At 43.4% G+C, this 288358-nt stretch overlaps 2 protein-coding genes across 14 annotated transcripts; one reads left to right on the top strand and one right to left on the bottom strand.

The window, feature by feature from the left end:
* The first annotated feature begins 128806 nt into the window (after positions 1-128806).
* On the top strand, positions 128807-267143 carry TCF7 (transcription factor 7). 11 transcript variants are annotated; one of them, XM_075900378.2, is made up of 13 exons: positions 128807-129339; positions 129479-129545; positions 130237-130343; positions 225687-225819; positions 229139-229229; positions 234168-234254; positions 236971-237081; positions 237482-237644; positions 239834-239941; positions 247564-247653; positions 251080-251128; positions 253296-253368; positions 256821-263301. In XM_075900378.2, the coding sequence occupies exons 1-13, from the start codon at positions 129142-129144 to the stop codon at positions 256984-256986; spliced, it is 1443 nt and encodes a 480-aa protein (XP_075756493.1). In that variant the 5' UTR covers positions 128807-129141; the 3' UTR covers positions 256987-263301. The 11 variants fall into 11 exon arrangements, with proteins under 11 accessions (XP_075756493.1, XP_075756490.1, XP_075756495.1 ...); XM_075900374.2 differs by lacking the exon at positions 256821-263301 and adding an exon at positions 263331-267143 and having other exon boundaries at positions 128809-129339; XM_075900383.2 differs by lacking the exon at positions 256821-263301 and adding an exon at positions 263308-263445 and having other exon boundaries at positions 128809-129339.
* A 5606-nt stretch (positions 267144-272749) lies between these two features.
* Positions 272750-287676, bottom strand: SKP1 (S-phase kinase associated protein 1). Of its 3 annotated transcripts, none has more exons than XM_075900391.2 (6): positions 287518-287676; positions 282337-282433; positions 278023-278096; positions 276879-277022; positions 276005-276145; positions 272750-273029 (listed from the first exon to the last, which is right to left on the bottom strand). In XM_075900391.2, exons 2-6 carry the CDS (start codon positions 282431-282433, stop codon positions 272994-272996), a joined length of 492 nt encoding a protein of 163 aa, XP_075756506.1. In that variant the 5' UTR covers positions 287518-287676; the 3' UTR covers positions 272750-272993. The 3 variants fall into 3 exon arrangements, with proteins under 3 accessions (XP_075756506.1, XP_075756507.1, XP_006116123.1); XM_075900392.2 differs by lacking the exon at positions 287518-287676 and adding an exon at positions 287086-287294; XM_006116061.5 differs by lacking the exon at positions 287518-287676 and adding an exon at positions 284408-284431.
* Positions 287677-288358: the final 682 nt, after the last annotated feature.

Below are 288358 nucleotides of genomic sequence, written 5' to 3'. Positions count from 1 at the left end.
CATGACCCTAACTTTGTAATTCAGCCCTCTCTTGGCAGCTTCCGGTCTACAAATTCAGAATCTTTGTACGGTTCCCCACAGAACTATCTCCATGTTAAGATACACTGTACTTAGCCATTTTCACTCTTCTGCTCTCCCTGTTTTCTGCTCAAGGTTGGAAGTAAGTGAGGGAGACTCACCCAACAGAGAACAGGTCGATCCTGGGTCTCTCTAGTCACCAGATGAAATGTGAAACAATCTAGAGAAGTTTGGTCTGCAGTAGAGGACATCCATCAACTGAGGAAGATTGTGTCATGGTAGACTCATTTGGGGATCTGTGTGCTGTGTCAATGGCAAGTCCTGTTCTTACACCACAGGATCCTGTTGGAATAGGTCCGGGAGAGCAGATTCAAAAATCACTTGCAGAGGAGACGATTTGGGAGTGGGTGCCACTGTTCTGATGAATGATCTCACTCTGGAGCAGGATGGCAAGGACTGTGGAGCATACCAAGGATTCCAAGGAGGCTACTGGGCAAATAGATAAGGCACTGGTGACCAGTAAGCACCAGGCTAAGAGCTCCTGTTCTGACCGTGGGACAGGTGCCAATTTTGGCACCAGTGGTGACCTGAGGGGAATCTCTGGTGCCTATCTGACGATGCAGGAGAGGATGACTCTAACCTAGATCTTGTAGAGTCCCAGAGGTTCTTTGGTGACATTGGGGAAGCCAGTCCCATAGGGGCAAACAAACTTGCTCATCTAAAGTCCCACACAGGGGTAGCATCATGGCGAAAGAGGAATGGAAATCGGCACTGGTGTTACTAAATGAGACACTGCCCCACTTGTTTCTGGGAGAGGCACCAGTACTGGGGCTAAAGCCAGTGCCTACCTTGATGAAGGGGTCTGCCACAAAGACCATGACAGAAGTGCCAACGGAATCACCACCATCGAGAAGGCCTTAAGTATTGGGCTCAATATCAGCTTCAGCTCCACAGATTGAGAGCTGGACCGTGCAAGCTGTGGTACTGACAAGCCCAGTAGCTCTGTAGCATGACCAGAAGGCATTAGAAGCCATGACACCAGTGGAGAGTCTGGGGCTGAAAGGCAAAGCTGGGCTAATGCCACCTGGGTAAGCTGCAGATAGGGCCGTCCTTAGGCATACACAGCACATGCAACTGCATAGGGCACCACTACATTTGGGTCACTAGTGGTGCTCTAAATTTAGTAGTGCCCTGTACCGTGTATGCCTAGGGCCATCACCAGCTGCAGGCAGCACCAGCTCCAGCAGCCCCAATGCCCCAGTCTCACACCACCCCCCCCGCTTCCCCTCCCAGCCCCATCAGTCCCAATCCTCTAACCCCCTGCTGCACCTTCAAACTCCGTTGGACCCAATTCCCCGCTCCCAGACTCCCCACTTCAATCCCCACCCCCTCTCTGCCTGCCGACCCGCAGCTCCAACCAACTGTATCACTCCCCCTTCCATCTGCTCTGTCTTCTGGCCTGCAGCTCCAGCCAGCTGTGCCACTCAGTCTGCCTGCTGCCCTACCAGCCTTCCTACCCTCCTTATGCTCCGCTCCGAGCTCCTGTGCCCACAGCCCTGAGCACAGCCCCACTCCATGGAGTGGCTGCCCCCGGCAGGGGATGGAGGGTGTAGGTTCTCAGGTTTTGTAGGGCACCAAAAATCTTAAGGATGGTCCTAGCTGCAAATGCACAGACTCTGTAATGAATGGGAAAGTATCTGTTATTAGCTAAAATCTAGCACCTCTGCAATTTTTCCTGTTGAGACTCAGGCCTGGGGAGTTGAGGTTCGTACCTTATTGTACATCAGAATCATCACTCTGCTAACCCCCAAATTTGGCATTTATTACTTTTCATTAGTTTGGTAAATCAAGTTAGCACTTCAGTGACAGGTCAAATGTGGAGCGTCCCATTTTCTGTCTGTTTCCTGGTAGGGTTGCCAGGTGTCCAGTTTTGAACCAGACAGTCCAGTATTTGAGCTTTCTGTTTGGGAAACAAATTGAGAAAATATAAATGTCCAGTATTTTCTAGATAAGATGTAATGGAGATTGTGATGTAATGTCAAGTGTGCCCAATATTTTTGTTGAAACCATCTGGCAACCCTATTTCCTGGTCTGGAAGATACTGCCTCAGTGCCACACATATGCTAGGAGGCATCAGACAGTAGAGGACCAGCCAGCAGAAGGCCTGCCAAGACCCTGCCTGTAGAAACAAGCCAGGTACTGGCTGTGTGGGATGGTGTGGTAAGGGACAAGCCCCATTGCTACTTGGTGGAGTGGGAAGCATTGAGAACTTAGCAGGTGCTGTAAGGCAGGGCACTGCAAGCAGATGTTTACAATGTGTGTAGGGGTAAGGGTGACTAAAATAACTTGATGCTCTACTTCCATAACATGCATCCACCAAAAGGTGGCAGCAAATCTCTCGCTATGTTAACTGGATATTTGCCTCACTCTTAATAAACACAGTGAACTGCAGCTTATCCCGATAAGTGCTGGCTAAACTGAAGGATTTGTGCTGTCTACTGTCACAGGACAAAAATCTATGCTTGCAGCTTTGGTTGAAAATGGAAGAGGGTCATAAAAATAAACAGCGAGTGGTAAATGGCAGGTTCTTCATTTATGTAAACTGTCTATTGTTTGGATAATGTCGCGTCTCATTTTATTTTCTCATGGACACAAGTGAGGCTGGAGTGTCAGGGACTCCCTGGTTGTCACAAATAATGCAGGTGCAAAGTCCAGCTGCCTCATCCTTGCTGTTAGATACTGCAGATCTTCACCTTTGGCAAGACTGTTTAATATTACAGTTGTTTACTCTGTGTTTGCCTTTGTGGTGAATCTGGAACTCATTTCCCATTTGTTATATACGTTAGTATGGCAGCTTAGGCAAGAAGCACCTTTTCAATTATGAGCCTGATTATGGACCTATTTACACCAGAACAAATCAGAAATGACTTAACTGAAGTCAATGGCACTACATCAGTGGCATAAGTCAAATCAGATTCAGGCCCTATGGGTCTGATTCTCCTCTGTGTTATATTTTGAATTCTCCTGTAGCTTTGGCAGCATTTTACACCTATTTTGCATAGGAGTTAATAATGGCAAAAGAGGCAAGACAGAAAGGAATCAGGCCCTAGCTAAATTCTGCTTCTCATTCAAGGCCCTTTATAAAACAGGATTGATGGGAACTACTTTTGCTTGTCAGTGTAAACCAGCTCTCTCCAGTAGTATATAAGTGGTCTATGCAAAAAAATGCACCCATCCTCATCCTTCCTGTAGGCTTGTTCTCTCACTAGCCATATCTAGTTTTAAACAGATTGTAAGTTCTTTGGGGCAGGGACTGACTCTCACTATGTTTGTACAACAAGTAGCACATGGAACTACTGATCTGTTTGGGCCCTCTGGATGCTGCTGTAATAGAAATAAGAAGACCAGCATGTCCTTCAGGCCTTAAACTGGGATCTGTTTTTTCATTCTGTAATACTAACAGGAGTTACGTGGATGCAGCAGGAGAAGAAGGCATTCTTGAGCAGGGCGGGATCACATCATGGGTACTCACAGATCAGGCCCCGAGCATTCAAATGCATTCCTGCCATTTTAATTCTGTTGCAAACATTTCCCTTCTGGTGACTGACATGAGGTTCACTACAGATTGTGATGATGTTACTGGGATCAAGAAGCATGTAAGTGTGGCTGATATCTGGGCTTTTCTCCCAGTTAATCAGAGAGGTAATCGTGTCTGGCATGGGCTTCCTATGAATTGTGTGGTGATAGCTAGGGGGCCTGACAGACTTGTGGGCAAGGTGGGAGGGAGTCCAGCTCTGTGGTCCTGGAAGCGGCTGGACCTCAGGCAGAAGAGGTGGGGCTGGGGGCAGACAGCCCTTAGAGTCGTCCAGAGCATTCCATACAGTGCTGTGCCCCCTGGTACACACTATGCTGCGCCGCCCCCCCCCCCCCACACACCTCCTGCCAACCCTCAGAACTGCCCAGAGTGCGCCATGCCCTTGCCCCCTTCACCTCTTCCTCCCCCCCCCACCTCCAGCCATCCCTCGGACCCACCTGGAATGCGCCACACCTCCCCTCCCCCCACCAACCCTCAGAGCTGTTCATAGCACGGGGTTCTGGCTGTAATTTAACAAGGCCGGGGCTGAGACCTGCCACTCCTGTGGTAGCAGCTGGGAGTCCCGGGACCTTTTGAATCACCATGTCCCAGGACAACTGCCCTCTTTGCCTCTCCCTGTCCCCATAGCGGGCCTGGTGATAGCATTTCCAGCATAAGGCAATAGTTCACCCTGCAGGTTCCTCCCAGTAAAATGTGACCGTTTTCTGTTGCACACAAGGCAGCGTAGATAAGATCAATGGGCTTGCAGCAGAAACAGGTGTTATAACTGTGAGTTCTCTATCATGTATGCATTTTTATAGCATATATATGACAATCCTAAGACTAACTCCTGAAAAGTACAGGGGATCTCCTACAAGCACCTGCCAAGAGCCCCTCAGCCACTGACACAATCAAATCTCTTATCCCCAAGGGGAAATAAGTACTGTAGTAGTATTACTAGTATGATCCAGTGAGTTGCATTATAGGAGGTCAGTAAACTCTGTATCTCTAAAGGTTTGGACCCAGTTCTTTAGGTAGTGGCCAGTCTTATAGCGTCATAGGTGACAAAAAGGGTCACATTTTGGGTGTGTCTAGACTACAGGGTTTTGTCGACAAAAATCCACTTTTGTCGACAAAACTAAACCTGCGTCTACACTACCGCTGAGTTCTGTTGACATAACGTCGACAGAACTCAGCAGTTTTGTCGACGCTGGTAAACCTCATTTTACGACCTTCCCCACTTTTGCACGTGCAGCTGATCATGCCCACGGAGCTGGCTGCACACGCAATACATATATGTGCACAGGCAGTGACCTAATCCCTTCACATGTCTGAGCATACAAAATGGCTGTGTACCTATCCTAGCAGGTACAAGCAGTTTTGTCCTTTATGCTGCTTCATGGAAACCAGAAGAAACCTGTTTACATCGGTTTCAGTAGAGGTGTGATCTATTATGCCCTTGCAGATGCCAATGAAAGGTATTTGTGCTGTTTGTCCCTACAGCATTTATATATCTCTTGGGGTATGTCTACACTACGAGATAAGGTCGAATTAAGATACACAATTTCAGCTACATTAATTGTATAGCTGAAGTTGAAGTACCTGAACTTGAATTTTGGTGCTGTCCATACTGCAGGAAGTCAAAGGGAGCACCCTCTCCCTTTGGCTTCCTATACTCTTCACTAGACTCCCTAATTCAAACCCTGGAAGATCGACAGCGGAATCTTTGATCTTCTCTGTAGTGTAGATGTACCCTTGCAGTGCAGAGTTCTTGTACATACCTTGCACTATGGTACGTCATCAGCAGGCATTTAGGATCTTAATTTGTTATGTGAAAAAAATATTATTTTATGTCTCTAAATACAAGACCCATAGTCATTACCCCTCTGCAAGGCATCTGAAGCAGGAACTATCAATTAAAGCAAACAAATACAGATCAACAGAATATAACTAAATTCCCTGGGTGTTAACAAAGACAAAAATTCCCTGTGATTAAAAAGATCAGTTCAAAACCTGGCAAACAAATAAGACTTAGAGCTGTAGACAATGAATTTTCAGTGATAGCCAGTCATTTAAAATTAAATTAACAAATTAGGATCTTCTCCAGCCAATACTTAAGAACCTGAGTAAACTTGTAGAAGCTGGGGTGGAGGGGATTACTTATATCTGGAAAGTTACTCAGGTGCTTCTGTTGTTTGTAAGATTATGTCCCTACACACCAACTGGGAAACATGTGGAGATATAGTTAGGCCAGTCAGCCTTCGGTGACACATGTACATCTCCAAGCTGGCAATGCAAAGGCTCAGAATTACAGCTAGCAAAACAACATACCCAATTCCAAAAGAAATTAAGAAAAAAAAGTGTTACAGCATCGCCTACCCTATTTTATTGATTTTGACAGGGAGGGGGGAGATAGGAGGACAGAAAGCTAAAAACAGAAATAAAAGGAAAATGTAATAAAAGCAAAACTACCAACGCTCTTTTGATCTAGGAAAATAACAAAGAAATTGACCTGGCAATATTTTATCTCTCTTACCCCCGCCTCTGCACCCCACCACCTTAGGTTATATTTTGATTTCCTGTAACTGGCAACGATCAAAGTCAAGTTTCTTTCTGCCTTTATATATTTTTCTCTTCACTCTAGAAAAGCTGTAAAGGCCGCAGCATAATCTTTCTTGTCTGTCCTGGACCAGTAGTCTACTTCAAACAGAGCTGTTTAGAAGAGAGCAAATTCATGTAGTTTTGGTAACCTCATCTTCACATTGCACAGGCAAAGGCATGCTACTTTAGAGAAGTGGGAGAAGAATGGGGTAGGTATCCTGCAGCCTTGTAGATAGTAGAGATGCAAAATCCTGTTTAATTGGCTAACCAGTTAAACATACGGTTTAACCAGTTAACCAATTAAAGGAGGAAGGGGGGGCCATTCCAGCCTGGCTGAAGCAGCCCCCTCAGCAGCTGCTGAGCTGGAGTGCGCCCCCCCTCACTCCCACCACATGCATGTGCAGCAGGGTCCATGGTGGGATCCCTGTAGGGCTGGAGCAGCCCCTTGCCTGCAGCAGTTGGTGAGCTGCTCCAGCCCCTTCCAGTTAACCTTAACCAGTAATCATCATCAGACACAAGGCTTATTGGTTAACCATTAAAGTGTCACATCCCTAGGAGATAGAATGTTGAAATGCATATAATGGCTTCTGGGACTTAATTATTTTTGCAAGGGTCTGTCTTTTAATATACTAGGCAAAATGATGGCTGCTTAGAGTTATTGTCCATTTGATGATGGACCTTGGACAATATTAGGCTGCGTCTACACTGGCATGATTTTACGCAAATACTTTTAATTGAAAAGTTTTTCCGTTAAGAGTAATTTGCGCAAGAGAGCGTCTATACTAGCATGTGCCTTTGAGCAAAAGATTTGCTTTTGCGCAAAAGCATCCATGCCAGTGTAGACGCTCTCTTGCGCAAGAAAGCTCTGATGGCCATTTTAGCCATCGGGCTTTCTTGCGCAAGAAATTGATGTTACCTGTCTATACTGGCCTCTTGCGCAAGAACACTTGCGCAAGAGGACTTATCCCTGAGCGGGAGCGTCAGAATATTTGTGCAAGAAGCACTGATTTCATACAGTAGAACATCAGTGTTCTTGTGCAAATACTCACGGCCAGTGTAGACAGGCGGAAAGATTTTGTGCAAAAGCAGTTGCTTTTGCGCAAAATCTTGCCAATGTAGACACAGCCTTAGAGTCCATGGGGAACACAATGAGGGAGTGACATGGGAAGGAATTTGGGGTAGTATCATTGCAATGTGGTGTGACTGCAGCTACGAAAGAAACCTTCAAAGAATAACCCAAGAGGAAGAGGTGAATATATGTCAGGTGGGTTGCTGACTGCCAGGTTTGATTTCCCAATGGCTATCTTTTGTTTCTTCAAATGAAAAAAACCTGCAGGGGAGGGATGAGGTTAGAATGAAAAATCAACATCTGGTTGACTCGCAAGTGCATGTCATAGACCCTTTATCCTATCCAGAGGATCACCCCTGGTGGATTAGTAGCGTTGCCTTGTTAGAGAACCCTTCACACAGTATGCCCAACACTGACCCACAGTCCCCAAGATATTGACCTCACATGATTCTTTAGACATGATCACACTTGTGAGTAAGAAAAGAATATGTCCTGAGTGAGTAGAAAACAATGCACAAGTCCAGTTGTTTCAGGACAAATCACAGATGTTATTGCCATTGACACTGAAGAAACTCAATAAGCCCAATGGGAATATGGAACAAGATGAGCCACACAATGGTGCAGAATTAAGAGAAGATACTATTTCACTTCCAGCAGATAATATAGACAATAGTTTGTATTTCTGTAACACTTTCATCAGAGGAACTCAAAACACTTTACAAAACTGAGATGTGAAGTAGATGAGTCATAGACATATTCTTACAGAGAGGTAATCTGAGGCACAAAAATTAATAGTGTGATTTCCAAAGTAGTGAACTACTGCAGCTCCCAGCAATTTCAGGGGACAGCATTTTTGGAAGTCAAGTCATATGTGACATATGCAGCAAAGCTAATATCAGTGCTGGGAGCAGAACCCCAGAGTTCTCTCAGCCTGTCTTTTACACTTTCTCTTACACAATGCAGTGAGAGCCTGTTAGAAGATAGTTGTTGCTGGTGTAGTTGCCATAAGCTAATCAAGAATAGTGGCCCACCAATTTACAGGACTCCTCTTTCTCTAGAATTCATTCTGTACCAAACACTTTCTTTAGATGAAAGTAAAGCTTGAAGCACTTCTAACACATTCCACTTCTGAAGGACGTTCAGCTGTTAATCTCCCTGAAAATGCAGAACCAAAGACAAAAGTTTTCCCAACCATGAATGTTTTAAGTGTACCTGATTATCCTATCTTACAAAAGGGATTATAGAAACAGAAAAAATGTGGTGTGCACGTCAAATAGACAATACGTGTATATCAAGCAGAAGATCATTTGTAGGCTATTAAATACAGAGAGCTATTTTTCTAAAGGCAGCAGGAGTATTAATTTGGCAAATAGAACCACCATGCTGTGGTTAGGCTTGCAACACAATATGGCTAACAACATTGCAATAGAATGTTCTGTTTACTGCTGCTACTTGTTTACGACTAGATTCTGTTATATATTCCCACAGAATAGACCTTTCATTGAAACGAAGAAGGCAATTCATGAAGCAAAGACAGACTCAGCATGAGTAAATGTGGCAGACGCTAGCCCTTGGGCAGCAGAGTTTTCTACAGTCACTGGCTAGTGAAGATGTATAGATTATGCCCCTGAGAACTAGGCTCCAGGTGACCTCTCATATCTCTCAGGCTACATCTAGACTGCAATCTTTTTTGCAGAAAAGGAAATGCAAATGAAGCACTCATTAGCAATTTCTCGTGCTTCATTTGCATATCCTCTTCCAATCCTTTTTGCGGAAGAGGTTTTTGCGCAAAAACCCCTATGCCTCAAAAAATGAGGTTTACAGGTTCTTGCATGAAAGGGTTTTTTTTTGCAAAAACCTCTTCCGCAAAAATGATCGGAAGTTGATATGCAAATGAAGGGCGAGAAGTTGCTAATGAATGCTTCATTTGCATTTCTGCATTTTCTGCATTTTCTGCAAAAAGATTGCATTCTAGATGCAGCCTCAGTGAAATACGTTTGCAACCAGGGGCAGTGAGATATATGTTTTCCAATGTACATTACTTTACATTGAAATCAACATTGAATTTCATATTGATCACTGAATTTCAATTGATCACGGTCTTTTTTCTAGCAGCCCTTAACATACTAGAAGACTTATCAGATCCCCCTCCAGTCTTCTTTTCTCATGACTAAAACTATCCAGTTTTTGTCAATCTTTCCTCCTAAGTCAGGATTTCTAAACCTTTTATCTTTTCTTCTCTCCCCAATTTGGAAACATCTTTCTTAATGTATGGTATCCAAAGCTGGTCCCAGTGCTCTACCTGAGGCCTCAACAGTACGGAGTGAAGTGGGACAATTATCACCTGAGTATTATGTATTCCGCCTGAGGCCCTGCCCTTTCCCGGAGCATGGTGCCGGGTCCCCACTCCCACCTTGCCCATGAACCTGGCGAGGTTGTCAGTACCCCTGGCCTAGAAAACATGAGCTATGAGGGAAGACTGAAAGAATTGGGCTTGACTAGTTTAGAAAAGAGAACACTGAGGAGGGGACATGATAGCAGTTTTCAAGTATCTAGAAGGGTGTTATGAAGAAAAGAGAGAAAAATTGTTCTCTTTGGCCTCCGAGGATAGAACAAGAAGCAATGGGCTTAAATTGCAGCAAGGGAGGTTTAGGTTGGACATTAGGAAAAACTTCCTACGTGACAGGGTGGTTAAACACGGGAATAAATTGCCTAGGGAGGTTGTAGAATCTCCATCTCTGGAGATATTTAAGAGCAGGTTAGATAGACATCTATCAGGGATGACCTAGATGGTGCTTGGTCCTGCCATGGAGCAGGGGACTGGACTTGATGATCTCTCGAAGACCCTCCCAGTTCTACTATTCTGTGATTCTATAAGAAGCATGCAGATATGTTAGGAGCTAAGGGTACGTCTACATTGTGGGGGGTTTCTGGGATACCAGAGGTATCCCGGAAAAACTCCGCTGCATCCAAGGAACGCGTTTGCTCGTCCACTTTTTTTTGCGGAAGAGCAAACGCGCTCTTTCAGGGAGCCCTGTATACCTTGTTCTATAAGGGAGAAGGGCTTTTCTGCCATTTGGCCCCATCTAGACATGGCCAAATGGTGGGAAAACCTCTTCCGGAAAAGCAATCGGAAAAAGCTACACAAATTGTGGTGTGCAATTTGTGTAGCTTTTTCCGAAAAAAAACCCTATCGTGTAGACCTAGCGTAAGGGTTAAGGATTTATAGAGTCAGCAGATTGGAAGGAGAAAATATATTTTCATAGCTCTTAGGACAACTCTTTGACATCAATTAAAGTACGGTACCAAGTGTGTACATACCGTGAATTAATGGGAAGGCTGCATTATCAACAGACAAACCGTGGTTTCCTCATTAAACTGATTTATTTGTTTTCCGAGAACATGAAAGAATATGGCTAAACTGTGACAAAAATAGTGGTCTGAAATGCACATATGGCTCCATTCAAGAAAGCATGCTCATGCCATGCTGCAGTGAAGGTCTGTTCCCACTTCCACTGTAGGCCCTTAGAAGACAGGAGTTTTACAACACAGCTCTCAAAATGCACTGTACTTGGCCGAGAGTCACATACAGAGCATCACTTAGGGGGGTCTTTCTCTAGTGAGCCATTCTTAATGTACAGGCTGAACCTCTTAATTCTCTGGTTCAACACTGGTCAGGTCCAGAGGGTGCCAGACTAGAGAAGTTCAACCTGTATAGGAGTACAATTGAGAAATGTTACTTTGAGTTAGCGATGGGGATTGCTAGGACCTATAGTTTATGTTGGGAATTAAACCCTTTTGATATTGTATACAGCTTGAACCTCTCTAGTCCGGCACTCTCTGGTCTTTAGCAAAAAGGCTTCTTCCTCGTAGAATGAGGTTTACCAATACTGGAAAAACCCCTCTGTTCTTTTGATTTTCTTGCAGAAGAATGCAATTGCAGTGTGGACGTTCCTCAAGTTTTGTCGGAAAAATGCCACTGCTTGTGCATGCCATCTGGTAGCTCATGGTAGATTTCACTGTATGTCTCAAAAAAAATTTGTACTTTCCTCTGAAACTAATTGTTCTGTTTTCTTTGCTATTTCAAAAGCTCTCTTGTAACTGAGTTGCTTAAGAGAAAGCAATGCACATTATTTTTAGTGACAGTTGACATTAAATGTAGCATATTAAAAAAGTTGTCTAAAAGAACATATTGGATGATCATAAATCCTTTCCTCTGCCTTTTGAAACTCCTGCCTATGGAGAAAGAGCTGTGTTGTAAAGTTGTAAAGCAAATACATAGCAAGTGCATTGTTACCCACAGCTAATTTTGATCACCAGCATCTTATAAAAGCTGTAATTCTGCAGAAAACAGAAGTCACTCAATAGACTAAAAGCAATATTTTCAAAAATCCTATCGTCATTGTAACGTTGGTTTCATATTTGGAGGAATTGTCCATTTCTTGTGAAACATGCCAGATTAATAGTCTTGAAGTGATATCCATGTTTTCTTTGCAATAGATACTGCATCAGCAGGGCCAACTTTTCCATGCTGTTCTAAAAGAGCTTAGAAAGTTAGTTTCTGTTAGAACTCAACCTTGAAGAAATGTCTCGGAGGGGTAGCCGTGCTAGTCTATAACTTTAAAAACAACCCGTTGTCCTGTGGCACCTTAGACCTGGTTTACACTTGGGAGTTATTTTGAAATATCCCCTCCCCCAATTAATTCAAAATAATAAGCAGAGCATCCACACTACCAACCCCATTATTTTGAAACAAAAGGCTGGTTATTTCAAAATCTGAACTCCTGCTTTCCTCGGGGAATAAGCTTATTTCAAAATAGTTATTTTGGGGAGTTATTTCAAATTTAGTTATTTTGAAATAATTTCCTAGTGTAGACATGTTCTTAGAGACTAACAAAAATATATATGGTATCATTAGTTTTCGTGGGTAAAATCCACTTCTTCTGAGGAAATATGATGTCAAACAAGAGGCTGTTGGAATGCAGGCAGAGACAAACTGTATTTAACATGGCAGATTATGGTGTGATTAAATGTATACTTCTATGCAATAGAAATGCACCATGTTACTGACACAGTCAGAAGCAGCTGTGTGACTGCTACAAAGTGTGTGATGGGAAGAAATTAATGTCTAACCCCTGTGCTAATATTCAGGTAATAGCCCCCATCTGCCATCTAGCGGCAGTAATATTTAATGCCTTTTGTATCTTTGTACAGTGGGGCCAGAAATGGCCAGAGCTGTTGGTGATAGAAAAAAAATAGATGCTATTGGCTTGGTGCGGTGCTGAAGAGCTATGAGAGAAAGCTCTTTCAGTCAATCTCCCTTCTTTCTGCATTGTTCTTCCAAATTCACTCCAGTCTGTCTGCAAGTGACCCTGTCCACCAATGCTGCAAACCTATGGGATTTACTGGGCTGGAGAGTGTTCCCTTCATAACTTTCAGGAGAGAAAGAGGGGCTATGCCTAGACTACGGAGTTTTCCCGGGATACCAGGGAATGCTGTGGCCATCTAGCTGGGGTGAGGTCATACAGAGTGACTGCTCTGGGTTACCCTTCACAACTGACAGTCACACACAGAAGCTATGTAATACTATTTGACACTAGTTCTACATTAAAGTGAATCAGAACCTAATAGGGACAGAGTACCATCTGCTTCAAGGAAGGAATGGCATCAGGACGCCTGGGCTCTCTCTGACTCTGTCACTTGTTCCTTGGGTGAAACAAAAGACAGAACTATGTAGCACTTCAAAGACTCACAAGATGGTTTAAAGTGCTACATAGCTCTGTCTTTTGTTTCAGCTAGACCAGACTAACACGGCTGCAACTCTATCATTGTTCCTTGGGGTTGGACAGTGAGAGATACTGACCATTTGCAAGTCCTGTTCAAGTCAACCAGATGATAGTAATCCATAGCTCCTAGATGGCCCTTTTCTGCTAAGCATTGTGCAAACATAAGAGACAGAAACAAGGAGTCAAGTAGCATCTTAAAGACTAAATTTTATTATGACAAGCTTTTGTGAGTTGTAACTCATTTCATCAGGTGCACGAAAGGAAAGAAGCTATTCCAAAGAGGTTACAATCCAAGTAAGCAGTTGGAAGTGCTTAGCAGTAATCAGTCTATAACACCAGCAGGGCTTTGGGAAGTCAATGCACCTATGTGTAAAGCACTTACAATAACTCACTTACATGAGTGTTGTGAATTTAGACTTTTTCCTCTAGCTCCCATCAGTTTAGTATCTGGATACTTGGCAAACATTAACTAATTTATGCACACATCACAACCTCCTTTGATACAGCAAGATATTGTTGTGCCCTTCTACAGGCGGAGAAACAAAGCACAAAAATGTTAGGTGACTTTTATAGAGTCACACAGGAATCTGAGCTCTCCAGCGCGCCACATCAGAGCCTCACACACAAACCCCTGCTGCCTGTGTCATCTGTAGAGCTCTTTGAAACCCTAGTAAGCACAAAGCATTATTACTATGGTTTCCTCAATAGTTCCTTTGCCTTAGCCACGTTTACACTGCAACACTATTCCGAAATAACTTAGTCTGTGTCTACACAGCAGGCAGTTATTTTGAAACAGTTCAGAATAACTTATTCTTCATACAATAAGGGTTACAGGAGTCTTGAGTTATTTTAGTTACAATAAGGGTTACAGGAGTCTTGAGTAAGGGAAGTTGGAGGAAGAGTGCTCTATTTCGAAATACGTGCTGTGTAGACTCTCCCTATTTCGAAATAAGATACACAATTGACGTGGTTCAATTTGCGTAGCTTATTTCAAGTTAAGCCCTGCCGTGTAGACACACCCTCAGGTTATGTCTAAACTGCTTTCTTCTGTGGAAAGAAGATTTGCAAATTCGGAGCTAATTTGCATATCTTCTTCCAATCACGTTATCGGAAGAGGTTTTGTCAAAAAGGAAAGCAGTTTAGACATGGTTCTTTTGAAAAAGAAACCCTTTTTCAAATGAACACTACACATCTCATTTTTTTAGGAAGAAGGGTTCTTTTGAAAAAGGGGTTTTTCCCCCGAAAGAACAGTATCTAAACTGCTTTCTTTTTTGACAAAACCTCTGCCAAAACACGATCGGAAAAAGATATGCAAATTCGCTCTGAATTTGCATATCTTCTTTCTGCAGAAGAAAGCAGTCTAGACGTAGCCTCAGTGTATCTTCTTAGAAGATTGTATTTTCCCTTTTTCTCCTAGATCTTCTTCCTGTTATCCTGTCTGTTCAAAGAACCATTGTTTCACAACTAGGTAACTTAGGTGCTTGCTTAAGAGAATCTAGCTAATCCATTTCCTCTCACCCCAATATTCATTTTGGCAGCTCCCTTTCCTCTTTCCCACCTCTCATCTCATTTTTTACCACCTTAAGTATTGCTATTGTTCAAAAAGGAAATTTAAAATTCCTCAAATTGTAGTGGAAAAGATTCTCCTGGGACAGTTATTCCTGTCTGTAAATGAATGAACTGCAATTGTTTTCAAAAAAAGATTTTGAAATGTTGTAGAACAGAGAAGCCAGTTACTCTTCCTGCACTCTGAATCCTACATACTTAATCAGTCTCTGCAATCATGTTAAAAGGAATTCATTTTCACCCAAGTTAAACTTGGCATGAAAACTTTTACTGTGGACGCCTCAGGGACATTGGATGACTGGGAATTGCATGCAGTGGCCTGTGCTATTGCAAATGAGAATGCAGATGATTTTCAGTTTGTGAAACAGGTTGTCTTTTAGAAGTGGATGAAAGGTTAGGAGTTCCATAATATTTACATTTTTTAGAGAATTATCTTCCACCTCCTGGGTTACTAACAAAAATGTTCACATAACAAGAAGTTTCAAAGTGGACATCACTATTCACTCCAGAATGAAAGTGCTTGCAAGCTCATCTAATTAGAGTACTGTAATGGGGTCAGTTTACCACTCCCAATCACAGCCACACCTTGGCTATCCTCTTCTGGGCCTCGGTTTACCTCCTGAAGACTGTCTCCCCTTAGCAGACAGGCAGTGTCATTCCCCACTTTTCCAGCAGAGCTCCTTAATTTAGAGTCCGACTCTTCCCCACTCCCAGGCAAACATAAGAGCCTGTCCCTTCCAAATGAATAGAGTCCAAAAAAATCTTAACAAAAATAAACATTATTTTGATAAATTCAAGAATGTGTCTTAAAGGAATAAGAAGATATTCAGTAAAGATAAGCGCAAAGTACTGTACTTCATAAGCAAATAACTGGCTAGGCAAAAGGATTAGGGGATTACGGTGGATTACAAATTAATATGAATCAACATTGTGATGCTGTTGGGAAAAAGATGCACACTGACATCCTGGAGACATATTAACATAGCATATGTAAGACACAGAAGGTAATTGTTTCACTCCACTCAGCATAGGCAATACATGGGAGTAAGAGGGGGCATGTGCATCCCCAAAACACTGTGGAGAGGGAAGAGACAAGGCAGGGACAGAGCAAGGGCAAGGAAAAGTTAAAATAATTGGTCAGGTGTAGGCTGGAGACGACAAGGCTGAGGGGGAATATGGTAAGTCTTCAAAAATGTGAAAGGTCGTTACGACGAGGTTAGTGAATAGCTTTTCTCCATGTCCACCAAGAGTAGGACAAGAAGCAATCGGCTTAGTTTGCAGCAAGGAAGAAATAGGCTAGAAACTTTCCAACTGTATGGACACTGAAACACCAAAACAGATTTCCTCGGAAGATTGTGAAATCCTTGTCAGAGACGATTTGTAAGAACAGGTTAGGTAGACAAACACCTGTGTGGCAGAGCTGGATTGATGTATTCCCACCTCCACACAGGGGAGTGGATGACTTTTTGAGGTCTCTTCCAGCCCTGCATTTCTATATTGCTCTAAAGAAATACTCTGAGAGATGCTCCATTCTCCCTTCCACTACAGAATATTAAGACCTAGCAGTGCCTCGAATTTCTGGGTGCCCTACGCAACTGTGTATTCAGTGTATGGGTAAAGATGGCCTTGCTCTGAGGTGACAGAATAGGTCAGTTTCCATATTGACCCTTCCAGGTCATGACTGAGATTGTACTGCCAGTTCCCACACTGTATCTAGTTTGTGTCTGAAGAGAGGTCTTCAGGCTCCAAGAGTATCAAGGCAACAATTCTCTAAGCCTCTAAAACTCACCTACACCATTTTAAAAACTCAAGCGGCTCCTGAGTATGATATTTCCAAGTTAGGTATAGGCTCCTGATGGCTTCAGTCTGCAGCATCTGCATAGGAATGGCAGAGAAGGGAGTAGCTAACTCAGCATAGAACTAAATCTCTCCTCTCTTTTTCTAATGTTACTGAAAGCACAAAAAAGCACCTCGTTCTCCTTCTCAGTTACATTTTGGTGGACACCAACCTCACATGTCCAACCCCTATCCTGTGATACTCTTCCAGGAAGGCATCCTGGTACTGGCTGCAGGAGCCAGCACAGAGCCTTCCGGAAGGGTGGAGATGGCAGCATCTGGGGGATGCTCAGAATCTCCAGAATCCTCTTCAGTATCTCTAACTTCCTCCTCATCCACCTCTAAACCTGCCTTTCCAGCATTCCAGGTTAAATAAAATGCTATTTCTACTATTTGTCATTGCAGATATACAGAATTTCAGTTACCTTACGGGTTAAATAGGTGTTTGTGGACTAGCCTGGGAACCTAACTACCATTTATAGTATTGTTTTTCTGGGGAAATGCATTCTGAGTTCCAAAAAACCGACTTACAATCAAACTTTTGGAACACAATCCATGCCTCTCACACTCAGACCTTACAGACATATTGGGCTGATAGCCCTGCTTGCAGCCCCAGAAATGCCCCCGACGCTTTACAGATCACACTGCTTCAGTAACTTCTGAGGAAATATGCAGAACATTGCTGGTAAATGAAGCTTTTAAAGTTTAAGTAGGTCACACAAAAGAGAACACCTTGTTTTCTTCCATTAGGGAAAAAAAAAGACTTTTTATGTGGGGAAGGAACACACAATTAATTAGCACTTATAGGAGTCATGTGAAAAGTGTGCTACTTTGGAACTTCCATGTCAAACAACATGGATGATTTACTGCCATGTTAGGGGACATCATGGTCATTAGATAAAGAGGGTGCCTGCTCCTAGGTTTGCAGCAAGGAGTTGAAAAAATGGAAACAAAATAAGAAGTAGTGCGCTTTACAAGCCGGTTGTTCAACAAAGCTTGTCATTCAGAAAATGTTAAATAACAAAATTATGGAAATGTCCAATTATAGTTTCATTGTAACTCTCAGGTAATTCCAGCAATGACATAAAAGAATTGAGTAGAAAGCCAACATTATTTCAGCTTACAGCTGTTGCATTATTTATGATTTTCAGCTGCGTTGAGTTTCTGGGGTTTTCAACTGACTATGAACCCAAAACAGAATTCAGGTCCAGGTTGGCAGTCCTTTGTGACCTACTCTGATGTTGGTGTAACGCCTCCATGTAAATCTGATTGCAGGAGCATGGGTCATGTATGATTAAATTGGATCCAATTTTACATTCCTGGATAAAAAATATGCTTTTTTTAAGTTAATATTTGTGCTTGGACCTTCCCTCAAGGTTGATGTGAGTTCTTTTTTGGATCTTCTCCAAAATGTAAAGGAGTTGGGTCCAAGGATTTTGTTCAGCCTACCTAAGAGAGGAATGGATCGACTGCACATTTTAACTAATTCTCAGGCTAATGGTCTAACTCACGATAGTGGATGGCTTGCACATTATCAACCAACCAAACCAACCAAACAATGAAGGTACCAATGGTTCCTGATGTCTGTGCAGAATCTGGTGTTAGTACTCTTCCTTTTCTAATGCATTCTAATGGTTCTTATCAGCCTCTTTTAACTATTTACTCTTTTTTTAATGTTACTGCAAAGGGACTGGCTCAGCTATCCCTTTGAAACTTATCTACTACTGTCTTGCCTCCCCTCCCCCCCTTCCCTTATTTATTCTTGGTCTGGACATCCAACACTCTGGTCATTTGAAGAAGTGGGCTGTGCCCGCAAAATCTCATGATACCATCTACATGTTTTGTTAGTCTTTAAAGTGCTACTAAACTATTTGTTGTTTTTAAAGTTTTTCCATGTTGAAAAAACAGTGAAGTGGGGAAGGTGGGAAGCAGGGGAAAAAACCAGGCAACAGAATCATCTTTACAGCACTGGGAAGTCTTATCATTGACCAGTACACCGTGAAAGTGATGATAAAGAAGTCCTGGAATAAAAGAGAAAAAATTGCAACAAATACTGAGTCTAACACCACAGTTAATTCAATGGATCACATTGGTTTTTCACAAACAAATCCTGTCTTCAATATTTTCCCATTGTATTGAGCTCAGTGGTGGCTGGCATAAGGTGCTACACATATTGGTGGAAATTTCTCTATAGTTCATAGGCGGAATGACCCATCATATGCAAACTATTCCTTCCTTTGGTGCAATTACACTACAACATGCCTTAGCAACATTGTATTCCAAATGTTCAGACTTTGTGAGGCAAATTAAAGGCACTTCCTGTGGCACACACATGTAGCACAGGAGAAAAGTTTATTTTAAGAATTCCTCTGATGGGTGTAAAATAAATTCCATGACAATTGTTACAACGCAGGAAGTTATTTCACGCATTAACAGAAACACATTTTGTGGTTGTTTAAACAGTCTGCCTGGCATCTTCCTGAAGCACTTGACCTATATCATCCTCCCACTCTTGCTTCAGCTTCTGTAGATTCAAACTAACTTTTTAAGGAAGCAATCCGTTTTAACATGTTCAGCTTGCTGTGAGGCTCTAATGAAGTGGTGGGAGGAAATCTCCCTGGCGGGGCCCATTTTCAATTAGCAAAATCTACTATAGACCTTATTTATGCAGCAAATGTAATTACAGAAGTCCCCAACTTATGAACAGGTTGTGTTCCAAAAGTTCATTTGTTCATCAGTTGTTTGGAACTTGGACCACATTTCCCCATAGAAACAATGTTTTAAATGGTGTTAGGGTCCCAGACTAGTCCACATACGCCTATTTGACCCATAAGGTAGCTGAAATACTGTATATTTGCAATGCAAAATAGTCGCAATCGTTTTTCATTTAACCTTGAGTGCTGGTGCTTGAGGAACGGCAGATTTAATTAGAGGAGGATGAGGAACTATGTAGAGACTCTGAAGGGGAATTCTGGGCATCCCTTGGTCACAATTGCTTCCACCTTCACTGTGGGCTCTGCACTGGCTCCTGCAGCCAGTGCCATACCCCTGTGCCCCCAGGAGGTGGAGGGGAGGGGCAGAGGACTCTGGAAGAGCAGGGGGTGGCCACAGGGCTGGTGGCTAGAAAGAAGCAGCCATTTCCCCTTCAAAACACTGCTTCTCTCCAATTGGCTGCACAACTGACCCCTGTTCCTCTGGAGTCCTCTGGCCAGCACCACCTGTGCCGCTTGCCTGCTCCCCTGAGGCTGCCAGTGAGGTTTGTTTGTATGTCCAGATGTTCACACATCAGATGTTTGTGACTCAGGGAGGTCCTGTACATCCTCAGTTGGTGTAAATCAGTCATTGAAGTCAATGAGTTACCCCAATTTGCATCAGCAGAGGATCTAGCCCTTTCATTTTCTTGTCTGTTTTTTCTCCCCATCCTTTTTGTGTAAATCTCTGACTGCTTTGTCCTCACCATGACTCTTGGAAAAGGAGCAAATTCTACCTGAATTCCAGGCTGGGGAATAGCCTAGCCATTTATAGGCCTCTTTCCACATATAAAATAGTGATAAGGAGCCCAACTCTGTGGTACTTCTGTAGCCAAAGCTCCTTGTGATTCAGAGGCTGCTCATTTATATTGTGGATATGAGAACACTAGCTAGTCTATGGGCTGACCCTGAATTGCTTGCACCCTCACTCCCATACTCCTTTCCCAGTCTGTCCAGTGCCCTAAGCAATATATAGTGTAAGCAGGGGCTGAACTACGGCTTATAATCAGCCAGCTAAAAGGAGAGAGCTGCCCTGGGCGTAGGTATGCTCACTCCAAGGCTATGTCTACACTGGCGGGTTGTTGTGCCAGAAGTATGCAAATGAGGCTAAGCATGGAATATCACAAGCCTCATTTGCATACCTAATGAGCCGCCATTTTTGCGGAAGAGGCTCTTGCACTAGAAGGAGCTGTCTACACTGCCCCTTCTAGCGCAAAAAAACCCCTCTTGCGCATTGCCATTATTCCTGAAAATAATCAGTGTAGTGGCATTGCGCACGAGGGTTTTTATTGCGCAAGAAGGGGCAGTGTAGACAGCTCCTTCTGGCGCAAGAGCCTCTTCTGCAAAAATGGAGGCTTGTTAGATATGCAAATGAGGGTATTCCACACTTAGCCTCATTTGCATATCTCTGGCGCAAGATCATGCCAGTGTAGACATAGCCCAATTGTTTAGCTCTGCAAGATAATTAACTGTTAACTGTTGATATGTAAATACAACTCATGCCAGGAGGGAGAAGGAATCCAAGGTGTGGCTATGTAAATCCAATACAGCCAGGGCTGATGGAAGATCAATGTTGGAATGGAATGTGGTGTACTGTAAATAATTTGGGGCTGTTGTGGGGGGGTCACAAATCATGCTACCCCTAAATGTGGGAACTGTAAAACATGACACCAGTGCTTGCAGGAGAGACACGATCATTGTAAGAGGTCTCCAAGGAACAAGCTTCCCCCCTTCCAGAGTTGAGTGGACTGAGCTGGGGGGAAATGCTAAAGGGCTTGAGTCAGCCTGCTTCACACCTGCCAGGTATGAGCTGTAAGACTGGCCCAACCTGCCCCTTTCCCCCTTTGTTTTAAGGACAGACCTAAAGCAGATTCCATGGCTGTGTCTAGACTGGCTAGTTTTTCAGGAAAATCAGCCGCTTTTCTGGAAAAACTTGCCAGCTGTCTACACTGGCTGCTTGAATTTCCGCAAAAGCACTGACTTACTACTGTAAGAAATCAGTGCTTCTTGCGGAAATACTATTCTGCTCCCGTTCAGGCAAAAGTCCCTTTTGCACAAAAGGGCCAGAGTAGACAGCTCAGATTTGTTTTCCACAAAAAAGCCTTGATCGTGAAAATGGCAATCGGGGCTTTTTTTTTGCAGAAAAGCATGTCTAGATTGGCATGGACGCTTTTCCGCAAAAAGTGCTTTTGCGGAAAAGCGTCCATGCCAGTCTAGACGCTCTGTTCCAAAAATGCTTTTAATGGAAAATTTTTCCGTTAAAAGCATTTTTGGAAAATCATGCCAATCTAGATGCAGCCCTCGAGAAGTCTTTTTGCTAGTCCAGTGGAAGCTGGAATATTTTGCCAGTCTAGGCGGTGAAATCACTAAGAGCTGAAATCACTGGTTTGGCTGGGAGCCAGACCCATTGCAGCCAGCAAAGCAGCTGGCAGGAATGCCCAGCAGGCGGCCAGTAGGAGCGGTGGCAGGCGACCAGTAGCACAGCACAGTTGGTAGGAGTGGCGGCAGGCAACCAGCAAAGCGGTGGCAGGTGACCAGCGGAGCGTCCGGTGGAGTGGAACGAGACAGCTGGTGGAGCGTGGCAGAGTGGTTCACGTTAAAGACAGCAGCAGAACCCTACGGAGAGGTGGGGCCGTTGGCCTCAGACCATGTAAGGTGCCCCTATCAATCCCCCTGCCCCCTTTCTGCCCAGGTTGGGAGGTAAAACCTGGCAGGTGAACTTTTGGACTCTGACCAGGGACAGAGACTTTTGGGGTGTTGGACTTTGGGACTTTGGGTGATTCTTGCCGGGGGGGGGGGGGGGGGGGGAGAAGGGCCTCAGCTCGTGGTTTGGGCTATGAACTCTGTTTATGGTATTTTCCCAAGTTAATGCCATATGACTTCTCTCTCTCTTTCATTAAATGTTTCTTTCCGACACTCAGACTCTGCTTGCGAGCAGGGAAGCATTGCCTCTCAGAGGCACCCAGGGGTATGTGAATTTCCCAGGTTACTGGGTGGGGACTCGAGTCGGTTCTGTGTGAGATGGACCCCTAGATATTGAACCCAGCCCTGGTTGCTGCCGGGCCTACCCGGCAGAAGGGTTACAATAGTATCTAGACCCTTTTATGAAGAACTTTGAGAAGATTCACTAGAAACACCTGAAAACAGCTTTTATTGAAGAACTAGAAGATTTATCTGACATTGCTCAAATAAGTTTTGTTTTTCTTCATTTAAATCATTGCTCTGGAGTGGGGCCGGGGATGTGGGGTTCAGTATGCAGGCTGCCCCCCAGGAGAGAGGACTGCCTCAGTCCTCTCTCACCACAGGAGCTTGGGGCCAGATAAGCAGCACCTGTCCATGGTTGCTGCAGCAGGCACAGCCTGGGGAGGGATATATGTCCCCCAGGTGGTGGACAAACAGATAGACAGACACAAACAAACAATCTGATATATATAGAAAATAGCTGTCCCTTTTCCCACTCCTGCCCCTGGTGGTTTAATGAGGTTATAGCTGTCTTAGTTCTCATCTCTGGCTCTTTGCTGCCCCTCTGTGGTCATTCTGCAGTATAACTCCCTCCTATCAGACCCCTCCCTTTCCATTTTATTTGATGATCCTACTTCTTACCATTTAAGAAGAGTTCTTGAAGTAATGGATGGACAAACAGACAGACAGACAGATCCACATTTCTAAAATATATAGTAAGATTTCACTAAAGAGAAACCCCTTGGGGTGGGGAAACATAAGTGTTTTGAATATTTAAGATTCCTTCAGAAGGTTGTAAAAATGATACACAACCCCAGACTTTCTTCCCTCCCACACCCAGCTTGTACCCAACTGACAAACTCTGTATCACACTTCTGGAAACAGGGAATGACGTGACATTCACTCTTGTGCCGAGGCTTATGTGGCACTCAAATCCTATTGTGAGAGTTTAAGTGGGCTTTTCATGATGTGGGCTCTCTCCAGAGAGATGAGTTTCCCTCCTTATGTCCAGAAAACAAAAAACAGGGTGGATTTTCCCTAAAGTATATTACAAGAATGAGTGAACTGAACTATCTGCACTAACTTCAACAGAGCTATGGTGATTTACACCAACTGAGGAACTGACTAGCATGTCCTGAAATTCGCTAATTCCTTTTGTACCTGAACCAAATGCCTTCTCTCTTTCCCCATGCCAGCAGACCTGTGTAATAAGGAAGTACTTCATGGATGAAGAGTGATATGCATTTGGGTCCAGAAGTCAGGAAAACTGGGTGGTATTTCTATACCTGTTTCTGATTTGCTGCATGAATTCTGGTAAGTCACTCAGCCTCTCTGTGCTTCCAATACCCTATTTATAAAAATGCACATAATTATTGGCTGGGCCTCCCAAGAGTGCTTTGAGGCTTAATGGATTAATGTGAAATGTTTTTAAAATTCCTCAGACGGAGGGGTTATACAAGTACAGAGACTCTCTACTCTGATAAACACACATACTGTGATTTAATCTTTGTAGTGTTCATCTGACCAGGGTAAAAGCTATATTTGATTAGATATTTTCTCCCCTGCACAACAACCAAAATTCCACCACTGACCTCCAAATGGACCACAGCAATGCCTCTTCCATATCCTGATCCTACCATTTCTGCTTGCTTGTCCCTTGATGCCACAAGTTCAGAATCGGATACTCAGAAAAGACATGAGAGTGTTTCACAAATGAGCGATAGATGTGGATATCCGATCCCCAACTGAGGATGCAAGACTTTTTCTATCTGATCATTTTTGTCAACAATTGGTCCTCAGCAAAATATCTGATTTCACCACTCCCAGATCTGATTTTCATGTATATCAGACATGCTGACTGGGCTTTTAAAGCCTCTGAAAGCAACAGCCTCATGCTGTTAATACTGCAACCCATCCAGTAGTTTTTTCTCCAATACAAGTAGGCGTTTCACTGAGGCTAGTAATAGATGAGCCCTTAAATAGCTATTTACATGATCAAAGTGTCATTTTAATTAAGAAATTAAACCCTCCAGCGTAAGGAATCATCAAACCCCTATTTTACATATAAGGACAAGCATATAGTCAGAGAGATTAAGTGACTTGTATAAGGCCAGATGGTGTATCAGTGGCAAAGTCAGACTTAGCTCCTGTATGAGCTGGCCAGAGAAAGTGTGTGGCTAGGGCACCCGACAGATGCACTGACTTAACATTGACCCTAGATCGCTTCCAGCAGCAGGGCCCAAATGGAGATACCGCTACAATTTAAAGCTGCCCTTGAATGGGAAAACTCTCAGGGAGGGTTTTGGTGCCAACTTTGTCGGCCTTTCCTGCCACATACCACTTCCTCGCTGCTACAGGGCAGAAAACTATGCTCCCTTACATCAGCAGGCAGCAAATCAAGCTTGTTCTGTCAAAAAAAAACCTGTTCTGATTCTAGCCAATTTGCTAAACGCCACGTGAAAATTTTGTTTTCAACCAAAGAATTCCATTCTCACAGTTTAGCTGCTTCCTGATGAGTGTGTTTGTAGCACTGGAGATTGGATCATTTCCTAATTTTCCCTCCAGCTGCCTCCACAATCTGTCACTGAGCAACCCAAACAAAAGTATCATGGAAAAAACCAGAACATGTTGTTATTAAATAATGAAAGGACTATTTTCATGGGGACTTAGTATGAACCATAGTTTTCTTTAGTTCCTGCCATGTCTTCCAAGTCAATCCTTGGGTGCCATTTCCTGTTCATTACTGGTACCCTGCATTTATATCAGACTTTGACCATATATGTTACAGTTCTGACTGTCCCCGCATCTGATGTTACCTGTGAAGAAAAGGTAAAGCTTTAGTGGCACAAACTGTAAAAAGCAGAGCAGTAGCCAGATAAACAGTACAGGGTGAAAATATTGGGTTCTTCCTTCTTTGGTAATGTGTATCTTTGTGTGACAGGAAAAATGGGTGATAAGGGAAACACATAAACACACTTTATTACCAACCTAAATGGCAGTCATCATGTTCCAGTCCTGATGTGCATGCTGAGCTAGTGGAAAAGAAACTGAGCAATATAGCATGTGAACATGTAAAAACAGGATTCCAGATCTGGCCTTGCAGCGTACATGCCGGGCTCAGTGAAAGATGAGTCAGCATTTCTATTCCAAATCGGCCATTTTAATTTAGCTCAAAATAGAGGTGAAGTCGTGCCTGGAGCGAGCACACGTATTGTTGCTATGGTGTCCTCAGAGAGGTTGTATCATTCCCCTCGTATCACTTTCAGTTTTCAGAGTATGTTTTAAAACATGTTGTTCTTCATTAAATTCTGTGTGATCCTCCAGACATGCAAACAGAAAGAATGAGGCCTTCTGATATGATCACCAATTTCAAACCATTACTGTACATGAAATGCCTTCATTTAGCCATATTTTACCAATAACTTCAATGGGGGCAAGAACTTGCCTGTAATGCTAACATCCTCAGGGCAATAGGATGTTAGCAGGGGGCAGGGACCATCTTTTTTGTTCCCCGTACAGCACCTACCATACTGGAGTCCTGGTACATGATTAGGATGCCTAGGCACCATGATCATACAAATAATAACTAACCGTTAGCCCTATTTTATAACCTGGAGAAACAAAGGCATGCAGGATAGAAATTTCAAAAGCACGTAAGTCATGCAGAAGCTTAAGGCCTTGTCTCCACTTACTGTGGGATCAATGGTGTGGAGATCGATCTCTCCAGGCTAAATCGACCACTGATCACTTTCTCATCAACTCTGGTACTCCACTGGGTTGCAAGGAGAAAGGGAAGTCAACGGGAAAGTTTCTGCCGTCGACCCCCCGCAGTGGGGATGCTACAGAAATTCAAACTAAGGTAGACTTCAGCTACACTACTCACATATCTGAAGTTTCATACCTTCATTCGACTTTGCCCCTAGTGTAGATTTGGCCTAAGTCAGTGACTGTAGGGACTTTTAAACCCAGTGAGACTTAGGCACTTTAGGAAATTTTACTCAGAATGAATAAGGGTATGTCTACACTACCCCGCTAGTTCGAACTAGCGGGGTAATGTATGCATACCGAACGTGCAAATGAAGCCCGGGATTTGAATTTCCCGGGCTTTATTTGCATAAGCCGGCCGGCGCCATTTTTAAATGCCGGCTTGTTCGAACCCCGTGCCGCGCGGCTACACGCGGCATGGGCTAGATAGTTCGAACTAGCTAGCCATTCCGAACTATCTGTACACCTCGTTCCACATGTAGCCACGCGGCACGGGGTTCGAACAAGCCGGCATTTAAAAATGGCGCCGGCCGGCTTATGCAAATAAAGCCCGGGAAATTCAAATCCCAGGCTTCATTTGCACGTTCGGTATGCATATATTACCCCGCTAGTTCGAACTAGCGGGGTAGTGTAGACATACCCTTAGTGAATTAGCTACGATCCTACAGAAGATCTATGCTAGAACTGGGATTCGACTTCAGGCTTTCCTAGTTCCCCATCTCATTTTCTTTCCACTAATGTACAGTATCTATAGTCTAAATTCCACAGACTCTATGTAAACTACACATACACTCATACTTTCGTCTTCTGCTGCCTGACTGAAAAAGACACAATGAAAACACTCTAAAAGGAAAGATTTTATTAGTTAAGATATTAGTTGGGCATATTACTGAAATATAGATTCAATCAACTTTTTTTAAAAACAACTGATCAATGCTCCACATTTGTCAAGGATTCCAGAAAGTGATATTCAACAAATCACAGAGCAGCTTGTTTCTGTTTTAACAAGGAGGAGTCCTATGGCACCTTAAAGACTAACGCATTTGTTTGGGCATTAGCTTTTGTGGGCAGGAGCCCACTTCATCGGATTTTTTTTTGTTTTGTTTTTCTTATTAGTTTGATGGAAACTGAAAATTTCTGCTAAAACAGACACTGAAACTAGTACCTACTGGCAGGTGCATAGTGGCCATGCAGCTAGTCTGATTCTTACTTATATATTAATTAAAGTATGTAATGACAGCTGAGTCATAGATAAAACATGAGTGAGTTTTCCTTGTATCTATAAACCACTTAAACAAATGAGCACTTTTCACAGGCTTCCTTAAAATAATGACACTTAGATAGTGGCATGTCAGGACTGTATGTAAAGAAACACATTGCATGCCCCAGGACTACTGTAGCTGTACCCACAGGGAAATTCAGTCTGGTTCCCAAACGTGCAAAGTGGTGCCCCCTGCTGTAGCTCAGTGGGCCAACTTACCTTTCTTATAGTCACTGCTTTGCAATATATTTTGCTTTATTATATTGAGCAGTAATGCAAGCAACCTACATGTCTGAATCCTGTAAGATATCGGCTTTGGCAGCTGGCATGAGGCTTAAGACCTGTGAACTTTGGCATAGATTAATTTAAGTAATTCATAAATTATAAGGAATTTAAAGTAGAATGTCAGGAGGAGTCTTGGGCATATGACATCAACTGACCACAGAACAGAAGCTTCTGGAAGGTTCTAGATGAAACATCCGACCACAAATGTGCCATGGCAATGAACTGATGTGGGTTGAAATCATAGATATACTAATCTATAGGAAAAGGAAGGGACACCTTTGCATTGGTAAGGGGAGGAAATACAGATAAGGAATAAGGGTGACCCCTATTAAAGATGCATTAAATATAGTAATGTAAATAAAAGTAGCATCCCAGAGCAGCAAAGGGAGAGATGTAGATCTTGAGAGGAGCCAGATTGATGGCCACTGGTGAAGATGAGGAAGGTGACGGTATTGAGGAAGATAAAGGATAACATGCAGGTTATTCTTCATGGCATGGTGAGAGTGTGGATGTTCCGATGTACTTCTCTATTATCTTTGTATTATTTCTCTATCTCTTGCTGAGTTGGTGTGTATATCTGTAAATAAATTATCTATTTGTAAATATAAAAGAGTTCCAATAGTGTGAGTATTGTGCCTGTGCACATCAGGGTTCCCAGCTATAAAATAATTTAAATAATTTTACTGAGCCTGATCTTGGGACAAAGATCTGTCAACCCTCAGAGTAATGTATGGGAGTCTGTGGATCAGGCTACACTGCATAAGTATGGCCTCACATACACTGTATATACAAAGTCACTCTGCATGCAAAGCACCATTTTGCATGCAATTGTACATACCTGACTAAAAATATCATGGTGTGCCAATGCACTGAGGCAGATTTTTGTTTTCTTTTTAACTAAAAACATTAAACTCCTTTGAGATCCCTTTTTTGAGTGCTTCCATTTTGTACATATCTATGCATTCCATTGTGATTATCACATAAACGCTTTTATTCCACAATACCTGGTATATATTTCTAGCTATCGCACAGACTGGGCCAAACTCATACCTGAAGTAAGTCCTCTAATGCCCAGGGATGAGAAAAAAAATTACAAGTGTTATATGTAAAAAGGTTTATCAGTTCATCTCATCCAGTGGTGGGCAACCTGTAACCTGCAGGCTGCATGCATCCCACAGGGATTCCATCTGCAACCCGCGGATCCCCAGGCCCTGGGCTCTGGCCCCCCAGAATGGGTGGGGCCTTGAATGGGGGGGGGGTGGAGCTAAGGCTAGCTTCCTTCAGCTAGGTCTTCAGTGATCCCCAGCCTGAGGCTATAGCAGGGGTGGACAAAAGCCACTAAATGAGCCAGATCCAGCCCACCTATGGTTTTTATCTGGCCCACGCAGCTGTTCTAGACCCCATCCCCTAGCACGTTGGCCTGGGAGCCGGAGTCGTCTGAGACTTTTCAACTGCTTCAATTTAAAGGGCTCGCGCCTTGCCCATGCCTGTCAGGCAACACATTGCCTGGCAATCACGGGGAAAGCATGATCCCTTTAAATAGAAGCAGATGAAAGGGCTTGCAAGTCTCTGGCAATGTGCTAGCGGTGCTGGAGATGCGAACCCTTTTAACTGTTTCTGTCTAAAGGGATCGTGCCTCCCGGGTGGTTGTGTTGCCTGACAGCCACCCGGCAGGCACAAGCCCTTTAAATAGAAGCAATTGAAAGGGCTTGCAGTTCCTGTCTCTGGCTAATGTGATGCCTGGGAGCTAGTAGGGAGGTGTGAGCCCTTTCAACTCCTGCTATTTAAAGGTTCTGCCCCTTCTGTCCGAGGCCCTGCCCCTGCTGGGGCAACCCTCAGCCGCTTCAAAAATTTTTGGCCCCTGCTCAAAAATTATTGCCCTCCCCTGGGTTACAGTGACGATTTAAAGGGTGGTGGCAGTCAGAAGACCTAAGCCCTTTTAAATTGCTGGATCCTGGGGCAGTTGCCCCTTTTGCCCCTCCCCCCATCAGCAGCCTTGCCTCTAAATAATACGTTCCTCTGTGGTTAGTGAGCTTTGGATACAGGGTTTTGTCAGGCATGTTAAAAGATTTTATATTTTATATTCTCCATTATCCATATGAATGCCTTTTTGAAAATGAAATAATACACCCCACCCTGCAGAATGTGAACCATTTCAATTTTTTTTCAGTGGTGTCTATTTCCCTGTGTTTCTGAAGAAGTTTAAGACAATATAGCTTTTTTGAGTGACTCCCACTTGTGATGATAGGAAAGCTGACTGATGAAAAACCCATAATGGGAGCACAAGACAATATAAAATCACATTGGCTATCAATGGGGGCTAGCTGACTTGCTCCTCTGAAATCCCTTACCCAGTTGAAGGGCTCTGCATAAGGAGTAGCTTATTTCAATTAATTTCATGACAATGTGGTTGATTTAAACAAAAACTCCTTATTTGTTATTGTCCATTGCTGATCTAATCCGTCTCTCTCTGCCAATGCAGAATTGCTCCATCATGCATTTTCCTTGTTCTTTGTCCAGTCTAGTTTTAAAATGTTCCAAGTGATGCTCCAAAGTTCATTCTTCTCAGGGCATGATTCTGTAGTCTAATATATCTCATTATCAAGATTTCCTGATATTCAGCCAAAGTTTTCCATTTCTTAATTTCATCCCACTATTCATAATTATATCCTATTAAATTGCTCCTCACTATATCCCATTAAATGTCTACATTCCTGCTGCTAAACCTTTTCAATTATTTGTACATTATGTCCCAGCTTAGCTGTTACTTAGCTAAACTAGCCATATTTATCTGTTTTGAATTTTCCTCTTCAGTTATAGAACGTCTGAATATTTTAGTTCATCTCTGGATCCCACTAATTAGTCAATATTTTTCTGATAACTGAACACAGTCATACCTAGTATCCTGCGGATAAATCTGCTACTTTATGTAATGATGTGCCATGCCATTAAACATTACTTCCACTTGTTCAGGTAACTCGCAAAGCCTTCTAGTGACTCTACCACTCATGGGCAGTGTGATGGTTCCAAAATCATGGATATAATAATGGTCACGCACACATCAATGTAAATGATAAATGAGAAGACACTGGAGATCCTGATTACTATTTTACAGCAAACCTTGAATATATATTTCTTGTTTCAGGTTCACCTGGAAAGTTCCGGGTCTATCATTTACTCTGCTGGTTCTTATAGTTCTTATCATCCATCTTTGGAGATATTTAAGAGCAGGTTAGACAGACATCTATCAGGGATAGTCTAGATGGTATTGGGTCCTGCCATGAAGGCAGGGGACTGGACTCGATGACCTCTCAAGGGCCCTTCTAGTTCTAGTGTTCTATGATTCTGTGTCTCATGAAAGTGGCATCAGTTATCTTCATTTATGCTACTTTGAAACTGGATGTCATTGCTGCCTACTTTGTAAGTACAGTGATGTTCTGGTGGTGCCATACGTTAGCTAACAATCAAGTCAATCTATGTTTAACCCCCATACTGTCTGGCTGTAGAATACTGTCCCAGCTAGTGGCATTAAGATAATTTACAGAGAGAATGAGTTTGCATCACAGGCTTAGCTAAGAGCCAGCTGGCTTTTAGCTGATGTGGTAGAGACTCAGGCACTAAGCTCTAAAGGTCCTAGGTTTGATTCTGTCACAGACAACAAGTATCTGTTGGTATTACATACATGTACTAATTACCGTTGTTACTAATCAAAGGATGAAAAGAAATTATTAAGAATGAATTAATAGAAAATTCCATTCAATATAGAGTATGTCTTGCTGCAGTTACAGTGAATTCCCACATGAATATTACAATAAAATGTAAAAGAGCTGACATTTACAGTAAAATATTTCCAATCATAAAGACTAGTTTTAATAGCTTATTCATCAGTTATGGATATTTTCAAGCTCTTTTGTAATTCAATTCCTTCTTCATCAGGTATTTTACTTCTCAATGGGGTAATGTTTCAGTGGATCATATTCCACTAGTTTGTTTCAAGGAGTAACGTGTCGCAAAGTGTGGGTGTTACATAAGTTGACACACTGATTAAACATCAGCTAATATCTCTGGAACCTAATCCAGAACCTACTGAAGTCAAAGGGAATCTTCCCATTGACTTCAGTAGGCTTTGGATCTGGCCCCTAATGAGCAATATGCTATTTCATTTCAGGAACTAATAAGTATTTTTTCTCTTTAGGCTATGTCTACACTGCAGAGTTTTTTTCCGGAAAAATGGCCGTTTTTAAAAAAAAAACCTTCATTTATGTCCACACTGCAATCGCGTTCTTTTTTAAAAAAATGGAAAGAACTGAGGGGGTTTTCCAACACTGGTAAACCTCTTTCTATGTGGAAGAAGCCTTTTTCCGAAAGAGCTCTTTCAAAAAAAGGCGTGTGTGGACAGGGAAGAGGGAGTTCTTTCGAAAGAAGAGGAAAGAGGAAAACACACAGGTGCCCAGGTGGCCACTCCATCCATAGTAATCACAGCTTAAATGCGAGATAGTGTCCATTCAGTGTGGAAAAAGCTATCTTTCGAAAAAGCAGATTGCTTTTTCGATGCACTTTTGCTGTGTGGACGCTCTCTTTTGGAAGAGCTTCTTCTGAAAGAAGCCTGCAGTCTAGACATAGCCTTAGGGTACGTCTAGACTACATGCCTCTGTCGCCGCTTCATTTAAATTTACATGGCTGCCGCGCTGAGCCGACAAACAGCTGATCAGCTGTTTGTCGGCTCAGTGCGATAGTCTGGATGCGCGGGTGGCGACATCAAAGGTATTTGTCGACCACCCAGGTAAACCTCATCCCAGGAGGCATACCTGGGTAGTCGACAAATACCTTTGATGTCGACACCTGCGTGTCCAGACTGATCAGCTGTTTGTCGGCTCAGCGCAGCAGCCATGTAAATTTAAACGAAGCGGCAATTATTTAAATCGCCGCTTCATTTTCCTATGTCTGGTAGCCTAATCTACATGCCTCTGGTGACAGAGGCATGTAGTCTAGACGTACCCTTAGGCTACGTCTACACTGGCCCCTTTTCCGGAAGGGGCATGTAAATTTCATGAGTCGTAGTAGGGAAATGCGCGGGGGATTTAAATATCCCCCGCGGCATTTAAATAAAAATGTCCGCCGCTTTTTTCCGGCTTTTAAAAAAGCCGGAAAAGAGCGTCTACACTGGCCCTGATCCTCCGGAAAAAGCGCCCTTTTCCGGAGGCTCTTATTCCTACTTTAAAGGGCGCTTTTTCTGGAGGATCGGGGCCAGTGTAGACGCTCTTTTCCGGCTTTTTTAAAAGCCGGAAAAAAGCGGCGGACATTTTTATTTAAATGCCGCGGGGGATATTTAAATCCCCCGTGCATTTCCCTACTACGACTCATGAAATTTACATGCCCCTTCCGGAAAAGGGGCCAGTGTAGACGAGCCCTCTGTGTCTGAAGATTCCATCTCCTCACAACTGCCTTTCCATGGTCTGGTGATTCAGCATTTTGTATTCTGTGAGGAAAATGTCATGGATACCATCCCCCTGTCCTACTCATGGCCAGTTTCCTGCTTAATATGTCAAGATTGAAGACAGCAGTAAAAAGACCAACTAGACTTTATAGAGTCTTATACCACAACTGATTTTGTAAAAACATAAAGAATGGAAATAGCAGCGTTAAAAGGGTAGGTTTCCATATTGCCTATTCTTTTTTAATTGCAGAAAACAAACTCTCCACTTGCTTGAACAATTTTCAGTGTGATTTCCATGATTTCTGGCTGGAGTCCTTTACATAGAGGATACAGTTCTTCTTTCAGGAGTTTACTTCATGATTCTCCTTGTGTGTCATGTTCCGTCCATCACAGCATTTGTTTCCTCACAGCAAATGGAGGTATCTGCTTAGGAACAACATCAAGACTCTGCTGAAGTCATATTCAAAGCAACTCTTCCTACAAATTTTCAACATGCGGCGAGATTCAGACATGATGTAATTATTTCATGCAACTGTATTCAATTCTGCCAGGTCTAAACTTGTTGCTCAGTGTCAAAGCAGCTACTTCAACAACCACAGCTACTAAGAGGGAGCAATAGCTCAGATCAGCACTGCAGACTCACAGAAGGAAGAGAATACAAATAGTGTAGTGACTGTGTAGGCAAATGCAGCAGCCATGCCCATGGCAGGTCACACAAGTTTACTAGTCTGTATCTGTAAAAACAATGAAGAGTTCTGTGGCACCTTAAAGACAGGTAGATTTATTTGGTCATAAGCTTTTGAGGGTAAAAAACACTTTGTCAGATGCAACGGAGGGCTATAGAAGTATAATCAGTTCTTATAGAAATTATTCTAAAATCCTAAAGGATTTACTGCTATCCTGTTTTATCATACAGAAATCCTGTATCAAGGAAATAATTCTCTATTCAGTTTTGTGTGATAGTTCAAAACCTTATGGATGTTATAGCATTTAACAGAACATTATAATTCATCCCATCCTTGGATCTTAGACACACAATCTGGACCTTTGAATTGTGTATTTTTTTCTTCATTGGACATACATCTTTAACCATAAAGTTTCAGTAATAATTCTCTCTGCTCACGTTAAGTTATTGTCACCATCGTGGACAGAGTCAGTGCAAGGACTGGGCTTCACTTAAGCCCACAAAATAAGGGGTGTGCACTAGGCTTCTGCACAGGAAAGAATTTTACTCCGACAACAACTCAAATTGCTAACATGAAACATTCAAATGATCGCTTATATCAGTAGCAGAGCTGGGTGACTACTGCAAAAAAATCTAGACTATTCATTTGCACATTTAAACACATTTGCTTTGTATGGGAATCACTGTCTTTTGTACTTGCTTTCCACAAATATTCTGGGCTGGAGTTTTCAAAGAAATTAAAGAGTGTGGGTTAAGCACCCAAAGACCATTAAACGCGACATAGGAACTAATTGTATTAGGCCCTTTAGAAATTCCCTGTCTTCATGAACAAATTGCTAGCAGGAAATGAGACACCAAATATTTAAGAATATTAGTAACAAACAAATTCTGTGCTCATCATCCTGAATAATAACATTGGAAGCCTGGGTCATCCAATCAGAAAAAAGAGAGATACCATGTGACCTACGTATTCAATGGAAATGTTCAATCTCAGATATTTGCAATGAACTGCTCACAGATGAGCTAACTACTAGGAATTAGCCACAGAAATGAGTTACTGAATAATTAACACATTAAAAAAAGCACTAGTGGCCACACTGAGGCCCTAGCTACACACCAGCACTAGTCATAGGGCCATGCTAGATTTCCATTATGCACTTACAACAGCTACTCACATCATGGGTGAGAAGGGGGACAGGCTCTGAAGCTTGAGGGCTTCCCCACACACATACATAAAAATTGCTCCCCTATCATGTTGCTTCCATCACGAGCATACACGGTACCAGGTATAGACCCTGCACATCATGCAACCTCTCCGCAACAGCAGGGCCAACAGGAAGCCTGAGTCCCCAAGTCCAGATCTTCCTCTTGGTCTGCTTCTATGGCAACCCTGCAATGGCTCCCAGCAGAGCTATGACGGATTCTTGTGAGTGGAAAAACTGGAAACAGCAAAAAGGGTGAAAATTCACTCCGAAAAGTATTCATTGCAAACTAGTCTAATCAAAGCCTTGACCAACACTGACTCAATAACAATCGCCTTTAATCTGACAGGAAAATATAAGGGGAGGGAGAATAATCATTCTGTGAAATGCTGTGGGAAATGGGCTACCACAGAGATATAAGACAGAAATTCTCACCATTTTGTATCTCAGCAGACAAACATTGGTTGATGAGATATTTCAGAGGAAGGAAACAACAATTAAAAATAACCAGCCAACACTTTTGAATGCCAAGCAGCCTATTTCTATAATTTTGGAGCAGCTCTCCCAAAACAGGTTTAAGGAGGAACTTAACTGATTTTTTTTATAAGGACCTTCAAAAAGCACTCCATTGAAGTTCCAGTTTGTTGTTTTTTGTGTTTTTATCCTCCATCCTAATTAGTTCTAAAACAAACAGGTGAGCCAACAGCCTGCGTGGGACCCTGGGCAACGGGCAAGCTGGCTCTGCATTCCTGGAAGGGGTGGGGCCCTGGGTAGAAGGGGAGGGGCCGGAAAGCCAGCCTTCTTTGCCACCCAACAAGATCCCTTTGAATTGCCAGGCCAATGAGCAACTGTCTCCTTTGCTCCCTGCTGCAGCAGGACTGATAGCAAATCGTTAGATATAACATTTTTATATTGCACAGGTAATGGGCTAAATTCTGCTATCTTTGCTCATGTGAGTAGTACCTTAACGCCATACATTATCCTGTGGCAATCAAGGTAGAAGTATCCCTTAATGTGAATGAGGGATAGAGAAACCTGGCCTTATGTTAGAAATCATTGTAAAGTTATAAAAGTCTCTGGCAAAAGCAATCTATTGCTGATTTCTAGCCTCTCTCTAAATTGTTGCCTATTAGAGATTATGTATACACCATGCTTCATATGCTTCTGAAAGTAAAGTCATACTAGATGCCTTCACTTCCCAGGTGACTAAAGGTTCTTGGCTTTCAATTTCACCACCCACTCATCTGCATGTTTGTTGCTTGTTCATAATACACCTCTTACCATAGAATCAGGGTAGCAGGAGCATCAAGTTAGCATGAAACTGAGTCTTCTCAGTACAGCATACCACTTTGGATACAAAGGTTTTAATTTTAAACAAAAACAAACAGTGACATATGTAAAATATTTTATCCTTATGCATCTCAGCTGTCAAATCTATTCTTTCAGTAACATCTGATTTCTTCTAGCTTGCACACTGTACAATTCTTCCCATAATCTCATTTTTACACAAGGATGATGAACAAAATTAGTGGAATTAAAAAAAAGCTACCAAAAGTCCAATGCATATGAATCTATTAATTTGTATGTGTGTACATCTAAGTTCTCATTGTGCAGTTTGTGTATTTCTATCTTTCGGAGAAGCGTGCCATGATTCTGTGGTAATAATATGTCAACTGAAACCAAGCCAAACCCCCTGAACTTCCTTTCATAAATGATATAAAAACAGATTCTAGAGAACACCTGTGTAAAATATTATACTTCTTTGGAACATTTTCATGCATTTTATTTTCATTTCGGGGAAGGGGGACATTAAAATAATTTAAATTCCATAGATGGATACAGAACACTGGTTCTCAGTTCATCCAGAAGGATCAGCAACTTGGTGACAAATGCTACAGTAGATCTCCGATCAATCTTTTGGACATGTCAACAAGCTAGGTAAGTGATACATAATGCTTGTTATGCTATGCTTAAAAGACTGTCCGTGGCAAAAGCCTAGTCAAAGCTGGGACATATTGTTAGAGGACATCAAGCTTTTGATTGTGGAACAGTTGCAAGAGGAACAGTGGAGGAGAGGTAAAACCAAGAACCTGGTGGTTAGTAACGTCCTCCAGACCCTTCTCAGGACAGTTAACAGTAGTATCCTGGCCAATGGGATAATCGCATTCTGGATTTAAATTTCCCGTGCAGTCTTAACAAAATCTTCGCTTCCGGTTCTAAAATGCCACATACCAAAGCTTTGTGCTGTAAACCAGTTGCCCTGCTTCATCGGTGATTGAAGTAGCTTGTATATATAATTTGCATTTCAGCTGGATATATTTGTAAGCATTTTGGGCTTCTTGGTGGTGAAAAGTGTTATATACAAGTAATGGCAACAGCAATTAATGAGGAGCTGCTTCATATATTTCAAGTTATTCAATATAAACACCATGCTCCAAACTCAGCCCTGTCTTTCACCCAGGCAACCTCTGATTAGAATTTGGCCTCAAAGAACAAAGCTCTGAGTGCAGCTTAATACTTTTCTAGTGCTTTGTGTATATGGGCTTTTTCCTTCAACCCTTTTAGCATTAAGAGCCCTCAGAAAGTGGTTATGGTTCCATTTTATAATCAGAACAAAATACGTTATATATTGTAATCCCCAATACACAAAATGTAGGTCTGTTAAATACAGTCACTTTCTAAAAAAAAAAAAAAGCACATCAATAAAAGGGAAATGAAAGGTAAATTCTACCTTTGAAGCGGAGATTTCTGTGCCATCAATGTTGTTAAGAAACACATTCCTCTCAAACACCATGGCAACATAGTGAAAAGGCCTCCTTCTTTCACAAGGACTATGTGCTTGTTTTCGTTCTGTCTCCGGGTCATTGACAACACGATACATATTTTCCCAGCATTTTATGGACTATTCTGTCCTTCCTCTGCTTTAAGATAGCTAGACATATAGGATGAAATCCTGACCCTGTTAAAGTTAATGGAAGTTTTGCCATTGACTTCAATGGGCCAAGATTTCAACCATATGCTTTAACTTTCCATCATTCTGGAACATCATCAGTATTAATTAGAGTCAAAATGTTCACTTAGATGATTATATGCAAACTTGCAATTGAAGCTAATGGGAACCCCATGCATGTATCTGAGGAAAGATTTTGGCATTAAATGTTTCAAAAAGTTCTTAGGACCAGCTTATATTTACTCAGCCAGATCCTGGTCCCATGGAAATCAATTACAGAACTCTCATGTCATGTGTTGTTGTTTTTGGTGCGGGGGGGGGGGGGGTTGGGGGGGAAAGGGGGAGTTGCAGAATCATAGAATTCTTTATTTTTATCCAATGGAATCTTATAAAGTCTTTCAGAATGTTCATATCACAAAATGCTAGGGTCTCTGCCATATACACATAAAGTTTTGAGACTTACTTGTACAGCTTGAACCTCTCTAGCCTGGCACTCTCGGGATCTCACTGGTGCCAATCCTGAGAATTTGCCCAACCACAATATTGCCTAGCAGCATTACCAACACTTCCACTGCTTACTGGGCTCTTAGAAGATATTAAGAAGATAAATTAGAGCTAAGTAACAGCACAGAATGCTGAGAGCCAGGACTGGTGGCTGTAAACAAACTTTATGAGACCATGGGAAACTTTGCCACACCCATGATAAGTGGACATCCAGTAACTAAAATCATGCCGGATCATGGAGGTTGCCAGACCAAAGTGTGCTGGAATAGAGAGGTTCAACCTCTACATTTAAGTGAACGTTACTACCAGTTAATTATGTAGGTTCATGCATTTATTAGTATTTATTTATTCAAAATTATAAAAATATAGCAATAGGTGTTCTTCCTTTGCCATATGGGCATCTGTCCCATGAATATGACTTTTCACACAGGCACCAAAATCACGGGTCTCAATACAGGGTGGACCCTGAACCCTTTTGGAAATCTAGCTCTAAATAACTACCCAATACCCTCTGCCTTGACCTTCATTTTACCTTAATCTCAATAGCTCAGTAAATGGACTTTTCACTGCACCCTGAAGATTAATTAATCAGGGCTCCTGGGGGCCAAATTGGACAGAGTACAAGTTCCAAGCAGTAGGGAAATATAGGAGCTTCCCTGTTTAAAAATAAAAATAAAATAATAAATAAAAAAGTGAGGAATAAAAGCAAATAAAGAAAATAACCTCCCCCGCCACTGCTGCAAAAAAGTACTGGAATGTTAAAATTTTTGGATGAGTAAGTCTTGAGGATATGCTAGAGTATTTGCATATGTGTGTGCTTAGAGAAAACAATACATTTGGTGGGTGAACAGGAAGGACGTATATGAACACCTAGGATAATTACTTTTCTATAATAAGTTTCAAACAGAATTAAGTCAGCCACAGCACTAATTAGTCAGTGTCAGCAAAGTGCTCTGGAGGAAACATAGGAAATGCATTGTGACTGATTTCTCATTCGGTAAACCGCCCAGCTTGTCCACTGAAAATCAAAACAGTCAGTGCCCTGTTTGTTCCAGTCCTATTTCTCCAGTTGTCTTTCACACATTGCCATACAGAAAAACTGTTTCAAAGAGGCCGTTTGTTTTCCATTTCACTGTGCTTCGTTACTTTTCAGCTCCAACCAGGTTAGCTAAAAAAAACCCATCAGTTAGCTTAATTGGTCCGAAAGCAGTTTTCTTTTCCCCTTCTTAGTGAGAATTGCACTTTAGTTTTTCAGATGTGGTTACCTTTACTTTTCTGGGAATAGACCCTTGTTTACTTTCTCCTGTTTGCAGAACATTAGGTTTCTAGGGAGGTAAATTAATATAGTACAGTATATTTGTGTTAAAAATAGACACCTACAAAATGAGAGAATGGGGTCATTGCTGCAAATTGGATGGGTGCATTATTACCACAGCTCTCAACACATGGCTTAGGCAGGATTTAAGTGGCATTTAGGCCTCAAGCTGACCGTTGGGGGGGAGGTAATTTTCACTCTGGGTGAGATAGTAGAAGCCCCAATCCTGCAAATGATTACAGCACAAGGAGTCTTGCACCCTGAATGTATCTTCTCAATGGATTCGGCATGGCGAAGTGAAAATCTGCTTTTTCCTGCAAGGCGATGAGCCCCTCCTTGGCAGACATTGTATGAGAGCCATACAAGTATCTGAACAGAGCAAAGCCAAGAAGCCAGAAACTGCACCATATTTTCTTAGGGCTGCCAGATGGTTTCAACAACACCCGACACACTTGACATTACATCACAATCTACAGTACATCTTATTTCGAAAATACCGGACATTTCTATATTCTCCTTTATATTTTCTCAATTTGTTTCCCAAACAGAAAGCTCAAATATTGGACTGTCTGGTTCAAAACCAGATAACTGGCAACCCTATATTTTCTCGAGAGCCCCGTCTGCGTTGGGAGCTTACAGGCACACAAGCAAGTGCACCCGTAAACACACGCATGGCAGTTCTAACAATCAGAGGAGGAACTGGGAGTAGGGATGTAAAATCCCATTTAATTAATTAACTGGTTAAACTTTATGTTTAACCATTTAACCAATTAAATGGAGGCAGGTGGGAATGCGCATCTCCTCCCCCACTGCAGACAAGGACTGCTCCAGCTTGGCTACAGTGCCCCCTGCCTGCAGTAGGCCGCACAGGACTGGGGCAGCCCCCTGCCCGCACCAGGCAGGGGACTGCTTCAGCCCTCTCCTGTTAACTGTAATCAGTAAGCCTCTCCCGTTAAAGATGAAGCTTACAGGTTAACCATTCACATCCCTAACAGAGAATGAAAACAGTATACATGGAGCAGAACGCCATTGCAGAAGATTCTCTTCAGGGTTTCTACTAGCTGAGGGCTTCATGTGTCAGCAAAATGCACGTGAGGGCAGAAGGCTGTAGAGCCATCCGCTGCGCCATGATCCACTGGAGACTACAGCGAGCTTCTCAGGAACTGGTGCTGTCTCAAGCACAATTAGCCATTCCTCACAGACTCCAGCATTACCTCTCAGTCTTGAATCCCCATTACTGTAGTACCCGGGCACCTTGAAAATACCTTCTTTGCTGGTTTGTGCGTGTCTGAGGGAGAGCTCAGTCAGAGAGAGGAAGGTTTGCATTTGCAACAAAACTGATAATCATCCTCATTCTGGGGGTGCTCAGGTTATGGGCCACCAAAAGAAAACAAACCAGAGCTAAGTGGGTGGGATCTGTTTGGCTGAAAATCATTTCTGGGAAGTTCAAGATAACTGAATACATTGTCACTAACCCTAGGCTGCTCATTAGCCCTTTACAGCCTTGGAGTGAGAAAATTATTGCTTTGAATATAGGATCAATTAGTCATTTTCCTGTCTGGGAAACAAACCCTTCAAGAGGTTAGATATCTCCACACATTGCCTCCATTTCTTGCATGGGGAGTGCGTGAGAACCGATCAACCGCCCTAGTGGGAAATCACCTTACAAACTGCTAAAGGATGTTGAGGGCCTGAGAGAGGCACAGGGCTTGGAGCAGTTTGGACCTAGTATGAGCATAGCTTGTCTGGATGAAACATAGCTTGTCTGGCTTGAAAGATGAAATGTTCCCAGCCAGAGGGAATGACTTAGTAATCTAACCAAGCTTGGGATAACCTCGATACCTGGGTATCAGAAGTAGTCATGTCATGAGTTACAACTCACTTTATCAGATGCATGAAACAAAAGAAAAAGACACAGATGGTAGGGACACAGATATGGGAGTGTTACATCAGACCTAATCGAATCAGGGTGGATGTGGATAAGAAGGGGAGAATTCCCAAAGTGGAAAATTATTGTCATGAGAGAATGACACACTTTCATCTTTCCAAAAAATATAATTTAGGGCTGGTGTCTTTTTACTCAGGTCAGTCTAGGCCGCCTTTGGCATTGCTGCTGCCTAACTGCAGCAAAGAAAAATCATATTGGGTAGAGCTCCAGGTGCAACCAAATTTTCAGCACTGGCAACAAGTAAAAGTCAGTAACTGCCCAGCTCAAATAGCTAAAGAAACAATAGGAAGATAATATAGCAATTGTCCCTGAAGAGCCATAGTGAAATGCCACTAGGTGGTGACAGCACCCATAGATATACATCTGCCCACCACTCCCTGTAGGCCCAAAAGAGAGATAGACTTAGAATAGATGGACCAGCAGAAAGCTAAAATGTTGTTCACAAAATGTTTTGCCATTCTTGTTTGTTATATAAGGGAGGAGGTTTCAATTAACAGATTTTAAGGCTACAACAAACTCTTGCGTTCATCTAGTCTGACCTATTGTGGGACACAGACCATAGAATTTCATGCAGTAATTCCTGCCTCAAAACCCTAATTTCAGATTAAACTACAACTGTTTCCTTGTGCCAGGACAGTAGATTTTATAAACCAGAGTACCTTATGTAACAGGTAATTATTTCAACAGCACGCCGGAGGTACCTGCATAACTTTCATTACTGTGGAGCTGTTTCAATATAAATACTTCCCCTGAACTTTTTTCACGTTTTACAGCCCTTTAGAGCTCAGGCATCTTGCAATATTTGTGTTTCAAGCTTCACTCTTCACGTGAAAGTTCTGACATGACTTTAACTAATTAATGAATGCTGAATTACAGTGTAATTCTCTTGGGAAAAGATACTTTAAAAAAATCAATAGATTTTATTAGCATTTATGCTAGTAATTCGGAGATTGGGCACACAAATGGTTACCTTGGTTTATTTGCCACACAAAGGTTTCTAATATATGGTTTCGCCTAATTATTTTATTAGGGCTGTCTGAGAAACATGTCAGTCTACCTGTCTACTTTCCTGAACTCAAAGAGTTGAGCAAGAGTTGAATTCTAATGCTATCTTTCCCTGCTGGAAATGTGACTCGGAAGACTACAGATCTTATTATAGAACAAAAGACAAATCTAAGTGCTGCACTACAAAAATTTCAGTTTTTCAACAAATTGGCGGCAGAGGTGGGATTTTCCGTTGGCATCTAATAGTGTTTGTCATGACAGATCAAATAAGGATGGATAAAAATAAAAGCTGATTTACATTTGGCTGGCTGTCTTGTTTCCCTAGTTCTCTTATCTAAGCACCAGCTAAACATGAGAAAGGGCTTAGTTTGAAAGAAAACTACAATACCTAGATTCCTAAATAATCCATATGCATGATGTGACCTGCTGTTTATATCCTTTTGAAGCTGCAGATTACAATTGTGCTAACTCTTAGCTTGTCATGGTGAAACACTGAGCAATACTGAAGTGATGAATCATAATAACTATACAGTAGGCTACAAATTCACATTTCTGGTGATTTCTGTTCTTCTGCACAACACTATAACATTGACGGAAGGAAGGAGGCTATCAAAAGCAAGAACACTTACAATATCAGTTAGAATATGGAGAAAAATGAGGTTAAGATGCACCTTTTCCAAGAGAATAAAATGAAAATGTTACAGCAATACAGGTAAACAAGACTAAGAATTAATGTGGAATAAATAACAGCAATTAGGTCTTAGTTCAGCTTCTACTTCAGGCAATTAAAAGACTGCTCCTAACTACACTGTACTAGGATTCCTCTTTCTGCAACATTCCACATCACGGCAAAATGAAGCAGATCTTCTGATGATCTGAGGCAAGTTAGGGCCTGATTCTACTTCCACTGAAGTCACTGGCAAAACTCTCATTAAACTCCAATAGAGCAGCAAGAGAGGGCCATTAATACAATTGCCAAAAAAAATCACACCAGTTTAGCATCACCATAATTATAGCAAATATTTATATAGAGTAGAAAAACTGTGCATGCCAGTAAAATGATTAGAGTGTGAAAGAAATGGCAAATTATGCCAATATATATCACATGCTCCAAGACCTTCAGAAGTAAAAACTGATCTCACTATGCCTGTGTGAAACCGGGGGAAGGGGAAAAGGGAGACAAATCTGCCAAACAGTCATTATTTGAAATGTCAGATGATTTAGCAACCACAGAATTATATTTTAGAGCTGTTGGGGTTTTTTTTGTTTTGTTTTGTTTCGCCTGTTTGCTAACTTTCCCTAAATAGAGTTTTTATATCAAGCCAAATAAAAATCTGAAAATTTGGATAGTTTCATTGCAAATATCTTTTGCTTGAAAATGTCCACATTTCACTCAATTTCAGGCTAAACATCAGGTTTCATTTGAAAATACTCTGGGTTGGAATGGAAAAATCAGTGAATTTAGCAGAAGAAAGGACAATTTTTAGTTTCACAATCAAATGTAAAATTTTGCTAGTTTTGAGGGGTTTCAATTTCATTTTATATTTTATTTATTTGCACACATCTGATTTTATCCAAACCAATCAAATCTCTAACACATAATTAGAAGCTTCCTCGCTCCTGCCATCATAGTTCCCAAGGAAAATATGAAAAGCTGTTAAAAATTTAGGCAAGAAACGAAAGTGCCAACATTCCTGTCAAATTGTTTTTAGCGTGAATATTTTGAGTGTGGTAAAAACTAGGAGATGCTTGAAAACTTGAGACACAACTGTTTTCAGACCAAACACATCCAAGCTTTTGAAAGCATGTCTGCTTTTAGCTAGAGGACAAATTATTTTGAAATTATTGTATCCATAAATGGGTACATAGAAGCTTCCCCTAGAGGGGAAAGACAGAAATAAAAATAATAATGTATAGACATGAAACCATGCTAGTGACAAAGGGTATGTCTACACTTGCCCCCTACTTCGAAGTAGGGAGGCAAATGAAGCATACCAAAGTTGCAAATCAAGCCCGGGATTTAAATATCCGCGCTTGATTTGCACATTCCCAGCCGTTCGCCATTTTAGAAATTCACTAGCCCGGAGTAACTGCCCGCATCTACACGCGGCAGTGAAACGGGAGTCCGATTTAAAGCCCCTGATTCAAATTAGCTGGTAAACCTCATTGCAGGAGGAATACCAGCTAATTCGAGTTAGGGCTTTAAATCGGACTCCCATTTCACTGCCGCGTGTAGATGCGGGCAGTTACTCCGGGCTAGTGAATTTCTAAAATGGCGACCAGCCGGGAACATGCAAATCAAGTGTGGGATATTTAAATCCCGGGCTTGATTTGCAACTTCGGTATGCTTCATTTGCCTCCCTACTTCAAAGAAGGGGGCAAGTGTAGACATACCCAAAGGGAGTCCACATCAGGAACATCCAATCTTAACTGATTTTGGGGCCCTGTCTTATCTGCACTCGCATTTTCCCCCCACGCCATTAACTAGAACAGGCCAAAGATGTCAGTCATCGTCATATGCAGCCACCCACACACCGTCTTAACAAAAATGAAGACAGCAAGGAAATTCTACTGAAAATCAGCCTACATTGCTTTGGATTGTAAAGCTGGCTTTTTTGCTGGGAGTGTTTCTGTTGTGTTCTCCATTTAAAAAAAAACCCAAAGCTACACCTCACAGTTGATAAAGCTTGAGAATTAAGAAACAAGGGAAGACATGGATTCAAAGAAGTGGGTTTCTTCACAACATAAGACTTCTCAGAATTCCTTTCCCTGCTCACACAGCAAATTTTCAGCAATTCAGAGGCATCAAAGAGTTGAAGTGATTGCTAAGAGAAATACCTGACTAGGGGCTACTTTGCATTTCTGTGTCATCTTTTATCTGAGGATCTCAAAGCAGATTTTTAAAATTAGTTAATTCATTCTCCTAACATCCTTGAGAAAAATATTATACCCACTTACAGATGGGTAAACTTGGGCACAGAGGGCCAAATTCTGTGTTCTCATTCTGCTATAAATCCAGAGAAAACACACTGAAGTAAATGAAGTAGCTGACTTTACAGCAGTGTAACTACAAGTACCATCAGATATACAGCACTCAAGTGACTTACCTACGGTCACATCAAGCATCAGTGTCAGGTCAAGAAGCCCTGCCTCCTTACTTTAGTGAGGAGATAACACTAACTATTGTTTCTCTGGGCACTAGTTCATTAGCTGAAATAAAATCCTTTAAAACTATTATAATGACAAAAATATGATTATAAACTCTTGCTACCTTGTACTTTGCTAATATCTATCTATGTAATCTCTATATTAGAGATATGTGTCTGTCTGTGAGTCCATCCATCTGTCTGTCTGCAAGTCTGTTTGTTCAAGAACTCCTCCTCCACAGTCAGAGCTAGGTCCACCAAATTTGGTATGCAGCTTCCTTGTATCCTAACTTAAAGCAAGGTCAGGGGGGTTTGGTTGTGCCAGGAAAATGGGATGTGTGTAGAATATGATTATTTTCCATAATATGGAACGTGGCTAAGCGGAGAGACACTTTACTCACAGTCACCACTGTGGGCAGCAAGTGCAGGGGAGAACTATACCGCAGAGTGACCATCTGGGGATGGGACTCACCATCTTGCTTGTCACTGTCCCAGGTAAATGTCCTTGCTGCCCCAAACCACTACCTCCCCCCCAGCCCTCAGTCACAGACCTGGCCCCCACTGCAGATGCCAGAGCCCACCCCACCACCACCACTCCCAGGCCATTCTCTCTGGTCCTGGGCCAGGAGCCCCCTCTGGTCCCAGCCCAGTCCTAGGGAGTGCCAGTGGGAGGCCTGTGCGGCCCCACCCCACCACAGGGCCAGACCCAGGCAATGCCGGAAGGGAATGTCTCTGTTTTCCTCTGGTTCACAAAAGAGGGTAAGAGTCTATTTCTGCCAGCAGCTAAAAGAGTTCCATTAGCTCAAGCATTAAAGTTCAGCTGTTCCATGCTGCGCTCTTTGTTTCAATCCAGTTGATAACTAGACCTATGCAAATCCACAAATCTCCACAGGTATCCTCATCTGTGGATGGCTCTCTGTGGCTCATTTTTAAAAATATGGATGTAAATATGGATATAAATTTTGTATCCATGCAGGGCTCTACTGACAACTCATGGTGGAGAGCACTTACACGCGTACACCCCATGCTTCACAAACAAAACCAGTTTCTGCCAGGTTCTTGGCAAAAATGCAACAACGAATGTCTCCTATTACCTAATGGGCCAAATTCATTCCTAGTTTAGTTCAGCATTCTTCATCAGCAACAAGAAACTGTTCACTTGCAGTGAAAACGACCTGTTTTAACATTAAAACCACAGCATCAGAGAAAGAATAAAACGGCTGTTCCCCAGGAGAGCCCATACACCGTGTAAGTATTTTTTTGTCAAAGTTTGCACCAAACAAAACAAAAAATGGCTGCCAATCTTCCGTAAACCACACAGCCCTTTAGCGTAATTAAGGTGCAGTACATGAAACACCATTGTAACCAGTGTAGAGATGCATGCAGCACTCCACAACAGTATTCCCAGTCAGCTGAGCTAGTTGGGCATCCACCCTGGAGAAATTCAAATGCAGAGCGCCCACAGCCACCAGCATGTGTTTCTATTGCTGGTGCACATCCACACATGCCTCAGTGCACATAGAAAAATTTATTCTTCACATGGATGGAAAAATTAGAGGGAACTTTTCTCCACACTACAAAATATTATCAGAAATAATTAAAACTAAATTCTAATGGGCAAGCAAATAAACTAAGTACAATTTGGGGAGACTTACTCTTAACTCACATAGAACCTGCCCATGTGAAGCAAGTTACCAAGGCCCAAGTCCACAAAAATATGTAGACACTTAAATCCCATTGATTTCAATGGACCATGAAAGCACTAAGCACCTTGCAAGATCAAGGCCTCTTTGCAATTCACAAACATTCAGTCATTCACAATAGGTTTCCCAGCCATTAGTGTGAATTAACAGTGTGTGATTTTTATTTATTATTGGCATTGCAGGAGCCCCAAAGATTCCTATCAGAATTAGGCCTCAAGTATGCCAGATGCTGAACCAACGTTTAGAAAGATGTAGTCTCTACCCAAAGAGCTCACATTGAATGGTGTCTTTGTGATCTCAACGTGTTACTCTCCGTAATGACCCATGCTGGTTTGGAATCACTTGAGCACTTTATTATTGTGATCTGCTCTACATAGACGATAATTCTTTTTCCAGGCATGTAGCTTTCATTTATGGAAACCTAAAATCATTTACATATTGCCTCATGGAAACAGCTTGGTTCTCAACCATGACTGCATTTATTCCACTCCAAAGCAGATGTGCAACGTGAGATGACAGAGCAGAGACAAGGGACCACCCAACAGATGTTTCTACAAGCCCAGCATTTATCTTGGATTCATTAAAATAATCCGCTGAATCCCAGCAGTGACTGCTACAAACTGTCACTGATTTCCATGTTTTGCCAGCTTTCTGGCACGGAACATGTTATTGTACAACATATGGAGAAATTAAAAGGATTTTATCTGGTTGAAATAATATTTGAAAAGGGCATTTCCTTGCCTGTGTGTTCTAAATAATAACTTTGGATGTTAAAACTAACAGAACATTTTAAAATCCAATTTCACTGTTTATGCTTTTTGTGTATTTTTGGATTTCTCACAGAATAGTCAGTTTCATATTTGTATACAGTCCGTTACTAGTCAAGTTCACTTTCGGGTTCTCTAGCATCTCTGCATGAAGCAGGATTGTCTAGTAGTTCGGGCACTAGCCAAGGATTTGAGATTGCATCTACACAGACTAAAAGCCTCACAGCCCGGCTGCTGGCCTTGTTTAGTTGACTCATGCTCACCAATTTCTGTGTAAATCAGAGGTTTTCAAACTGTGGGTGCTTCCCCGGGGGAATGAGGAACGTTCTGGGGCAGGGAGGGAAACAGCAATACCAAGTGGCTTGTGCCATCCTTTCACAGCAGGGCTCAGGCTAGATCCCACAGCCAGCAGGGAGGGAGCCCCAACTCCACTCCTGACCCACCTCAGGAGGGACAATCTCAACATGAGCCATTGCTGTGCCAATTTCTGTTCCCAGCAGCCTCTATGCCCAGCACTGACTCTACCCTGAGGGACTGGTCGCATGTACCCATTCATGGGCAGCAGGTGAAGCTTCTCCTGGGGGGAGCTAGCTTCCCGTCCCATCTCTTCTGCCCACAGGCCTGCCCATACCAATAGCTGCTCCACCCCCTTCTCCCTATCAGCCCCCTCCCCACCACATACTGAAGTAGGGCCTGATTATTTAAACCTAGACTAACCCAGGTAAAACCAGGAACCAAGAGCTTTTGGAATCAGCTTTTAAAAATTGTGAGGTTTTAAGGCAGGGGTGGGGAGATTAAGGGCCTAGGGATGGATGCAGCCCCCGGCTTACCTGGATCCAGCCCCTGAGGTTTGGGGCTCCCCCAACACTGGGGAGCCTGCGGTGATGCCCCCTTCCACGGGGCTTAAGCACACAAAATCTACTAGCCTGCCTACCCCCACCCTCCCAGACTCTGGTGTGCGAGGGCAATGTCTTTCTCCTTCTCACTTGGGGACCACATCAAACAGGGTTTGTTTTTTTAACTTCTCACTTGTGTGTGGCCCTCGACTGATTTTTCTATGGATCAGCTGCCCCTGACCAAAAAAGGTCTCCCACCCCTGTTTTAAGGCTTTGTTCACAGGGCAGGGAACACATTTTGTTATATGCTTAGGCTATGTCTAGACTGGCATGATTTTCCACAAATGTTTTTAACGGAAAAGTTTTCTGTTAAAAGCATTTGCGGAAAAGAGTGTCTAGATTGGCACGGATGCTCTTCCGCAAAAGCACTTTTTGCGGAAAAGCGTCTGTGCCAATCTAGATGTGCTTTTGCGCAAAAAAGCCCCAATCGCCATTTTCGCGATCGGGCAAAAGTCCCTTTATGCAAAAGCTTTTGCGCAAAAGGGCCAGTGTAGACAGCTCTGATTTGTTTTGCGCAAAAAAGCCCCGAACGGGAGCAGCATAGCATTTCCGCAAGAAGCACTGATTTCAGACAGTAGGAAGTCAGTGTTCTTGCAGAAATTCAAGCGGCCAGTGTAGACAGCTGGCAAGTTTTTCCGCAAAAGCAAATGCTTTTGCAGAAAAACTTGCCAGTCTAGACGCAGCCTTAGAGAGAAAAATAATTCTCTCTGTTGTGGCTTCCTGAAGGCTGGCAAACTGCTCCACTCTCTGAGTGGGATTTTACATTTGCCATGGCACTGTGCAAGGAATAAAAAGCCCTTCAGAAATCTACATGTGCATGCTCATCAGAAATGGTATAGAACATCTGGCTACTAGATCTGCACAGCCCTCACTGCAGGTCACTTCGATATTAACCCATTTACCTCAGGAGATTAATTTTCCCACCAATATAGAGGAATCAAAATAGCTATTTACAGCATGAATAAGCCATGAATGAACAAACATAGTTTATCTGTTCCACTGCTGAATTAAGGAACAAGCACAATAATCTATCAGGGATCTGGTGAGGTATATGAAACTATAGAAACACATGATACAACTGGAAACAACTACTATTAAGGTTCCTAAAGCCACAAACCTACTTTTATAGGTTGAATCCCTCTAGTCTGACGCTCTCGGGACCTAACCAGTGCCGAACCAGAACATTTGCCAAATCAAGGGAGGTCAATATTGTAGCGAGTGAGGTGAATAAATGGAACAGCACTTGAAATGCTGCTTAATAAAGTATAACTGTTCTGACACACTGGCTGTGTCTACATTGGCACCCCTTTCCGGAAAAGGGATGCTAATGTAGACTTCGGAATTGCAAATTCCGCGGGGGATTTAAATATCCCCCGCGGCATTTGCATTTACATGGCTGCCACTTTTTTCCAGCTTGGGGATAAGCCGGAGAAAAGCACCAGTCTAGACGTGATTCTCCGGAAAATAAGCCCTTTTCCAGAGGATCTCTTATTCCTACTTTTCCGGAAAGTGGTGCCAATGTAGACACAGCCACACTATTTAAGCCTATGCCTAGCCAAGGCTTATCAGCTCTCTTCATAACAAAGTGCTAATGTTGTTACGCCATTTTACTGAATTGGCAAAAGGAAATAAGTAGGAAAGGCATAAAACCCATGCTTACACTTAGCAGCATTACCAGCACTTCCATTACTCATGGGACTTTTAGAAGACATTTAGGGGTAAATTAGAGCTAAATAACAGCACAGAACACTGAGAGCCAGGACTGATGGCTGTAAGCAAACTTTATGAGACTACGGGAAACTTGGCCACACTCACGATAAGCAGACAACCAACTAACTAAAATCATGCCGGAGTAGAGATTTTATTACACCAGAGAGGTTCAACCTGTACTATGAGAAGACAGTTTATTAACCATATACCTTGAAGTAGTAATTTAATATAGCTATATATAATTAAATAAATGCTCCAAATGAGCATTATGTAATGACAGTGAGGCTGTAGCACTTACACAAAGATCTCTCTCAAAACAGGTGTATCCATCAATCTGCTGGATGCCTCTGAGTAGAAGCGTATATATACACATGATCACACTACAACACATCACTTACTTCCCATTGCACAAAGGTTAATGCTGTCTGGAGTCAATGCTATGTCTCTGACCACACACTGTAATGTCACTCCATAGCGAAGGAAATCCAGGCAGACAGATTTTCAGGACGTGTATCAGAGTACCAAAAATTGATATTGGCTAACTCCAGAATTTTTCCTGCATGCACTCTGCAGACTGAGCTTCCAATGATAAAGTGCATTTCAAGTCAGTGAATGCATATCGATATTTAAGGCATGGTACAGATAGCAAACTCTGACAAATAGGCAGATGCAGCTTCCAGTACTTTAATATTCATTGTTAATCTAAGGGAATGTCTTTACTACCCGCCGGATTGATGGCCAACGGGCGTTGATTTATCATGTCTAGAATAGATGTGATAAATCGACCGCTGAGTGTTCTCCCATCGACTCTAGTACTCCACCAGAACGAGAAGTGTAGGTGGAGTAGACGGGAGAGCATCAGCTCTCAACTTATCACGTCATTTTCAATGCAATAAGTAGATATAAGTACATCAACTTCAGCTGCATTATTCACATAGCTGAGGTCATATAATTTAGATAGATGGCCGTGATAATATAGTCTAGGCCTGAGTTGCTATGAAACAGAACTTAAAAGTGGTCCACCCTGTAGGGGTGGGCAATGAGCAGCCCTTGGGCCAGAAGCAGTTCACCAGGATTAGCCCTTGGCAGGCTAACAGATGCTTTATTGACCTATGCCTCCACAGGTACAGTCCCTCCAGCCCCTGTTGGGCATGGTTTACCATTCCTGGCTAATGGGAGCTCTAAGTAGTGGCACAGGCAGGGCCACTGCTTCCCACAGATCCTATGGCTGGGAACTGTGGCCAACAGGAGCTGCAAGTGGCTGTACCTGTGGACATGCAGGAAACTAAAGCATCTAGTGGCCCGCCAGGGGCTAACCCTAGTGAACTGTGTCTGACCTACAGGCTGCTTATTGCCCACCCTTCATGTAGGATCTGATTTAATAAAGCACCTAAGCATGCACTCACTTTATAAGTGAGACCTAAACATGTTGCTGGAATTATCTGCCATTGTTATTTCATTGACTATTAGGAGTTAGAAAGAAAATGTGTCTTAGAAATGGTGTCCTTGGCCTCTGTTTGTCAGAGGCTGGAGAGGGATGGCAGGAGACAAATCGCTTGATCATTGTCTTCGGTTCACCCTCTCTGGGGCACCTGGTGCTGGCCACTGTCGGCAGACAGGATACTGGGTTAGAAGGACCTTTGGTCTGACCCAGTACGGCCGTTTTTATGTTCTTATGTTCTTAAGTGTTTTCTTTACTAAATTGCGAGGCATAGTAGCACAGATTATAATTGTTTGATATGTAACTGATCACTTTCTTCTTTTCATCTTTTTTATGAGCATTTAGGGAAGAAGTGGCTTAACCAATTGAGAACTGAAGATTCCTGTACATTAATAGTTTGGGTGCTCTGAGAAATGTTTGGATCCTAGGTCAACTGAAATCATTAATTACATTCCTTCTACAAGTGCAGTGACCCTTTGGCAAGGTTGGAAGTGAAGAGTGGCAGACTCGATGTTACTAGACTAAATCATGACTTTCTAAGGCAGAAAGTTCCTATTGGTCCATTGGGTTATTTTTAAAATCCTGATATACTCAGTCTTTTGTGCATTTCTGTTCAGAGAGAAACAAAATTCTTCCTGACCTCTGCAAGGCTCAGCTCATGCCATGGACCACGTCAGTTCATTACCACTATTTTACCATGTATCATTCACTAGAAGTATCATTGCTAGTTATAATATTATCCAGCTGTTTCTAAAATTCAGCTACAGAATTTAACTTTATGGCCATTTTACTGTAACAAGTCTTTACCATATGTTCTGCCCCTTAATTATGCATGCCACAAAAGCATATGTTATAATGACATAAATACAAAGCAAGATGAAAGTAATGGAAATGCCTGTGTGTTCTTTTCACAATGCAGCTGCATTTGTGATGTTTTTCTCATCTGCCAAGCATACCTCATACAGGAAAAATGATCCGCCAACGTAGTAGAATATCCTAATACAGTGAATGTTTTCCATCATGAACATTGATGGATATCGGGAATGATTAAGTCTCCATTCCCACAGGTGCTGAGAAACTTAATTCATTTGATGTCCATATACCACATTGAATCTTGGGCTGTAAAATGCTTAGAGCTGCAACATTCACTAGATACTTCATTGTTTTTATTAAAGACTAGGAATGTTAGATAGCAGTTAGAGCAGGTGGCTGTTAGCTAGGACACTGTGTGTCCTGTTGTGACAATAACTCACTGTGTGACACTAGGTAAGTCCCTTAGCCCTTCTTTAAAGTGTTTGTCAGATTATTTCTCTAGCTTTCTGAGATACCCTGAGAATAAATTAATGGTTGAGATATAACTCAGAACAAAGATATTTTATCACTAGTAAATACTATTACTTATTATATTTAAATTTTCAGTCTATCATACAAACTATATAGATGTTTGAAGTAATGGGAAGTGGTGTCATACATACAAATTTGGGTGTGCTTAATGTAGCGGCATGAAAGGAAAGATACCAGGTTTTTTTCTGACCTTTCCCAAGCCAAGTACTATTTAAAGTGAGCCCTCTGCTATATATTATCTATTTCCTGTATGAATGAATGGGTCTTTTTTGTGTGAGGTGGTTCAAAGCCAGTGTGTCCGTTTCTGCTGAAGCACCCAGAGGTTCACTTAAAACCACATATTCAGCTCTTGTTAATGTCACAAATGACGTACCAGAGAAAGTGTATTTTGTCCTGAAGAAATACAGGACTTCCACTGCTTGCGATTCTGAGCTTGCTTCTGAAGACTTGCTTTAAAAAAAAAAAAAGTTGTTGACATTAGAGGAAAAACCAGGTTTCCTGTTTGAACTTTGACAGGTACTGGAAGATATGAGTAACGTCAAATCTTGGTCTGCTCTAAAGGCAGTCTGTGGTCAGGGGGTTCTCACATTTGTTGTGTAGAAGAGCTTTGAATTGTTTGCAGGTACCTCGTAGAAGAAACTCAGAGATTCTTATCAAGATGTAGGGCTTGTTATGAAATATGTGCGTTTGTGAACAGGCTTGAAGAGATCAAAACGGCTCCAGATGACATGCCTCTCATGCTGTAAAATGTGGTAGATGCTCCCGAGATACCTCTGAAAACATCACATGTCACAGTGTTGTCAAGTGCACACACTGGCTACCTTTCTTTCCATCTCACATTGCATGGCAGCAAAAGGACCTTTGTACTTTTCCAGGCCAGTTGGTTTATTTTTGTCAGAGTTTGAATAAAAAATTTATCTCTTGCCAACAAAGCACCCCAGCAGGTGACTTGGGCTAGGTCTACACAGCAGTGTTATTTCAGAATAACTGACATTATTCCGAAATAACAAAGAGAGCGTCTACACAGCAAGCCATTATTTTGAAATAATGGCAAGCAGGAAGGACTTCTTATTCCAACTCTTATCATCCTTATTTCACAAGGAGTAAGGGAAGTCAAAGGATGGATGTTCTTTTTTCGACTTCCTGCTGTGTAGACAAAAGTCAATTTAAGCTTATTTCAACTTTAGCCCTGCGATGTAGTCATGCCCCTGTGAAGTAAACTGAAGCCTGAAGACGATTTAATATGAATTCTCTCTTTGGTTGGAGCTGAAAGTGAAGCATTCCAGAACTCCTGAAAATGAGGGGTTGGACTAAGACTGGCAGATGGCAAATCTAGGAACATATAAGTTCCCCCAGACAACTCTGCCAATGCCAGTTAATCAAGCCCTACAACACAGCCTTCTGTCCAAGTCTTGGCTTCCCACGAGCAGAGGATGCCAATCCTGTCAAGTTCTGACATTGTTCATCTGCTTCTCTGTAAGAGGATACCTACAAGCTCACGGTCACTTAGGACGTGATGCAAACATCACTGAAGTCAAAGGGAGAGTCTGAGGAGCAGTCCCTTGTTGAACAAGTCTCCAAGGCTTGTTCACTCTACACGAAAGATCAAATTAGTGAGTCTAAGAGGATGCCTTTGTCGGCTCTGGTAGTCCTGCTCCTCATGAGGAGTAAGGGAAGTTGAAGGGAGTGTTTGCTCCCATCAACCTCCCACTGTGTGGTTGGAGCAAAAACACAATTTACAGTAAGTCAACTCCAGCTACGTAATTAAAGTAGCTGGAGTTGGATATCTTAAGTCGACCTTCCCCTTTACTGTAGACCAGGCCCAAAAGTAAAAGGCAAAACTGTTAATCTAAGATGCCCCCGAGACCTCACAGTAGAATCTCCTAATTGCCATCACTTACTTCAGCTTTTACATACTTTGAACTCTTATTCTATTTGCCCACCCCTCATGCAGCATTATAGCATTTTCGTATATACAAGAGTCCCAAGCTTCAATTTTCTACACACTCTAATGCAAACCATGTTTTCAAATATTCGACTAAGGAAAAGGCCTCCCAGAGCTCTTCTAAATCTCAGTCCTACTGAGGGACGTGTTTAGTTAGTGTTTTCTTATTACAACTTAATCTTTGAATATTTTAGTATGAAATGTTTCTTATTGTAAGGTGGCATTAATTGAGGCAAAGCTCTGCACTGCAGTCCTGCAGATCTCTTAACCACACGCTGGACTCTGTCGTATCCTGTGCTTATTCCACACACAGAAATTACGATGTCTGTGCTGCACCAAGAATCAATGCAGAAGCAGCATTTACCCATCAAGGAGAATTCTCCCTTGGACTAGATTCATAAACAATCATCTCTGTGAATACATTTATGCAAAATAGACCTCAGGGTATTTTGTGAATGTTCTTACTCTTTTATGGGTCCTACCTGTTAATGAATGAGTATGCAGGTGCCGTCAATTTCACTGAAATTGAAAGTGCTCGGCATTTCAGAGAGTCAGGTCGTAGGTGAATTCTCTGGCCAGCATCAATGCACCTGGATGTGATTATGTAAGTGACTGTACATGGTAGTCCCCTGAAACATACTGGACTGACGAGATGGCAGAGGTTAACTGATTTTTTAAAATCCTTTGCTAATCTGGAACTGTGGCCCCTTCCGCACTAACAATGTGCTGAATTTCAAGATGCAGCCTGAAACACGGGAGCACCTCAGCTGTTTTACAGTTAGAGAGAAAGTGTAAAACAAATAATAATAAAATAATAATAAAATATAATAAAATGACAATAATAACATAGTCTGTTTAAATTTGTAAATATTTTGCTTTGGCTGTTCACATGCCCCTTTTATGTTTGTTTTCCATGAACATTAGTGTGTGACAGTTCTACCAGCATGAATGATAACAGAAAGCTGAATTTAATCTCACATGCTAGAACAGACGTGGAAAGCACGCAGACCCCTCAAACACAGAAGAGAAACAAGACTACCTGATTTTAGCAAACCGCAAGGTTAAATTAAATTTGAGACTTTACAGTGATTTCAAGCAACCGATAAATCTGAAAATAATCACAATCTGAGAGTTTTAAACAGAAGAAAAAACTGCAAATCATTAGATTATGAATTATGCATTGTGAATTAGTCGCTCCCTTCTAATTATAACACAACGAGATTGAATCAAAAGCACATTAAAAAATCATAACCTTTCAAAATATGAAATGGAAAAGAAAAAAGGAAGAGTTGTTCTGATGTGACCTATTTTACAAAAAAGCAAATTAGTGATTTTCATGATTTGCTCTTGTAAATTAAGTGAAAAAATATTAATTACCCTTAAACAGATTAGATTTTTACAACTGGATTCTAATAAAAATAATGAAAATTCTCAGCACAGACATCAGGTAAACCCAGTAGGATTATGACTAGAAATAATGAATACTAAATGATACTACAGTGAGGAATAACTCATGCTCAGTTTATCTACAGCGATAAATCATCACAAAATCTTTGGGTCCTGCAAAAAGACACTTTTTAAAAGTAAATCTTTTTTATTTAAAAAAAAATGCCATCCCTAGCAAAACAGTTGAAAATAACTCATTAATGTTTAGTACTCCTTTGATTCCTTAATTATTCATGTGTAACTGTCCATTAAATTTAAAGTAACCTACACTGCTTTGCTATTACAACCATATTGATTTTGTTTTGTTTTGTTTTTTGCCAGAATGTGTTAACATAAAATAGGGCCAGGTGTATTCACTCTTTGTAGATTTTGAATACTCAGGGACAATCAGACTGAGGATCAAACAACCAGGAGATGTGAACAAGTCTGATTAACACTGACACTCATCCACTTTAAACATTATCACTACTAGCACTCAGTTGTTTCTATTGACTTATTTTCACAAATCACAATTTAAAACAGTCATGCTTTCATTAATGAAGAAACATGTGTCAGTATTTTTGATTATCTAAACTTTTAAAGTATTGCTAGAAAATATTTCCATGCTTGCTTAAATTTAAAAAATGTAAAGGAATATTTCTGTCAAAAGTTTTGCAAAAAATATTTAAATAAGACTTTTCATTTTAACTTGCATCGCATTTTGGTATGGAGAAAGTTCAGAAGAGGCAAGAAAACCATGTTCTCCCAAGAAAATCTTGAATGTATTATATCCATAGTATTTTTCATAATATACATAATTTTGCAGATCTACTTTTACAAAGCCCACCACGATGCAACTTCAGTCCTACCAATAAACTTGACATAAATTTAATTTTTAAACAGCAATATTGCCTGATTTCAAGGTCAATATATTATCAAACAACAGATTGAGAATCATTATAATGTGGTTGCTTATTTAATGAAACCTGTTTTTTAACAAAGGAGATGATTCTCAAAGTATTTAATTTTTTTCAGTTCTATATATTGAGAATCTCTATTCACAAACATGTAAGCAAACTACAAAAAAGAACTGTTGGTAAGTTTCTGTAAGTTTCAAAAGATAGCAGGATATACAAGCTGTTTTATGTTGCTATGTATAGCTATCTACTGGCAAGCGTACAGTGGAACAAAGATAGACATCTAGCTGTATTTTTACCTGCAGTAGATGTGTTTGCATGGAGATAGATTCATAATTAGATAAGTAGACAATGGAAACTTTTAAATTTGTAGCTTTGGTGTGCATCAAATATATATGTAGCACCTTTATCTTGAGTGAGAAATTCTCACGCCGCAATAGAAATAGACATAAATTTATTAACTAAAATGCATCTAATTACTGCTACTGCAAATTCTTCATTGCATATATCAGGTTATATTTCTTTGAGGTTTGTTTTGTTGGATTCATTACTTGCAGTACAACTGAATTTATAAAAACAGAGGTGAAATAAATATTTTAAATTAAAACTTTTCTTTGCATCAAGAGCTGGATTGTTTAACAGATTAGTCATTTCTGAATTAGCAAATGAAATGATTGTAAGAAAGTATAAAAAGAAAAAAAAAGAAAAAAGAAAGATCTTTGAAAAGTATGAAACCTTGAAAAATGTCACTTAAGTCTCTTTTTTTTTTAAAGTAGCCAATCCTTTAAAATGTGTTTGTTTGGGGATTTTTTTTTTTCGTAATTGATCATTACATTTTGTTCACACTAAGCATTAAACCCTATGTTACCAAATGGGATATTCCTGAAGCACGCCTGCATCCCATACTCCGTTATTTTTCATTAATAAAATCAAGACCACCGATTTATTAAACAATGGAAAATGCTCTTGTGGACAATTTATCTAGGTCAACACAAAGGAGAGCAGAATCCAAACTCTTTCAAATCAGGGAAAATGAAGATCTAATAGATGACACAAAACACACACAATTGTTTATTTAGTTTTTTATCTCCCTCTATTTTTTATTAACTTACTGCTGTAGATCATTCTCAGGATACTTAGGTTTGTCAAGAGCCTGACCAATTGCTACTACTGACTCCCCTATGTTAATGTAATGTAAAGCAGCGGTGAGCAATAAAATGGAGGTGGTTCATCAGGATTAGCCTCTGGCAAGTTGCTGCCACTTTATTTCCCTGCCCCTCCATGGGTACAGGTGCTTATAACTCACGTTGGTCGCAGATCGCTGTTCCAAGCCAATGGAAGTTGCAAGAAATGGCACGGACTGGGACACTACTTCCCGCAGCTCCTATTGGCCAGGAACAGTAATCCGCACTAACAGAAGCTGCAAGAGCTCGAATCAGTGGAGGTTCAGGTAAATACAGTGGTGGCAGCCCGCTGAGGATAACCCTGGCAAACCACATCCAGCCTGCAGGCCGATATTTGCCCACCACTGATGTAAAGCCAGAAAAATTATTAAGACCCTGGAGAGGCAGATTCTCAGCTATTATAAATTGTTTCAGCTCCACTGTCTTCAACTGAGCTACGAAAATACACAAACGTTGAAGATCTGACTCAGACAGTGTGAGCCAAAGAGCAATAAAATCAATAAGGGTATGTCTACACTACAAAGTTAATTCGAACTAACGGACGTTAGTTCAAATTAACTTTCATAGGCGCTACACTAGCGCTCCGCTAGTTCGAACTTAATTCGAACTAGCGGAGCGCTTAGTTCGAACTAGGTAAAACTCATTGCACGAGGACTAAGCCTAGTTCGAACTTACTAGTTCGAATTAAGGGCTGTGTAGCCCCTTAATTCGAACTAGTGGGAGGCTAGCCCTCCCCTGCTTTCCCTGGTGGCCACTCTGGGCACCACCAGGGAAACTCGTATGCCCCCCTCCCGGCCCCGGAGCCCTTAAAGGGGCACGGGCTGGCTACTGTGCCCGTGCCAGGTGCAAGCCTGCCAGCACCCAGCCAGCAGACCCTGCACCTGGCACGCCATGAGCCAGCCACCCGATGCCCCCCAGCCCTCCGCCTCTTCCCGGGACCAGGCTGGCGGCTCTCGGGAGCCTGGTCAGGACCGCAAGAGGCGGGCACCCGCCTGGTCTAGTGCAGACATCGTGGACCTCGTCCACGAACTCCGCACTAGGCACAGGAAAGTGGCCATCTAGGGCAGGAGAGCGGCCAGCCTGGCCACCCAGGAGCAGGTTTGCATGAAAAACAAAGTGGTCCACTGAGACCCCCGACCCTGAGCGTAGAATGGCCGTACTGGGTCAGACCAAAGGTCCATCTAGCCCAGTAGCCTGTCTGCCAACAGCAGCCAACCATAGGTACCCTGGAGGGCATGGACCGACAACAGTGACCAAGCCATTTGTCTCGTGCCATCCCTCTCCAGCCTTCCACAAACTTTGGGCAGGGACACCACTCCTACCCCCTGGCTAATACCACTCCATGGACCCAACCTCCATGACTTGATCTCACTTCTCTTTAAACTCTGTTCTAGTTCTAGCCTTCACAGCCTCCTGCAGCAAGGAGTTCCACAGGTTGACTCTTTGCTTTGTGAAGAACAACTTTCTGTTACTAGTCTGAAGCCTGCTACCCATTCCTTTCCTTTGGTGTCCTCTAGTCCTTCTATTATGGGAACTAATGGAGAACTTTTCTTTATGCACCCTCTCCACACCACTCTTGCTTTTATAGACCTCTATCATATCCCCCCTCTGTCTCCTCTTCTCTAAGCTGAAAAGTCCCAGTCTCTTTAGCCTCTCTTCATATGGGACCTGTTCCAAACCCCTGATCATTTTAGTTGCCCTCCCCTCTCCCAGCCTCTCTCTTCCCCTCTCCCACCTCTTTTTCCCAATCTCCCCCAGTTTTGTTCAATAAAGAGAGATTCTATTTTTGAACACACGTTTTCTTTATTTTGTACATCAGGAAGGGGGGTTAGGAAAGGGTAAGTGGAAGGAGGTGAGGGAGGAATGGGGTATGAGCCCCCGATGGGGAGGACTGGGCTGGCTCTGCGGGCTTCTCGGGGTGGAAGTTCTCCTGCAGCCCCCCAATTGCCCCCTTTCCCCCGGATGGCAGCCTGTGGCATGTGCAGCTGGGGTGATGACTGAGTGCTGTGATGTTCCGCGTGTGGGCACTCAGGGCACTCCAAGCCAGGACTGCTTGCAAGCGGGGAACCCTGAGAACTGTCTGTCCGGGGTGGGGGTCGGGTCCCTTTAAGCACAGCCCTCAGCTAGCCTGAGACAGCAGCTCCACGCTCTAAGTCTTAATCTGATGCCCTGCCGGCACTGCTTCCGGCCATCCTTAACCTCTGTTCAGGGTCCACTCTGTGTGGACATGCTAGTTCGAATTAGCAAAATGCTAATTCGAACTAGTTTTTAAGTCAAGATGCTCTAGTTCGAATTAGCTTAGTTCGAATTAACTAATTCGAACTAAGTTAGTTCGAATTAGCGCTGTAGTGTAGACATACCCTGAGAGACCTTCCACTAACTCCAAAGAGGTTTATATCAGGTCCCTGTACTATCTGTCTGTGAGTCTGTTTGTCCAAGAACTCCTAAATGGTAAGAGTTAGGACCACTAATTTTGGTATGCAGCTTCCTCTTATCATAACGTAAAGAAAGGTCAGGGTTTGGTTGTGCGAGGAAAATGGGAAGTGCCTGGAATGGGGTTGCTTCTCATTAAACCAAACAGAAAAGAGACAGAATCACAAGGCAGATGAAAGAGGCTGGCAAGGGGTGTGTCCTCCCACCCCCCATCTGGGATTACCTCAACCCGGAGCCTCCCACCCCCCAGGTGTGCTTAAGGGCTGGGGGAGGCTGAAGCTCCCCCTACCGATTCATACAGGAACATTGCTGGCTGTTCCCGTTCCCCAGGGATCAAGGGGAAAGTGCACAATATACTGTATTCCTCACTCTGGCTGGGAAGCACAGGGAGCATACAAACCTGGGCCTACCCCCGATGGGGGACATTCAACCTTCCCCCGGCTGTGCCCACTGGAGCTAACGTAGTCATGGAGAGGTGCTTCTGACCTGTCCCCGAAGTGCTGTGGTAAGAGGGGTGAAATAGTCCTCTTTCCATGGGGCAGCCTACATACTGAACGCTTCATCCCCAGTCCCACCCCAGAGCAATGATTAAAATGAAGCATGTACATTTTCATTTTGTTTTCAAAAAAACAAAAATTAATTGAGTTAAGGACCCAAGCAACACTAGGTAAATCTTCTGGTCTATATATTTTAGAGAGTATGTTTCTTTAAACAAGGACTCCTCCTAAACGGTAAGAGTTAAGACCAAATTTGATATGCAGTTTCCTTTTATCATAACTTAAAGCAATGTAAGGGTTTGGTTGTGCCAGGAAAATGAGATGTTCCAGGAATGGGATTGCTTCTATTAAAATCAAACAGAAATGAGACAGAATCACCAAAGGATATACAGTCCTCACAATTGACATACCTGAGTGAATGTTAAAAGAGACTGAACCAAGATGAGCCAGAAAAATTGGATGATCCTGGAATAGAATTGCTTCTCAATAAACCTTACAGAAAAGAGATAACACTGAGAAATTTGGAGTAGTGCTCTGTTTTAGCACTAAATCAATGTTTAAGGTTTGAAAATGAAAAGAAAAGATTATTGGAAGCCAAACTGACTATGGCTCTTTTCTATTAAAAGACAGTAAATGATAGGAGTTTATAGGGATGAAGAAACAGAATACAGAATTCTTGATGGAATTCCTGAATTACACACCCAAGCAACACCAGGTAAAACTACTAGTTAAAAATAAAGAGCCAACCAAATTTCTCCAGTAATCAGTCATTTTTTCCCCCACAAACTGAAAGCAACCTGTTTATTTTATATTAATCTTTTTTTCCTACTCTTGCAGAACTTTCTGACAGGAAAGATATAAAACAGAAATATTTAAGAGAATATTCATTAATTTGTAATAGCTACAACACTGGATGTTTCAAAATTCAGGCTCTTTCTGAGAATCACAAGTGTTAAATGTTCGTTCCAATGGTTATGTAATGCCAAAGAGGAAATTTCTTTGCAAATAAACTTAAAAAATAATGAAAAATAAATAAATACAATAAAATCCAGATGATGACTCTGACTAATGCCAAAGGTAGCACCTTTTTAAAGGGGTCTGGCAGTGCCAAATCTTTTTTTCACCCCGCACAGTGGTTTCTGTTTTGACTGTACATCACTTTTTGAGTATAAATATTTACATAAAACAAAGCTCCGACAGCAAAGGTGTCTATATAAACACAAAGTCAACATGGCATTGACTAGAACCTCCGTGACTGCTCCCCACATACAAGTGGACTGAATGATAACCGACTACTCCACTCTCTAGTAAACTTTTGGCAGACAAGCAGTCCCACACAAGCCCTCCTTGTGCCAGCATGTCACTGGATCCGTTAGAAAGGAAGAAGAAAAAATAAGATTCCTAGTATGTTGGAAACCATTGTGCAAATAAATGGAGCCCCAAATATTGCAAACCTGTGCAATCTATCTATTGGCTGGTGCAAAAGAGTTTGTGATGAGGATAGTCCAAAAGTAGCTTGCAACGTGCATATCCTGTGGCATCACACCACCATTCGATTAATAGGATCCTAGAAGCCAAGAACGGGAAGGGTCCTTGAGAGGTCATCAAGTCCAGACCCCTGCCCTCACAGCAGAACCAAGCACTGTCTAGATCATGGGTTCCCAAACTTGAGGGCATGCCCCCGTAGGGGGGCATGAAGAAATTCTGGGGAGGGGGGCACGAGGCAACCCATCTTCCCCCTTCCATCAAGTTTTGCTGCCCCGCTCAGTTCCTTTTTTTTTTTCTCATCAAGTTTTGCTGCTTTTTTTTGGCGGGGGGGGGGGCGTGAGGGTTTTTTCAAAAATCAAGAAGGGGGACGTGATGCCGAAAAGTTTGGGAACCACTGGAGATCATCCCTGATGGAAGTCTACCTAACCTGCTCTTAAATATCTCCAATAATGGAGATTCCACAACCTCCCTAGGCAATTTATTCCAGTGTTTAACCACCCTAACAGTTAGGAAGCTTTTTCCCAATGTACAACCTAAATCTCCCTTGATGCTAAGCCCATTTCTTCTTGTCCTATCATCAGAAGCCGAGGAGAACAATTGTTCTCCCTCCTCCTTGTAACTCCCTTTTATGTACTTGAAAACCGCTATTATGTCCCCGCTCAGTCTTCTCCTTTCCAAATTAAACAAATCCAGTTCTTTCAGACTTCCCTCATACCACGTCTTCCAGATGTTTAATCATTTTTGTTGCTCTTCTCTGAACCCTCTCCAATTCCTCCACATCTTTCTTGAAATGTAGTGCCCAGAACTGGACACAATACTCCAACTGAAGCCTAATCAGCGAAGAGCAGAGTAGAAGAATGACTTCCCGTGTCTTGCTCACAACACTCCCGTGAATGCATTTCAGAATCATGGAGGGACTACTCCAGAAAATCCAGAGAGGTAGCAGCAGTAGCAGCAGCAGCAGCAGCAGCAGCTTTGAGGCATACAGGCTGAGGTGGATGGTGGATTTCTCTTCCATAGCATCTTCGGATCCTACCAGAGGTGACAGTAAGCCACCATGGGCGGATATGGCATACTGGTAAGAAGTGACTGAAGCCATGCAAGTAAGGCAATGCGGTACACCATACCAGTAAGCTATTTTTAGCTGGTACAGTGCGCCAGAAAGACACCTCACTTCTCCACAAAGCTGACTCTCAGAAGAACAGGGCTGGAGGAGAGGGATGGAGACAGTACAACAGCCAGAGGAGCTGCCAGTCTTTTGCTCCTTTCCCCATGAGCTGCTGCCTTTCCCAGCAGGAAAAGGAGCCTAACCCCCAGGCCTATCCTCCAGCAGGACTGCTGTTGTATGGAGCCAAAGGAAATGCAGCTCCTGGGAAGCATAGAGGGCAGGGAGGGACAGCCAGGAAAAGAGCAGACTCCCAGCAGTTCTTCTCGTTGTTGCACTGCCCCTAACACCCTGCCCCTGGAACTAATATGGTATGGAGAGAGGAGTGGCAGAGCATGGGGTCCCATGGAATCTTGTGGAGGGTCACATGGAGAAGTCACATGACCCCCATACATACCAGAAATAAATTAATTTTACTTTTGCCACTGGATCCAACCCTTTTTCTGCCCAGAGTTTTAGTTTCTCAATCAGTAGAGCAGGGAAACATTGTTTCCCGACAGTCCCTCATGGGTGTGGTGAAGCCTAATTAATGACATTGTAAAGTGCTTTCTGATCCTCAGATGAAACACATGGGTATAGTTATTGTTTTACACGTGTATGCCATTAACATTAATGGCCTTTCGTTGAAGTTTGTCCCTTTCCATAGCAAACAAGTGAATGCCATGTGAACCAAATCCTGAAATCCCATCTTCCAATTTCCTCATCCAGGCTCTTGTTAAATGTACTGATGCCAGTAAAAGAAAAGCAAGATATCCCAGATCCTATCATTATAATTTTGTAGAAAAATTAAATGGGATTAAAATGTATTGATTTAGGTAAGTACCCAATCACACAGATTCTTCCAACTGAAGTGCTCAAATGACAATGATATAATAGCATAAGGAAAATACTATTTATGCCAAGTGCAATACAAACTCCTCATGGGAGCTGAGCGACTGAATGTTTTAAAGGGGTTCTGCTTATTCAGGACTCAATGCATTAAGACCAGAACTACTCCTATAATTTAATACAGATTTCAAAAGCTCTAGAGCTGCACATTGGCTCTTTAAAAAAGCCTTGCAAAAATTCTGTTTGCACACTAGGGTTGAATTTTGGGGTTCCCTGTTTGTTTGTGGGGGTTTTGGGGTGGAAATAAAATAGCATTTGGCAGTAGGGGGGTTTGCTTACCATTATCATCTTCATGGTGGAGGAGAGGGGAGACTGAGCTGGGACTACCCACATTTCTGTGATGATTTTGAAAGTCTATTTTGAAGCTGTCGTATTCCTTGAGCATTTAAGATAGCTTCCTGATTGAGGACCAAATCCTATATTCCTGGCATCCCTCCAATGTCTCCTGCCTCAATGGAAGAGGTGCGAGTGCAAGGAATAGTGAATCCAATCCTTTGTTTGCGCATAAAGCACTTACTGTATTTTATAACACGATGGTTCACCTGTTGCAAAACTTGGTAAAATTAATTGGGTGTGAAATTTACTCCAAGAAGCAATCAGCCTATGACCTTCCACTTAAATCCCAGTGAAGCTTTTGTGTGGCCTTGAAGTGGTGTACTTGTCTTGTGATGGCCCCTTGCTTTGCTTTATTGTTAAACTCAAATTTGTGATATGAAATAAAATGGATGAATAAGTATTCTTTCCTCTTCTAAGCCAGGGGCTTCTCCTAGGGTGAAGTGTCTCTGTTCACTTCAGTTATAAAGTCTGCGCTGTCTTTCATATCCCTAGGGGTCTCTATGGAAGTATGTTTCTTTCCATTTTTAATGTTGACATTATTTTTTTTAATACAACCTATCATACATCTGCTAAATGTCAGAAAATCACAAATTATGTGTCAAATCATCCAGGCTATTTCACTAGGGTTGCCAGGGGACTGGTTTTCAACTGGAATACCTGGTCAAAAAGGAATTCTGGTGGCTCAGGACAGATCAGATGCTGAAAGTCTGATCGGTGTGGCAGAGCTAAGGTGGACTAGTCTCTACCTGGCGAGGCTTTGCACTGTACCCCAGAAGCAGCCAGCAGGTTTGGCTATGAGGCAGGGGTACATATTGCCCCCACCCTGAGCACTGGCTGTGCGTTCCCATTGGCTGGGAACCACAGCCAATGGGAGCTGCTGGGGCAGTTCCTGCAGGCAATACTGTGCAGGAGGCCTCCTGATCATCCAGCCTAGGAGCCAGAGCTGCTAAACGCTTCTGGGGCACATTGTAGAGCCTGCCTTAGCTCCACTGCACCACTGACTGGGAGCTGCCCAAAGTAAGACCATGTCCCAACCCTGAGTCCCAACCCATTGCCTCACTCCTGAGGCCCCCCACCCCGCACTCCAAATCCTTCATTTCCAGCCCCACCCCACAGCTAAGACCCCACCCCTTGCCTCAGCCCACAGTCCCCTCCCACACTCTGAATCTCTCACCTCAGCTCCCACCTCGGAGCCCTCATCCCCAGCTGAAGTCTTCACCCCCTCACACATCCCAATACCTTACCCCAGCGCAATGAAAAGGAGGGAGGGAGGTGGCAAGTAAGAGAGCCCCTGAGGGCGGGGAGTATAGTGAGTGGGGGCAGGTTCTCAGGGAAGGGGAGGGGCAAGGCTTGGATGTCTGGTTTTGTGCAGTTAGGAAGTTGGCAACCCTGAATTTCATATGCACATTCCCAACGCTAACACTTTAATAGCTAGAAGTCCAGCACAAAAGCCGTAATGTTATCAGGTTCCCCAGAACCATCACAACCATTAGAGTGTTTCTAAATAAAGGCTATTTTTGTCCCATACAAACCTTCGACTTTCCGAACCTTTGATCTTCTTCATGGACAATTCAATAAAGGCAGAGATTAATGAAAATTTAAACAGAAGAGTCACATCACAAAGTGTGAATTGCTACAGCTCTGCCTGTGCTTCTAGTCTAAGTGCACTTATTTACTGACCTACTGCTCACATTCTGCATTGCCAGAATGCTTCCAGTTCTGTTAGAGTCAAATTCAGACTGGAGTAAAGGGTGCAAATTCCCTGGAAGTGTCAAAGCCCGACCAAATGGGTAAGGTACGTGGTATATGGGACACGTGGGATCTAAATTGCTCAAGAGCATTGGAAAGTGATGCATATTGCACCATCATGGCATTCAATGGATATAAAAAATTTCACCATTCTGGTAATCAAGTACCACACCTCTCTCCACCGATGTCAGGAGTGTATTTGGTTCTCGAGGTTGTCTCATGATCACATTTTCTAAAATAGAGACAAAAGAATTATGCACAGAGAAAGTGTAAGCACAAAAATGCACTCACACTTTTTCATACAAAAAGTCTCAGCGGCATAGCCATGTTACGCTGTAACTTGAAAAACAATAACTGACATCTTAAAGACTAACAAAAAGACATAGGATCATGAGCATTCATGGGCAAAACACACTTCATCGGATGTGCTGGAGTGGAAATAACAGGATCCAAGATATCTATAACAGCAAAAGAAGTACAGTACCTGTTAATGGTAGAACCCAATTATATGTATAAACTAGGGGTCATGTACACACAGAGGCTAGTCGGTCACTTTACTTGCCTTTTCCACTCTCATGCCTCTGGGTTTGAAAAAATCAATGTCTTTCAACCAATGCACGCAAAAGACTCCCTGTTACTGAGACCCACATGTACTTAATGCTATTAGCTAAACCCTGCTGTCTGACTAGGTTTCATGTCTATAAATCTCCAGTCTCCTTGGGACTTCACCATTGTCATTCTATTGCACCCAGTGGCCTCGTGAAATTTCACAGAGACGTCAGGAATAGGTCTATGATTCTCCTGCTATAAATGCACAGGCATCTACCACAGAAAATTTCTGTTGGCTTTTAGCACTAGTAACACACAATCGAGCAGTTCTAAATCCATCCAGTATAGGGCAATGTGCTAATTGGTGTATTACAATACATACTTTCCCAAGCAATGTTGTACATGGATGTGTGTGAATTTTGTAACAGCTTCTAGGAATACAGACTGTCCTGTAGCCTTTGATGACAATAATGGAAAATGGAACTGAACATGTTGTGGTGTTCTAAGTCACTTACACTTCTTTCTATTGAAACACGCAATCAACACATATCTATTAGGGTATGTCTACAATACCACCCTAGTTCGAACTAGGGTGGAAATGTAGGCAACCGGAGTTGCAAATGAAGCCCGGGATTTGAATTTCCCTGGCTTCATTTGCATCTTGCTGGGCGCTGCCATTTTAAAATGTCCGCTAGTGCAGACTACGTGCCGCGCGGCTACACGCGGCATGGACTAGGTAGTTCAGACTAGGCTTCCTAGTCCGAACTACCGTTACTCCTCGTTTCACTCTTATTGTTGAAATCTTGCTGAGTGCATTGGGAGCGAGCAGTTTTCCTCTCTTAACTATATGTTGTTTACTTATAGATAATTTTTCATAAGGATTTATTGTTCAACTCTTTCTTTTTTCTTTCAAAGCCTGCAAACATTTAGAAGCATGTTCAGCCTGCAAATCATTTGTAATTCTATGGTGGTTTATTTTCAGAAATGAAATACCCGGTGGTCACTATATTTTATTGCTAGTACTTAGTGGTTTTACAAGTTGTTTTCTGTTCTATGTATTAGCATAATTTGTTTGCTATAAAAAGTCTCCTAAACATATATTTCTGCAATCTTCTTAGCCCATCAAACATGAAACCTAAAAGTTCTATTTAACAGACACTGGTCAAAGTTTTAGAGCAAAAAATTTACTTCTTCTAAAAACATTTTGCTTGTAGGTTCTCCCTAAGTACTTATTTTTCCACACAACAATGCAAGGTGTGTGTACACACACATACAAAAGGAGCACATCAAATTCACAATTTGACCTAAGAAACACAGAGACTCACCTGTCATAAAGGCAGAAGCCTCAAACTGGACAGAATGAACATTCTGAAATGGGAGGAACTATGCTTAAAGAAGCCAACAATACCAACTCTGGAAGCCAAATTATAGAGTGATTTTAAAATGTCACCTACATCAACTAGGGTGCATCTACACTAGCGCTATTCTGAAATAACAATGTGAACGTCTACACAGCAATTCCATTATTTTGAAATAATATAGAATGAGTCTGGTCATTTGAAGAAGTGGGCTGTGCCCACGAAAGCTCATGATACCATCTACATGTTTTGTTAGTCTATAAAATGCTACCAAACCATTTGTTGTTTTTTAAGTTTATTCTGTACAGACTAACTTGGCTGCCCCTTGAAGCGACAGAAATAACAGGTGGCTTATTCCGACTTCTATAAACCTCATTCCATGAGGAATAACTTCTCTTCCGAAATAGCTATTTCAAAATAGCTGCAGTGTGGATGCTCCACTGCTGCTATTTTGAAATATCTTCTCACCAGGGCCATTTTAAGTTATTCCTCACCAGTGCCTCCTGGGGCTCTAAATCGAGATAGCGCATCCACATTAGGGGAGCCTGCCTTGGATTAATTTTGAGGCTTCCCTGTGGTGTGGCGCTCTATTTTGAAATAAGCTATTTAGGAATATATCTTCTGAAATAGCTTATTCCAAAATAAGCATGCAGTGTGGACGTACCCCTGGAGGTGTGACTAGGCAGCTGTAACTCTTGTTGTTGGCTAGAGATCTCACTGGTATTGGAAGCTTCTTTAAATAAAATCTCTACGATGGCAGGCAAATGTAGCCTCTTTTCCTGTATCAATCCTGCCTGCATTCCTTCCTCTAGTATTTCTCTTCAACAAACATTTAATTATGTCCAGTAACCATGGGGCAAACTCTACTACCAATCTGTGGTACAAAATGCCATTACAAGTGAGAGGAGGTAATAATGCTCTTTTAGTTCATCTCTGGTGTGTCCATTCATATACCAACAGATAAGGCAGCTTGATCCACTTGCATGCCTCCTAGCAACAGAACGGGACTTATACATGCATAGTCAGGATATAATAAGGCCCAGAGAATAACATACTGTTAGAAAGAGCTTATTAAAAATGCTATTGATAAATGAAAAGCAGTTCAAGCAGGGCTATTTCAATAACGAAGAGCTTCGGGGGGAATAGATGGAAGAGGAAAGATTAGAAGAACCGAATCTGTGTGTCTTTGACAAAAGGAAACAATCCATGAATATCTGAAAGATATCAACATCCTCAGAGGGGAAGGAACTGCTCAGGGTGGGATCGAGTGATAAGCAGGAGCAATTATATGAATTTCCACAAAGAGAATTTGAGACTTAACATGAGAAAAAGAGAATCACAACAGAACATTAGAAGAAAGACTAAACTAGGGGCGAGAAGGACATTTGTGGAGACGCCATCAATGGAGATGTTTAAAATAGGAGTGTAAATAGTAAAAAAGTTAACTGGTTAAACAAAATAATTGTAATCGTTTAACCAGTTATCCATGCAGGGTTGGTGGGCCTCAGCAGCAAAGGGTCCTGCCGGCCAGCCCGCTGAGAGTGAAGGGGCCTCTCTTGCCAGCCCACCTCTCCAGTTAAATGGTTTCCAGGTAAGCATGCCGGTAAGGCTAATGCTTACCAGATAACCATTTAACCTTTTACATCCCTAGTTTAAAAGCAAGCAAGATAAAGCACTAATAAATATTTGGTAGGAAGATCTTTTGTGGCTTTGGTGGATAGTCTAGGTGACCTAAATCTTTTCCAGTTCCAATATCTCTAATTCTATTTATATCTTACTAGAAGATTTACCCAGGATGTTGCTTGGGTCCTTAATTAATTTTTGTTTTTTTGGGAAATAAAATGAAAATGTAGATGCTTCACGTAAATCATTGCTCTGGGGTGGGGCTGGGATGAGGGGTTCACTATACAGGCTGCCCTGGGGAGAGAGGACTATCCCAACCCTCTCTCCCCACAACAGGTTGGGGGAAGGTGAGAAGCGCCTCTTCATGGCTGCTGCAGCTCCAGAGGACAGACAGGGGAGGGGTGCATGTCCCTCAGCTGGGGCAGGTCCAGGTTCACCTGCCGCTGCACTCCCCAGGCAGAGTGAGGAATGCAGCAAACTGTTCACTTTCCCCTGGCTGCCTGCTGAAGGGGAACAGCCAGCAATTTTCCCATATGAATTGGGGGGGGGGGGACTTCAGCCTCCCCACTTCCTAAATGGCACCGGGGGTGTGAGGCTTGGGGCTGGGGCAGTCCCTGACAGAGGGATGCATCCCCAGCCTGCCCCATTCACCAGTCTAGTCTTTCTGTCTCTTTTCTGTTTGGTTTTCTGAGAAGCAATCCAATTCCAGGCACATCTCATTTTGCTAGCATGACCAAACCCTTAGATTTCTTTAATTTATGATAAGAGGATGCTGTAAACCAAATTTGGTGGGCCTAGTTCTTACCATTTAGATGGAGACCTTGTACAAACAGATGGATGCACAGACAGACAAACACTCTCAAATCTATAGGGGTATGTCTACACTACCACCCTAGTTCGAACTAGGGTGGTAATGTAGGCATACCGCACTTGCAAATGAAGCCCGGGATTTGAATTTCCCGGGCTTCATTTGCATAAGCCGGCCGGCGCCATTTTTAAATGCCGGCTTGTTCGAACCCCGCTAGATAGTGCGGAATGGCTTGCTAGTTCGAACTATCTAGCCCGTGCCGCGTGTAGCCGCGCGGCATGGGGTTCGAACAAGCCGGCATTTAAAAGTGGCGCCGGCCGGCTTATGCAAATGAAGCCCGGGAAATTCAAATCCCGGGCTTCATTTGCAAGTGCGGTATGCCTACATTACCACCCTAGTTCGAACTAGCGGGGTAGTGTAGACATACCCTAGTAGACTAGTCTGGGACACAACATGACATAGGGTCACACGCTCAATGTGAAACTTTTGGGAGACTTCTTTTCAGAACTCCATTGCAATATGGCAAAAAGGGGTGTTTGCTGAGACTCCATTGACTCCGGTGGAATTTCGGCAAGGATAACTAGGGACCGTGGGCGAAGTGTCCCTTACCACAGGAGTATGATTGGATGTTGAAAATGATTTTCCTTTATCTCGACCTATGCAGACCTGATGAAGTTCAAGACTTGTACATTTCTTTCATATTGATGTGCTACTGCATTAGCCTTGGTTAAACTATAGTGGCACCTCTGTGAGATAAACAACAGAATGGTCTTGACTTAACCTACACTCTGATAAAGAGTTCTCAGGACTTCCCTAAACCAACAACAGATAGTGTTGAAAACTGAATCCACTGGACAATAACACCCTTGTTCTTCCATGGCCTAGTTACTATGGTTACTACAGAACAACAGCAAGACACTAAAGACCTCTCATCTTCACGTCTCAGATGCTCATCTTCACTCTGTTTCCACTCAAATGCATGGCAGGCACTTAGAACTGGTAAAGCCTTGAGCGAGCCTTAAAAGGCTCACAGAAATTAGACAGGAATTGTATCAGAACTAAACACTTCTGTTATGTAAACCTTGTTTTTTGTATCTCTAATGTAATACAGAGCCACCATTTTCTGCACTTTCTTAGTACGTCTCATGATAATAGTTAATGCCATAACTGTACAGAACAGCATTATGCAGGGTGCTCTAGAGTAGACCTCAAGGCCCAGTCTTAGAAATTTCTGTAAAATGATATTGCACCCTATTGCAAATGATCAATAAGAAAAATCATGCTGATGTAGAGAACAGTGTTTTATTTACCTGTCATTCCATAAGACAGGGGTGGACAATAATTTTTTGAAGTGGTCCCGGGCTGCACCAGAAGGGGCGGGGCCTCAAATGAAAGGGGTGGAGTCAGGATGCTTCCAGGCTTCCCCGCCCACAGACTATGATTGGTCTCGGGGGGAGCCTCTTTGCCCCCTCTTCCCACTAAACACCCAGGAGCCTGGGGTTGGGGGAGCACATGAAACCTCCTCCGACGCTGCCAGAAGCACACGGCACTTCTAAGCGCCGGGCGCTCCTCGCAGGGTGGCAATAGGGCGGAGGAAATTTCATGTGTTCCTCCCACCCCCAGGCCAATCAGGGCATGAGGGTGGGGAAGTGCACAAAGTTTCTTCCCGCCCTGCCAGGAGCGTGTGGTGCTTCAAAGCATCATGTGCTCCTGGCAAGTCAGAGGAAACTTCGTGTGCTTTCCCTTCCCCCAGGCCTTAATTGACTTGGGAGCAGGGGAGTGGCAGGGCCTCCACAGGCCAGATCAACCCACTTTGCGGGCTGGATCTGGCCCGCAGAGGCCCTTTTGCCCTCCCCTGCTGTAAGAGGTAGAGAGACAGAGGGAGGCATATTTTCAAACAGCCTCCATTAATGTCCATCATGGGGAAGCATAACCTGTGTCATTAAGGGTTTCATTTCCCTGTGTGCATGGGCAACAGTCTATGAGCATGTGCAAAAGTGGGCACTAGGACAACAATCAAACAACTTGAAAATATGACCCAATAAGTCTGATTGGAAGTTGTTATGCAGATGAAATCTGTATGAGGCCAGAGCCCTACGAAACAGTAGTCAGGGAGAGCTAGAGGTTTGGAATTCGCAAATGCATAGCTCTGTAGTGCCAATGATTTCTGTTCACAGCTCCTGTGACAGTCAATTAGAGGTCTATATGCAGTGAACCATTGCTGCATACATACAATCACTCCATGGTCATCCAGAATTTGAACCCAAGATCTTCCATACCAAATGAATGCACCCCTATCATTAAGCTAAAACAGTTATTACAAGATATTAAAATCAGGCTGTTACAGATGCTAGATCCATGTGAATACCATGATCATCAGAGCAGATAAAATCCAGTATATTAAGCACCAGCCCCTACCACTTGAGCCTAAGAAGCAAGTCCATTAGGGTACAGCTAGACTGTGTGGGGGGGGGGGTTCGGGATACCTCGGGTAGCCAGAAAAAGCTCCATCGCATCCAAGTAACGCATTTGCTCTTCCACGAAAAAAAAGCAGAAGAGCAAATGTGCTCTTTCGGAAGCCCCTGTATTCCTCGTTCTACGAGGAAGAAGGGGGCTTTCGAAAGAGGGTCTAGACTGGTCAAATATCAGAAAAGCCTCTTCCGACAAACAGATGTAGTCTAGACGTACCCCTAGTTGTTAATTTTTAGCAGGATTTTATAATTCCAGGAGTCAACCACTAGAGAGAGCCTTGGTTAAATAAAGCCATGTACTGCACCTGCGATGGCAGATGAGTCTTTAATCACCAGTGAGTGATCATCACAAAACTAGAATGGCCTTTAAGGGCTTCAGAGGTGAAGTCTGACCTGAACTTTGCCTACTCTAGTGCGCAGTGATGGTTTATAGGAGAGTTGTCAAACATCTTAAATGTGATAGCGTGAATTTGTTGTGAGATCATGAATGCGAAGACGGTTCTGCTCTGAAATCTGCCAGATGGAATTAACATAATCTTCATGACCTAAAGCTACCACAGATCTGTGTACAAGAAGTGGGAAAGCAGTTAATGGGAAAATAGAGGGTGGAAAAACTGATTGAGCAACCAACTATATAATACTAGGGGTTCCAGGTTCATGGAGGCCCATTCCTATTCCCCCATGAGGAGATTCATATGGCAGGGATCTATTTTAGGCACTTACAGCCAACTTTTTCAAACTTGGCTACCTACATTCAAGGCAATGAAATTTAGTCAGCCCAGGGGTTTAGGCTACGAATTGCCTCAAACCCTTTTGAAAGGGAGACTGAAGCTCCTAAATCAGTCAAGCCTTACAACATTGAGCACAGCAATGCCTAAATAATGTTAAAAATCTGCAGCCTTAATACCTAAGCATAGTCATACAGATTACAGCCTAGATAACCTTAACTTAGGTGCCCATGTTGAAAAGTTGGTCTTGTAAGATGGGATTTCAAACATGCACAACTCCCAGCAGTAAGGCTTTTCAAACTAAAGCCCCTTTGAAAATCCCAGCCAAAATCTTTATGCACTATTCTCCTGTGTCCGACCATCCTGTATAACCATTAGGGATTCTTATTAATACCCATTTTAAGTTAATTCTCTGCTCAAAACTATGAGCTAAAAACTGGCCAGTTGAAATTTCTTTGTAGGTGACCTGTAAGTTAATTATATACATATTATCTGCTAGATCACTTTTGGAAGTAATCATAGAATTTAATAGGCAAAACAATTAAAATTTAGTGGAGCCTGTCACTTGAACTTCTTTTTATAAAGGAGTTGGGACAAATTCAAAGAAATACTGGCCCAAATTCTCCAATTGGTTACATACACCAAAATCCCACTTATTTCCCTGAAAGTTTTTCTTGTGTAACTAGAGCTGAATTCTACCTAATATTCATATCCAGTTGCAATGACATTCATACAAATAAATTTTTCACCTAAAATACATTGCTTCATTTACAAAACATTTCCATGCTAACCACCAATTGAATGTAGCAAAGGCATTTTATAAGCTGTAACATTTCTTGTATAGGCCTATTGTTTACATACATGCCATATAAGAGGGATTTTCAAATGTTCCTGAGTGACACAGAGCACAAGTCTGTCAGAAAGTCAATAGGGTTCAAGTAAAACCACTGGCTTCAATGGGAATGGAAGCAGGCCCTTAATGCTTTTGGAAATCTTGCCCTATACAGAAAGTCCCCAGCTTATGAACAGGTTGTGTTCCAGAAGTTTATATGTTAAGTTTGTTGGAACTCGGAACGCATTTTCCCATAGAAACAGTGTTATAAATGGTAGTTAGGTTCCCAGGCTAGACCACAAAAGTCTATTTAACCCATAATGTAGCTGAAATACTGTATATCTGCAATAAAAAAGTAACAATAGCTTTTTATTTAACCTTGAATGCTGGTGCTTGAGGAAAGGCAGATTTAATTAGAGGAGGATGAGGAGATAAGTGGAGATTCTGAAGAGGATTTCTGGGTATCCCCTGGCTGCTGCCACCCCTACCTCCCCCAAAGTTCTGCAAACAGCCCAGCCCCTATTCACCAAGAGGTGGTGAGCAGGGGCCGGAGGACTCCGGAAGAGCAGGGGATGGCTATGAAACAAACACCTGGAGAGAAGCAGCCATTTCACCTTCAAAGCACCATTTCTCTCAGCCACTGACTGCTTGACCACACCCTGTTTCTCTAGATGCCTCCAACCAGCACTGGTAGTGCTCCCCTGAGGCTGCCAATGAGCTTGTGTGTGTATGTGCAGAAGTTTGTGAGTTGGATGCTTGTAACTCAGAGAGTGCCTGTATAGATAAACAGTTCTGGCAATATTACCATGGACACAATTAGCAATCTAACTAGCTTTGTATTCATAACCATGGAACATAGTCACAGCAATCACTAACCATTTCACTTCACATTGATAATACGTAGCTATCAAATGATGTCTAACTGAGACTAATTAGTTACAATAATAAAGCAATAACTCAGTGCTGCCATCTCTGGATACTACCCACTAGTTTAAATTCCCAAGTCTCCATAAAAAAAAAAACTATTTTCTACTCTGTGGGCAAACAGGTTGGACTAATTACCAAATATAATTGTTATTATTTATGCTTTGCAGACATCAGAGTTTGATCTTTAAATGAATTTATAGGAGGGGGGAAATCAGAAAGATGAATAATCTCTTTAATTACATGTATAAAATCCTGAATGGAAGAAATTAGGAGAAACAAAGGAACAAAGGTAAGCTAATTATTCCATGTCTTGCAGCTAATGTATTTCTATGGCAACCACAGTGGTCTTAGAAGAAATTAAATGACTTTTTAAATCAAATCATCGGGAAAGTCACCCAGTAAAGCCACAAAACACCAATCTTTCAAATAAATCTAGAGATGATGAAGAAGGAAGGCATGCATATTTCCAGCTGTTGGCCATTAGAGCTATGAAACTGCATTTTCATTAAAAACCACCAAAGGGATTCTTTCTTATGTGCTTTGGGGGAGGGGTGTTTGTGCATGTGTGTGTACATGCACATGTGTGAGAAACAGAGACAAATTTATTTTAGGTCTTCCACATGCTGTATGTCTGTGAAGAGCCCATGGATGTGTGCATGATGTCTGCTGGGTTGAGGAGGACACTTTTGCTTTCAGCTTACCTGATGACTCTGGTGTAGATTAAAAGCTCTTTTGGGTTGACACTTAAGTCCACGTAGCTCATCTGGTTTGGGATGATTTTCAATAAATATATCGGACGGGTGCCATGATTTCAAGTATGCAATGTCCAAACTCTCTCTTCCAAACTATGGAGCAGCATGCCAGGCAGGTCAGAAAGAGGCACACACAGGAAAGCAGTGGCAAGCATGTGCAACAGGGTGTAAGGTCCAGCAAACACTGTGTTTCACACATTCTTGCCCTTAAACAGGTAGGAAACTAATCAAACCCATGCTTTAATTGACTTGAACCAGCCCTCTGCCTGCTGTACATTGTTATGCTTTAACTTAAGGGGTACGTTGCCTGAGGCGTATTTCAACCAGAATGGTCTGTGAAGCAGGCAGATTGTGGCTCTGTGGGAGGCTGACTCCTTCAGCTTTGCTATGTAAGCACCACAGAGCTCGTTAGCTATGGGGTGCTCATGCAAATGCGCTCTTCTCTTCCCCTAGACCACAACACCACAGCCGATGGTTTCCCACATCACATCTGTGGCCATACTGGCAGCTACAGATAAGAGAATTGACTTGCCAGCTTTATATGAAAAGACCCCAGTTTTTCAGTTAAAAGGAAATTGCCTGCATTGAGCATGGGGAAGAAGACTGTAACATCTTTAAAGGGGGTCAGCATTTTTTTTTCTTGCACCAAAGCTTTGAACCGTGCATGGATCCTTTAGAGCTATAGTATGGCTGACTTAGGCTCTTCCACTCCTGCAATCAGCCAGGAGGCGTGCTATAGACAAAGCTAGAGGCCAGTCATCTGAAGAAGTGGGCGGTGCCCACGAAAGCTCATGATACCATCTACATGTTTTGTTACTCTGTAAGCTGCTGCAAAACTATTTGTTGTTTTTTAAGTTTTTCCAGTTACAGACGGACACGGCTACCCCTCTGAAACTAGATGCCATTTGTCACTTTCTTTCTGTCAATCCTCACATGACTTTATAATGGCCACAAAGACTTGGTCACAAGCAAAAATCCACCTCGGGAATTTCTATGCTCAGAACACACCTCTCTAACATATTCCATGGCAGGGGTGGGCAACATACAGTATGTGTGCTGTAAGTGGCACATGAGCCGGTTTTGAGTGGCACATGATCCAGCTGGAGCTGGGCCATGGTGAGGCTGCCTCTGCTGGGGCAGCCTCATTACAGTCCTGGTTCCTGCTCCGCGGCAGCCACGCAGCCCAGCTGGAGGGGCTGAATGGCTGGAGGCTGCTTCAGGGGCTGGAGCTACTCCGGAGTGGCCGGGCCATGTGGCAGAGCGGGGCTGTTCTGGGTCCTGGGGCTGCTCCAGGGTCAGCGAGGCCATGTAGGGGAGTAGATTACCCCTAAGCCAATGGCTGGGGGAGGCTGGAGCCGGCTGGGGTACAGCGGCTGCAGGGAGGAGGGGAGCTTGCTCTGGGGCATGAGTGAGGGTAAGTGCTGCCGGGGCTGCAGCTCCAGGGCTGGGCAGCAGTAGGGGCGGCTGAGGGGAGAGGAAAATGTGGGGTGGGTCCCACTTCCCCGAAGCAACGTTGGCCCCTGGGTGCCTGGGTGTGACATAGTGGGGGTGCTGTCTGCTCTGTAACCCAGTGCCCCCCTGCACTGTGATGTATGATTCCCACTGACTCACCCACATGTGTATTAGCCCAGACACCTGATAACAAGGCTCTTTCCCCAGGGGAGAGGCAAAGGAAGGGAGGTGGAGATGAACAGTCCTGGTTTAGGGCAGGGCCTGGGAGCGAGGCAATCTTGGGCTGGAACCATGAAGGAAACAGCCTAAGGAGGGGGCTAAAATCTAGGGGCCCAGGGACTCCATCTCAAGGGGGCTGAGGTATCCTGGTCCAGACTCCTGTAGAAACATCACGTCTGTGCTGTGCTGTATCCTGGAGAAGCAATAAACCCCCTCTATTCTACTGGATGGTGGCGTCTGTTCTTGCTGCTTCGGGGCTGCAGAATTGGAGGAACCCCTACTCGTCATCACACTGGGTTACTGGCAGGAGGGCGAGAATGCCACGAACACCACCCTGGGATCATCCACCCAGCCACCCCACCCTCTCTCGTTTCCTTGAAGACCCTCCCAGCCAACCTGACCCCAGGTCATGCTGGTGATCCACCATCATGCGCCCCACAAGATTGGAGCCAATATTGGCTTCTGGTGGTCGGGGGCAGGGAAGCCTCGAGGCGCCGCGCTGTATCTGGCTTCCTTGGAAGCATGCGTGTTCTGCTCCTCCCCTCCCCACAGGAAAAGCCAGCATGGAGCCCAGGGCAGAAGACCAAGAGCGGCGCACAGTGGAGAGAGCCCCTTCTGGAAGAGTGGCGCAGCCCAGGGCAGGAGGGTTAAGTCTTGGCATGCCACTTCAAAAAGGTAGCCAACCTCTGTTCTCTGGCCACCCATTAGAAGGCCACATGGTTTCATGTCTGGCTAGCCAGCATCAAACATTCTCAAGAACAGACACTCTAGGGGTCTTCCTAGAACATCTTAAAGTTCTTCCATGTTGACTTTCACCTCTTAGGTATAGTTATGGTGCCACCCTATTTTTTAAGAGCACAAGACAGCTCACAATGGGAACAAGACAGGCCACAACATGCAGAGCAAGAGCAACCACTTCAGTAAACATGTGGATAAAGGCGACCCAGTAGACACAGTGTATTTGGACTTTTCAAAGCCTTTGACAAGCTCCCTCCTCAAAGGCTCTTAAACAAAGCAAGCAGACAAGGCAAAAGAGGGAAGGTCCTCGCATGGATCAGTAACTGGTTAAAAGGCAAGAAATGGGGTAGGAATAAATGGTCGTTTTTCAGAATGGAGAGACATGAATACGGGTTAAACCTCTCTGGTCCAGGACTCTCTGGTGCAGCAATATCCGTGGTCTGGCAGGACCATGGATGTTGTTGGACTAGAGAGCCCCAACCACAGAGGTTGCATGCTGGGAGCAGAGCCAGTCTGGTGGAAGAACAGCCTGCGGGGCCAGAGTCTGGGAATAGAGCTCATTGAGCAGGTCAGCAGCCAAGTCCCGAGCGCAACAACCAGCCAGGGGATGGGAGCCCCAAGCCAGCAGCAGAACCTTGCCAGCACTGGGGGCAGCAGACCCCATCAAGCAGGCTGGGGCAACAAGTTCGCCAGGGCTGGGGGTCAGGAGGCAAGTCCTAGAGCGCCTAGAGGCCTGACCTTGCTTGGTCCGGCAAACAGCCTTGTTCGAGACCACTCAAATCCTGAGGGTATGGAACCAGAAAGGTCCAACTTGTAGTGGCATTCCTCAAGGATCTGTACTGGGACCAGTGCTCCCTGTAAGTTGTGCAGCCACTCAAGATAAATACAAATGCTGCCCAGAGCACCCACAGCTAGTTTGGTATTTCTATTGGTGGTGCACATTCACACATGCTTCGGTGCAAATCAAATTCTGCACATAGATGGAAAAAACCCACATGTGGGTGGAAAATATTAGAGGGAACATTGACTGGGACCGGTGCAGTTCAACATATCCATAAATACTCTGAAAACTGGTAAAAAGTGAGGTGGCAACATTTGCGGATGATACAAAATTACTTGAGATAGTTAATCCAAAGCAGACCGAAGAGTTACAGAAGGATCTCACTAAACTGAGTGACTGGGCAACAAAATGGCAGATGAAATTCAATGGTGGCAAATGCAAATTAATGCACACTGGAAAACATAAACCCAAGTATATATAGGCTCTAAATTAGCTGATCTTGGGGTTATTGTGGATAGTTCACTGAAAACATGTATTTTTATTGCTGCTGTACTTTGAACACTAGCAGAATATTAGAAACCAATATGAAATGGATGAATAATGTATCTAGATAGAAAATATCATAATGCCACTACAGCTGGACCCCAACTTACGAACGAGTTACGCTCCAAGCACTTGGTCGTAATTCGATGTGTTCGTAAGTTGGATTACATTCACTGACATACGGCTACGCTGTTCATAAGTGTGGATTTCGTTCATTGCTCAAGTTCCGGCTGTATAGGAGGTTGGTTGTAAATACAAATGGTAGTAAATCGATGTGTTCATAACCCGGGGACCGACTGTATACAAATGCATGCAGTTCTGGTCAGCCCATCCCAGAAAATATATTTTAGAACTGGAAAAGCTACAGAGAAGCACAACTAAAATTATTAAGGCTATGGAACAGCTTCCATATGACGAAAGATTAAAAAGACATTTTTAGCACTGAAAAGAGATGACAGAGGGGATCTGATAGAGGTCTATAAAATAGTGAATCATATGGAGAAAGTGAATAAGTAACATGTTACATGAAAGAGTAAATAACATAGGAACCCAAAGGTCCTCCAATTAAATGAATAGGCATCAGGTTTAAAACAAACAGAAAGATCAGAGCAGCTAACAGAGGACAAGCAAACTGAGGGATTTTGTCTGGAAACCATCTGAGAGGAGCTACAGTGGAGGGGCTGCATTATGGGGGCTGTTTTGTGAGCTGGTGGGGTGAATACACGAGGGTGGGCTTTGAGTGCTTGATTGGAGGGAAGGCTTTGAGCCCAGCCAAATTCTTTGAGCTAGCAACCAGATGTTAACCAAGTGAGCAGCAAAGAGAAGACAGGCAAACAGAGTGAGTTTGCCTGGGGGGAGCTCCCACAGAGATTTGTTAGCCTTTCAGGCTTCTGTGAGCAGTAAATACAACACGTGGGCTGTGTCTACACTGCACCCCTTTTCCGGAAAAGGGATGCAGATTAGACACGTTGGAATAGCAAAATCCGCGGGGGATTCCTACTTGAAAGTAGGAATAAGAGATCCTCCGGAAAAGGGCTTATTTTCCGGAGAATCACGTCTAGACTGGCACTTTTCTCCGGCTTATCCCCAAGCCGGAAAAAAGCGGCAGCCATGTTAATGCAAATACCATGGGGGATATTTAAATCCCCCACGGATTTTGCTATTCCAAAGTGTCTTATCTGCATCCCTTTTCCGGAAAAGGGGTGCAGTGTAGACACAGCCGGGGAGAGGCTATTAGAACAAAGGCAATATGGATAATGCCATGTTTGTCTTTCTCTCAGGTGATAAAAGCGACTTTGTCTGTATGAAGTGCAGGTTGGTCTCCATATTGAAGAGAAGGTCAAAACACTAGAGGTCCATGTATCTTTCCTGCATTGCATCTGAAAAAATGGAAGACTTTCTGGTTAGAAATCAGCATTTGGTACTGCAGGCACAGCACACTGAAGAATCAGAGAGGGGAGCCCGGAGTGGGGAAGAAAATTGGCAGCATGCGACCTCCAGAAGAAGAAAGGGGAGAACTCATGTACCCCAATGCAGACAGAGATAAGAAACAATTTTCATGCTCTCTGTACAGGTACAGTGGGAAAGATTGGTTTGGAAGCATTATCTAAAGGAAGGGATCAGAAGACCCTATCCACCGGAAGGCATGGGATGTGTTGTCTCAGGGATGGGGTTTCCACAACCAACCCAAAAGGAGGTAGTGGTCAGGGACTCCCTCCAAAAGGGGACAGAATCATCCATCTGCCATCCAGACCAGGAAACTCAAGAAGAGAGCTGCTCTCCTGGAGCTAGAATTCAGGATGTGACAATGTCTGCTGAAGTTGGTCAAGCTATGGAACTGCTACCCATGAATGATTTGTAGTAGTACACAAGAGATGCACCACCCCTATATGCCCCTCTGCAGCACCTTCCCTGCAGGTACAAGTTGCCACTGCCCACTACCCCTTCCTACTTCACCAAATGGGCACCAATGACACTGCCAAGACTGATGTTGAGCAGGTCACTGCAGACTATATAGCTCTGAGAAGAAGAATAGAGGAGTTTAGGAGCAAGTCATGTTCTTGTCTACCCTCTCTATAGAAGGAAAAGGCCCAGGTTGGAACCATGGAACTGTGGAGGTAAATGCGTGGTTGCACAAATGGTATCGGAGAGAGGGGGCTTTGGATTCTTTAACCATGAGAGGTCAAAGAGAAGGGTTGCTAGGGAGAGATGGGATCCACCTAATGAAGAGAAAGAAGAACATATTTGCAGGCCAACTTGCTAGCCTAGTGAGGAGGGCTTTAAACTAGGTTCACCAGAAGATGGTGACCTAAGCCTTAAGTGAGGAAGTGGAATACCAGGAGGAAACATGAGGTGCAGTAGGGGAGGCCTCCTGATTCACACTGAGAAAGTGGGGCAGGCAGTCAGCTAGTTATCTTTGGTGCCTGTACACACATGCAAGAAGCCTGGGAAACAAACAGGAAGAACTGAAAGTCCTGGCACAGTCAAGGAAATTGGTTGTTATTGGAATAACAGAGACTTGGTGGAGTAGCTCACATGACTAGAGCACTGTCATGGATGGGTATAAACTGTTCAGAAAGGACAGGTGGAGGAGAAAAGCTGGAGGAGTTGCACTCTAGATTGGCTTCACTCCTAGCCTACAGTCTCTGTAGCTGGGACTCCCTGATCAAGTTCAGGATCCCCTCCACCCCCTTCACGCCCCGCAAAAAAAAAGAAAGAAAGGAGACCAGCAGAATATGGACCTTAGACTTGAGAAAAGTAAACTTTGACTCCCTCAGGGAACTGATGGGCAGGATCCCCTGGGAGAGGAAATATGAGGGAAAAAGGAGTCCAGGAGTGCTGGCTGTATTTTATTATTGCAGGCACAGGGACAAACCATGTGCAGAAAAGTATCAGAGGGGTAGCCGTGTTAGTCTGAATCTGCAAAAGCGACGAGGAGTCCTGTGGCACTGACGAAGTGGGTCTTTGCCCACGAAAGCTTATGCTCCTACACTTCAGTTAGTCTATAAGGTGCCACAGGACTCCTCGTCGCATGTGCAGAAAGAATAGCAAATATGGTAGGCAACCAGCTTGGCTTAACAGAGAAATCTCTGGTGACTTTAAACACAAAAAGGAAGCTTACAGGAAGTGGAAATTTGGACAGATGACTAGGGAGGAATATAATATAATGCTCAAGCATTTAGAGGTGTAATCAAGCAAGCCAAAGCACAATTGGAATGCTTACTTAATGGGGAAGGCAACAAAGTGACAGATGATGTGGAAAAAGGTGAAGCACTCAATGCTTTTTTTGCCTCTGTCTTCACATACAAAGTCAGCTCCCAGACTGCTGCACCAGGCAGCACAGTATGGGGAGAAGGTAAGCAACCCTCAGTGATGAAAAGAACAAGTTAAGGGCTATTCAGAAAAGCTGGATATGCACAGGTCCACAGGGTCAGATCTAATGCATCCAAGGGTGTTGAGAGAGTTGACTGATGTGATTGCAGAGCTATTGGCCATTATCTCTGAAAACTCATGGCAAACAAGGAAGGTCCAGAAGACTAGAAAAAGGCAAATATAGTATCCATCTTTTAAAAAGGAAAGAAGGAAAATCCAGGGAACTAAAGACTGGTTGAGGAACAACCTTACCTCATTCCCCAGAAAAATCATAGAGGGGAACCTCAAGGAATCCATTTCGAAACACATGAAGGAAAAGAATGTGATCAGGAGTAGTCAACATGGATTCACCAAGAGAAGGCCTTTCTGACCAATCTAATTGCCTTCTATGATGAGATAACTGGCTCTGTGGATATGGGGAAAGCTGTGGATGTGCTATACCTTGACTTAAGCAAATCTTTGATAGGGTAGCCCATGATATTCTTGCCAGCAAGTTAAGGAAGTATGGATTGGATGAATGAACTATAAGATGGATAGATTATTGGGCTCAATCCTCACACACAACTATTTCAGATTTGGTGACAACATATACCTCCAGACCAGTGGCACTGCTATGGGCACCCGCATGGCCCCACAATACGCCAACATTTTTATGGCTGACCTGGAACAACGCTTCCTCAGCTCTCGTCCACTTACACCCCTTCTCTACCTACGCTACATCGATGACATCTTCATCATCTGGACCCATGGGAAGGAGACTCTGGAAGAATTTCACCATGATTTCAACAGCTTCCACCCCACCATCAACCTCAGCATGGACCAATCTACACGGGAAGTCCATTTCCTGGACACCACGATACAAATAAGTGACAGTCATATCAATACCACCCTATACAGAAAACCTACCGACCGCTATACTTACCTGCATGCCTCCAGTTTCCATCCCGGACACACCACACGATCCATTGTTTACAGCCAAGCACTGAGGTACAACCGCATATGCTCCAACCCCTCAGACAGAGACCTACACCTACAAGACCTTCAACAAGCATTCTGTAAACTGCGATACCCACACGAGGAAGTGAGGAGACAGATTGACAGAGCCAGACGTGTACCCAGAAGCCTCCTGCTACGGGACAAGCCCAAGAAAGAAACCAACAGAACACCACTGGCCATCACCTACAGTCCCCAGCTAAAACCTCTCCAACGCATCATTAGTGATCTTCAGCCCATCCTGGACAATGATCCCTCGCTCTCACAGGCCTTGGGAGGTAGGCCGGTCCTTGCCCACAGACAACCCGCCAACCTGAAGCATATTCTCACCAGCAACTACACACCGCACCATAATAACTCGAACTCAGGAACCAATCCTTGCAACAAACCTCGGTGCCAACTCTGCCCACATATATACACCAGCAACACCATCACAGGACCTAACCAGATCAGCCATACTGTCACTGGTACATTCTCCTGCACATCCACCAACGTAATATATGCCATCATGTGCCAACAATGCCCCACTGCTATATACATCGGCCAAACAGGACAGTCCCTACGTAAAAGAATCAATGGACACAAATCTGATATTAGGAATGGCAACATACAAAAACCTGTAGGGGAACACTTCAATCTTCCTGGACACACAATTGCAGATCTAAAAGTAGCCATCCTGCAGCAAAAAAACTTCAGGACCAGACTTCAAAGAGAAACTGCTGAGCTACAGTTCATCTTTAAGTTTGACACAATCAACTCTGGATTAAACAAAGACTGTGAATGGCTTGCTAACTACAAAAGCAGCTTCTATTCTCTTGGAATTCACACCTCCAGATCAGCTGCTAGAAGTGGGCCTCATCCTCCTTGATTGGATCCACCTGGTCATCTCCAGCCTGATCCTGGCCTGCATATTTATTCCTGCCTCTGGAAATTTCCACTACATGCATCTGACGAAGTGGGTCTTTGCCCACGAAAGCTTATGCTCCTACACTTCAGTTAGTCTATAAGGTGCCACAGGACTCCTCATCGCTTTTGCAGATTCAGACTAACACGGCTACCCCTCTGATAATTGGGCTCAATGGATAGCGATCAATGGGTTGGTGTCTAGTTGGCAGTCAGTATCAAGTGTAGTGCCCCAGGCATCAGTCCAGGGGGCCTGTTTTGTTCAAAATCTACATTAATAACCTGGATGAGGGGATGGGTTGCACCCTCTACAAGTTCACAGATGACACGAAGCTGAGGGGAGAGGTACATATGTTGGAGGATAGGGATAGGGCCAGAGTGACCTAGACAAATTGGAGGATCGGGCCTAAAGAAATCTGATGAGGTTCAACAAGGACAAGTGGAAAGTCCTGCACTTAGGACAGAAGAATCTTATGCACTGCTTAGGCTGGAGACCGACTGGCTAAGTAGCAGTTTTGCAGAAAAGGATCTAAGGATTACAGTAGATGAGAAGCTAGATACAAGTCAGTAGTGTGTCCTTGTTGCCAAGAAGGCTAACGGCATTTTTAGTTGCGTTAGTAGAAGCATTGCCAGCAGATCAAAGGGAGTGATTATTCCTCTCTATTCAGCACTGGTGAGACCACTGAGTTCAGTTTTGGACCTCCCCACTACAGAAAGGATGTGGACAAATCAAAGAGTGTCCAGAAAAGGGCAAGGGATTATTATTAGATGGTAGAGGCACATGACTTATGAGGAGAGGCTGAGGGAACTAAGGTTATTTAGTCTTCAGAAGAGAAGAGTGAATGAGTGTTTTTATAGCATCCTTCAACTTACTTGATGGGGGAGTGGTTCAAAAAAGGATGGAGAGAGGCTTCTCTCAGGAGTGGCGGATGATTGAACAAGAAGCAATGGTCTTAAGTTGCAGTTGGGGGTACGTCTAGTCTGGATATTAGAAAAAACTATTTCACTAGGAGGGTAGTGATGCACTGGAATGGGTTATGTAGGGAGTTGGTGGAATCTCCATCCTTAGAGATTTTTAATACCAGGCTTGAGAAAGCCCTGACTGGAATAATTTAGTTGGGGATGGTCCTGCCTTTAACAGGGGGTTGGACTCGATGGCCTCCTGGGGTCTCTTTCAACCCTGATCTCCTATGATTCTAAGTACTTCACCCAACATACAGTCAACCTATGGAGCTTGTTGCCAGGGGGTGTTGAGAAGACCATCTATTACTGGGCTCAAAAAAGATTTAGAAAAGTGCATGGAAGATAGATCCATCAATGGCTCTTAACCAAGATGGTCAGGGATGCACCCCATGGTCTGGCTGTGTCAAACATCTGCTAGCCAGAAGCTGAGAGTAGATGACAAGGGATGGATCACTCCATGATTGCCGGTCCTTTCATTCCTTCTGAAGTACCTGACATTGGCCACTGTTGAAAGACAGGACAGTAGGCTAGATGGACTTTTGGTCTGACCCAGTATGGCCATTCTTATGTTCTTATTATATCTGCTCATTGTTTCCTAAGATTGGACCTGAACCTTTACTTGGCTGTTTTGCATTGCTGTCTTCAGAGAATGGTTTATGCTTTTTCAAAAGATTCTAATTTTAAATTCTTTAGGAGCAGTGTAAATGTGGCTTCCAGCTAAAAAAAGATATGAACCAAAGTTATAACTGAATTATTTTTAAAAAGTATGTGATGTTGATGATGGGTTCAAAGTATCCTGCTATAGGGAGAAATTCATACTGAAATGCAAAGATACAATCGCAACAAGAAAATCTTTATGGTTGTGATCCAACTCCCACTGGAACCAGGGGGAGAGGAATAGCTCAGGGGTTTGCACATTAGCCTGCTAAACCCAAGGTTGTGAGTTCAATCCTTGCAGAGGCCACCTAGGGATTTGGGACAAAAATTCATCAGGAATGGCACTTGGTCCTGCTGAGAAGTCAGGGGACTGGACTCAATGACCCTTCAAGGTCCCCTCCAGTTCCAGGAGATCTTAATTAATTCCAGGAGATCTTATATTAATGAGAGTCTTCTGCTAACATCCATGAGATCTTAATACAGCATCCAGTCTAACAAGGTACTGCACATGATCCATGCACACTGAAAGTTAAAAGCCCTGAAGACCGCACCAGATTAGAACAGCCAAAAGAAAAGGAAATTAGCTATATATTTACACTTTCCCATGAAAACCTATAATGCAACACAGAAAACATATTTTGTGGAAGTTGTTGATGCCTACTTAGATGTGATCCAGGTCTCCCTAATTCACAACAATTGTGCTAGTTTGTTAGGTCCTAATTCTTCATTCCTTTATGAACTCAAAATTCAATATACCCATTCCTATTTCATTCTGCGCCACTGAGGGATCAGAAATACAAACAGCAATGATACCAGATTAACTTGACACATACATAAGTGTGATATGAAAGAATGGATGAGCAATTTTTTTCAATGCTGAACACACACTTACAAAATCAAGCCTACCAATGCTCATCCCACCACCACCTTTTTTTAAACCAAATAAAAATATCATTATCCATAATAAAACAATTTTATATTGGACCTTAAATAACATAGACAATAGAAGTGAAAAGTCCCCTTGAAGTCAAACCCTGATCCTACAAACCACTTAATCACATGCACAGCTTTAAGCAGATGAGTAGCAGTTGAATTCAATGGGACTACATACATGCTTCAGATTAAGAGTGCTCTGAAATGCCTTAATGAATCAAGGTTTTAGTTCATCTCTCTGTGGGTATATCTACACATAAGAACATAAGAACATAAGACTGGCTGTACTGGGTCAGACCAAAGGTCCATCTAGCCCAGTAGCCTGTCTGCCGACAGTGGCCAACACCAGGTGCCCCAAAGAGGGTAGACTGAAGACAATGATCAAGCGATTTGTCTCCTGCAATCCTTCTCCAGCCTCTGACAAACAGAGGCCAGGGACACCATTTCTATCCCCTGGCCTTTTATGAACCTAACCTCCATGAAATTATCTAGCTTCTCTTTAAACTCTGTTATAGTCCTAGCCTTCACAGCCTCCTGTGGCAAGGAGTTCCACAGGTTGACTGCACACTGTGTGAAGAAGAACTTTCTTTTATTAGTTTTAAACCTGCTACCCATTAACTTCATTTGGTGTCCTCTAGTTCTTCTATTATGGGAACTAATAAATAACTTTTCTTTTTTCGCACTCTCCACAACACTCATGATTTTATATACCTCTATCATATCCCCCCTCAGTCTCCTCTTTTCTAAATTGAAAAGTCCCAGTTGTTTTAACCTCTCTTCATATGGGACCAGTTCCAAACACCTAATCATTTTAGTTGCCCTTTTCTGAACCCTTTCCAAGGCCAAAATATCTTTTTTGAGGTGAGGAGACCACATCTGTACACAGTGTTCAAGATGTGGGCATACCATAGTTTTATACAGGGGCAGTAAGATATTCTGTGTCTTATTTTCTATCCCTTTCTTAATAATTCCTAGCATCCTATTTGACTTTTTGACCGCTGCTGCACACTGTGTGAAAGTTTTCAGAAAACTGTCCATGATAACGCCAAGATCTCTTTCCTAGTTTGTTTTAGCCAAATTAGCCCCCATCATACTGTACGTATAGTTGGGGTTATTTTTCCCATTGTGCATTACTTTACACTTATCCACATTAAATTTCATTTGCCATTTTGTTGCCCAATCACTCAGTTTGGTGAGATCTTTTTGGAGTCCCTCACAGTCTGCTTCTGTCTTGATTATCCTAAACAATTTGGTATCATCCGCAAACTTTACCACCTCACTGCTTACCCCTTTCTACAGATCATTTATGAATAAGTTGAACAGGATTGGTCCCAGGACTGATCCTTGGAGGACACCACTAGTTACCCCTCTGCATTCTGAAAATTTACCATTTATTCCTACCCTTTGTTTCCTGTCTTTTAACCAGTTTTCAATCCATGAAAGGACCTTCCCTCTTATCCCATGGCCATGTAATTTACACAAGAGCCTTTGGTGAGGGACCTTGTCAAAGGCTTTCTGAAACTCTAAATATACTATATCTACTGGATCCCCCTTGTCTGCATGTTTGTTAAGCCCTTCAAAGAACTCTAATAGATTAGTAAGACAGGATTTCCCTTTACAGAAACCATGTTGAGTTTTGTCCAACAAATTATGTTAGTCTATGTACCTCACAATTTTATTCTTTACTATTGTTTCGACTAATTTGCCTGGTACTGAAGTTAGACTTACCAGTCTGTAATTGCCAGTATCGCCTCTAGAGCCCTTTTTAAATATTGGTGTCACGTTAGCTACCTTCCAGTCATTAGGTACGGAAGCCGATTTAAAGGATAGGTTACAAGCCACAGATAATAGTTCAGCAATTTCCCATTTGAGTTCTTTTAGAACCCTTGGATGCATGCCATCTGGTCCCGGAGATTTGTTAACATTAAGTTTTTCTATTTGTTCCAAAACCTCCTCTAATGACACTTCAATCTGGGACAGTTCCTCAGATTCATCACCCATAAAGGACGGTGCAGATTTGAGAATCTCCCTAATGTCCTCAGTCGTGAAGACTGAAGCAAAGAAATCATTTACAGGCAGTCCCCGGGTTACATGGATCCGACTTACATCGGATCCCTACTTACAAATGGGGTGAGGCAACCCCGCACTAGCTGTTTCCCCTCAGCAGACCAGGGAGACGCGAAGCTAGCGTTCCCCGCCCTCCCCCCGAGCAGATCAGGGAGACGTGGAGCAGCTTCTCTCAGCAGACCCCTCAGCTTGAGAATAAAGGACTGAGGGAAGTGAGGTGTGGGAGAATAAAACTGAGCTCTGGAGAAATGTTTGGCTAGAGTTTCCCCTACAATATTTACCAGTTCCGACTTGCATACAAATTCAACTTAAGAACAAACCTACAGTCCCTATCTTGTACGTAACCCGGGGACTGCCTGTAGTTTCTCCACAATAGCTTTATCGTCCTTAATTGCTCCTTTTATACCTCAATCGTCTAGAGGACCCACAGGTTTTTTAGCAGGCTTCCTGCTTCTAATGAACTTAAAAAACATTTTGCTATTTCTTTTTGAGTTTTTGGCTAGCTGTTACTCAAAATCTTTTTTTGCTTTTCTTATTACATTTTTATACTTGATTTGACAGTGTTTATGTTCCTTTCTATTTATCTCACTAGGATTGGACTTCCACTTCTTAAAAGATGCTTTTTTTGACTCGCATTGCTTCTGTTACATGGTGGTTAAGCCATGGTGACTCTTTTTTAGGTCTCTTGCTATGTTTTTTAATCGGGGTATACATTTAATTTGGGCCTCTATTATGGTGTCTTTAAAAAGTTTCCATGCGGCTTGCAGGGATTTGGCTCTAGTCACTGTGCCTTTTAATTTCTGTTTAACTAACCTCCTCATTTTTGTGTAATTCCCCTTTTTGAAATTAAATGCCAGGGTGATGGACTGCTGAAGTGTTCTTCCCACCACAGGAATATTGAATGTTATTATATTATGGTCACTATTCCCAAGCGGTCCTGTAATGGTTATTTCCTGGACCTGATCCTGCACTCCACTCAGGACTAAATCGAGAATTGCCTCTCCCCTTGTGGGTTCCTGCATCAGCTGCTCCAAGAAGCAGTCATTTAAGCCATTGAGAAATTTTATCTCCGCTTCTCTTCCTGAGGTGACATGTATCCAGTCAATATGGGGGTAATTAAAATCCCCCATTATTATAGAGTTCTTTATTTTGGTAGCCTCTCTAATCTCCCTCAGCATTTCAATGTCAGTATCGCTGTCCTGGTCAGGTGGTCGGTAATATATCCCTACTGCTAATTTCTTATTATTGGAGCATGGAATTACAATCCATAGTGATTCTATGGAACATGTTAATTCACTTAATATTTTTATTTCATTTGATTCTACATTATCTTTCACATACAGTGCCACTCCGCCACCCACCCGGCCTGCTCTATCCTTTCTATATATTTTATATCCTGGTATGATTGTGTCCCACAGATTTTCCTCATTCCACCAGGTTTCAGTGATGCCTATTATGTCAATCTCCTCCTTTAATACGAGGTACTCTAGTTCACCCATCTGGCCCTGCGTGTGGAACACTACAGAGTTTTGTCAGAAAAATGGCCATTTTTCTGACAAAACTTGAGGAACGTACACACTACAATTGCGTTCTTCTGCAAGAAAATCGAAAGAACAGAGGGGTTTTTCTGGCATTGGTAATCCTCATTCTACAAGGAAGAAGACTTTTTGTGAAAGAGCTCATTTCGGAAAAAGCCGTGTATGAACGGGGAAGAGGGAGTTCTTTCAGAAGAAGCGGAAAGAAGAAAAAGCATAGGTGTCCTGCTGACCATTCCATCCATAGCAATCACTGCTTACATGCGAGAGAGCGTCCATTCAGTCTGGACGCTCTCTTTCAGATCGCTTTTTCGATGCACTTTCACAGTGTGGACGCTCCCTTTTGGAAGAAGATTTTTTGGAAGATCTCTTCTGAAAAAAGCTTCTTCCAAAAAAAGCCTGTAGTCTAGACATAGCCTGTGTGTGTATCAAATGGTTCCTTACAGTCTAGTCTTCAGTGGATCATTAAAAATTAGACAGCACAAAACACTCCATGAGGCTGCCACCGTTTCCCCTGGGAAACTATTCCCAAATCTTTAATAAATCTCATTGTCTGATTATTTCACACTCATTTATATTTCCTATCTGTGTATTAAGGCCTAAATAAGGTCTCATAAAAGCAACAGCTAGGCTTTCTCAACAATTGCACCAGAATAATAATATTTTGATTTTACAGGGCCAGTTGCTCAGCTGATACAAAGAGTAAGGCTCCTTCCGTCTTAAGATCTTAAGAACACATTTAGGTCTTTAAAAAGCATAAGGATTCTGTGTCCCAGTAATATGGTGCTAAGTCAGATAGCTGACTTTGAATTAGTTTGTTTCTATCTGTCCATGTTAAAACGAGTGCATTGGGGTGAAAATTTTCTTCATCTATACTTTAGGTTCCTAACTTACAGAATAATGAGTGATAAAAAGTCCGTTATATGTATGCTTAAGTGTCTTTGCAGTACAGAGGGATTCCACAGGAAGGATAAATGAGTATGTGTGTTAGCTAAAGACTGAGGCATGTTTTGCACACATGATGTCACTCTTGCAATTCACAAAGAACTAATTGCCTAGCTTGTATGCTGGTTGGGTTCAGGCTGCAAATTATAGTTGTCTGCAGAGCTACAGTATGTCATCAGTAAACAGCAAAGTTATCTAAAGCATAATTAATAACTGTCTTCCTTTTCAAGTTGCTTATTTATCCTCTCTCCCTATGACAAGTGTGTTAATGACCTCTCCAAAACCTACAATTTGTCATTTTCAAAGATTCTGTCTTTCTTCCTGGGGCTAAATGCTTTAGATAAAAACACTAGCAGCCTGATCATGCTCCCATTGAAGGACATGGCAAAATTCCCATTGACTTAACAGGAGCAAGATCTAAAAATATATTTTCTTGTATAGTTTAAGTCAAGATAACAAACAAAGGGCAGAGATGACTTATAGTTTGCAGGACCTGGAGCACATTCGGGCTCGAGCTGCCCAGAGCAGCATAAGGCTCCTAAGCCAGAAATGTTCAGTTTGGTGGGTTGCAAAGCTTGTGTTAGACCACAGAGCCAACCATGCAAAGCCACTGCTAACCTATGCTTTGGACTGGGTTCTGGCAGACAGGTATATTCTCAATTCAATATCTACCGTGTTAGCCGTGTTATCTCCGGGGCTGTGTCCAGACTCAGGGTTTTTTTCGGGAAAAGTAGCCTTTTCCCGAAAAAACTTCACCTGCGTCCAGACTCAAGCCGCGTTCTTTCGAAATAATTTCGAAAGAACGCGGCCTTTCTTTCGATGGCGGTAAACCTCGTTTCACGAGGAAGAACGCCTTCTTTCGAAAGTTCCTCTTTCGAAAGAAGGCGTTCTTCAATGTAAATAGGGCTTCCTCGAAAGAGAGCATCCAGACTCGCTGGGTGCTCTCTTTCGAAAAAGCGGATTGCTCTTTTGAAAGATCCGCCTGCAGTCTAGACGCGATCTTTCGAAAGAGGCTCTTTCGAAAGAAGCCTGCAGTCTAGACATAGCCCAGATGAATAAGAGTCTGGAAAATATGTCTAAGTAAAAAGAACCAAAGCAAGTGCTCCAAACTAGGGGATGAGGTTGTTTGCACCATTGCTGTAGACTACTGTGACACCCTTTGATGATGCATTGCTCCCACACAAACACATAAGGAATATGAACAATTTCATGTGCATAACTTTTTAAAATGCGTCTCTTTACAAATGACTCAGGAGGTCAACTAAGAGTACATTTACACTAAAACCAAAAATACAAGAGCCTATAGTTAAATTACCTATTTGTCTCTATTTTACTTTTTCATTTTCATAAAAAAAAATCCCCTGATTAAATTATCTACCATGAGGCAGAAAGCTCCTTGTAGCAAAGTAATACTACTTCCACTGCTGCATACAGCAGGTAAAGTCCTCCATTAATACAGCAATTCACTTCTCCAAGATGTGAACACCCGGGCGAGTCCCCATGCCACGACTGCTGCACTTTTACATGTTGCTCTAATCTCCTGTTTTTGGCAAGGAGAACCTCCTGGAAGTCTCACAGTTTTACTAATAGAAGTTGGACAACAGTTGCAGGTAAGAAACAATTAGAAATCTTTGTTTGGTTTGTGCTGTTGCAGTGAAGCTCAGGTTTCATTTTGCACTGCTCTTTCCCCCTCTGTTGATACTTCCATTCTCTTTTTCCTATCACACCAATGTGCCACATGTAGGGTCTGATCTGACACACACAGAAATGGCAGCAGAGGCACTGAGCACCCCTTTAGAGATTCACAGACAGGAGTAGACCCTTTGGGATTGCATCTGTGAACATGTGCTCACCAGCACAGTCCTTACTCAGCTGGAATGGTTAGAGTCAGGATTTAAGGCCAGAAGGAACCACCAGATCTTCTAGTCCGACTTCCTGTCAGTCCTACCTCAATATGACACTACTCAAGGGTGATATTCACCTGTGTGTGGAAGAACAGCACAAGGATTGTGCATGACTTAAATCTCATGTGAACCCACTGCACAGAGGTGAATTTCACCCTGAGGGAAGGCCTTTTCCTTCTACTTCAACCTTCTTATGCAGCTATGGCAGCATCAAGTGGACACCAGAGACTTAGATGCAGTCAGAAGAGAATTCCCCTGTCAGATGCTTACACTGCCCTCAAGTGCCTGACACACTGGTGGGGCTAGAAAGGATACATCAGCAATAGCAAAGGGCAGGGCCATAATATCTAGGACTAGGAATCCCAAAGGACGTGAATGGGAACAGGTTGCCATAATTTAGGCACCTCTACAATCTATTTTAGTCACTCTAGAGTCTTCAGCAGCCCAAAATTGTATAAGGGCTACTCTTGTGATAAGGCTTTGGAAGATCAAGCCCTTACTCAGCTGAAATAAAGATTGTCAGAGCATTCCAGCAGCTACCACCAGTGGGTGCAAAAGCGAGTCTCTTCACCTTGCCTTAGCGACGAGGAGTCCTGTGGCACCTTATAGACTAACTGAAGTGTAGGAGCATCTGACGAAGTGGGTCTTTGCCCACGAAAGCTTATGCTCCTACACTTCAGTTAGTCTATAAGGTACCACAGGACTCCTTGTCGCTTTTGCAGATTCAGACTAACACGGCTACCCCTCTGATACTTGTCACCTTGCCTTGAAAGCTGTAATTTTCAACACAATTGAGAGCCCTCCCTGCCAACAGTGCCAAAGACATCCCTGCTCTGCTACTACACAGATTCATGCCTCAGGCCAGAGGGTGAGGCCATTACATCTCTTAAACAGCTGTCATGTCCCACCCTGAGATGCAGACTAGAAACACTATCGCTGCTCTATGAGAAGAAAAGTCAATTCGAGAAAGGTTTCATCTTCCTTCTTAATTTGATTGATATTGGTTTGCACTTCCTTGTGGTTTTATTGTGCTTCAGTTAAAATACCCTATACCACCCCGCATCTAATAAACACAATCCCTCTTCATTTAGCAGAGCTTGTAAATTTCTAACACCTGCCAGGTTTTGTAACAATTTTGGGTTGCTGTGATTATTTTTTCCATCTTCTTCTCTCCCCACCTGCTTACTGCTAGAGGGAATGTAAGATCTATCTGATAGAGCACAGAATTAAGATGCAAGATTCCTGGGTTCAAATCCTGGCTCTACATAACTTGCCTAAAAGGACATAAATCATTGTAACCGCTCCTTGCTATAGCTTGCCCCAATGTCAAAGGGGCATAGTAACACTGATTTCACCTGGGCAGTAAAAGGCTTAGTTAATGCTCATAAATTATTCTGAGATCTTGGGGAAAAGGATACATATATGCAAAGTATTTTATTGATTTTCAAACTACATTATATTGTTTTAATGAGATATGGTTCAAAAGTACATTGTTAGGAGATTCATATTTCTTCTAATACCTTGTTACCTATTAATATCAAGAATTATTTCCAGTATTGTGAAGGCTCATTAACCATTATAATATCTGTGTAATGCCAGTCACTGGGAAAAGAGGTCTAGTGATTCTGTGCTGGAGCATCAATATCTTGTTGTCCCAGCCCTGTTCTCATTGAGGTAAAGGGAATTCTGCATTAACTCCAGAGGTTCCAGGCATGGAATTAGCCTAATTAGTCAGCCTTGATAAGTAAAGCTTAATCTTACATAATACTGGCACCTTTACCCACCATTGCTCCTGTCCTAAACTCAGATTCATACCAGGGTTGCTTGCTCTGCCCCTTCTTGTCCCTGGATGCACTTGTCTGCCCCCTGCACTCCCCAGCCAGAGTGAGGAATGCAGAAAACTGTGCACTTTCCCTCGCTGATAAAGGGGAAGAGCCAGCAATGTCCCCATATGAATCTGAGGTGGGGAGGAAAGCTTGATTTCCCCCCCCACACACATCCTCCTAAAGGGCACGTGGGGGCATGAGGCTCGGGGCTGGAACAGTCCCAGAAAGGAGGGAGGGTGCACTCAGCCAACCCCTTTTACCTGCCTGGGGATTCTGTCTCTTTTCTGTATGGTTTTATGAGAAGCAATCTCATTCTAGGCACATCCTGTTTTCCTGGTACAAACAAACCCTGACCTCGCTTTAAGTTATGATCAGAGAAAGCTGTATACCAAATATGGTGGTCCTAGCTCTTACCGTTTAGAAGCAGTTCTTGAACAGACAGACAGATGGACGGACAAACAAACTCTCTCAGATATATAGTAGATCAGCCATACATTTCATATTCCTCTTATTCAAAACTGTTTCTCCTTTCTGTATCTACTTACCTCACTGAGAACCAAGCAATTTAACTTTTCTATATAAGGGACTTCAAGATACTTGGATGGAAGGTATTCCAGCACTGTTGAGTATTTTGTTATTGTCACACTACAATGTAATTTGAAACTCTCTCTTTTTTTCAAAAATGGCAACATGGAAAGAGAGAGCATTGGTCAATATTTCAGTCCAAGGGGCAGACAATATGAATTTTATTCCTGGATCCACACTGACTTACTGGATAACCTTGAACAGCCCACTATAGATGGGCACTGTGACAATTATCTATTTTCTGCTTTGAGATCTGTAGATGAAAGGCATAGATCAATGTAAAATATTATAACTCGCCATATTTTTTTATTTTCAGCATGAACTACTACTTACCGTCAACAACAGATTCTATTTCATATTGGAAACAGAGTAGGAATGAAAACCATACCTTTCAAGATATTACAGAACAGATGTAGTTTGAAGTAGAGGAAATGTATCCAAACCACACAGTTTGGATTCAAATCAGAAATTCCCCCAAAAGCCTCTGGATTTTTCAGATCCTAAATTCAGCTTCAGCCCAATGGATAGTCTGGAAGGAGTGGGGCATACCAAGTTTGGCTCCAAATCCAAAATTCGTCACAGTCCGGCAGAGGTGTTTGTAACTGGGTATTTAGTTTGGTTCCATCTCTAGTATGGAGCACTGCAATCACCACTTAAGTAACTAAAGCAAATACCTTTCTATTCATCCTCCATGCTTTATTGTAGGTGTAGTGGGGGAGCTTTGGGAGAGGGCACAGATAAGGACTCACTGATGGGGATTTCCTATAACAATAATATTCAGTTTATGCCTGACTTAGTGTTCAATGCGACTGTGAAAAATGTGTTTGTTTTCACCTGACAACATTGTACACAACTGCCATTTCACCATTAGGCTGAAAAGCATGAGAGTTTTATACAGGGAACTGTAGCTAGAACTCATTTATAATGCAAGAACAGCCATAAAATCTCAGAAGATCATGACCCCAAGAGAAAAGTCGTACATCTTCTGTGAATTGGCATGGTTCAGTGGCAGGCCACTAGACTCAGTTCTATTCACAGAGCTACTGCTGTCTAACCCTGAGCAAGTCTCTGAAGACTAGATCCACTAAGGGATGGAGGTATTTCAATGCCACTGAGAGCCTCAAAACCTCTTGCTCAGCTGGTGCCTAAGTTTCCACCTGTAAAGTTCTCCGTGGGCAAAATGTCTGCAATGCACATGTGCAAAACCACCTGTCTTGATGCTGCCTACTCAGACCTCAGCCCCCGTGGGCGTACTCCCACCTGCAGAGCTCCATCCCAAAACAAAGCTGAGGGTACTGCCTCTGTTACCTACTATATATTCCAGACAGTTTGTCTGTCTGTGAGTGAGTCTGTCTGTCTCCATCTATCCTTTGTTCAAGAACTCTTCCTAAAGAGTAAGAGCTAGAACCACCATATTTATTATGCAGCTTTCTCTTATCATAACTTAAAACAAAGTCAGGGTGTGATTGTGCCAGGACAGTGGGATGTACCTGGAATGTGATTGTTTTTCATTACATGCAAAGGTAGGGGGCTGCTAGCAGGGACAGTTATATAATAAAAAGACCACAGAGGAGCAGTAAGATGGTGACCGGTACAGCTATAACCCCACCAGGGGAACAGGAGTCAAGGGTGGAGGTAAAGTTCCCGTGCTTGTGCTGGACATGGTTGGCCCATCCCTCCCATTCTGGCCCCCATTCCCCACAACATGAGCCCAAATCATTCCTCTCCTTCACTCAGCTCCAGGGCTGGACAGCTGGAAATGGGGAAGCAAAGCCCCAGCCCTGGTGAGCCCGAGCCAGACACCACAGCCCAGGGGTGGCCACAGCAGCCACCCCAGCCAGCCCTGGGGAGATGCTAGGCACAGCCCCCACCTCTCTGGCCAGCCCTGGGGAGCTGCCACGTGGACAGCATGGTGGCCACACTCCCAGTCCTGACCCCCCCATCTCAATCCCTGCCTTGAGGCTCCCCACACACCCAGTCACCTGCCCTGATTCTGGCACCCCCCACATTTCTGCCCTCAGCCTGCACCCTCTGCCCTGGGTCCTTCCACAGTTCCCAGACTCTTACCCTGACTCCAGCACCCCCAACCTCTGCCTGAACAAGCCCCCCATATTTCTCAACCCCTTCCCCTGATTTCTGCACCCCCCATACACACCCCGCCCTGACTCCTGCACCTCCATGTCCTACCCAGGCCAGCCTGCATACTGAACCCCTCATCCCCAGCTCCACTCCGGAACAATGATTTAAATGAAGAAAAAACACAAATTAATAAATGAATTGAGTTAAGGACCCGAGCAATGACTTCTAGTTTCCACTAATGCTGTGGTCAGGGCATTCCTCTGATGTGTGGGGGACCAAGGTACCAAGCCTCTCTCCTCTCGTTAAATTAGAGCATGGCCATGAATCAGGAGCATGCTGCCACCTCCCCTCTGGAGCCTGCAACACTGAGTTCAGACAGATCTCTCAGTCTCTCCCATTATACGTGTGTGTCTATAGATCGATATATATTTCAATACCCATTGGAGCAGGGACTGATACCTGCCTGTCCCCACTCCCAGATAAGTGCCCTATCTACCAGGCTCTGTGCACCTTGCCCGTCTCTCTTTGTGCCTCAGTTTTCTTATCTGGAAAAGGGAGCTAATTGCATTCACCTTCCTTTGTACTTTAATACACTTACACAACATAAAAATGGCCTCTGATATCTGGAGATGAAAAGAGCAAAACAATATTACAGTTTTATGAAAAAAAAAAGGTAGCTACATGATGCTTCTCTTAAATGCTGAGGAAATTTGGCAAGGGCAGTGCTGAGGTTTGCAGTTTTTTCCACTTTTCTTTGTTGACCCGTGGTATGGGAGACTAGGAAATGACTAACAAACGGGCTGGAAATATTTAGTACATTTCACAAAACTTGAACACAGACTTGGTAACTTGTGGATATCACAGAAACCCGCTCCGGGTGCTCAGTTTCAGTTTACCAGAAAACTGAAGGGCAGTGCGCTTCTTGCAACTGTTCATGATGTAGGTGGCAAGCGAAATGCCAAGAAGAGTGCATTCCATTTCAGCTCTCACTTGACAGTAACAGGCGCTGAAGGTGATCATAATCTCTGACTATCAGGTCTGAAGTTTTCAGATTTAAAATGAAGGGGCCTTTGGTCCTACTCAGGGGCCTACAGGTGCTACTGAAATGTATATAATACAGGAAATAATATGGGATTGCAGCATCTGGCCCTTGGTGGGTGGGAAGGGGGTTGTAATGATTGCTCTTCCAACAGAGAACAGGGTGAATGAAACCAATTAGCCACTTTAAACAAAGTGATACCAGTGGCTGCCTACCCGCAGCATTCAAAATGAGACAGGCCATGCCCAATCATGAGATTTAAAATAAAGAATAACAATAACATTTGGGAGTCTCTGTTCTCCTGCTAGTTCACACTATTAGGCTACGTCTACACTGCAGGCTTTTTGCACAAGAACAGTCGTTCTTGAGCAAAAACTTGTAGAGCGTCTACACTGCACACGTGTTCTTGCACAAGTAAATTTACAGTAAAGCATCAGAAGAGAGGGCTTCTAATGAAAGAGTTATTCCTCTCCCCACGAGGAATAAGCCCTCTTGTGCAAGAGCTCTTGTGCAAGAAGGCAGTGTGGACGGGCAACAGGGGTTTCTTGCACAAGAAACCCCTATGGCCATCAGAGCTTTCTTGCACAAGAGAGCGTCCACACTACCATGGACGCTCTTGCACAAAAGCACATGGCAGTGTGGATGCGCTCTTGCGCAAAACAGTTCTGGCACAAGAAGACTGCAGAATAGACGTAGCCTTGGAGTCCACCTTTTCCAGCTCTTCTCTGCAGCCCTGAGGGCTAAAATTTGATTTTCTTAAAATCATGAGATTACATGAGCATGTGAGCCTTCGTTTTTTAAAACGTATCACTAGACTGGGGTGCCATGGGGCTCTTTCCCCACAAAAGTGGGGCTCGTGAAGTAGCCCCCACATCTTGTAAAGTTGCTCCTGTGCCCCTTAAAGTCCCCGTCTCCTGTCTCCCTGTGCTCTCTGGTCTTTTTTTTTTTTTTGCTCAGCAACTTTGCCCTGGCTCTTCGCGCTGTATCTACTGCTATTTTGGTTGTTTGTCCAGAATGGGTTGGTCACCACTGCACTAGACTCAAGAAAAAATCGTGAGAGTTGGTAACAGTATGTGCCACCTTAAGGAAGAAATACACAGTTATGGGTACAGAGTTATAGACGAGCATTTTTTGATCTAACGAGATACACACTTATGATCTATGCACAAATTACTGTTTTGTATTCTCTGTTTTCCATGCTTGCTCCTCAGAAATTTAAAAATAGCATTGCTGCAAAATATGGACCCAGGCTAAGATTTAGTATCCTGCAAAGCTCAGAAATGCTTGGATTCAGAGATGGGCCAGTCACAAGATAAAGATATAAGTTTGGGCCACAAAGAATCCCTCCAGCCTCCTGAAAATGAGGGGCAACAGACTCAGGGCACATCTACACAGCAGGGCTAAGGCCGAAATAAGCTTCGAAACATGGGCTACGTCAATTGTGTAGCTTAAGTCAGAATAGCTTATATCAGCTTTTGGTGCTGTCTACACAGCAGGAAGTCCAAGAAAGAGCACTCTTCCTCCGACTTTCCTTACTCCTCATAAAGTGAGGGTTACAGGAGTTGAAGTAAGAAGTTCTCCAGCTTGACATTATGTTGAAATAACTGCCTGTGGTGTAGACACGGACTATGTTATTTCAGAATAACGCACGTCTAATGCTGTGTAGACGTACCCCCAGGCTGTGTCTAGCTGGCAAGCTTTTGCTTTTGCGGAAAAACTTGCCAGCTGTCTACACTGGCCACTTGAATTTCCGCAAGAACACTGACGATCTCATGTAAGAAATCAGTGCTTCTTGCAGAAATACTATGCTGCTCCCGTTCAGGCAAAAGTCCTTTTGTGCAAAAGCTTTTGTGCAAAAGGGCCACTGTAGACAGCTCAGATTTGTTTTGCGCAATAAAGCCCCGATCGCAAAAATGGCGATCGGGGCTTTTTTGCGGAAAAACGCGTCTAGATTGGCACGGACGCTTTTCCGCAAAAAGGGCTTTTGCAGAAAAGCATCCGTGCCAATCTAGACGCTCTTTTCCAAAAATGCTTTTAACGGAAAACTTTTCCGTTAAAAGCATTTGTGGAAAATCATGCCAGTCTAGACATAGCCCCAGAGTGTAAAGTCCAGCAGCTGATCTCTACAAAGCAGTTTTTCTTTCCTTATGGCTTTGTCTGTTTTCATTTGGAAAAGCATCAATTCCACCACCTTGGAATCACTAGGGGTACGTCTACACTACAGCGCTAATTCGAACTAACGCGTCTAGAACTAAAATCTAGTTCGAATTAGCGTTTTGCTAATTCGAACTAGCAAGTCCACATTGAGTGGACTCTGAACAGGGCTTAAGGATGGCCGGAAGCAGTGCCAGCAGGGCATCAGAGGAGGACTTAGAGCGTGGAGATGCTGTCTCAGGCTAGCCGAGGGCTGCGCTTAAAGGGTCCCGACCCCCACCCCGGACAGACAGTTCTAAGGGGTGCCCCGCTTGCAAAGCAGTCCTGGCTTGGATTGCCCGGAGTACCCACACTGGGCACATCACACCACTCGGCCATCAGCCCAGCTGCACTTGCCGCAGGCTGCCATCTGGGGAGAGGGGGCAATCGGGGGGCTGCAGGAGAGCTTCCACCCCCAGAAGCCCGCAGAGCCAGCCCAGTCCTCCCCATCGGGGGCTCGTGCCCCATTCCTCCCTCACCTCCTTCCACTTACCCTTCCCTAGCCCCCCTTCTTATTGATGTACAAAATAAAGATACCGTTTCTTCCAACATTGACTCTGTCTTTATTGAACAAAACTGGGGGAGACTGGGAAAAGGAGGTGGGAGAGGGGAAGAGAAAGGCTGGGAGAGGGGAGGGCAACTAACATGATCAGGGGTTGGGAACAGGTCCCAGATGAAGAGAGGCTACAGAGACTGGGACTTCTCAGCTTAGAAAAGAGGAGACAGAGGGGGGACAGGATAGAGGTCTCTAAAAGCAGAGGTTGGGTGGAGAGGGTGCATTCAGAAAAGTTCTTCATGAGTTCCCATAAAGAAGGACTAGAGGACACCAAAGGAAAGGAATGGGTAGCAGGCTTGAAACTAGTAAGAGAAAGTTGTTCTTCTTCCCAAAGCAAATAGTTAACCTGTGGAACTCCTTGCTGCAGGAGGCTGTGAAGGCTACAACTAGAACAGAGTTTAAAGGGAAGTGAGATCAAGTCATGGAGGTTGGGTCCATGGAGTAGTCTTAGCCAGGGGGTAGGAGTGGTGTCCCTGGCCAAAGTTTGTGGCAGGCTGGAGAGGGATGGCACGAGACAAATGGCTTGGTCACTGTCTTCGGTCCATCCCCTCCAGGGTCCCTAGGGTTGGCCGCTGTCGGCAGACAGGCTACTGGGCTAGATGGACCTTTGGTCTGACCCAAGACGGCCATTATACGCTCAGGGCTCAGGGTCGGGGGTCTCAGTGGACCCCCTTGATTTTCATGCACACCTGCTCCTGGGAGGCCAGGCTGGCAGCTCTCCTGCCCTAGACGGCCACTTTCTTGTGCCTAGTGCGGAGATCGTGGACGAGGTCCACGATGTCCACACTAGCCCAGGAAGGTGTCCGCCTCTTGCGGTCCAGGGCAAGCTCCCGGGAGCCGCCAGCCTGGTCCCGGGAAGAGGGGGAGGGCTGGGGGACATCGGGTGGGTGGCTCTGTGCCGTGCCAGGTGCAGGGTCTGCTGGCTGGGTGCTGGCAGGCTTGCACCTGGCACGGGCACCGTAGCCAGCCCGTGTCCCTTTAAGGGGTCCGGGGCCGGGAGGGGGGCATAGAGTTTCCCTGGTGTTGGCCAGAGTGGCCACCAGGGAAACCTGGGGAGGGCTAGCCTCCCACTAGTTCGAATTAAGGGGCTACACACCCCTTAATTCGAACTAGCTAGTTCGAACTAGGCTTAATCCTCGTAAAATGAGGTTTACCTAGTTCGAACTAAGCGCTCTGCTAGTTCGATTCAAATTCGAACTAGCGGAGCGCTAGTGTAGCGGCTATGAATGTTAGTTCGAACTAACGTCCGTTAGTTCGGACTAACATTGTAGTGTAGACATACCCTAGGTCAGGGATGGGGAACCTCAGGTCTGGTGGCCAGATGCGGCCCCCAGCTTGCCTGGATCCAGCCCCCGAGGCTCAGCATTGGGAAGCCTGCCCTGGCGCTTTGGTCCCCGTGCCACCCACCCGCAGGGCTGGAGTACACAAAAGCTACTAGCCTGGGCCCCATTTGGCTCTGGTGTGCAGGGGGAATGTGGGTAGTGTCTTTCTGACCCTCAGTCAGGAGCTTCTCATTTGTGTGTGGCCCCCACCTGATTTTTCTGTGGGTCAGTGGCCCCCAACCCAACAAAGTTTCCCCACCCCTGCTCTAGGTCCTTTCAACCTGATAACAAGCCATTTTCTGTAACATTGTAAGTAAAACCACACATGTTCATTTTAGTTCCATTCAAACTATAGGAAGGTTAGTCCGACGATACAAAAGGAGAAAAACCAACAACTCCATGACAGACTGCAGGTGGGGAGAGAGAATAAAATATTTCAGGCTTCATCCAGGATACAACCAACAACAGAAAGCAAAAATACTGTTTCCAAACAGTGACCTGGGACTGGGGGTGTACCCCTAACAGCTTGAGATGAACAGCAAAGCAGGAAAACAAACCCAACCCCTCTCAAGGTCCCTAATCCACAAGAGCTTGGCCGTAGAGGCCAAGGCTTGTGCGGGGCCACATGTGACACAGGTCATGCAAATCAACGTACCAGTTTGCTCCTAGCCATCAGTTTCAGCTTAAGGCCAATGAACCCTGCCCTGTGGGCGGGGAGGGTGGAACGCAGGAGTGCACAAAACAGGGCAGGTGGGAGATGCTGGTGGCTGAAGGGCAGCTGACAGTGATGAAATGCCTGGAGTTACTGGGGGAAGGAGGGAGTGGTGGCTGCCTGTGAGCACACGGGGATTGTTTGTGGGAGCTGCTGAGGTGTGTGATGGAGGAGCCTAGTGCAGCTGTCTGTGGGTGGGAACCCTTCACCTCTTCCACCGCTGCTGCCGCCACCGAGGCCACCACCACCACCACCTCTCCCTTCCCTCGTTGTTCGTTCCTGGCTGTGACCCAACAGAGAGGTAGAGCAGCAAGAGAAAACACCTGGCTGCCAGCTCAGCCAGCACTACAGCATCCCCGTGTGGCACAAGGCTCAATAGCAAGCAAATACCTTCAGCCTGCCCACAGCTCAGCTGGGTGAGTGAGGGCCCAGGAGGGCCTTCAGGAGGTTTTGCTGGAGCCTTGGTAGCCCTGCTAGTCCAAGCTGTCAACTGGCCACATAACTCACCACAGGCACGAGCTCTACCACACAAGCCCCACTTAAGCAGTGGGCTAGGGACTCTGAGCCCAGCCCAAGTAGCCCAGAATATTCCCCAGGGCGGTAGGACATCCATAGATGTACCCTTGGAGATTCTTCAACCAGTGCCAACCACTGCCCCCACCACATCCGGTCTAGTGAGGTAGGGCAACTGCCCAATGGTGACTTCTGGTTCCACCCTCAGATCATCCCTGTTATGCCCACCCAGCTTGCCTACAGGGAGGGAGTCTGCAGGGTAGAGCTCCACACTGGGTGTGCACTCCTGCACACATCAAATCAAGCCACCCTTCCCCACACCTAGGGAGACTCACTCAGGTCCTAATGCAGAAGGACATCCCTATCCACAAAGGCCCAGATGCAGTTCACCAAGGTTAGTCTCTGGGGGGCGGGGGGCAGGTAATTTACCTGTGAATGCAGGTAAATAAAGTGTCTGGCAACCCGCCAGGGGCTAACCCTAGCGAACCACATCCAGCCCGCAGGCCGCTTAGTGCCCACCTCTGGCTTAAATGCTGCATGGAGCCAAGTAGGCCTTCTGCACTAGGCTGAATTTCACCTTAACAGGATATGGGCCTGATCCTGTATTTCCTGAACATAGAAAACTCCTAGGCTGTGTCTACACTGGGATACTTATTCTGGAAAAGCAGCAGCTTTTCCGGAATAAGCTGCGAGCTGTCTACACTGGCCCCTTGAATTTCCGGAAAAGCACTGACGATCTACTGTAAGAAATCAGCTGCTTTTCTGGAAAAACTATGCTGCTCCCGCTCGGGCAAAAGTCATTTTTCCGGAAAACTGTTCCGGAAAAGGGCCAGTGTAGACAGCACAGTAGTCTTTTCCAGAAAAAAGCCCCGATCGCGAAAATGACGATTGGGGCTTTTTTCCGGAAAAGCGCGTCTACATTGGCCACGGACGCTTTTCCGGAAAAAGGGCTTTTCCGGAAAAGCATCCTGCCAATGTAGACGCGCTTTTTCCAGAAATACTTATAACGGAAAACTGTTCCGTTTTAAGCATTTCCGGAAAAGGGTGCCAGTGTAGACATAGCCCTATTGACTTTAATGATGATGTGATTGGCAAGGACTGGGAAGCCCAGTTGTGGATTAGGACCCCATTGTGGTAGGTTCTGTACAAACACAGAACAAAAACACAGTCTCTGCCCCAAAAAGCTCAAAGTACAAGTCAAGAGACAGCATATGGATAGGGTGAGCACCGGGGGAATAATGAGGCAACACTAATCCACAGCACAAGGCCTCAGCATACCAGTGACCTAAACACTGCCAAATATTTGGTAGGTACCACGGCAAAGGAAAAACATGCATGAACGTTAAAGTGTTCGTACATTTTAAAGCAAAATATTTGACAGGCCATGTCCTTACGACTTGTCAGTCTAGGACCCCAGGTTTGCCCTGAAATAGCAGATAGCATCGTAAGGGCCTAACAGCACCTCATGAACAAGCGCAGAGCTACGGCATAAAAACAGTTAAAGAAGAACCTGGACTTCATTTTACTATTACTTCTAAAGAAGCTGTTAAGATCTGCCAAGCCCAGGCATATGGAATTACTGAACTAACACTCACAGAAAGATGGGAGCTTAAACATGGGGCAGATCCCGCTCTGGCCAAAAACAGTGAGAATATAGCCATGGATAATTTTGAACAGTGCTTGGGTCCAGGGATATTGTACAGTTATTTCAAGTGAAAAGAAAAGCACTGATCTACATTTAGAATAGATCATGATACTTTCTGCATCATAAGAGGTAGCAGCTACCACATTAGTTCTACTTACATTTCGCTCTTACATGCAGTGTGGACAGTGTCCCTATCTCACACGCATGTGCCCTTTTCCTGAGGTTTCCTTTATTGTTAATTTAAGTACAGGTTGAACCTCTCTAATCCAGTACTCTCTGGTCTGTCAGCATCCATAGTCCAGCATGATATTAGTTAGCTGGGTGTCACTTATCATGGGTGCGGCCAAGTTTCCTGCAGTCCCATAAAGTTTGTTTACAGCCACCAGTCCTGGCTCTCAGTGTTCTGTGCTGATGTTTAGCTCCAATTTATCCTAAATGTCTTCTAAGGGCCCCGTAAGTAGGGGAAGTGTTGGTAATGCTGATAGACAATAGCGAACTCCCATAGTTCGGCAAATTGTCTAGTATGGCACCACTCACATCCCGAAGGTGCAAGACCAGCGTAAGAACTAAAGCTACGCTACCTCCCCCTGAGCCTGGATAGGTCCCAGAGGTGCTCCCTGCACCCCATCCCTGTCCCAGAGACCTCTCCACAGAAGCCCATCCAGCTCCTATTATATTCTGATTGGAGTTAATTAAAACTGCCTGCCCCTCCAAAGTCTGCAGCTGTTTGCCAGGTTTCAGTACCTGACAACAGGATGACATCCTGCTCCCTAGGGGTACGTCTGCACAAAGTCGAGTTAAGATATGCAACTTCAGCCACATTAATTGTGGAGCTGAAGTCTAAGTATCTGAACTCGACTTTTGGCTCTGTCTGCACAGCAGGAAGTTGAGGAAGAGCACTCTTCCTTCGACTTCCCTTACTCCTCATGAAATGAGAGTTATAGAAGTCAGAGTAAGAAACCCATTATTTCAAAATTAATTTGGAACAATGAGTTTTTTGTGTAATGCACGCTGTTATTTCGAAATAAGCGTGTAGTGTAGACATAGACAGGAGAGCTTATCGGAGCCACATTTTGCTCTGTTGTACACAATAGGAGAACATGCACTGAGGGTGTTCGCATTGCTAGCCTGGAAAACAGCAGAAGGCTTAATATTGTTCCAGCCCCTTGCTTCCACTTCCCTGACAAATGAGCAAAGTGTCAATGGAAAACTGCAGTCACCTCCCAGTTCCCCTGTTGCTTCAAAAAAGGCTTAAACTAAACTGAATCTATGCTGGATGTGCCAGCAGTTACTCCACCAGAGCCCTTGGAGGGTGGGTAAAGGTGGCAGTAACTATTTCCCTCCATTCTGTACCCTCCTACCCACCTCTGTGAGGGCCTGGGGATGTAGCATCCCTGCAGAGCTTGCTTCCATTGACCTGCTGCTATCTATGATGCAAGTAACCAGCATAGGATACAGGTGTGCAAACACCGTTACACAAGCCAAATCATCATTTGTCCCAGGGTATAAAGAGAAGATGCCCTTTCCCTAGCTTTGAAGTATACTGTTTAGTAGCTGGTCAGTCAAGCACTGCTTAAATGCCACTCAGTGAAGAACCTGTGGGTGAATTTCATATGTAATTACCACTGGGCAGATTTGAACCTGGGACCTCAGGAGCTTAGTGTAGGAGCCACTACAGTTTGAGCTATAAAGCTATAGAGCTTCCTTGTTCTTATCTCTTGTTATAAGTGGTCTAAGTTAAGGATGTTAAAATGTTAATTAACTAGTTGATGGAATTTCCATCTAGTAGTGGACTAGTTGATAGGCACTTCTGCATTCCTCCTTTGAAAGGTACAAGGGTCCTGACCTGAGCTGACTTGAACCTGGGGAGGCAGGACTTGAACCCACAAGGGTGAATGCCCTAGCCCCTACAGGAACTTGCCCCACCACCTTACTGGAGGATGGACACTTATCCCATTTGGCTGTCCATGGATCAGCTGTGCAGCGGTCGCCTTGGGGTTTCAAAGTGGCAGCACCACACAGCCCAAATACACTGCCCAAAGTTGTTGACTTTGTCTAGGCCAGCGATGGAGAACATAAGGCCCAGGAGTTGGATGCAGCCCCGGGATGGCCTGGATCTAGCCCCCAAATCTTAGGGCCCCACCAGCATTGGAGAGCCTGTGCTGGCACTCCAGCCCCCACCTCACCACTTCCCTGCAGCCCCTGGCTGATTTTTCTGTGGGTCAGCAGCTCCCAACCCAAAAAAGATTCCCCATCCTGGTGTAGTCCAGCATCAAAGGTGGATTTACACTGTGGTGTAATGTTAAAAAAAATAGGTAACCTCCACATTCCTTACATTAGAAGTAAATAAACTCTACCCAACTTTATTCCCAGCTAAGCTATTCGACTTCACCTCCTCATTAAGATGTGAAATGCTTGTGATGTGAGCCCTGGCATATCTCCACGGTACAGGAAGCACCCCAATAGTTGGTCACTTGTTGGCAGAAACCAAGAGCATATAGACTGAATTCCCTTCTTAGCCAACTGTACCCAGGACACAGCATGCTAGGAAAGGGGAAGAGGGACTATGGAAGCTGCTGCCTGTGCTGCACCCTTTTGAGACTAAACAGAAGACATCAACCTCCAGTGACATCTACCAACATCTTTTACAAGCACTGAATTCACATGCACAAAAATCTTCTCAAAAATTATTTTCTGATTTATCAAGGAAAAGTATTAGATGCCAGACAGCTCTTAAAACCCAAATTTTACTTCCAATTAACTCAGGGGGAGATTTGCCATTGACCTGAATGGGATGAGGATCCAGCCCTACATTCATGGATATATATAATCTGCAAGACACAAGAGTGGTTCTAGCAGTTACTCTTTACCAATCTGAGCTGGGAGTGCCATACAAGATATCCCCTAATTTGTCCAGAGGATATGTATAGTCACACAGATATTTGCTACATCTCTGCCCCTCATAGATCAGCACAGTTCCACATCAGAAAACTGTCAGTGAATTGGCACGTGGTTCCAGAAGATTTCAACCCCTCTGGGTTTTCCATGCTCACAGCGGAGAATGGGGCAGAATTTAGCCAAAAAGACTGATTATGTATTTTTCAAAGGAGCTGCTTTGTTTGAATTTATATCTGTGTAGTTTAGCTTGTGCTGTGAATTATATAGGAACTAAAAGATATCGTTCAAAACTCATGAACTTTCATACTGAGCTAAGCGAGGCTGCACTGTGATTGTTTTTTTTTTTTTAAATAGTCACACAAACTAATTCCCCCCTCATTTTCAGTAGTGTGGTCCAAAATAGCTACAGTACAGGAGTGGGACTAGCAGACCCAGAATTTATTCCCAGCTTAGCAACTGACCTTGTAAAAATCACTTCAGCTCTCCCTGCTTCATGTTTCCCATCTGTAAAATGAAGATAATGGTACTTACCCTTGGCTGTAAAAGCACTTTGAGATCTAAGGGTAGAAATGGCTGAATGAGAGCTACACACTGCTGCTGTTCTGCCTGGCAAAACAACTTGACACTTGGACTGAGGCTTCATACATCACCTTTCAGAGGGGAGTGCCTCTTATGGGAGCAATACATTTGGGCCTCATTCTGTGTTCCTTCTTCAAACAACATTCCCTTATCAAACACTGAGTCCTTTCCTGAAGGAGAAGTGCTGGTTCATGCCCATATAACCTGATTACAGTTTGATTTCAGGAATCTTATATTTTCTTCCCAATCAGTTTTCCTCATTTCTTTTCTTTTTGTCTTCTTACTGTGCTCATGTGGAGGCTAGAAGACATATTTAAAACCTTTTGCGCTTCTATAAGACACATTTTAGGCCCTTTGTGATCTAGGTTTCATAATTGAGGGTTACAATTAAGTATATATAATGAGCTAGAAAATTGAAGTTATTAGATGTTCAAAAAAGAGAAATCTATTGCACTTACCCACACTCAGATTCTAAACGAGAGGGAATTAATGGGCATATAAAACAATAGGAAACAGCTCTTTCCTTTAAGCAGACTGCCACAGATGCTACAACAAATGTCTTCCTTAAACAAAAGACAATTTAAATTGCTCCATATGCTTTCCAAATTATTTCCACTGAACACGAAAGTCATCTTATAGTTTATTTCCCTGATTGCATTAAGTGCTGCACACTGAGACATAATCCTGTGACTTTCACTCACACAAGTAATCCTTACTTCTCCAAGTAATCCCATTGAAATGAATCTAAAGATCTAATGCTGAATGGAGGCAGCACCTGGTGAGTTGCTCTTTTATCTAGTTTGCTTGTCATAAAGTAACTCTGGATCTGTTCAGTGTTTCCACCGAAACCATAAGTGTTTGCTGGCACTGCTACCTATCTTTGCTGATGTCTGAAATCACATTGCTGCTTCAGACTACTCATCATCATTTCAGCAAGCAAGCGGAAACCATGAATCCCCACTGTGCTGCATTTTGTACAGTTTGTAAGAAGGGTAGATACAGGAAACAGAAATTACATCAGTAATACAAACAGTCTATCATTCTGGTAAGGTCAGTAGTAATTGGATGAGAATTCTCAGAGGACCACGTGGTCCGTGGTCTTGACAACGTGGGAGCTGGGGAGCTCAGGCTGGACCAGCAGTGGCTGCACCAGACAGCAGCTGAGGAGCCCCTGACCTGGCCAGGGAACCCCCAACATCAACAGGGTCAGGCGAGGTTGGGGAGGCCCTACCCCAGCAGGGGAATCTTGGCATCAGCTGGGCCAGGTCGCTGGGTAGTCCTGGCCCCAGCTGAGGAGCCCTTGGCTACAGAGGGGCTGCTGGCAGTGGGAGGCCCAGCCAGGGAACCTCCAGCAGCAGCAGAGCTGGCGGCAGCCAGGCAGCCCCTGCCGGAACCCTGAGAAACCAATGGCAGTGGGGCCAGGGTGACTGGGCTGCACCGGCCAAGAATACCCTGGCTGAAGGACGGCTGGTGGAGGCAGGTGGCCTCACCAAGGAACCACAGGGAATCACTGGCTGCAGTAGGGCCAGTCCTAGCAGAGGAGTGGGGTAGCCAGGCAGCCCCTTCCGGGAAACCCCCATCCTGGCAGTCCCAGCTGGGATCCCCAGGGGACGCTGAGGCAGTCTGTGGGCAGCAGCGTAAGGAGCCCCTGCCGGCCCAGCATTAGAGGGGCCAGGGCAGGGCAGGGAGCCTCAGGGAGAGAAGCCCAGGAGTGGGGCAGCCAGCAGAGGAGCACTAACTTCCCCTGGTCTGTCCCTCGTTCGGAACAGCTCAGGTCCCAAAGGTGCCGGACCAGGAAGGTCCAACCTGTAGTATTGAACCAGTACTCCAGCATGATGCTAAAGGACACAGCGAGGCTGGAGGTGCTCTCTTTCCAATGCTACACCAAGGCCTTGACCACGTGGTCATTAAGGATCTTACCTCAAGATGAAAGGTGTTAACCTTGAAGTCCTGTCCAGCTGTTTGAAAGTGTGTAATCACATTCTGCCTCCCCACGTAAACAATTCACTGCAGAGTTTCACTTGGGAATTTTTGGCCTTCCTCTATTATATAGGCCAGGTCTACACTGGTGGAGAAAATCAATGCAAGATACACAAGTCCAGCTACGTGAATTGTGTAGCTGGAGTCTATGTACCTTGCACCAAATGTCTGGGGCAGCCCCAAAGCTGGAGTTTCACAGGAGGAATGATCCCATCCACTTCCCTTATTCCTTGCGACAGCGAGGAGTACCGGAGCTGACAGGGGGCACCCTCAGCATTCAATTTAGCAGGTCTTTACTAGACCTGCTAAATCAAACCCCAGAAGATCAATTGCCAGAGCATCGATCCTCCAGCAAGTGGAGATGTGGCCATAGTCTTGCTATGAGCAGTATTATGTGTAATTCTGCCATCTTTAATCATTGAAATAGCCCCATTCATATTCCTGGCAACAACCTGTCTACACTAAACAAATTTTGCAGCAAAGTTAACAAGAGTAGGACCTAGTATAGATTGGCCAGCAGCATTTTAAGTACTATGATTACACAGTGTTCAGAATGCCAGGAGCCCATCTAAATTAGCATCCCCAATTCTGTTACCAGAGGTACAGTGGAATTAGTGATAGCAATGTTGGGATGTCCCTGGTATTGACAGGACCAATGGGAGCACTTGGGTGAGTGAGGATTACATCTATAAGTTAAGGTTGCAGGGTCATGCTCTAAATCAGTGTTTCTCAACCAGTGGTACCTCAGAGGTACTTGAGAGAAGTTTGGGGGGTACATCAATTTGGAGAAAACTGAATTTTTGTTTTAAGTTTTACAGTGCTTTATTATTTTTGTACTTTTTACACCCAAAAATTTCATTACCTGCCAGACTACAATTCAGTTGCTTAAACAAATGTGTTGCAATGGTAGAAAAAAATTGTGTGCGTCGGAAAACTGTAGGTACTGTTTTTTTATAATTTTTTTAAAAAGGGGTACTTTATAAAAAAAAAAGGTTGAGAAACACTACTCTAAATAGCTGCAACTTTTCTCTCTGGAAGAGAGTTCATTTCAGTGGCAGCAGAAGAGATTTCTGTGAGCCCCATTGTGCAAACTTTTGGTCGCATGAGTAATCCTGATTCATACAAGGAGGCTCACTGACAGTGTTCCCTGTAAGGTGAGCACTTGGGCGGGCAGCTGCCCAGGAAAGATTAAAATACTGCCCAGCTGATTAGCAGAGCAGCCACATTGGACACAAACCAGACACGTGTTTCTACTGGTGGTGCACATCCACACAAGCCTCAGTGCACATAAACTTTATTCCACACTTGGGTGGAAAAAATTAGAGGGAACATTGCTCACTGACCTCATTCATGTAACCATGAATTATACTCACATACTCCTACCTTGGCATGGGGAGATGGACTTCACTAGATGACCTGTTAAGATCCTTTCCAGCCCTATGATTCTATGACCCTAGGGTTTGCATGTTCACACCCAACACATGTAAGGTTTACAAAATGCGTTGAGCTTCTCTTGGATATAGCAACTGGCAGAGCCTCTAAACTGTTATTTCACAAGTAATCCTTATTCATGTCATGCAGGGCTGAAGTTTGATTATTACTGGTACTTTAGACAATATGAATGTTGGAGGATTTATGACTGATCATGCAACAATAACTTCAGTCTACTTAAAGTGCAGCTAAAGAAAGTCCTTTTTAGCTTTGGAATTTCAATATGAGAAAATTAACGTATGACAGTGAAGATTTTCAGGAAACTTTCCAGTGTCCTAAATACATTTTACCAAATACTCTTCAATTCTATGCAAAGAATGTATCCTTCCCTGCAGAAGGTTTCTGTTTGATCACAGTGACAACCTACTGCTATTCTATATCAAATACTAATGCTCTGGAGTTGCAAACCTTAGAGCAACCACAACGTGGAAATAAATACCACTTAATGCCCACTCCTCTGTTCTTACACATTTCAGCAATCCCATCAGTTAGACTTACTAGCAGGAATAAGGGTTGCAGGATTCAGGCCCAAGCTTTTGAAAACTGAATTTACAATCCTAAAGAGAATGGACACTTTGAAAGAAAAAAATCACAGATACAGTTTAGGATTATTGTTATGGGAAATGGACTTTGATTCTAAACCACTAATATCCAGCTGGACAGGTACTGATTTAGCTATGAAATTCCTAGGATACCACACATAAATCTGGAATTTGTTTGTAAGCCCTTGTAAATCAACTCACCAAACATCTTTAGCAAATAAAATGCAAAACAACTGAAACATAGCTAAAAGATGCATGCCACTGAGAAATGTATAAATGCTGAGACCCAAGAAGCCAGTAGTTTGGGGGTGGAATGATTCCTACAAATCAGACTCTGCAGAAAGTTAACGTAACATAAGTTGTGCATCTAATAATCAATGCTCAACTGCAAGAAACAGGGCTCAGTATGGAAAATCTTGTTGGGTATTTTAAGCCTCTCCCAACCCTTGGACAATTCCTCTGCAGGCTGTAATTTACTATCCCCATGGGTTGCTCCCTCAGCTTGCTTTCTGGAAATGCTTCATTTCAAAGGTCTGCTTGTTACAGAAGGTCAAAGAGTGAAGCAGGCCCATTCATTTAAAAACAACTTGAAAGGAAATTTATATTTAGAAATATAGCAATGACTAACGAGGGGAAATATATTAGAGCATTAAAATAAATGATGTGGAATAGCCCATACATCAGTGGTGGGCAATCTACAGCCTCGGGGCTGCATGCCTGTCATTGGGGTTCTGTGTGTGGCCCATGAGACATTTTGCTTACCACTGCCCACACGCAGGGTTGCCAGATTCTGCTGGTTTTCATCTTTGTATTTTTTTCCCCTAGGTATTACTATAGGGTATGTCTACACTACAGAGTTTTATCGGAAAAACGGCCATTTTTCTGACAAAACTTGAGGCACATCCACACTGGAATTGCATTCTTTCACAACAAAATTGAAAGAACAGAGGGGGTTTTCCAGCATTGGTAATCCTCATTCTGCGAGGAAGAAGCTTTTTTGCAAAAGAGCTATTTCGCAAAAAGGCATGTGTGGACATGGAAGAGCGAGTTCTTTCAGAAGAAGAGGAGAGAGAAAAAAGCACAGGTGCCCTGGTGTCCATTCTGTCCATTGCAGTCACAGCTTACATGCGAGACAGCGTCCATTTCACATTGGCAGCGTGGACGCTCTCTTTCAGAAGAAGTTTTTTTCAGAAGATCTCTTCCAAAAATAGCTTCTTCCAAAAGAAGCCTGTAGTCTAGATGTAGTCAAAGTGATATGCAGGAGACCATTTTAGGAATGACAATCTTGCAATCCACTGAGATGGATTGCCCCTCACAAGCCTATGTTGCCTCTCACTGCCTTACAGCCAATAAAGGTGACTGCTTCAAGAAAAATATTTCAAAATAAATATAAAAAGCTGAGAAATGCCAGCCTACATCAAGATACATGCATCTCATAATGTAATTTATGTTTTACTTTTATTGTCCTTAAATACTGGCATGAATTTTACTTACTTTTTCTTCTTGTCCTGCTAAAAATCCCTGCTTCTAGATTTTCTTCTCTTTCCCTTCTCTTACTTGTCTGTTACTGAGTTCTTTATTATTGTTAACATCCAACTCTTATTATTATATAGGGTTGGTTTTTTTACATATGTACAGTGATGAAATCACATGACTTTTGCCCCAGAAGAGGAGACTCATTGCTTCATGGGGCTTGGAATACAGAGCTTTTCAGCTGTAGGGTCGTGGCTTGAATCTAAACCAGTCTGACAGTTACTTCCTGTGTGAAAGGAACTGGTGGTTTCATTCTAGTGCCTACTGGAAAAATCCTGAACTGTAAATGCTGAGCACCCTCAAGTCAGTGGGAATTGCCTAGTCCCTCTCACACACCATGAAGAAAACGTTTCCATGTACTTCCACTGGAACTGAAGATGCCCAGAATTTTGCAGAATCAAGTTTCAAATAGCAGATCACCAAATCACCGCCACCAAAACTGGTGGTCTCGGCGGAGAAGACAAAGATTGACCCAGGTCTGGAGTCTGAATCCCCTACCATCACCGGACAAAAACTCTGCAGATCAGGACAAACGCACAGGAGCATGCTCGTGGGTGGCTTGCTTGTACAAGTGCTGTCTCTGCTCTCAATGCATTCAGAGCTACAGATGCCTGGTTTATCTGTGTGACCAGCTAATGAGCACTAGATTTACTTAAAAAAAATAAAACTCTATTTTGAATCATTTCTGAAAAGTAATGACCCTCCCTTTCTATATACACTCGACCCCAGGAGAAATGAGCTCTCCAGGAGGAGTAACCCTCTGCTGTTTAACAGTGCACAGCAATACTACATAGGAAGGGAGGAACAAGCTACACATTTGAGACTCCAGGAGGGAGAATGCAATGACACCAGCTGGAAGCTGGCCCTGACGCAGGAGCTAACACCTCTCCTTATGCAAAAAGTGTCAGGAGATTTTTAATGACAAGTGGCCAACACGTCAGTTTGCAAAAAATCAGCAGCCCCAGTGCTCCTAACCTCCTGCTGGGACGTCAGCACTGACTCAGAGGGAAGTGTGCCACCTACTGAATCACCAAAACCACTCCCTGCAGCATTTCGTTTTCCTTGGAGGTCTCCCCTCTAAGTACTAATCAGGCACAACCCTATTGAGCTTATGAAAGCTGACAAGCCCACAGTCGGAGGTGGAGTTGCTGCAGTGAACAGCATGTTTTTAACAAAAGGGCTCTCTCTTGCGGGTCGAGCATCCCTACTCTAAGGCGTTTTGTAAAAGAACTGCCAACAGGAGGGTGAATGGCTGTTTGCATGTAGTTATGGAAGAGCTAGTCAAGCAATTTCTGTCAAATAAATCCACCTAACAGACTCCAAAGTCAGCTTCAGTACAGTTATTTGGCCACAGTTCATCTAAACTAAATGGACAGGACTTGCTTCAAATATACTGCTCCACTGACTGATTAAATTATGGGGGAAAGGGCTAGTGATGACATGTATTTAACTCAGCAAGTCTCCTCCTTCCACATTCGGAGAAGCTGGCAAGCCTCAGGTCTGCACACATGCCAGCAGCGGATGTCGGCACACTCATAACACTTTTCAGAGCGGCATATTGTTGAAACATGTAATGTAACTACAAGGCACTCTTTCTGTAGCTAGCCCAAAACAACACATTTAATTGCCATGCTTAATATGATAGTCTTAGGGTCTGTATGTAAGGAAGGCTTTACTGCATCTTTAATCTGGTTCTTAAACACCACGCAATAGAAGAGGAAGAGTTTATGAACGCAGCCCTATTGCATTTTCTGCAAAATCCCACTCTAATAGTTGAATTGGGAGAAGTGCCGGAATTGTGGGTAACAGGGATGTGAGAATAGGGGGTTGGTGTGTGAAATGAAGGGCTACTGTTCTCTTTCTTGCACTTACCTTTCCTCACTCTGCTTCCATTTTGCAATCTGCAGTGAGGAGAGTGCGAGGATAACAAATGCACAATCTGCTTGCTTTACCCTGGACCTGGTTTGTAAGTATCTTCCTCAAGTCAGCAATGAAGTTGTGGGAGTTTAGATGACTACAAAGTAAACTTAAGTATCCTGAAACCAAAATGCACCTTTCTGCAGAAAACTCTGCCTTACTGGGTAGTTCAGACTTGCAAACACTTTTTTGGTTCTTTCCTCCACTTCAGCTGAGCATTTTCTGTTCAGAGAAACTAGTGAAAGAGATGTCTTGGCATACGATTCTTCTGAGCCCAAGTTTTCAGAGAAATTATTTCCCCTTTTAAAAAGTCTTCCTTATCCTAGTCTTCATCTCCAATCTTTCGTCTTTTCTCCATCCCTTCTTTTCCTGTCTCCTCACTGCACTAATCTATATTTCCATATCAAAAACTATATATAGGACACTTCCAGACCACTTAATTAGCCTCATTAACACAGGCCCTACAATTGGCAAGTATTTCTTCTGGTGTATATACATCTTGGTTTCTGTTATTTCCACTCCAATTCATCTGATGAAGTGGATTTTACCCAAGAAAGCTCATGTTTCTATATATTTTGGTTAGTCTCTAAACAGGACTACTCATTTTTAAATTACAGGCTGACACAGCTACCCCTCAGAGAGTCATAAATAGAGTTATCACTATTGAATTGCATGGGACTCAGAGAGACTTTGGCTGTGTCTAGACTGCATCCCTTTTCCATAAAAGGGATGCAAATTAGACACATCGCAATTGCAAATGAAACGGGGATTTAAATCCCCCTCACTTCATTTGCATACACATGGCTGCCGCTTTTTTCCAGCTCAGAGCTTTGCCGGAAAAAAGCACCAGTCTAGACGGGGATCTTTCGGAAAATAAAGCCTTTTCTGAAAGATCCCTTATTCCTCTTTAAAAAAGAAATTTTCTCCAAGTTCTCACAACTTGCCCTTCTGTCCCAACCTCTATCACTTTGATTACTCCCTGTTAATTTTACCCTGCTGTCAGTTCTTTTCCCCTCTTCTTCCCCCGGCCTTTTTTTGGCTCATCTTTGCTCTGCACGTGTTTGACAGGTTAACATGGGCATCTTAGAAAGTTCTGCAGCCATAGCTGTCAGGGTCATCCCAACCCCTTATCTCTCTTCCCCAACAACACAAGTCCCCCTAGGTCTCTTTAAGCAGGGCAAGCTACAGCCTGTCTCTGACCACTTCTGCCTCTCTCTTTTGCTTCAGAAGCAACTACTCCCCATACAGAGAGCCCAGCTCTTGCGTGGCACAGATGAGCTGAACCACATCTGGATTCCTTTGTGCTGTGTTATAATCAGTGTGCAAATAGGAACCCCAGTATGATTTGTCCTTTATGCTGCTTATAACACAGTAATGTATCTCAAAGGGACAGCTCTACGACCATATGTCGATTTTGTAATTATTTAAAAGGGATGGTGTGAGGTTAATCTTGATCCAAAACTTTGGTTTTGTAAAAATAATGATTTAAGAAAAAGGTTCAGTGGAAACAAGGAGCTTCCTTCTGCTAGCTCTGTGCCCTTTTAATGCATGTGAGGAAAAATAGCTTTTATGACTGTGTGACTAAAGGAAGCAGGGCTGAATCCTGTGATTTTTGTAGGTAAGTGAACTTTTTTGCAAGTAAATGAACTCAAATCTGGCCACAGTGGACTAACACATGAGATCCTGATCTTACAGTTGTTTAGATTGACAATAAACACAATGGCAACTAAGTTGTCAAGGTCCAAGGCAAATAGTGACTAAAACAGAAAGAATGAAAAATGAAAGAATTATAAAATCATTTCAATTTTAATAATTCCAGGCGTTGTTTTTACTGGGATCAAGGATATTTTTAAGTGAAAACTATCAGATAACACGGCTCAAGGGATCAACAAATCTCCATGGCTCGAGGGGAGTAGCCTTCTAACAAAAGGTAAAGTAAAATTGTACTCAGTATATTTATCAACAGTATGAGCTGTTTCTAACACAGGAGGTTAGCTAATAATGATGGTCAGGGCTCAACAAACTACAGCAAAATCCACTCGCCAGCCCTGCATGGCGCATGTGCCAGACCCGCACTGCGTATGCGCGCACCGCTGGTAAATGGGGTGACCAGCTGACATCAAGGAGTCACCTATGGTGAGTAGATACATGGATTTGTAGAGCCCTGATGATGGTTACCGGAACCAGTTTCACTGTATGGTTTTTCACTCTGAAAGTGACCTTTTAAAGACTATTCTCATCCCTTTGTTCTTTCTCCTTGAATTCCTAGAAAAGGCAGGACCCTTGTCCCAATTAATGGATTACAGTGTCTTCGATGGCTTGCCTGACAAGAGAAAGAGGAGTCCTCACTTTTGGTATCTGGGAACATTTCTGATAGATCCAGAAAAGTGTTTACTCATTATAAGGCAACCTAAATATGTAATATTGGGAAAATCAATTTCTGTGGTTACTTATAAAAACTGCCAGATAACTGTCTGTCCTGAAAAGCTGTCATTCAAATTAATTTTTTAAAAGAGACAGAAATTAGTATGGATGGAGAGAGTGAGAGTGGGGAAAGGAAGGCAACAGACCGATAAATTAACTATCTTTTTTAGCAATGGTTCAAATCCTGGAACAGGTACTGGGTGCCTAAACCTCAACAAAACTCAGTTATGTTCAAAAGAAGAGTCCAATAGGAGATAAGCAAGTGGGGTGCCACTGCTTAGGAATGAGGTGCAACATTTATCACAGCTAAAGGTCAAGAGAACATGACCTGTGAGGGAAGACTGAAAGAACTGGGGTTGTTTAGTTTGGAAAAGAGAAGACAGAGAGGGGACATGATAACAGTTTTCAAGTAACTAAAAGGGTGTTACAAGGAGGAAGGAGAAAAATTATTCTCTTTAACTTCTGAGAATAGTCCAAGAAGCAATGGGCTTAAACTGCAGCAAGGGAGGTTGAGGTTAGGCATTAGGAAAAACTTCCTAAATATCAGGGTGGTTATACACTGGAATAAATTGCCTAGGGAGGTGGTGGAATCTCCATCACTAGAGATATTTAAGAGCAGGTTAGACAAACACATGTCAGGGCTGGTCTCAATGGTGTTAAATCCTGCCATGAGGGCAGGGGACTGGATTTGATGTCCTCTCAAGGTCCCTTCCACTTCTAATATTCTATGAGGGGAAGTTGCAATTTACCACTGATGAATCCATCCTCCTTCTTAGAGCCTGTCTAGATCAGGGAAATATTCACTGATGTGACTACATTAGACAGTTACAGCAGTATAGACCCTCTACTGTGCAAAGAGGGCTTGCTGTGCTCTGATTGACTCTGATAACTTACCAGGATACTTTGCACTGATATTAGCCCCGCTTTACACCACTACTGTGCATCTACATGGGGCACTGTATGATACCCCAATATGGACAGAGTCTTAAACCTGCACTTCCAGGACTAATACAAACAATTTGTGCAAATGTTTCTCCAAAACATTCCATATATTTTTGCAGACTCTTCAAGCATGTGGAATACGTATGCTAATGGCAGAATTAAACAATGCTCTGGGAAAACCATTATAAAACAAGTCTCTTTTACAAATAAATCTTCAGGGTAATTTTGTATGCAAGCAGCAGACACACGTATGTCCAAAAAGAAGGTAAAACAATAAGGCACATATACTTTATTGAAAAGAGAGAAATGAATAAACACAGATTTAAACCAATGTTGGCTAAAGTTAGCCCTGACTTACACCCACTGGCTAGAATGGCATTACATTGGTGTAGTGCAGGATAAAATTGTGTCCAAAGCAAGTGACAGCTAATCAGAACTTCACTGAACTTCTCAACTTCTTTTCCTATTTGCCCTGGGTCAGAGTTGCCCATGATTCCTAGCCACTCCTTTTGGTCCAGGACACAGAGATCTTGGAGTTCCAGTCCTCTTTCCTTCAAACTTTTTCTTTACAGTCTTTCCATTATATCCTTGGTCTTTCTCACTGTTTTCTTCCTCCGAGGCTCTCTTTGTTGGTCATTCTTCTGCTGTTCTTATCACGTGTCCAATCCACCTCAGAGTATTCTCAGTTAGCACTAGAAGAGTATGTTTACACCACAATAAAACACCTGTGGCATGACCACAGATGGCTTGGGTCAGGCTGCATGAGGTTCACAAGGCTCAGGCCTTGGGGATATATAATTGCAGTGTAAATGTTTAGGCTCAGAATGGAGCCCAGAGTCTGAGACCATGCGTGGGAAGAAGATCTCAGAGCCAGGGTGCCAGTCCATGCGCAAAGCTGTTTTACTATTTTTAACCCTGTGAGCCCAAGTTTGTTGACCTGGTTTCCAAAACATGGTGTAACAAGTTTTTTAATCACAGCATAGACATACCCTAAGAGTTCCAGCTTCATGTTTCTTGTACTTCTTCCAGGTACATTCTGTGTGCCCTCTACTAGTATACCAATCTCCTCATTATATTACTTTCAATTATTTCTATCTATCTTCTATATCTCCATAAGATCCACTATTCCCAAACCAGAGCATAGGTAGGGACAAGAACATGCAGCCTCCCCCTTTCTTTTCAATTTGTCACTTAATTGCCTGTTAATTACATCAGATAATCAGAACTGAGATAATATATGAAGAAGTATTTTTTAAAACAGCTAAAAAAAAATTAGTGCTGACAAACCCCAAGTTCTAAAATCATGAGTCAGACCCTCCCCGAAAAAAACCATGAGGTTTTTTTAAAATATTGCTTTTGATCTGCTTTTTTTTTTAAACTTGCTCTGCCCATCCTCAATGTGTGTGCGACACTTAGTGTGGCCAGCACTCCCAAATTTATTTATAATTCTGTGCTGCACAACCCAGTCCCACCAATTCTCTTCCATCCCAGCTCTTACCTTGCTGCTCAGCTCCTATTAGTATAGTCCCACTCTAATCACCCCCTCATTAGCTCAGCTCCCCAGCTGACCAATTCCATCCCCCATGTAGCTTCTCCCCTCAGTTCAGGCCTTTTCCCCCAGCCTCACCTCTGTTCCTCCTGGGGCAATTCACCCTCCTTCCCCTGGTCTAGCGGGCTGCAGCAGGGTTCTTTCTTCACCTTACAGGATGGGGGAGGATAGCTCTAGGATTGCCTCCACAGAGATATCAAAAACAGGTCAACAAGGACAATCCTGATTCCGGAGCCCCTGGAGCTGCATAACTGGCAGCATGTGCTGAGCACCCCTCTGGATTGCCCAGGGACAGAAACCTCAGCAAAGAGGATAATCCTACCTCTTTGGCAGCTCCAGGGTCCCCTTCCCAGGTCAGGAGCTGCAGGAATAAAGAGGAGAGGAAGAAAAAACAGAGGAGCTGTCCCCTCACTCACAGGAGGGGCGGGGCAGCTACCCCCATCCCCTCCTCTAAGAATGGTGTCAGGAGCAGGGGAGGGAGAGAGCTGTGCTTTCTTCCTGCAGCAGCTTTGGCTGGCTGATCTTTCCCAGCAGGCATAGTAGTGGGGCTCTCACTCAGGCAGAGGAATGCCAGCCCACACTCCTAAGACTCACAAAGAAGTCCCCACAGCTGGTACACTGATCACCAAATAGAGCCAGCCATGCCAATCTGAAACTTCTGTTCACAGAATAATGAGTGGAATCCAGAACGCATGGAATCCTGAACCCACTGGTGTTAGTACTTTTCTTCTCTATTGCCTACTAATGGTTCTTATCTGCCTCTTTTGACTATCCAGTCTTTAGGTGCTTATGACTTTGTTTTTCCTGTTACATTCTAGCAGCTTTCCCCTTGATATTTTTATACCCACTACATCTTCTTGTTCCCCCTCCCCTATTTATTTTAGTTCTGGACATCTGAAGAAGTGGGCTGTGCCCATGAAAGCTCACAATACCATCTACATGTTTTGTTAGTTCTACGAGACTATTTGTTGTTTTTTAAGTTTATCCTGTACAGACTATCTCAACTACCCCCTGAAGCTTTTGAACACTCCCAGAGACTTCAGATTTTCACCCAGTGAAGTCACTCACACTGTGATACCCACAGAATATTTTATCTGTTTGGTTCGTTTAACATATTTGCACAGCATTCAGAATACATCCTATTGACAAGGGTGGAATGATTAGATTAGATAAAATAGATCTCTTTATTCTTAAAAATGCATAGTTATCACCCAGAAGATAGAATGTCCTGAAAAGTTATTGTACATGTTTACTTGTAAAAAACAAATACTGGCTGGTCATTAGAAAATGTAACAATGCTGACAGCAGATGTGCTTCTTTGCTTTAGATGTCTGCTTATAAAAAAGAACAAGTATGTCAGAGGCTCAAAGATGACATCAGGAAAAGTTCCTTAATTCACAGATGACTGCACCTTTCCAAAAACGTTAACATGGAAAAGCTGGATTGATTTAATCATCCATACAAGCAAATGATACTTAGTGCCAAATTGGTCTTTTGGGATCTTTTCCATGTAAATAATACAAATCAAACCTGGAGGTTCAGTGCCGATATGATCTGACAAGTGAGCCAAGATTTTCACTGTACTTTGATCCAGCTCCAAAAACATACTCAAGGTAAAATTGGTTGTGTTTAACCATTTTCCATTTCAGTTTTAAATTTTAGACATTTATCATATGGGAAACTTGCCTATAGTGCTTAAAAGACAAGTCTGATTAAACTGACTCATAGCCTTAAACATATCGATCTTTGTATATTTGATATTGAGACTGAAAAACAATTTACAATATGCCACCTGATGAGATTCAGCATTACCTAATTGTTTTTAAATGGTGTATTCTGGATTTATACACCCTGACTCAGAATCTTCAAGTATTTCTAGCACTGTTCCCTTTTTCTTCTATTTAAATGTTTGAAGCTATAATTCTGAAGACAGTAAAGTGGATAGGCTTTTGTTTTCTAAATGACTTCCCAACTTTACCACATTCTTCCGTTCCACAAATAGTCAGAAAATACTCTGCAAACTGTCATGAATTGCCCTTAGAAGAAAAACTCTGTATGTATTCACTTTATTTTGATTTGCAGACTGCTTTGGTTATTTTGTTATTATAACTCAAGCTTAAGTGTTAATTTTATTTTTATCTTTGATTGTAAAAAACAATAAATCTCTTTCTGTAGAACCTATTTTAATAATAGAGTGAAGATGCAGCAATTCAAAATCTGCAGAAATAAAGAAGAAAATCTTGGCCAATGCTTTCAGAATTAGGTACCTAAATATGGATTTAGGCATCCAGATTTTTTTAAAATTGATTCTTCTTAGTAATAAGAACCTAAGAATGGGCATACTGGGTCAGACCACCGGTCCATCTAGCCCAGTATTCTGTCTTCCAACAGTGGCCAATGCCAGATGCCCCAGAGGAAGTGAACAGACCAGGCAATTATCAGGTGATCCCTCTCCTGTCATCCATTTCCAGACTCTCACAAATAGAGTCTAGGGACACCATTCCAACCCATCCTGGCTAATAATCATTGATGGATGTAACCTCCATTAATTTATCTAGCTCTTTTTTGAACCCTGTTAAAGTCCTAGTCTTCACAATATTTTGTGTCAATGAGTTCCACAGGTTGACTGTGCACTGCATGAAGAAAAACTTTTTTGTTTGTTTTAAACCTGCTACCTGTTAATTTTATTTGGTGACCCCTAGTTCTTACGTTATGAGAACAAATAACTTTTTCTTATTCACTTTTTCCACACCAGTCATGATTTTATAGACTTCTATCACATTCCCCTTTAGTCTCTACTTTTCTAAATGAAAAGTCCCAGTCTTTTTAATCTCTCTTCAAAAATCTCTTTTTAAATCTCTTTTCAAAATCTTGTGGATTTTTTAGCTTCCATCAATTACTAACTGGTAATATTTAATATTAGAAAGGCTCTTTTCTCTGCCCCCCTTTCTTTTTTGTATGTGTGGGTCAAGGTTAATGAAAATAAGACATCTTTTATTTTGGGTCTTAAACATAAAATGATGTGTCTACCAGAAATGTTGGATAAAATATTTGCTCTCCTTGAAGATTGTGATATTTGTATTCTAAGCCTCACCACAGTGGGTTTCTTTAAATAGAAGCTATACTTTACTCCTAAATTGCTTAAGGCAAAGGAAGCAGAGATGATGTTTTTATGAATGTTTAAATGCAAATGGAACTGAGAGTGAATGCTATGCTAGCTAACATCAAAGGCTCACCAAAATCTCTGCATTAATGAGGCTCTTTGTTTCCTGGATCACAGATTACAACAGGTTTCCAACTCATTGCCAAGGTTTTATCTCCATTTGGGAGGCCTGTAAACCTCTGACGATTTTTTTCAGATACAAAACAAGAGGAGAATCTGAAAGAAATGAAAATTTAAAATAACAAATATTCCATTCAAATTATTCCTCACATTGATTACAGCTTTGATTTGAAAAAATAATCTGAAAAAGATAGAAAATTTACAAAGGAACTCCCCTAAAATCAAATTTGATTTGACTGGCTGAGTAAGGAAGCTTATAAGCAGAATTATTTATAGTATCCCTATCTATTTCACACATCTGTTTCCACCCCCCCAAATAAGTTGTAAGCATTATGTGATATAAAAAAAATCAAGTATCAGGTCATTGTAAAAATTAAATATATTGATTACTTTTTAAAGTGGTACCAAATAATTCTCACCCTCAAAAAAGCAATAAAAAGACACGCACAACAATAAGTCCCTTAATTAACAGGCAAAATAGGGACCCAGATTCTCAGCTCCTTATTTCAAGTGTTGAATGCCACAAATATGTGCTATATTAGGCCATAAAGACCAATTTACATGGCGTCACTACAGCCTGAAGAAAAACTCTCCCAAACCCCCAGGCTATCTTATGCAATCTTAATTAAGGAAAACAAACAGCGGGTGTGTGTTTTTAAGCTACCAGAGACATGCACAGGACTTGTTGTATGGGATCAGCCGAGATGGGGAGTTTCCTTTCCATGGGAACTGTGGGATTTTTTTTATCTCTCCTCTAAACTGACGCCAAAAACAGACCTGTCTTGGAAATTGGCCGCGAAGATGTTAATTTCATGTTTCCGGGCCCTCCGGGCAAGTTAGGAAAACTAATAATTTTCTGAAATCGGACGTCACGTCTGTGTGTCTCATGAGATCGGGGCGAGGGGGCCAAGCAATACTTGCCAACGAGAAAGCCCAGGACCCGGGCTGGGCAGAGGGAAGGTGGCTAATGAGATGTATCCTGCCAGTTACAAACTCAATCCATTACCACGCTGCCTCGAACTTTGCAGGGTTGCACGTTGGCTCGGCCCTGGCAGAGAGGCAAGGAAAACCGGGGTCGATCAAAGCAGGCAATACATGAATGAATGAATGAATGAATTCCCCATCCAAACTTCCGAAGCCCGTGCAATGGAACGGGCCCGATCCTGCTTCCCCCGGGCAAGTCACTGGCGTCCCCCACTCACTGCAGGATCGGGCCCCGCGGCCAGCAGCACGCCTGAGCGAGGGAGGGGTGCAGCGCTAGGGCTGGCTGGGAGCCGGAGTGGGGGGGTTAACATTTCAGCCACTGGCGAGTCCAAAAATAAAACTGGAATCACGCTCCGGAACCCACAAAGCCGCCTTAGACACCCCGCCCCACGGGAGACCCTGCCCCTGGTGCCCATGGTCCTGCACAGATTGCTGGGGAAGGGGGGAAGGTATACAGCGGTGAGTCCCTTAAGGCCCCGGGTTCCCCCCTCGCCGGGTGTGCAGGCATCGGCGCGGCCCCTTTAAGACAGGCGCGCCGGAGTGTCTGTCTGTGTGTGTGTGTGTGTCACAGAACCCCGCCCCGGAGCTGTCAATCAGCCGGCGGCTGCTTTGATGTCTCCAGCCCCTGGCTGGGGCTGCTCCGCCTGGCTCGCAGACACCGCTCCGCGCCGGGCGCTCCAGTGCCGTGCGTCTCCCGGCCGGAGCCTCGGGCTTGCGCTCCCCCAGGCTGCTACTTGGCTGAACTTTTCCCGGGGCAGAGCAGGGGGATTGCAGGTCCCCGGATCCTGCTGCTTTTTCTCCACCAAGCCCCCCAGGCTGCAGCAGTGCACCCCGACTCCCGCCCCTTCCCCCCAGAAGGGTTGGATCCTAAGGGGGGGGTGGAGGGAGCCGTCGAAGTCCCCGCGTGGCTTGGAAGAGGAGCGGCGGCGGGGTGGGGGGGGACCATGCCCCAGCTCAGCAGCGGCGGAGGGGATGACCTGGGGGCCAATGACGAGATGATCGCCTTTAAGGACGAAGGGGAGCAAGAGGAGAAGATCCAGGAAAGCGCCTTCACCGAGCGCGACCTGGCCGACCTCAAGTCCTCGCTGGTGCACGAGTCGGAGAGTAGCAATAGCCCCGCAGCCGCGGCGGCCGATCCGGAGGTGAGAGAGCCCCCTCCCCGCCCGCACAAAGGGCTTTGCCTCCTGCTAGTTCCTGTCTTTGGTTTATTGCAATGAATAAAACTTTGTTTCTCCCAACCCCCCATCCCCTGATGTGTTTTTCTCCCCCTCCCCCCAACAGGCGATCAGGCGTGTGCAGGATCCTCAACGGGCTTATCAGGAGAAACTCCAGGATCACATGGAAGATGGTTAGTTTGAAACCATTCATTTATCCGGCCCTTCCTCTCTCTGTAACCCCCTCCCCCTCCACCGGCAACCCTTTGGGTGATGTGCTGAGTCCTGGGGAGGGATTTGGGGCGGGGGAGAAGAGAAACTTGAGTTTCTTTCTATAAATCAGAGCAGTCAAAAAAAATCAGGGAGGAACTTTGATTCGCCAGTTGAAGAAGCCCTTGAGTGCTGGATACATTGTATTGCCACAACACAAGGGGGTTTAGTCACTCCCTTGACATTCAATGTGTAAACAATCCTCCCCTTTCTCTCAGTGTCTGAAATATTATTGATGTGCTGGTCTCTTGGTGGGTCTCTGGAGACAAGCTTTAGGAATCTGTGGTGATGCGGGGGAATGGTCCAGGAATAGTACTGCTCTGTTGAGTGTGCTTCACCCTAAAGGGAAAACCATTGAAAGCAAGTTTTTATTGGGCTTTAGCACTAAAACAAATCAGAGCTGTTGATGGAGGCAGGCTAGTGGCACAGAAAATACAAATGTGTTATAAGTCTTAAGGGTAAACTATGCACATAAAATAATTATTCTAGAACAGAGGGCACCAAAAATATATAGGTTGCTCCTAATATTCTGTTTGCAAACTATAAGCACCTGGCCCAGGCAGAGGAATGACCTGTTTAGGGCACGTCCTAATGAAAATACTTTAATTTTAACAGGTATAAAGCATCAGGACACAGGGATGTACAAAGGATCTGCGTATTCTGGCTACCCTTTCCTAATGCTCTCAGACCCTTATCTTCCAAATGGATCTATGTCACCTTTGGTGAGTTCATCATGTTTTTGACAAGTTTTCTAACCTTTCACAACTGACGTATGTTGCTGACAGCTATGCAATCACTTGATGCCAATGCTTTTGCAGTCCTGATGTAGCATTATTTCTAAAAGGCCTGGATGGTGGCCTAAAGAAATTAAAGGAAAAGGATGAGCGGGTGAATAAGGTTCAACCCCAAGACAGTGGTGTGGTTCTGAATTCTCAAGAGGGGTTTGTTTTCAGATCGCCTCAGCTTCTAGTTTCATCCTCCGTCTTCAACAAATAGATTAAGAACTACCTGTAAGAGCTACTTGCAGAATGCCGCCTTTGTTTCTCCTTAAGTATGAGATGATGATTTGTGATATATGTGTTTATGAAACTAGCACCCAGCTCAGCTGTCTTGGTATACCCTTGTAAAATGGCTTGCTTTGTTGTCCATCCCTCCAACCCCAGCATGAAAGGGTTCAGTTGTGGATAATCTTCATAGGGATGTACATTTTACCATGTTTAATTAGTTGCAGTTGGGGCTACACAAAGGTCTAATGTTCCTAAAAGGCAATGATTGTTCCACTCTTTTTTTTTTTTTTTTTTTTTACAGAAGTTTTGCAAATAAATATTAAGTAAATTTTAGTAATAAGTATACAATTTACTGTATGTATTAATTTATTAGTTGAATTCTTTGATATGGGGAGGGGGGTTCACCAGAAAATCCTTATCCATAGACATCTCTAGCAGAGTTTTTAACAGAAATTGCAAATAACCAACACAAAGGGGCATATTCGGCTGCAAATCTTGAGTAATTGTATGGATGTCAACCATTATTCTAGATTTGGAGTTGTGTAAATGAGAGCAGAATATGGTCCATCTTATTTCATTTTTAGTTTTGGTCTTACTGCTACAAGATTTAGAACAATATATTTTGACCTCCTTTAATGTAAACCTGCAGGTCTCTGAAATTCTACTAACTTTAAGAATTTTAGTCCTTTCAGAACTTGAAAAGTAAGAATGCAAAAACTGCTGCTATGAAAAATGCTATGGTGGGGTACTATGAAACACTTTTTGAGTCAAGGCATAATAAAACGTTTGTGTGACCCATCTAAACGGTTGCAATATTACAAGTTTTAAAGTAGGGTAGTGGTAGCTTTGGCTGTTTTTGAAATCTTGTTGTGTTTATAGTACAGTTGCCCGGTAAAGTGTAAGACCTTTAGCTGGTGTAGTCGTTCATTCCACTTAAGTCGTTTTACAGTAACTGAGGGACCTGTCTTTACATTTGTTGTAATTTTCTTCATTATACAAAAAGAAATGATACATTTGCAAGGCCATGCCAATGTGGAACACTATATATACATCTGGTCACTTGTTTCCATCCTCCTACCTGTTACTCCAGGTTCCTGTTAATCCTCTCATTTCTCTCCCCGATAATGCTCTTCTTTTGCTGTTACATTTTGAAGTGTGCTACTAAAGCTGGTTTTTTTTTTAATAATGCCATTAATTTGTGCTCCCTGGTACAGAATTTGGATGAGCTGTCACTTGTGTTGGCACAGTAGCTATTCAGATGCTTAAGAATTCTGTGAATATTTATATACATCTTAACCCTTTGAGGATCTTATTCTGTTGGTTAAAACTGTGGCAGCCTGTTTATTAGCAGTGTGGTTAAGAAACAGGCTTTTGGTTAGTGAACCAGTTAAGGAACCTCCCACCACTGCTAATGTAAAAAGAGTATGGGTTTACAGTTGGAGGAAGGTAGAGTAAAACAAACAGTACAGAAATCAAGAGAATGAAAAATGGCAAGCAGAGCGGGAAGGATCCAAAGTCCATTTAAATTCAATGGAAATCTTTTAATCAAGCCATACAGATTATGCAATGCCTCAGGTTCGGTGGACTGAAATGGTGATTTAATTTTTCTATCTAAAAATCTGTTACTTATTTTAAAAATGTGGAAAGAGTTCTTCCCTAAAATCAAGGAGAAGTTGCAAATCTTCCTTCTTAACTCTAAAGAAGGTACAATATATATAACTAACTATTTTCTTCTGGCCGATTTGGTCTGTATTTAGTATTGATTGATTACAGTAATTTATACAAAAGTTAAGGTAGTAAGTATTTTTACTGCTATCATTTGTGATCATATAATACTGTTCATGTTTTATAAGAAATAGATTTTGATCCAATAGTTATTCCCACTGTGTGATCATTATTATGATTGAAGATTTGGGATACTTATCCTCCAAGAAAAATATTGCGTTTTTAATTAAAATTCTGGCAGCTTAAGGGGATTGTGTGAAAAATAAGATTGTACATCACTGTTGTATATCTACTTGGTAGTGAAGCCTTACTCTAACTGGGACTTCCTGTGAACATTTGTAGGCAGCTGGGATGAATTTTGTAATCCTCCTCCCTGCCCCTTCTTCTCTCTCTCCACCCCATAAGAGAGAAGGAGCCCAGGCAGTGCTTTGAAAACTCAGGAATAGCAAAAAATCCAAGGGATTCAGAAATAAGGCTGGAATTGAACCCCCGCACTGTTGTTTGTTATAAAATCATGTCCGGTCTGCAGACAGACTCCTGTTTTTGTTAGACACAGTATTACAATGAATTAAGGCTGGAATCAGTTCTGGGTGTCTCTGCTTTTGTGAACAAGTCACAACATTAGTATTACTGTGCTAACCTTAATGTTGTTAAAAATTATTTTCACGATAGCTCCAATTGTGTTTCAGTTTCTTAAGGGCTCGGTCATAGTTTGATAACTGAAGTAATGGACTAGCAGTGCGTGAACTGATATCTTGTCCACCTCGTGTAATAGTAGGTTTCATATATATGCATTACATTTTATCCTAATGCATGCAACTCTGATTTTTATGTGTACATGTGCCTTTCTTGAGCCATGAATTAAGTGACTCGCTGCTTGAGTTCATCAGCAGTTCAATGCTCCAGTTGATTAGTTTTGCTCTTACCTTACATTAAGATGGTGGCGAAAGGCTTTAGGTGCTGGAATTAGGGCATGCTGGGGTTGCTGTCGCACCCCTTGGCTTGAAATCGTTTTCATCATACAGTTTGGTTTAATGGCTTTCAGCATCTCCTCTGTACAACTTGTTTCAGCACCCCTGCTAAAGGCCTTATTTTAGCACCCTGTGGTCAGCTATTTGGCACTCTGGCCAAATTTAGGCTGCACGTGCAATAGACTGATGAGGTCCTTTTAAAGTGATTATGATCTGTTGTATTGATGCCTGCTTCAGCATGCTGTGCACAGATGGTGGATGTATTAGGTCATAAAGTGTTCTGGACTAGCATCCTCAATATTGGTGCTGCACATGTGTATCGAGGGACTAATCCTCCACTCCTACTCTGAGGAAAGTTCGAGCTTTCTCAGAGTGTGTAGACTTTTGTCAGTTATAAATCTGTATGGAACATCCAATGAATGCGTATCAATGTATTCAGAAGCTATTTTTCCAAATGCAACACCAAATAATAAAGGGATATCCTTTTTATTAAAGTACAAATGACTTTAAAGGACATTAAGGCATCTCCTTAGTAGTTATGTCTGTCTTTTAGGCATTTATAAACAGCAGAGGACAAACATGTTAAAACTTTGATCAGATTAAAATCTTCTTGCTCTGGTTGTATAATTAAATTTAGGCCTGAGGGAGTTTTCTGAACATTGTTACATCTTGTAGCACGTGGTACTCAAAAGGTTTTAAGAAGCACTGGTAAGTTCCTGTATTTTGTATATGAGGATATAAAATAAGGAAATTAACTGTAGTAGTGGAAGTGCATAGGGCCAACTTTGCACTTCTAAAATCAGTGACAGAATTCCTGGTGACTTCATATGGCCAGTATTAGGTCATCTACTCCTGGGGTCAATTTTTGCCAGCATTATCTAAGGACCTATTTGAAATCATGGGATGGCATTATCTAAGGAAGTGTGTCTGGCCCACGAAAGCTCATCACCTAATAAACCATCTTGTTAGTCTTTAAAGTGCTACATAGTTCTGTCTTTTGTTTTAGCTACACCAGACTAACACGGCTGCATCTCTATCACTATTCTCAGTTGGATTTGGTGGGCTTGTAAGGTAACTGAGGGAATAATTAATGCTTTTCATATGCAAGTCTGAGACTCTGGAGTGGCTTTCCCACCCTTAAATCCAGCTTTATGCCACCTGTTGTTTGAAAACATAATCCCTACAGGGTCTCTGTAAAAGTGTGTAAGAACAGCTCCTCAAATCAAAACTCAGATTGGAAGGGGAAAAGTAGAAGTACTATCCTTAGACTCACCCACTTCATGTGCCACAGTGAGATGCCATTCACAGAAGATTCTGTATTTTCCAAATCTGATATCCTGTAATTCTGCTGTGCTCCTCAGATTTGGCTCTGTCTCTTTCTCTCTCTCTCTCTGAGGTTTGGATTCACCGTTGGGCAAGGCTACATTGAGGCAGACAAAAGGCATATATATGTCTGTGACCCCAGTTCTCAGGATTTTTGTGATATTAGACTCTGAGTTAAAAGTGCATCTCTGTTAGCACTATGACATCTCTGGCACACAGAAAGCCAGTTCAGTTTCCATTCAGTTGAAGAAGTGCTACACAAATCTAATTGCTTCCTTACAATGCATTAGTTAAAAAAGAAATCTATCCTCTTTAAACCAAATAAGTCATACTAAGAACCTCCTTGAGAATAATCTTCTACAGCCCATTTCTCCTGGGAGGAGCCCAGAGTTTTCTAGACAAGCCCGTCAGTTCTGTTCCATTCCTACTACAAGACAGGGCTAAATTCTGTTTTAATGTCTTTTCCCCCAGAGATGCACAGAGTTACCTTCTCAGTGTCTGAAAATCTAATTCTCTTCCTGGAATGTTCCCACCACTTACTAATTCCTAACTTTCCAGAATATGAACAGGAAAGAAGTGGGCAACAAATTAATATGTAACCTGTAGTTCAGTGAGCTACTCAAATATACTTTTAAGCCTGGAACTTAGGTGATTCATGTTCCCACTGGTGCAAATATTGTAATGGTTTGGGGCTAAAAAATGTTAGGGGCAGATCCTGATCCAGGTGCAACTCAATAGTAAAACTCAGCATGATCATATGATGTCACTTTCCGTATTCCCTGTAAGTAGATTGTTTGGGCAGCCAAACAAAATTTATTCCTCACATGGATGGAAAAAATTAGTAGGAACTCTGGTCACTGTTTGTCTCCTTAGATGCTCAGAGTCATACAAAGATGTGTTTAGAGAGACTGTCTGCTTCCGAGTGAAATTGATGGCACCATCATGATTTCACTCAGTTTCTCTCTAGACAGTAGGTGCCACACTGATGGGCACTAGAAGACAGTGCTCTTCCCCCTGAAGCTGCCAGCACAGGTTATCCTGTCTCTGCCACTTGAAGGGAAAGGAGATAGATGAGGGACTGCCTGGCCAAGAGGACATTCCATCAGAAGGATGGGAGATTACTAATTTGCTCTCCCCTGACCAAACCACATCTTCATCCTCCAGCTCTTCACCTTGCTTGGCATAGGATGAGGGTGGAAATAAAGAAGCGATATGCCGGCTGGTCAAATCTATCAAGAGACAAAGATTCCAAAGTAGTCTGTCTATGTTGGGTTCAGCTGTGGTTCCTGAGGAAAAAATTATATATTTAGTTTTTGGAGTTTCGTATTCTACCATCAATTTTGAAGCAGTATTCGAAATAATTGAACTAAATGAAATAAATTTGAGTTATGTATAAGAAATAATGACAAGATATGGCCCTTTTTCCCCCCTCCCTCCCCACATATAAACTTTCAAAAAATTCTGACTGAAAAATTTGGAAGAAGAATTTCACATGGAAACAAATGGAAGTTTTTGTATGGTCTTTGCTTGTGAATAGCTATATGCATGTATTTAGATAGTTTTAAAGTGTGTAGTACATGTATCTTCCTACCGCAGTTCCTTAAGAGGATAACTTGTCCCTTGTTGCATCAATCATGAGAATAGATTACCGGTATGTTGTGGTAATTATGTTAATTTTGACATGTGTTAAATTCTCCACCCATGCAGGCTGAATTATAGTTGTTGCTGTTTGCTGAAGTGTTACAAAATGAGCTGTGTGAATATTTTAAATACAAGGACACACCTAAACCCACCCAAGTTAATGATTAATGTCCTGGAAACTTGCACTTTGAAGAACAAAGTGATTTTTTTTTTAAGTGAATCAAGGATACAATGTGTCTGAAACAAGGCAGCATACTTCTTCCACCTAATACTCATCATTTAGCTCTTTGCAAAATGGAGAATAAAATGTTGAAAATGATATTACTCTAAGCTCAAGACTGAATACATTTTTGTCTGCAGTCAATTTTTTTTACAGTCAATTTACAGACACTATCAAATACCTGTGTTCATATGGAAATTCTGTCGAAACTCAGTGCAGAGTTGTTGACTGAATGCCTCTTGTTTATCTGTATATAGTAGCCATTCATGTGACTAAACATTCAAACTCATTAACATGTCTGTATGGCTGACTCTCTTTACTATTCTCGTAGTCTTATGATGGGCGAGATTTTAACCATAGCTATATGGGCAGTTTGTATCCCTGTGTATCTTAAAAATCTGGTGGAATAGCAGATTGTTCAAGGTGTGGTTATGTGCAAGACATACCTAAGATTTAAGTTTGATCCTTACTGTCTGTGTTTCAAGATGGTAGATTTCAGTTGTACCCTGACACGTACCTACTGTTTTTAAGGAAGTACTTATGCTTATTTCACCTATGCAGTTCCGTCTGGCTACTTACATGCTGCAAGTACAGTATTACCGGGACACCACATCTAGAGTTCTTTTAGTGTAACTTAGCATTTCACTTTCAGTGATTCACTTGTGGCCTTAGAGAAAATAAAGGAAATGCATGATCCAACGCTCCCCTGCCTCTGTTCATACAGAATTTACTTTAAATGAATGTGAGTATTTTTGTAGGGAGGTGAATGACATCATCTTGAACAAAGTGGGTTTGTGTGAGTTGTAATAGTCTGTACAATTGCCATTCAGCCAAAAGACTGTCTTGGGTATGAGTTCTGATTATCCCCTGTCCCCCACCTCCATTTATAGTTGCTTTGATTCTGGAGTAGGCCACTTCAGCTGTAGTGCTGACCACCTGCGAATTATTTGCTGTAGTGGCTCTTGGGATAGTTAATTGCCCCTACCAGAACTGCAACTTCCCTCTCACTTACTACCTTGAAGCAATGATGCATAATCCTGCTTAGAGCAACTCCACAGACAGTACTCTTTCCTTTATTCTCTTTTGCTATTCTTTAGCTCTTTTATTCCTGTATCACTGCAGCTTATTTCTTTATCTTGATGCTTTTTCTTGGTACTGGCAGCATCTTTCAAAAAGTGCTCTACCCTATTGCCTCAATTTATCTGTGATGGGTGGAAGTCGCAAAGGCAATAACGGGTAGACACTGTCCTTGTCAGCCTTAAAGGAAGCACCATCTTGGAGGAAAGTTCTCCAGGCTCTCATGAGTATCCCCATCTCGTGGGCTCTTTCATGCTGTCATCTTTTAAATAATTCCTCAAGAGGAGAGGCAAAAAACTATACCACGATATTTGCTCATTAATGGATCCGAAAGATGGAACAAAGGCTCGATAGGAGATGACTCGGAAGGCTGGCAATGGGCTTGAGTCCTGTTCATTTTGTGGTAATTCTAATCTAGCTGGATGATAGAGACCTAAATCCCATTACTATCTGATAACAGAGTATCTAACTCCTCTCAGTTGGTCATTTCAGTTCAGTTGTTGGTAGATTTGTGTCTGCATTATTAAGAGCTTCTGTTGCAATTGAGCTGACTGGTTAGCAGGCCCAACAGACAGCAAGTTCTGAATGATCTGGTCTGGAAAATGGAATGTCCTCTCACGCTGCTAAGTTAGCAGTGAGGCGTGTTTGTGCATAAACTATTGCTTTGTACATAAACAGAGGGTTTCATTCTCTAGGGCAACCAGTCCAGCACATTTTCTGAGCACCTCATCTGCCTAATTAATTTTTGTAAAGGCAATCACAGCATCATGTACTTTTGAGCCTTGAGGATCCAAACACACACACAGGCCTTTTCTTAATCACCTCTCAACCAAATTGGCCAAATAGCTCACTGTGCATTGGTCTTGCCTGGTAGTGACTTATCTGTTTACATTTAGATGTTGATCAATTAACTGCATACCCCAAGCTTCTAAGGGCCAAATTTTCATAGTGGACTGTGGGCACGGTCACAGGGAGCCTTTGAGAAACTAGAAAGATACATTTGGGAATTCCTTCCTGTGCGGTACCATCACGCTCTTTAACTCTCCTGCTGCAGAGAGCTTGGGAAACTAATTTCTCCTAGTAGTACGGTTTGTAGTCTTAGGCATGTGCACGCAGAACCTCGTGCTGTCTAGGGCTCAGGAATCAGATCATGGTCTTAAAAAAAGGTGATTTTTATTAACAAAAGATACTTGGTGAAACATTACTTGGTTGGTAGGTGTTACAGAACAACTAAAAAAAAATTAAAACACAGAATTGTTTCCCTGGAATTCAGTTTGGAAAGTGTGTGTGTGTGTGTGTGTGTGTGTGTGTGTGTGTGTGTGTGTGTGCGCGCGCGCGCACACGGAGGTTACATGTGCTCAGCACAGAGAAGTCCAACAGACCCTCCCCCTCCCAAATAAAATTACCTGATTGCGTGTACCTAACCATTCGCTGTTCTACTTACATATCTGTAATTTCAAGGTTTAGTCCTTTCCTAGGCATGGATGTCGCTAGATTCTCCATGCCTTGCTACCTGGCTTAATCCATGTTTGTTCAGTTTTGCTCTGGTCACATAGGAACAGGAAGGTCACTGCTTCGAATTCAAAAGCCCACACACTGTTATCATTGGCTTTCGTGGCCTCCTGCCAACTGAATTCCTGGTTCCCTACATTCCTGGAGACTCTCTAGGACCCATGTCTATGATTTTAATCCAACATTCTGATTATCTGAAGAAGTGGGCTATGCCCATGAAAGCTCATGATACCATCTACATGTCTTATTAGTCTTTAAAGTGTTTAAGTTTTTCTTGTTATAGACTAACTCGGCTACCCCTCTGAAGCTTAAGGCAATTAGGGTTAGGTTTCAAGAGTTAACCGTTGTGAAAAGACTTTGGTTAACTGAATGGTGAGAATGTCCAGAAAAGGGCATCAACCCCACCTATTCATCACAATATATATATAAGATAGCTACTGCATTGTTAGGCTTTGCAGAACTAATTTTTAATCATTTCAATAGCTAATATCAATGTTTAAGCATTTGTTATTTTTATCAATTTAAAATCAGTTGTGGAAATAGACAAGTGTCAGAACATGGGGGGAGCAAACAGTTAATGTCAATAGATGTTGAGATTCAAGAAGTTAGTTTTATAACCGTTAAAACAAAAATTAACATCGCATGTCAAACTATACATGTAAATGTTCTTAAACTTTATGTTCTGAAGCAGTTTTCTGAAGTTATGTTTTCTTTGCCTATAACTAAATTTCAATCCTCTTCAGTGGAAATACTTTTTCATCGGTTTGTGTGTGTGGTAAAATTGATGTTTTTACCGACATTTACAGATACAAATCTAATCCGCCAAAGCCAAGTTATTGTGATGAGTCATTTCATGTATATTGGTGAGTATTAAAAAATTATCTAAAAGATCTGTACCTGAAGATTCACTGTAATTGACTAAAAGGCTTATTTAAGCCATTGTGGTGATCTAGTAGAATTGTTAGTATGACATTAGTGTATGTAAATGGTCACTCGGCTATGTTTCTACATATCTAAATATCTTGTGGTTGACTTGGAAGAAGACAGAAGATCAGGAACAGAGTTTTTCCTCGTCTTTCAGTGGCATAGGACAAGGGTCATGGCTGGGGGTTACATTTATACTTTGTCAAACCCCAGCTGACAAAATGGCTTTGTGAGACTGTCAAACTGGCCAGAAGCTCAGGATTAAGGAGTCAGTAAGGTGGCTGATACCCTGGCCTATGATCCTGTGCTAATAAGCACAGCTCCGGTCTGTCCCATTGTGTTGTACTTAGTCCCCAAATTAGTATTTTCTTTTAAGCCTCCCATATTAGTTTTTACTACAACTAAAACTATATATTTAGAATCTAGAGCATTTTCCGCATACACTTAGAACAGTTTGGGGTTTGATCAAATGTTAGGCAAAAAACACTGAGTGGAACAAGAGACATGCTGAGTCGTTTGAACTGTATTCACAAAATACACATCTGGGTAAAAGAGCTACACAGTAATCAAGGACTGACCAAATAAGTGTATTTTTAAAAAAGTGATTCAAACCCTATGCTATATGCTGAATTTATTTTCTTCTGTGGTTTGTTCTTCAGAATGGCATATGTTAGTGAAAACAGATTCTTCTGGGGGTATAACATACACAAAAGGAAAATGTCAGAGGCTGGAATCATAAAGCATTATTGATTCAGCAAAAGGGCCACAAAATCATGAGCATGCTTTTAAAATAATTTGTTAGTTGATGTTCTTCATGCAAGTGTAATGCCGACAGGCAGAACCAAACTTGGGGCTTCTGGAGCTTAGTTCATGAGTATCTACTACTTGACCAAAAGCCAGTTGGCACTCAGCTCAGCTTGTAGGGCAAACTCATTATTCTCTCTGTAAGTGACCTACGTTCTAACAGAAAAGTGACCCTTTACCTATTGTTCTCATGTTTGGGAGAGAAACTCTCTTAAGATCTATCAAGTGAATGTGGAACCAACTTTGTTTGGCATGATCTGGGTCTCCTAATTTAGTGCTTTTTAAAATCACTAGCACACGCTTGTGTGCTTTTTTTTTTTTTTTTTTTTAAGTTGAAAAAGAAAAGTAGGGTCATTTTCAACTGAAAAATCTGCCACATCCAACCTCTTTTTAAGGTTAATAGGACTTTGCTGTTAGTTACGCTGGCACAACCTCATTGACACTAGTATAAAGGAAATCAAAATCTGGCCTTTAGAGTGTGGTTTCATGCCCTAACTTACAGCAGGTGGCAACAGGGGCTTTGAAATCAGAAAATCTTAAATGGCAATCAGATTTCCAGGTCCCTCTTAACATTTTCTGGGCTCATGAGTTGATTTGATTAAATGCTGTGACAACTAATTTTGTTGCTTAGGACAAACCAATAGTAACACTAAATCTAAAGCAGAAGCAATAATATAAAATTAGAAATGGGAACAAAATTGTTAAACTTTCTCTGATACAGTGCAATTTGAGCAGGACTCTACACCATATGAAACACATGGTAAATACTCTTGTAAACTCCACATCATTGTACCACATGAAAGACTGGGTCCTAAAAATAACCATTCACAGAAGATGCAGGCTAGCTGTAATTGTGGCAATTGTGATATAGTTGCATGGACATCCACTCGCACGCATGCTCACAGAGTGCTCTAACTTGAAGATACTTAGGAACGGGACATCGTTGTCCTGTAAATCTTTGTCCACCCACTGCCTTGTCTTTCTGCTCCTATTCCAGCTACTCTGAGTAGTTTCATTGAGAAAATGGATAATCATAGAAACTTGCTTTCTCACAGAAACACTCCTTTCTCTGTCATCAGTTTGATAGTCTCTATGCTTGAAAACATCAGCAGTGTTCTCCCTTAACCATTCTTACGGCATTTCTCTCTCTCCTTCTCCCCCCGATAGGGAAGTTCTTCTCATAGGCATTTGTCAATATCATTTCCTTAAATGGTAATATTTTTTTCTTGAGCTTTATATATTTTTTTCATATAAGTTTTCAGTTTGTCATAGAAGGAAAGCATATATTTCCCTGATGTTTGGAAATGTGGCTGTCAAAGTTTATATTCAAGTATCAGAGGGGTAGCAGTGTTAGTCTGAGTCTGCAAAAGCGGCGAGGAGTCCTGTGGCACCTTATTGACTAACTGAAGTCTTGGAGCATAAGCTTTCGTGGGCAAAGACCCACTTCGTCAGATGTTTATATTCTTATCTAGTGCTCTGAATTTAAAACAGTCGTACCTTATCAGACCATTTTGCTCAGTATCCAGAGGAATGAGCAAGAAAGTTACCAGTAGGCAGTTATGGAATAAATGTTTTCCAAAATGAAAGCTTCTTCCTAACCTCATCTGTTTGCCTTGAGGCCTGTGAGTTTATAATTTCCAAAGTTTGGAATTTGGGGGGCAAATCCTTAGTGTAAATTGTCATACTGCCATAGAAGACAATATGTTAAGTCAATTTACATAACCTACCTTTTTTAAAAAAATCCTTACTAATTTTAAGGGCATTTCTTTTAAAAGAAAAAGTTTGCAGTACAAGTGTTGATCTGTACTTGCATTTCTCTTTTGTAACAGAAATCTGGGCCATGGATTCAAGAACCTTCAAATATGAGTGTATTTGAATGTTTTGTGGTATAAGCCCATCCCTAGTTTTAATTTACTCTCCTCTAAACCCATTGAAAACTTATTTCCCTAAAAGATTGCTTATGAGGCTATGACTACACTGCAGGCTTCTGCAAAAACTTCTTGCGCAAGAGTGCGTCCACACTGCAAAAGTGCATCGAAAAAGCGACGTGCTTTTGCGCAAGAAAGCATCCAGACTGCATGGACACTCCCTCGAAAGGAAATTCAGATTGCTATTTACAAAATGGCCACCAGGGCACCTATGCTTTTTTCGATTACCTCTTTTTGTGCAAAAAAACCCTGTTCCCCATCCACACACCTTTTTGTGCAAGAGCTCTTGCGCAAAAATGAGTTATTCGTTGTAGAAGAAGGAATACCTACACCAGAAAACCCCTCTGTTCTTTCATTTTACTAGCACAAAAATGCACTTGAGGTGTGGACACTCCATGAGTTTTGAGCAAAAACGGTTGGTTTTGCACAAAAACTCTGTCGTGTAGACCTAGCCTGGGATTCAAAGAAAAGCTTTGGAAATATCAAACAAAAGGGTGCTCAAGAAAAAGACATTGCCTCTCATATAATGAAAGCCTGAAGTTTCATTTAAATCAGATCTAGCTGTGGTTCTAATCACAGAACTGGAAGGGACCTCAAGGGGTCATTGAGTCCAGTCCCCTGTAAGTAAGAGTATTTCTTTTAAAAAGTTTAGGAAATATAAATTAAGTGATTCGCAGTAGGAGTTTTATTAGCATTTAAATTGTGTTTTTAACTCCTTATGTCCAGCTTTGGAGTTCCTTTCCAATAGTAACATTCTCAACTTTTTAATCAAGCTGTTAAATTTTTACAGGCCTTCAGTAACTTTGGAGAATCAAATGACATCATATAACTGTCAGCTGTAGCTAATGTAGTTCTTTAAAAGAATTGTGTGGGGGGAGACCCTGATTAAATAGTCCTAAGAATTTTGACCTATGCAAACCTCAAAGTAAATGTGTACACAAGTAAATACAAAAGCAGTGTTTTAAGGGTATATTTCTATCTCAGTAATAGGCAATCCAGGCTGCACCGTAGAAAATACGCTGTATAAAGTATCTGGTACTTATATTTAGATATAACTTTTAAAAAAGGGTTTGTCCAGTTGTGGTTTGAAATTAACTGTGTGCCCTATTCTTTTTTCTTGCCAAGATCACATTTGGCAATATAAATGTTTGGGTTTCCTGCCATTCCCCTGGGCTGGTACAGAGAAACTTTGTGGCGTACTTATGAGCAGAACCCACTAAAGAATATATGGTAGATTGGTGCTACAACTGAATCTTAGAAGTTCTAAGTGACCCTTGAATGTAAGAGCTAACACAGAGAATTTCTCTCTCAAGCTCAAAAGAGAGACCGAGTTGCTCATTACATCCAATTACACATCTCAGTGTTGGTGTTGATTTAAATTATTGTATAACTAGAAACATTGTAAATCTGCTTGAAAAAGTAGAAGTGTAATATATTTAAAATTACTTTCTTGTATTAGCATAACGCCTAGAGGGTTAGGTCTCTATAGAACTATACAAAAAATTAAAAGAGACCGTCATTGTTTTTGTAAGGTTCTAAGCCCACATATTTGAATGAACGCGGTAGGTCTTGGTAAACCTAATCTGTGTTGCATAGTGGGAATTTAACTGATGACTTTCTGGTTTAAAAAACAAACCTAAACAATGTTGGCCTCTACTATTCTACTGACTTATAGTGACTTTCCTTTTTGAAGCATCAAAGTTGGTGAAGCACCTTATAAATAGTGCTTCACCCCCCTTGTCTCTCAAATATCCTGGGACCAGTGCCGCTGCATTTTTTCTCTTTTAGAACTCATGCCACTAGCTTGAGACCACTGCAAACTCATCAATGCTTGAGCAGTTTTAAATGCACATTCTGCCAAACATAAGGGTTTGCATTACACCCCCAATGCCAATTGTCACCCAGATAAAACTCTGATCTTCGCTTTTGGGATCATTCCTCTTTTTGGCTCCTATGCAGAAGACAAATAGCAGAGTAGATTGATTGGGCAACCTGCCACATCACTACCCGCCTCACACCCTGGCTTAAAAAAAAAAGAAAAACTTGAAGTAAACAGTGGAGATGGGGAGGTGGGTGGATGCACATCTGGTATACAAGTGATAGTCTCCTGAGCTGGTTCTCAGCTCTTTGTTCAACTAACTTCTGTCATGTGATTGGAGGCAGGAAATAAAGATTAGTCTTTTATCAACGCTTGCGTGTCACACTGTTACATGGTGTTAGAAGAAAATGAAATCTCTAGTACAAGGGAGATGATTGAGGCTCCCCAATCTCCTCAGCTGGAAGGGAACTTCTCACAACAGGGGACAGGGCTTGCACCATTTCCAAATTTTTATGGAAGTGGAGAAATTTGGTATTGCAGCAGAGTTGGAGAGGGTAAAATCCTGCTCACTTTTGTGGTGGGCAGACCTGGAAGAAGTGAAGATTTACTAGCTACTGGGTGCATGGAAAGGATGGCAAAACATTCAGAAGTGTCACCGGAAAAGGCACATGTTGTTCACAGAAAACAGATTGCCAGGTGAGACCAATGATGATTATATTATAGGCCTGTATAATGAAGTTAAGTCACATGTATTTGAACAAATGGACTCATTAGAAACCAAATTGTGTGCATCTTAACTCCGTCAAAACCATGGTTATTGCCAAGACACGTCCGTTTCTTGCAAAGAGCTGTGGATATTTGCAGGACTAGTGAAACTGTTTCCCAGACTGCATTAAGTGGCGGGGAAAGAACAGAAGTGCATGTAAATAAAAACATCCCTTCTAAGGAATGAAGGCAGAAAATTAGGGTAAACAACGAGACCGGAAGCTTCAGGGGGTAGCCAAGTTAGTCTGTACAGGATAAACTAAAAAAACAACAAATGGTCTGGTAGCACCTTATAGACTAACACATGTAGATTTGTCTTTAGTAAGTGTGCAGGCAGAAATGTCCAGTACAGAGGCTGGTGTCATTCATACAATGATGTTCAAAATTGTTGCTAAGAGTGTCATTCTAGCACATGTTGAGAGGGGGAAAAAACCTGCAAAAGCAATACATGAACCATGAATCCCAGTCACAAAACATACTCAATGAAGTTATTCCTGCTTCCACTGGAGGTAGATTTGGCCCTCTGTGTATGGCATAGGCTTCTAGTACGGTGTTGTTGATATTTATTTGTAATTGAGCGATCTTACTGATATCTGACACCAGGCGCTTTGCTTGATAGGCACAACATGGAAATGTCTAATGAATGTGCATTAATAGGATAATGGAGAATATTCAAGTACAGTCAGTCCCCGGGTTACATACAAGATAGGGACTGTAGGTTTGTTCTTAAGTTGAATCTGTATGTAAGTCGGAACTGGCGTCCAGATTCAGCCGCTGCTGAAACTGATCAGCAGCTGATTCCAGGAAGCCCGGGGCAGGGGCTTCCTGTAGTCAGCCACTGGTCAGTTTCAGCAGCGGCTGACTTGGGGACGCCTGGGCTAGAGCAGCTGGGGTGCTGCTGGGTTGGTCCAGTAGCGCTGCCGCTCCTCAGCGCTACTGGACCAACCCAGCAGCACCCAAGCTGCTCTGCCCCAGGCGTCCTGATTCAGCCACTGCTGAAACTGACCAGCAGTGGCTAAATCAGGACGCCTGGGGCAGAGCAGCTGGGTTGCTGCCGGGTTGGTCCAGTAGCGCCCAGAGCGGCGCTACGGGACCAACCGGCAGCACCCCAGCTGCTGTACCACAGGCGTCCGGAGCAAAGCCGCGGAGCACGGGGGCAGCGGGACAGCCCAGACGCACCGTGGCTGTCCTCCTGCCCTTGGGCTCCGCGGCTTTGCTCTGCTTTGCTCCCTGTCTCCCTGGTCTGCAGACCAGGGGGACGGGGAGCAAAGCGGCGGGACACGCGGGCAGCCCAGATGCATCTGGGCTGTCCACTGCCCGCGTGCTCTGCCGCTTTGCTTCCTCTCCCTGGTCTGCTGGAGACCAGGGAGAGGGCCCCGTTCGTAAGTCGGATCCGCGTAAATCGGGGACTGCCTGTAATGTAAGTAGTAAGGTATGTTACCAAGATTTGTGGAAGAGAAACTGCATGGCCTCGTGGACAAAGCAAAGGGCAGAGTCAGGGAATCTATAACCTATTCCAGCTTCATGTTAACTCCCTCTGTAACATTTGCTTTAGCTTCTCTGTGCTTCACTTTTTTCCTTTTAGGTTTAATTTCAAGTGTATATGAGGGGGTTAGGAAGCACTGAAAGGAAAGTCATGTCAAATTCAAAAACAAATATCTTGTCCAGAACTGTCTGTCAGCCTATTAAGATGATGGGCATTTTAGAAATTTCAGAGAGAGAATGGTTAAAAATCCCAACTGTTGCTTTCTATGGCATGTATTTCTGAATACTGTATTTAACAAATTGCAGCTTCATAATCTTTGAGCAAGTTGCAGGTGGCTCCAAACCACTTAACCCTTCCCCCAGCATTTGGCATTTTGTTTCACTTGAAATAACAAATAGCTTTTTCAACATAAGTGATTCCATAAATTCCATAGGGTGGTGGTTGCTGGATAAAGTTGCTGGCGTGTGAGATCCCAAAATGTTTTAAAAGATACATGCGCTATACAAATCCATGTTAATCTGTGGACAAAGCACTGTTGCTTATTTACCAACTTGTAACGTGCTGATGAGAAAAACCTCAAGAGTTGTACTACGTACTTTTTGGAAACATGTACCAAATCTCTGGACGCATAATTCAAATTCCTTGTTGTCAAGAAGCCTGTTTATCTTGGAACATTTTTTACTTAAACAGTAATCTCTGGGAAATCATTTGTTAACTGTAGTTAGCAGCCAGTCTGTCAGTTAATAGCTTGAGGCAAAGTCAGAAGCAAATAGGTCCTTTCAAGGGGAAGTTGTTGCATATGGCACAGAAAAGTTTATTACAAAATATTAGAGGACTTTGTCAACTGGATAAAAACCAAATTTTGTAGACATGAAGGAGCTAGGAATATTTTGGCTGCATAAATGAGTCTTGCTAGCACATCCATTTGTAAAATATTATAGCCGTCAATCATGCTTATGTGTTTGGCATTCAATTCTCCACTCTTCAGACCAAGCGCGGCAGGTGAGAGCATGCAGGCACACACGTGTTCACGCAGGCTGTCTGCACGTTGCTTGATGCCTCTTGCATCACAGCACGTTGGTCCTCTTTTCATAGACTCCTAGGGCTTGAAGAGACCTTTGGAGGTCATAGAGTCCAGCCTCCTGCCCAAAGCAGGACCAACTCAAACGAAATCATCCCAGACAGGGCTTTGTTAAGCCTGGACTTAAAAATCGCTAGATTCCTCCACCTCCCTGGGTAACTCTTCCAGTATTTCACCACCCTTAGTGAAATAGTTTTCCTAATATCCAACCTAGATCTGTCCCACTGCAACTTGAAACCATTGTTCCTTGTTCTACCATCCGTTACTACTAGGAACACCCTCTCTCCATCCACTGGAACCTCCTTTCGGGAAGTTGAAGGCTGCTATCAAATTCCCCCTCCCCCCTTCTCTTCTGAAGACTAAATAAGCCCAAATCCCTCAGCCTCTCCTCGTAGGTCATGTGCTCCAGCCCCCTCATCATTTTGGTTGCCCTCCTCTGGACCCTCTCCAATGTGTCAACATCCTTTCTGTAGTGGAAGGGGCCCAGAACTGGACACTGTTCCAGATGTGGCATCACCAGTGCTGAATAAAGGGGAATAATAACGTCTCTAGATCTGCTGGCAATGCTCCTCCTAATACACCCTAATATGCAATTAACCTTCTTGGCTATAAGGGCATACTGTTGACTCGTATCCAGCTTCTCATCCACTGTAATCCCCAGGTCCTTTTCTGCTGAGCTGCTGCTTAGTCAGTTGGTCCCCAGCCTGTAACAATGCTTGGGATTCTTCTGTTCCAAGTGCAGGACTCTGTACTTGTCCTTGTTGAACCTCATCAGATTTCTTTTGGCCCAGTCCTCCAATTTGTCTAGGTCACTCTGAATGCTATTCCTACCCTCCAATGTATCTACCTCTCCCCTTAGCTTAGTGTCACCCGCAAACTTGCTGAGGGTGCAATCCATCCCATCGTCCAGGTCATTAAAAGATGTTGAACAAAACCAGCCCTAGAACCGATCCTTGGAGCATTCCACTTGAAACCGACCACCAACCAGCTGTCAAGACATTGATCACTACCCGTTGGGCCCAACAATCCAGCCAGCTTTCCAGACACCTTACAGTCCATGTATCCAATCCATATTTCCTTTACTTGCTGGCAAGAATATTGTGAGAGGCCATATTAAACGCTTTGCTAAAGTCAAGGTATATCACATCCACTGACTTTCCCCATGTCCACAGAGTGAGTTACTTCATCATAGAAGCTAAACATGTTGGTCAGGCATGACTTTCCCTTGGTGAATCCATGTTGACTATTCCTGATCACTTTCCCCTCTTCCAAATGCTTCAAAATGGATTCTTTAAAGATCCCCTCCATGATTTTTCCAGGGACTGAGGTGAGGCCGACCGGTGTATAGTTCCCTGGATTGTTCTTCTTCCTTTTCTTTAAAGATTGGCACTATATTTGCCTTTTTCCAATCATCTGGGATCTCTCCCAATCTCCACGAGTTTTCAAAGATAATGGCCAAAGGTTCTGCAATGACATCTGCCAACTCCCTCAGTGGCCTCAGATGCATTAAATCCGGACCCATGGATTTGTGTATGTCCAGCTTTTCTAAATAGTTCCTAACCTGTTCTTTCTCCACCGAGGGCTGCCTACCTCCTCCCTTACTGTGTTGCCTTACTTTTGGGCCCAGTGTGCTCCCATAGTTTGCCACAGTTCAGACTGCTGGAGGAATCAACCAAAGCCAGTTTCAGTGACACTCTTCAGAATTTCTGTGGCAAAACTGTCCTAAACCCCATGTGGGTTTCGTGAAAGTGGGAGGTACAGATGCATCGTTTCTAAGTAAATGAAAATAACAGCCATGCTTTTAGGTAAAAAGAGTTATCTGCTGCTCTTTCTAAAGAACATCCTATGCAGCGTTATCCTCAAATTGCTGTGCACATTCAGGCAGATGCCATGCAGAAGGAAGCAAAGCAGCAGATATGGCCAGAACTCATCGAAAGGAGAGCAGAGAAGTCTACTTGGCCTACTATAAACTTCTCCATGCAAAGGTTCCCCCCAGCACTGTCTCTGCGGGGGGTAGGAGAGTTCTCCTGGTAACCTACAAAAGCCAGCAGAAATTAATGTTGCTTCTATTCCATCCTGTCTTTGCTCAGAAAGCTGTAAGGTACGTGTGCTGCCAAGAGATCAGTAGCAGCACAGGCAAGCTCTGTGGCCAAAAGCTATGTGACCCAGACAGGAGTACAGATAGGCTGGTTCTCGGTGCTTCCAAGATGTGTGTCAGAGGCCAAATTTTTGGCCTTCACACGATTTGAAGAAACCACCCCTCTCCAGCAGCTGCAGTCCTTCCCTCCCCTGAGGGGGAAAACAGGGAGGTAACTCATTGAATCCTGCGGAGGTTGAGGAGCACAGCCATGGGAGGGAAGACTTGGCTTATTATTGTGGAACATTGTGTTGCCAGGTCTGAGTTTTGGGACAGAACTAACTGTGTAGAAACAAGTGCCGTCAGCTTTTACTAAACTAGTTTGTAGATTACTTTTACAAAGCGCACATGTTGTATTTTTTTTTTTTTAAAGGCAAGACTCTCCTTTCAGATCTATGCAGTAGAGCTTGACTCTGATATCTGGGTTTGCATGCAGGTTCAGAAATCCCATTTCATGTGGCTATAAGAAAGGAATTTGGCCCTGCATGTTCAAGAAGAATGTGGTTGTGTTATTGCTTTACACGTTTTTGTACTCCTTCTATCTCATGTGGAACTAGCTTTAAAGTCTGATATGGAACACAGCTTTAAAGTCAGAGTTTAAGGTCAAAAGGGACCATGAGATCATCTAATCTGACCTAAGAATGTTAAAAAGCAGTTATCAGGCTAATCGTATAGTCGATACAATTTGTATCAACTATGCAATTAGTTGATAGGACCGTTGTGCAGAGCTGCAGTGCGGGTAGCTCCAGGAACCGCTTCAAGCTGAGACTGAGCAGTCCCGGCTCATGACGGCTCCAGGAGCCACCCACACTGTGGCTCTGCATTTTAAATGTAGTAAGAGCCACTGGGTTCTTTCTACACTTAAAATGCAGAAGTGCAGCGATCAGCATGAGCCAGGACTGCTTGGCTGAAGCGCCGCAGTGGGAACATGGGGCCAGCAGTGACTGCTTGGGTCCATGCACTCCCTGTGGCACTTCTGCTTTTGAAATGTACAAGATCCCCGGGGGAGCTCTTGTACGTTTCAAAGGCTGAGGTGCTGCAGTAAGAACTGGATCATTAGTCCCTGCTCGCACCATTTCCCCACTGCGCCCCTGACTCCCCCCGCCCCCCAACACACACTTTTAAACTGGCTCCCCCCCCAGCACCGGCTCCTGCTCCCACTCCCTCCACCCCTTTGCTGCCTATCTCTGATAGAGACAGCAAGGGAAAGGGGAAGCGACTAGTGAAATCACTACTCGACTATCTGATGAGCTTATGCTTATCGGATAGTCATCTAGTCACTTTCATCCCTAATGTGATTGCCTGTACATCCTATTTATTCCTGTGTTGCGCCCCATGTGGTGAATCCCTGCAATAAGAGATGAGCACAGATTACAAAGCTCTTAAATCTTGTTTAAGACACCCTCGTTTTGCTGGTGGAAGTGCATAAACTCCGCTTCAAACCAAGTTTTGAAGCACTGCTCTGCTCAACAGTTTGACTCATGCATCATGTTGCTCTAATTATTTCCATTACACTTAACTTCTCTGAGCAATACGTTGGCTCCCATTTCCTGAAATGTGACATTCCATGATCCCAGTAACAATGAGTTAAACTAGTTCTGTAATTGTCTTGTGTCAGTACCTGGGTGGCATTTGAATGGTTCACATAAAAGTTGTCTTTCCTACCGCATCAACAGAGCCAAGCAAAGCCACTGCTACCCCAGAATTTCATCAGAGCTCGCCCCTTTGCCAGCTCCAGCAATAGCACATGAAGAAGAACAATAATTCAGCCTTTTGCCACATCTACTCTTTTGGGTCCATTCTGTCATGATTTTATGCACAGAACAGCCATGGTCCACCCATCATAGTCTTTTGGCTGGCTCCATATGTTTCAGTAGTCTCCCTGGACTTCCATGAGCTCTTGAGCTTTGTTGCTTTATTCACAGCGATTACTGCAAAGTCTTATAAACACAAAACACACAGAGAAATCTCTTCCATATATTCTGTACCCAAGGTTAGATCCACAAATGGAGCAACCTTTCTTTCATCTGTTCCTTACACACTCGTTATTCCGAGTGTTAAGTAAGCTGTAATGAATGTCTTTTCAGTCTTATTATTTTGTCCTCCCTATGCTATGTGTTACTGTTTTCTCATCCAGTTTCTAATCAGCATTGTTCTGAGATCTGTAGATAGCACAGTGTAAGTCTTCTCCTCCTCTCCAGTTCTGTCTTTCGGTTCCAAGGGTTTAAAATCCTAATACCACATATCCGGGGCTTTCACTCTCTTCATCTGATGTGTAAAATGTACGTCTAGACTGCAAGGCTATTTCAGGATATCTCTGGTATCCTGAAATAGCTACCCTCTGACAAAGGAATGCACCCGCTATTTCAAAATAATGGATGCGCTATTTCAGCATCCCTGTAAATCTCGTTCCATGAGGAATAAGGGATGTCTCGAAATAGTGATTTATTTTGAAATTTGGCGCCGTGCAGATGCGCCAAACTTCAAAATACACCACGCAAATTGCGTATCTTAAGTTGCATATCTTATTTCGATTTTAGAGTGCAGTCTAGACATACCCTCAGTGTTGCTCTCACTTGACAACTTTCCAGTCGTTCCTAACTTCTTATGGAATCCTTGTCTAAACTCCTTGTGCACTTCTTCACAGAGGTGGTTGTCGATCCATCAAGCAGACCAGAGATCCCTAGCTTTGTTCCGGAACCACCATGTTATTCAATAGTCTCCTTAATCTGTGTGCCTTAATTGAAAGCTGCTCTCTTCATGGTGCCCCATGCCATTGCTGCAGAGGATAAGGCTATTATAGTTTTAGCACTACTGATGTGTGATTTTTTTTTCCCTTAATGTCTCTTCATAACGCCCCCTGTGACGTCATTGATTTTTTGATGTGAACAGGCAGAACATTGTTGCACCCAGTATAGAATGTTTGCCCTGAATGCTGTACGAAGTGGGCCAAGTGGGGTGTCTGTTGAAAGCTTTGCTTTGCTGATTTTATGTTTATAATTTTAAAGTATTGGTTCTGTACTGGTATTCCAAATATTTGCTTCTGAGAGAGAACCAGAACCTATCGTGGAAGGGTGGACAGCTAAGTGAATTGAAGTACTTGACTAATGGACCATAAGAGGTGCAATCCACATCTAAGAAATTTTGCAGTAAACCTGCAGATTAGCACAGATGGCCACTCCTTAATGAGCAAGTCACCTGCCCGTGCATGCTTCATGTGGTCAACTCCATTTTGGAAATTATTTTCACACAGTGGGAAAATGGAATTCCCGCCACATTGGGCAAAGTAATAAAAAGGGCGCTAGGGGGTTCCCCAATTTTGCCTTCACTCCAGCTCATTACTTCAGGATCAGCTTTGCTATGAAATGGGGCCCAGAAGGACTGATGGCCCATCCTAACAAAGGATGTATTACAGACACTTATAAGAGTAGACTTTTCCACTCCTGCTACAAGCCTGCATCAGGAACCTTGTAATTGGTTTATGTAATGTGATTCTTCAACAATTGTGCTATCAATTTTTTCTTTATTTTATAAACAAGCCTTTAGATTCTAAAGGATTGGCATGACATGCTTTTTTGGTAAGATCTGAGGTATAAATTGAATTGGGAATGTGGCTGGTCCTTTGGGATCGGAAGTACCTGGGATTTGAGATTGGCTTGGTTTTCAAGACTTCTGATCTGGGTAAGATGTGGTACTGTTGTGGCACAGGAAGAGCTGGAGTATCTGAGGGGATTTCTTGCAGATCAGTGTGGCAAACAGAAGTGCTCTTCGGGACTGGTTTGGTGTGTCTTATGGTGGAGGAATCCCAGTCTTGGACTGTAAGGGCTCGTCTAGACTGCATTCCTCTCTTAAAAGAGGAATGCAAATGAAGCAGATCGAAAATTCAGATGAAGTGCGGATTTGCATCTCGTGCTTTGTTTGCATAATTGCATGAGCACGCTTTTTCAAAAAAGGTTTTTTTTTAAAAAATCCCACACTCTAGATGGGATTCTTTGGGGGGGGGGGGGGGGGGGGAAAACCCTTTTTCAAAAGAACCCTGTCTAGACTGGGTTTTTTTTCCGAAAAAGCGCGCTCACGTGATTATGCAAATGAAGCGTGAGACTTGCAAATCCATGCTTCATTTGAATTTTCGATCTGCTTCATTTGTATTCCTCTTTCAAGACAGGAATAAACTCTAGACATAGTCTAAGTGGCCCTGTTTCTAAGCAATTTGCCATGATTTGACCCTCTCAGTGGTGTCCCAGAATCCAGCATAATACATCCCCCCCCCTTTTTAGATAACTTATAAGATTCCTTTTTCATGGGCAATGTGAGATCTTTCCTTGTCAGCTACAGTATGCAAGTATGTTAACTTGGTTGTCCTCCTGAACCTAATTCAATTTCTGTTTGGCTCCTGAGTATGTGAGGAATGGATGGATTATGAATAACTAGGTACTAATGTTATGATTATCACCAATAAATACACCCATAAAAGCCTATATAATCCACACCCCAAGCCCAGGGCAAGGCTATGGGCCTCATCCATGGATGTTGCTGTAATTTTATATGCTTGTGGGGTGTTTTCAGTCACCCTTCCCATGCTACTTACCTAGTATGCTCAAGGTGTTGGAGTCATATAATTGCATTGATTTCCTTCCCCCTCCCCCATCATTCCATCCCTTCTAGCCTAGTTAGAACTGGCACTGAGTCTAATCATTACCTCCCCTCCCCATCCTGGCACGCAGATGAAATGGCGATCTCCTTTCACAGCCACTCCACTTGCGTTCTCCATCCCCTCAGTCAAACTGGAGATGTAAGTGGCATGCATTGACTCTACTTGGGCGAGTTTCAAGGATGCGGGTATGTGGTTCACACTAGCTATTTTATTGTACAATTCCTTCTGAACGAAGTACATTGGCAATTAGCAAACGCACAAACGCTTAATCGTGTGATCATGGCAGGCAGATTAGTTCTTCTGCCAGCTTTGCAATTTCATTGCCAGTTTTGGTTTTAATTGCAAATACATTACTGCCAGTTCCCTTGCATATTGTAGAGGTAGGCAAATTAAAACATTTGGGCTCAGTTGGGTTGGGCAGGTTTCAGTTAAGAAATTAATTGCTGCTGCCAAGCAGTGTGCTTTTAATGTGTGGTTGGCATTGGTGACTTATAAATAAAACTCAAGGACCTTCCCCCCTCCCCATCTTCCAAACTGCTGTCTGTACTGCCATGTTAAGAAACTACCAATTTTCTCCAGCAGATTCCTCTTTCTTTTGATTCATAGTCTAGAAGTGTAGCTCTGTCACACAAAATCTAGTGGACCAGATCAGTGTTCTCTCTAATGTTTTCATCCATACGCAGAATAAATTTGATGTGCACCAAGGTATATCTAGACGTGCACCACTGTTAGAAACACATACTGCTGGTTGTGGGTGCTCTGCTAATCAGCTGGGTGGCATCTGAATCTCTCCTGAGTGGCTGCCCAAGTGATCAGCTTACAGGGAATACTGGACCAGATTCTCATCTGGTGTAAAAGGTGGCACCAATTGCTTTACCAGTTCATACCAGCTGAGGATCCAGCCCACAGTAATGTTGTTTCATGGGAGAAAATAAAAGTAGATGTAATACACGTTTTGCAAATGGGACCCATTGTAGTTTACTTTACAGCAGAGAATTCCAGGTAGGATGATGAGGAATGGAGAATAAAAGTGTCAAGCGCAACTTAACTTTTTTAACCATGACAGGATATCACCCCTCTCCTAGTACTCTAGATTTTTGTGCCATTAATTTGTAGACAAAGACCTGGTCTACGCACTAGTTAAAATTGGTGTAACTTTGAGGCCTGCAGGGGAAGAAAGGCTAGGAGGACTGAAACTGTGCAGAGAGGTGCTTGTTCTCTTAAATAGGCAAAATGTGAGTGCCCATGGTTAATTGTTTTGATTTGCCTTTTGGGATTGTACAAAGAAGCAGAGAGGATGGTGCAGGCAGGGTCATGTGTTTAAATTTTTTAAAAAGATACTTGTTTTCTTTAGAAATTCAGGTCTTATCTACCCCTGGTTTGGCCTGGAAAATTGTAAGGGTAACTAAAGAACTGATAGGATTATGCCCTCACACACATCATGCTACTGGAAATCTGATTGACAGAGTATAGGAGTAGAGAGTGACTTTTTTTTTTATTCAGGCTGTTTAAAACTTTGTTTCTCTGGAAAGATCTATTGGAGAAGTATTGAGAGAACAAGGCATTCTGCAATCCTACCACTTCCACAAAGGGCTGAGAGTGGTCATAGTTTCTCTGAAACTTTAGCTGAGTCCTCCAGCAAAACCAGGGGAAACTAAAGAACTGATAGGATTATGCCCTCACACTGGTATGATACTGTGGCTATTTGTAAACAAACTAAAGTGGTGGGGGGGACCTTCTCAGGACAAAAAAAGTCACAACCAGGGAGGGTAGGAATTGGTCATTGTTGCAGGGAAGGAAATAGAGGGAGAACACATTGAGAAGAAATAGAGCAAGGAGGGTAGGAAGGAAAGAGACCCAAAAGGAAGAAATAGTATTGCTCCTACTAGAGAGCATATTTTCCTAGTGAGTGATGCAAAATGTAATAGCAGTGCATAAAATGAATCATGAGGATAACTGAAGTTTAGTTACGACATCAAAGCTACATTTTTAGGGACATCCAGGGAGATCTGCTGTGGATAGAAGTGAATGTGGAATCTTTAATTTTATATCCAGGATCATAATTAAAAATGGAATTGTGGCCCTCTTCACCCACTGATGGATTAAGATTGTCCAGAGCCCTGGGCACACCCATCTGTCTTCACCATGTTCCCACCTGGTATTGGCAGGGAGTGCTCACGTCTGTGTTGTTGTTCGTCCATCATAGTCGATGAAGACCTCAACACCACTAAGTGCTTTGAGATTGGATACAGTGTGTCCGAAGATGACTTATCAGGCCAATTCGGGCACCAAATGTCCTGGAACATGTCTGCCCGACATGTGTAGGCATTGCAGTCGTTGCACTGGTAGCTTTGGACTTGCGCAGCACGCGCTTGTGTTGTGCTTCAGAGATGCGCCTTGTTTCGAGAGCTTGGCATCCCTTGTGGATGAGACTGCACCAGGCAGGGCGGTTGTGTGCCAGCGATTCCCAGGTGGTTGTATCAATTCCAAACGACTTCAGGGAGGCCTTGAGCTCATGTAAGAGCTGCCTGTCCCAGCCCCCTTCCCTCCTCTTTTGGCAGGTAAGGGTTACCCACTTCCTTGGACCATCAGTTCTGTTTTCAGTTCTGGACCATCAGGGTCTGTTTCAGTGCAAGGAAAACTCAGCCCTTGCCCTGCCTGCATAGAGGAGTCCTAACCCTGGCTGACGCTACCCCAGCAGAGCTATGATGGGATGGCCCAGTGATGCATGTTATTAGACCTTGCCTCCCCAAAATGTGTTTGATATCCATCTCTGACAAAGTCGCGCCAGTACCGTAAACATGTAATATATTTAAGTTTCTGATACTAGGTGATGTCCAGTGCCCTAAACTCAGAGTGACTCCAATGAGTTGAGCAAATGCAGTGTAGCTGGTAGAGCGGCTTTAATAAGCCATGATTTTTGTCTTTTCCTGCACTTCGGTCTCCTGAATAATAGGCCAAAGCTCAATCTCCTCCTCTCATCCTGTGATGTATTAGTGTGATTCTTCTCTGAACATGGACTCTAAAATTGTCTAACTGTGCAGGAAGCTAGTCTATATAATTGCTCGTTCCTATCCTTTTTCTCTGTTTCCTTCAGTTGTTTAATACCCTTGCTCTGTTTTGCTTGGTCAGTTGGTATTCTCTTCAGACTGAGGCTGTCTGTTGCTGTGTGCTTGTATAATGTGAAGCATCATGTAACACTTGGCACATCTGAACTGAGCATAGGAATATTTATGATTTATGTGCAAATGATTTTTTTTGTTTGTGGGTTTTGGGGGTTGTTGGTTTTTGTTTTGTTTTTCTGACTGCCAGCACCGCATCCTTAGGCTCAGATCTGAGAGTCAAGTTAAGTCCTTTCCTTCTTGTGCATTATCCTGAGTTAACAGAAATACTACAGAATAAATTATGACTTCAGTGTCACCTGTAAAAACTCTATTGCCTTTGCTGGGTTTGCCTGTATGTAAGGGATTGAAACTTCAACAACTCCATTGAACAGAATTCATCTTACTCTGAGTTGCCTCTGCATTTTTTACCACAGTGGTTTTTTTAACTTATTCTGGTCACTAAAGCCAGCTGTTGTGGTTCTGACTTGAGTGAGGTGCACAATTTTTACTTAGTGTAGAATTTAAACATTCTTCCATTGTTTTCTGTTCAGAAAATAAAAAACAAGCCCTGTTCAGCTGTGAACAAAACTGAGCGTTTTTTAACCTATGCTCTGAATGTCAAAGCGCGTGTATTCAATATGCACTACCGCCCTTCCGTTTTGCAGCCGGCACCTGCTTGCTTCTGAGAGGGTTTGTAAAAAGTGTGTACAGTGCGTTAAATACTTGCGCGTTCTGGCTCAATGATATTGTGGCTAGCAAATCTGACTTTAATTGTTCATCATCTCTATCACTGCAGACATCGGGTTTGAGTTTAGCCAGCATGGAGTCAGGAGAATTAAACACTGCATCTACAGTAAGATCAAAGCACCAGAGAGGGGCGCATGTGCTAATAATAATAACTTATGAAAGCTCATTTGCCGTCAACAACATCCTGTCATTTCTATATTAGTTTTGAAGAGGGTAAAAAACATTCAGTTTACTTTACTCCAGTGAAGAGAGAGATAAGGCAGATATTTGATTGCACCAGTGCATATGTGGTTTGTTCTAAGAACTGTACATGAACCACGTCTTCCAGTGCATGTGAGACTCTAGAATGCAAAAGCTGAGCTTACTGTGACCGAAGTACCATTGTTATCTGATTTTTCTTTTAAATATATATACAGCCTGTGACAATGTGATGCAGAAAGAAAGCTGAGGTAAACAGTCACAAAGCTGGTAACCGCATCCACACCTGGTGCACCTCGGAAAAACGTCTGTAAACAGTTTGTGTAAAGAGTGAGGTTACAGCTAGGCTAAACATGGGTGAAGATATGTAACGGTTTCTAGCAACCCAGGCAAACTCAGGAAAATAAACACCTACCCACCCACCCTTTTTTAAAATATACTGGTATTTTTGTTTTCAATGGAGTTGCTCTGGATTTACACAAGGTAATTCAGATCAGAATCTGTCCCTTTTACGACAGCATGCAAACTTACCAGGCTTTTAAATCAACAGAATAGAAAATGTGTGATCACTGGAATGAGATGCAGATAATCACATCACATGAAATATTTCAGGATAAAGTGTGTTCAACACTAGCCTAAATGTCAAATCAACAGTGACCTATAGTCCAGACTTGCATGACCTACTTAAGATGAGGTGATCGGTCTTCAAAACTGGACACAATGAAGCTAAGACACAGGAAACTATCACTGTTAAGTACTGTAACCGTTACCTATCAGTTTTTGTAATCTAGGGCACAGACCTACATGATGTTGTTTGTTTTGTTGTGTAGGTATCAACCTGTAATGAGCCGTCCAGCAGTCAGTCACAAAGGCCTTGGGGGTGTTAATTAACTGAAAGGGATATTGTGGGAGAGAGGTGACATTTGAACTAGGCATAAAAAAGAGCCATTTTGCTCAAGATGAGTTAACTTATGGTGGTGTGCTGAAAGGACGGGCCAAGATGGAATGAATGCTAGTTCCTAGAAATAGCTACTTTTTCCTTCACATTTCACACAGCACTTGAGAAGTGAAGTGAATGTCAACATTTTGCAGTTATCTAGTCTAAGGAGAGAGAGAGGGGTCATTTGGGGAGCAGGAAAGGGGTGAGAGATGGTGAACTAATCCAGGTTAGTTACTAAGGATGGGCTAGCTGACAACTGTGGAGTAGCTAGAAAGGCAAATAGGGATAGCTTTGTTCCTTAATGTAAGTGGGGGGAATGGTCCCGTTATTGTGGGGAACTTTCCTGGCTTCTGTACTACCCCTGTGAAATGGACCCGCTCCCACTTCTTTTACCGAAAGACCTCCCTGACCCTGAGGGCTCCCCTTCCACTCTCCTGAGTATCAGAGTCCTCAAAATCCCAACAAGGCTGGGCCCAGGTTTTCTGGGGCTTAATCCCCAATCTTTTAGTCACTTGGGGCAAGGGCTAGGGTGTTTCCACTTTGGGGTGCTCTCTGCACACTGCATGCTTTCTTGACCTACTGGTCATTACATACAGTTCAAAGCGAATACAATTTATTAAACAAAAACTGATTAAAAAGAAAAGAATAAGGAAAAACGAGACAGGTTAAATGAGAACACAGTCCTGCTCTGTAGCATGGGGACATCCCAAACAGCAGTCTGCAGAGTGTAAGGACAGTTCACAGGCTGTTCCTTATAGGTGCTAGGGCTCTTAGGCCATGGCTGTGATGCAAGGGAGCTGCAGGTTGGACGCACTTGCTCTGGCAGTGACCACAAGGCCTCAGGCTCTAGGTGGCAGGATCCCTCTCCCAGTTGGAGTTACAATCCCTCTCCAAGTCTGGCCTGCAGGGCCTCTTGGCTGGTGGCGTGTCCCTGCCCAGAGCCTCTATTTCCCCCCTTTTGCTGGTCCCAGCTGCTCACCACACCCAGCTGTAGACTGTGCTGCTTTGCCAGACTCCAGCTCCTTGTGTTGCTTCTCTGACCCCTTTGGCTTTCTGGTCACTGCAGGTCTGCTGCTCAGCACAGGGTCTGTGCTCCTTGGGCTGTGTGTGCCTGGCTCTGACACTGCAGGTCTGTCTCTCCACACAGCTTGCTTTTCCTGCTGCTCTTCTCAGCTCTCTCTCCTTTTCTCACAGAGACCCAGAAAATCCCAGCTCACACGAAGGACGGGACCTAGCCTTCTAATTCTCTCATTGATCTGACCAACCTGTCAATCAGGCTGAGCTGGACTGTTGGCCTCTTCTCATTGTCCCTGGGGTCTGTCAGTCTCGGGGTCCTGATTTCTCACGGACCCTTCCACTTTTAACACTGGGAGCTGGCCAACCAAAAACTCCCACTGAGTTTTAGTAAGGGGCTAACAGTCCCCTTACATTTAAAAAAAGGGGGGGGGACACGGGGAGGAATTAGAGACAGAAAAGCTGTTGGAGGTGTGCTTCCCATTTCTCTGCTCCTTTTTAGCTTCTACAATGTACCCGGCATAAATAAGTCTTGTTTTTTTTAAGATTGCAAGCACTTCGTCAGGAATTCTTTTATAATATATTAGTGCAAACAGCAGCACAGATTGGTTCCACTATTAATTGGCCCCTTTTAAAGTACTACTGCGCGCGCGCGCACACAGATTCTACAGCCTAACATCCCAGTGAACAGTTAATGAGGTGGTGTTGCAGTAAAAAAAATAAAATATAGGGTTATTTAATGCAAAATGGAGTCTTATCTCAAGGAGAATGTTATAACAGAGTCCTAGATGGAGGATTGAATTATACCTGTTTTCTATTTTCAACAGTTCAGCTGTGGTGTTGCAAGCAGGTCACATGGCAATATATTTATATTTCCATAGTGTCTAGGAGCCTTATTCATAGACCAGGAACTCCTTATGCTAGGTTCTGTACAAATACTGAACAAAATGATGGTCCCTGTCCATATGAGCTTGCACTCATAAATAGAAGACAAGAGATGACCGATAGGGGAATAAAAGGAAAAGGGTGAACAGGATTGTTCAGCCAATAATCAGAGATTTTTGGAACACTCACAGCCTAACTATAATCAAGTTTCATTTTAGCCATCATGACAAAGAGTTTTAAGGCGGGAGTTGAAGGATAATGAGGTAACTTGCTGATGATCATGGGAAGTTTCTCCCAAGTGTGAAGGGACCTCATAGGAGAAAGCACGAAGGTGCTTGTGGAAAAATTTAACAAGTGGGTGATGGAAGCTGGCATCAGTGGCTGATCAGAGGTACAAGTGGGCATTTTGATAGGGAATGGGAGAAGATAGATTGGGTAGAGAGAGATTGAGAATGGCTTTGAGAGTGAAGACAAGTGTCGTACGTTTGATGAAGAGAAGGCAGAGCCAGTGTAGAGATGCAAAGAGAAGGGTGACTTTGTGAATGTGACGGGCTAGGAAAATGATCTTTGCAGCACCATTCTGGAGATGAGCAGGTCAAGATTGCATTAGTCAAGGTCAGAGAAAAGGATGCTGCAGTATATCAAGATATGAAGTGAGGTGTGGTGGTATTTTTGTTTGTTTTTTTAAGACATGAGGATGAACTGGAAGGACCATATCTTGGAAGTGTTTATTCAGATGGAGCTAGGATATAAAATTAACAGCTGGGCAGCTAGCATTGAGTGCAGGTCTTGAGACATAGAGTTTGTGCGTGACACTGTTGCAAAAAAAACAAACTTGATTCTGGGATGCATTAACAGGAGTGTTGTAAGCAAGACACAAGAAGTCATTCTTCCGCTCTATTCTGCGCTGATTAGGCCTCAGTTGGAGTATTCTGTACAGTTCTGGACACCACATTTCAAGCAAGATGTGGAGAAATTGGAGAAGGTCCAGAGAAAAGTAACAAAAATGATTAAAGGTCTAGAAAACATGAGCTATGAGGCAAGGCTGAAGGAATTGGGCTTGTTTAGTTTGGAAAAGAGAAGACTGAGGGGGTACATGATAGCAGTTTTCAAGTATCTAAAAGAGTGCCACAGGGAGGAGGGGGGGAAATTGTTTCCCTCTAATGATAGGGCAAGAAGCAATGGGCTTAAACTGCAGCAAGGGAGGTTTAGGTTGGACATTAGGAAAAACTTCCTGTCAGGGTGGTTAAACACTAGAATAAGTTGCCTAGGGAGGTTGTGGAATCTCCATCTCGGGAGACATTTAAGAGCAGTTTGGAGAGACATCTATCAGGGATGGTCTAGATGGTGCTTGGTCCTGCCATGAGGACAGCGGACTGGACTTGGTGATCTCTCGAGGTCCCTTCCATTTCTGGTATTCTGTGATTTCTCTGCTATGCCACCGACTTGTGGTGTGACCTTTTGCAAGCCATGTCATCTTTGTATGCCTAAGGAATGAACACACCTTAAGGCTCAACATTAAATCATGACAGCAAAGCTCACCTATCTCTGGGATAGGTGCCTCTGGCATGGGTGGAATTTACTTCCCCCATTAGCCTGATTGGAGCTGCCCCCAAAAGGCAGAGTCAAACTACACCTATGAGTGCTGTTACGGCTGATACTACTGCCCGCCACTCCTGGCTTGCTGGGTAGAATATTTTGAGAGCCAAAGGCAATGGGATCTGTGCTGGGTGCATGTAGTGAGTGCCAAGTGCTGCGCCATTGAAGTCGGTGGGAGCTTTGCTATTCCTGTGCTCCTTCACGTGATCAAACCCTAAGCTAGCAATAGTCCTGCCAGCGCAACCAAGTGTCACTGCAGATTGGCACCTATTGGACTGATTTCTTGTAAAGCTCATATATTCAGAACTGAACCGGACCGGAAGGAAAAGTGCCTTACCTGGGGAGAACATATAATGTACTGTTTTGTGTAAATGTGCCCCACTTCCTGTTACAAATGGAGCAGGTCACATTTCCCTGATTATTAGGAGATTCCTTCATTGGACCGATCTAGCAGAGCTAGATTCGTGTCTTGCAGATGAGGGTTTCGTATTTATTCCATGTGTGCACATCATAAACAATACTAGTTCCAGAGCAGGGGGTCATCTATCTTCTCCATTCATCAACTGGTCTCAGACAAATGTTCTCCTCTCTCTACCTATTTCTGTCACCCAAACATACTGCTATTTGGTTCACAAAATATAAACACGTTGAGAAGTACCTCACTCTTCGTCTCCTTCACTTACACTCCCCCCTGCTCTTCCCATAATTATAAAATACTCCTCAGCAGAGACTTCATAGTATGAGGGATTATTGCCAAAGTTGTATTGCTTTTACATATTCTGGTACATGGTTTTAGGGGGTGGTTGTTGGTGGTGGTTTTTTTTTTTTTTTTTATTTTTTTTTTCAGTCTGAGGTGCTGGCATGTTGCTAATTCAGGAAACAGGGTAACATGCCCTGAAGTCACCAATCAACTAATGCAAATTAGCAAGGTTCTGATGTGTATATAAATAAATAATCCTTCTATTACAATTTGCCTTCAACATTACAGTGTCTTCCCAGAGACACTGAATCTAATCAAGAGCAAAAGCTCATACAACATAAGTAATTAAAAATAAGGGCAAAAGGCCGAAAGTACTGTAAAGAGCATTTTGTACAGTGCAGAACACATCTGTGGTGGTGGTCATGGTGGATAATATATTTTCTTTAGTTTTATAATTGCTCTGTAACATCCCCAGGTATATGCCTTTGCAGATTCAGGGCTGAATCCTCAGTGGTTGTAAGTCAATTAATGAAGCAACACTAACTTATACAAGCTAAGAATATGGACTTTATACTGACAGCATCCAGGGACTGCAACTAATATACCGTCCTCAGCTTCATATTTTACTTTTTTATTTTTGTGGCAGTGGTTTGCTGTTTCTCTAAAGCAGTAGCACCTCCTCTTTGATTTGTACACAATATGGAATAAGTTAGGCTTCTAGCATTGTCCGCTGTATAAGCTGTGTGCTTGTCCAGCTGCCCCTAAGCTGTTAGCAGAGTGCCCAGAGCTATGTTTTCTTTCTACTGATGGTGCATATTCACACATGCTTTGGTGCACATAACAAAATTTATTCTGCACATGGATGGAAAAAATCTGCACACAATTGGACAAGATTAAAGGAAACCTTGGCAGAAGTCTCAAAGGATTAGTACTTTTTATTTTTGGAGGACTGTTATGAAAAAGCCCTAGGAATTTAATAGATATTGATAACTTTTTGGAGTTAAATGATAGCTCTAAACTATAGATCTATCTATAGATTTCTACAGAAGGGTATAACATGGTCACTACCTACAGAGCATTTCATCACATGGGTGGCTCTACAACAGCCCTACCACAATTTTCTTCCCTCCCCTGTACTTTCGCTTCAGGACTCCTCAGCTAAATTGTAAAACCTTGACTGGCTGCTGCCATAACTTGGCCCTTCAGCTAAGTCCTTAGCAAAAGTCCATCCCTCATAGGGAAATGGAATTCTGTAGTCCAAGTTCAAAGCAAAATACAAAGTCTTTTGACTCCTTCCCAAGGAATTTTTCCCTTCTCTAATCACTCTAACCATCCATGCTCAGGCCTTGTCTACACTGGCAAGTTTTGTCACCAGAACCCAGAGAGCAATCATATTTCAAAAGTCACGACAAGTACCTACAAAAAAAAGCAACAAAAAAAGTTCCAGCTCTTAGGGGGACTTGTGTTTCTTCCCCTCCTTTACTGTCGACAATCATGCAGTGTGTATTCCAGTAGGGTTTTTGTCATGTTTATTTATCTCGAGCATGTTTGTCACAATTCCCAATTAGCCACTCTGGCCAATGCTTTGAACTCTGCTGCCCTGCAGCCATGTAAACAGGTAAAAAGATGCGCCCCTCCCACCTGCAAACCCCAGAATCTGTTTTCTGGTGTCTGGCCCATTGTGTAGTGTTTCTCCTGGCTCAATATGCAGTGGGCCTCATGGATTCTTCTCAGGGAATCAGGGTGCTCAAACCGCTCTCCTCATTGGAGCAGTGCAGACCTTTTGGATCTTATGAGTGTGTTGGGCAAAGAGTCAGTGCAATCACAGCTGAGAGTGACCTGTAGGAACTGGGCTACATATGATCACATTTCTCGAACCCTACACAACCATATCAATTGTATTGACTACACAATTAGGCGATAAGGGAAGGCTCTCTGTCCTGGCTCTCACTGGCTTCAGGAGCTACTCTGCTGCGGCTCTGCAGTTTAAATGTAGTAAGAGCCAGGCACGCAGGGACATCCCGTGCATAGGTAGCTGGGATGCTCCGTGGGATGTGGAACAGCCTGTATTCGTAGTGGGCCCAGGCCCACCGCAGACAGAGGCTGTTTCATGGAAGCCTCTCCTTCCCTCACCTCCATGCTGCTGCCTCTGATGGAGGCAGCTGCGCAGGGGGTGAGTGGCAGGCAGCACCACAGAGATGGTGTGGAAGGAAACGGACTTTTAAGCCGGGTCCCTCCTAGCACCAGCTCCTGCTTCCTGATACAGAGGCAGCAAGGCTGAGAGGGAGGAGAAATGCGAGTAGTCGACTTGGCTACTGGATAAGCCCAGGCCTATCGGATACGTGACTACTGCTTACATCCCTAGTCAGCAGTGCAACAGGGGTCCTAAGGCAGGCTTCCTGCCTTTCTTGCATTGCAGATCATGCTGCATCCCAGAAGCAGCCTGCAGCAGGATCCCATCCAATGGGAGCGTGGAACTAGTGCTTGGGACAGGAGCAGTGCCTGGAGCCCTGAGTGATCTTCTACTCCCCCTCCTTCTCCCTGTGTGATCTCCTCCTCCCCAGCTTCGCCTGCTGCTGGCTGCTTTTTAAGTGCAGCACAGTCTGCAGTGTCAGGACAGGCAGGTACCTGCCTTAGCACTGCCACTGATCGCCTGACCACCCTGCCGCAATGAGACCCAATGCCTGGAATTACATGAGCCAGTATTGGGTCATGACCCTACGTTTGAAAACCACTACCCTACAATGCAGAGCCAAGATAAAGGAACTTCGGTAGCTGTACTAGAAGGTGAAGGAAGCAAAAGGCTACTCAGGGACTGGACCCACAACATGCTGTTTTTATAAAGAACTGGACGCAGTCCTCAGTGAGGATCCCACGTCCATACCCAAGGAGAGTGCGGATACTTTCCCTAGCCCAGCATCAGAAACAGGAGTCAGCCCAGAGACAAAAGCTGTAGCTGAAGAGATGGAAGTACACAAAGAAGTGGGGCTCAATCTGGTGACAGCCAGTGCACAAGGCAGCGAGGAATTGTTCCCAAGTCCCAAGGTTTTTGAGGACTCTCAGCAGCTGTTTATGGAGCATGAAGTAAGGGAAGAAGGCACCGCAGAGTTTGGCTGCAGAAGAAGCAGGGTGTCCCCTGCTTGCATTCAGAAGCAGAGTCCGGGTTTGCTTGTTAATCCTATACTTGTCCACAGGTTGCCATATCCCTGTTGAAGGTTATTACAAATTGTTTCCATGTACACTTGCTTCACAGGAAAAGCGCAGTCACTCTGTCAATGGTTACTTTTCTAGATGAGACTTTGAGAAGGTAAGCACATTTCCCCCATCGACAGACTCTGTCAACTAAGAACAAAACCTCAAAGGAGGAGGAGGACCTGGTCAAGGATATTTTGCAGCATATAATGTTTCAAACAGAAATGGGAGCAAAGAAGATCTAGGGAGATGCACGCCAGAACAGAAGCCTCGGAGCGAATGCTAAAGCTCATTGAAGACCAAAATGAAACAAGATGCAAAGTGCACAGAACTCCTCGTGAGCACATGCAGTGCTCTTTTCATAGCCACCCTCCCTTTATGCCCACACACTTATTTTCACAATAAGATCATGTTTTTGCCCAGTGCACTCCACGCCTCATGAAAGCAGCTGTGACTTTGACAGCTGGATGTTAACACCATTGTGAGGTTTTTCAATAACCCTTACAACCAAACATCCTGCTTGAAAGATCTCAATAAAGATAAATCTGACACAAGTTGCCATGAGTTTGTGTGATACAACCCACACCATTTGCTCTGGCCCCTGTAGAAGCCTGTAATATCCCTGGGTTTCATGTGAATTCCTCTCTGCCTCACTCAGGGTGACAGTGGGATGAAGCAGGGAAGCAACCCCAAAACTCACAAATGTCAGCGCCCCTCATTATCAAAGTGGCTTCTCAGAGCCTCCCTGATATTGATGGCTGCGGTCCACTTTGAGAAACGCTGCTTTAGAGAATGGAGATCTCTGTGAAACACTGCAGGTTAGATAAAATTCTATAGAATTCTATTTAACATTTATAGTACACTGGTTTCATCCCTGTTGGATAATGAATATAAGCTTTCTGATCAAAGCTGCAATGGTACAAATCATGGTTTACCTCGGGAGCAGGGACAGAGGAGAGCATGTCTGCATGAGAAATTTGCACCAGAGCAGCTAAATCGCCAATGGCTAAAATCCCGATGTTTAGCAGGCCAGAGGTCTATGCAGGTCAGTGTTTCAGAACAGTTATTAAAATTCAAGGTCCTGTCCATTTTTATAGACACTAAGGCCCACATCTTCCAGGGTCTGTAGATGTTTAACTTCCATTTCAATGGGATTTAAGCATGTAGATCTGAGTTGTGAGTAACAGTAGAGTTTTGAAACACTGTCCTTTACCAGAAACAGTCACTAGTTCTAACCTCCCTTAAAGTTGCTACTTTAAGTGGTTGCTACTTTCCACTCCACAATTGACATAAAAATTCTGTGTATTCTGTATATGTGGGCTCCTACCCAGCACACACTCTTGCAATCCGCTGTACACATTTATAAATGTTTGCAGAATCTGGTGTTAACAGTGTTATTGACTAGGATGTTCAAAGGAGCCTGGTGTGGTTAAATACTCTGCTTCCACTGAATTTCAATGAGATTCAAGCACCTGAGTACCTGGAACTCCTTTGAAAATCTTAGTTCTTAGTGTTGTTTTAAAATTTATGACAAAGTGAAAAATTGTTGATTTTCAATCCAGGCAACACTCACAGAAGATGTGGTAGATACAATTTGTTTCATACAGCCTCTTCCTGACTTATGAACCGGTTACGGACCAAGAAATTGGTCATAACTCGGTTCGTTCGTAAGTCCGACCTCATTGAGTTAAAAGTGACAGCGCGGATCACATTCGTAACTCGGGGTCCGCCATTTACAACAGCTTTGGTCGTAATTGTGAACGGTCATAAGTCAACCATTCGCAACTCAGGGACCGGCTGAATAGCCAAAGAAAGCATTTTGCGTAAAACTAAGGAGTACATTTTCACCCATGGCCAGTTTCAATGTGCTCAATTAAACCAAAGATTACAATTACGCTGACTGATCATCAAGATGATTTTTTACTACTTTGTTACAATATTGTTTTGACTGTATCTTGAAACCTGTAGATTTTGCTGCTAATTGTGATGGACCCGCGTGGGACCCCGCATTGGCGGGGAAATTGAGCCACCACTGCGGCTGGTCAGGGCAGTCTTGGCCTCTGGCACAGTGAGGCCAGGGCCGAGCGGGGAAGCGGCGCGGCCAAGCCAAGTCAACACTCCCCGGCAGGACGCCGGGAGAGCACACAGGCAAGCGAGCACCAGGAGGTTCAGGGGGTAGGGTTCCCACGCCCCGCCTGATGTCCCGGAACAGGACAGCGCGGTGGAGGCAGGGCGCCGGCGCACGGCGTCCGCCCCCGAATGTTTGAAAAGCGGCCAGGCCAGAGGCAGCAAGGGGATGCACGGAGGAGGTGGCCCTGTCCTGGCCGAAGGAAGGAAGACCTGCACCCGCACTGGAGGAATGGAGGCAGGACCTGCGGGCCACCGGAGCACCAAGGAGGACTGAAGGCAGACCAAGCAGGGGTAAGGCCCCGTGGCGGGTTTCCGGGCTAGGCCTCCTGGGAGGGGGATAGGAAGCAGCCCGGGGCGGCGCACCTCTGGCGCCCGTGGACGGACGAGTTTCGGGATTAACCCCCGTCCATCGTGCAAGGGGAACGTCACCCCTGCACTTAGGGCCCTGGGCTGGGACCTGGTGGAGAGGGCAGGCCCGGGTCCCCCTTCCCCCACCCGCTCCTATCCCTAGGGCTCACGGCCACACCAGTAAGCTGGAAACCCAACCCAGCTACTACATACCTTTTCTGGACCCTGCCCAGGGTCCGGGCTAGACTTCAGGGCGGTGGATCCTACTCAACCCTATCATAGGGGGACTCACGAGTTCGCTGACCCCCCCACCCCCGATCCGGGAGAGGGAGATCGCACCCAAGGACCTATCCCACAGGGCAGAGGACCTAAAAATCAGACCCAAGTCCGGTGGTGGGTCCACTGAACCCCACTTCTGGGCGGGAGGGGGTGTTCGCACCCTTAATACCCATCACATAATCATAATATATATATGAGATAATTAACTTTCATTGGCTCTGATCAATTGTGTAGCATTTTACCACTGTTTTAGACAAAGATACATTGAGTAATATGGGACAAAACTGACTTGTCATTTTGGGGTCTGAAAGATATCCAGGTGACCATCCTGATAAATTTCACTGCAACTATCTTCCAGTTCTATTGCCAATGTTTTGCAAAATAGCACACTGGGAAGAGTTTTCACCAATAGTCTGAATAGCCATCTAGTACCCAGAGTGGAAGCTAAATTTCAGTTTTGAAGACATTTTTAGGCCTTCTGTGGTATTGAAGGGGATAATTTCTCCCTAAATGCTTTGATTTTGAAAATCCTAACTCCTGATTCATGTGGCCTAGAAACTGGCAGTGCTTAAACTGAGTTCTCCAGATTCATCAGGAGCCTGCAATCTGCTGGAGCGCAAAATGTAGGCCAATTACATCAACAAACTAAACCTTTCTTTGGAAGGACAGAGGTTCCCTTGCCCTCCTCCCCACATAAACATTTAAAATGCTTTTTCCTTCCTTAGTCATTGAAATCTGTAACATTGTCAGGAATGCACTATGGCTGCTGGAATAAATAAATGTGGAAAATGAAGTCAACACATGCTATGAAAACTATAATCTTTAGTTTATGAAAAAAATATAGAATTTGCTTTGAAAAAGTCTGGTATTCTGCTTTCAGCACTAACCAATGCCTAATGCACTGTACGACTAAAAATACCAACGAACCAAACCCAAAAGCAATAGTTAAAAATTCCGTATCACCATCTAAATTTTTTCTAGTTTCCCTTCTGCTTTAAAATGTGCATCTGACGAGGTAGAGTGGAAGTTTTGCACTTTCTTACAAGTGACTTGCCTAGTGCTAAAATTAGAGCAAAACATTGAACTGGTGTAGAGGTATCAGAAAGAAGAAAAGACAGCAGAAGACTTAGTTGTTTTTCAGTCAAGTTACAAAGTGAATGGGCAGCCCAATATAGTAAGAGACATTGACAAATTATGCTTATAGCGGAGATAGGCTGACATCTGTTGGATGGAATGGCAGCCTTCTCCCCAGAGTTTGGGCCATATTATCTAATGCAAGACACTGGATACTTCTTGCTATCTAAGTTCCTCTCCCACAACAAGAAAATCCAGTAGAGGCAGGAGCTGAAACCCATTGAAAGAATGGAAGGAAAGATCAGAGCCTTTTTGTGTAGCCCAGTGTATCCAAATTTTCAATACTTTTTATCATGCACCTGCATGTAATTTTATCAAAATCTATTTGTTGATGATGACCAATTTGGGTGGAGGGGGGGAACAAGAGGAGTAACATTAACTTATGGTTCCATAATTTCCCCTTGCCCTTTGCATATGTTTTACAAAGCATCCTTGTCTCTGGTAATGTATTTTGTGGTCAGTATTTTTGTAGGCATTCTGTATGTGTAATGTATATTGGTGGCAGGGTGAGTGAAAACAGATGTCCCAAATGAGAAAGCCGTTTATAGCCCAAGATGTGGTGGTATATTTAGGGATGGTGATGATTACTATAGTCTTTTGCACTTACTTATTTAATCTGCAGTTTGGTTTTCAGAGCATAGATTTGTAGTCTCCTTCTAATGGCTTGTAGTGGTATTCAAAGACCGTATTCTATAGAACATTTTGGTATTCATACTGCTTTTTGTAGAAAATTGAGTGTAAATTTGAATGTCCTGATTCTTTGATTATATTCATTCTCTGTAAACCTTCCCTGCATTTCATGTATGTATCCTAGTCTTTGCTAATGGTTAGAACTCTACAAATTTGTGGCTATCCGCTTTTATATCCGCTAGTTTGGCTGTGGATATCCATGGGCTCATTTTTGCAGCTGCAGATACAAATTTTGTATCCACGCAGGGCTCCTCTACTAATTGTCCCAAACTGTAGAGTTTTCTGTGCAGTGTTGATAAAGGTATAAAAAAGTGCTAGATTATGAGCCCTGTAGACTGAAGCCTTTTTATTTCCTGCAGAGGTGTGGGAATAGGCATGAAATTAACTCATTTGCCTATCTGTGGAGACAACTTTGGTGTTGTGGTTTTGTGGAGTGAGTTTTGGAAAATGGATTTATTTCTCAAGGCCACCAAACAGCTCTCAGTTGAAAACTCATATGCATTCAAACAAACAACCTAGAAGCAAATGACTGAATGGGCCAATGCAAATCCTATGAGTTTTCCAGCCCTCATAGAATCATAGAATAATAGGACTGGAAGGGACCTCAAGAGGTCATCGAGTCCAGCCCCCCGCCCTCAAGGCAGGACCAAGCTCCACCTACACCATCCCTGACAGATGTCTATCTAACCTGTTCTTAAATATCTCCAGAGAGGGAGATTCCACCACCTCCCTTGGCAATTTATTCCAATATTTGACCACCCTGACAGTTAGGAATTTTTTCCTAATGTCCAATCTAAACCTCCCCTGCTGCACTTTAAGACCATTACTCCTTGTCCTGTCCTCAGAAACCAAGAGGAACAAATTTTCTCCTTCCTCCTTGTGACACCCTTTTAGATATTTGAAAACCGCTATCATGTCCCCCCCTTAATCTTCTTTTTTCCAAACTAAACAAGCCCAGTTCATGAAGCCTGGCTTCATAGGTCATGTTCTCTAGACCTTTAATCATTCTTGTCACTCTTCTCTGTACCCTTTCCAATTTCTCCACATCTTTCTTGAAATGTGGCGCCCAGAACTGGACACAGTACTCCAACTGAGGCCTAACTAGTGCAGAGTAGAGCGGCAGAATGACTTCACGAGTTTTGCTTACAACACACCTGTTGATACAACCTAGAATCATATTTGCTTTTTTTGCAACAGCATCACACTGTTGACTCATATTCAACTTGTGGTCCACAATGACCCCTAGATCCCTTTCTGCCATGCTCCTTCCTAGACAAGTAAGGTTGTATTTAAAATGGAAAACTGCTGGGTTGAACAGGCCAACGGGGGCATCATTTGAAAACGATAGGGCTGAACAGTATGGCAGAGTAAAATTTGATCTATATAATCTTTAGAATTGGTGATGATGTGCAAGGAAAGAACTCAGCATGGCTATCAGATCCCAGAGTGAGTTTGCAGGACTGGTACGTAGAAAAACTGTAATTTTATTTGTAAAGTTGAATTCACTGAGAGTCAATAAACAGGGAACCTCAATTGACTATTTTTGTAAAGCCACTTAACAAAGCCACACTTCAAATGTGAAATGTGCTACTGGGAGATGAACCCATATTTAATGTGAAATTCATAACATCAATCTGAACTAAAAGGAAAATTTTGAAAAATTATATCACACTATTTCAGAAATTAAACTATAAAGTTATCTTTCTAGAAATTTCATCTAGTAAAAACTACTGCACTCTGTTTGATGCTCCTTGTATTGCAGCACAGAGTCAGTACCTGTGTTCGTGAACTGCCGTGTGGAAAGGGCTTTGATAAGCCAAGCAAGTTCTGCCTTTGAGCAGATTACATGAAAGATTATAACAGCTGCATGCAGCAAAAATGTCTCTAGGATTCATGTTGAGAATGTTCATTGCACAATACCATGTTACATGTAATGTTCTTGGAATTGCAAACTATTTATTGATTGCAATCTTCAACTGAGGTGTGTTCCTTTCTGTGAACAACCAGTAGGGAGAGCTTTGAGAATAAACATCAACTTCAGCTGCTTCTGTGTTTACTGTTTAAACCGGTGGTTTCCAGACATTGGTCTGTGGATTATTGTAATATCCACAATACTGACGGATGGTCCAAGAGCTGTCAAATCACATGATCTTTACGCTCCTGCTCTCTGATAGTAGCTTCTGTGGGTCTCTAGGATGTTCATTGCAAAAAAGACTAGGGAAGCATATAAAAGCAGCTGGAAACAAGGAGAAGCCAGCCTTGCTGCTTCTACTAGGCTTGTCTTCTATCTAGGAAGAGGAAAGGAAAGGGACAACCTCTCCTTAAGGACAGGGGCCACCAATGGGGTGGGAGCTGACAGCCACCAGTGGGGAAAGGAATCTCCAGGAGAGAAGAGAGCTCAGCGGTCTCTCAAGAGGAGAGCCGAACAGGTGGTTTGGCCAGTGTTCTGTACAATCACGAGTAAGAGTGGCAGTATCCTGGAGACAATCTGTCAACTTTGAAAAAACGTGGGAGAACTTTGATTTAAACGAAGGCCGTTATTTGCTGCTCCTAATACACGTGTCTACTATACAAGGTAACCTAAAATAGTCATTTTCCTCTTCGGTCTAGCTAATCTCAGCAATCCGTTCTGTATGAACAGAAACCATTTGTTTCCTATTTTCTTATTCTTTTTCTTGTGAACAATGCATGAGTAAACCCTGCACGATGCATATTGGGATGCCACAGAGCAAGTGTTTGGAGGCTAATGATAAGGACTGGTATTTTGACAATCCCACTGTACCTCCAGATCACTGGATACTGCCTCTGGAGTGCTGTGGGGGGGGAGTGATCCTGAGATGGGCTTGGGACTTTCAGATACTCCAGTTGGCCCCATTTTTATTAATTTCCACCTGGGGAAATCAAAGTAACAAAAAAAAAAATCTCTTGTGGTCGAGATCAGTTGCAAAGTCTCCTTTTGAAGTCTCGTCTATCACTCTGCTTGTGGCAGTCATTTATCATTTGTAGTGGGGAGGTAATGATGGTTCTGAGACAGCCATGGACTCCTTCTTAAAGGAGGATTATTGTGCCTACGAAGAATGTTGGTGAGCCAGATTAAACTTTCTTATGGCGAGATTAGCAACAATTGCAAATAAGACTATCTGGCCACTCTCACAATGGCCGGATTTTCTTTCTCCCACTCCATTTGCATCTGTTTTCTCTGATAAACTGATCAGTGGAGCCCTTTGAACCGTTGTGCTGCTTCCCATCCCATTTCCAACTTTCCTAATATAGGAGAGACATGAAAAGTCTGATGAGGAGCCCTAGGACTTAAGAACTGCTTTTGCACCCAAAGTAAAAGGAACTGATGGTCATACTGAGGCCAGCTCTGAGGTTTTTTGCTTGTGGTTGAGAATGTAACCTGTTTTGTACCGGTACAAAATCTGCGTGTAGACGGGGCTCCCATCCTCTGTTTAGGGATCTGATCCCTAAAATCTAAAAGAGCCAGTCTGCCAAATTTTTGCTGCATGTTGGGTGATGAATGGTTGTGAATCATTTAAACACTAAGGCAGCAATGTTTAGGTGCAGGCCATGGGATGGGGGTAAGATTGGTATTCCTTAGACCAGTATAGGGGTCAGCAACCTCTCAGAAGTGGTGTTCCGAGATTTCATTTACTCACTACTATTAAGGGGTCAGCGTGCTGCAGGGCCGGATTTAAGGGAGGGGGGCGGGCGCCAACCTATAGGGGACACCTGATGGCAGTTGTAAGGGGCGCTGCACGCCCGGCCGCGCAGCACCCCTTAGAGCTGCCATCAGGTGCCATGCGCCCAATTGCAGTTGTAAGGTGCACAGCACGCCAGGGGGCGGGGCTGTGTATGCACCACGTGCCCGGGGGCGGGGCTGCGCATGCATCCCGCGTGCGCAGGGCGCAGGAAAGGCTCGAGCCAGCCCTGGCGTCCTGGTGATACTTTTTAAAGTCAATAATAGTCCTGCTTACAGCAGCTTCATTACTAAAGATGGAGATTTACCGTTTAGCGTGATCCTTGGCCTTGCTTTGCCTTGCTGAGTTCTTCGATCTCGGGCTCATATTTGGATACTAAGCAGCACAAAAGCCTCTGAGTCAGGGTTGGGCATCCTAGGGCATGCCAGAGCGGCCGCCTGAGCAGCCACCCCCCAGTGTGGCTGCAGGCCCATGCTCATCTCCAACTGGCCTGTCCACCCGTGGCTCCAACCCCTGAAGGCAGCAAACCACCTGCCCGTGGCTTCAACGACCCCTCTCATGACCCGCTGCAACCTGCCCAGATGCAGCTTCAACCCTACCTCTTGGCAGCAACCTGTCCGGACGTGGCTTCAACATGCCGTGGCAGCAACCCTCCTGCCCGCCACATGTTCTAAACCTGAAATGCCAGCGGCAGTTGCCCCACAATGTGGCCTCAGTGACAGCTGGCCCCCAATGTGGCCCTGACTGCCTGAGCCAGCAACCCCCCCTTCCCCCTCCAATGTGGCCCCGGGCTGTCCCCGTCCCTGCCAGTGTGAGCAGCCATGACCCTCACCTTCCAGGAGCAGGAGGAAACTGAGTCCTGCTGCAGAGGTGGGCAGGCTTAGATTAGAATTTTTTGTGCCGTGTAGGCACATATGTTAAGGGAACACTGGCGCAGGCTCCTGGCTGCACGGGGGAGGAGGGGCGGGGCTGGGCTTCTACCTTGCATGCCAATGAAAATCAGCTCACGTGCCACTTGTGACACGTGTGCAGTAGGTTGCCAACCCCTGGTGCAGTACCTACTGAATGTCATCTCGGATGGAGGCACTGGGGGGGGGGGGGAGGAGTCAGAGACTGCAGGGCTAGTTGTACTCCGAATTCAGTCTTAGCCAACCTACACCGACTAGGTGTTTGGCCCAGATAAACACCATGGCATGGAAACCAAAATACAAGCTCCAATTTTGCGAGTGCTACACAGGACACACTGGGGCCAGCTCTGAGGTTTTCTGCTTGTGGTTGAGAATTTAACTTTCGTGTTTTTGAAAGTACTTTGACATAAGATAGTTTGGGGGTTAGGGTTTGAAATGAAACTAGGATTTCTCTGCATGCAGGAGCTGCTTGTTTGCAAATACAGTGATGTGAATTTCAACTCATTGTGGTTCACCATGGAAAATAGAGAGATACTGTTTTTTCACCTGAGCTGCACTACAAATAAATTGCAGTAAAAGGAGACCACTATCAAAAAGCAAGTAACTTTAGGTGTAAAACTAAAATTAACCCCCCTCCCCAAACATACACTCAGGTAATTTCCTAATACTACTTTCGCTTGTGGTGCAATTACTGTTACTAGTGAATAGGAATTGGTGGTAGCTTGACAGAATTTGTAAGGAAAATCTGTCTTATATCACCTGAGGAATTAAGTACCTTAGACCAAATAAGGGCCTTGTCTATATACAAAAGTATTAGTCAAATGATATAACCTCTCTAGTATAACGGGAGCAACACCAGTATAAAAGTGCTTATATAGGTGTTTAACACTATAGATATGTTTCAGAAAATGATCGTGTTAAGTCAAAACGTGTTATGCGGGGTCAGTTTTCCCATTGAAAATAATGGAAAAGGTGGGGATTGCGTTTCAAGCGGCGGTGTCTTTTGGGACCGGGACATAAGGTTGGGGGAGAAATGGGACTGGGTTACAGCAGGGAGGAGAGGCATTTGGCTCTGGGGAAGGAAAGGGGAGGAGAAGAGAGGGGGATTGGGTTGGGAGTATGCCCCTGTAATGGGTCTGCCGGGACCCGCGCTGTGTCCGGTGATGGGGGTTCAGCGGGGAACGGTGTGGTGAGCGGCGAACCCTCTGCTGCTTTGCAGGGAAGTGGGGGAAGCCCCGCACAGCCGCCGGCGACGAGCCGGCTGGAGACACCCAGCCTCCAGCTTGCAAGTGGGGGCGGAAGAGAGGGGACAAGGCGTCCAGCGAGGGGGAGTCAGCAGGAACCCTCCACCGCTTTGCAGGGAGGCAGGGGAAGCCCCATGCAGCCGCCAGCGACGGGCCGGCTGAAGAAATCATGTTATTCAAGGGGAAAGGTCGTGTAATTCAAAAAACGTTCCCTAAAAAAAAAAATCGTGCTATCGCGAAAACGTGTTAAGCAGGCACGTGTTAAATGAGGAATTACTGTACTGCCATGGTGATATCTGTATAAGAGGAGTAAATTCTACCTATTAAAAGCACTCTTATAACTGTGTCCACAATACAGGTTGTACCCACTATACCAGTAAAAAAAAAAAACCCCACGCCTAAAATAGTTGTATTGGTACAAAATCTGTGTGTAGACAAGGCTTACATCTTATGTTTAAACATTGGAGCCATAGAGTTCAAGGCCAGAAAGGAAAACCAGATCATCCAATCTGATCTCCTGTATATCACAGGCCATTAAATGCCACCCAGAGACGTCCATACAAAGCCTGATAACCAAAGGTAACCAAAGCATTATAGCCCTCAGGAGACTAAGCTATTGTATGTCACAGGCTCTTGCTCAGAGATGCAGCATAAATTCAGTCCTGCCTCTGCCCATGTGCAAGGTTTATATATTTGAGTGTAATATCCCATGGCACTACATTTCCTAGCATGGGAAAGGCATATGTGTGGCTCTCCTACACCAGCTAGGAGGAGTACATAGGCCAAACCATATACCTTGTAACCAACACCTGCAGTACCTCAAAACAAAGGGTTGCCAGACATCTGGTTTTCTGGTTGAAAAGTGACCCTGGCAGCTCTAATTGATGCTGGTGACCAGGCCACTGAAAGTCCAGTCAGCAGTACAATGGGGTCCCAGGCCTACCTGTTTTGGCTGAAGTGTTTCCTGAAGTGGCCACCAGGTCCTTGTGATCCCTAAGGCTACGTCTACACTGTATGGCTTTTTTTTTTTGGCAGAAGATATGCAAATGGAGCACTCATTTGCATATCCTCTTCCGATCCTTTTTGAGGAAGAGGTTTTTGCGATAAAAGGTCATGTGTAGACGGGGCCATTTGTTGGGGGGGAAAAAAACCCTTTTGCACAAGAGCCCTATAAGGGTATGCAAATGAGAGTGAGATATGCAAATGAGCACTCCCTTTGCATATCTTCTACCCAAAAAAACACGCAGTGTGAGACGAAGCCTAAGTGCTGGCATGGCGAGGAACTGCGAGTCTCCATGTACTAGCCCCGCCCTGATTGCCAGCTCTGCAGTTCCCATTGGCAGTGCAGGGATGTACAGAATGCAAATTCTCAACAAATATTATTCATTCTGAAATATGTTATTTGAAGTGTCAAGGATTAAAATTATGACTGACCATGTCTAAGAAGAAACATTTGAGATTGTAAGTTTCTGGTTTGATATTAGAGATTCAATTCTGCATCAGAAGAGAGGGAACTCAACAGGCACCGTGCAAATGATGAGATCTTCTGGATTCATTTTATGACTGTCTGAGATGTATGGGTAAGATAACTTCCCCTACTATTCAGAGCTGCATTCATTTCTGACTCTTTCAGAGCTAACGTTAGTGTTGGAGACATACAGCCTATAATGTTAAAAATGGGCTGTGGGTTTCACCTATTAATGGATAAAACCTTAAGTGAAATGTATTCCTATGCTCATTCTCCTTGTCTCACCTATGGACATGCTTTTCAGGAGCTCTGGATATTGCCAGTAAAACATGGAAAGTTTCACTTCAGTCTAGAGATGTAAAATCCAGTTTAAAATGTTAACTGGCCTGCCACATGGTGTCTCGCAGGGCAGAGAGCCACTGGAGTGGCCCTGTGGGACAGGAGGCCCAGGTGGGCTGGATCAGCCCCCTAGCACGGAGCGGTGGGTCGCGCCACAGGCTGCTTGGGCTGGCAGAGGCCATCCTGCCATGTGCTGCCCCAGGCCAATCCTAGTGCACTGTGGGTGGGAGGCTGAGGATGCTCACTAGCCAGTTACCCCAGTAAACATGCCAGTAAGAGCTGACTAGTTAACCATTACCTGCCTACTTCAGTTGTTTCTGGATGTTCAGTTACCATCGGTGGAAACCGAGCATGAGTTTTCAGATGGCAGCAGTCATGTTACTTGTTCTCTGAGGTGGAATTTACCACCGTGATCCAATCCTTTGTGAGACCATTTGGGCAATTGCACATAGAGCAGAATAGGACAGCCTGCTTGTTGAAAAGTATTTAATGCAGGAAACACAATTGATTTTGGGGTGAAATTTAGGTTGTTGGTTTTGACCTATGGTAAAAAGGCATAAATGATCCGGATCCCAAGAAAAGCCTTTTCACTGTTAGGATACCACAGCAGTTGCAGACAGTTACTAGCTGAATATATGTCTGTATTTGGATTCCTTTACCTTCAGCGCTTCTTAAAGTGGGTCTAGCTTCAAATCAAGCTCAAACAAGAGTATCTGGCCTTCCCCAGGATCTGCTCTGCTGGATGGTGCATTTTCCGGAACATGGATCTGGCTACACTTGTTGGCATCACAAAAGAGCATTTTCTTTCATTGGTCGGAATACAAAGCAGCACGGCCTTTTCACTGTCTGAATTTGCTTTGGGATTTATGAAGGAAACTTTGATGCCATTCAGCATCTATTAAAAAAGCCTTTCTTGGAAAAAAATCTAGGTTTTATTAACAAATATCGTCATCATGACCGTGAACTTCATTAAACCACTTGACCAGAATCTTTCCCAAAAGTTAACGTGATGAGCTGAGGTACCTCTCTGAGGTTCAGCAGTACAACAGAGGGAAGTTTTACTGCCCTTGATCTCTTGGAAGTCATTTTAATAGGGAGGGTGCAGGATCTATTCATAGCCCTAAAGATAGCACTTTGCTCTTTGGGTCTGGATAATGCGTTGCACCTTAAAAGTAATTCAGCCTCCAAATCCAGGACAAGAATCCACTGTTTTCTGATTTTGCTTGCAAATAAAGCTAATGCTTTTCTACGTGGAGGTATACAGACGCAACGGAATGACCTTTCCACTTTGCAGCTTGTCAACAAACATTCAAAATATGTGACTGTTAGTTGCCTCTGTTCTGCATGAATAAAATAGTTTTCAGGATTCATTTGATCTTCAGTTCAAATACTTTCAGAAGGGTAAAAAAAGATTAAGGTATTTGCAGTCTCACTTTCGAATGACCCTGAAGAGATTTGAGGTCAAAGTTCATGTAGAATTGAGTATCTTGCTGTGCTCTGAGCCACTGTGATTAAAGTCGGTTTCAAGCAGTGTCCCAAGGGTCAGTTCTGGGGCCAGTTTTGTTCAACATCTTTGAATGGATTGCATCATCAGCAAGTTTGCTGGTGACCCTAAGCTAGGGGGAGAGGTACCCATTGGAGGGGAGGTATAAGGTCTAGAGTGATCTAGACAAATTGGAGGATTGGGCCAAAAGAAATCTGATGAGGTTCAACAGGACAAGTGCACAGTCCTGCGCCTGGGACAGATGAATCCCAAGCACTATTACAGGCTGGGGACTGACTGGTTAAGCAGCAGTTTGGCAGAAAAGGATGGGGATTGCAGTGGATGAGAAGCTGGATATGAGTCAGTGTGCCCTGTAGCCAAGAAGACTAATGGCATATTAGGGTATAGTAGGAGGAGCATTTCCAGCAGATCTAGAGAAGTGATTATTCTCCTTTATGTGGCACTAGTGAGGCCACATCTGGACTATTGTGTCCAGTTCTGGGCCCTCCACTAAAGAAATGATGTGGATGCATTGGAGAGGGTCTAGAGGAGGGCAACGAAAATGATTAGGGAACTGGAGCATATGACCTATGAGGAGAGGCTGAGGGATTTGGGCATGTTTAATCTGAGAGAAGAGTGAAGCTGATAGCAGCCTTTAACTCCTGAAGGGAGGTTCCAAAGAGGATGGAGCGAGACTGTTCTCAGTAATGAGGGATGGCAGAATGAGGAGCAATGGTCTCAAGTTGCAGTGGGGGAGGTCTAGGTTGGATATTAGAACTATTTCACTAGGAGAGTGGTGAAGCACTCGAATCGGGGAGGTGATGGAATCGCCATCCCTAGAGGTTTTTAAGTCCCGGCTTGACAAAGCCCTAGCTGGGATGATTTAGTTTGGGTTGGTCCTGCTTTGGGCAGGGGGGCTAGACTCAACCTCCGGAAGTCTCTTCCAGCCCTATGATTCTAAGTTTCATGGAGAAAACATATCTTATTTCTAAAAATAGTTGTTGAATGGCAGATAAGTACTTACATTTGGGGGTACATCTTTTCAGATTTGATATTAAGCATATCAAAAGATTCAAATCATCTCAAAGATTGAAATCTTCATCCCATTATGCCTGTGGACACCTCCGTGATAAAGTCCTAAATCAAGAAGTTAGTTCTTAACAACAATGATTTTTTTTTCTCACTGATGCTCTTTCCCTTTCAGGTTTTTAACTGTATTTTTATTTTCAATGTGCTTTGTGCAATCCTGTATATACCTACTGTCTTCTAGAAATAAAAAGTTGCATTTAATACTATTAAAATCTTCTTTAAATTTATATGCAAATTTGTTGCAGCCACTGGTTCCTGGAAGTTACCTATGAAGCCTTTTGTGCTCTTAAGATTGCATAGCACTGATGAGGCAGATAAACTTGTCTCCCTCATCATAGATTTGTCTGGACATTCACTTTTTTTTATAACTGCTGGAAGATGTAGGTTGACAAATGCTGGTTTCATTAACAAGCTTGTGGTTATTCTTTTTGCATGCCGAAGTCATACACTTAAGTGTACATAAGTATATATAAGTGTATATTCCATATATCCATGGAAACTTATCAGTACATTTCTTCTGGATGCGTCCTACTTCCTAAAGTAGAAAGTGATGAAGCATCAGAATCCATTTTGAAAAGGAGTTAACTAATCCAAGCTCCAACCTAGGTGTGAAAATGTTAACTCTGCAATCTGTTGACTGCCATTTTAAATAATTACTTTGTGTTTATTTAGATTTTGAAAATGGACTTCTTCAAAGCTCTAGACTTGCACAGACACAGTTTTTAAATACATCACAAAATGAGCAACCCTTAATCATACCCATTAATGTAAAATCGGTCCTGATTGCACTCGCTGACACAGTTGACTGCCCCAGCAGGCCCTGAAAATTGACATTTTTGTCATCCCAGTGGGTGGCATGAATTCCATATTTGAGGAACCTTTTCTGAGACACCTCTCCTTGCAGCCCCATTACATTACAATCTGGGGGCTGCTAGCTCAAGAAGTTGGTGATCTAACTTTCTGCAGTATCACAAAAGGAGATGAGAGATGTCCATATTTAAGATGTTTCAGAGACAATAGATGACAATGGGAAATAGTCTCACTGGGGTACAATAGAGAAGTATGTAAGGTTGTTATGATATATCAGACTGAATTCCCCTCACATCAAGTCTGGATTATTTTTTTTAAACAATTTTGTAGAAGTATCTTGCTTTAGAAAATCTTGCCTTTTGCCTTCAGCAAGAAAAATAAAGAGCGACTCTGAATGCTGCAAAAAAATTATTTTCCACGTATAATCCACAGGTGCAAATAATTTACATTTGGCATGGACAATCCTGGGCTTGTAAAAAAACTCATCACAGATAACTGATGTCACCGTCTATGTCCCAGGGCCATGCTGCAGCAGCTGCTCACAGCAAGAGGCCAGTATGCAAACGTGACCCTTCTGTGGATCCCAAACTATTGAGAATTGTTTAGAGAATTGTCCCTGACAAATTTATTTGCGAGTTGGCAACTGCAGCATTCATTCAGGGTTTTTTTTAATGAATTCACTTCTGCTATCCTCAGCCTTTTGGTTTTCTTTAAACATTAGTGCAATTAAGTTTTGCTAGCATGAATGCTGGAGGAAAGTGAATTTTTAGCCACTACTTTTAGCACTAGAAGAAAAATGACTTTTAATAGGATTTAGAATCCTCTAAGACAGCTTTTAGGCACCTAGTGAGATTCTCCCAAGTGAATAGGTGCCTAACTCCCACTAATTTCAGTAAGGCAAGGCACTTTTGAAAATCCGAAATCCCATCAAAACTCTGTCCCTAAGTGTCTCATTCACTTTTGAGAACGGGGCTTAGAGCTTCTCTAAACACAAAATTTAGTTTGCTGCAAGCTGGGTTATGAATCTCCCTCATATTAGCCTGCTATGCACTGACTATCCTTGTGCACCCTGCTGACATGTATTGACAGTTTGTTAATGAATTTGAATGGGTTTCACTTCACAGCTTGCTGCAAGCTGAATATTCGTGTAGCTAGGCCATGAGTCTCCTATGTCACTGGCGCTTTTGAAAATTTTATCCAAAGTTCCTGCTGTGACACATTCTATCACAGGTCCCTTTGAGACTGTCACCCAGTGTGCTTGCTGATCGTGTCACTGTGCCTGCCTGCCTGCCTTCTGGGGTGCCCCACACCACCCCCGTCCTGCAGAGCCAGAGGCTTTGGTCTCTCCCAGCCAAGACACAGAGTTGGAGTAACAACCAGAGCAACAGAAACATTGAACCAGCTCTGCTCTGCTCTATGAAGGCTCAGCTGTAAAGCCATTGACGGCATCCAGGAACACAACCCTCAAAAGGGAGCAAAACCCCAAATAAATCCATCTACTCTCTGTAAAAGTTTTTTACACAGAGTAAAGCTCATAAGTTCACCCTCTTTATCAATGAAAGAGAGAGATGCACAGTGATTGCTCTCCTTCCCCATAACAGTTATTTACACTGGGCTTGACAATAAACAAGTATTTTTATCAAGTATAAAAAGTAGGATCAAAACTAAGCCAAAATAAACAAAACACGCCAGCTAATCCTAATACACTAAGAAACTTGTTAAATGCAAATTCTTACCCTCCTAGTTCTAATCATCTTTCACAAGCTAGGCAGCCTCCTAGCTTGGGGCCCAGTCCTTCCCTCCTGTTCAATCTTAGATGTGTCCAGCAGGCATCTTGGGTGGTAAGTGGTTGGGTCTCATGGCATCTAGCAATGACTGATTGTTTTGATTTCCCACCTTTATATCCCTATTGTCCAAGGTAGGAATTCTTTGTGTTCCATACAAACTTTTCTCCCCTTGAGTGAAACAAGTACTAGCTGTAGAATGGGTTCCAGCATTAAGTGGCCTGACCACATGCCCCTTTGTAGGACCAACCACAGTTTGGGCTTACAGGAAAAACCAAACCGTTCATTGGTCATTGTCTTGAGCATCAGGCCATTATGTCTTCAGAGTATTACTAATGGCCCTCATTAGCACATTTAGCACCATAAACAGATGCACACATCATATTTCTAACTTCACATACAAGAGTGATGCAAGCACAAAAATAGAATATACACATTCAGTAGATTGTAACTAGAAAAATGATGTTACATGATGCATTTTGCCTAAAGCGTCTTTGAGTTATTTATATTCATAAGCCAATTTTCATAAAGCATTGGGGGGGGGGAAATATATGTAACAGAGATTTCAGTACAACTCTATTGTTTCGGGGAAGGTGGTGGGCAACCTGTGGCCCACGAGACATTTTGTTTACCGTTGCCCCAGCACAGGGTTCCCACATTCTGTTGGTTTTCATCTGCATAGTTTTTTTTTTTTCCCTACCAGTATTACAAAAGTGACACAGTTACATTTCTCTAGTTGTCTGCCAAAGGATTTGCCCCTTAGGCAGTCAGAGATACCGATGATGTTATCTGCCATTGGAAATGTTCCTATCTATAATGAAGTTTGCAGAGGTCTAGTAAATTATAAATGTGTTGATATGACTCCTCTATTAATCTATTAAAAATAGATTTTTTTTAAAAACTGTCAAAGGGTTACAGTGCATCACTGTGTTCTGCAGAATACTTGAAGTGGGAGTAGGTCCCTCTGAACTTTGGGTCTTTAATATTAGAACTACTTTTTTGATTTTGAGAACTAGCCTATGGATCTGCACTGTGCTGTTTTGAAACAGAAGTATGAGGCCCTGTCTTTACTTGCTGCACTGGCAATTGATCTTCTGGCATTTGATTTAGCAGGTCTTAACTAGACCCGCTAAATCAAATGCTGAAGGTAGTGCTGGTTGGTGCAGTACTCCCCGCAGTCACAAGAAGGAAGGGAAGCCTTGGGAGCATTTGCTCCTGTTGGTCTCTGTCTGTGAAGATGGCACCAACCTTGGCTTAAGGTAAGCTGACTCCAGCTATGTATTTCACATAGCTGGAATTGCGTACCTTAACCCAGCCTTCCAGGTCTAGTGTAGACCTGGCCTAAGAATCCCTATCCAATTCTCCAGGGTAAAAGATTAATGGATAGAAATAGTTGGTAGAGCAGCGTAGCTTTATATTCCCCAGCAGAAGTCATTGTAGCCAATGCAGATTAGGATGTAGAACTTGAAGAAAAATCTACACAAGTTCAGTCAACAACCAGAAAAAAATCAAATGATCATTGGAGCTCATTGATGTACTTGGGAAATCCAAGTTAAGGAAATAAGGGATAGCAAGTTTAAAGAGAGGTGGGAGGGGGGGTGTAACATACCACACAGTAAAGTTGTTTCCCATGGAATACTTATAACTCATATGTCACAAGTTAGATTATAGTAATTTTGTATCAAATTTAATATTAAATTTTAATATGTAAGCAGAAATGCACATAATGATGCTAATCTGAACCACATACCAAACATGCCTAATCTGAATTCATTTTTCCAACAGTGTGTTCCTTTTCATAACTCTGTAAGTACCACCAGACTTAACTGCAAAAGAAAGCACTGGTAACTTCTTTTGCACCTATCCCGCCCATTACCACCTGCTGAAAAAAATCATTGGACCTAAAAACCTACTACAGTATATCCAATGCACTTTAACTGACATTCAGTTGAAAATGTGTTTAGAGATGTGTTGGTGAATCAGATCAAGTGGACACATCTTAAGGGAAGATAATTCTGCATATATTACAGTTTGTTAAACATTTGGAGTGAAATACTGGCCCCACTGAAGTCAATGGCTGAGTTCCCATTGACTTCAGTAGAGGCAGGACCTTAAACCTGAAGTAGAGTTTAGAGCTTAGATCAATGAGGGGTAACCTAAGGTTAGAGAGTGGGCTGCGTGAGTGGCCCTCCACCATCCAGTGGGCCGCAAGATTGTTGTAATCAAGACATTCTCCTGGGATAGGGTAGTTTTGCCAACTGCGCCTGTATACCTAGAATTTGCAGGGTGTGCCAATTGAACCGTCGCTTCATTTTGATTGGATGCAGAGGGACTATACGGCTCTCTCAGTGCTGTGTGCAATCAGCACCCACCTCACTTCGCCTGCCCTCGTTTTACGTGTGTGTCACTTTTGTAATACCCATAGGAAAAAAAACCAAGTGGATGGAAACCAGCAGAATATGGCAAGCTTGCGTGTTGGCAATGGTAAACAAAATGTCTCGCAGCCCACACATAGAACCATAATGGGCCGCAGGTTGCTCACCTCTGGTCTAGATCAGAAATGACATAAGCATAGGTTGGAAAACATGACTCAGCATAAATGCACTGCAAAGCAGGCTACTTCCATTGTCCCTTAGGCTTAGGACATGGGGTTTTAACCTTTTTCTTAACCCCTCCCCAATCCCCAACATGCTATGAAAACATCATGGTCCCTTAGTGCTCCAACAACTGGTTTTCTGCATATAAAAGCCAAGGCAACTGCCACGGGGCCCTCTACAAAGTTAAGTTGCTCATGCTTTTGCTTCAGCCCCAGGTGATAGGCCGCAGGGCCCCTGGATTCAGTCCCATGTAGTGGAGTTTAGACTTTTAGCCCTGGGCCCCAGCAAGTCTAAGGCCGGCCATGCTTGGAGCCTCTAAGGCAGTGTGTCTTAAACTTTTTAAGACCAAGAAACACCAAAGAATTTTTTTATGAGGAACATCAAAAAAAAGGTTGGGGAGAGGGGAAGGGTCGGGGGGGCGTAAAAAAGGGTTGGGGAAAAGTTATTGAGAGGGGAAAAAAGTCACCTGCCCCTTTAAGGGTGGCCATTTTGCATTCTGTTGTTCTCCACGGCACACCTCCAACTGCCCGGAACATAGTTTAAGAAACACTGCCTGAAGGGGAGCCCTGACTCCTGGGTGAGAACCACTGCTCTAGGATTTGTCTAAATGCAAAGAATAGGACATGTTTAATAATGGGTTAATACATTTTAACTAATACATCTTCAGAAGGGGTCATGGTTATGTGAAGGGTTTTTATTCTGAGGGGCCGGAGGAGAGTAATCTCTCTTGCTTTTTACAAGGAGGAAGCATTATTTAGTAGCTAAAGCGCAGATTGGAGCATTGGCAGATATTAATTCTATTTCTATCTCTGCCCCAAACATCCAGTGAGGCCTTGAGAGAGTCATCTAATTTCTCTGTGTGTCTGCTTCCATGTCTACAAAATGGGAGAATAATATTCACCTACATCACAAAGCTATTGTCAGGATTAATAAGTTAATGTTTGTACAGGGCTTTTTCACAGGAAAAACACTATGGGCTAAATTCAGATATCCTTATTTATGGTAAGCATCTACAGTATTAATTTCAGAAAGACAGACTGAATAAGCACATTGGGGTTTGGCCCTATATAAATGCTGAGCATTATTTTTACTAATGAGGAAGGAAGACGTACAAAACCATACCATAATAAAGCCAGAAATCATGTTAAAGATGCAATCATGCTCTCCGTGTTGTATGTATGGTGACAGGGGCTATAGAAATAAACCTTACCTGAAATTTTAAAATAGATGAACTTTGTAATAGTGGTACTAGTACTAAAACCTTCTTCAGAAAAAGAGCTCAGATGCCTTTTTGTACTAGCTTGACAAGGGACCTGTCTTGAAAGCTTACAGGCTAATTTTAGACACTGCACAGCTGCTGGATGATGGGTTAGTGCATAAGGACAAGATTTGTAATTCTCAGATCTTATCATCATCATTAGTTTGTGCCTATACTGCATATTGAAGGGTATTTTTTATAAACCCATCAATTAATTCACCTTCATTGTATAGGTGTGAAGGCAAAAAGCTTTATACATTTTATAAAATTTGTTGTTACCATCATCTGTTAGATGTCACTAGTGTGTAAGAATGGAGGACAGACAACTGTCATAAAAAGAGATAGCAGTTAAAATTAATTTATCTGAAGAGAGACAAGATGGTAGCTTCTGGTGGCCTAATCCAGCCTTTCTAGGGCACTTGTGCCAGCAGACTTTGGAGGTGGCTAAATGTGTTGTGACGTGATATTTGTGTCATGGCCCCAATCTGTAATATTATTTGACTGTTCTAGAATGATGGCCAGTTCAGGGATGTTAAAGTTGCAATAATTGGCTAATCGAATAGTCGATGCAATTTGCATTGACTATCTGATTAGTCGAGAAGGGTGCCTCTGCCTTTGAAGTGAAGCAACAGCCCCAGGGCTGTTCCTACACTTCTGTTGTATCATGCAAGTAAGATACTAACAAACTTAACAGAACTTTATTTACCAAAAGTGGAGCCTCTTTACAAAGCTGCTGCATCCCTCAGTAGCTCTCATTCAGCCCCTGCCAATCTTCTCCTCAGTCCTTCCTGTTTCCTGTTCGTCCAGACTCCCAACAGCCAGTGCTCCCAGTTCTAATAATTACAAGCAGCATCTAAAACACCACAACTTCAAAGGCGAAAGCGCTGTGGAGGAGGATGTGGCCTCGTACTCCACGCTGTGTTTCAAAGTGGCTGGACTCCATGCGGCGCTGCTGCTTTGAAACACTGCAGGGAGCATGGCGTCAGGCTCCTTGCGGTATTTCGAAGCAGTAGCGCCCCAGGGTGAGTCCCCAGCTGACCACAGGCTCCACGCTGCGCTGCCGCTTTGAACCAACCCCCTCCCCACCCCGCTGCCTCCTCCTGATATTGGCAGCAGGGGTGAGGGGAAGCAACAAGTCGACTAGTGTGTCAACTATCCAATAAGCATTTGCTTATTGGAGAGTCGACTAGTCGTTCGCATCCCTAGGCCAGTCCCTACATTGCAATCACCAATGGTACTCTCCAAGCATTTGTACAACATAAGATGATTGTAAGAAAACTACTAGTCATCTAGAACAGAGGTTTTCACACTATGGGTGTGAACCTAGTACTGAGTCATGGAATGTCAGGCACTGGGTCTCGTTGCTGCAGGGGGATCAGATGACCAGTGGAAGTGCTTATTGGATAATCGACACACTAGTCGACTAGTTGCTTCCCCCCACCCCTGCTTCTACAGTGGTGCAAATGCAGCATTGCAGCACGGCTGGTGACAGGACAGTATCTTCCACCAACATTGCGCTGGCATGGGCAGCACTTTGGTTGCTGTTATTTGTGTCGCTCAGGGAGGTGTCCTTTTTGCACCTGTGATCGACAAACATCGGATCAACTTAAGGAGTAGTGTAGACTTGCCTGAAGCCCATGTGGAGATTCCAGCGCCCAGAATGTTCTATCTATTGGTTCATAAGGAGCAAACTTAAAAAGGAATTGTAGTGAATTTTGAAAATAGCAAGACATGAAAAATACAACTTTAAGAGGAAATGTTTCTGAAAATCTGCAGAGAAGAATATAGACTAGTGACTGTACATCCTCTAGCAATGTTGCTTACCTGTAGAGGTGCTTGTCCAATTTGATTCCAGACTGCCAGGCTCAAAGTCTGAGTAGAGGAGGAGTATCCTGTCCATCTGACCATATGAAAGTGTGGGGGTGTTGTCAGCTGTAACCACCAAAGAATTAGGAATCAAAAAATATATAATCCACCCCAGTTACAATAAATGCATAGATAATACAGTACATAACTGTTGTGCTGTTATTTGCCATTCAGTATTGTCAGACATGGAATGTAATATTATTATTATCCCAGCATTTGTTATAAATGTGTTCACTCTACTGCCATCAGCTGTTCACCTGCAGTGCACATACTTCAACGAGTTATGGTGGGAAATGTGGGATAGGAATCCACAATGTACTGCCATTGCTGACTTTGCAGAGAATTCTGCATCACCACCACCACCACCACCACAACAAAATACAGTTAGTGTGAGTAGTGTCAGCTAGCAGTGTTTGTCACATCAATGGACGTTTCAGTGGTGTGATTGTCTAGTACAGACAGAACTTCTCTGTTTGCCTTCCCTCAATGGGACTTACTAGCTTCCAGAATGCCATTCCCATCCCCTGGTTTCTGGTCCTGGGCTGTGTCTAGACTGGCAAGTTTTTCCGCAAAAGCAGCTGCTTTTGCGGAAAAACTTCCCAGCTGTCTACACTGGCTGCTTGAATTTCTGCAAGAACACTGACTTTCTACTGTCTGAAATCAGTACTTCTTGCGGAAATGCTATACTGTTCCCGTTCGGGCAAAAGTCCTTTTGAGCAAAGCTTTTGCGCAAAAGGGCCAGTATAGACAGCTCAGATTTGTTTTGCGCAAAAAAGCCCCGATCGCGAAAATGGCGATCTGGGCTTTTTTGTGGAAAAGCGTGTTTAGATTGGCACGGACGCTTTTCCGCCAAAAGTGCTTTTGCGGAAAAGCGTCCGTGCCGATCTAGATGCTCTTTTCCGCAAATGCTTTTAACGGAAAACTTTTCCATTAAAAGCATTTGTGGAAAATCATGCCAGTCTAGACGTAGCCCTGGTGTTTACTCCTTTCTGCTACTAATCAATGATTGGACATTTTTTATCTGTAAGGATCAGATAAAGATGTGGTTTTCTATGGTACTTGCACAAGCGTGAGAATTTCACAACTCTTTTGGATGCAGCTTGTCTAAAAGTAAACACAAAAATTAACAACTTGGGAGAGTGCTAATTATAGCCAATTCTAAATTGATTTACCTCTCTCATAGTAACAAAATATCTTGCAGATTGCACCTTATCCTTCAAAGACTACGTTTTTGCTTCCATGCAGGAGACCTGGGGTTTTCAACAATTCATGAATGCACATGTAGTGATCATTCCTTCCCACTAATCAGAACGAGAGAGTGTTGTCCTCCAAAATGACCTCTCTATATGCTCCATGATTCATCTGAATATGCTTCAGAGCTGAGACTAAGCCTCTTCCAAGCTCCCTTTGTGTGCTTAGCACCAGACTCAAAATATTGAAAGCATAAAAATATGACTTCTATGGACACGATCATTAGGATATGACAATTTTAGAAACAGCTCACAATGGTGCATACCTTAAACAACCTACATAAGAATGGCCATACTGGGTCAGACCAGAGGTCCATCTAGCCCAGTATTCTGTCTGCTGACAGTGGCCAAAATACAGTTAGTGTGAGCATAGTGTAACAGACCTGATAACAGACTTTTTAATCTTCTGGTATTTAATAATTATTTCTTTGCCCAACACACATTGCAATTAAGGACTCCTATTGGAGTAGCATGATGGCTTAAGATCCTGCAGGAAGTCTCAATAGCTGAGAGGATTACTTTAGCAAAACACAATAGGCTTGACAGATAGCACATCCTTGTGTGTGTATTTTGGAGTCATTCCAGCTTATTCTAGTACTTGGGGAGGTGGTCTTCCTTCACAGTACATAGAATAGGTCTACTTCCACTGAAGTCAGTGGCAAAAGTCCCATTAGCTTCACTGGAACTAGGATAAGATGCAGAAAATATTTATTCTTAGCATATTGAATGTGGTGCTGTACGTATGTACCAATGTCTGTTCCATCTGTAATACCAATGTACGTGGTGTATTTATTTAAGAACAGATTTACTGGGTTGGGCCAAAGGTCCATCTAGCCCAATATCCTATGTTCTAGCAGTGGCCAATGCCAGGTGCCCCTGATTGAGCTGTTATTGTATGAAACAAGACCGTTCCACCCCCCCCCCCCCCAAAAAGTGAGCGGGGGAGCCATGAAGATGAGTTAATCCCGGTTCAATCCAATGTATTACCATATTTATCTGTGTTACTGGTATCTTGACAATACTTTATACAGGGATTTATCTTATGAGAAGCTTCAGGGTGACTTCAAAGTTTTATACAAGAACTTTGTTCACAAAAGGCAGTTGGTTACATTGCAAAAAGATTGGATGTGTACCATCGCTTCTGTACACATGCTTGAAACCATACTCCTTTTGTGTGGTTCTCTTGGGAACCAGGATAAAATACTGCATGTTAAAAAGTAGAGATAATAAAGTAGCTTTGCAGATGTTCTGAAGAAATTGCAGAGGTGTATCTGCTATCTTCATGCCTTAGGCCTCAAAGGTGCTTCGTTTTTCTCTTTATCCTGGTAAAGCAGGTGGCTTTTCAGCGGTGCAGTTGGTTTGAAGTAGTTATACCTAGAAGTGAATGATTAAAAGGAGTACACTGCTTAAATAGGGCACTGTAGTCCCAGATAACAGGAATATGCTATTTTATTTTTTAAGACAGCATCCTTCAGAATAATTTTTTTTGTTATCCTTGTTATCTATTTAGATATGTCATGCATATCACCATGGTATCTGAGTGTTTTACTAATTTAGAGCGCTTCTGCATCTTTCATGAGTGTAGGAAAAAAGAAAATATATTTGAGCTCTCCAGCACTCAGAACATTATTATTGTTATGCATTGTTATCCTCTCACACATTCTGAGTAAGATTTTCAGAAAGGGCTTTCGGGGTCAGATTTTCAAAGGGTATGTAGGCTTTTAAAGATGCAGATAGGTGCCTAATGAGATTTTTTTTTAAGTGTCTAAGCAAATTGGGCATCTAAAGCTCATTGATTTCAATGGGAATGGAGCACCTAATCTGTTTTTTAAAAGTCCCATTAGGCACATAACTATCTTTAGACACCTCTGTATATTTGAAAATCTGCCCTTGTGCGCCTCGAAGTTGAACATAAAATTCCCATTGACTTCAATGGGAGCAGAGTTGGGTCACTTGTGAAAATGTGTCTTGAAATGGTGAACAGGTTTTTTTTTTTTTTTTTTAATTTTGCCACAAAGCTGATAAATGGAAAAAAAAATTGAGTTTGGGGCGGGCAGTACCCATCAAGTTCTAGTTTTAATAATAAGAGCAACACAGAAGTGTAAATGGTTGAGAGGTGCATGTAGTCTAGCACACCCCTTTATGACAATGATCAGTACCATAGTGGACAATTATGGAATAACCCATACTTGAGATGTTTCTTCCTAAATCCTATCAACTAGAAATATGAGGATTCATGTCTTCAAAAAGTCCGCGTCGTCTCCTTTATAGTCTGAAACAGTACCAAAAAGGTAGACAACAAATTCAGGGGATACAGTTAGGCTTAGCAAGGTATATTCAGAATAAATCTTTCTCTGTGCGACACCTGACCGTAGTAGAAACTGTCTAGCCAGTCATCATTTATCTGTTAGTTTCCTTTTTTGCTTTTAAATTGTCTTGGACAGTGGACATAGAATAGTCCATTTCATGTTTGGAAATTGTTTTAGCACAAAATACTCTTGTTTCGGCTGCAAACACTGCTAGGGAATATTTAAATCCCAACCAAATAAAACTTTGTTTAATGTGGATTTTTTTAAACAAATCCTGAAAACATTTATTGAGCAGAACATTTTTTTTTGTTTCACTTTTTTTTAAAAACTTTAGTTAAGGCCTCAAATCCAGGGCATGTCTCTTTTATAGTATGTTTCCTTTGCCCTTTGAGCATGCACCCATTATAGATTTTGATTCTCACACTTTCAGTGCTCCAGGCATAGAACGTACAGGCCTTTTAAAAAGTGTATGGCAAATACCCTAAACGAGAGAATCAACATTTTTTTTTTTTAAGAAAAAATAGCATCTTACAGATCAGGAAATGAGGTGCAGGTGGCAATGGCAGATGTGTCACTTAGGTACAATTCCAGTGTTTCTCAACCAGTAGTATGAGTACCCTTAGGGGTACTCAAGAGAAGTCTGAGGGGTATATTAACCCAACTGAAATTTGGAGAAAGCTGAATTTTTGTTTCTTTTACAGTACTTTATTATTTTTGTACCTTTTACACCCAAAAATTTCATCGCCCACCCGGCTACCATTAAGTGGTTTAAACAAATGTATTGCAATGGTAGGGAAAAAAATTTGTGCATCTGAAAACTGTAGGTGCTGGGGGTACTTATGACTTTTTTTTAAAGGGGTACTTCGTAAAAGAAGGTTGAGAAACACTGTTCTATTCAACCATCAGCTTCAGCATTGCCTCTGTCAATTACAGTGATAAGAGAGGATAATCCAAAGGAAATTTAAAAATGAGTTCCATGCTGCTAGATGACCTACAGATGAGCAGTAGGTTGCTGCCATTTTATTAGAGCACTTGTGTAAATTAATTAATTGTCTGGAAAGAAGCATGTATAATTTTGTCAGAGAAAGTCCAAAATACTGACAATCTTGTGTTGACTAAAAAACCAGAAATGTAATTTGTCATCTTGTCTTTGTGTTTAAATCCACCATTTGGATCAAATCTGACTGCTAAAATAGTTACAGTGGATGGGAGTTTGCATTTCAGGGCAAGAACAGCCATAAAATAATACCTAAGTACTTTAGTACAGAAGACTACAGCAGCGGAAAAGCTCTAGCTAGCTCTCTGAGTTCTACTATTAAAAGGATTCAGATTCCTACACACACACACACTAAAAATTGTACTTTTTTTTTAATCAGACTGTTTGCATATTCAGATCTGCATATCTGTACACGTAACTCTGGGTATGAGAGTATCTAGACTCAAATATGCTTTCAGGGCAGTGTGGTCTACAATCTGGCTAAGCCTGGGTCCTATTTCATTTGAGCTACTAGGTCCCAGTACCTTGCACAGGTCACTTCAGCTCTTCGTGTCTTAGACCAGCCTTTACCAATGGGCAGGGCACGTCATTTGTTTGTCATGAGGCATTCAGTGGGCCACACCTACAAGGTGAGAAAAAGTGTCCCAGGGAGGTTAGAATCGAAGCCGTAGATGTAGCAATGAAGAAAAGCTAATAACTAATTAACCCCCTTCAAACAACTGTTACAGTAAGAGCCTGTCCTAAGCCAGGGATGTGAGAGTATAAATGTATACTCAGTTAACTGATGAACCTGGGCTCAGCAATTAACCTTCATGGTTACTCACATGCTGCTGCTCTTCCTCCCCGTCCCGCAGTGCTACCTCTATATAATAGGCAGCAGCGCGGAGGGCAAGCAGTGCTCACGGGGAGGCAGCAGCTGGTGCTCTGAGAGCTGGTTTAAATGCCCCCCCCCACACACACACACCATGTGTAAACATGTAATGACTGAAATTTTCAGCTGTTACAAGTTTATTTTAGTTAAACATGTTTTAACATATCTAGCCCATACCTAGTCTACACTGCAGAATCAACCATGTAGAGCAGGGCTACTCAACATGCTGCCCGTGGATGGGAGCCAAAACAAAAAAGTAGTCAATAAAATGGTCTTCTGTTGATAGGTGTTTTAGTAATTAAATTCCTGGACTGTGATTGCTCATTAAAAGTGCTGTCTTATGGGTGGAAGTTGGGTAAAGATTGCGTTTTATTAATATCAGCAGAACTGACTTAAATGGGGCCTGCATGTTGTGTAGTCTTGCCTTAATCTTTGTATTCATGCCGGTCAGTGTGAAAGAAGCTAGTTGCATATATTTGCATATATATTTCCTTATATATGCAACCACACTTAAGTTGCAGCTCTTGGCATGTGCTATGAGTATCTTTGTGGCCCCCGGAGCTTCCAAAGTTGAGTAGCCCTGATGTAGAGCGAACTTATAATTGTAACAGTTGTCTTCTGACTTGGTTATAATCTAGTTCAGTTGTGCTGCATAAACAGAATCGAAGTATAGCGATCCTTACAAGTGATGGCTTTGTGGGGGAGGAGGTCTGTATGGGCACTGGAGGACCACCATTACAGTTTTCTCTTTAGGAATGGGTTATGTGTCCTTAGTCGTGCTGCAAGCTGGCGCTATGACTAACATTTTCTAACCAAGTTCCAGGACACGGCTGACTTTGTTGCATCCGTGGTTCCTTAAGTCAGGTGACAGGTTCTCCCAGTGTGGATGTGATCACTAGGACTGTAGTGCATTCCGTGGCTTCGTTTCCTGTGGGTTTGCACCCTTTATGTTTCATGTTCAAATTGAACTCCACACTCAAAGCAAAATCAAGTTGAAAGAGTGAAATTGCACAGAATTTTTTTCCTCATCAAAACCATATGAAATTGCAAGTTTCACATTGTTTCAACATGAAACCTTTTGATCAACCCTAGTTTGTGAACCTTTTGATGAGCCTAGGCTGAGTTTCGTGTTTTGTAATGAAACCCAAGGCCAGCCACACTTTGTGTGGTCTCAGATCTTGTAGTGAAAGTTTTTCATGGCTCTAGGAACCATGTTATCTGCTGAGTGTAGTTCATGGTCTGCCTTTTCAAGCAGTAGCTGGAACCTTTGAAAAAATTCTGCTTTGAAGCAATGCTAACTCTCTGTTCACCCATTATTTAATAATTGGTATAAAGCAAGGAGAATTAATTAATCTGCTGCTTATTCCCCTCCTAGTCAGTCATAATCCTCCATTTATAGTATCACCTTGCCATCAGCAACTCAGTGGGATCACCAACAGGAGATTATAAACTTCAGCTGAGGTTTTACCAGCAGAAGCAAGCAGCGTCTTAAAATCTTGTTTCATACCAAAGACCATTAAACTGAAATGTTCCTACCACTTGGCACTTTTGTACCAAACATTACGCAGTTCAGCTGATGAATCTCAAAACCAATTTCTAAAGATTATATAGAACCATCAATTGTACCCATGTGGCATACTTATTACCACCTCCACCGCCATATCATTTCCAGATCCGTAAGCTGTTGGTTTATTTTTGACTCTCTCATATTTAAGGTCTTGGCTTATATTGTTAAAAGGCCTGAGGATTCTTAGTCCCAGGATTTGATGATACATGATGAGATCTAATTTTATATTATAAGAGTCAAGTAATCCTTACATCAATTTTATAGATGGAGAAACTGAGGCATGTAATAAGGAATAGAATTAAGATTTCTTGACTTCATGCTATTCCTTGACTACAGTACCATTTTATGACCACTTCCACCCATCCCCAAACTATATCCAAATACATTTTTCTAAATAGAATGTATTGACAACACTGATTAATGCCTGAAAAAGGGACTTGGTATCCCAAATGTAAAATGAAGGTACTAGGGATGTTAAAATGTCCATAATTAGCTAACTGTTTAACTGCTGATTAATTTCAGCAGCCAGCTACCCAGGAGCCAGTGCCAATGGGGAGCTGGCTTTTAAGCTGGCTCATGGCATGGAGCCTCAGCCAGCTTCTGGGAGATGGAGTGGGAGCCACATGTAACTGTTAAGCACATTTATTCGTTACCCATTTAAATGGCTACATTGTTACATCCCTAGTAGGTACAGACATTACTCTGGTAGTTTAATATGTTGTTTAACTATGGGTACATCTAAACTACACTTTATTTTTTTTTAAAAAATTTATTTTTAAAAAAAAAAATTATTTTTGAAAGTGAAAGTAGTCTGGACACTTTTTTTTCCCCCAGGGGGAAAAAAAACCCTTTTTCGAAAAACCATGTAAACCTAATTTTTTTAAGGAAGAGCGGTTTTTCAGAAAAGGGGGGGTTCTGAAAAAAAAACATGGCCAGACTACTTTCACTTTCGAAAGATCCACATTTGAAAGTGAGATCGGAAGAAGATATTCAAATTCCCACAGAATTTGCATATAATCTTTCGAAAATAACACTTAGTCGAGACATAGCCTAAGTGTCTATTAGTATTTGATGTGAAATGTAACATAGTAGTGTTATCAACAGTGCATCTGATCCTTTGAAATGTGTTTGCTACTTGTGATAAACAATCTGTTCAACCATGCGTTTAGCTGTGATACTCTGAGTACATTTCCTAGACCTGAAATAAGAATTCTGAGTAAGCTGAAGAGCTTGTTTCTCTTACCAACAGAACTTGGTCCAATAAAAGATATTTATTTCATTGACTGTGTATCTAGCAGAGCGGACTGAAATTTCTCAAAATTCAGAATTTTTAATCAAAACACCATCTGGTGTAAATCCAGATTAAGGGCTCAGTCTAGCTACTTTTCAAGTCAGTGACAGTATTTTCACTGATTTCAGGGGGAGTTGGATTGAGCCCGATCTGTGCTGCTGATTGGCAATAGAGTTACTTGGGTTTACACCAGATGTAATTGACAATAGATTTATCCTGAATAGCTGAGGGACTGTCATCTATAAACCTAATTGCTCATTTTTGTCATTTTTTCTTTCTTAATGAAGTAAACTAATTTAAAAATACAATCCTGATTTTCTCCCTTCCTCCATAACCATTATAAACTGTTTTCCCCACTTATTGCATGCCGAGTATTAATTTACGTACGGGGGGAGCGAGAAATCAACGTTTATGCAAGATTACATGCAATTGTGGGTAGAATAATTGGCCCAACTGGACCACAGCTACGTATTGCCCAGGAATGCAGAGGCTGCCTGTTCAGATTATTATATTTTCAGTTTAATTACAACCAGTATCATGGCTATATGGGTTGCTCTCACAGGTAAGAACTACTCTCTGAAAACTGTTCAGGCTTGATTGACATTTGGGATGTAAGAGAGTAGACAAGCTTATTGGGTAGTCGAGTGGCATACTCAACTACTCACTCCCCCCCTCCACCTCCTTCCCCCGTTGCTGCCTCGGTATGAGAGGCAGCAAGGGGAAGTGGGGAAACAGGAGTCGGTGCTGAGGGGGAGCTGGTTTTTTTTCCCCCCAGCACCATTCCACGGTACTTCCTGTCCCCCACCACTGCCTCTATCAGAGGCAGCAGCGGAGGATGGGAGGTAGCGGTGGCCAAGCAACCCGTTCTCAGCAGCCCAGGCTGGCCATGGGCAAAGACTGCTCCTGGACCCCTGCCGCCGACAGCTCGGGCTGCCATGAACAGTGGCTGCTGGACCCGGTGAGAGCCAGGGCCAAGCAGTCCCAGCTTGCGCCAGTCCAGGACCACTGCGCCTCTGCATCTTAAATGTAGTAAGAGCTGCCACATTTAAAATGCAGAGGCACAGTGGTCCTGGAGCTGTGTTGCACTGAGGCTCTGCATTCTAAATGTAGTAAGAGCTCAGGTGGCTCCCGGAGCCAGCACCAGCTGGGACAGTTCAATGCTGGCTCACACCAGCTTTGGGAGTTACCCCTGCTGCAGCTCTGCAGAGTAGCACCCTTATCAACTGATTGTGTAGTTGATATAGTTTGTATCAACTACATGATTAGCCAAATAACCCCTTTTCAACATCCTTAATTGACATCAACTGTAAAAATGATTGTCAGAAAGGTGAAAAGCAAAAGGGTCAAATAGTTTTGTTTAGATATGGATGATCTAGAGCAGTGTTTCTCAACCAGTGGTACAAGTACCCTTAGTACTCAGAGTCTGGGAGGTACGTCAACACAACTGAAATTTGGAGAAAACTGAATTTTTGTTTTAAGTTTTACAGCACTTTATTGTTTTTGTACTTTTTACACCCAAAAATTTCATCACCCACCTGGCTAAAATTAAGTTGTTTAAACAAGTGTGTTGCAATGGTAGAAAAAAAATTGTGTGTCTGAAAACTGTAGGTATTGAGGGGTACTTAGTTTTTTTTAAAAGGAGTACTTTATTTTTTAAAAAGATTGAGAAACACTGATCTAGAGCACAGTGAGTTAGCCTTAATGCATATTCAACACTCCCAACAGAGGCAAAGCTCTCATTAAAAGAAATTGAAATCCTATTGAAATCAATGGGTTTGATTTGACTTCATTACACCAGCGAAACCCCATTCAAGTCACTGAGGGTTGCACAGCTGTGTGAAAAATTTGGTCCACAAGGCATTTTACTCATAGGGCCAAATTGTGCAAGAAATGGGAGCGAGATGGGTCTGGGAGAGGTAAGGAGGGATGATTTCTGAGTCCCTTTGGGAAGTGATCTGTGCTCCCCTCCTGTTGCCTCTGTCAGCTCCAAGACCTCCACTGGAATTCTGTGCCCAGTTCTGGGCAACTCAATTCAGGAAAGATGTGGACAGACTGGAGAAAGTCCAGAGGAAGGCAACAAAAATTATCAATGGTCAAGAAAACACAATCAAAAATTGACAAAATTGTGTTTGTTTAGTCTGGAGAAAACCAAGATTGGCACTTGATAGGTTTTTAAATATATAAGAGCGTAGTGTCCCACCAGTTCTGACAGAATAGTGGCTACTGCTGTAGCGAACTAGCCACACTCAATCGACCAAATAGCCACAGGTGACTAGTGGCTAGTGTGCTGGACATCATGGATATAAGAGATTATTATGAGGAAGAGGATGATAAATTATTTTCCTTGTCCACTGAAGACAGGACAAGAAGCAATGGGCTTAAATTGCAACCAGAGAGATTTAGGTTGGACATTTGGAAAAGCTTCCTGTTAGGGTAGTTAAGCACTGGAGCAAATTACTTAGGGAAGTTTGGGAACCTCTATCATCAAAGGTTTTTAAGAACAGGTTACAAACACCTGTCAGGGATGGTCTGTATAATACTTAGTTCTGACTCCATAGTACACATTTATCATTCTAAGATTCTATGCCCCGTTTTTTTCTCCCCAGTCTTCATTTTAGGGCAATTTCTACCCTTTTACACCCCTACTAGAGACATACAGAGGGACTATTGCCTATGCAATCCAAGCACAAGAACTGCACCTTTTCCTGGACCTTATGTAGGGTTTGCCCTTTATCTCTGCCCGAGGTTTTCATTTTAGCCTTTGATAGTCTGGCCCATAATGAGTTAGTAAGGATCACTGAATAGTGCCTGCAGAGGAGATTAGCTAGCCAGTCTTCAAACGACTCCTTGTTTTAAAATTAAATTGTAGGTAACGTTGCAGGAATTTCCAGAAGTCAAGTAGCAAAATAAGATTACTTAGGATTCTTTTCTAATCCTAACAAAGGGGGCATTTGCTTCTCATTACAGGAAGTATTTAGTATTTATATGTGTATGTTTGGGTTTTTACATCTTTCTGCTCCCCTCTTGACAAAAAGTTTAAGTAACATTTAATACGTTTTAAAGTGGTTAAAAACAAAATAAAACTTTTTTTGTCTTTAGTCTAGTAAAAGCATTGGATGTGGCAGAGAGGAAGCTGTTCCGTTTCTCTGGCTGTCTAATTTTATGTAAATCCACCAAGCACGAGTTTTAATTCAGCTGTTCTCATCAAGAGATCAGAGAGAGAATCAAAATGGGAAATTAGGGTTTGACATATCAATGGGGGCTTTCAAGAATTCAGCTGTAAAATTTTTTACATTTTAATTAAAGTGTTTATTTCATTCGGCACAATAAAGCATGCTTGCTTTCAACTGAAAAAATGGCGTTAGGCATTAAAGAAACTAATTCCATACATCAAGAAAATTAAGATTTCTCCCAGGCAGACCTTTAGTATCATCCCAGATTAGTGACAGTAGCATTCTTTGTAAACATGTCATCCTTGAAAGTGAATAACAAGGAAAGCTCCTATCACTTTCCTGCTGCAGGGTGTCAATAAAAGATTCATTTGACTCCAGAGAGGATTATCTCTCCCCTGCCTCCTCAAGAGAGGAATTTAAGCAAGAAACTGAGAGAAAAAGCATTAGTGCAGATTAGTATAATATGACTGTTGTAAGCAGAGAGACTGTTCTGGGTTGACTATTTCTGTCACAGCGCAGCTCTTCACCACTTTGCATAGGGACATATTGTATGTGCCAGGGCTTCTCATGTCTGCCACGCTCATGAATTTGGTGGTGTGTTTCTGAATTTCAGTTTAATTGCTTCATGAATGTATTTTAGACCTTTAGCAATCATCATTCCACCAGCAAAGCTTGCAATTGTGTTGCCCTGAATCCTTCAGAGATGGGTCTAGATTCTGGGGCACTTCAGTGCAACAGAGTGGAAATTCTGCAGCAGCTTCAGATACATTTTAAAAAGGAAGGTTTCATGGAATGAAGCATAGGAACGGGTCATGCAGTTCGTAGGGGTGTTCACCAAGTTATTTAAACAAATTTCATTCTGCCTTGTAATTTTAAAGTTTTCCGTATGTCACATGTTAGATTTTGGAGCATAGTTTTGTGGCAAGGGAGCAGAGTTGTTAAAGTCTTATGGCAGTAAAATCAAGGTGTGCACAAGACGTTCCCCATCTTGGAGAGAGAGGTCCACATTCACGATTGGCATATATGGTCCACCCATTAATTTATGTCTGTGGTGAATGAGGACCATGCTGTCAATTTCTTTCTTGTATTTACTGTAGGACTTTCAGATCCCATTGACTTCACTGGGGCCAGGATGTTACCCACCGTGTCCATTTTAATGACTCTGTGAGACATTAGTGGAGTTTGGATCAGTGGAGGTGCTTTTGGCATCCACATAAATATCAAATGAGGTCACTGTAGCAATAAAATGAATACCTAGGAAATGTCATAATGATTATAAATTACTATGCCATATTGTTTGTACCTTATTATCATTCAATTAGACAGTAGCCCACAGCACAGAAGTGTGATGCAAAGCATCTCATGTTAAAATGCCCTGACCCTAATGTCATGTGACACCATTTAAGTAGGTAGCCTTAAGAATTGTGTGAAATAGGGAGATGCTAGAGATAACAGGGGACAGCAGGATTAGTTTATTATTTTTATTTGTACTATTTTTGCTGAGCACTATCCGCATGCTTAACACTCTGCAGAACATGGAGGAAACGTGCCGTGAAGCTCACAAAGAAACACAGCAGACAATGCATGGAAAGCATCAGCAGAGGAGGAAATGATGTCATCATAGAATGGTGTAGGAGGGGATTTTGTTTCTCTGTTTTATAAGTAGTTACTGCCCACTACACTTCTTGGGGTGTGGAGTTAACAATGATAGACTTTGAGAAGCATGTTTTGGAAAAGGGATTTTAGAGAGGAGAGATTGGATGTAAAAAAATTAGAATGGCCATACTGGGCCAGACCAATGGTCTGTTGAGCCTATTATCTTGTTTTCTGACAGTGGCTAATGCCATGTGCTTCAGAGGAAATGAACAGAACAGGTAATCATCAAGCGATCCCATCTCTGTCACCCGTTCCCAGCCTATGACAAACAGAGGCTAGGGACACCATCTCTCCTCATCCTGGCTTAACCATTAATGGACATACCCGCCATGAATTTATCTAGTTCTTTTTTTGCACTCTGTTATAGTTTTGTACTTCACAACATCCTCTGGCAAAGTTTTCCACAGGTTGACTGTGTCTTGTGTGATGAAATAGTTTTTCCTTTTGTTTGTTTGAAACCTGCTCCCTATTAATTTCATTTGGTGACCTCTAGGTCTTGTTTTAAGAGAATAAGTAAATAACATTTCCTTATTTACTTTCAACACTAGTCATGATTTTAGAGACCTCTATCATATCGTTAGTTGACTCTTTTGCAATCTGAAAAGTCCATTTTCCTAATCTCTCCCCATATGGAAGCAGTTCCAACCCTAATAACTTTTGTTGTCCTTTTCTGTACCTTTTCCAATTCCAACGTTTTTTGGTGGGGGAGGGAGGAGTTGAGCTGGGGCAATCAAATTTGCATGCAGTCGTCAAGATGTGATCATACTATGGATTTATATAGAAGCAATACAATATCGTTCGGTTCCTAATGATTTCCAATAGGCAGCCATTGCCTCCCCCCCCACCAATATTAAAAAATCATGAATCGGGCCTTAAAAATATAATAAATGTGGGGGTTTTGTTATTTGTCTTTGGGCTTTTGAGCACTTATAGTATCCCAGGTTCAAGTTTTTTTTTCTCTTCTCCTGTCATGACTAGACACTTTTTTGTTCTGTTTGAATGACAGCTGAGATTCTCACATAATAGCATGATTTTGGGAGCTGGGACTAAGAAAACCATCAGTTATTTCAAGAAAGACACACAAGGCCTCTTGCTTTCCCTGGAGTGAGACAGGGTTAGGGGGTAACTCTGGTGAAGCCAACTGAATTCTACAGATGTGAGCAGACATAGGTCAAAGGGAGAGAGGAGGTAAAACTAGAATAAATGGAGCATGGGTGGGACTGATATAGGTAAGAATGAAAGTGAAAATGAGGTATAGGTGAGGATGAGGAAGTTTTAAAATTTACGTGAATAAGGAAGGGAAATGGGTGAAGAGATTTAAGAAGGGAAATGTTATGGTCAGGATGTCTGATGATGACACACACACACACACACACACACACACACACACACACACACACACACACACACACACACACACCATGGTAACATGATCTAAGGTACGTCAAGTGGTATTCACATAGCTGGAGTTGCAAAAATTAAGTCGACTTTGCCCCATAGTGTAGATCTGTCCTAAGTGTATTTGAGAGATTCTTGTCTGGATCATTGCCATTTGGCTGTAGTTGTGCTTCAGTTAACTGTTGCATAACTCAACAGATTGCAGCCATTCCTGCCCTGGTATTTATATACAAGACCAGTGAACTTTCAGCTGGTCCACTTAACGCACTCAATTTTACTCAGCTTGTGTTTGTGTCAGCAATGGGTGCTTCACCAACAGGCACTCGTGTGAGTCAGATCTGTGCAGCCCATGTCACTTGTGAGAGGCGGCCAAGTTTCATCACATGGAAAATCGAAACACCATGAATCACATGGGTTTTTTTTTTAATTTGGTTTCCCTTCAGATCTTTCAAGTGAAGTAGCTGTTTTTTGTTTTTGTTTGTTTTAAATGGGGAGGGAGGAAAACCTAAGCCGTTACAAGCCATAGCACAAGTGGAGAGACAATATTTTAGCAAATAATGAATATCAGAAAATGTGTTTTACCTCATGACTTCCTTGTCCGTTATCAGTATTTCCCAACAGATATATGCTAAGAAACCTCATAAAAATTTGCCATCCCACTGCTAGAGCATATCCTGAATAAAGATGGACCCAAACACAGATCCTCAATCTGATAACCCCTTTAGCTTTGTTCCAGATTCAAACCCAAATATGGATCCATGTTTTATAAATGTCGTCTTCAGATGTCATAGACTAAGTCCCTGGATCTGAACCTCAGATTGTTTGAGATCCAGATCTCTCAGCTGGAGCCCATTTCTAGTTCTCTTATCTGTTACCTACATTATATAAGGCAAGTCAAAATGGTTCCTTCGATGTCTTATGAAATAGAAATCTCAAGGCTCCTTATAACATAACTATTTACCACATTAAGATTCTGACCTTCTTGTTTTTGATTTCCTCCCCTTCTCTCTTGAATATTTTCCTGATTATTTGTGAGTAAGAGCTCATATTTCTATTAGACTCTTAGCATAAAATGAAGGCCAGATCTTTCCAGCCTTTGAGTCAATGAAGTGCCTTTTTATTTTTATTTTTGCAAAAGTTTTTGTTTTTAACTCAGAGGGTTTAAAACTTTTTTCTTTCAAACATCACAAAACTGCGTAATGGCCCATAAAGTTGGCACTCTTATGCCTCTGTTTGGGCTCAGTGCTCTAAAACACGACAGATTTCTCTGTGTAGCTCAGAGGATGGCATGCATGACATTGGAGAAGGAGCCCAGGACTCCAGTGGAGATGGATGCTACAGTACTGAAGTTAAAAATAAGTGTTGGGTTAAATGCTGAGTTCTGTTACAGTACAGTTAGTTAGTAGTACAACCACCTGTGATATTTGTTCTATTACCCCAAGTGACCCTTATACTTCGGCATGTCACTACACTTGTGGGGAATTTTGGTACAATGCACAGGTTGAGCATGTGCATTTGTGTGAATTGAATTAAGTTGAATAGTATCACAGCCGCAGGGTGTTTCATAAGCAAAATTTGAGTGGAGAGCTGTGGGACTTTCTGCACCATTCAGAAGGCTTCTTGAAGTGAGGCAGCTCTTCTTCTAAATGTGACTGTCAATATTGGACAGTGATGTCAAAAGTTCATTTTGCAGGGTTTTTCTTTTCTCTGATACGGATGTAATCAACTCAATACTCATCCCTGCCACCTAGGAGAGAAGCAACTACGAAGAGACCTTTCTGATATCTCTCTCTCATGTGAGTGTGCAAAGAACCACCTACATCTTTCTCTCAACAGATAAAACTCAAGAAGTGAAATGTCTTTTCCTGTGCCCGTAAATAGCAAGAAACTCAGTTTTCCCCTACAGAGCGTAACTTAAATAATAACTATCCTCATTTAAAAATAGAACCCCATAGCAGCAGAATGAACTTCACTGGTCAACTACTCCCTTTTCTGAGACAACAGAACTGCATGCCAACGACAAGCTCATGGCATTTTATCCCTTTGTCCTTTTAAGAAAAGTTAAAGTTCTCTTTAACTTCAACTTTGCTAGTGATGGGACAGGTGTGGGGCTCTGACCAGAAACATGTAGACAACTGAGAAGGATGCTCAGTTTTTTCTCTAATCACGCATGGAGCTATTTATGCATAGCAGAGTTGTTGTTCCTTTAATATTGAATAACTTTTATTTTTTAGAACACCTGAAATAATTTTCATAGAAATGTAGGGCAGAAAGGGTCCTTGAGAGGTCATCTGTCCATCCCCAGCGCTGAGGAAGGACCGAGTACATCTAGACCAACTCTCAGCAGTTTGTCTAACTTATTCCTTTACTACTTGTCCTATCTTCAGTGGAAATAGAAAACCATTGATCACTGTCCTCTTTATAACAATCCTTAAACATATTTGAAGACTGCTACCAAGCTCCCCTCTCTGGCTTCTTTTCTCAAAACTAAGCATGCCCAGGTTTCTTCACATTTCCTCCTAGAACATGTTTTCTAAACGCTTTTTTACCTTTGTTGCTCTCCTCTGGACTTGCTCCAGTTTGTCCAGATGTTTCTTCAAGTGTGATGCCCCGTACTGGACATAGTGCTCCAGCTGAGGCCTCACCATGCTGAATAAATCATGATAATTACCTCCGATGTCTTACATACAACATTCTGTAATACACCCTAGAATAATATTAGCTTTTTTACAACCGCATGACACTATTCTATCAATATTCAATTTGTGTTGCACTGTAACCTCCAGATCCTTTTCTGTAGTACTACCACTTAGCCACTTGTTCCCCATTTTGTGTTTGTGCATTTGATTTTTCCTCAGTATCGTATTTTTCATTTGTCATTATTGCATATTGTTGATTTCAGACCAGTCCTCCAATTTGTCAAGGTAATTATGAATTCTAATCCTGTCCTTCAATGTGTTAGCTATTGCTTCCATCCTGAGGTAATCTGTAAGTTTTATAAACATACTCTCCACTATGGTTATCCAAGTAATTAATGAAACTCTTGAGTAGTTCCACACCCACTGTGAAGACCCACTAGCTACATCTTCCCCAGTTTGACAGTGAACCATTGGTAACTGCTATTTAGTTATAGTCTTTCAACCAGTTTTGTGCCCACTTCATTACAATGTAATCTAGACCACATTTCCCTAGTTTGTGTAAGAGGAATGTCATTTAGGATTGTATCAAAAGCCTTACTAAAATCAAGATGTATCTACAGCATTCTCCCATTCTTGACCAATAAACCTGTTAAAATTGGAAATCAGATTGATGTGCTATGATTTGTTCTTGGCAAATCCATGTTGGCTATTACTTACAACCCTATTATCCTCTCTAGGGTACTAGGCAGGATGGACCTTTGGTCTGACCCAGTATGGCCATTCTTTATGTTCTTATGTTCTTTCTTTATATCTTGAAAGTCCTCTAACTGTCTATAGAAATGTAGAGCTGAAAGGGACGTTGAGAAGTCATCTAATGTATCCCCTGAACTGAGGCAGGCTTAAAGTACCTAGACAAACCCTAATATGTGTTTAGTCTAAGGGTTTCCCAACCTATGGGTTGGGACCCAAGTATGGGTTACTATTACATTTCAAAAGGGTCACCAGGTGGCTCTTAAGGAGCCAGTCACACATTTTTTGAATTGCCCTGGGTCACCAAGTCTTCCTGAATTGTTAACATGGGTCCCCATCTGGAAAAAGTTGGGAATCGCTGGCTAACCTAAAACTTCAAGGATGAGGATTCAACAAACTCCCTAAATAGTATGTGCCAGTGGTTAATAATACATATACTTAGGTTTTTTTTATTATCCGAGCTAAATCTCCTTTGATGCTAACTAAGCTCATTACTGCTTGTCCTACCTTCGGGGCAATTGAGAACAATTGATCACCTCCTCTTCACAACAATTGATTACATATCATGTTTCTCCCCTCCCCTCTTCAGCCTTCTCTATCCTAGACATGTGCAATGCTTTCAACCTTTCCTCACAGATCATTTTTTTTTTTTTAACGTTTTTGTTGCTCCCCTCTGAACTTTCTCTAGTTTGTCCATGACTTCCTTAAGTGTGGCATCCAGAACTGGATGCAGTGCCCCAGCTAAGGTGTCCCCAGTGCTGAGCAGAGTAGAACAGCTACCTTCCCCACCTTACATACAACACTCTTGTTAGTTAATACATCCCAGAATGAAATTTTCCTTTCTCGCAGTAACCTCTCACTGCTCACGTTAATGACAAAGTGAAGTATTTTTTATGTTGTTTTACTCTTGCTGCTGTTCTTATTCTTTTTCTTTCTTTACTATTTGTATTATCATCACACCTGGGGACCCCACTCAGAATTCTGCCCAACCCCCCACCCTTCCAACATGTCAGGTGCTGAAAATATGTAGAGTCAGAGGACCATTCCAGCCCTGAAGAAGTTCTTTCAGCCTGGGACAAGCCAGCAGATGGAAAGTAAGCTGAATCTTATTCTGGCTCATGAAAAACCAATATAATGCAAAGTGCTCCACTTAGGAAGGAACAATCAGTTCCATACATACAAGATGGGAAGCGACTGTCTGGAAGGAGCATGGCAGAAAGGGATCTAGGGGTCATAGTCAAGTTGAATATGAGTCAACAGTGTGATGCTGTTGCCAAAAAAGCAAATATGATTCTAGGTTGTATCAACAGGTGTGTTGTAAGCAAAACTCGTGAAGTCATTCTGCCGCTCTACTCTGCACTAGTTAGGCCTCAGCTGGAGTACTGTGTCCAGTTCTGGGCGCCACATTTCAAGAAAGATGTGGAGAAATTGGAAAGGGTACAGAGAAGAGCGACAAGAATGATTAAAGGTCTAGAGAACATGACCTATGAAGCCAGGCTTCATGAACTGGGCTTGTTTAGTTTGGAAAAAAGAAGATTAAGGGGGGACATGATAGCGGTTTTCAAATATCTAAAAGGGTGTCACAAGAAGGAAGGAGAAAATTTGTTCCTCTTGGTTTCTGAGGACAGGACAAGGAGTAATGGGCTTAAAGTGCAGCAGGGGAGGTTTAGATTGGACATTAGGAAAAAATTCCTAACTGTCAGGGTGGTCAAATATTGGAATAAATTGCCAAGGGAGGTGGTGGAATCTCCCTCTCTGGAGATATTTAAGAACAGGTTAGATAGACATCTGTCAGGGATGGTGTAGGTGGAGCTTGGTCCTGCCTTGAGGGCGGGGGGCTGGACTCGATGACCTCTTGAGGTCCCTTCCAGTCCTATTATTCTATGATTCTATGATAATTCTGAGACATGTTCCATCTGCTTCTCATAGGGCTCCATGCTTGTCATCTTACACATCTCAAAGGCAAAGTTTATCTTGTTTATCCTCGAAAAACACAACCTGTAATGTGAAGGTCCTGCTGGCCTCCCTTTGGTTTGGGGGTACATTCTGGTGGAGAAGGGCAGTGATAGTGTAAAAAGGTGGCCCTTCCCAAGGAAACACTGAGCTGGCAATTGCCCTTTGAAAGATGCAGCCAATGTATCCTAGTTTAGAGCTACCACCAGGTGTGTGGCAAATGAGTCAGGAACTTCAGAATCAGGGACCTGATTTCAAAATGCATCAGCAGCTTGCCACTGTTTCTGCCACCCTCCTTGTCACTCATCGCATATACGAAGTTCTTTTAGCTCCTTCTCCACTTTTTTGTAGTAGCTCTTCTCAGCACTTCTCATTCGCTCACTGAAAGGCAGGCCTCTATTTATTCTCTTCGGTGAGAGGTCCATACTCACGTGAACCCTGAAAGCCACATCTCATAGCCAGTTACCTCGGTGACACAGAGCAGCAGATGCTAAATCCCTCTAAATTTGGTGAAAGGAGCAGCATGGATCATGGCCATTGAAAGCAGCACCCAAGTGTGAGTGGCATTAACTTTCCTTATTTCCTTTCTGCTACAGCAGTGGGCTGGAGAGATGAGACAGTGTAGCAAAAGTGAGAAAAGAGAAAAAGTGCACAGAAATGTGAAATGAGTTGACAGGAGGTAGCCCAGTTGCTGCGGGAGTTGAGGTGGTTGCAGCTGCTTCTGCTATAATCAAATGGTATGTGCTCTCACGCTTTCAAACAACAACAAAAAAGGATATTGACTTATTAGTTTGGGTGTGATTTTCCCCCCCTCCCCCAGTATAATTTGTGGTGCAGTAGCACGAAGAGACAAATGCTGAAGACTTCTAGAAGCACCAAAACAATTCTGTTTGTTTCATTTTTATTACACAGTGGCTCAAACTGGCAAGCCATTCTGACTCTAGACATACCACACAGGGCTGTTCATATCTGGTTCTCAGATGGGTGGTTCAGGTGGATGTAAATCAGAACATTGCATGCAAACGCCTATCTACTCATCCCTGTGTGCTTATAATGAAGTGCAGACCCGGATTGACCATGTTCCTAATACTTATGCATTAATTTAAGTTGTTTACAGTGCCAGGTGATGGAAATGAAATCGGCAAAGGCAGGGGAACATCTGAGCTTGGGAATTTCTCCAAAAACAAAGTATGCTTTATGTTTAGTACAGCCTAACCTTATAGCTTTTTTTTTTCTTTTTCTCAAAACACAGAAGCTTGGCTCAGATGACTAATTTTTACAGGAAAAAAGATAATTCCCCATTGAATCAGCAACAGTAAATTTCATGTGTTTTGTTTTTCATGGCCTAAATGTCACACACCAGTTCGCAGGGAGAGATGAGTCCACAAACACATGTAGGTTGACTTCTCTTGACTTGACTGCATAGTTTGCAGTATGGATGTCACAACCACAGTCAGTCCAAGGTAGGACTGCAAGACATCCACTTACTTCAGATTATGGCTCCCAATATGCAGGCTTCAGAGATTCTTCCTCTTAAGCCACCTCAAGTGTAGTGAACTGGTACACAGAGCTCTTCAGTTCTGCGGACTAAGCTCTGCACATACTCAGAGTTCTTCAGAAATGGAGTTCCTCTTCATAGCTGGGCAAACAGAGGAAGCAAGATTTTAGCTTCCCTGAGGCCAGCCTGCTCAGAGTCACTATCTTGTTGGTTATCCCAACTTTTCTTATGTGAATAGTCCAGGGGACAAAGTTCCCCTTCAGATAATAGGACTTTTGAAAGAGTCAAGGCTCTTCTGCTGAAGACTGCTGTTTGCCAGCAGACCCCGATGGACAATGAAAAAGTTATTCAGTGAGTACAGCTTACAGTTATTCTTGTTAATGTGTCTCCTAGGGGAGAGCCAGGTGAATAGTCACAAGTTTTGATTCGTGTCATTCTCCCATCCCTATTTGAACATATACTGCTGTGTTTATGTGTAGGACCTACACTAACTGGGGTGTATATTTGGATTTTCTAATTAGGAAAAGTTAATCCATTTAAAAATATGTTGAGTTTGATTCTCCACTACAATCATAGCTACATAGAATCCGAGGGCTGGAAGAGACCTCAGGAAGTTCGAGTCCAGCTCCAATGCCCTACTTGCATGCTTTGCTCCATAGCAGAACAGTTTTAACTCACATGTAAGGTCCTTAACATGAGTGGAAGATGGGGTGTAACAGATCTTCCATTCCATGCCCTGACACATCCCTAAGCCTTTTCCAGCACTCCCCTTGCCTCTTGTCACACCCATGTTCCAGCACAGGCAGCCACAGAACTCAGTAACCAAGCTGGTGAAGATGGAGGCAACATCACCTACTCCAGCTTCATTCTGATGGAAACCCCTGACACCTCCCATGGCAGGACAGTTCTGCAGCTGCTGTATGTTCAGCTTTTTGGAGTAGGGAATCCAGGTAGTATATGTAGGCTATGTCTACACTCGCGGCTTCTTGCGCAAGTATGGTCGTTCTTGCACAAGAATCCGCAGAGCATCTACACTGCCCGCCCGCTTTTGCGCAAGGAAATTTACAGTATGGTGTGGTAAGAGAGGGCTTCTTGCACAAGAGCTACACGCTTTTTTAACAGGTGTAAGCCCTCTTGCTCAGGAGCTCTTGCGCGAGAGGGCAGTGTGGATGCTTGGCAGGGATTTTTTGCGCATGAAAGCCCTATGGCTAAAATGGCCATCGGAGCTTTCTTGAGCAAGAGAGCGTCCACACTGCCATGGAAGCTCTTGCGCAAAAGCACGGCACGCACATGGCAGTGTGAACATTTTCTTGCACAAGACTTCGTGCACAAGAAGCCGCGAGTGTAGAATTAACCGTAGTTATAAGCAGGCTAGGGAATGGCATGTAGTGATCTGAGGGATGGGAGGGAGGGAAAATCTATGGCAGCAAACTCAGAGCCCAGGTCTTCAAACTCAGTGTGAGGCTCCTGTTATAGCACTAAACATAGCCATGTGGACATCCCCACTGCCGGCTTTTGGGACCCAAGCTCCAGCCCAAGAGGGAACATCTACCCTGCTATTTTTTTACGTTGTTGTGTGAGCTCAAGTCTGTAGACTTGGGCTTTGAGACCAGGTTTGGTGTATTTGTGTGGGTTTTTTTCCCCCCGGTGTGGATGTGCCTTGAGGCAGCTACACAAATCCCATGTCTGAACCAGTGATGAATTCCCTCATCTTCGTTTTGGATCCTGTGGTTAGTGACTAAGGGTAAAAATTGCAAAAGGGCTTAAGTGCTTTAGGCACATCTCATGGAATAGCATGGAATGCGTGTGCTGAAGTGCCAAAGTCACTTGGGGGAAAAGGGGATTATGCTCCTAAATCAATTAGGCCATTTGGTAAGCATTGGTTACATACAGCATAAATACAGTGAGGCAAAAGGGCAGTGCAATATAGCAGCCAGTCACCACTGGAGCTGGAAAGAGATCTTGGTTCAAAATTCTGGGCCGCTTACTCCATTCAATATCTTTATTTTCCCAGGCATTGGCTCAGTCCCCTAAACCACAGCTTCCTCTCCATCAGATGGAAAGTCAAATGCTTCCTTCAGTTGCCTGAATAATTTTCTTGACCATCTATGCCAAGCAAAGCTACTCTAGTAAAGCACAAGTGGAGTGAGCTACTCAGAATTTTGACTTGTTCTTTTCACAAGAATTTGTCATGGAGTCACGAAGACTCTCCCACAAAGGCTAAGGGAGCTGACAGACTTGCCTGCTGCTTTTTCAATGAGTTATTTCTGGGGCCAGCAATGTGGGAAAGTTTGAAAGTGATATGACTAATCTGTACTTACCGCTGCTTAGGTTACCTTGCCGAGTGCTAGAAACCACAGTGATCACTCAATGCAGCAGCGGCGGCAAATTTGTGTACAGTATTTGGTTAGTGACAGTGAGGGACTAGTCATACACAAACTTAGGGGGATGTTTCAAGATTTGCACCTCTTGTGACCAGAGCTCACCAATAGGAGCTCGCGGGTATGTGCATGTGTCATCAGAACACAAAGGCTACGTCTACACTGGCAGCTTCTTTCGGAAGAACAGCCGTTCTTCCGCAAAAACTTGCTGGCTGTCTACACTGCATGAGCGTTCTTCCAGAAGTAAATTTACAGTATAGCGTTGTAAAACAGGGCTTCTTCCGGAAGACTTATTACTCTCCCCATGAGGAATAAGCCCTCTTGTGCAAGAGCTCTTCCAGAAGAGGGCAGTGTAGACAGGCAACATGAATTTCTTGTGCAAGAAGCCCCTATGGTTAAAATGGCCATCAGAGCTTGCTTGCAGAAGACAGCATCTACACTGCCATGGATGCTCTTGCGCAAAAGCACATGGCAGTGTAGACGCTCTCTTGTGGAAGAGGTTTTGCACAAGAACTCTTCCGCAAAAGAGTTCTTGCGCAAGAAGCTGCCAGTGTAGACATAGCCAAAGAGATTTCAGGAAGATGGGCAGTGACAACAGGAGATGGGAAATGCCGAAGTTCTGTTCAGCAAGCTTTTGTAGTGATACAGATAACATCAGGAGTGATGTCTGCTAGTTAGAAGACAGAGCTAGGAACTGATTTCATTGGATTCAAGTTCCAACTCCGTTGTTGCTTTACTGTATGACAGCAGGCAAGATACTTAATCTTCCTGTTCCCCATCCGTAAAAAAAAAAAAAGGGCACATCTTAAAACTTTGAGATGAAATGAGCTCTAAAAAGGCAAAGTATTATACATTAAATACTATGCAGCTACCACAGGTAAATATATCCTTGCTGATAAAATCTTTTTTTCCTACCAATCTCTTTGGATATGTCTAGACTGCGGCACTATTTCGGGACATCAGAGGTATCTTGAAATAGCCATGTCTTTTGAACTAGGGATGTAAAATTTTTATTTCGATAGTCGAATACTCGATGCAATTTGCATCGACTATTTGATTAGTTGATAACTGCGCTTCCACCTTTGAAGTGTAGCAACAGCCCCAGGGCTTTTGCTACACTTCAAAGGCAAAAGCGCTGTGGGGAGTATGGAGCCAGTGGGGGACTCAAGCAGTCCCGCTGGCCTCATGCTCCCTGAAGCATTTCAAAGCAGCAGTGCCACATGTAGCCTGGGGTCAGAGGGGGAGTCCCCAGCTCACCCAGGCTCCACGTGGCACTGCCGCTTTGAAACGCCATGTGAAGCCCGGGGCCAGCTGGGGACCCTGGGCTGCACACAGCATTTCAAAGCGGCAGTGTCACATGGAGCCTGGGGTCTGGCCCAAGGCTCCACGCGGCACTGCCACTTTGAAGCATCCCCTCTTCTTCCCCACCTCCTTGCTGCCTCTTTCTGATGGAGGTAGCAAGCAGAGTGGAAGTGACTAGTTGACTAGGCTGTCGACTATCCTATAAGCATTTTCTTCTCAGATACTCAACTAGTCGTTCACATCCCTATTTTGAACCAGCTTATTTCGAAATAGATTTTGAAATAAGGGACTCGCTGTATGGATGTCCCTGTAATCCTCATTCCGTGAAGGTTAAGAGATGTTTCAGAATAGCAATTTATTTCAAAATTAGACCGAAATAAGACACACAATTTGCGTAGTTCAAATTATGTACCTTATTTCAACCTACGGGTGCAGTATAGATGCACCCTGGAATGTGGCATATTCCTGTGATGACATGGAGACAGGATGATCCTTGAGGATGGTGTGTGATACACTCCTGAGGCAGCAGCCACATCACCAGGGAAGCAATTATGTAGCAAAAATAGAAATTTTATCTTTTTGTTTCCCTACATTAAAAAAAATTAGGAAAAACGACACTCTTCCTAGAACGATGCTGAGTTGTCTGTGCTTATTAACGAATTGGAAGCCTGGCATTCTCTGTGGTGTCTAAAGGACGGGGTAGGGCTCTACAATCTTGGTTGTATTCACGAATCTGCCACTGACTTGCTCTGTGGTCATAACTGAATCACTGTGCCTACCTCTCTGTGGTATGGGGCATGGTCTTACCCTTATTTGTAAATTGCTGTGAGAGCTATGGGTGTGTCTAGACTACATGGCTCCATCGTCGGAGCCATGTAAACTAGTGTACCCGACATTAAAATAAAAATGGCCGCTGCGCTGTGCCGACAATCAGCTGATCCGGCACAGCGCGGCAGTCTAGAGGTGGATTGGTCGACAAGGGAAGCCTTTGTCGACTGCTCCCTTATGCTTTGTGAAACGTCTAAACTGCCGCGCTGTGCCGGATCAGCTGATTGTCGGCACAGCGCGGTGGCCATGTTTATTTTAATGAAGCGGGGATTATTTAAATCCCTGCTTCATTGACTACGTTGGGTAAACTATTTGATTATGGCTTTGTCGACGGAGCCATGTAGTCTAGACACACCCTATGTGTGTAAAGCATTATACAAGTGAATGTGTTCTTCTATTTGGCAAATAACCTGCTTTTGCCAAAGAAGAGCTATTATGTTTTACCATTTGGAGGATGAAGAAACAGTGTGTGACACTGAAGTTCCAGGAGCCAGACCTTCTATGACAGGCAGATTTAATTAAGGGTCAGAGCAGAAGTGTCCTGCAATCATTCCTTGCATTATTCCAGTTTCAAGTAAGTACTCAGCGAAGAGAAGGGAAAGTCACAAGGAAACTACATGTAGTTTAGAGAATAGTCTGAAAGTTTTCACATTACAAGGTTTCCAGCACTTTGAAGCTGAGGGCTCAGAGGACCTGTTGTGTGCCACGTTGCAGGTGCAAACCAGTCTTCCCTAGTGTAGGGATATCCTCGGGCGGTACAGAGTTGATTCACCCAACTCGATGCCACTGTCCCTTTCAGCCAGGGCCGGCTCTAGGATATTTGCCATCCCAAGCAAAAATATGTTTTGCACGCCCCGCCTCCCCCTCCCACCCCCGCCACACACACACACTTTGGCCCGTCGCTGCAGGACAAGCACTGAGGAGGAATGAGCCCCTTTAAAAAAAATAAAATAAAATAAAAAGCAAGCTGTACAAACATTCTAGAACATATAGTTACCAAGGCCACAATAGTAGGGCAGCAAGAGCGTGTGCTCCCCCTGCTGGCAGGCCCACGTCAGGCAGTAAGGCTGGCCGGAATGCCGCCCCTGGAGATGTGCCACCCCAAGCACATGCTTGGTGTGCTGGTGCCTAGAGCTGGCCCTGCTCCCAGCCCTTGGCACAGGGGTTAACAAGAAGGGGCATGGCTAGAGCGTGCTATGCTCCAGTGATCTCCAGCTGCTGCAACAGTCTCTTGGGGGCTGCTGAAAGCAGATGCAAAGTTAGAGCAGCCCTGAGGCTACTCTCATTTGTGCCAGGAATGCAAACAAATCCACAGCCGCCCTAGGGAGCCTCGGGTAGTATAAAATATGCCTTTTACAATAGGACAATAAGTGAAAGAGTATAGAAAAGCAAGTAAAAAACCTGCTATTCAGAGAAGATTTGAGTAATGAGTAGGAACTGAGACCCAGAGGTTAGGGTATTTCCTATGATGTCTCAAACACAAAATTTGGAGCGCAGATACTTTCTTGTTGTTTTACTTATTTTATATTATTGGTATATTTTTGTAGTGGCTTGCTTGGATGAAGCACTAACAGACTGCTCTGTAACTGCATAATCTGCCATTTAACTGCAATTTTCCCAAGCCTCAGGAACACTTGAGGTTTTTTTTTTTTTTAAAGGACAACACCCAGAAGGCAAAGCCAAATAGTTGCAGAATATTTAAAATTATCAAAAATGTACTGGAAAAAGACTTTGATTATAAATCCCCACCCTCCTATTGAGGAATCAGGATACGAAAGCGCATGGTCAGTTAGTTTAGTTAGTGCACTTCGTTTTTAGGTGATAGTGATACTGCAGGTTCTGAATTTTGCTAATATCCTCTGCGAATGTCCGTAACCTGCTGCTAGGGTAGGCCTAACTGTTATAAAGTGTCAACAAAATCCTCCAGCTAGTTTCTTCTAAAAGATAAAGGAAATCTGAGAAATAACTTTAACGTACATAGTTTTGTTTTATACATCTATGTACTTGTTCCCTCATCCCCATTTTGAACAAATCTCCTTGAACTGTTATCTCCTGTATCAAATGTGTAAATACTTGTTCAGGGAATGGTGCCCCATGCACAGTCCCTGATAGAAAGATCCATGTTTATCACAAAAGCTAAGCTCCTCTGCCGTCTTTGTCTGTTGTTTAATTCAAATTGTGGTTGGATGTGTTGGTTCTTCTGCTTTAATGTGTTAATTCTGGGGTTACCTGCATTTCTCTTTTTTCAATGTGTGATGAACAAAGCACAGACATGGAATACCATGTGAGGGGCCATAAGAAAGTTTATTATCTAGCTGAGTGATACATCCACAGCTCATGTCTGCAGACCAGCTGAGGGCTCTGACCCAGAGTGCTTGATCCAACTCCCAGTGAAGTTAATAAAAATGACTTTCATTGATCGTTCCCTAGTGAGCTATGGGCCACTAGAATTAAGTGTCTTCCTTTCAGTTATGACTTATCTATACAAGGGGATTTTCCAAAACATTTCCTCTAGCAGCTAATTTGGATGCAGCTCCACCAATGGCAGTAATGCTGGAATCCCAAGCAACGTTCCCTCTAATCTTTTCCATATACGTGCGGAATAATTTTTGTGTGCAAGACGTGCGAATGTGCACAATCAGCAGAAACAAAAATTAGCTGTGGGTGTCTGCTCATCAGCAGGATGGAATCTCTCCTGAGCAGCCGCAGAAGCACAGAGCTTACAGGGAACACTGATCCCAAGTATAGGTAAGGTCCTGGGGCTGTTGACCTTTTTAGCAGTGTGTCAGTTTTGGATGATGCAGTGGTGAAACTGGAGGTGGCTCCAGGAACCATGCTTAGCCAGGAATAAATGGTGCTGTTTGCACATGCATCTTGAATGCATTTGGCCAAAGGTGGGGTTGCCTAACACTTCATCCTGCAGTGAAGGGAAAGATACTGTGGTGGTGGTGGGGAGGAGTAGGAATCTTCCGGTTTTATGTCCATTCAGCAAGAATAAGAACTTGATAGTTAGCCTATCTTCTCTTGCAGTTGGCACATTTGTATGTAAGGGAGGAAGTCTCCTAATTGTCCCTTGACAGCAGTTCATCTTCCTTAATAATCAATGGCTTATCTGCATTTCTGCACTGCCCATCCAATTACATTAGTTAGGAAAGCGGCTTTTTTTGCTTCAAAGTGAAAGCTACTTCTCTCTGGCCCTCTTTTTTTTTTTTTTTTTTTTTCCTCCCCACACACAATTTCACACAGGTTAGTAGGTCTGAGTAATCTCAGGAGTGTGGCTACTTAAAAGTAAGAGCAGTATAAGATTATACATGACAGTGACAGGAAATCTGCACCAGACACCGTGTTATTTGGTTACCACGGTGAACAAAAAGAGAAAACACAGTTGCGCACTTAAGAAAGTAGGTGTTTGGAGACAACTCTGAGATGTCAAACTTTGTCAGGGAAAATGATGGCCCAGGATGCAAGAATATTCAGTTACCATGTTTTATTTGGGGAAAACAGTTCTTACATTATTGTATGTGTTCATCTTTGTGAGCGTAAAACCTGTGTGGGTAGCAGAGCAGTGCAAGCTGGCCGGTAGCGCTTAGCAATGGTCCCATTTTAAGGGCGAGACGATGGGTTAATCTCTATGGCTTACTCATTCCTTGGTCTCTACTGAGACTGTGAACAAGGACTCACAGTTTGGTGGGTTCTGATGTAGACATCTGTGCATAGACAGCTGGATTGAAACCAGCCTGGTTATTTTAGATAGGCATCTAAGCAGCACATCAGTCGATAACTAAAAAGTTTGTCACCTCTGACCTAAAATCGATTTAAATCGGTGACTTTTATCTAAAAGTTTAGAGCAGGGCTACTCAACACGCGGCCCGTATTTTTGCGGCCTGCAGTGCGGTTTGGGTTTACACAGGGCTCAACATGCAGATCCTTTCAACATGGCCTCCACTGGGAACACGGTCCACAGTGGTGAGGTATCTCCTAGGCGGGGTGAGCATTGAAAGACACAAGCTGACGGGCTGGCTGGAACAGACGGGTACAGGGTGTCGACATTTCTAGTTCCCAGGCAGGCGGTATCAGCAGCACCAGGGCATTGTGGGAAGTGCTGGCTGCTTAGCCTTGTGAACCAGAGAGTACTGGGACACAAAGGTTCAAACTCTAGGATGAAACTCTGTTGGACATGAAGGAGAGTGAAGAATCTGCTCCTTTGTGGACAAATGAAATGCGAAAATTTAGATTTTCAAAATCATTCGGCATTAGCCTAATTCTGTTCCCATTTAAGTCAATGGAAGTTTTACCACTGACTTCGTTGAAGGCAGAATTCATCTAAAAGAACTTTTTTTAAAAAAAATCCTATTCTTAAATATACCAAGGGCTGGCTTGTCAGTTAGGCAAGTGAAATTGTACATATACTTTGCTTGTGCCTAAGGTCTGTGCATAAAACACTTAGTGCATAGATCAGATATTTGTACAAGCACCTGAGTATAGTGATGGTTTTTAGTGTGTAGTGATAACTGATTTGTATGTGTCTGCTGGGTATTAACATAGGGTACGTCTACAGTGCACACTTATTTCTAAATAAGCTATTCCAGAATAGTTATTCCAAAATAGCTTACAGGCAGTCCCCGACTTACGCGGATCCGACTTATGTCGGATCCGCACTTACGAACGGGGCTTTTCTCGCCCCGGAGCTCACAGGCGGCGGATCGCCACCCGTGTCCTCCGGGGCGAGAAAAGCTTCTCCCGGTCTCCCTGGTCTGCTGGGGGAGTCCAGCAAAGCCGCTGGACCCCCCCAGCAGACCAGGGACACCCGAGCAAAGCCGCCCAGGCGGGGGGAGTCCCGCTGCCTGGGCGGCTTTGCTCGTTTGCCCCGGAGCAAAGCCACCCAGGCGGCGGGACTCCTCCCGCCTGGGCGGCTTTGCTCCTGTCCCCCTGGTCTGCTGGGGGGGGTCCAGCAAAGCCGCTGGACCCCGCCAGCAGACCAGGGACACCCGAGCAAAGCCGCCCAGGTGCAGGGAGTCCCGCTGCCTGGGCGGCTTTGCTCGTTTGCCCTGGAGCAAAGCCACCCAGGCGGCGGGACTCCCCCAGCCTGGGCGGCTTTGCTCCTGTCCCCCTGGTGTGCTGGGGGGGGTGTCCAGCAAAGCCACTGGACCCCCCCAGCAGATCAGGGACATCCGAGCAAAGCCGCCGCCTGGGCGGCTTTGCTCCCAGACAAAAGAGCAAAGCCGCCCAGGCGGCGGCTTTGCTCTGGTGTCCCTGGTCTGCTGGGGGGGGTGCAGCTAGTGTCCCTCTCCCCCAGCAGACCAGGCTTTTCTTGCCTACCCCTGGGGTAGAGCAGCTGGGGGCTGCCGGGTTCGTCCCGCAGCGCCGCTCCGGACCAACCTGGCAGCACCCGAGCTGCTCTGCCCCAGGTGTCGTGATTCAGCCGCTGCTGGTCAGTTTCAGCAGCGGCTGAATCAGGACGCCTGGGGCAGAGCAGCTGGGGTGCTGCTGGGTTGCTCCAGTAGCGCCGAGGAGCCGCGCTACTGGAGCAATCCAGCAGCACCCCAGCTACTCTGCCCCAGGCATCCCCAAGACAGCCGCTGCTGAAACTGACCAGCGGCTGACTACAGGAAGCCCCAGGCTTCCTGGAATCAGCCGCTGATCAGTTTCAGCAGCAGCTGACTTGGGGACGCCTGGGTTTCTTAAGTTGAATCTGTATGTAAGTCAGAACTGGCATCCGGATTCAGCCGCGGTTGAAACTGATCAGTTTCAGCAGCGGCTGACACCAGTTCCGACTTACATACAGATTCAACTTAAGAACAAACCTACAGTCCCTATCTTGTACGTAACCTGGGGACTGCCTGTATTTCGAAATTGCCTGTCTATACTTCAGGGAAGCTTCAAAATTAGTCTGAGGCAGATTTCCCTAATGTAGACGTGTTATCTCAATTAAGAGCCCTGGAAGGACAGGGGAGGAGTAACTTAGAATGGCCCTTCTGAAGGGGCTATTTGAAGTAGCAGCAGTGGAGTCTGTACACACACCTTATTTCGAAATAGCTATTTAGGAATAGGCATTGTTCCTTGCAGAATGAGGTTTATAGATTTTGGAATAAGGTGTCCGTTATTTCAAAATTATTTTGAAATAACAGAATGGCTGTGTTGACACTCGCATTATTTCAAAATAATGCTAATTATCTCAAAATAAGGGTGCAGTGTAAACACACTCATACTGAGTTAAAAATGTGGAGCTGTAAATATACACTTGCATATCCTTAACTTTGAAAATCTGGCACTTAATTAGGCTTCAGTTATACCCAATATCAGAAGTATCCCTGAAAAACTATTCCAGACCTCATCTCTTGTTCCAAAGTTATCAAAATTCAGTACTTCATGGTAGAACCTAAAGATCCCATGTTTGACTGATCACTTTCCAGGTTTGAAGTGTTGCTTTGCTTTCACTCTTATTTACTTGAACAAACATTTGGTAGCAAATACAAATGTGAAGTAACAGTTTCTCCTAGCACAGATTATTTTCCACTTAATACAGAGAAATAAATATATGTTGCATAGCATTTTACCCAAGAATTTAAAAATACTTTGTACAAGTTTAGCTTTGCGAGACTTCTGTAGACTATGTATTATTATTCCTCTTTTTTATAAATGGGGAAAAACCAAGACACAGATGCCTGATTATCCATTTTCTTCTACCTGTGCGAACTGAAGCTACGTCTATACTGTAGCCTTGCGGAAAAGCATACGCAAATGAATCGCGGCGTGGAATATGGCCATGCTTCATTTGCATAAATAATGAGCAGCAAGAGGCTTTTGTGCAAAAACGAGCCATGTAGACTTTTTGCGCAAAATCCCCCTCTTGTGCAAGAGCCATTCTTTCTCAAAAAATGAGGAAGAATGGCTCTCGCGCAAGAGGGGGGTTTGGTGCAAAAGCCTTTTCCGCAAAAACGGCTGCTCATTACTTATGCAAATGGAGCTCAGCAATATTCCACGCTGCACTTCATTTGCATATGCTTTTCCACAAGAAGGCTACAGCATAGACGTAGCCGGAGTGTGAAACTGCTATGAAATCAGAAAAGTCTAGTGTTTTATACTCAACTTGCACAGGTGTAAATGCTAAGCCATATGAAAGGCAGCGGCAAATCAAGCCTAGAGATAAGTGACTTGCCTGCAGCTATAAAACAAATCATGTGTAGGTTCTGCAATAGAACCCAGATGATCTGATATGGAAACCCCTGCTTTAATCACTGACCAACATTTGTACATAACCCACTCCTATTCCTCCTAATGTTGTACTGTTGTCTGTCCTAATGTTGTCTATGTATTTTCCCTGGGATAAATCCTGACTATTTTTCCCCAATCATGAAGAAGTCAGTCTGGGTTAAAAGGCAATTGTGGGCGAAACTGGGCAAGTATGAAACAGCAGACATGCTTTAGGCAAACAGCAATGTTGTATGTGTGTTTTTCTTACAGCACTGCAACTGTTTTAAACAAGTTCCCTTTTCTTTGCTCCAACATGCAGAAATATTCTACATTGTGCTTAAAACAGCAACCTGATTTCACAAAGATTTCAGGCCTTGATTGTTCTGAGGATGTAACAGAGAGAGACTGAAATTTTTCTTTTTTGAAATTAGTTTTGTTTGCTGCAGTCTTCAGATTTGTCCATGACTACCATGAAGTTACTCAGGTTTTGTGGTAGGGATGTAAAAAATGTGTACAAATATTAACCGGGTAACCGATCAAAATTCTGTTACATGGTTAAGTCAGGGCAGCTAGCCCGTGGGGCATGGTGTTGTGTGCCTAGTTAGGCTGTGGATCAGCCCGTGGCACGGGGGAGCTACTCCGGCTGGGCGGACATCAGTTAATTGGTTACCGATAAGCATCACCCAGTAAGGTTACCCATTTAAATCCCCATTTGGTGCTGCAAAAGCTATAGGTTTTGTTGAAATTTTCTCTGGATCAACACTTACATAGCACTCAAAGCCAATGTTTTCAAAGTGCCTGCTAAATATGGGTTTCTCTGTTTTTGAGAAACATCCTGGGACTGATTTTTCAGAGGTGCTGAGAACCTAAAACGACTAGAATCTGTGACTAGTATGTGTGTAAACTAGACCCAGAGAGTTCTGTAAGCGCCTAAATTCTCTAGTCTAGACTTAGTGTAAAACCTATTAGGACTCTTCAAGGACAGTCTTTCCTTTGGATATTCGAAAGTATAGCTCAGGAATCTGGAGAGACTGTTAGAACATATTCTCCTTTTGCTTTCCTATTGGTCTCCTTTCCTTTTTTGCTCCTTTCTTTCTTCACTAGCAGCTGAAGGGCTTGTGCTCTTTCCAGAATCACTACATTTGCCACCTGTCCCTACTTCAAAAAGACAACTGCTTATGGTTTAGCAGAATCTGAAGCCAGGGAGTGTCTTTGCTAACTACAAATTAGCACTGAAGGTCAGAGCTGTGCTGTTTATTCTTTACTTTCAGTCTCACACTTTTCTGTGCCATTATTTTCCTCATGTCATAAAGGGCAACCAAGAGGGGCCAGTTTATCACTTTCCTTAAAGCCATTTTGCCATGTGTTCTTTAAGTTTTCTCCCGAGGGACTGTGTTTATTTCTGCTGATATGAAAGCATTTGGTAGTTGAAGTGGATCGATGTAAAGTATAGCACTTTATGCTTTAACAGAGAGGACTAAACTTATTCCAAAGACAGGGGCAGAGTGAGGGCAGTGGCTTCACCAGAACTTACTGAGCATGCTCGGTCCAAACCAAACAGCAAGTCTGGTGGGGGCATGACCGCAAGCGTCCCCTCACTCCCCACGCATCATCTCTGACTCATTCTGTCCAACGTCTGAGTGTGCGAATAATAGACTTCAAGTCTGCTAAACTGAAGAGCCCCTGGAGAGAGAGTCTTTGTATTAGTGCACATCTTCCAAAAGATCACCGAGCATCCAAAATACACACACCGGGCCTGTCACTTACTTTAGTCTGGAATACTTATGTTCAAATTTGGATTTAGAAAAGAGAGAAGGTGGGAAGGAGCATGCAGGGACCCTTTTGCCTCAGCAGAGGGAACTGATAGGGCAAATAGAAGGTGCTACCACAGCCATACATTTGCTAACATGTTCCATTTCATTCCTGAGATAAAGAAGGTATTTGAGATGCAGAAGAGGCATCACCACTGCACAATACAAAAACTTCAAGGTGGTTGTGCCTGTTCAGGGGAATAATATATATATGATCAGAAACTGTGTTTTTATTTGACAGTGATAGTCCAAAATACAACAGCTCACAGCAGTGTTGCTGTTTTTGTGGATCTTTCCTGTAAGGAACTGCAGGGTTTGTTTATTTAGGTAAAGGCATTGTTCTGCTCAGTCTTGGAGAGGATTTATTATCATTCTCAGCATCTCATTTTGAAAGCCAGGCCTATGGAGGGCACTTGGAGCCTTAGGCAGGCAGGAATAGCTGCTTCCATATATATTTACCCTGTGCAGTCTCTGAGCTGGGCCTTTGCTGGTGCTAGGAATAGCATTTCTAATTGTGTTGGCTTAGACTCTTAATTCCAGATATTCAGTACATCTGGATCATGAAGCACAAAGGCGTAAATTTCTGAAGCCTTTCCCATCCCCTTGTCTTTTACAGTCTAACAAGGTTCCTGTAGTGCAGCCGTCCCACGGAGTCCATCCACTCACACCCCTCATTCCATACAGCAACGAACATTTCAGCCATGGCTCCCACTCACCACACCTGCCAGCCGACATCAGCCAGAAACAAGGTAACACTTATCCTACATAAGCTTATTGGGGGGAGGGGCCCTCGTGATGGTTCAGAAGAGAGCTGAGGCCAGAAGCTGTTGAAATTAGAGTTGCTACCTAGCCAGTGTTTCTCCAGCAGAGCAAGATTCTATGTCCAGTTTAAAAAAATGACCAGCAATGCAAACATGTAGTGCCATGAGCCGTGGGTAGGTGTGGGCATGGACTAGCAGGGAAATTTGCTTGGGATTTAACTTATTGGGGATGCTCCGCAATCATGATCAAGAGAGACTTGAACGTCAAAAAGTGTTTGCCTGAATCATCCATTTTGCTTAATTCCCCATGTAATATAATGCTTTTTATAGCCTCAGAACAGACCAGGGTTTGGGGATGATTCACAAAAGTCAATCAGAAAATGGAAAGTAACCTTTCCTTTGACAAATACCAGAACAGTTGTCAGGTTGTCATTTTGAGAAAATAAATGCTTGAAACAGGAAATATTTTGACTAACTAGGATCTGCGTCTGGTGTGTAGCTGGATTTCTTTGCAGTCTGCGGCCATGTGTATGTAGTCAACCTGTGTGACAACCACTTGTGTTTCTCTTATTTGTTAATATAATACACAACGGTCAGTCATCTCCGGAAGGGCACAGACAAAAGCTCAGTAAGGAGAGGTTAGATGTGGTACTGTGGAAAGTGAATATGTATGTATGAATTGATCATAAATCATTTTTGGTTGGCTGATGGAAAGAAGCTGCTTTGGTGCATCAGACTCAAAAATCCTCCAAGTTCATCCAAAGCTTTGCTGAAGTTCACAAACTATGGGCAGACCATAAGCATAGTTTCAGATAAATCTAGATAAAATTTACATATTTGGGTCAACCTAAATTCTTGCCGGGATCTTGAGTTCATTTGAACCTGGAAGTTAGTAGAAAACTCCAGGTGCAAATACAAGATGCTGTTTCATGCAAAGCCCCACATATCAAAGCCACATAGTTTACCTACCATTCTAAGCTTTCTGTGATGCTATCCTGCAAACATCCCCATTGAAAGGTAAAGAAATGAAGTGGTCTACCCACACAGTATTGTTCCTCACCTTTTGCAGGGAGGGGGATGTTCTGTAATTTCATGCAACAGCCACCAGTCTGCATAGTCTCCATTTCTAAAGCTTCTGAGCGTGTTGCAAAATGATAGCCTTGCTGAGTTGAGAGAGCTGCCTAACGATGTGCCATCAAGGAAGGGGAGTGGGTACAGAGGTGATGCTGATTTGTCAGCAGTTTGAACCGGAAGGGCCACATTCTGGTCTCACCAGTATAAAGCCACAGACTGCTGAGGATGGAACAGATACCAGAATAAGTCTGATGTTTCTTCCAGACAGCAAATCACTTGCCAACCACTAGCATATTATAAAGTCAACAGAAAAATAGGAAGTTAATACATTAAAACCTATTAGAAACTTGGCTATTGGCAAAGTTCCAAATCTCACCAAAGTGGTGAAGGAAGGTTGGGGTTTTTTTTCTTCTTTTTTTAAATAATCTTGCTTGGCCCCTCAGGGAATATAAAACAATCCACTTTACTTCAGGCTACCCTTGAAAATGACTTGCAGAACAGAGCTCCATGACTGCTCAAGGGCTTTTGAAAAAGTGGCTGTGTGTAAACGTACTTCAGAGAGTTCCTATTAGTATGTAAAGCTTTAAACACTATAGCACCAGCCTACCCCAGGGACTGGCAGCTGCCCTATGTCCTTTCATGAAAATTAAGATTGGCACTGGAGCTGCTAATGATCCCACAGCATAAATCTCTATTGAGGGCCCATGAATCTAGAGTGCTGTCCTCCTGGAGGTAGGCCAAATGACTCTTCAGCGTCCTTCAGCTCAAGGTTTTAATGGCTGGTATATAACTGGAAGGGTATTAGATGTTCTGCCGTCACCGGGTAACTATACGAAAGTCAGTGCTGTGTTCAAGGCATCAATCATTTCACATCCTTCACCACCCTGGCCACACTTCGCTTCATCACACAGATAAATGTGTGCACCCATATACACGCACACATGCACGCACACACACTCGCTCTCTTTCTTTCCACCTGGGAGACCTTAATCTTCCCTCCCTTTTGAAGATAGGTGTCTAGATACCTGGAGCCTGGTTCTGTGTTTCAGTCCTGTCCAAGTGCAGTGTGACAGAATAGGGTGTGTGTTTTTCAGTGCCCTCATTTTGAGAACAGCTCAATTCCCATTTTGCCCTCAGTGTATGAGCAGCTTGAAGATGGCTCTATCTTTTTCCCAGCTACCCAAGGCTCCAAGAGAGGCTGGTGTGAAAGCAAGGAAAATAACCAGTGTATAAAGACACGGGCCACGCACCCTTTCCTCTCACCATGCCAGCAGTGAGAGCACTCAGGAAATCCGATTACCAAAGCGGAATTCCCAGCTGAAACAAGTTTATGGCCCCTTGACAGCAATGGAGCAGCACACACAGGCTGTGGGGAAACAGAAAATCAGACCCTTAAAATCCAGACCTCTCTGAAATGGAGTACACAAGCAAGGTACTGCTGGGGAAACAGCCGTGCTGGAACATCCCTGAAGGAAGCTAATGGCAAAAGCCAAGAGTACACAACAAAATGACAAGAATCCACAGAGAAGGGATTCGTACTCCTAAATCATGCAATTGGAAGAGCTTATCTGTGATGGGGGAGAGGGAGGGTGAGAGATGGGGATTTAAAACTTCTGGGATGGAACAGAAGTGCAAAGCATTGATGGGCAGGTGAGTGGTGTGACTTGTGCATTTCCCAAGCTTGAGCAGAAGCATCATCCTTTTTCTGCAGTGATATTTGAAGGACCTCGCTCTGCCCCGCTGCCAGCAAAAGGCTACCCTGAAGGGCATTGTCTGGGAATGAGGCCCCGCTTCCCTGCCTAGGTCCATGGTGTTAGTAGCAGGGCTCATCCTAGCCCTCTGAAAATAACTGGCTAAACGCCAAGGTCAAAGCAGCAGTCAGCCTGTAGCTTGGACTCTCAAGAGTCCCCTTACACCCAACCTGTAGAGCGAGCCATAGTGTCTATTTAGTGAGCCCAGCCAACACAAACTGTGGTCCCAACTTGAGACACTCACTCCCCGATGCCGTGTAAACACGTCCTTAATGGTACAACCAAACCACTAAAAAGGAACTCTTGTGCATAGGAGAAAATGGTTGTTACACATGTTTCTCACAAGTCACCAGTGCTGTCCTTCGACTAAATGGAAGTAAATAAAGGAATTGAAAACCTATTGACTACCATAAACGTGGAAATGCTAGTGCCTACTCTTCCCAAATTTCCTTCTCTTACTAAAGTCTTGATCCTCTTCTTAGGTGTCCACCGTCCTTCCCAAACATCGGATATCTCTAGTTTCTACTCCCTGCCTCCTGGTGGGGTTGGACAGATAACACCTTCTATGGGATGGTAAGTGTTGATAGTTTATCCCGGGCCTCTGTTTGCTGTTACTCCTGCATTCTAAGCCGCATTCTAAGTAGAGGCCTTTAATCTTCACAATGGTCACACCCCTGCTTCACAATACCTAATTTTCCCTGCTCCCTTTGAGGCTGAGAAGCAGAATTGTCTCCATTTTGCAAATGGAACGCATAGGCCTTGTCTATGCTAACCCCCCCCCCCCCCCATCCCACCCCATCATCAATCTAATCTTCACTTCAGCTGTGCATATAGCATAGCTGAAGTTGATGTATTTACCCCCGTGTCTTGAGTATGGTAAGGTCGGTGAGGGCTGTTGAAGTACTGGCACTGACGGGATAGCGTTTGGAGATCAATATATCGTGTCTGCTTAGACAATAGCCAGTGGATCAATCGTTGCAGCGTCGATCCCTGGCATAGTGGAGACAAGCCCTGAGACACAGAGAAACTAAGGGATTTGCCCCAGGTGACTCAGTGTTAGAGCTGGAATTAGGATTTGGGACCACTAGCTAGCAATCTCTCTATCTTCTCAGATGCCTTTCCCCACAGTATTTGACATTATAGAGGGATTTTAAAAAAATACACAGAGCTGCTTGGGACAGCAGTCCATTGCCCGTCCATTAGATGTAACCATGGCCTCTCATTTTGCATGGGCTACTAGTTCAGTTCTACTCTGAATGTACCCATGGACTGCTATTTTTGACCCTGCCAGAGTTTTGTGATCCATTTCTGTGTTCAGTCCACCAGAAGCTGCCTTTCAGACAGTGTAAGGCGACGGGGTGGGTGGGGAATAGTATGGCAGAGAACTGGCTCGACAGAGTACAAACAATGATTACTCACCCAACAGCAGGATGTGTGATGTTCAGAAGTCGAAAACTATAACAAGGGTTCAAAAAAGAACTAGTAAAATTCCTGGAGGATAGGTCCATCCATGGATATTAGCCAGGATGGGCAAGAATGGTGTTCCTAGTCTCTGTTTGTCAGAAGCTGGGAATGGGTGACAGGGGAGGGATCACTTGATGATTTCCTGTTCTGTTCATTCCCTCTGGGGCACCTGGCTTTGGTCACTGTCTGAAGACAGGATACAGGACTAGAAGGACCTTTGGTCTGGCCCAATATGGCTTTTCTTCTGTGCACCTGATATTATTCACACCCATGATCTCTTGGAATCTTGCCTTCTGGGCAGCCCTGAGGCATGCTTAGTATTACATTTAAATTCCTTAGTTTTTAATTAATCTTATTTTTGTCATTAAAACTGAGTGTCTTTGAATACACATAGGAACCAGATCTGGTGAGTCGGGAGATAACATTTTTGCATGATCTCTCTTCAGATTAGATCAGCCTTTTCAGTTAATTCTATCACCAGTTCCTGATAATGTACTGGAATTGTAGAGGCTTGAGGCAAGATTTTCAGCTGTAGGGTGAGCTTGGGAACATATGTCACGGACTATTGGCTTTGAGAAATTTTAAGATGAAACAATCAATGAACAACAGTATGCAAATAACAATTATCTACCTGTTGCTTTTGCAGAACCCTCATGTTACTGTATACAAATAAATATCTTAAAACGAGAGAGGTGAAACAATTAAAGGACAATATAAAGTGTTAACTGGATTTTTCTTATTTAGTGATTTAAATATTTAACCACAAGGAAACAGAGACTGAGGCCAACCTTAGACTCATGTTTGGTTATGAGGAGATTTAAATTTTGCTTTTTATCCTAAACCATCAGGCAAGAACAATAGGTTTCACTCCTCAAACAAGGTTATTGCTTATCAGGACAGACGAATAGAGACTTTAGGAGAAAAAAATGCTGGAGAAAAAGCAGCTATGATGCCAAATGCACAGCCTGGCCAGAGAATGGGAAGCTATTAAAGGCAGCCTAGTTACATGGGAAAAAATCTATTTCTCAAAGAGTTTGTTTGTTTGTTGGTAAGACAGGAAGTTTCATTCTGCTGACAGACACTACAGCATCTGGCAGGATTTGGCACTTTTTAACCAAGCGAGTCAGACAAGTTCATTAATGACTAATGAAACCGAGATGGTAAAATGACAAATAGAAAAATGGCCCCGTGGATCAGACAGCAAACCTTTCAAATAGCAAAATATGACTCTTTTCTTTCTTAAAATAGCTGTCTGCTGAAATTTACAAAATTCCATCAAACTGTTTCAAGGTTCCTAGTCCTAAATTTTAGTTTGATGCTTATTTTTCAAAATCTCTTGTGAACAGAAACATGATAAAGCTGCAGCAAGTGTCAAGCTTGGCTTCCCCCAGAGGAATGATGGATCCCCCAAAGGGAGTTTCCAATCAGAACTTCCTCTGAATTATGTAAATTATACTCTGTATTTGAGAAGTGCTTAGAAGCAACGATGGTTCTCAGCTATGTCCACTAAGACCTTCATCATGTGTTTACAATCCAAATGTTTTACATCTCCAGAGCCGCCCACACGTTATCAGCACTCTCCAGGCACTTCAGGGAAGCGTGACTGATATTTTCAGAAGCTTCAGAGGGGTAGCCGAGTTAGTCTTTAAAGTGCTACCAGACTACGTGTTGTTTAAATTTTTCCTGTTACAGACTAACAAAATATATAGATGGTATCATGTACTTTCGTGGGTACAACCCACTTCTTCAGATGACAAATGCTTCATCAAAGAGATAGGTCACCTGTTTAGGCTTTTACAGAGGTTTGGTGCTTAAACAGTGTGGAAGCTAATTGTGTAGGAAAAGAAATGCTGCAGAGACTCCTTGTGCCAATAACTAGCGCTGTGGTATGTGGACAGTTCTGAAGGTTCACTGTTCTGGAATGAAGCTGACTTCAAACGCAAAGCGGTCTTACTACAGGAAGCAGCTTTTCCTTAGCAAGCAGTGTAACAAGAGTTCAGCAGAAATGGTCTTTGTTCCTGCCGAGCATGTTGAGAAGAGGAGCTGCAATAACTCTCTCTTTAATTAGCTGGGATGACAGTCAGGAACTTCGAATAAAAATGAATTATAGTCCAGTCCAGTGAGTTTGATCGCTGGAGCCTGACAACACACCTTCCTTGTAAACTGTGTCATTTGTACAGCTCGCCCACTGAACTATGAAGGAAGCTTGCTGGTGTCTCCTTTCCCCCTCACCCTCTTTGTCTTTAAAGAGCTGTCCTCTCATCATGGGGTGATACAATCTTTAATTGTACATTCCTAGCGATCATGGATTGGTTTTGCAATTGAATTAATTTGCATGTCAAAATCACTTTGGATAAAGGCTTGAGTGCCATGATCCTTCTGCATTCGGATATCTTGGCCTCTGGAGTAATGAATGTCACTTCTGGATTAACTTTGAATGTTTTCTCACTGGGGCAAGAGGGGAAATGTTAAACTTCAAACATTGTTTACGTTTCCTGATACATTGTAGCGCTTGACTATTTGTTGACAATGTTTATACTCTATCAACTTCTAAGCAGTGCTGAGAAGGATTTCTGTCTGGCAAATTGTAAACAGAGCAGGCCAGTTTTTAACCACGTGCACTAACTTTAATACAGAGCTTTTTAGGTTTCATCAAGTTCAGACATAGTAATTCACTGACTGGCATAAACAGAAACCTTGTTCTATCAGGTTTAGGAGCTAAGTTCTGTGATTCTCCAGTTACAGCTCTTCAGGGCAGGGGCTCTGAATAACTCCAGGCACAAGGCAATTCCAGTCCTTTTTGGGACTTCTGGATGCTTCGGTGGTGGTGGTGGTGGTGGTGGTGATGATGATGATGATGATGATGATTGTAATTAATGGTCCATGTTTTCAGAAGGTTGGGAAAACAATTGAAGCTGTTAATGCAGAGCACCTCTGTAAATCATCTTCAGTGATACTAATAATGATGATAACTGAAATTTAGAACAGATGCCTCAGTTTTCTTGTGCTTAAAAACCTCTGATTTTCAGTTTCTTGGGTTTGAAACTTCATGCCCAGCTTTAAGCCAGAGGTGAAATAGTTTTTTAGGAAGTGTGTAGAAAATCCATTCTGAAGGGTGCATTTTAATCTGTCTGAGCATGGGGGAAAACAGTTTTTCATTTTATGGAGAAGACTACTCTGATACTTGCATTCTAGTAACACCAATAGCTACAGATGCCAAACCTGGCACATATGCAGTCCTACGCCTGGGATTTAAGCATTACTTTATTTGAAGGAATCTATAGCCCAACCCGAAGCTTGTGCAAATCAGCATAGCTTTGTTGAAGTAAGAATTTTCAGTTCAGTTCTGGGAAGTGACACCAATTTACACTACTTGAGCATTTGTTGCCTACTTTTGAAATCAGATAATTTTAGAACAATATATAATGCACAGTGTGTTGTTTTCCTTGCCCAGTTAAAAAGTCTACCAAAGCATGCTACTCTAGTGATCCCAGGTGCAGATATTTGATTTTGTGGCCTGCATTGTGCAGGGGGTCAGACTAGATGATCATAATGGTCCCTTCTGACCTTAAAGTCTATGAGTCTATGATTGGTGGACCATTCCCCTAATCACCAGCATGGGTTTGAGGCTGATTTTTGAACTTGGCAGTTCATTGGTATTGCACAGCAACTTTCTATGCCTTTTAAACACCTTTTCAGTCAGGGTATGCATTGCTAAACAGTTTGTCCCTACAGTAATAATCTTGATACTTGTCACCTTGATACTTGCATCGCTCACATAATGCTTTAGTAATTTTCAACATTTGGGGAAGCTGGGATCCACATTCAGATCAGAACTTTGCAGTCCTCTCCATCTGCATTACATTGCAGTCCGGTCCATCTGCCCTTAGGTTGGAAAAGAACGTATGTCACGAGCATTTACTTGCAGCCGGAGCAACTAAAGGCTTTTCACCTCCATGAGTAGCAATGAGTCCAACTATAGAGGATATTTTTAGGAAAAACCACACAGATGTAGATACTTTATAGACTCTTTCTTCCTGATCCCAGGCAGAGCCAGTCTGTCTATCCGCTCCCGTCATGTGGATTTAGACAGCCGTATTCGTCAGCGCTCTCTGCTGGGGCTACTTTCTCCAGGTAAGTATGAGCTGTGTGAGGCAAGACAGCAGCTCTGCTGGTCTCGCAGCTTGCAGTTTGTGCCATGCAAGCTTACAGCAGACTGCCAACAGCCAGGGAGGGGCTATCAAGCTTCCAAGTGGCAGGAGCAGGGAAAGAATTTTGCTTTTAGTCGAGTGTCTCTAAAAATCCTAAAAATACTTTTCTCCAAAGAAAAGCCACAGAAAGATTTGGTAGGTAAAAAAATTAAATATAAAAAAAATCCCCCCTGTTGATATTATACAGATTGAATGAGAGCCAGTTTTTATATACTTTTAACTGTAACCTTTCCTAGCGATGGAAATGTTCCTTTCCTCAGTGTAATGGACGGGGTTATGCAGAGACTGACATATTTTACTGGTTCTCAGTACTGTTGTAAAGCGGGTGGGGAGCATGATCACAATCAGTGATTTTTATTTGTCCCCATGACTACAAAGGTTAAACATCTTGAGCCTTTTAAGTTCCATTTATCTCCTGCTGCACTTCCTTGCATTCCCGTAGGATGAGGAGGAGAAGTTGCCAGACTATCTCCTTGCTCACCTTTAGAGCCTCCCCACAAAACTTAAAAATCTAGGGTCAGATACTCAGTGCATATAGAACAGTGTAGTTCCATTGACCTCAGTTGACCTCTGCCAGCTTAGAGTAGCTGAAGTTCTAGCCGCTAGAACATAATCAATCTTGTATACAGAGCAAGTTGCGTTCTGTGACACAAGCCTAGGACATTTGAGTACTGCAGTGTCCTTGGCAGATTTATGAGCATGCTGGGCCTAACTCCCCTTCCTATACATGTGTACAGTTCCCATTGAGTGCACTACTTTGCACAAACATGCCTATGTACACAGTTTGCCCCTGAAGTGTGGATTTGGCCCAATTACATAGCACTAGAGCACTCACAAACATGTTTGGACAGAATAGTGAAGAGTTTGTTATAAGCGCTTGCATTCTTCCTTTGGCCAACAGCAAGCCCCTATGCTCTTGTAGATCGCTTCAGCTAGAATAGGTTAAGCCCCATGGAAGTTCATGTTGAAGCAACATTTGTTCGCATCTCCAGCTTTTGCTTCTGCTTTGTGTTGTCATGATATGTAGGGGATAATATTCAAAAGGGTTGTGGAAGGCATTCCCCGGGGATTTATCCCTGGAACTGTGGCAGGAAAATAGTCAACCACATTACTTTAGTTTTCCACCATGCTGCCAGAGGCCTCTTCTCCTCTCTGAGCATCTGAATATAAAATAATAAAGATGAGTTTACAGGCCTCCTTAGTTGCCCAAAAGCCTCTTCTTGCTTGGTGTTGGCATTTCCACTTATGCTCTAGAGTGGGAAAAGTTTTGCAATACTGCAGACAAGAAAGAACACCTTGTTGGATAAGGATCAAACTTCACACTTTGGCCAGTGGATCAAATCACACATCTTCTTTTGTTTTGTGACAATGTATCTCATGAACTGTTTATTTCCTGGGGCGATACTTGCTGTCTCAATCTCCAGCCATAAAATGGCAAGCTTGGCAAAGCTGTGCTGGTTATAACCTCAAGAATGTACACTGAGCTAATGAAGCTTGTAAGCTAGTAAGACCGCTTATGATCTCATTTCTCATTGTTGGTGGATAAGGTTGCTAGGGCTGGGTCTTGGGTGCACCTCCAAAGGTTTCAGATTTAATTGTTCTCATGCTTTTTCTATTAAAAAAATTGTTCTCATATATGGGTATCCTAACTGAAATCCAAATGTTGGTGTGGCTTAGGTTTTTATTGTAACACTAATAAAAATGTCAGCAGGGTAGTTGTTTAGAGTCTGTACCATTAAAAACAAGTGGTCCTGTGGCACCTTACAGACTAACAAAATATATGGAATCGTGAGTTTTCATGGGCAAAACCAACCCTAAGACTCCAATTGATCTGATGAAGCGGCTTTTGCCCACGAAAACTCATGATACCATATATTTTGGTTAGTCTCTAAGGTATCCCAGGACCACGCATTTATTTTAAACTAACAAAAATACTGTGACAACTGAGATCTGAAAATGCCCTTTAAAAAAAAAAAAAAAAAAAAAGCTGTTGATCTCTGTAAAGCTAGATTACATTGCAGATTAATTTTTATAAAAACCTCCTGGATTCTGATTGCCGTTCCAAATCTTTTCTACAATCAATTTGGCTACTCTGTTATCCGCTCATCCACTGTCATCATGACAGAGGATTACTCAGCAAGGATGCGCTGATGGAGGAAGCCATGGAAAAGCATCAAAGACCCAAAGCAAAGTGTGCACGCTTCCCCTTCATTTTCATTGATTCAGAAACTTTAGGGCAGCAGCAGTGATGGCAAAGTTCTGGATTAGGCTTTGCAGAGCTACAGCACCTTTGCAACCCTACATGGGTTTGCAACCCTAACCCTACCCTTACTGTTATTTCGAGACAAATGATTTCCTTATGACATTGGAGATCTGAATATGCTAAGGGATATATCTCAGTGATTTGCTTTGTTTACTTCTGCGTAGCATGTTCCTGTGACTTAAAAACCACTCAAAGATCGCCATCTAGTGAACCAAGGTGTGTTCTCCATCTGCCTGGCAGGAGTATGGATAGAAAGGGTAGTACCCAGCTGAATCTCACATCTGAATTCTTCTTTAAGAGCTGAATCCATCTGTCGTGGGAGGGTTGTACTAAATGGGAAGTTCCAGTAATCACTGACACGCCCCCACTCTTGCAGGTTTACACATCCCCTGATGCTGAGCTCTGGAATGCATACTACTGGAATCCCTCATCCGGCCATCGTACCCCACTCTGGGAAACAAGACATGGATCATTACGACCGGAGCATGTAAGTCAACACATCTTGAGACAAAGGTGGGACCGTCAAAATGGTCTCCTTAACTATTTAGTCCTAGTCTCAATTATTCCTCTGTTTATCTGACACTTTGGGTGGTACAACTCTGTGGAAGCCAGGCATGGAACATTGGTAACTCTGTCGATTTGATAAGTAGCCTGGTGGTGCTATGCAGTTGCCCTAGCAACCGAAAGGTGCCAGAGAAATGATGGGCATGATTGTTAAAGAATCCATGCCCTAATTGCATAAAATACACATTAATCGAGGTTTGAGGTCAAGTGTTTTAGTATTTAATATATTCATGGGGAATCAATTTCTTCTGGTTACTGTTCGGTTACAATGCCTGAGATGGAAGATCATGATTGTTACTGACTGTTGTTTTGTTTCTTGCAAGGAAACCCCAACCAGAACCAAAGAGAGAGAAGGAAGCCAAGAAGCCCACTATCAAGAAGCCCCTGAATGCTTTCATGTTGTATATGAAAGAAATGCGGGCAAAAGTGATTGCCGAGTGCACCCTGAAAGAAAGTGCCGCTATCAATCAGATTTTAGGAAGGAGGGTAAGAGCACAGAATATATTGCATGCTTCTAAGTCAGCAATGGGCAACGTACGGGTATGTCTACACCGCATGCTTATTTTGAAATAAGCTATTCCAGAAGAAATACTCAGAAATAGCTTATTTTGAAATAAGCTATTCCAGAAGAAATACTCAGAAATAGCTTATTTCAAAATAACACGTCTACACTACAGGGAAGTCTCAAAATTTAGTTAGTGCCCCAGGAGGCACTGAGGAGTAATTAGTTTGAATGGCCCTGGGGAGGAGCTATTTCAAAATAGCAGCAGTGGAGCATCCACACTACAGCTATTTCGAAATAGCTATTTTGGAATTGGCGTTATTCCTCGTGGAATGAGGTTTACAGACGTCGGAATAAGCCGTCCGTTATTTTGAATTTATTTCAAAATAATGGAATTGCTGTGTAGACACTTACACTGTTATTGCAGAATAACGGCCGTTACTCCAAAATAATGCTGCTGTGTAGACGCACCCTAGGCTAGTGAGTGGGCCACAGGAGTCTCATCTCAGTGGGTTGCAAGATTGTCATAACGAAGATGATCTCCCAGGATAGGGCAGTTTTGCTAACTGTGCTTGTGCACCTAGAATTTACAGGGTGTGCCGAGTGAACCGCAGCGGCACTTTGGATATAGGGGGAACGCACAGCTCTGAGTCAGTGATGTGTGCAATCAGCGTGCACCTCACTGCACATGCCCTTGCTTTACATGTCTGTCACTACTGGTTGGGGAAAAATTACACTGATGGAGATGAGCATGATCTGCCACGCCTATGTGTGGGGAATGGTAAACAAAATGTCTCATGGCCACACATGGAACCCCGATGGGCCGCATGGGGGCCACAGGTTACCCACCACTGTCCTAAGCAGAGCTTCTTCATAATCCCATAGAAAGAGACAACTAAAGTGCTACTTAACAAAGCTACTATCAATGGAGCTTTGGGCAAATCAGTGTTTTTAAAACGTGGTCTGGGTACTAGCCACTCCACAGAATAAAATGTTTAGATGAGCAAACAGTGGGAGTGATTGGGGTGTTCGTTAGAGAGATGAAAACTATGGGAAGGTCTCTCTCTTATTAAGTGCTCTTTAAATAACATTTAAAAACTACCTGGGTAGGTGCCTTTAAGTACTGTGACTGAAATGAATGGTTACAAACGCCCTTTTGCTATATGAGGGCAGAGGAGTGGAAGCACATCAGGGATCTAGTGGTAATGAACCACTCTGACACGAGGCCCTAACTGAAGGGGTATTATGATTATTGGTCCCCGGTGGGGGGAGGAGTGACCTCCTATGGGTCCATTCGGGTACTATAAAATACAACGGGGGGAAAAGGCTAGGGTGAAGTGCGCTGCATGCGCCACTACTACATAGAGAATCTTCACACCCTTCGGAATCTGGGGAAGCCAGTTAGTCACACTAAGGGTCAGCCTCGCATAAGGGATGTAATAGTGTAGATGCTTAACTGATAAGCAAAAGCTTATAAGTTAATGCTATAGACTACATGTATTTCCCTCTTTCTCTCCCTTCCACCCCTCCCCCAATAATTTTTTTAGCAGGCTGGCCAGCAGCCCACCTCAGTCCTGGCTTGCAATGGGTCCAGGAGTTAAGACGCCCTTAGACAGGGGCTGCTGCCACCCTGCACTGCTGCCTCTTTATCAGAGGCAGCAACACAGAGTGACAGGCAGCCAGTCCGCGAGGGGAGTCGGTTTTTAAACGGTCTCCCCTCGTGGACCAGCTTCTGCCTGGCACCCCACACTGCTGCCTCTGTATTGGAGGCAGCAGCGCGGAGTGGCAGGGGGCTCCTCAGGAATGAAGCCGGAGTGCACTGGCTGCCAGCTCCGCCCCTGAGAACTATAGACTAGTCGACTAACTGATAAGAATTCATGAGGTTACTAAACTATTTAATTAACTGATGTTTAACATCCCTACCTTGCATCCCACAGCAGTGTTTTGCTTAAGCAGGTAGCATGCTACTCACATTTAAAGGTGTGTACATTATCTTTATGCCACTGTGAATACCCAGCCTCCAACATACATCTGACAGGAAGGGTGTTACACGAGGGATATTGGAAGGAGACCCCATCTAGCCCTCCTCTCATTCGGATTAGCAGAGTGATAGTGATGAAATACACTGAGGGATCTCACAACTGATTGATTGTTTTTGTTGTTGTTATTGCAGTGGCACGCACTATCACGGGAGGAGCAGGCCAAGTACTATGAACTAGCCCGAAAGGAACGGCAGCTTCACATGCAGCTCTACCCAGGCTGGTCTGCTAGAGACAACTATGTGAGTGCTTAATGCAGCTATAGAGTAAAAGCCCCAACCTGACCGCATGTTTCAAAACCTGCAGCTGAGCTTGAATGTTGCCTGCGTTGCTTAGCTCCTGTCCCTGAGAGCATGTGTCCTGATAATGCTGGTGTGCCCCATGGCTCTGGTGCAGATAGGTAATAAAGAGGAGGACGTTTATATTCCCATAGGCATTGGAATATGTACCTAACGTTTTTGGCTTTGGATTAATGGGTATTTTTGGCAAGAATGTCATGTTTCCCAACAGCTAAATGATGGGTTTTTAACAAGTAGGTGGTTTGCCAACTTACAGTCTTAGGTAGAAGCTCTTATAAAAATAACCTGGTTCATATTACAACTAAGCAGAAATCAAAATTATCATTAAATGACGTGAGTGGTCTTTGGCAATATTTGCCCTGTGGGAATATGCTCCAATGGTGGCCTTATGCAGTGGTTTTCCATCTATGGTCCATGGCCAAGCGAGGAGCATTTCCTGGTGGTCTGCAGAATGGAACATTTTGAGATCCATTTACTAAGGTGGGGTGAAGGTTAGGAAAGGAGGGAATCTCAGCCTCTGAATGAAAGTTCTAGAGAACTTCTAGCCCAGTGGTTCCCAAACTTTTTGGCATCACGCCCCCTTTTTGATTTTTGAGAAACCCTCACGCCCCCGCTCCCAAACAAATAGCAGCAAAAGTTAGAGTGGGATTGACTAGTGCGTGTGTGGCTGGGTTGCCTCGCGCCCCCCTGGAATTTCTTCATGCCCCCCACTTTGGGAACCCTTGTTTTAGCCTAAGAAATTCATAGAGAGAGAATTGCAATGACCTTCACAATACTCACTATACAGGGAACCCTCCCGATTCGCAACATCGCTATTCAGAGTTCCATATATTTGCCGATGTCTCCTGTCCCTGCGGGAAGGGGGGGGGGTTGTGGTGGCTGGGAGAACCCCCTTGGCTCCTATTCCCCATGGAGAGGACCCTCTAGCTCCGGAGCCCTGTGACGAGTTTGGGAGCCATGGGGCGCTTACCAATATTTGCAAATGTCACCATGCATGGTGGTGCCAGGAACACATCCACTGCGAATGGTGAAGGTCTCCTGTAGTGCTTGTTGGGCCCTTTTCCCAAATTCCTTAGGGATCAGCTTTATGACTTGGATTTTCACTTGGTTATCCCCTTCTCCCTTAATATGGGCTGCCTCCCATGTGAGGATGTTATGATTTAAATACTTCCTTTTTTATTTTTATTTTTTATAGTAGCATGTACTTGCTGGTAAGATGGAATAGTCTTTGCTCTCAGGAGTTTACAGTCTAAAGACAGACCAGCAGACAAGTAGGGAGACGTTAGGGGTAACGTTTTTTTACTTTCCTTCTATTTTATCGTGCTTGTCAGGAGATTTACTGTAGGTGGCAGTAGGTCTTCAAGAGTGCCTTAACTGTGGAGAGCATTCAGGCTTTGTAGATGAACTCCCGTACTGGCTAATAAGCATTCTCTCCTCTGTCCTTATACTGTTTATTTAATCAAATTAGACATATTCCTACTGAATGACGTGACATGTAACATCAGTATAGTTTTGCTCTGGGGTGGATTCTTCTCTCACTTAAGCCTGTCTTACTCCTGAGTAACTCCACTGATGTCACAAGAGTTAGTCCTGATTCATGCCATTTTGAAACAAGACAAAGTCCTTTTATAAGTTCACACTGGTCTAATGTACAGACGCAGGTCTAGTGCTGAGTGAGCATCAGTCCCTGCTCTGAGGTTACTGGAAATATTGGTCTCTGTATAATGTCAGAAACACAAAATATTTTTATTTCCTAAATTTATACAGACCGCAAAATAGAATTCACAAGCTGATTGTTGTATTTCCCACACATATATAACTATTAACCAGTATGGTTAATTAGCTATAAAGATACTGTAACAAGTGAAAGTTTTTTAACTTTAATGAGCTTTGGGGAATTTCAAATAGGATCCTTATTGTTTCTTCACTCTTATTCCGTTTACCATGATGTTATCCTCTCCTGGATTTTCTTATGGCACCTTCATTCCCAGCTGAGCTGGTGACCTTTAGACTTGTTCCAACATGGTTTGGATTGCCATTCATTAGGAGAGAATTCCACAACAGTGGAGATAATGATAGTCATTGTACAGATTATAGTCCTGGCCTTATAGCAGCTTGTCTGGGTTAACTTTCAATCCATTCATGAGGCTGCTGTCATAAGTAAAGGTATGAACTATAGCAACATATGGACAATGTCTAATGAGAGATTGTACGCTGCACTTGCAAGGTGATAGATTTACTGGTCTGTTAGACCTTTACCCTGTCCTAGGATTCTAAAGGGGTTCAAACATGTTATCTTCAAAGTGTTCAACTAAAACAGGAGCATCCAGATGTGATCTCTGGAAGGACAGTCTGTGGACTAAGCCTAACTCTGCTGTGATGCTCCTGTCAGGACAGGGATACCACAGGCAGGTGTTTTTATTTTAAATGACCATTTCAAGCGAGTGTCCAGAATAAGGTTGCTGAATAGAACAGCTAGAAATACGCTGTGAACATCTCCGCTGTGACTGCTGGATTCCACACAGAGCAGCTTTTCCCATTGCTTGTTGGGAAAGTGAAGCATATTCTGCTGTAACCAGTGGGGAGGGGCGTGAAGCACACTGAATAGGCTGTGTCTACACATGGGGTGACATGTAGAGTACATACACGACATGGCTGCCTAGCGCGGGTATAAATAGCAGTACAGCTGGAAAAGCATTGCTTAGGTGAGTCAAAATACCCCATGGTTCTGGTGTATGTACCACACGTGACTTTCTACACACCCAAGCCATGCTCCCATAGCAATACAGCGTCCTGCTGCCTCCCAGATGCTGGAGCCTTGTCCTGTTGCTTCCCCATCCGAGGGACCAGCAGCCTTCCCAGGCCCTTGGCAAGGTGTGGTTGGGGTGGCTCTGTGCTCCTGGAAGGAGCAGCCAGCCCTCAGTATCACCTGGAGTGCACCCTTCCATCCCCAGCCCAAAAAGCTCTTGCAGCGATTTAAAGGCCCCAGGGTTCCAGCTGCCATGGTAGTGGAAGTGGCAGCTGGGAGCCCCAGACCCTTTTGAATCACCGGGCCCTGGGGCAAATGCCCCCCTTGCTCCCTCTCCTCCTGCCCCTCTCCTGTCAGTGGATCTGCTGCCCAGTGGAGCCTTTCCCCAATGGGTGTAGCTACACTATGCAATATGGATATAGCCTGTAGCTATGCATACCCTACATGCCATTACTATCAGTGTAGACAAAGCCAGAGTCTCAGAACCTATCAACCTGTAAAGTCAACTGGTGGAACTCCTTGCCAGAGGATGTTGTGAAGACCACAACTTTAACAGGGTTCAAAAAAGAACTAGATAAATGCATGGTGGTTAGGCCCATCAATGGCTATTAGCCAGGATGGGTAGGAATGGTGTCCCTAGGCTCTGTTTGCCAGAAGCTGGGAATCGGTGATGGGGGAGGGATCACATTTGGCTTCCCTGTTCTATTCACTCCCTCAGGGGCATCTGGCATTGGCCACTGTTGGAAGACAAGATACTGGGCTAGATGAACCTTTGGTCAGGCCCAGTATGGCTGTTCTTATGTTAACCTACCTCTGGATAGCTCTGCTACCTAGAACTGATAAGCAGTGAGAAGCTGCATGTTTGCTCTCTTCTTGATTAGATATCTAGAATACTAAGATCCAGCCTCACTAGTGATTCGGAATTAATTCACTAGACATCCATGATATTACTTGTTTTGTTCTGTCTAGAAATCTGAATAGGTTGTTTTATTTATAGAGGATGGGATTCTCAGAAATGCTCCCTATCGGCCTAAACTCTGCTCTCGTTGAAATCAAGGGAACTTTTACCGTCAACTTCAGTGGGAGCAGAGCTAGGCCATGCATATATGGAGAAGCTGAAGCTGTTGGAATCAAGTAAGGGAGAATTTTGAAACACAAAGGCTTGTTGTAATGTTAAAGTATTTTAAAACAGACACGTGAATCCTGATTTCCCTTTAGTACCATTTTCTTAGTGTTCGCAATTTGATTTTTTTTTTCTCCTGATGATTCAGGAATGTTTCTGTGACTACTAACATTCAGGTGAATACAAGCTTCCAGTAGCCAAGCCCTGGTGTAGAGCTTATCTGTCTGAAACATTGTCCCCCCTACCCCTTTACTTTCTAATCTATGGTGCATTTGAGAAGAGCCATTCTAAAAATAAATAATATCTCCATTTTCTGTAAGGTATATGATCATTTAAGAGGCAACCCGTGAAGTGCAGTTTTATAGGGACAAGAATTCTACATAAACATCCACATTCAACTTTGTTTTCTAGTCTTTGTCTTGATCCCAGATAGAAATGCCTCACTAGTTAGCTTGGGACCTGAGCCAAAGCCCATTGCTGTCAATAGAAACCTTGCTTTTTTAAAAAAAAAAGTTGCTGCCTTCTCCTAGTGATGATGATAAATCATCACACCACTGCTTATTGCTCCCCACAAAGGCTGTTCGCTCCTCATTCCATAAGCCTGCACCTGTTTCCTGTGGTGCTGCAGTAACTCAGCCCAAGGCTCTCCTGACGGAACATACAATGGGGGGGAATTTTGCTCATAGCTCTTCAGGATTCTCAGTGGCATGTATTTCTCGGGGACAGTAGCTAAACAGTGGTATCCGAAGCAGCAGTCAGCAGTGTTATGAGAGCCAGAGCAATACCAGCAGCCTCAGATACAGCAAGCTGCTTTTCTTTCCACCCCAAGATGGAATGCTTCCTTTAACAAAGCCACCTCATTCTGCATTTCTCTCACTGAAATCCTTTCTCCTCAAAAGGAAAGCTGCTGTGTGTGCTCTGGAAGCGTTCTCTTACCCTACCTGCATATCTTCAGTAACCCTCATATCTTCTGCTAGCCAACCAGACCCAAGCAGTCTGCTCATTGGCACATCCAAGGTTGTTTTGGGATAATGTGTCCAAAGCCAGGAAACGGACGCTTTGTGGTGGGTTTTTTCCCCTCCTACACTGTACCTACAACAAATGCTTTTCTGTCTCCCAAGCTCTGTAACACAAATGAGGAGGAGAAATCTAGGTCAACGCCCTGGCACGTGACTTGATACAAGATAGGAAATACAGTTACTCCCACGCTGAAGAAAAACTCACCGCGATTAGGAGTTTTCCACCTTCACTCAAACCACAAGAAGTCATATAAGAAGTCACAGGTCAAAGCCAGCACTGCTGGCAGCTCTTTCACACAAGACAGATTTGTTCCAGCTGTTCTTGGTGCGCTTGTTAATAGAACGCCTTGGGACACAAAGGGAGTTAGGCATTTTGGGTCAATAAAGCAAGATGTCCTTAACAACACTACATCCTTTCCCCATTTGTGGTCACTGCTGTTGTTACCAAATCTTGTATAGTAAGAACCTCTTCTCTGCAGTGATACATCAGCAGCACAGAATTTTGCCAATCAGACAGAAGCTCTTCTGTTCAGCTTAACCTAGACTTCCTTTGGCATGCACTGCTTTTCTTAGGTTTCCAAAATGTGCTTAGCACTGCACAGAAATATAAAAAAGCACAATCCCTTTGGCAAAAGATTTTTGTCTCCTTTTCTGTGTGATGCAGTAAGGGGACAAGCCATAGGAAGGGAAGTTATGAGGAATGGCCAGTTGTGCTAATAAAATCGCACAGCGCCTCAGCTGGGCATGGGCGCATTTTGCTGTGTTCACTAAAAAATAATGAGCCAAACCTGCTGCTGGTGTAAATCGCTGAGGCGCTAAGGAATACATTGTTCAGCAGTTTAGACCCAATGCTAATGTGAGTAGAACTATACATATGTACAATAATTCCATTGAAAATTTGGGGAAAAGAGAAGGTCAGGATTCAGTTAAAATAATGCCGTAATGGTCTATTGTGTTTAGAGACACAGGCAGCATGTGAATTTATCTTAACCATGTTCTCTAATGTCTACATACTGTAGGAAAGAAGATACCTGTTAGGGTAGTTTAGGGTTGCCATTTTGCAGAATCTGTTTTGGCATGCAACCAGAAGGGATTTGCTGATTCAGCATTAGTGACTTATAAGGATGGGACTACAGGTTAAACCTCTCTAGTCCGGCACCCTGTGCCAAACCAGAGAATTTTCTGTATCATGGGGGGCCAATATTGTCTAGCAGCATTACCAACACTTCCACTGATTACTGGGCTGTTTGAGGACATTTAAGGGTGAATTAGAGCTAAATAGCAGCATAAAACACTAAGGGTGTGTCTAGACGGGCAAGATTTTGCGCAAAAGCAGGTGCTTTTACACAAAAACTTGCCAGCTGTCTACACTGGCCACTTGAATTTGCGCAAGAGCACTGACGTTCTAATGTAAGAATTCAGTGCTTCTTGCGTAAATACTTTGACGCTCCTGCTCAGGGATAAGCCCTCTTGCACAAGAATACTTGCGCAAGAGGGCCAGTGTAGACAGGCACCTTAATTTTTTGCGCAAGAAATCCCGATGGCTAAAATGGCCATCGGAGCTTTCTTGCGCAAAAGCACATCTATACTGGGCATGGATGCTTTTGCGCAAAAATATCCGTGCCAATCTAGACACTCTTTTGCAGAAATACTTTTAATGGAAAAACTTTTCCTTTAAAAGTATTTCTGCAAAATCATGCCAGTCTAGACGCAGCCATTGGCTAAATCTACCCTCTCTTGCACAAAAAACTGCAAATGAGGCGAAGCATAAATATCACCACATCTCATTTGCATAATTAATTAGACTCCATTTTTGTGCAAAAAGGAGCCATCTACACAGCTCCTTTCTGCACAAATACCCCTTATTGTACAGGAGCCATTCTTCCACTTTTTTCAGGAAGAACGGCTCTTGTGCAAGAGGGGGGGTTTGCAAAAAAAGGAGCCATATAGACTGCTCCTTTTTGTGCAAAAGCCTCTTGCGCAAAAACAGAGCCTCGTTAATTATGCAAATGAGGTGTGGCAATATTCCACGCTTTACCTCATTTCCATATTTTTTGCGCAACAGAGGGCACTGTAGACGTAGCCTGAGACACAGGACTGGTAGCTGTAAACAAACTTTATGGGACCGTGGGAAACGGCACACCCATGAAAAGTGGACATCTGGCTAACTAAAATCATTCCAGATGATGGATGTTTCTGGACCAGAGTGTTCTGGACTAGAGAGAAGTTCAACCTGTCGTACTGAATTGTCAGTCTTTTAAAGTGCTTTAATTTCCTTTTCGGATCTCCCCTATACCCAGCTTTGCCAGCCCCAACCATTCAAGAGTCAGGCCTTAAACAGAGTAATCCCCTCCGCCCCCACATACACACCCATACCCATACACCACTCTTGATATTTTGGAAATAATGCACTTGGGATTCTTTTCATTTGCCTTTTAGGGTTTGAACTTTTAAGGTTCATGATCTCAAGCTTCTCTTTGCAACCACGAGGGTTATTTTTGTCTGCTGAGACACTCTCTCACAACACCATGATTCTGTGAGCTGGGACTTTTTAAAACAACTATGGTGAGACTTGCAGTAAAGTCCGGGGCATTGACAGCACTGTATACCTTCTATGTATGTATTGGATGTATTTAAAGAGGCCAGTTACTATTTTAATACTCTGCTCCTTCAGTCTTCAGGCTCTTCAGCCCGTGAACACACTCAGGTATATTCAGGGCCCCTGGAATTCTGCGGCACTTCAGGGCCAGTTTCTGCGGCAAGGGTAAGAGAATTCTGCAGCGAATGTTACTTGGCTCTGCAGCAGTGAGAACGTATAGCTGTCTGCCACTCTGTACCCACCCACTCCAGGGTTAGCTGCAGAATTCCAGGAGCCCTGAGCTTTTCACACTTCCATGGCCATGGAATCGCTCACTGGCTGTGGAATTTATTTAATCCTTTCACCATGCTTCAGAATACAGTGTGGACTAAATGTAGCTTTTAAGTCAATGCCCATTAGGTCATTTGGACGTAACCGATATGCTGTAACAGAACAAACAGACATGGAGAAATTGCAGCAAATGGACAATTTGTTTTTTCCATTGAGGTTTTGAAAAAGTCAAGTCTAGGACCAGCCCAGTAGTGCTGGTGTCTTTACTCCTAAGGCTCCAGCTAGTGTTCTTGAAGGTGAGCAATCAGAACAATCCAGCAATTTATACCTACAAGTCAAGCCTGCGCCACCATGGCAGCTGGCATCGGACACTGAAGGGAGTGGCTCAGATTTAAAATTCCAGCATTCCTTTTTGCTCAGATGGAGTTTAGTCCAAAGGAGACTTTATCACTGTGTTCGAACCAGATCCTTCAGTGCAGCTGAATTTGTAATGTAGATGTGATCATAAGCTAGCATTACATAACGTAGTTTGACTGTACTTGTATTGTAATGATCAGCAGGGCTTGACAAATGATGGCGAAAGCCACTCGCCAGCCCCGCACTGTGCATGCGCAAGAGCCACATTGTGCATGCGCGCGCTGCCGGTAAATGGGGTGCATGGCTGAAATCTACTCGCCACGGGCGAGTAGATTCTATAGTTTCTCGAGCCCTGATGATCAGGGAAGCAGTGTGAGCACCTTGCTAATAATAAAGGTGTTTGAGCACAGTAAAAGCTATTGTGCAGACTCTAAACTCAGTCACTTTTATTAAACTTAAATGAGATGCAAATCTTATGCACCATCTTGGCTGCCTGTTATGGAATAATCAAAGTGCTTACGATCTTGCATTCCAGGACATTGCAAAATCAGGAAAATATATTCTGGAAAATAGTAGATTTGGGGAACATAAAAGACAGGCCATAGATAGCTGAGCAAATTTTTTCCTAGTTATTTTAAAAACACGTGCTGTGGCTTCACTCGAGGGGACTGGAATGTTCAGATGGAAAAAGGGAGTATTTGTATAAATACATAATTTGGCCATGTCATTTTCCATTCCATGTACTGAGCACTAAGCCTTGGAATGGAAGAAATTCCACCATCACCTCTCTGTTTTTTGTTTAAGTGTTTTGCTAGTCTGACTGAGGATTGCATTCTCCTGTGACTAGAGTCTGTGACCTACCACACTGGGGCTTTTCCTTCTGTAAGGACTTGATTATGAAATACCTAGAGACACAAGGTCGGTGAGGGGATACCTTGTATTGGACCAGCGTCTGGAGGTGAGAGAGGCAAGCGTCTGAGGTTAAACAGAGCTGTTCCTCAGGTCCGGGACAGGTGCTCAGAGTGTTACAGCTAGTTACTTATCTGTCAATAGCGTCCTCAGCACTGACATAACTGCTCATCCTGTCTCATTTTTAGTCGCTCCCTCATGCCAGTTGAGGAAGTTCTGGCCTCTTCTTAGAACGTTACCTATTTAGTTATAGCCTTCCCCAGGCCTGCTGATGGGGGGGAGAGGGGTAAAGAGGACAACTGCCCTGGGGCCTGGCAATTCAAAGGGGCCCAGAACTCCTGGACGTGGCTGCCGCAGCAGCAACCGCAATTCCATGTGGACACGTATCAGAGGAGCAGCCTTGTTAGTCTGAATCTGCACAGGACTTCTCAGAGTTCCATGTGGTGCACTGCAGAGCCCCAGACAGCATGCGCCAGATGGTGCAGGTGGGGGAGCATTGCGGTCTGAGCATCAGGGAGAACCAGCTGCCCTGGCTTCACTCCTTGCACCCGAAGTCCTGCCCCTTTTGGGAGTACAGATCAGTCACCCCCCACAGCTTGCCCGGGGGCCTGGCCTTCCCTTTTGGTTTACTCATGCTTTTAAGCACATGCCTGTAAGAGGAGCTTCAGGAAGAAGAAATTTAATCTCCAAGTTTCCTGCTGTGCAAGAGGAGCCCCTGGCTTTTATGGTTTTTCAGACCCCTCCCTGTCAAAGGGTCAAGCCATGATGGGGACTCTGCTGCATGGGGGCCCAAAAGCAGGAGGCTTCTTACAGCTTCTTTCACTTCCCCTCTCACTTTCAGAAACCATCAAGGCACCTCGGGGCCCCATAGGCCCCAACCTGTCTGTCTACACACAGTATAGATGACTGCGTGTGCGGAGGAATATGCTGATTTGCTGTTTGGTGAATTCTGAAAAATGGGGTGTTGCATCCCGTAACTTCCTGTATACACTGAAATACTTCTCCGAAAGGGTTACCAGGATGTTCTCTTTCCATGAGGGTTCACGTTGTCTCTCCATCTGTGTTGAGGTGGCATTTATTTAAACGCATAAAAGAAGCAGCATTTCATTCAGCTAGTCCATTGGTCCAGCTGAGGGCTATCTTCTGAAAGACCCTGAAGTTGCTCAGTCTGATTTGTGGGCTAAATGATTTGGGTTTGGCATGTGCTTGCATTTGGAAATATGGCTGGCCAAGGAAAGCCCACGCTGTGCTGCCTTAGACTTTTTCTCCCATTCAGTGAGAGAAGTGCTAACAGTCATTCTTAACTCTCGGTCTTGCTTCCTTTTTATTTAAAAACATGGTGTTACTTCCTTGTCAAGTCTGCTGTCCCTGACTCTCAACAAGGTTCTTCAAAATGAACGTCAAAGACCAGATAATCTGTGGCATCTGTGAAGCCAGGTGGCGCTAAATCAGACAGAAAATGAAGCAGTGGTTTCTCCTTATGCCTTTTACACCACACAGGCTGGTGTTCTCTACTCCTTGATAAACTGTACTTTAACCATGACAGAGGGGAAGTGCTGTACATGTATCTCAAAACCAGCCTTTCCTTAAGAGTCTTAAACAGCAACCTTTTGCTGAAGTTATCAACCATAGTTTTAAAAGTGCATCCACACGCCCCTTTCATTCCTAATGTGTGGATTACTGATGGGCGAGTGGCCAATCAAATGAAAGAGATAGAGGCCTGGTTTTATACAAGGTCACTCATTGCATCAGCTGTGATCAATGAAAGGGAGATGTACACATTAGCCTGGTGCGGTCACATTGGGAGGTCTGAGTTTGCTGCTGCCTCTGAACTAAAAGACCTGTTTTTTCAGCGTAAGCAGGAGAGGCTCATGCTTTTAGTTCCAAAGGTGCTTGGTTCAGTCCTCGTGGACAACTGCAGATGCGGTTATAACTTCATGAATTTTACTTATCCCCCTCCGACTGTCCATTGTAATTTTTGTATTCATCATACCAAACAACCTCCATTAGCCCTCTGAGGGGAGAAACTAATATTATTTTCCTTTTACATCCCAGGGGAAAAAGAAAAGACGAGCTAGAGAAAAGCAGCAAGACTCCAGTTCAGGTAAACTAATTGGTACTGAATTTATCATGGTACTCTGTAGCATTTCACTGAGTATTGTATTTTGCTGTCCATGATTTAGCTCATTCACTCAGCTTTCTAAAGCTAAAAATTAGAATATTTTAAAGACATGGGAAATTATTTCTAGAAGTGTCTTGTTCTTAAAAACACAGGTGGATTAGAACACGGGAGGGAGGTTCATGAAAACTGAGCAAGAGGGATTCCAGCCCTGAAGAAGAGCTCTGTGTAGCTCAAAAACTTTTCTCTTTTCCCAGACTCCAGGGACCACATCACAAATCTTTTTGTAGCAGAAGTAGCCTAAAAGTCAAACACAATTGCACTGAAAATGATAGGGGTACTTTAATGTGGTTGTTTGCTACGGAGTTCTCTTTATTGGAGGTGGACCCTAGTGCAGATTTCACTGTGTGTATATAGAGATGTCTGTGCACACCCACACCATCCAAAGTTAATCACACCCTAAATTTAGAAGCACTTCTAACTTATCTGTACTAATGGACCTTTGCTTTATAACATCAAAAGATCATGTCACAGCATCATCTTTGCATGTCTCCTGAAGCTTCAAGAGCACATTTCTTCTAGCATGTCAACTTCTCATCTCAATTAGTGCCTAGATGGATAACAGGTAGGGATGTTAAATATTGAGTAACTGACTAATCGAATAGTCAATGCATTTTTCATCGATTTATTCAATTCGTCGATAGGACACCTCTGCCTTTGAAGTGTAGCAACAGCCCTGGAGCCCCGGGGTCAGCTAGGGACTCCCTTGCTGACCCTGGGCTCCATGCAGCGCTGCCATATTGAAACATCATGGGGAGCCCAGCGTCGGACTCCTTGTGGCATTTCAAAGTGGCAGCACTATATGGAGCCTGGAATCAACTAGGTGCTGACCCTGGGCTCCACACGGCACTGCCGCTTTGAAACACCGCGTGCAGCCTGATGCCAGGCTCCCCGCAGTGTTTCAAAGCAGCAGTGCCCTGTGGAGCCCAGCTGATCCCGGGCTCCATATGGCACTGCTGCTTTGAAATGCCGCGTGCAGTCTGGGGACACCCCAGCTGGCCCTGGGCTGCACGCAGTGTTTCAAAGCGGCAATGTCACATAGAGCCCAGGGTCTGGCCCCAAACTCCACACAGCGCTACCGCTTTGAAGTATCCCTTCCTCCTTATCCCCCCTCCCCTTGCTGCCTCTTTGATAGAGGCAGCAAGGGGGGGAAGGCTGGAGTGACTAGTCAACTAGCCTGTCGACTATCCAATAAGCATTTATCGGATAGTCGACTAGTCGTTCACATCCCTAATAACAAGTGCAAGAATCTGTAAAGTGGTGTAAAAATAATAATTCCACCCACCACTGAAATGCAGCCCTTTTTGGACTGGAAGGCAGCTGCTGATTAACAGAATGCATTGGAGGAGAAGTTGATGATTGTGAAAGTGAGTAATACAGGGGTACACAAGTGCTGCTCAGGTCTCATTTTACACCACTGCAAATATTCACATGCATCTAACTGAAAATAGGGCCCTATCACAATGAGCCGCTATGGTCACACAGCAACACTTCACAGGACTTTAGGGCAGTACATGCAAGGTGTAGTTTGTCCGTTAGCACAAGAATTTGGGGAAGCAGAATGGAATTGCCCCATAAGGGTCTCATTGGTGTGATTTGTTTTCAGTCTGTTTCTGCAATATTTTTCTCTTCTGTTTTAATATATACGGCCAGCCATTTAACTAGGCAGCAGGTACAGATTTCAACACAGGGGGCGGTCTGCTTTGACTGCAGCATATGAAGCAACAAACTTCTAGGTGAATTCTTAGGTTTCCTGTAACTGAATTTTGACTGCCTGAACTTGGCTTTGCAGAAAAGTGGTTGAGCTGGGGGACTGCCACAGGTGGGGGAGAACAATTTCTACATCTGTAATTTGAGGCCCTTTCCCAAATATCCCACACACACACTGGGTATAAGCTCTCTGGTACTTGCCTAATGATCCCTTTTTTACAGGAAAGTGATGTCTGAATAGTTCCATTGCTGAAGAATTGGATTTTAGTCTATTAGTTTTATCTTAAGTGGCTGAAATGATGTTGCATCTTTTCTTCCTCCTGCTCCTTCTCTTTGTGCCTCTGTCTTGCCCACTCTCCGCCACGCATGCTTCTGTGTTCAGATCCCGCCTCTCCTAAGAAATGCAGAGCTCGCTTTGGCCTCAACCAACAAACGGACTGGTGCGGCCCATGCAGGTGTGTATCAGAGAAACTCTACTCTGCTTTTAGTGCCTTTTCCTGAGCGCATTGTTTTTCCCCTTGTGTGATTTGTATTTTTCATGCATGTTTCTAAAGCGTCCTTGGCTCCTAACACACAAACTATTGGCATTGCTTCCAAAGAGGGAAGGTTTTCCCTGGCTATCATTGCTGTGGGCTGGTATTTCTGAAGGTTCCACACAAATTTTTAATTTCCAAGAAAAGAGAGAGGTAAAGGGATGTACATTGTCACAGTTGTTAAACCTCAAAATTTTAGGTCTATGTTTTCTTATAGCAGGTTGGCAAAGGGCAAGTAATATTTTACATGTTTTATTAAGATGCCTATTTCACAGTTATTAAGAGGCTGATCTACAGGGCAAGAGACCTCTGCACTGGTGCACACAGGGAATGGAGAAGACAAATGCTTGTTTTCCCTCGTCTTCCTATTTCCAGGGAGAGACTTGATTGATACAGGGTCTTCCCTCCTCCCGCCCCCCCACCACACACACACAATGACCATCACTTTGAGGACCACTCAAGCATACTCAAAGTGCTCCTTTTCTCCCTTTACATTTAGGACTGAAAGAACATTGCAGTAGCCCACTGCCATTTAGGGTTACCAGGTGTCTGGTTTTCACCCGGACAGTCCGGTATTTGCAGGCTCCGTCTGGTTTAAAAAAATAGGAAATACTGGACATGTGCAATGACCGGTATTTCCTGTTTCCCTGGGACGGAAGCCCGGCGGGGACTATTTTACCCTGCCGAATCTGGCAGGGGCGGGGGAGTGAGGAGCGCGGCAGAGTCTAGCGAAGGGGAGGCAGGAGGGAGCAGTTGCCGGCCGCCACGCTAGGGGGGTGCCGGGATGGGATGGGAGTGGAGCGCACACTGCTCTGGCGCACGTGACCAGCAGAAACCGGGAGCTGGCCACATGATGCCTCCCTCTCTCTACAATGTGAGCCAAGGCAGCCGGAGCAGCCACTTTAAAAGTCAGATTGTTCCTCTGTGCCTGACTCTGCGGGGGGGAAGGAAGGAGATTTGATTGGAGTGGGGGTTCCCGATGCTGGGGGTGCCTGCCTCTGGGGGAGGGGGGAGTGCACTGGGATGAGGGGCACTAGGGGGGCCTGGCTCTGAGGCAGGGGTGAGTGCATTGGGATGGGGGAATACTAGGCGAGCCTGGGTCTGAGGCAGGGGTGAGTGCATTGGTGGTTAGTGTGTGCTCCCAAACTGGAGGGAGTGGTGCAACTTTTGCTTAACAACTTTGGCTCCCCCCCCCCTTTTTTTTTTGTCTCCCCCTTTTTTTCCCTTGACAGAATTTTTTCCTGGTGCGCTTTTTTTTTTTTTTTTTTTTTTTGGCAGGGGGGTGGTGTTCAGTATTTTTTTTGTTAAACCATCTGGCAACCCTGCTGCCATTAGAACTGATAGTGCCTCAAGCAATGAGACATTCTGCAAGGAATGCACCAACTCAGGCATCCAAGGAGTCAATGTGGGAGTAGAATGAGGAAATAACTTGGCAAGTGAAGAGAATGAGAATTACCTAGGTCAGAGTATCATTAAACAAGCCCAGGTATGAAATGCCCATGACCTGCTTCTGGACAACTACGTAAGGAGTAAATGCAGCCTGAGCACGGGAGAGGTGTGTACGGTTCTCAGTACAATCTGCTGAGCCAAAGGTCATTCTAGTACCATCTTTTGGTTTCTGTCTAGCAAAATCTGAAAATGTTTTGCTTTACGCTAAAAAATAAATAGCTGCCTATTCCTTCAGGGATTCGGGTTATGAGTGGCTAAATGTTGGCTGATCACAGCCTGCGATGCTGGTACATTCTTGACTGCAAATTGGGTCTTTAAAAAAAATCACTTGTGATTGAGCCAGAGTGTTGCATGCTGGCTATCCTTCAGAGCCCAGTGTACGTAACTGGTGGTGTCCTGATACAAGTCTTGTAGTTTATACTACCAATTGGACTAGTCTATCACTGGTCAAAAAGAATCATAGGGTACGTCTAGACTACATGCCTCTGTCGCCAGAGGCATGTAGATTAGGCTACCAGACATAGTAAAATGAAGCGGCGATTTAAATAATCGCCGCTTCATTTAAATTTACATGGCTGCTGCGCTGAGCCGACAAACAGCTGATCAGCTGTTTGTCGGTTCAGCGCGATAGTCTGGACGCGCGGGTGGCGACATCAAAGGTATTTGTCGACCACCCAGGTAAACCTCATCCCAGGAGGCTTACCTGGGTGGTCGACAAATACCTTTGATGTCGACACCCGCGCGTCCAGACTATCGCGCTGAGCCGACAAACAGCTGATTAGCTGTTTGTCGGCTCAGCGCGGCAGTCATGTAAATTTAAATGAAGCGGCGATTATTTAAATCGCCGCTTCATTTTACTATGTCTGGTAGCCTAATCTACATGCCTCTGTCGCCAGAGGCATGTAGTCGAGACGTACCCTTAGTTAATCCCATGTATTCTCTTCCTACACAAGCTTGCTCCCTACTATATTTTATCTTTCCTCTGGGGAATTCTTCATATAGCCCTGAAAGTTCCTCACTTAAGTTTTTAATATAACACACACTCATGATGCCACCACCATCACCATTTTTCTGGCTTTGGAAGAGTGGGATTCCCTTGGCAGCCCTGAATCCTGCACCTTAAAAATCAATCCAAGAGCCATTTGTGTGACATAGGCCTTTCCTAGCAGCTGTATCAGTCAGGGAATTGATGGCCCAAGACAAGGTATTGAATCCCAGTCTCCCATGCAACCAATGAAGAGCATAATTACTAAGTGTTGGGGCAATCTTTGTATCTTCACATTTTTCTGAGTGCTTTTAATTAGCATACAGTGCTAACACTTTGCTTTGCCTGATGTTGCTTACCAACTAACACACATTGCTGGAGTGCTCCTAAGACCTTAGCATGCTTGCTTATGTTTTACCCTGACATCTCATGTATTGTATAATAGCAGCTATTCTGAAATTCCTTCTACTAATACACAACAGCCAATCTGGAGGCTGCAGAAGTGGGTGCTTGTGCATGTTTCCTCATTTCTGACATCCACCTCTGACAAACCTCCAGCGAATATTCATTCCAAAATGGGAGATCTTTAACAGATTAAAAACAGGTTGGCCCCTCAGAGGTTGTGTCTTCCTCTGGTTCTGCTGGGATAAGCTTGGTTCTTTTATGGACTCCTCCTCCATCCCCAACATTTAGAGGAAAGATAATGGAGTCTAAATAGTTGGTGAACCTAGTCTAAACAATCATTAAAGACTCTACAACTTGGGTTATCAAGTGTATTTTATTGCAGCAGTTTATCTTTAAGTTGCATAGCACGCATGTAAACTTTACACCACAATGGCTAATGTATCTAACCTGACGTGGCAGGCATCCTTAGTGTTTGTAATTTTAGTGTTTAAAGATTCATTCCATTTATTAAACTTTTCCTCCCCTCCCCCAACAGATCTTTGATTGAGTATAAACATGGCAATGTGTTTCCTGCCTGCATCCACCTCTGTAGCACAGCATCAAAAATGCCTGACATGACCAGGGGAAACAACTTCACCGTGGACTTGTCTACAGTGGAAAGTTATCCTGTTAGAACTCTTGTGAACGTACAGCAAGAGTGAACATTCAGTTTACACAAGGACTGACATGTTTAATATCATGCCAGCTGGTTCACCTTAAAGTTAACCCCAACACTGACTCTTAAGTACAGTGGTGCTTATCTACACAGAGAATACATGTTTTAACAATGCAATTTTTCATTAGCAAGCTCAGAGACAGGTGTGTGCCTGAACTAGAGTACTCTATTCAGTCTCTGCTCAAGTGGGACATCTAAACAGGGGGTTGAACTAGACTGACTACAGTAGGTAGGAGATAGTTCTTTTCGACCCTTAGCTGGGATTCTAAACTGAAAATCAGTATCTTCCAGGGAACGTTGTTCCCCCTCAGGCTGGGGAAGAGCACCGTTTTAAACAATGACTAGGGAGAAAGTGGAGAGTATCCAATGTTAGGTGGTGTAAAAGGCTTATACAATAGGTCTTACTGTTGGAAGAGAAATTAGAGATTGGAATAGAGAAAGCCTCGAGACCACGTAAACGGAGGGAGGAGAGCAGAAATGTGATAACTTTAGTCACAGCCTTCTTGCTGTAACGTTGAGACTGTCTTGACTCCTGCGTGCTTACAGTTAACCAAGCCTAAGTTCAATCTTAGCATTTTCAAATAATTGGACAATGGAATAAACACTCAGTGACTCACCGCCAAGTAAGATTATGGAGAGGATGATTACGAATAAGTGCACTTTTGAAGCATCCATCCTCATTATATGTGAATGAAGGGGCGCTGAAGATGCTCTTCTACAATGATGTATGGGGTGGAGTGCATGACTTAAGCAGGGCCTTCTCTTCTGCCTGGAGCCATGTGAAAGTCTGCTGTTCAGAGTGGTTAGCGTTTGTCCTACAAAGGGATCTGCTGCATGAGACTGGGACGATGTGAAGCTAGTGGAATATTTTAGTGAATGTCCATTTTTCCATTGTCTGTATTTGAAAATGAATATTTCCCCTTAACCTCTAACCAGCTCTGTTTAATCTCAGTCCATTGAGAAAAGATGTAGACCTGATTGTTTTGTTAGTTCATTCAAATAATTCTCTCTAAATCACACCCTCTTCACCCACTTCTTTATAGGAACAATTCCTAGTAAGCTTTCCTGACCCAAAAGGTTGAATTTTTGAGCAATGGAGTTGTCATGGCAGCAGCTTGTCTTTTCCTGGGCTAATTAAACCAATAAGTAGCCCAGGCACCAACATAAACATGAGTTCTGCCCTCCAGGAAGTCATGCTCCTTTCTGTACAGGTTAGACCTCCCTTGGGCCAACATTGTTGGGACTAGATTGGTCCCAAATGAGAGAATTTGCTGGATCAGGGAGGTCTACTGCCACCAGCCCTCAAGTCCATCACTGGCTGCCCTAGCAGGCAACCCTGCCTCACCCTTTCCACAATGTGGCTGGACTGCCTGCCCAGCTACTGCTAGCTCCCTGGGCAGCACAGACTCCAGCTCCTGCCACGGGGCTCTAGTCCCATTCAACTGGGAGCAGCTGCAGGGCCTGAACCACAGGGCTCCAAACCCAGCCGTACATAGCTCCAGCCCTGGCCCCATGCAGCCTGGGGAAGCCGTGGGGCTCTGGCCCCACATTCCTGGGGGTTGCCACAGGGACTCTGACCCTACACTGCCGCAGGGCTCCTGCCTCAGCCCCACACTCCCAGGGGCTATTGAAGGCTGCTACAGGGCTCCGGCCACATCCCGTGCTGCCCCCAGCCAGGCTACTGACCTTGATAGCCCGGAGCCTAAAGGTAGAATCTCTGATCCAGGAGCATCCATGGTCCTGTTGGACCAGGGATGTTGCTGGACCAGAGAGTGCCGGATTCTGGAGGTACAATCTGTATGTGGCTTGAATCACCTGCCAATCTTGCAGGTTTTCTTCTAAAGGCACCTCAGGCACAAGTCATACAGGTCACGGTTTGGCATGGATTTCTTGCAAACAGTGCAGGATTTAAACCCCGGGGCTTTCAGCATGCCCCAGCATTTGGGGAAGAGCAACAGATGTGGGCGGGCCTGCCCACTCCAACTACTGCTTTACAGCTGAAAGAACAAAGAGTGGAAGATAAGCAAATGAAGAATTAGCTAGGGCCTACAGGCTTGCTGACACAAGACAGAAGGACAAATTCCAGCGCCACTTTGGACAGTAAGAAGGAATTGAAGGGTGGGGAGGCTCAGGTCAGCAGTGGCTTACAAGAGCAGCTTGGCACCATTCCAGGGGGCTCCACAGCCAACCCAAAGGGAGCTGTTGGGAAAAAGTTTCAGATGTTCGTGCACGCAGCGTCTGCGCACACCTGATTGGAAGAGATGTGAACAAGCACTCAAGGAAGAGCTGACAGCCCAGACAATTCTATGTATTCCTGACTGGTGACTTTCCTCTTTGCCCAGGTACCTCTGCTGGTCCTAGATTTATTAGTGTCTCAAATTGAAGGGATTTGGCACCCTCTGACCACGTTCCTCCTCTGGCCAACCCACCCAATTCCCTAACCCTGCAGTTTTTCTTCTCCAAAAGCTTGCCCCTCTTCCTGCTCAACCATGGGCATCATTTCACTCTTAGCTGTGGCTCTGGTTGGTGCTTGGTGCTTCAGTGGAGGTATTGTACAGCCAGTGCAAAGACTTGGGGATCTAGAGATCCTGTGGAGGCCCAGGTCGGATCAAGGACCTCTTTCAGAAAGAATCTAGGTGGGCAAGTGTTGGAAGCAGTTTAGCAAGGCAGTAGGGATAGACTGATTCTTTGGGGAGCCATTGGTGGTCATCTGCTGTCCTTGAGGCTATCCCAGCCTAAGAGACAGAACCAGGAAGAAGGATCCGGTAGAGAAATCTGAATCACCTCTTATCCTGCCTTCCTAATGCGGTAGACAGTGCCATCCTTGGGGCAGACTGTGTTGGCTGTCCAGGACTCAAGCCCCCAACCCTGTGCTCCCCAGGCAAATGCCATATCCCCATGTCCACTCAAGGACCCCTACCACCTCCCTCCCTTTGGCTGTGCCAGGAAAATGGGTTTGCCTAGAATGGGCTTGCCTCTCATAAAACCAAACAGAAAAGACAGACTCACCAGGCAAATGAAAGGGGCTGTCTGAGGGCACTCCTATCTGAAACTTCCTCAGTTCTGTGCCTTTCTAGGCACCCTTTGGTGTGAGGGATGTAAATCTCCTTTCCTCTCTCCCCAAATTCATATGGGAGCATTGCTGAGAAAGGGTTTCCAAAGTGAGGGTGGGGAAAGTTGGTCATCGTGGTTTCCTCTGGGTAGGAGGTGGGAGCAGAGCAATAAGCTCAAATATCTGGCACATTCAATTAACCGGCAACCCCCATTCTCCATGAGTGCCCAAGAACAAAGCCTTCACTATACTGACAGAATTGGAAAGGGTGGGAATAAGGGTGCTGTAGAGCAGGACTCACCTGGTGCACACTCCCTGGTGGCTGGTTGTGGTATAGCACTTGCGGCTTCCTGCCAAAGAACCCTGTAATAAGCAGAACTAAGTCTGTTTAATAACCTCCCTGCTGCTCCCTCAAATGTCTTCCTACCTCAGCCAGTACGCTACCCCTTCCCCCAGAGCACCTTCCTAGGCTCATCAAAGACCTAAATTTCCTTCCAAAGTGCCAGAGGTCTCAGGTTTCACCCTTCCTGTAGTGCCTGGCTTGCAGGATTCCCCCTGGAATTTTCCAAATCCCCAAAGAAAAGTTCAGACCAACTTTTGTCATTTGTGGCTTTGAATTGGAGTTTTTTCCACAAGACTTCAGCAGCACATCAGGGCTGACTCCCTGGAGCTTTGTCCCTAGTTTGAGACCCATCACAAGAACTATCCCCTGCTTTTCCTTATTCTCCTTTCTGACACTGGTCAGCCCATTTTCTGACAGCAGTGTCTCCTCCAGCTGAGTCTTCTCTAGCCTTTTGAGGAAACATGACTCATTTCCAGGTGAAGGTGAACCTACTAATTCAACTACTTGACACCTCTCTAGTGCCAGCAGCTGCACTAATTGAGCTTTCAGACTCCTGCTAACCCTCTCAGTACCAGTGTGTGCCTTACACACTCTCAAGGGCCCTGACTCAAGGACCTGCTGTTTGAGCCAGATAATAGCAACCCTTTCTGTGCCTCTGTTCATCACTATGTTACCAAGGCTGAGCTCCCTCTTAACTGAAGGGATTTACCCCTGCTGCTGCTTCCTGTTGTCCCCCGCTCGTAGATTGACTTACTTCTGGGGGGGGGGGTGAGACTTTCCCAGCCATAGCCAGTGCCAGCTCTCTCGGACAAATGCAGCACTGTTGGACACCAAGTACACCTACCTGGGTTGTTGTATGATGGCTATCATTTCACTGCCCATCTCCGCAGAAGTGATTTTGGGCCCTGTCACAGGACGGTCACTCACCACCACGGCACCTCCTGCTAGTAGCACTGGGAAATAGCTCATATCTGCTCACCAAACACCTCCTTCTGGCTGGTGTCTCCCTGTGTCTGTTCTGGACTCGCATCGCTCCCAGACTGCGGCGTCCTCTTCAGGACACTGCCCTCCGGGAAGGGGGGGGGCGGGGGCGGCTGTTTATCAGTCTTTATACTCTGGGGTCCTTTCCTGTCAGGAAACCCCCAGTTTCCCTATATCCACCTTGCCTTAGTGACCCACTGCTAGTCTTCATCTACCACTGCCACAAGGGCAAACCACAGTCTGAAATGGCCACTGATTGGCAAGGGGATGGACCTGCTGCCTTTGCCTATCCTGGCCACCTCTCTGCAGCCCTAGCACTCTGAGGCCTTGCTTCAGGCCCTCAGCCTGGGATTGAGGCCAAGCCAGAGCTTCTCCAGCACTGCTCTGTCCTAGAAAGTCCCCAGCTTCCCTAGCAGCTAGGTCCCTCCTGTTCCCCAGAAAGAGTCATTCCCCTTGCCTTCCAGAGCCCTTATTTATACAGCCCACAGCTGGGTCCTAATGGGCACTATCAGGGCTGGGTTTTACTCTTAAAGGGCCAGCGTGGAGCAGACACCCCATCACAGGCCCAATAGGAACAAAAGCCCTCCTTAGACTTACTATTTTCAGTACAATATTGGCCAGCATCTTTATTCCTCCTGGAATCCTGGGCTAGACATGGAGGATAGATTTGAGAATCAGCCCTTTTCTCCAAGTTAATACATAAGGCAACACTTCTATCACAATCCTCACACACTCCCTTGGTTAGACGTGAGGGAGGGGACCTAGCCTCACAGTTGTACTTAGCATAGCAATTCATGCCTAAGTCATGGCACAAATTCCACAAATCCAGGCTTTGTTTTGGGTCTCATTTGTAGGAAGTCAGCAAGAGTGCCAAATGCCATTTTTAGACGAGGAAAGGCACAATTTGCACCAACTCAGTTTGCCCCACAGGTCAAGCAGGGATAAGTTAGATGAGTGCTATCTGCAGCAGTCCCTGGTTCTGCAGGGCTTTGAGCTGTTGCTGCCATACTTGTAGTTCGAGTCGGACTTCTGTATTGGAACTAGTTGAAAGTATAGTCATGGCCCTAGACTTGGGTCAGATTCTGATTTGATGTAAGTGAGTGCACCTATTAAATCACCAGAAGAGGGGGGCACAAGCTCTCCTACATCTAAAATGGGTGCAGGTAAACTGGACCTCTTGGGATTTCAACCCATTTACATCAGGTCTGGATTTGGCCTGGCTCCCAATAGATCCGCAACTCAAAGGCAACTTCTGAAAATGCGCATAAAGTTGTTTTTGGAGCTATAAATGGTCATTAGAGACATTGAAAATAATGGTCAGCTGAAGACTTATTTCTTGGTTCATTCTGGATTAGTCTAATTGTCCATTCTTATTAGAAATCGAAATGGTTAGACTCTTTCAGGTTATTTGGTGAGCTGCATACAAGACCTATAAAACAAACTATCATATTGTTGCTAAAAAAGAACAAACCTCATTGGATAGGGCTTTTGCTGCTTTATCCATCATCTTAAAGTAAGGTTGAATGCTGCTGTTATGCTGCCACCTAGTGAGAAGGGTTGGAGATCGAATGTAATTAAAGCACACACTCAATTTTATTGAGTTAGGCTGGTTTCTATTGATCTCTTGAAGTTACGCTGCAGCTGAATTTGGCCCTCCACTTCTGTTCTGCACACTGTTAGATAACTGAGATGTTCAACTCTGTAATGTATGTTGAGAGAGCCTTTTGCTGACAAAGAGTAGCAAAAAGCAATAGTTACAGGTCCAGGAAGACAGGAGCTGTTGGCCGAGCATTGAAATAAATTTGATTTTGTAATTTGATGTTCTGTCTTTGGCATTCATTTCTGCTGTATGCCCTCTGTTTACAGTGAATACTGTAATATTAGTTTTCATTTTAAATATATGACACTGTAAATTCACCCTTTATTTACAGATAACTCTCTTCACTGTTCTTAGGAGGAAAAAGAAGTGCATTCGGTACTTACAAGGAGAAGGACGCTGTTCCAGCCCAATTTCTTCCGATGGAAGTGCTATAGACTCCCCTCCCTCTCCTCTGGATTCACTCCAAAGTATATCTTCTGCTTTTACTTCAGACAAGCTTGCTACATCTGCTGATTTCACACACAAAGAACAAAGCAATCCTTTTCCCACCTCTATTCATGCTAAAAGTGCTCCATGCTCCTCTGGACTGACCACTCGGTGCTCATCCATGCCACATGTATCCGTAGCATCCAGCAACTCCTCAGAGTACAGTGTGCCATCAACAGGAACATAATGCCACACTGTACAAGTCAACACTTACCAATGCATTGGACACTTTGCTTTTACCAAGTGGTTTTGCTGCCCATTGAAATAGACTGGAGGCCCATCCAAACTACCCACCCTGCTGTAAAACTATATTCAAAGTCATGGGGCAGCTGTGTCCTGATCCCCAAAATGATTCGAAGATGCTGGAATTGTCAACTTTTTTATCTGGAGCAAAGATAGAAAACCGGTGTCTCCCTCCATAGAAATGCTGAAAGGAGAACTCACCAAAACTAAAAATGCCACTCAGTAAATGAATCTTTCATCCCCATCCTGAGCTTCCTTTTATTGCATCACCTGTGCAAGTAGCTGAAAGTGAAAGATAACTCCCTGGCTTGTTGCAGTAGATGGTAGATGCTATAAATCTTAAGCATTGGTTTCTGTTTCTTGCATCCCAAACAGCTTTGAATTGTAGTTAGTCACAGCTCTCTTGTAGCTATTTCACCATGGAATTAGGAAAGCTGGTACAGGATCATTTTTTTTAAAAAGCCCATCTGTCTGAGAGCTAAATCTCAGGCAGCTAGATTTCACACTGCTGGCTTAGAAGAAAAATGAAATATAGGCAAAGGTAGTGAATATTATTAAACTTCAAGGACAGGAAAATACTGTTTACAAGTAACAGGTCTTTCCAGACCTGTCAAGTTTCCTTGGTGTACAGAATGTCAGACAAAAGATGAGAGTGCTCACAAGACAGAAAAGGAAGTTTGGACTGGCTGCTTGAAGGTCTATCTAGTCAATGTTTCATTGTTATAGAGCCAAAATAATATAGTAACATCAAATCAGGTGCGGAGTCCTCCTTGCTGCTCAGGTTGCTCACTGTAAACACTGGAGTGTCTGACTCCTTCACGAAAGGACCTTGCAAAGGCTCAAAATTAGACCTCCTGTGCTATTAAGCCAGTACTTTTACAAGTCTTTGCACAATCTGTGCAAAGAGTCTGTGAGCTTAATCAGCCCACTTGTTAAGTAGAGGCTGTATGTAAGGGCAAATCATGGCCTGCTGCATGGAGCTGATGTAACTTGCAAGCCCCAGTGCACTCCCTCCCTTACTCACACACCTGGGCTATGTCTACACTTGCGGCTTCCTGCGCGAGAAATATGCAACTGAAGCTAAGCGTGGAATAGTGCCAAGTGTCATTTGCATACCTAATGAGCCACCATTTTGCAGAAGAGGCTCTTGCACCAGAAGGAGCTGTCTACACTGCCCCTTCTTACGCAAGAAAAACCCTCTTGCACAATGCCGTTATGCTGATTATTTTCAGGAATAATGGGGAATAAGCCCTCTTGCGCAAGAGCTCTTCTACAAGAAGGCAGTGTGGACAGGCAACAGGGGTTTCTTGTGCAAGAAAGCCCTATGGCTAAAATGGCCATCACAGCTTTCTTGCACAAGAGCATGTCCACACTGCCATGGGCGCTCTTGTGCAAAAGCGCATCTCTTGCACAAAAGCACATGGCAACGTGGATGCGTTCTTGCGCAAGAGTTTTTGCACAAGAACTCTTGCACAAAACAGTTCTTGCACAAGCATCCTGCAAATTATTTCCTCTCCACTCCCATTTTTATCTAATAGTGTCAAATGTTAATACAGTTTCTCCATCTTCAAACTTATCTACCAAGTTCTGATATTTTATTTATATTTTAAGACAGGTAAACAAAAACTTTAGGGGCCAGATTCTGATCTCAATTCCACTGATGTAAATCCAGAGTTACTCCACCAATCTATAGAGCCCTGCAAATCTGTGGATATCTGTGGCTCATTTTTGCAGATGTGGATGCGGATACAGATAAAAATTTTGTATCCGTACAGGGCTCTACCATCTAGCCTTACTCTAGCTTTACACTACTGTAACTAAGATCAGACGCCAGAAACTTGTGGGTGTTTTCCTGCTTTACAAAAACATTCTGGACTGAAAAGTAAATTACCATCAACCATTGGGGGGCGCAGAGTCCTATTAAACTAACAAAGTATTATATAGGCTTGCAAGAAATGTAAAAGGACCTCTATAATGTACAAAATATTTTTGTATTTTTTTTTTTAAGGCAATTTTTTACATTAGAATAAACATACTTTTTAATAGGTTTCTATATCAGAGATTGAAGATTAGAAAGCTGCTTATACAATAAAGCACCATAGTTATTGGGTCTCCCCTACTCCATTTAGTTCCTTTTGCTTCAAGTTCCTTAGATTTTTTCTGAAAAAAAAATTGCAAGAAAATCTAAAGCTACTGCTTTATTAGTCTCACCTGTCTATGCAATGTAACCTGCACTAGCACTAATGGAAGTTACAAGCATAAATCCAAAAGAGCCTATTCAACCCTTAGACCACTGGCATTGTCTGACCTGACCCACATGTCTATGTAAAAGCATGTGCTGACAGTCACCACAGGGTTAGTTATGTAGCACTGGATCAATAGTTGAATGATTTCAAACTTGGAAGACAGCATAGACAAGTGGATAAAGTTGAAGCAGGTGATTATAGCTGCAGTTTTGCCAAGGACTCTGTGAGCCTAGAAAAGTGTCTTCACTCTGTGCCTCCATTTCCCCATTTATAAAATGAGAATGCTCATCTTTTTTTCCAAGTAGATTCTCAGCTGTAAGGTGCTGTAGATGTGACTAATACTATTAAAACCACACGCTCGTGTTCAGCTGTAGTGTGGGTTAGTGGTTGGGTATGTTAGTCAAAAAACTGGGTGTGACAAATGAAACTTGCACCTACCTGATAGGTTATGGTTGTGCAAAACAAATGTAACCTGCTCCCTCAGTAGACCTCACAGGAGGGTGCAAATGCATGGACAGATTGGGCTAGCCAAAGCCACAGGATGCTAGGGGGGAAATCCTGCAGTATGTCAACAGCACCTCTTGATCAAATGCCAAACACAATTCTGAAGTAAACAGGCACCACTACCATTGATTTCAGCATTCAGTAGGAGTTGCACCCACTTAGCATTAAACTAACTGGGATCCCAAATGTGCACAGTAGTGTCTGACATGGTCTAGGGCTGCACTGAATTGGGAAGGGCTATCTAATATCACATTCTACTCTTAGTTGCTGTTCATGGCCCACTACTGCAGGAGCTGCTCACTGGTACACTATAGCCATGTGCCCTTTCTGTGCTACCGCTTTTCCATCCAAAATGGACAAGTGATATTTGCATACCAACAGAACCAGGATGATTACATCCCTTTGCAATCTACACCTAGGTTCTGACTGATTGATGTCCACTATCACTAAATGTGACCATTAACCTCTAGCCTTGTTCTAACTTTATGCACCAAAAAAAAAAAGCCTTACTGGAGTTGTACAAGTTTAGCTATAGGACCCCATCCTCTGCTCTCAGATATCAGTATAAATTCAGTAAGTCCTCTGGCTATAGGGCTGTAACTCCAGTTTATACCAGTGTGCATAACACAGGAAAATTTGATTTTTTTTTTTGAAACATGCAAAAAAAGAGACCTTTAAGCTGCCCGTTCAAAGGGAAAATGTTGAGTAAATGTTATCACCTTTTATAAACATGTGATTGATAGAAGTGTTGTAACAGAAGCCAAAACAGAGAACCTAATTTTATAAAATACCAAAAAGTCTTTAGAAGTATAGGAAGTTTTACTCTTTTTTAAAAAAAAAAGGAATATTTGCCCATGAATTTTTACTGCAGCAAGTTTTAATTTTCATGTAGCAATTTCAGTTTGTTGCCCATTTGATTTGTTTGAATGTAGAAGTCACAGAAATACCACTTCATTAAGTCAAGTAAAACCACTGTATGTATGTAGCACAGATAAGTGTTTCGCAACTGTACTTTCATTTGTCCAATAGCTGTCCATCATATACTGTAATTTTTTTTTACTTCACTGGGTTTGTATTTTTTGGCTTTTATGTTCAAAATATGTTTATAGCTTTATAAATAAAGAACTGTGCCAGCCTGGCCATACACAAAAGGGGCCACTGCAGGTTATAATCCTCTAAACTTCTCTCAAACTCCCTTACTATTTTAAAAGAAAATTCCTGTTTCTTCTCTACTCGTAGAAGGGCTTTTGCACTAACTGTAACCAACAGTCACTATATGAATGAGATGAATGCTAGCAGCTGAAACAGTCACTCTTTTCCATGAATGAGGGCCTCATTCAGTCACCCTTTCCTCTGGCTCCACCAATAAGGGCTGTATCTGTAATTAAACATGTCAAGTGGTGTGGGAAAGAACTAAACAAATGGTCACGGGCACAGGTTGCCTTTAAAGAATGAGAGGGGAGGGAGAGATGCAGCTTCATTTCTTTTTAACTATTTTGAAATGAACGTAGTGCTGGTAAAAGATGCCCTCTTAATGCACATCACTTGTAGAATACAGAGGACAGTAGCCCAGGCTAATATACAAATTAGACCATAAGAATGACCATACTAGGTTGGACTAAAGGTCCAACCAACACACCAACCTGTCTTCTGCCAGCAGCTAATGCCAGGTGCCCCAGAGTGAATGAACAGAACATGTTATCAAGTGATCCCACCTCTGTCACCCATTCCCAGCCTCTGACAAACAGAGGCTAGGCTCACTGTTCCTACACATCACGGCTAATAATCATTGATAGATCTATCCTCCATGAATGTATCCCATTCTTTTTTGACCCTGCTAAAATCCTGATCTTCACAACATCCTCTATCCTGTAGTTCCACAAGCTGACAGTTGCATGAAGAAATTATTTCCTTTTGTTTGTTTTAAACCTGCCTATTAAAATATTTCAACCTAGAATGTGGGGGGGTTCCTCAAACTCAATTTATCTTGAGGTCAATGCTCTCACATCCTCCTACTGGGCCAGTAGGCACTCCCCTCTGGTAGGGGTTGGGGGGCAGGGGAAGGTCTTCATGCATTCTCTCCTCCCCCCCCCCCCCCCGCCCACACACATCTCCCAGTAAATACAGAGCCCTATCTCAACTTGTGCTCCCAGTGGAAAGAAAGGGATCTTTTCTCCAGCTCATCCAAAGAACTCACTAAGATACATCGCAAGTGTCAGTTAAGCAGTAGATTATGGCCCCAACTAAATCATACTGAGTTGCTCCTCAATCTGGCATAATGAGCTATTTTAATGGGGCACTCCCATACACCTGTAGTTTTCAGGGTGAGTGGAAGCAGCACTATTAAGCATGCTTCATACTTTAGTCTCTAACTTGGACTGTTCTACAAACAGCAGTTCTCACATTTCTTCTCCCTTTGTACACACCCCAGAGCCATAAGGACAAATTTTTGCCTCGTCTAATCTTCTCCCCAGCAGGGTAGTCCTTAGCATAGCAGTGTCTAGTGACTGTCATCTCCCCCCCCCACCAAAAAAAAATCAAGGGCAGCTTGAAATCTCTTTAAGCAGCAAGTGGTATTTTAAGAGGGTATGATCTGCCTTAGAGAAAACACCACTTTTCTCAAAGTTTGGCATTGGTAGTAGTCAGCAGGGGTGATCCACATCTACTTATAACTTGGGAGATTCTTTGGTAATAGCAACAAAAGCAGTCTTGAATGCGTGGAACAGCTTGGGTAATACCATTATTTGGATTAGAAATAATGATGCACTTGTCTCAGCAGGTACTGACGTTATCACAGCCTTGGAGCACTATGCTATGATTTTTTTTTTAAACCACACACAATTGAGACTAGTTTGACCATGAGAACAGCACAACTCTAAGGGTATGTCTACTTTGTGCACTTTTGCACAGGAAGATATGCAAATGAGGCATGGCGATGAATATCACCATGCCTCATTTGCATACCAAATGAGCCGCCATTTTGCACAAGAGGCTTTTGCGGAAGAAGAAGCAGTCTACACTGCTCCTTGCTCAAGAGCTGTTCTGCCTGAAAATAAACAGTAGAAAGGCTCTTGGGCAAGAGGGGGTTTTGTGCAAGAAGGAGCAGTGTAGACCACTGCTTCTTGCGCAAAAGCCCCTTGCACAGAAGTGGCAGCTCATTAGCTATGCAAATGAGGAGCACCAATATTCATTACTGTGCCTTATTTGCATATCTAAGTGGCATTTGAGACCATTTGTTATGCTGAAGTGATAAGAATCCTGCATCTGTAAGCAAACCTAAATTAGCATTAAAATTGAGACAGGACAATGAAGGAAAATTTTGAATGTTCAAACCATCCAGTAAGATCAGCAATTCTCAAATCAGAGATCTTTACTCAGGTGCATTACACAGAGTTAGGACAAATATATATTATTAATCTATCCTTCCCCACTCACTTCCCATTCTACCATATGACATTACACTTCTGCCTCCTCCCCATCCTAAATCCTGCCACATTCCTCACCTTATGCACAGCTGAGTTGCATGTAGGTTTGCCTCTTGTCAAAAGGCTGTGTTAGAAGATAAGGGGAAGGAACATTTAATGAGAGGCAAGATGAACTGCCCTTCTTGTGTAAGACCAAGGTTTCCCTTCCACCCACCAAAAAAAATATTTTTGAAGTACAGTATAATCCCATCACTAAGGGGTGGCCGACTGAAAACAAATTCATCTGGAGATGTGTGTTAAGGAAGGAGTTAAACATAAGAGGACCCATCACCTCAATATTCATCTTCATAATCCAGACTAACCATAGTGATCTCATTTTCTTTCCTAAGAATTGTACTGTTTCCTACAGAAGCTTTTTAGTGTTAACATTTGTAAGACTACTTGCACAGAAGTAGCCCCATGTGTCACCAAGAGCATTTACTTTTGATAGCATTACGATGTTCCAACAAGGCAGGACCCATTCTCCAGTAGTCCCTCTGGAGATGCTTTGGCTTGCTAGAGCAAGGTCGGCAACCTTTTCACACCAAAGAGCCAGACTACAGGCAGCCCCCTAACTTGTGACACAATCAGTTCCTAGGGAAACCACACTTATGATGGGTGCCGTGGTAAATGCGGACTAAGGACATAAGTCGGGGGGGTTCCAAAAAACCCCAGACCCTCATTGATGCTGTCCCCAACTGAAACCTCTCACTCCCTTGGTGCTTCAACCCTATGGTTGGGGGGGAATGGGGGAGGGAGGACTGAGGTTCAAGGCCTCAGGTGAGATTTACTCTTCTGCAGTTTCAGAGTTGGTGGATTTTGTGTCCCTTCCCAGGCTCTGGGGTGGGGCAAAAATGAGGGGGTAAGTGTGCAACACAGGGCTGCTAGTGAAGGGAGTGCAGGATCTCCCAAGCATTTGGGCAGGATGCAAGGCCTAGCCAGGGGCAAGAGCAAGGGGGAGGCAAACTGTCAGATCAAGGGACAGAGTGTGAGGCTGTGGTGAGTATGTGAGGGGATGGGGGTGCAAGATCTGGGCATGAGAGGTTGGAGGCAGAGGAAGAGAGAGCACTTTGTTTTCATGCTGCAGCCCAGGCACCATGTAACATGGCTTCCCACTGCTCCTATTCAGCAGTAGGGAGGCTCCAGGAAGTGTGTGCAGGGAAAGTTAAAGGGCAGCACCCAGAGCCATTCTTGGTTTTGCTTGTTTCCCCACACTCCAGGGAAAGGAAAAGGGCAGCACATGGAGCCAAAAATGACTGAGCTTATTCCCCATGTGCTGGATCCAGCAGGGAGGCTCAGGGCTTTCTCCCCCCCCCCCCCCCCCCACGACAGGACACCCCCATGCTGGTGTTCCAATCTTGCAGGGAGCTGTAGCATGAGCACGGGCGCCCTGCTGCAGGGGAGGGGAAGGGAAGGGGAAAGCTGGAGCTCTACAAGAGCCCTATCTGGCTGCCTAAAGCGTCTTATTTAGCTCATAAGCCACAGGTTGCAAACCCCTGTGCTAGAGGAAGCCAGTTAAGGTGGGGAGAAGGAGAAAGGGTCTTTTGGTCCTAGAGCAGTGGCTCTTCAACTTCTCACATTGTTGACCAACTCCCCATTATGTGTGTCTCAGTTCCATGGACTGTAGCTGGAGGGACTCTTAACTGCAAACTGTCAGATGTCAAAATTTTCTCAGATGTCGATTTTGTTTAGGCAGCAGCCCCTACAGAAGCTTACCAGCGATTTCAAGTTTTAGTTCTTTTGCAAGACATGCTATTCACTGAGTGTACTGGAGATGGTCAAGTTGCTTTTGTTAAATTAGGTTTTTCTAAATAAAAGTTCATTAATCTGTTAACACCACTCAGTGCAACACCATAATCTTTAAAATGAAGAGAAGCGTATTTATTAGGGTTAATTCTAGTCTAAGGTTTATACAGAAAATGGAATGCAGTAAGCTAAGATCACACCTCAAATGTTTACTACACAAACCACCCTCTACTCCCTATAAGGGAATTGTAAATGTCAGATAACCAGTTATTGTTTAACTAGTTGCAAGTGGCTTTGTCCAAGAGAAGTCACACTAGATACAGCATTAGATTTGTGTTGTGTATGAAATGAAGAGTCTTCAAGCTGTGATTTCATGTACAGTACATCACTGAAATATTTCTTGCAGATACATGAAACCATGTTTTAAAAAGCTACATCACAAGCAGATTTAGGATTGCCTAAAGCCAGCTATTAAAGGATGTGGTGGATCAATAAGTTTAACTTTGATAAACTCAGTAATGATTTGGGTCAAATTGGGATTTAATTTTTCCTACTTAAGTCCAAGGATCAGCACTCCTGTGCCTACCACAGTGCGCATCTTGCATTGCACCAGCAAGAGGCAGGCCTTAACATACATGATTGAAGAGTTCCAGGTTAACTGTCATTAGCTTGCCCAGTTTTCACCAAACCCACATTTGTGCCAGTGATAATCTTGTAAGAGGAAAACTGTTACAGGTTTGGAAAGTAGCAATACAAAATCTCATGAGTGGCTTCTAAAGTATTTGCCTGTGATCAATGAACTGTGTCAAGCACTAACTCACTCCAAGGGTCATTATTCTTCATGCTTAGAGGCAACTCAGCAATTCTCCACTCAGACTGGTTTCTTAAGAAACCCTTTAGTTCTTTGACTAAAAATATACTTTGTTAATTCTATTTCAGAAAATTTTTTGCAAGAGATTTAATTTATACTGATAGAGTTTTAAATGCTTATCTAAATTCTGACATCTCAAACTAACACTAACTGGACATGGACAGTTAGAGTAATGAGAAGGTTAGCCTGAAGTGCTACTTTCCATACAGAATCCACGCTTACTTCAGTTTTATTCATTGCAGATTAAAGTAAAAAGACATCTGATTACACTGGTAAAAACTCAACCATAAGATTTAAATCTGTACTCAAAAAACACTACACATGCAAAGGGAACAATATCCTGCTAATACAACTTCATTTGCTGCTGCATTTGTCTAATATTAACAATTATAAACAGAGCAGTGCAACTAGTATTTGGAACGATCCTTACAGTGTTAAGAGTGTCAGGCACAAAACTTCACTTCTCTTCACACCACTGGTTCTCCTTGCGTACCTGCATTGAGATAAAACTCTAATTAGATGTAGTGCTATACACATGCTATGAACATTTAAAAACTAGTTACATAGAAACATCACCAGTGGCATCTTGGATTACATTCCTTTCCTGTAAAAACAGACACACCTTGAAAGAAATGCTGGATTTTCACTTAGATCAGGGACAGGTAAAATATGGTCCATGGGCCAAATCTAACCCACCAAGCATTTGGATAGAACCCATGACCCACCAGGACCCTCTGGCAGGCTCCCTGACTCTGCAACCTCAGGCCGCTCAAAGCAGCCCAGCTGCTAGGATCATATACCTCTGTGCACTGTGTACCCCGTGGGGGGAGGGGGAAGGGAAGGATCAACTTTGCTCATTGCCCCCACCCCCAACAGTCCTTGCAGCGCCCATTGGCTGGTTAGAGGGACATGGCCCCAACAGTCAGACTACTTTGCTAAAGCAGGGTCCCACTGGAGACCAGCTAGAAGTCACCTTGATATGCACCTCCCACCTTAGCCTGCATTTGGTGGCACCACAACCAAACTCTGCCTCCAGTCATAATCCCCTGCCAGACTGTGCCCCCTCCTACAACACTCCCCCAAGCAAGAATCCCCTCTTGCAGCCATACCTCCCTCCCCACCCTGCATCAGGTTATAACCCCCCCCTTTCAACCAAACTCCCTCTCAGAGCCTCCCATTCTGCACCCAATCTGTCCCAGACTACACACCCCTCCCCAAAGAAAGGTACAGTCCTTGACCACATATCAAATGCTGGAAAATAATGTTAGATGTGGGCCATTCCATCTCTCTACTTAAGACGGTTGAAACTAGTTTTTGTAAAATATTTACCAGTGCAGATTGAGAAGTTACTGAAGATAACACATGTATCTTTCAACCACTTCCTAATATAACCCACAGGTTCTACTCATGAATAGCTAATTACTTGCTCATCTTTCTATACATGATTCAGGAAGAGCTGAAATGCTATAATTTGTTCAATGATGTTTGAAACTTTTAGAATACAAGCAGTCCCCGGGTTATGTACAAGATAGGGACTGTAGGTTTGTTCTTAAGCTGAATTTGTATGTAAGTCGGAACTGGCTTCCAGATTCAGCCGCTGCTGAAACTGATCAGCGGCTGACTACAGGAAGCCCGAGGCAGAGTTTGCTCTGCCCTGGGCTGCCTGGAATCAGCTGCTGATCAGTTTCAACAGCAGCTGAATCTGGACGCCTAGGACAGAGCAGCTGGGGCACTGCCGGGTAGGTCCCCGCAGGGGTGGCGCTGCGGGGACCAACCGGGCAGCACCGCAGCTGCTCTGCCCCAGGTGTCCCCAAGTCAGCCGCTGCTGAAACTGATCAGCGGCTGATTCCAGGAAGCCCGGGGCAGAGCAAACTCTGCCTCGGGCTTCCTGTAGTCAGCCGCTGATCAGTTTAAGCAGCGGCTGACTTGGGGACACCTGGGGAAGAGCAGCTGGGGTGCTGCCCGGTTGGTCCTGTAGCGCCAAGGAGTAGCTGCGCCCCCCCCAGCAGACCAGGGAAACCCGGACGGCGGGACCGCGGAGATGCGCCACGGTCCCGCCCCCATCCTCCCCAGCTTTGCTCCTTGTCTCCCTGGTCTGCTGGGGGGGGTCTCCAGGAAGACGAGGAGCAAAGCCGCGGAGGGGCTCGGGCAGCCGGGCAGCCCAGGCGCGCCTCCCGAGCCGCTCCGCGGCTTTGCTCCGCGTCTTCCTGGTCTGCAGACCGGGGAGACGCGAAGCAGCTTTTCTCGTCCCGGAGTACACGGGCGGCGGGACCATGAGCTCCCGCAGTCCGTGTCCTCCGGGGCGAGAAAAGCCCCGTTCATAACTGCGGATCCGACATAAGTCAGATCCGCGTAAGTCGGGGACTGCCTGTACTCTGCTTAAACTGGTTAATCATTTAAGATACACCATAATGCACAATTTGTTTTAATGTTTACTCTTTGAAAAGCCTTTGAGGGAAATTCTGCGCAACTTTAATCTTTGTAGCTGGATGCCTCAATGCACTTACAGCTTTGTTGCCCTCTCCAAAGCCTCAGCAATAAAAGGCTATTTATGGCAGCCCTACAGAAAGAGAAATATTGTCCTATTATTGATTTACTTAGGGTTTGTCCACTGTATGGAGACTACAGCACCATAGCTGTGCCACTGCCACAATGCAGACTCACTACAGTGATCGGAAGGGTTGGTTCCAATCACCCTACCAACTCCATAATCATGAAGGAAACATTCTTTCCCTGACCTAGCTGCAGCTAATATCATGGATTAGGTCATCACAGCTACTTTACATCAGGAGGGTTAGGGAAGGGAATTATTTTTTTACCCCCTCACTCCTAAGTGATATTGGTCATTCTACATTAAGCACAAATACCATCTTAGCCAAAAATGTTTAATAAGTCTGACATGGTGGTATTAATTCATTGTGAAATAGTGAACACAGAACATTAACCTGTAAGTCTATGTTTAGACAGGGATAAGATTGCTGGCCCAAGTCAGCTAACACAGGCTTACAGGGACTCTGGTAGTGGGGCTACCTCCTCCTCCAGGGCCGACGCCCCCTCCCTCAGCACGCAACAGAGCTGTGGGAGGGGAGCAGCCTACGCACTTCCGGAACCCCCAACAGGGACACGGGCTTCAGACAGGACTTCCATCCACCCCGCGGGAAGCTGGCACTACACTAGAGGTAGGTAGTGGGGCTTCTTGGGGGTGGGGGGAAAAATGGGGGGGTGGAGTTGCCCGAACACCTCGCGATCAACTGGTCGAGGCCTCGCGATCGGCCAGTCAATCGCGATCGACGGGTTGGTGACCATGGCCCTAAGTGGTAAATTAGCTGAGGCACCAATTGTTGTTTTACACTTTATAACATTTAGACTGAAAATCTCTTGGAACACTGCATGCTGAAACACATTAGCTATAACACTAATGTGGCTGCTTCAGCATATTAAACAATCCAGATCCAGACTATGAAGTACCTGTGCTTCTTCCTCTTCAGTGAAGTCATTCTTGATATTGAAGGTCTTGCGAATTTCTTCTGGAGTTTTCCCCTTAATCATATTTGCAACAGTCTTGCATGTGACATCGAGCAAACCTTTAATGTCTAAGTAATTTGCAGCCTGCAAAAAAAGATTAGCCAGATTTAGAGTCAATGCCCTGCCTCTATGGATGTACAACTTAAACCAAATATAGGCTACCTTCACTTTATGATCGAGTAATGTGTTTAGGTAGCTCATTAAGAGCAAGCATTTGAATACATCAGTTAGCACAGTCCTAATGGAAAAGTTTAGAATAATTCTAAGCAAACTGAAAATTTGAAAATTTGAGACATTCCTGTTAGAAAAAGCTTACAGAAGCCCATGAACAATAAAGTTGCGTGCAGCCAGTTGGCTATCCAAGAAATACAACACACTGCCTGCATACAAGTGAGCACCAACTTACATGCCATTAGGGTAAGGGAACTGGGCCTTAAAACATCAAGAATGAGCTGAAGATAGAAAAGGATTCACCCTTCTGAACTGCAGCTAGCACACAACCCTATTTCAAATGAAGGAAGGTATCACATCTACAATAAATGTGTCAAGTAGGTGGAAGGCCCGATTAGCTTTGCACTACAGTTCAGTAAACATCAAATTTGTACTTTGGTCCTCAAGTGTAGATTGAGCAGCGTAAGTATTAGGTAAGTATGTGAAGGGTCTCCACAACACGCATTATCTTGAATCATTTTACTATAAAGTGAGGAAGTCAAACAAATAGCACCTTTTTGATCTACACCACCAAGATAAAGTTCAGCAGTCTAGACAATGTGGCAGTGTGCTAAAGAGAGCATCTAACAGAACATGGACTCCCTACCAGGATTAGTTCAAAGAGTGTTCCTTGGTCTACTTTCAGGAATTCTTGATCCCACACAGGGATGTCATCTGTTCGTTTTTCCTTGTTTTCATCGTCTTCAGGGGGCGGTGGATCATCCTTATGGTGGGTGCACCACTGAATCACCTAATATTAAGACATGACAAATCAATATAAAATTTCTTAAATTTTCTCATCAGTTGTTTAGACTTCAGATTATAGGAACAGTTTCTCCCGGAACTTGGGTACAGTGTGCTGTGTCAGTTCTATTTTTGCCACCTATTGCCAGACAGACAGCAGTGTCAGGAATTAAGTGGTAAAGCATAACTTTGTGCAGCATATCAGGGAGAAAAAACAGTTACAAATATGATTAAGTTTTTTGTATTTAGTCTGAATTTTGACTAGTGTAGCATTACTAAGCAATATATAAATAGAGGGTTGCGTAACTCAGTCTCCTGTTGCACTCTGGCTAGAAATAAATAAATAAATAAATATAAATAAATAAATATAAAAACAAACACACTGCGGTAGCCTCAGGTTGGGTAAAGTTTATTACAGAACTATCAATTCATTTCAAAAACATTTAAATTGAGTCAAACTTTTCCAACACAATGCAGACAGGGCCCTTGAAGAGATGGGGCATGCAAATTTGTTCCTTCTTCCATTTGACCTAGTAACAATAGATTCCAGACCATTAAATACACTGGCTTTTAATAGCTGAACATAAGCCTCCAGATCTTTCATTTCAATTTGATGTACTCAAGTGAGTCCTCAGATAATGTCACAAGAAGTCTACAATTGTAGAACCCCAGGACAAGAATAATGAGGGCATAGATGGTGAGTTTGGTGCACAGCACTTAGCAGCCAGGCATGCTATACATTACCACTGCTACTGGCCCTCTAAGCACTAATATGAAAAGATGTGTTTTATCTCTATGATTTACAGGAAAGCCTCGGGAAATTAGAACTGCAGTTCAACAAATCCTACTTTTGATCACTATACAGTTACATTTTTAGAACATGTTAACTAGCACACAAGAAAGTTTGTGTTTAAATGGAGTATTTCCAGTTCTCATTAGACAATGGCTCAGTCTATACATTTTTGTAGTTCAAAGCTACCAATAACTGCACCTGGGTTGCATCTTACCTTTTTTAATATAGCTGCATTAACATTTGGAAGAGGGACTGGGTCATCATCTCCTTCATCATCCATTCCCAGATCTAAGAATGGAAAGAAGATAGATGTTTTAACTTGCCATTCATGTCATTTTTTCTGAAATTCAGTGGATTGATAAACCCAAGTACAATATACAGTTCTGATGCTGAATGTTGCAAATCCACTCAATTTGTATTCAAATTAAGGTTCTCCTACTGCTAAAGAAAGAAGTTAAGCATTCTTAGACACGGCCTCAATCTTACAGCTGCGTTACTTTGACATGCTATGTAACAAAATGCTCATCATATCCAAGTAACTATTAAATCTATATATGCGCCAATGCATTTATATTTGCTTATTCACAAGACTGTATTAAATTGCCATTAAATTGTTCTGTTCCTCCCTATTTCACCATAATCCTACTATTACTAGTGTTGGATAATTAGGAGGAGGTCTCTTTAGCCACCACCAGTATTCAGATCCCATTTTTGTTGTAAGTGTTCCAAAAAGAAATACCATTTGTATCTACTATTAAGTATAATCTAAAAGAGTTACTGGATGAACTACAAGCCATATTTAGTTCTTTCTGCAGGAGCAGTTAATACTATAGCCATAGAGATGCTGGGGATTTGGTTCCTCCCCCAGGTAGGAATCCTCTCCTGCTCTCATACCCTATCCTGGACCTTGCATCCCCTGCTGCACCCAATTCCCTGCCCTGGGTCACACCCCAAACCATCTGCACCCTTCCCCAGGTCAGAATTTTATCCTGCGCCTATACCCCCTTTTGGAACCCACAACCTAATTCCTGCCCCATATCACAACCCCTTCATTCATCCAAACTCAGATCCCACAACCTCTCCATCCTGATTCCCTACCCTAAGCTCCCTTCTGCACCCAACCTCTGTCCCAGATCCCACATATCCTCTGCATTTGATTTCTATGGATGGGCACACTAAGGAATTGCATTCTGTGCCATCTGCTGAGAGAGCTTTTATAACTTCCATCTCATGCTTTCCAAATTTTGTGTACTGATCATGACATGCAGCATCATACTAAGGGGACTTTGGTGGTGTTACAAGGTAGGAATGAAGGACATAAAGAGTAAAAAGATACAACTGTAAATGTCTAGAGTATTTTAACTTTGTGTCTCATGGCTAAAAACTATTTCTCCTTTAGCATATCCAATCTGTTCAGCTAGACCTGGGTCATTTTCAGAAGAGAAGACACTAATAGTTGTGATTTTTGGGGTAAGAACACAGTCCCTATTGAGAAGGATTAGGCAGAGTTTGCTGTACATCCAGACCATCTGGTGGCCCCCCACAGATGTTTTTATTTACAAATTGCATCACTGGGAGATCAGAGCTAAGCATTATCCTCAATAATTTAAATCCTTTCACAAACATGTGACATTGTCTTTGCTTTAATTCTCATGCTTGGAGATTTTTTTGAAGTCTCATACAATGCTACAACCTACAAAGGAGACACCTATCCACTGTATTTGGTACTGAGTCCTGACAAAGCCACCTGACCTGTCCATTTTTGCAGTATTTGCTTATGGTTTAACACATTAAAAGTGAACTAAGTTGCATGCAAATGAAAATAGATGGTTTGCATTTTTATAAAGCTCCTTTCCAGGAAAGCATTGAACTACACAAGACTAAAATATTACACAAGACTAAAATATTCAGGGAATACAAAAACCCTTTAAAATGGTTAAGGGTCAGTATAACATCAATACATTTGTAACTTTTGATTCTGTTCTTTCCACTCTTTATGGGAATGCCAACTTTCCTTACATTCCTACTGGCTGCAGACAATATCTGGATGGCACGTCCAAGTGACTGCCTCAGCCAGCTGCTCAAAAGGTATTACTGTTCTCTCCCCAACTACCTCATAAAAAGGGAAGTCAGGTGTCAGGCCTCAAGAACGAAAGCAGGAAAGCAATCTATGAAACAAGCTGCCAAAATAAAAGCCAACATTAACGTGAAAAATTCAACTGAAACAAAAATGGTTTGCATAATCTAAGGTTTAGTATGTACATTAGAGAAAGCAGCATCTTAAGTTTTAAATATGTATCCTATCTCCCCACTAACACTGAGGGCACAGAGAAGTCAGAGCGGGGCCCCGTCTCTCATTTATGCTACACCCCCACAGTAATACTGTCTGATCCTCAATGTTCAAGTAGCAGCCTGTGTTCATAAACCCAGGCATTTGAACCAGAAGTAGAGACCTCATGCCCAAGAATAAATGTAAAATCAAAATTAATTCACTCAATACTGTAATCACTGCTCAAGTAAATGATTCCCCAAGCTGTACTTATTTTAGTAAGAGGCTTTTTCAAGGCATATCCACAAATTAGTTGTGCAGAAGTCCAAATTAGCAACTTAAAAGGAATTCTAAACAGTCAGCATGAGGCTGAAGAACGTAAGTTTGCCAAGACTATCCCTGACCAAAACAGCTCAACTATGAAAACAGTTGCCTATAAAGAGTTTATATTTCTTACTTTTGACTGTATTTAATATGACTCTCACATTGACAAATATGTGGAAATAGCTGCATTTAGAAACAAATATTTTCTGACATTAGGAAAAAGATAAGATGGCATGAAAACAAACTGAAACTGGCACTACAGGTTGGTCCTCACTGGTCCAGCGCCCTCATGACCTGACTAGTCCCGAATGAGGGGATTTCCCTTCCCAGAGAAGGTCCCTCCCCTCATGGCCATGCTGCCGCTGGGGTAGGGCTCCATCCTGCCCCTGCTGCGGCCTCGGCCCCCGGGCTCTTCCCCACTGCCTGGCTCTACAGCCGGAACTCTTCTACCGGCCATCGCTGGGGCCAGAGCTCCCGCCATGTCTGTCTGTCCACACACACCCACCCACCCACACCCCCCTCTCAGCTGAGTTGCCAGTGCCCCTTACAGCACTCCTTCCCCACCACCAGACCTCCTCCTTCCTGGGCTCTGTGGTCCATAAACATCCATGGTCCATACCGGACCACAGATGTTGCCAGACTAGGGCATCCCAGGTAAGGGAGGTACAACCTGTGCTACTTCAGAGAAAGTGCCTATGAAGTGACCCGGCAGAACAGGGGGAGGACGGACAGACTCTGGCACCTCTGCAGCTTTTCTTTGCTTTGCTTTTCTACAGAAAAATGGCTTTGACTGAGAAACAAAGGAATCGGAGGGGAATATGAATTCTATGTGTACATAGTGGTGCAAAACTCCCCCAAGAGCAATAGAGAAGGTTTAAGAGAAAAGTTCATACCACAGACAAGTGCTTTTTCCAGAGGCTATGCTGATGCTACTAGTTCTACAATAAATAGTCAAACAAAAGAAAGGCATCTCCCAATTAATGTGAAAACTAGTCCACAGACGTTTTGCTAATAGACTTGAACTGACAGTCTGTCCTTGGTTCTAAACTGCAAGCCATGGGAGGTTAATGTAAATGAGACCTTGAGACGTTCTGGGTTGTTTCAGTTTTTAAGAAGTAACAACTGTTAACAGTTAAATATTCAGACAATAGGGCCAGTCTAATATATCTATCCTTATCAATGTTTTGTGTTTGTTTTTTTTTTACTTTCATCTCTTAGTTTTTCCCATCTTTAAATTAGGGATGTTACATTTAGATTAACTGGCTAATCCAATAGTCGATGGAACTCCCAGCTGGCCCTGGGCTGCACATGGCATTTCAAAGTGTCAAAACCCAGCTCCACACAACACTGCCACTTTGAAGAATACCCTCCTCTCTCCCCACCGCCCCCTTGCTTCCTCTCCTCTCCTCCACCCCCACCCCTCATCAGAGGCAGCAACTAGTCGCCTAGTGTGTTGACTATCCGATAAGCATTTGCTTATTGGATAGTCAACTAGTCGTTCACATCCCTAGTTTAAGTTATATGTGTTGTATCTTAGCAGACATAACTCAAAGCCAGTAAATTCAACCCATAATAGAAGTGTTTTGTTCAGATCAGCTATTCAGCATGATCACATGCCTAGGATCAGTTTGCGTTACTTACCTACCACTACAAAACCAGTATCTGTAATGGAGGCCTAAATATCCAAATAGGTTGCACATTAAAAAAAGTTTCTAAGTTTTTGTGGGTTGTTATTCTGTAGTTGTAAGACTGAGATGAGTTTTGATTTGTGGTTGTTCTAATCCCTTCTCTTCCTACTAGATATGTACCTAGGACAGGGCTACAAAGAAACACCAAATTCGAGTTTTGATAAAGCACCTCAGCTTTTAAAACGTCTCATCTGAACAATGGGACACTAGTTTGTGATAAGCTTTTCTCTCAAACCTGTTCTCTTACCTTCCAACATAGTCTTGATAGTTACGGATTGCTTTGCAATTTCAACATCAACTTCAAAAATTTCTCCATCAGAACTCTGCAGTTTAATTGACGGCATCTATAACATGAAAAAAGTCAGTCATTTTCATACAATAGTTTGCAGAAAGTTAGTGTAATACAATGTTATAAAAAGCCATCTTTACCATTCATATTGCCTCTTCAAGACAAATGACATCAAGATGGGACACACAACAGTATATATGAAAGAGCAAATATTGTTCCCACAGACATATCTTTACAAAGTGTCTGCTTGGATAAGAGTCTTAATTTACTACTTCTAGAATAAAGCAGCAAGAGTATGAGTGGAAAATGTGAAGTCTGATCTAACAGCATTTTCAAAATTCTGGTTTCCTGGACAAGTCTCTCTCAAATAAAACAAGTTTGATGTATTATTCATATTGAAGTAGGGATGTAAAGGACCAGTCAACTATGCGATAAGCAAATGCTTATCAAATAGTCAACTAGTCACTCTCCCCGCCCCTTGCTGTCTTTCAGAGGCAACGGGGGAGGGGGGGGGGGGGGAGAGATAATTAAAGGCAGCAGCACCACACAGAACCCCAGGGTCAGCTGCTCTGTGCAGCACTGCAACTGAATGCTGTGGGGAACCCGGCATCAGGCTCCTCGCAGCATTTCAAAGCAGCACTCCTGCTGCTTTGAAATGCCAAGGTGGAGCCCAGGATCAGCTGGGGACTCCCCTGCTTACCCTGGGCTCTGCAGCACTGCCACTTTGAAAAGTACAGGAGTCCCCAGCAGAGGCTCTTGTGTATTTCAAAGCAGAAGTGCCCACCAGGAGCCCAGAGCCAGCCGGACTTCCCACTGGCCCTGGGCTCCATGCGGCTGTCCAACTTTGAAATGCCAAGAGCTCCCACCAGGGCTCTTGTACATTTCAAAAGCAGAACAGGGAGGTGCTTATTGACTAGCCAAGGGAAATTCCATTAACTACTCGAGTAGCAAATGAATCGCTACTTAACATCCCTATACTGGAGAACTTTCCAAACAGACTGATCATGTTTTTTGCACCTGCTACCACATTTAGTAGTGCTAGAAGAAAAAAATGGATTTTTAGAGCATAATCAGCAAGTGCTTTAACAAGTTCAGAAACAATAAGACAAATTCTTGCAGCACATGTGAGAATTTATTTGAAATGTTTTGTTAAGAGTCTGATTATCAAGACTCACAAAACCTATCTTCCTAATACCTTCCTACACCTCTAATACTGTGCAAGTTATGAGTGAGGTTATAATGCTATGCAGATGATTAGATTATATTTTAAGGTAGCGAGGCAGCTTTATCATCTATATTTACATATGCATACACACACACATCCATACAAGGCCTTCAAGAGTGCTTTTGAAATAAAGCCACTTCAAATTTTAGAAAATAGCTTGAATTTATTACAATATGTAAACTGTGTTCATAAATTTCCCACCTTGCCTCTCTACTGAAGTGTTAAAGAATTAGTCTAGATTAACTGGCTCTATATTTACTAACTGTAAAAGTGATTTAGTTTAACAGGAAAGGTCTTGGAAAAAAGTTACATCTGGAGAAAAACCTGTGTAAAGTCATTAGTTTTCATGTGTGATGTCTCAAGGCCTTTTTTGGTCATTTATTACTTATTTATTTTACTTTGCGGAAGGATATTATAGTTTAGAATAGGGATGTTAATCGCAGATCATCAACTAATCGAGAAGTCGGTGAAATGTCCATCAACTTCTAAATTAGTCAATAAAGGGGAGCCACAGTGGGGGTAGCCCACTAGGGCGGCATGAGCTGGGACTAAGCAGTCCCATCTTGCACCATCTCCAGGAGCTAACCCCACAGTAGCTTTGTAGTAAGAGCCGCCGGAATTTTTTTTTTTTTAAACATTTAAAAAGCAGAGTCACAGCTAGTTCTGCTGCACCTCTGCCTCCCCTCCCCCCCCCACCCCCACACACACAGATATGGTGCTGATACAAAGGCACCTAGGGAGGTGGGAGAAAAGAGTGACTAGTCAAGTAGTGACTTGAGTACCCGAAGTCAGCTAGTCACTTACATCCCTAGTTTAGAGTTCCTTTAGTGGAGAAAAGGAGAGCTAATCCATGGACCATTAGATACAGCCAGACAATCCAGTTCAGAACCAGTTGGAAAAAAAGCTTCTGGGGAAAAAAGATACAAGAAGAGCCCTTCTCACTGATTTATCCAATTGATGCTAGCTTAACATTTGTGCATAACACTTCCTTGAGGGACTTAATACTTCACAAACCCAAGATCTACTGCAATTAAAGCAGCTGACTGGCTGCATCCCTTTCAGCTATATTGTTTTATCTGTTTCATAATGCAGACTCTAGCATGTCAATACTGCTGATCCGGACTACTGCAACAAACCCAGGCCAATGGAGCTCAGCCAGTGCAGGTTATTAAGCAGAATGCAAGCTGAATACAGAACCTCATCTGAGAGGATGAGTGCAATCTCATCAGTTCATGTTTGGCAGAGTTACAATCAATCCTACGTGAAAATTTAAGTGGTAGGGATTTTTTTGGATGGGCTCAGACAAACAAGCACTGCATTTCTCACTTAAGTAGGATATGAAATTTGTTGCTGCAACGTTACAACTATGGTTTCTCTTTTTAGAGTGCTGAATATTGATTAAAGTTACATTACTCAGTAGCATTAAGCAGACCAGTCTTATAATGAGAAGTTAAAACTGCTTCAATACAAATAAGGCTCTTACTTGCTAGATAAAAATTACTTCATCTAAAAACAGTCACCTCTGCAATCCCTTTTACTGAACCCAAAAAAAAGCAATGATGAGATAGGAAAAGCCTACATTCAACTATTCAGGTTTTCTGCATTTTATTAAAGCGATGAGGAGTCCTGTGGCACCTTATAGACTAACTGAAGTGTAGGAGCATAAGCTTTCGTGGGCCAAGACCCACTTCGTCAGATGCATGTAGTGGCCACTACATGCATCTGACGAAGTGGGTCTTTGCCCACGAAAGCTTATGCTCCTACACTTCAGTTAGTCTATAAGGTGCCACAGGACTCCTCATCGCTTTTGCAGATTCAGACTAACACGGCTACCCCTCTGATACTTGACACCATGCAATGCATTTTATTAGTTTCCTTGAAATTATGTTACCGGTTGCACATTGTTTAGCCTCAATATGGCATATTTCTACTAAGTGTTATAATTTGGATTTACATCACAGCACTGCTTGTTGCATAAGCAGACTGAATCAGCAGTAATTTAAATATCCGATTTTCAATCTAACTATACTGAAATATTCACTGTAGGGACAATTTTTACTATCTAAGTATTTTAACTACTATTCATCTGATGAAAGACCATGAAAGCTCATGAGCTTATATAAGGCCGTGGCATCCAAACAGTTCTGAAGCAGTAGGCACTATAGTGGCTATTTGCTATAGCAAACAAGCCACACTCAACCAACCAAATAGCCACAAGCCACACTCAACCAACCAAATAGCCACATATAGCTAGCAACAAGCATGTTGGACAGCCAGGTCTAAGGTGCCATAGGACTACTTGTTTTTAAAGTTACAGACTAACACAGCTACCGCTAAGAATTTTAACTGTATTGTGTCATACAGAAGTTACTGTTTATTGCAATCTGGAAATGCAAGACTTTCTTTAGATTTTAGCTTCATATTTGAGATTTACACTTTTTCCCTACATGAGAATGTTTTCTGGAAAGGAACATTATCAGGTTTATGCTTGTTAAGGTGACAGTATCAAGTTTTCTTGTCTATTCAGTCTACATGCACAACTACAATGACACTGAGTAGTTATTTGTATGATCTATTTAGCTACACAACTTTAAGCATCACAAGACATTATCACACAATCAACTGTTTAAAATTAATCCTGGCATCTTGACATGATACTTATTTGGATCTAGTCAGCCAAAATTTAGTCATTTTAAGGTGCAACAAATGAAATAAAAATTAATGGTCTAGATACACAGGTTGTAGAAGCTTAAAATCATGATGCTGCATGATAGGATAGATGCATAGATTCTAGCTTATTCACTTTATGCACAGCTATTTGCATTAAGGTCAGTTTCACATTAATTTCAGTCCATCTTTCAAATACATGATTGTATCAATTTCAAAAACAGGACTTTATTGTCAGAAGTCTTACTTTAAAAAAAAAAAGCACATATTATGGAGAGGAGACTTAAACAATAATGGAGATCAGTGTACTTCGTTAGTAAAAAAAGATAGATGTACTTGCAGTGTAGAACTTAGAAAAAAAAAAAAACAAGTTCGCCTCAGATAACCGGTGCCAACACAGTGACTAAGCAGAATGGTGCAGAGCCCAAATGTGACAGTGCTGAATCTGGTAAAGAGTCATTATACTATTATTATTATTATTTATTAAGGGATGTACTTCAATTACAGCACTGCGCTCACATTTTTATTGGCCCTCGCTGCTCAGCTCAACCACTTATGGTATCTTTAGCCAACTCTGTGCCCTGCAAAGCGGAGAGAGCCGGGGCTCTTCTGCATTTCTCAGAACCCCTGGGATCGCCATTAAGAAGAACGAGGAGGCCCTGTGGCACCCTGAACACTAACACGTTTATTTGGACACCAGCTTCCGTGGGCTGGAGCCCACTTTGGCAGCTGCGTTAGTCTCCATTGTGAAACGTCGCGTGTCAGCCCCTTGTTTGGAGGGGGTCAGGCGCAGGGTCTGACAGGCCGCCACCCACCTTAAAGAAGTGCCCGGTGGGACCCAGGGCAACGCACAACGCAGCCGAGAGCAGAGCGGGGCTTGTCCGCCTGCGAGGGTCTCAGAGGGGTCCTTCCACCGGGGCAGCACCCCCTCGAGGCACTGCACCCAGCCCAGGCCGGCCCTGCGTCCGGGGAAACCCGCGGGCCGCCGCCCCGCAAGCGGTACGGAGACCCCGCCCGTAAGGCGCTCCCCCACCCGCCCGCCTTGAGGTAAGGGGAGGATCCCCAGGCCGCAGCGCCTAGCAACCACCTGCTGTCACCTCCCCGCTTCCCTCCGCGCGGGGCCGGGCCTAGCTTCCCCAGGGCGGACGCTGCGGCCTTCACCGCCACTGGCCCCCCAGCCCCGCTCCCGGGACCGCCAGCCCCGCCGCGCCCCCGCTCGGGGAAGAGCCCTCAGCCCTGGCCCTCACCGCGGCACAGCGCCCGGCTCTGCGTCCCTCGGCGCGGACCGACCCCCCAGCGACAGCAGCTAGGGCCCGACTGCGGCGACGCCTTTTATACCGCGGGGCGGGGCGGGACTGCGGGAGGTGGAAGGCGAAGGACCCCGCCGCTGCCTCACAGACACAACCCGGAGGCGTCCGCGCAGATCGCCTGAACGGGCACGAGGAAATGGCACAGGGAGCCCGCCCGCGGGACACAACCGCCCTGCCCACCGCCACTTCGATGCAGGGAGGCGAGGGGTGAAGGGATGCCCAGCATGTAAACAGCCGGGCGGGGGAGATTAAGCAAGAGCCACGGCGTCTCTCAGGCAGAGGGTGTCTAACCAGAAAAGCCGCCTCACATGGCAACGGCAACAGGCTCATAATGGGTGGAGGGGGCTTATCCCAGCACGTGTGCGCTGCTAGCCCCCCCCCCCCAGTGATGTTGGCAGCTTTCAGGGCTAGGCCCCATGCCCAGCCTGCAGCTTTTCAACAGTCCTTTCCTCGTCTACCAGGAGAGGGCGTGGCACAGACTCCCCTGGGGCAAAGCTCCCAGCTCTAGCACTCGCTCCTTCTACAGCCATAGCCTAGCACTAGCTCCTTCTACAGCCATAGCCAACTCTCTTTCCACATTAGCAAAATGGGAGTGATGAGCTGGCTTTGGTGGGATTCGTTTGTACCGGGAAAAACAAAAAGGAGTGCTGTGGCAACTGAACCCTGACAAGTTTATTTGGGCATAAGCTTCCATGAGCAGGACCCTACTTTGTCAAATGAGTTCCAGCCCAACAAAAGCTTGTGCCCAAATAAATGTGTTAGTCTTTAAGGTGCTATA

Source organism: Pelodiscus sinensis, chromosome 16 (assembly GCF_052426305.1).
Source record: "Pelodiscus sinensis isolate ZL-2025 chromosome 16, ASM5242630v1, whole genome shotgun sequence".
Taxonomy (NCBI): domain Eukaryota; kingdom Metazoa; phylum Chordata; order Testudines; family Trionychidae; genus Pelodiscus; species Pelodiscus sinensis.
Note: the sequence above shows the minus strand (reverse complement) of the source record. Positions and strands in the feature narration are given on the sequence as shown.

Excerpts from the sequence above, each read along its gene's own strand:
- TCF7 (XM_075900374.2), top strand. The coding sequence starts at position 129,142 with ATGCCCCAGCTCAGCAGCGGCGGAGGGGATGACCTGGGGGCCAATGAC. Across the intron at positions 229,230-234,167 it reads ATAACACCTTCTATGGGATG|GCAGAGCCAGTCTGTCTATC; the intron begins GTAAGTGTTGAT and ends TCCTGATCCCAG. Across the intron at positions 251,129-253,295 it reads GCAGCAAGACTCCAGTTCAG|ATCCCGCCTCTCCTAAGAAA; the intron begins GTAAACTAATTG and ends TTCTGTGTTCAG.
- SKP1 (XM_075900391.2), bottom strand. The coding sequence starts at position 282,433 with ATGCCGTCAATTAAACTGCAGAGTTCTGATGGAGAAATTTTTGAAGTT. Across the intron at positions 277,023-278,022 it reads ATGCAGCTATATTAAAAAAG|GTGATTCAGTGGTGCACCCA; the intron begins GTAAGATGCAAC and ends TCTTAATATTAG. Across the intron at positions 276,146-276,878 it reads CACTCTTTGAACTAATCCTG|GCTGCAAATTACTTAGACAT; the intron begins GTAGGGAGTCCA and ends CTTTTTTTGCAG.